General features: G+C 42.8%; 1 non-coding gene across 1 annotated transcript; it reads right to left on the reverse strand.

The window, feature by feature from the left end:
• Positions 1-2,377: 2,377 nt before the first annotated feature.
• On the reverse strand, positions 2,378-2,452 carry Trnat-ggu (transfer RNA threonine (anticodon GGU)). The gene has a single exon. It is a non-coding gene; the product is annotated as a tRNA-Thr (tRNA).
• Positions 2,453-288,358: the final 285,906 nt, after the last annotated feature.

Below are 288,358 nucleotides of genomic sequence, written 5' to 3' on the forward strand. Positions count from 1 at the left end.
GTCTCCTGTCTGTCAGGAAATGTTCGATCCAACCAAGGACTCCCTTAAAGAACCTCATGAGCGTGGATTTGATACTGAATTAAAACCTATCAGAAACTGTATAATACTGGAATGAGTTTGTTTCCACTATATATGACACTAAAGATGGCTTGTGCTAACGGAACACTTTGAGTTTCGGAAATTTTTGTAATTAATCCTGATTGGTTTGCTTTATATGTTTGTCTTCATAAAATGTTTCATCTACTATTTCTTATTATAGGTAAATACAACATTAGTTGATACGTAACGTGTATTCCGTTGTGTTTTACGGACTTCGGGAACAGTGCAAACCAAGTACTAAAATGAGTGGATAAAATATAGCCGAGTGGTTCTAGGCGCCTGAATCTGGAACCGCTTAACTGCTACGGTCGCAGGTTCGAATCCTGCCTCGGGCATGGATGTGTGTGATGACCGTAGGTTAGTTAGGTTTAAGTAGTTCTAAGTTCTAGAGGACTGATGACCACAGTAGTTAAGTCCCATAGTGCTTATAGCCATTTTTTTATAAAATATAACTCCTGTAGCATTGTTAACATTATGCTTATCATGTTAATAAATGGTCAAATATCTCTCCATAAACACAGAGAAAGACACAGACTCCGATAACTCATATTTTATACTCCACTTGTAACGAAATATTACCAACATGCAAAACACATAAGGAAGTGTGCACGGGATGTGGCTTGAATTCAGAGAAATATAATAGACGGCAGTTGAGAGATTTATAACTAAATAAAGAAACGGAACTGAATTCGATGGTACGCAAAACAAGTCAAAACACTGTGGCAGAAGTAAGAAAAATAGGCATTCTAAATTTGAAACCTTCAAGACTGGTGATGTTTTAAAAAAGTTCGAAATTTAGCTCTGATTTCAATGCGAGTTGCTTTTATAGTTTCCACGAAGAAACCCTGTCTCGAAATCTGGCAGAAAATCAGGCAGTACGTAATATACACCAGCGGCGAGACACAATAAATACCTTCATTGCTCGTTCGACGGAAAAACTGGAAAGGCGAGTTTATAAAATCAACAGCAACCCAGTGTTGTGCCTGATTTGTGCTCAATCTCTTGCGTTCGTGGGTGGGTGTGTGTGCCAATGTGCGATCCTTGTGTCCTGTTTCATTCAAGTATGCCACATTTTCACCACAACTGGGAGTTAACGTAGAAGCGTTGAACATGGTTCTGGTAGTCCAACGACGTACTCTTGGCTAAACTCAGTAATAGAATCTGATATTTGTTTTTCAATGAAAAATTTGGCTCATTATTGTGTTCAGTAATGGCGATAGCGTGGAGTTATCTTATGCCTTGAAAATTATGCAGGTAGAAGAAGAAAATCGCATTGTTTTTGCAAGGAATAAGTTATTTAGTCATATCAGTTGCGTGTGACTTGTTCAGACTTGCACGATGTCTTTCCCAGTTACTACCGACGCCCTGTCGATTCCACCTTTTCCTACCATGCTAGCCATTACGCTTCTGGAATCGCTCACAGAGGGGCAAGTGATCGCCCCATTCTCAATCCATTATAAAGATACAGTTGTTTATTCTGTTTAAGAAAATTATGTTTAAAAATTGAGTCTCTCGCGTCACATGAAACGTACGAGAAATAGTCCTAAGCTTCAAGGACGATGGTCTTCATTTTCGAACACTTATGGAGAGTACAAGTACAATAGAGATCAAACCTGTAAAGGAATACAGCTATAAACGAGTCTTAGAACAAAGATAGTGATGACATTAAAAAAAAGGTATCGCGAATTCTGTCGGAGCCGGCGAATGTGCTGCGTGGGCTTCACCAGCATGGTGACGGCAGACGACGCTTGCCGCTGATGCGTGACGCAACTCGCAGGAAAATTGCAAACCAGCTGCAACAGCTGGAAGGTCACCAGCATGTTCCAGACGGCTCGACGCGGCACGCTAACCACGGCAAACAACAGAAATCAGCACAGAGTATTTAAAGATATTCGTCGAGCAGCTGGGTTGTGATGTGGCGTCTAGTCTGTGCTGCTCCGCGCTGCGCCGATGAAGCAGACACTTCTGCCGCAGCTGGGATCCAAACCGCTGCCTGCCACGTAAGCCACTGAACGCCAGGTACAGCTCCGTGCTCTGCCGCCTTCCCGAGAGTACCACACCAGGTTCCAGCCATCTCTGTCCCCAACGGGGCAACAACCGATGACCGTTAAGCTGAGCTGTATGGGACACCAGCCAGACCACACTTGATCGCTGCTCCATCTTCATAGTTCGTGCTTTAGTACAGAGAGATTTTTCCTTGTATGAAATGATAATTAAATCAAGACCCTAAGTTGCCGACAGGCGTTGATATACATCAACGGTGACGGTTGAAAATGTGTGCCCCGACCGGGACTCGAACCCGGGATCTCCTGCTTACCTGGCAGATACTCTATCCATCTGAGCCACCGAGGGCACAGAGAATAGCGCGACTGCAGGGATTTATCCCTTGCACGCTCCCCGTGAGACCCACATTCCCAACTTAATGTCCACACACTACATTCGTAGTGCCCCTGCCCATTACACTCATTAATCGCGGCAGACGATCTTTCCGAGTCCCGTAAGAGTTCGGGCAATGCGTGTGCATCCAGCTCAGAAGAAGAAGGTCAATGGCCGGTTAGCCTTAACTACACGAAGATGGTATCTGTTCTCTCGGACATGTCAGCAATAACAGATACCATCGTCATATACTTTTCCTTGTGGTCATTGTGACAGCCGGACTCTGTTTCTTGCTGCACGTAAGTATATCTTTTGTTTGTTTTGTTAACTTGTTCGCTGATCGTTCCTGCTTCTATCCGGCTTTCCTACGACGACAGTTCCTGCACAACTTTGTAGCTCACTTTCCCTATCTCTCTCTCTCTCTCTCTCTCTCTCTGAATCTCTCTCTCTCTCTCTCTCTCTCTCTCTCTCTCTCTCTCCCTTCTTCTAAATTTTTTTTTTTTGTTGTCATCAGTCTTCTGATTGGTTTGATGCGGCTCGCCACGAATTCCTCTCCTGTGCCAATCTCTTCACCTCAGAATAGAACTTTCAACCTGGGTCCTCAATTATTTTCTGGATGTATTCCAATCTCTGTCTTCCTGTACTGTTATTGCCCTCTACACCTCGCTCTAGTACCATAGAAGTTACTCCCTGATGTCTTAACAGGTGTCCTATCATCCTGTCCCTTCTCCTTGTCAGCGGTTTCCACATATACATTTCCTCTCCGATTCTGCGCAGAAGCTCCTCGTTACTTACCTTATCACTCGACCTGATTTTCAACAGTCGTCTGTAGCTCTACATCTCAAAGGCTTCGATTCTCTTTTGTTCCGGTTTTCCCATAGACCATGTTTTGATACCATACAATGCTGTACTCCAGATTTTTCTCTCCATACCGTCGTGTATTAAGTCGTGCACAATACTACATAGCCTCCTTCACATCCCCCAAATTAATTACAACGCACAGAAGGTACCTATAATCATGTGAAACAGAATTCTGTGGAATGTTGTCTATATCACGTGTCATGCTGATTTCAGTTAATGGCATGTCGTCAAAGAGTTTAACCTTTGTATAACTTGCTGCACTTGGCCGCTTTGTGGTAGGTTCCTTTCTATAACATCAAGTCTCGTCCCCTGTGAGGATTTTTTCCCGAAAAGAATTATTCTTGTTTTGCATTTCAGTCATTTCGTGGAATACGTCTACATCTACATCCACACAGACACTCCGCAAGCCACCGTACGGTGAGCGGCGGGGTATACCTTGTTGTCCTTGTCATTTCCCCTCCTGTTCCACTCGCAAATAGAGCGAAGGAATAACGACTGTCTGTACGCCTCCGTATGAGCTCTAATTTCTCGTATCTTATCTTAGTGGACCCTATGCGCGACGTATATTGGCAGCAGTGGAACCGTTCGGCAGTCAGCTGCAAATGCCGGTTCTCTAAATTTTTGACAGGCGAAGTTGTTTTTGTCCGGGAGTCAAGGCATGCACGACAAACTTTGCACACACTTTTTTCTTCTTCAAAACGTTCCGCAGAAGAATTTCAACATCTGATTTAAGGATCTAGTCTGATTGTAATTTGTGACACAACAAAGTGACGTACTGCGGTCGAACGTCCGCTACTTAAAATTTGCCTGCTCAGAATCGACAGGTCGTCCGCCTGCTTCGATGGGTGGTACCGTGCAGCCGGCCTGGGTTCGATCCCCGGCCGTGTTGGAAAATTTCTCCGCTCGTGGACTGGGTGTTGTCTTCATCATCATGTCATCCTCATCACCGGCACGCAAGTCGCCCATTGTGACGTCGACTCAAATAAGACTTGCTCTCAGAGGCCGAACTTCCCCGGTTGGTGCCTAAAAAATGGCTCTGAGCACTATGGGACTTAACATCTGTGGTCATCAGTCCCCTAGAACTTAGAACTACTTAAACCTAACTAACCTAAGGACATCACACACATCCATGCCCGAGGCAGGATTCGAACCTGCGATCGTAGCAGTCCCGCGGTTCCGGACTGAGCGCCTAGAACCGCTAGGCCACCGCGGCCGGCGGTTGGTGCCTCCCGGCCAACAATGCTATACGTTCATTTCATTTCATCGACTGGTCGAGTACGTATCTCTTGTTTAGAGTAGTTCAAGCTGAAACCGCACTGTCGTTGCTTATACGCCAGGAATGAAATCAGCCTCGAAACTCTTTGGATGGGTGGCGTATTTATCGCCTGACATAAGTAAATGCCACGTGGTGCAGCGTGCGAACGTCGGCGCCGTTAAGTCTGTTTTCCAGTTAGGATGTTGCAGTGACGACAGTGACGGACGACGAGGCTGTACAGGGCTGGAAGTTGGCTCGTCTGCCGGTAGTATCGCGGCCATTTTTTACATAAAGGCGTCCTCCAGCCCAGCAACCGTGGAAATTGGGCAGTAGCCGCGGCCGGCGCTGGCCCTTTGATCTCGCCATTGTGCGTATCCCAGGCCCGGGCTCGCGAAATCAGTTCTCTCAAAGGGGGCGGCGACATTCTCAAATTAAACAAGGGCCAGCCCATCCCCTCCTCCCACTCCGTCTTTTCCCTCCCTCCCTTGCCGGTCTCTTCTGCCTTTGCCCCCTCCCGCTCCCGCCCCCCCCTTTCCCCTTGGGCAGATAAATGCTCAGCTCCACAGCTTCTCAGTCGAGTCGGTTTCTAGTTCTTACACGTCCCTATCGTTCTTTTAAAAAATGTTTTAATTAAAGTTTATCTCGTGTAATTATAACTTTGTGGATGCAAAAAAGGAAAAAAAAACGAGAAGTGAAACTTCAGTCTGAAAGAATTTAATCTAATCTGAGGCGCCAAATTATCTCCGCAATTCTAACCGATGCAGATTCTCGACTTATAGACTTTCGTTACACAGCGACTTACTCTCCGCATATTTACTTCATTGTGAATAATTCTCGTTCAAAAGCCAAAAGCATCTACTGGAAAGTTATTCGTGCAGGAGTTGTCAAAGCTCTCCTTACTGTATCCTTGACAAGTGCTGTTTATTACTCTTATCAGCTAGCTCTTCAGAAAGCTAATTCTTATTCGTACTGAGAATTTCATTTCAATACCTAATAAGTCAAAATGGGTTTTACAGCGGTGTTATTTCTACGCTCCCTATGGCCGATTTTACTGTGACGTACAGGCTATCAAAATACTGAACCCGTTCACGTTAATTAAATTAATATCAGCATAATCTAGTTTCTCTCACAGTTAAAACACCACCAAAAAACAAGGTGTCATTTGAAAACAGTCACTGAATCGGAATTACTGACGAATTGAGTTAGAGACCTAGTGTAGAAGTACTAAGGATCTTTTCTCATGTATTTATGCGTTCTTGAGGAACTATAGATTGAGGCTGGTAAATGGATGGAGGGTAGATTTGACAAATGCGCTGCACTACGAAGATATTCAATAACAGATAGGGCCGGTTCTACTACAGATATATCTATGCAGCGAAAATTCGTGTTTACATGCGCTTACATTTGCAATTGCTGTTCACACGAGTCATGTTCTAAAAGATATTTTATAGTTAGTGTGGCCACAACTTTTTATTTTATTAGTAATAGTGTTTTCATCTTCGTACTATCCAGCTAGGACCCTTATTGTTCAAGCATTTGCTGTTTCATCGTTTTACATAAAGATGGATTAAGTCCACTTCAGACGCTAACTTTAGTTACACTCACAAAGAGACCTTAACTTCGTGCCACCTGCATGTTGTATACGCTTTGTATCTCCCCGTATAACCTCATCGTCCGACACCTCGTTGTACTGTGGGCGTATGATGATATCTTGACTAATAATAATGCTTTCGAGAAAAGTGTATTGTTTGTTCCCAAAGTAAATCCATTTATCCAATGTTGTCCATTTAAAAGACTAAGACTAGTGTGGAACTATATATAATACATCCCACAATCGAAACAACTGCTACAATCAGTTGTTGCTAACGCTGTTTTCTTAGTGAGGGACTTTTAAAAACATTTTGATCGTGCCAGGATTCGAACGTTTGACCACTTAGCCTCAGTCAGATGCGCTATCCGTGCGCTATCGAACGCCAGCTGGATGGAATTACTCTTCTGAGTGTTTTCTATAAAGGAAGTCAACAAATGGTTCAAATGGCTCTGAACACTATGGGACTTAACATCTGAGGTCATCAGTCGCCTAGAACTTAGAACTCCTTAGAACTACTTAGAACTATTTAAACCTAACTAATCTAAGGACATCACACAAATCCATGCCCGAGGCAGGATTCGAACCTGCGACCGTAGCTGTCACGCGGTTCCTGACTGAAGCACCTAGAACCGCTCGGCTACCGCGGCCGGCGGAAATCAACATAAACTTATGCTAAGAATAATTTTATTCTATATTGGGTCGCAGCTCATGACTGGTAGTCGACAATGTAGTAATAATATACGGACTTATTTGCAAAAGTTCTACGGTTCCTCAGTTTTGAGTGAGTTTAATGACGGTGCAGCGATCAGGGAAAAGAATATACGTCTTTGCACATATCACCGGGCTAAATGAGTGGAGCAAAAACGCATCAAGTTTCGAAAGGCTCCCTCTATGAAAGTTCACAAAATTCCTTTCTATTGTTACTTAAAAGTTGTAACTGCGTCTTACATCACTGAAATGCTCGTCTTACTCCTAGACTGTGACGTCACCAGAGCATCAGCCAATAACAGATCGTTTTCGATCACGTGATCAGATCTTCATATTTAATGCTTTTTAAGCTTTAGGTACGTAAAGCTAACATATTTTCTGAGAATATTGACCATAAGTGCTACTTAAAATATTACAATTAATCAGAACCCTAACAACTGGAACCATATTTTTTAACATAGGTAAATAGCCTATTAGAGGGCTCTTACAGTCACTGCACTATACAGTATTTCGCGCTCGGGCTCTGCGGCTGCACTGGGGTGGGGCGAATGAAAAACAACTGGTGCAAGCGAAAATTTAAAAGCTGTGCTTTAAACATGTTATAACAGCGTGCTATCAGAATGATGGCCCAAACCTGAGGGTGGGAACGATTGCTTGAGCTGATATGTGCTTTCCTTCCGCTTAAAATATGTGGTCGAGCTGAAAATTTTTCCTTTTTTGTCGAATGAGGAAAATGCTTCTATCCGATATGTGACGCTTTAAAGTTAACTGATATGTTGTGTTCTATAGCGTTACATAATAACTTGCATAAAATAGCAAACTCTTATCGCTAAGAGACGGATTTAATCGATTTTCGCTGTCGAATTGGATATTCGAACTCGGCATTTTTGCGCGTGATGACAGTTTTATTCAGCTCAGCTAGAGTTATGCTGAGAATTATCTCCGCTTGCCCCAGATGTTTGGTTCTGCAGGTAAGAGCGATATCGTTCACGTAGAAGAATTTTGTTAATCTAGTGTTGGGGAGATCGGAGATACTCGGGTAGAATAACAGGGGACTAAGACATAGCTCTGTGGTGGACCATTACATAATTTCCTTTCATTGCTCACTTCTTCCAAGTAAACATGGAAATACCTATTGTCTACTATGGTGTTGTGAGTACCAGTTTTTCGGGATAAGATTGTTTTTAGTAATTTGTACCTCATCCATTCTCCCCAGAATGTGTCATATGTTGCGGTTAGGTCTACGGACGCGACAGATATTTTCACGTTGTCTTGGAAAGCAGCCTCTATGAAAGTTGTTAGGGCCAGCACGTGGTCGTAGTAACGTTTCTGTGGCCTCAAATCTGCTTGTTCAACTGGGATACATTGCAGACCGAAGCTGCCAATTCTGTTTATATGAGTACAGCGCATAAGGGAAATTGGTCTAAGACTTTTGGGGTAGTAGGCTGGTTTACCAGGTTTGAAATTTGCCACTATTTTTATTCTCTTTAGCTCGTTGGGCAGTGGTCTATTATCTAGGATGTTGGAGAAGACACGCTCCAGCCATTTTTTTCAGCTATTAACTACGTTTATCAGAAATTCCGGGTGCATATTATCCAAACGAGATGCTTTGCCACACTTAGTCTGATTCAAGACCTCATCCAATTTATTCATTGTAAATGGTGAAGAGCATTTGGATTCGTTTGGGCACTGATCTTCTAGAGAGGTGAGTTCTCTCTCTCTAAAAAAAACAAAAAAACGGATTCCATTATGTTGAATCAGAGAAACCGAAATCGGATATTGGACAGTAAGGCGTACCGAGCACCAGATATAGGCTCTATTGATAATTTAGTAATGACGAGTAACTTTAAGCGAGTCCTCAAGAAAAATGAAGTACTGAGGAGCGATGACGTTCGTTTGAAGCTCTCTAATTCTGATGATAGTAGTTTCGGCATATCATTTGAAGAATAATGGATATTTCTAAAATGGGCAACCTCAAAATTTGGACTGACAAATGTAAGTATAAGGAATGTAACTGCGAAGAAACCTTGGGTAAAAAGAATATATATTTCAAAAAATACGCAGGAAAAAACGGGAATGCAGAAGTACAAATTACTTACGACTGGAAGAAACAGAAGATAGAGGATATCTAAAGCAAAATGGCTGCAAGATAAATTTTAAGAAATCTAAAGAGAAATGATAGTCGGAAAGACATGGAGGAAGTTGAAACCAAACGACTACCCAGTTTGATGTGTAGAATCAGACTCGATTTACAGCAAAAAGGGCATTCTTGGTCAAAAGAACTACACTAGTATCAAATAATGGTCTAAATCTGAGGAAGAAGTTTCTGAGACTCCACGTGTGGAGCACAGCAGGACGTGACTAGCACACATGATGGGTGGTGCCGCTTAGAATCGTTGAGACATGGGTAACAATTGACCAGTGACGTATCCAAAGGAGTTTGCTCTCAGCATCTGTTTGGTGACACTCTCAATGACTTCCCACCCGTAAAGGCTGAGTGCGGCTAGTAATGCAGTAGCAAATAAAATCAAGTGACCGAGCAGCACGGGGTAATCAGCTAACCTTGCAGATGGTTTTAATCAGCTAATCTTAGAGACTGTGCCGTGTGGCATCTATATCGATGTATTGGGAGGCTAGTATTGATACAGCAGCGGGCGAATGCCCGGTCGCGAGAGGTCAGAATTGTTGCCGCAGAAAGGAGACGTTGGCTATGCCTGCCCAGTGAGGGCTGTAGGATCGGAGGTACACTACGGGTGTACACTGCTGAGGTGGAGAGTGAACACGATTCCAAGATCTTGGCAGTAGATGTTTACACTTTCGGTTGAGCAGTGCCAATGGCGGCAGCTGAGACTGGGAACTGCGTGGTCTGTTGTGGCTCTCAAGTTCGAATTAAGGGACACTGAGCGAACACACCGCGAATTTCTTCACAACTGCAGTTTATAGAAAATGACAGACATGTGGATTCAGTCGTTCTTTAGAGATTCTTTAGAGAATTATTCAGCATTCTCTTTGTCAGGTGTCATTATTGTGTACAATGAACACAGAAGAGGCGTAGGAATTATTGGCATTTCAAGATTTATGTAACTGTTTTGATGTTACATGTTCGTAAGCGCGGCCAGCGGTTATATTGTGTGCCTAGGTGTGTGACGATTATACCGTTCGGGACATTCAATTTCTAGTAGTTTTGTGTTGATTCTTTCGTGTGTGTAGTTTGAGTCATGAGTTTCAGACAGCCACGGTGTTATGTTTCTGAACCACGATTGCCTTGACTGGCACAGTACTTAGACCAATGGAAAATTTGCTGCGGAGATCTTAAACGAGTGACCCTGAAGATTATACGTTTGCTGCTATTTATCTGTTACGACTGCCGAAAACTCAAAAGGTAAATTTTTTTGTACCACTGACCATTATTTAATTTTGTGTGTTTAGGGTAGTCGTTAGGTAGGTTTTAAGGCAAATTACTAGCAGATTTACGTAACTAGACCGTGTGTCACTAAGGAGCTGTGTCTTCATATACAGGCGCCGTACCGTGATTATTATTATTATTATTATTATTATTATTATTATTATTATTAAATATGTTAGCTGTCGACACCATTACTTGCTTGTATTGAGACACTTTTTCCGCCAATAGACTTGCTGGCACGCTATTGTACCCCTATCATTTCAGATGTTGTGGACAGTAAATAACGCCTCAAACTTGGCGCAATTATCTTCCGAAATCCTACTGACCACGTCATTAGCAGTAATGTATTACTTTATAACTGCAATCAGACCTGTTATTACTTACGGTATTGGTCACTCACTTTTCTCAAACATAAAAGTGATGAGCCGTGGTGCGCCTTTTCTGGCACAGCAACTCTTTGGCACGCCACTGTCGATTACCCGCCTGTACTACAACCTTTGCCCCTGATGTGACCTGGCGGCAGTTTTGCGGTCGCGCCAGTTGGAGTCGGACTCGCTACGAGGCGGAAGGACGTGCTCGCGGGGACGGAGGAGGAAAACACGCGGGCTCGCCCAGCAGCGCAGCGGCCGGTCTACCTTGCAACACGGTCGCCAGTTTGTGGTGGACCTGCCTGATGTCAACTCCGGGCGCTGTTCGTCGCATTTCCTTGGTGCCTGTTTTCTCGGAGACACCCATCCCTCGATACCATCTCGAACGACGCTCTTCATCGAAGGTGTACATGATTTTGGTGCCTTCGTTTCACTGAACGATTTGCGTTGCAGCGAGTGTACTTGTTGGTTGGTTGCCCTAATGTACGTGTGCAGAAGTAAGAGAAGTCGCCAAGGTGTGTGTGACCGCATGGAGACCAGCAGTCACTACTTACTTTAAAAAATCAGTGTTCCCAAATGATGGAGTAACTGTAAGGAATTGAAGATATTACGTCATAGTCTAGTTGTAATTTTCTGCATACCAAGCTTACACAATTGGCAGCTACATTGCAGACCTATGCAACGAAATTAAAGTGCACGAAACCTAGAATCGTTGTGATGCTGTGCATTTGAATAACATGATATTACCTTCAAAATTTTTCCATTTTATCTTTGTACACATTGTCGGCCTTAATCATACGTGGGAATATTGTTTGGCAAACTATGAGAGTGTAAAAGTCTGATACTATATTTTCAGGATGAGATTTGTGTACGGTTCTTAGTTTAAATGTTTTACAGCATTGACACTGCTGTAAAACTTCAATCACTTCAATTGAAAGCTTTATTGGTTCTTTATTTATGTTGTTGTTTATTGATCTCTTAACTCATATTAATTGATGTTTGCTTGGTGTTTGCCGTGTTTTCTGACGTCTGTTTGTGCTCCAGTTTTCTGCGAGTTGGGGTGTGTGGGAACGTAGCCACGTTCTGCTTCGGTGCACAGAAGCTGTGACGTGTTGCCTAATGGGAAGAGACTCCCGGTTGGGCCCCGGCGTTTAGGTGTTGTTTTGGACGGCTGGTCTGCTGCTTCCGGCATTTAAAGTTAAGTCACCTTTTGCCCAGGGCAGCCTGGCGTCACTGCCCGTTTGGTAGACATTTTAAGAAATAAAAAGGGGTTTTTAATTTGCTTGAGAATCAACCGTATTAATTAACTTGTTGTGCTCGTAACGAACTGGTGTGCCTTGTAAATCACTTTCATATTGCTGATTATTGCCAAAAAAAGAAAAAAACTCTCTGTGCCACCTTTTAAAATCACCTTCACATTGTAATTTATGTTTCTTAAGTATTGAAAACTCCATTGCTCACCTTTAAGTCATTTGTTGTGATTGTGTATTTGATATTGTCTTAAACACGGCCACGTGTAGACTGCCTCTTATCTGTTTTACAAAGGCTTATTTTGAATAAATTGTTAATTATTGATTTGCTAGTTGTTGTGATAAGGAGTGACATAATTGGGGGCCTTGACCTCCCACGCTCAGTGTACCTCTCATCCCGACTTCCTAAGTCAAAAGTGGCAATTGCCCATTACTGCGAATGAGCGTTTACTTGATTTGATCCTCGTTAGTTGGTGACTCCAAAAATTAAAATTCTGTACTGTAAATACACTATTGGCCATTAAAATAGCTACACCACGAAGATGACGTGCTACAGACGAGAAATTTAACCGACAGGAGGAAGATGCTGTGATATGCAAATGATTAACTTTTCAGAGCATTCACACAAGGTTGGCGCCGGTGGCGACACCTACAACGTGCTGACATGAGGAAAGTTTCCAACCGATTTCTCATACACAAACAGCAGTTGACCGGCGTTGCCTGGTGAAACGCTGTTGTGATGCCTCGTGTAAGGAGGAGAAATGCGTACCATCACGTTTCCGGATTGTAGCCTATCGCGATTGCGGTTTATCGTATCGCGACATTGCTGCTCGCTTTGGTCGAGATCCAATGACTGTTAGCAGAATATGGAATCTGTGGGTTCAGGATGGTAATACGGAACGTCGTGCTGGATCCCAACGGCCTCGTATCACTAACAGTCGAGATGACACGCATCTTATCCACATGGCTGTAACGGATCGTGCAGCCACGTCTCGTTCCCTGAGTCAACAGATGGGAACGTTTGCAAGACAACAACCATCTGCACGAAGAGTTCGACGACGTTTGCAGCAGCATGGACTACCAGCTCGGAGACCGTGGCTGCGGTTTCCCTTGACGCTGCATCACAGACAGGAGCGCCTGCGATGGTGTACTCAGCGACGAACCAGAGTGCACGAATGGCAAAATATCGTTTTTTCGGATGAATCCAGGTTCTGTTTACAGCATCATGATGGTCGCATACGTGTTTGGTGACATCGCGGTGAACGCACATTGGAAGCGTGTATTCGTCATCGCCATACTGCCGTATAACCCGGCGTGATGGTATGGGGTGCCATTGGTTACACATCTCGGTGACCTCTTGTTCGTTGACGGCACTTTGAACAGTGAACGTTACATTTCAGATGTGTTGCGACCCGTGGCTCTATCCTTCATTCGATCCCTGCGAAACGCTACATTTCAGCAGAATAATGCACGACCGCATGTTGCAGATCCTGTACGGCCATTCTGGATACAGAAAATGTTCGAGTGCTGCCCTGGTCAGCACATTCTCCAGATCTCTCACCAACTGAAAACGTCTGGTCAATGGTGGTCGAGCAACTGGCTCGTCAAAATACGCCAGTCAATACTCTTGATGAACTGTGGTATCGTGTTGAAGCTGCATGGGCAGCTGTACCTGTACACGCCATCCAAGCTCTGTTTGACTCAATGACTAGGCGTATCAAGGCCGTTATTACGGCCAGAGGTGGTTGTTCTGGGTACTAATTTCTCGTAAAAATGTAATCACATGTCAGTTCTAGTATAATATATTTGTCCAATGAATACCCGTTTATCATCTGCATTTCATCTTGGTGTAGCAAATTTAATGGCCAGTTGATTGTGTATCTTCTTATATAAATGGGAGTTAAGCGGTTATTGTAAATAACTGTAATGTAGTGTTACTCTTCTGTTGCACTGATTGCCTGAAGTGGCTTGTGTGGTTTAAACCGCAGTACTGTTAAGCTTACATTAGGTAAGTATATCCAATATCTGTCGCGAAGATGGTTACTTGTCCTGGAAGTTTTTAATTGTACGTCTGAAATGGTTCTTCTGCCGTTATGAGAGTTAACCATTACTTGTAAGACTTGTCTAGAACTTTATTTTCTCTCGATTGCATTGCTTAGTTTTTTTTATTAATGTGGTACTCTGTATGTGGGCCGTGGGGTAGAGAGAGCAGTGGAGTGGTGTAAATGCGTTATGCCGACATGTTCGTTTGTACTGGTTTACATCTGCATATGATTGTCATGGTATCGTATTTAAAACTTCTTAAAGATCAGTCAGTCTAAAAACAGAGTTGAATGATCTTGGGTTTCGGAGAAAGAGTATTTCTTGAATTTGTACCTTTCAACTGAAAAGTAAACTTTTGGTAGTGAGATATATTATGATTGCTTCCGAGACTTCGCTATTGAAACAGACTGTTTAGTAATTGTTTTAAATTTTCCATCTCGGTTAATCATGTATCATTTTGGGGCAAGTGTACTTTAATTAATGTTGTCGATTTACAATTTTTTGATTTAATGTGCGTAGCAGCTTGCCACACACCTCACCCACTTCCTGCCTGATTACAGGTATCTCCCTGTGTATTTCCTTCGAGCGTTGGTTTCCGGCAGGCAGCATACAGTACGAAAAGTAAACACTTGTAGACGTAGAGCGACCGGATCTGGTTGTCGACAGGGCGACAGCACTACAGTTGCGCGCCAGGACTCGTGTCGGCGCTGACGCGACCGCACCTTCCCGGAAACGGGCCGCCTCTCGACCCGGCCTGTCGAGGAAGTTGCCCGCCGTCCGTAACGAAGTCACACAGGGCGGCACCGGCACCGCCCCTCAGCCCTGGCTTATTTACGGCTGCATTAGCACCGGCGGGCCCTTCGCTAACTGGCTGGTCTCTGGCCAGGGGTTGTGCGCTATGCCGCAGCTTCCTTGCTAGTTTGGCGGAGACCGTTACGCTCAGTATATGGAGTTCACCGACCCGACAAGTGTAGGGGAAAGAGACGAGTTTCTATTTAGCCGTTCTGACCAAGTGACTGGCAATACGTGTTAGATCTGGATATCATCATAGGGATCATCATCATGTACACTTCCCGGTCAGACATCTTTCGGTTTGGACATCTTTCGCAGTTTCGAAAATAAGTGAATTACTTTTTTTAATTTGACTCGAATACTCTCTTTCAAATTCTAAAGGTGGCAGGGGTAAAATACAGGGAGCGAAAGGCTATTTACAATTTGTACAGAAACCAGATGGCAGGTGTAAGAGTCGAGGGGTATGTAAGTGATGCAGTGGTTGGGAAAGGAGTGAGACAGGGTTGTAGCCTCTCCCCGATATTATTCAATCTGTGTATTGAGCAAGCTGTAAAGGAAACAAAAGAAAAATTCGGAGTAGGTATTAAAATCCATGGAGAAGCAATAAAAACTTTGAGGTTCGCCGATGACATTGTGATTCTGTCAGAGACAGAAAAGGACTTGGAAGAGCAGTTGAACGGAATGGACAGTGTCTTGAAAGGAGGATATAAGATGAACATCAACAAAAGCAAAACGAGGATCATGGAATGTAGTCGAATTAAGTCGGGTGATGCCGAAGGAATTAGATTACGAAATGAGGCACTTAAAGTAGTAATGGAGTTTTTCTATTTGGGGAGCAAAATAACTGATGATGGTCGAAGTAGAGAGGATATAAAATGTAGACTGGCAATGGCAAGGAAAGCGTTTCTGAAGAAGAGCAATTTGTTAACATCAAGTATAGATTTAAGTGTCAGGAAGTCGTTTCTGAAACTATTTGTATGGGGTGTAGCCATGTATGGAAGTGAAACATGGACGGTAAATAGTTTGGACAAGAAGAGAATAGAAGCTTTCGAAATGTGGTGCGACAGAAGAATGCTGAAGATTAGATGGGTAGATGACGTAACTAATGAGGAGGTACTGAATAGAATAGGGGAGAATAGCAGCTTGTGGCACAACTTGACTAAAAGAAGGGACCGGTTGGTAGGGCATGTTCTGAGGCATCAAGGGATCACAAATTTAGCATTGGAGGGCAGCGTGGAGGGTAAAAATTGTAGAGCAAGACCAAGAGATGAATACACTAAGCAGATTCAGAAGTATGTATGTTGCAGTAAGTACTGGGAGATGAAGAAGCTTGCACAGGATAGAGTGGCGTGGAGAGCTGCATCAAACCAGTCTAAGGACTGAAGACCACAACGTCAGTTATTTTAATAAATCAAGCAGCTAGCCGCTTTGTTATGTATTTTTCTCTATCACGCTCTTCTAGCTTACACTCAAATTCAGTTACCATAATATATATTTTAGTGTTCAGACAGTACATAATTGCAACAATGACAACAAACTCGATGCTGCAGCTGCCCAGTATAAAATAACAATTTTGTTTAGCTACCACACTTCATGAGTTATTTCTCATAAAAAAAATGAAGATCCAAAGTAACTGATATACCTGCCTAATATCGTGGAGTGCCCCCCCCCCCGCGGGCACGCAGACGTGCCGCAACACGACGTGGCATTGACTCGACTAATGTCTGAAGTAGTGCTGGAGGGAGCTGACACCATGGATCCTGCAAGGCTGTCCGTAAAATCGTAAGAGTAGGAGGGGGTGGACATCTCTTCCGAACAGCACGTAGTAAGGTATTCCACATATCCTCAATAACGTTCATGTCTAGAGCGTTTGGTGGCCACCGGAAGTTCTTAAACTCGGAAGAGTGTTTCTGGCGTCACTCTGTAGCAATTCTAGTTGAGTAGGTTATCGTACTGTCCTGCTGGAGTAGCCCAAGGCCGTCGGAATGCACAATGGACATTGTCCATTGTGACCAGAGAGGATACTTACGTACGTGTCACCTGTCGGAGTCGTATCTAGACGTATTAGCGGTCCTATATCTCTCCAACTGCACATGCCCCACACCATTACAGAGCCTCCACCAGCCAAAACTGTCCCCTGTTGACATGCAAGGTCCATGGGTTCGTGAGGTTGTTCAAATGGTTCAAATGGCTCTGAGCACTATGGGACTTAACATCTGAGGTCATCAGTCCCCTAGAACTTAGAACTACTTAAACCTAACTAACCTAAGGACGTCACACACATCCATTCCCGAGGCAGGATTCGAACCTGTGACCGTAGCAGTCGCGCGGTTCTGGACTGAAGGGCCTAGAACCGCTCGGCCACCGCGGCCGGCCGTGAGGTTGTCTCCATGCCCATACACGTCCATGCGCTCCATAAAATTTGAAACGAGACTCATCCGACCGAACAACATGTTTCCAGTCATCAGTAGTCCAATGTCTGTGTTGACTGGCCCAGGCGAGACGTATAGCTTTATGTCGGGCCGTCATCAGGGGTACACTGTTGGGCCTTCACTCCCAAAGCCCAGATTAAATGATGATGTTTCGTTGAATGGCTCGCGACCAGAACTTTTTGATGGCCCATCTGCAGCAATTTGCGGAACGGTTGCAATTCTGTCACGTTCAACGCTTTTCTTCAGTCGTCGTTGGTCCGTTCTTGCAGGATCTTTTTCCGGCCGCATTGGTGTCGGAGATTTCATGTTTTACCGTATTCCTATTATTCACTGTACATTTTTGAAATGGTCGTACGCGAAAATCCCCAATTCATCGCTACCTTGGAGATGCTGTGCCCCATCGCTCTTGCGCCGACTATAACAGGACATTCAAAATCACTTAAATACCGATAATCCGTCTTTATGGCAGCAGTTATCTATCTAACAATTGGGCCAGACACTTGTTGTCTTATACAGGCATTGCCGACCGCAGCGCCGTATTCTGCCTCTTTACATATTTCTGTATTTGAGTACTCTTGCCTATATCAGTCTTTGACGCTTCAGTGTAAATGATGTAGATACCAATTTCACGCTCTCAACAATGGCGTCTGCGTAACTATATGCATAGATGGCAGACAGTCCTTTTATTACTTCGCTCGAAATTAAATAGTCGAAAGTTTAGGACCTCACTCTGTTTAGGCTAACTTTTGAAGGCAATTCATAGTTTGAAGCACAGAACAATATCAATCATTTTCCGCTCCTAATCAGTCTGCAAGGCACTAAAATGAACGGTTTTTGTTTTTTGTGGAATACCATGGAAAACAATTCGCTTTTGCTGTTGGAATATATTAAGGTGTTATGTATGGTTTCTCAGTGTGATAGTTGCTGGTTCTTTACGATTAAGTGTTATGGATCTTCGCTTTTGCTCCTGGCCGGCCGCTGTGGCCGAGCGGTTCTAGGTGCTTCAGTCCGGAACCGGGCTGCTGCTACGGTCACAGGTTCGAATCCTGCCTTGGATGTGTGTGATGACCTTAGGTTGGTCAGGTTTAAGCAGTTCTAAGTCTAGGGTACTGATGACCTTAGGTGTTAAGTCCCATAGTACTTCGAGCCATTTGAATCATTCTTTCCCCTGACGTTTTCTGTGATGACATTAAAATAAATCTTTTTCTTGGGGTTCTTGACTTTTCCGAGTTCACCACATGTGCTTACTATTCTGTACGTTTACTATTCTGTATCCATTTTCAGAATAAAATCGTCTTTCTGAAGTAATAATGATTAGAACAATAGTTCATCAATCGACTACCAGAATGTTCCTCGTGCTGCTTTACTACTACCGAGTAAAGTGCTCGTTCTCTTTCGCCAAACATTACCTGCTGTTCGTTACTAAAAATAAAAGCTTCTCACTACGAGATACAACTGCTTTTTTGTACCAAAAATTTGAGCTGCCACAACCATCCATCTTTTCAGTCGTCATCCAGAATGTTCCATTTTCGAATCGCCTTTCCTTGTAAAATAACGAGGTTCTTCGTCTCACAATACTATCTTGATATCTTCTAAACTGCTCCTCCTTGCACTACTTCTTTCTTCCCACAAACTAACTGATTTTTTTTCGCAAATTTATCCCGCGCTTGCCCAACCTTAACACACTCGAGTCTCCCAGTGAACTCCTGACATCAACTGTCTCTCCCTCGCACACAATTTTTTGTTATACAGATAAAATATACCTTACTGGGCCTAAGCTACCAGAAATAGACAGAGAACGTAGATGTGCACATTGCGATAATACACCCTGAGACAGACAGAGAGCGAGAGAGAGAGAGATTTTGCACGAAAGAATTATCCGAAAGGGACGGAAATCTGTAAATGTGATGTACGCTACAGAGAAACAAATGATCACAACTTTTAAACAAATTGAATAATTTATATAACAGAAAGAGTTTCACAAACTGACCAAGTTAATAACGTGTTGGTCCACCCTAGGCTAGTAGTTATTCGGCTACCCATTGAATGGCAGAGTTGCTGTATATACTTCTGAGGGATATCGTGCTAAATTCTGTGCAAATGGCGCGCTACGTCGTCAACAACTCGAGGTAGTAATGCTACAAACGTTCTCAATTTGGGAGGATTCCAGAAACCTTGGAAGGCCAAGGTAGGGTTTGGCAAGCACGAAGAAAGGTTGCAAAAACTCTCGCATTATGTTGGAGGAAAATACCTTGCTGAAGTGTACGCCCAGGATGGCTTGCCATGAAGGCCAACAAACGAGACATAGTATATCGTTAACGTACCACTGTGCTGCAAGGGCGCCGTGGATGGCGACTAAAGGGATCTTGCCACGAGATGAAACGGTACCCCAGACGATCACTCCTGTTTGTCGGACAGTAAGGTGGGCGAGAGTCAGGTTGGTATCCCACCGCTGTCTCTAGCGTCTCCAGACAAGTGTTCGGCCTGGAATCTCACTGGAGTAGAATTGTCTTCGGTGATGAGTCCCGCTTCGAACTGAGCCCCGATGAGCAGTGGAGACGTGTCTGGATTCGCCCCAGGCAGCGGTGGGATATTATAGTAACTGAGGTTTTCTCTACTCTTAGCGTTATTACCATATTCCATTATTTTGAGGTTTGTTTCATTCAAAACGCTAAGATTTTGTTGTACGCCTCAGTATCACAATTCTATAGTTACATCGCAAAAGCTACATAATTCCCTGAAAGAAAACACAGTATCTGAAACATAATGGAATAACCGATAACACTATCAAAAATCCTATTTTACTATCTTGAATTACAAATGTGACTTTTAATAAATCCATGCTCGTGACACGTGAATTCTACAGTTGTGCAAACTTTAATCCTTTCAGAGGTGTCTACGGGTTTCAGCGAAAGCTGTTAAATTCATTAAACGATCTCGTGACTAGTCTGGGTCAGTCCGTGCTAGGGCGACATTATAGTCTCGAAAATCTCTATACTTTAATGTGATTTTAGCGTGTTCTTAATGGATCTGCGAAAAACTTAGCGCCAGTTATCTGATCAACCTGTGTGCTTCGTGATAAACGTTCGTATTTTACGGCGTACAGAGCCCTAAATGAAACAAAACATCACAGTAAGAGAAGATGTTTCTCGAGACTGCTGTGTGAGACATATAATACTCACGTGCATACTATGTTTTGAATTTAGCTCTGTGAACAGATACGATGTAGCGTGTATCTTGCTGACAGTTGACCTACTTTTTCTTTTATTTGTGCTCGTATGTCTCTTACGGGACGAATGGATTGCGTGTGTACAAAAGGGAAGTCCAAAATTTTTTTCGCTATACAAATAGAAACATCAAAGAACCTTTCCATTTCAATTAAAATGCCGGTGATGGGAATTCCCTCACGAATTACGTCAAAAGCGGACTTCTATGGCCCTAAGTCCACGCAACATATGTTCGACATCTCTGACTTTGTAGCAAAGTTATTCAGATAGTAGCACTGTACTGAGTAGTTTCAGTTAATGAACTAATTGGCAGAAATGTACATTTATTTTTAATAAAAGTCATTTGCAGCTTTACTGCTCATTTCCGTTCGTAGCAGCCAAAAGTAATAAAAAGTATCAATAATATTTGACAGCCTTCCGGGGAATCGACAACGTGTAATTATTGAAAGCTTTGATTCCAGCCCACATCAGGTTACATCTTATAGCAACAACTTATTTTCACATCAGATGTTCAAAGTATCGAATAATAGTTTCAGTTCAAAATTACAACACAATCGGTTTACAGAAATGTACTCAAGGTTATAAAACGTTTGGTTTCTTTATATTAACACACTTTTTATGATAGGAATGTAATGTTGTTTCCTCTATTCTCCCCACAACGTACGATTCGAACTGTGGAGTTCAAGGCCAAGCTGTTGTGTGGTTAAAAACGTACCTCTTTCCTCACTACTCAGTACCATCTCGGCAAATTCTGTTACCGAACAATTCTTTGCCGATTTGGATTGGATTCATTTGGCGAAGGAGACCAAACAACGGTGTCATCGGTTTCGTCGGATTAGGGAAGGAAGTCGGCCGTGCGCTTTGAAAAGAACCATCCGGGTATTGCGTGAAGTGATTTAGGGAAATCACGGAAAACCTAACTCAGGATGGCCGGACACGGGATTGAGCCGTCGTCCTCCCGAATGCGAGTCCAGTGTGCTAACCACTGCGCCACCTCGCTCGGTCATTTTTTGCCGAGATTCTTGTTCATCTCTCTGTGGCGTCTCTATATTTTCTGTCCAAGTTGATCAATCTTAGCATAAATCATGTTTTCATTGCACATTATTTCTGCTTTCCAGACAGTAGACCCTGCTTTGCCATCGTTAGATGTAACGAGTATTGTTTCATTTTCGTGAACCAGACCTGTTCTTAGATCAGTAATTAACTCTAATGTGAATTTATCATAGATGAATTCAGTCAGCATCGCCAACGTCCAAGTAGCAGGCAGTAGTTATAATGTAACGTAAGCAATTCACAAACACATGATGAGACGAAAATTTTATTAATAGCTGATTATGTGTTCTAATTAGTCGATGTTTATTGATTAACGTTTTGTTTTACATATAAATTATATATCTTATTTATTGCTTATATCTGTTCAGACGTGATTAATTTATGGGTATTTGGTTACATAAGAGAGTTGTTTATAAAATGTTCTTACTACGAAAATTTATTCCTTGTAATCAAGTTACTGTCAATCGATTCACATTCCATGTTCAGTTAGAATTAGATATAATTTGTTTTTAACCGAGATAGGAAGGCGAAAGCAGCTAAGATTGGAGCTACGAGTTGGGAGTAAGGCAGACGTTGGAATTTTTATTAAAGTTAATAGTGAAAACGTGGAGGAGCATTAATTAAGGCTGTGTCAGTGAAAGGAGTATTAAGAGAAGTGTATGTCGATATATGAATTGGAACTATCGCGTATTTTCAATAGTCGTGCTATCAGAGAGCAATGATAGAACCCGTAGTAGCCGAGCAGTTCTAGGCGCTGCAGTCTGGAACCGCGCGACCGCTACGGTCGCAGGTTCAAATCCTGCCTCTGGCATGGATGTGTGTGATGTCCTTAGGTTAGTTATGTTTAAGTAGTTATAAATTCTAGGGGACTGATGACCACAGCAGTTAAGTACCATAGTGCTCAAGAGCCATTTGAACCAATGATAGAACTGTACACCTGTATGATGAATGCTACATGAACCCTTGGTTTTTTACCACACGAGTATAGATTCACAGCCCAGAAAGAAGAATAGAAATTATTCAGAAGAATTTAATGACGAATAGTATCTACGTGAAATTCAAATAACTTCAGGGTTGATGGACATTGCAGTAAGGTGGATGAATGAGAGAAATGCGAAGAAACTTAACATAAAATGCTAATGAACCTGTTAAAGGAGGTGAACATATGAGCAAACTGTGGCTACCGATTGAATTGCGTATGTGGTTCATTATTTTATAAGTGAACTGTCAAACTGGCAGCTTAATTAGAATCATCAAACATGTGGGGGTAGAATCTTAAGTGAAGTGACTTTACTTTAAATATACACGTGCGCAAACAAATCAAGTCAATCAAGCGTGTACATTTTGAAGCGAAACCTTCTGATTTTCGTGAAAGATCTCATCAAATCCCATCCAGCGTGCTTTGTTGGATTATTTAGAACTCTCATTCTACCTCTCATGTCACTTAGGAGCAAGATGTTTCCAATGAAATTTATGCAAAATGGTTGCTGAAAGTCACCATTTGTGGCAGTTACCGACATCCAACTACTAAGGGAGAAGAACACAGGTCATGCAGCTTCCAGCCGCCAATCCAAGGTGACGTTAACAAGGGAAGATATACGACACTGGCCACCGCAGCAAAATAATGACCAGTTCATCAAGTGTGGAGAGCGATCTGTTACAGAGCTTACGAAAACTGCACGTATCTGAGATTCAGAGCCAAGTTTTCTGTAGGAAATTTTGATGTAATACGTAAGATCGTAAAGAGAATTTATAACAGTGTAAAGTGTTGTAAATTTACTTAGCCAAAACGTTTAGTGTGGTACTGAACAGAAAGCGAGAGAAACTTTGTTGAAGTGCTATAGTAATATAGTTCAGTTTATACTTGTTCGAGAAGGGAATTGTGAAAATTAAGTCTGGTGCCATCACACGCATATTATTCGACAGAATTACCAGAGTGTGTGTTGGAGTAATGATAGCTGACTGTTGGCATTAAAGAATTCGTTGCCGTTTACATTTGGCCGCACAGGTGGTGGTCTAGTAAAACAGAATAATAAACAAATCCAACAATTATTAGAAACGTTTACGTAATATAAATTCCAGACGCCACCGTTTTGACTCTCCGTCTCTGTATGCCTTATGATTAAATTCTAAAAAAAGTTTTTTACATGTTCGTGTTGCTTGTCTGAATGAATGAGGGCATGACTGTACATAGCTCACACAGTTGAAAATGGAGCTTACTAAGGGAACAGCGTAATCGATACTATACACTTCTAGACAGGGGGTCGCAGTGGTTTTAGCGAAGGGTAAAGATTCAGTAGCAGTGGTAGTAGCGGAGATTTAGCAGTTATAACAGAAAGTAACAGTGGGGACTGATTTATATTATGTAAGCTTTAATGTGTCATGCACAATGGTCGTTCAAGACGTGGCAGCCCTTGATTTCTGACTATGATCTACTTGCCTTATAGTATCGAAGTTTGGATCCTTCATCCTATGCACAACTTCAACATCTGAGTTTTGGGACTCAATGTAAAATTTCTCTTACTCCCCGCGATGACTGTAAAAATAACAAACGCAAAGCCTTGAATTTCTCTGACGACAGTGGAAATGGAGTCCATGTAACAGATACGTGAGCGCACACAAACTCAGAACGGCAAACAAGTTTCAAATACTTTGTCCATATGTACCCGGAACCTCAGCGAAGACGTCTCAGATTTCGCGAGGCGCGTAATCTGCACCGAGGTGTCCCTCAGGGCGCTATGTCGCGAGACTAATCTGCAAGGCAAAGCGGCCGGCTGCATTACGCGTAGCAAATTATCTGTAATCAATGCACTACATAACGCCCTCAGTGGGGCGATACCATAGTCAGCAGCGCCCCGCGTGTACAACACGTATCACGTGCCCGCCTGTGCCACGACCAGTCCCGTACCTGTTATTCTAAAGCGTGACAAGGGAGTGTCAAACACACATTGTGACATTCTTATTTTCGTAACCTGCAGAGCTTATATCTGACTAGGAAGGAGTCTCACTGGGACAGATGTATCTTAATTGATGTTTTCCACAGCAGTAGTTTTAATAAAGTGCAATCTGAATTGGTGCGCCACTTTGACGTTAGCTTGATTAAATGTTGGGCGGGGGGGGGGGGGGGGGGCTAGGCCAGAACCTTTATATGGAAATAATATATCAAACATCATTCATAAATAAATAACGAAGTTCGCTATTATTTATTTTAAACTAGCTTCTGTCCGAGATTTAGTTCGCATTAGTATCGAACCCGCATGAATTTTCATAAATCCTGAAGCTTATCATCGGTGAGAAAAGCGGGTGTTAAGAGCTGAAAGTGAAGCTGTCAAAAGAGAGCAACGGTAAAGGAATTGACGTCTTTGTAAGCACAGATACCGACACTTGAAATATGAAATACCAGTAGACCTGGATAGAGGAACAGCCTAGTGTTGTATTTAAGGAAATTACGAAAATTAAAGAAATTCTGAACATACAATATTTCATATTTTGCCCATAGGAGTCATTACAAACGAATTATCTGAGCTAGTGATGCGCGAACCCTGCGACATTAAATGACCTTCACGCTCCCGTTCACTTTCTGTTGATCTTCCCAACCGTGCTCGATTGGTTCGACTACAGACCGAACAGAGATTACCGTTTTCGGAAAGGCATTATTATTAGTGGACAAAATGATCAACAATAATAGTTACAGCAATTGAAGAATGAATTCAAGAATGAAAGAAATTAAACGTAGACACTAATACAAAAACAAAAACAACTGTATCACTTCACTTACATCGATAAGATACGATTAAAACCTCTGAAGAAATTAACGAAAGGAATTTTTAGTTTCCGCTCGATAAAATGTAATCGATAATGTATTTGTGTCAACTCGACAGACTTATCAACGACAATTGTGGCCTCAACTCGACACTCTTATCAACAATAATAGTTACACCGATTCAAGAATGAATTCAGGAAAGCCGGCCGGAGTGGCCGTGCGATTCTAGGCGCTACAGTCTGGAGCCGCAAGACCGCTACGGTCGCAGGTTCGAATCCTGCCTCGGGCGTGGATGTGTGTGATGTCCTTAGGTTAGTTAGGTTTAAGTAGTTCTAAGTTCTAGGGGACTGATGACCTCGGCAGTTGAGTGCCACAGTGTTCAGAGCCATTTGAACCACTTGAATTCAGGAATGTTTATGGATAACAGGATTAAAACGTTAACATTGTGATGATAAAACGTTCCAAAAAATATTAATTTTTACGGATTCTCTCATTTCTGTCCTAGTTTACTTAGTTTACATTTATAAAACTTCTGTTGTCCCGACTTTTTTCCTGCAGTACAATGAAATCATACTTAAACGAAACTGAGTCGATCCGCACAAAATAATTGCCAATTTTACTCGTTTTTGTGGACAACTCACGCAAGGCCAAAAGTATGATTATGACAAATTCTTTCCACAAGAAAAGGATCTAAAGGCAGGTAAGACAGTTTCCCTGAATGTCCTATAGATTCCAACTCCCGTATACTAAGCTAATTAAAGGTAACAGTCTGTATGTATAGATAATTCGACGGCGTTTAAAGATGAAACATGCACCACATTTTAAGTCAGACCTCTAACATTACAACTACGAAAGCCTCGTCCAGTTTCGTGCAGTAATTTTTACATGATACACACACATACGAAAGGCGAACAGACAAACAAACAAAAACCTAAAAATAATGGCTTTTGCTTCTATTGCTGTTATGAAGACTCCTCCTATTAAGTTTTCTTGAATATCTCCGATGCACAGACGTTGGTCAATTACAATTTTCTTATATGTATAGGAGTTTACTTTGCACATTATTTGGATAGAAATTATTTATATCTTGATTGTAATCTTTTACCAAAAGGACATAAAATCAAATTTAGTGCAAAGATATTTAAATAGACAACTCCAGACAGTCACAACCCCTCATGCCCTGGCGCCATATAGGATCAATGAACAGGACCCACAGACACTGGTAAGAGGACAATTATAATCAAATATATGTAACAGACTAAAAACTGATATTACATTTCAAATATGAACAGAGCTCACAAAAAACCAAAGAGCAATAACGCATAAAAATTTTAAACCATGGCATAGTAGAAAGTCTTGTAAGTATAAAAAAAGATATGGACACTGATCATGGCTTGATATGAGCGTCCACAAATAATTTAAACCTTGAAATTCTTTTTTAATTCAGTATCTTTAATAAAATTCCAGTATGCTTCAGGATGGCCTTTAATTCAAATGGCGCTCATCATAATAAATGTATTACAAATAACAGGAATGGTTAACTTAAGAACAAATGCTTGCTTGAGGTGAAATAACAATAATAAATACAGGACAGCAATGGCCAGCTGTGCAATAACATTTTTACTGAATTTTTAACCGCAGTTAAATGAAAAATGCCATACAACAGCTTTTTAGAGGCAATTTCCATTTCTGAATTAAACTACTTAATCAAAGAGGCATTAAATCCACAGCACAGTGCGGTATAATGGCTCCAAAATCTTATTCAGACTCCGCAGCATCTTTACAACTTATGATATGGATAAACTTTTTTATGATAAAAAGGTGTTCTAATCAGTTTGCTCAATATGGGGAAGCATTATAACTCAGGACAGAAACACTAAAAGACTGTAGAAACGTTGTAAGAGAATATATTTTAACTGCTCTTATTAACCACAATGAAACCTGAACACAAGCACTAAGAAAGGCTGCTCGACAGCTTGGCCTCAATTCACTTTCAAACATTACTAACGAAATACCACATACGCAAAGCTTTCCCTGCATATGACTTGTGCTGCATTCACCCGAACTAACAATCACCGTGAGAATAAAAATTGGAATGGATCAAATACGATTTAAATTTTTGGTGTTCCCTATAATGAATATAGAATAAGCTGTTACGGCAGGTTTTACAGTCACTCTAAAATTAAGTCACACGCCGTTAAACCACATAAAAACTGCAGTGCAACATTACTCAGACAACAGAAATGCTCACCAAATCAGTTATAGTCTTGACAAATTGCCGGAAGGGTTCAGTTATGTAGATTTTCGTTACAGGCAATTGACATTAAAGGGCGTGAAATCCAGAGCAAGGAGTTTCCCCGACCAGGGCAGCTTGGTAGATCCCAAGAACCATGCAGGTGACTCGATATACGATCCCAGACGGCCAACCATCTAAAATACACGCCCACAGCCATGTCATAGCGACTAGCCCCGGCACGCGATGCCTGTACTCGATATTACTGCTCACCTCCTGGTATCTCGTCGAACCGTCACTCCCCGACTGCCCCTGGCCAGTCAAGACACTGTCTGCTTGCACCGTCATCTGATTTCCGCGCACTCCCTCTAGACTCCCGATAGCAGCCTCCTCGGGTTTAAGAAGGGAACCGATTTTATACCTAGTTTGGAACAAAATTCCATGAGTCAAAAATGTTCTTTTAAATACACACTTTACACTTTGACTCCATAAAGCGATCAAGAACATCAATATTGATTTGAACACTTGTCTGAAGCACCCAATATTTTATAATGGCTTCTTTTTCGTATTTTCGATTGTGTGGTCCTTTCGGTTTCTCTATCTCTGTGTCTGGAATTTCTTTATTCATGTGCCAGTAGATTAGATCTACCAGTTTTAACCTTGACAAGGGAAAGAAGAGTAATGGACAACTATAATACATTAGTTGCAGCACATTAATAAAATATATCTTCTTTTTGAAGTGAAAATTACTTTGAAATCGCATTTAATCCTTCTTGTAGATCACAGGTGTTAATTTCGAAAAGACCGTGGAAACGACGGTGACCTCCACACAAAAGCTATTAATCGATTGCTAAAGTGTTTGTAAGTAACATCTTTTCAGATACTGATCGTATATTCCACAACGAAGTATGTCGCGAGTAGTATATCTGCGCACACTTCAATGACAGACTTGATATGACAAAAGCATTTCCAATGTCATATTCAAGTTCTAAAAACAACTGATGTCATGAGGTGAACGAAGTCATCCACTACCTATAAAAGTTGAAAATGGCCACTCTATAGCAGAAACCTGTAATGACTGTAATCTTATTACGAATGTCATTATGTTTGAAACAAATTGTAGTGTACAATTTCCTGTTCTTGCACCCGCGATGTTGTCAGCAAGCAACCAAGGGAATTTTCGCTGTCGCGCTCTTCAGTTTCACTGTTTGGAAAAATGTTTCCCGGTGAGAACTGATAAATCGTCTCATTAAGCGTCATAAAAGTGACCTTATGATTAGTTATATTACCAGTGTCATCATTTATTGATGGTTTGATGCCAATTTCGTTCTTTTGGTTGCCATTGGCCGGTTCACGAGTTCCCAAGCTCGGATTTCCGACATCTTGGCGTATTGCATTTTGTAGCGAATTTTCAACAATGGCCGTTTCCTTTCACTGCATTATGAATCGTTTTCAACAAAACTATGAATAAAATTTTTTAGAAATTAAATTTTGTCTTCATCGGTACTTTTCAATTAAAGCAGGTTTAGCTGTGCATTCAGTAATGAACCTGGTTATTATCTAACACAGTCTTATAGAATTTAAGACATATCTTGCACTTTAATGATAACTTTGTACAAATTTTCGTCTTTTCTGTAGAAATACACTTTCCGTGAAGGACACTAAGTGGAAGGAAAGGAGATTATCTACTGAAAAAGAGACAGCGCCAATCGCGGCCATATAAGCATACAGGTTAGCAGCTTCCTGCCTTTACCGCTGAAATCAACATTCCCGGGTCGTCTCATTTGCATGAAGCATTTATTTTACTCATTCAATGGTTTTATCATTTCCACCCTCGTGGACATGTAACAAATACAATAAGTTTCATTAGTTCCTTGTAACAATGATATGAATCATTTATCTCAAACATCTTTTTCTCACCAATTGAAAAGTCTGTTCATATTTCGCTCGGTTGCCGCCCTTTAAACGGTCGCCATTGAATAGGTATGTGAAAATGGATATAGATTAATAATTGCTCGAATAATTGGAAAAATTAATTGGAAAGAATTGTAGAGAAAATTTTGAAGGTAATTTACGAATCTGTGCACAATCTTGGATGAACTTTAACTTAACCAATATCAACAGACCTGGTATAACATTGGATTCAAGGTCACTAAACATAATTTGCATTACGTGCTGCTGCTTCCAGTAGTGTGCGGTACAAAATAACCACCGCAACCATTGAAACTGTCGATCTTTCTATAAGTTCATTAACACACGAAGCACAATATTTTTAGTATAAGTCAACCAAGCTCAATAAGTGCCTAACAAGTCTGAGTCATTACCTTCACATTAATTCCATTTTGTTTAGTCTTGAGTGTGACAATGTGGATACAGGAACGCCTCTCCAGATACGGCGTTGACTATTCTTGTCTGCACCGAAACCCTTGATGCAGGATCTCGGCGGCGAGTGAAATGATGAACAGATGCGGGTTGAACGTATAAACGTGCCAATAAATATTCCTTTTCTAATAAATTTTTTTTAGTTTTAATGAATGGTTAAAGTATAGATTTTTAACAGTGCTGGTACGATGAATCCAAGCATACGTCCGCACGCTACCACTTCGCGAAACAAAAGGGTGAAGATACATCAATTAATAAACTAAAGAGCGTATTTCTTACTTTGTTTCATAGAGATATTTAACGATGTACCTTGCTACAAAACAACTTGAAAATTTTCTGTCTGCGGAGTCTTTTTTTTTACAGCTCTTTCAGTTTATGTACAGGTAATATAAGAAGCCAACTCCCTTGCTGCAGTGGTAACACCGATTCCCGTCAGGTCACCTAAGTTAAGCGCTGTCGGGCTGGTCTATCACTTGGATGGGTGAGCATCCGGTCTGCCGAGCAATGTTGGCAAGCGGAGTCCACTCAGCGCTTGTGAGGCAAACTGAGTAGCTACTTGATTGATAAGTAGCGGCTCCGGTCTCGGAAACTGACATACGGCAGGGAGAGCAGTGTGCTGACCACATGCCCCTCCATGTCCGCATCCAGTGACACCTTTGGGCTCAGGATGACACGACGGCCTGTCTACCTTTGGGCCTTCGTGGCCTGTGCGGGAGGAGTTTAGTTTTTTATATATAAGAAAAAAATAATATGATTCAATACAGAGTACAAGGAGGTGGAATCTCTCAATAATGTTCATGTTCATGATTGGGGAGTATGGTGGCCAGCGGAAGTGTTTAAACTCAGAAGAGTGTTCCTGGAGCCACTCTGAAGGAATTCTGGACGTGTGGGGTGTCGCATTGTCCTGCTGGAATTGCTCAAGTCCGGCGGAATGCACGATGGACATGAATGGATGCAAGTGATCAGACAGGGTGCTTAATTGCGTGTCATTTTCAGAGTCGTATCTAGACGTATCAGGGACCCCGTATCAATCCAACTGCACACGCTCCTCACCATTACAGGGCCTCCACCAGCTTGAACAGTCCCCTGCTGACGTGCAGGGTCCATACATTCATGAAGTTGTCTCCACACCCGTAAACGTCCATCTGCTCGATACAATTTGAAACGAGACTCGTACGACCAGACAACGTGTTTCCAGTCATCAACAGTACAATGTCGGTGTTGACGGCCCCAAGTGAGGCATAAGGCTTTGTGTCGGGCAATCATAAAAGGTACACGAGTGGGCCTTCAGCTCCAAAGCCCATGTCAGTGATGTTTCGTTGAATGGTTCGTACGCTTTCGTTGATGGCCCAGCATTGAAATTAGCAGCAATTTGCGGAAGGGGTGCACTTTTTCAAAAGAATGAAATAATATTCGGCAAATCTCCGGCACTACCGCACGCTTCTTAGGTGCCCAGGCGTAAAGTATAAAATTCTTTCTTTCTTATCTAACATAGTTTTCTAATTCTCAACAAGAGTAGTGAAAATTCCTAACTTATACACAGGCTAATTTTTCTGAACGAGTTATGTGTGATGCTAAAGCATACTCCAGGGATTTCACCGTACTGTTGAATACTGTAGCCAATGAAGGTACATATTAAATACAGGCAGTCGTCTGGTAATCTCTTAGCTCCTTCCTTTTCCAAATGCGAGAAATACATTTCAGTTCTGGAACTGAAGCCACCCAGGCGCCCCTCTTCTTTTACGACGGACCGTTCTATATCCCGCCAGCGTTCAGCAGCGACCTGTGAAAAAGGTGCGTGCGTTAGTCCAAGTACGTCTGGCAGCTTAACAGTCTTGTTATTTCTCGGGCTGAATCCTGTAACTTTCTTCCAGATCTGTTCTGTTGGGTTCATATTGTAATGGTATAGATGGAAATGTAAAAATTCAGCTTTTGTATGGTGTGCTCTATATTGTGTAAACGATTGTTTTTCGTGTTTCTACGACATTTATCACTCTGGTTCGTGTGAGACTACATTTGTGGTATAAAGCAAGCGACGTAGTAAAGAGTATTTCGTTTTTTTAATTTTTCCCAAAAAAATTAAATTCTTATGTTTTCTTAATACACTCCTGGAAATTGAAATAAGAACACCGTGAATTCATTGTCCCAGGAAGGGGAAACTTTATTGACACATTCCTGGGGTCAGATACATCACATGATCACACTGACAGAACCACAGGCACATAGACACAGGCAACAGAGCATGCACAATGTCGGCACTAGTACGGTGTATATCCACCTTTCGCAGCAACGCAGGCTGCTATTCTCCCATGGAGACGATCGTAGAGATGCTGGATGTAGTCCTGTGGAACGGCTTGCCATGCCATTTCCACCTGGCGCCTCAGTTGGACCAGCGTTCGTGCTGGACGTGCAGACCGCGTGAGACGACGCTTCATCCAGCCCCAAACATGCTCAATGGGGGACAGATCCGGAGATCTTGCTGGCCAGGGTAGTTGACTTACACCTTCTAGAGCACGTTGGGTGGCACGGGATACATGCGGACGTGCATTGCCCTGTTGGAACAGCAAGTTCCCTTGCCGGTCTAGGAATGGTAGAACGATGGGTTCGATGACGGTTTGGATGTACCGTGCACTATTCAGTGTCCCCTCGACGATCACCAGTGGTGTACAGCCAGTGTAGGAGATCGCTCCCCACACCATGATGCCGGGTGTTGGCCCTGTGTGCCTCGGTCGTATGCAGTCCTGATTGTGGCGCTCACCTACACGGCGCCAAACACGCATACGACCATCATTGGCACCAAGGCAGAAGCGACTCTCATCGCTGAAGACGACACGTCTCCATTCGTCCCTCCATTCACGCCTGTCGCGACACCACTGGAGGCGGGCTGCACGATGTTGGGGCGTGAGCGGAAGACGGCCTAACGGTGTGCGGGACCGTAGCCCAGCTTCATGGAGACGGTTGCGAATGGTCCTCGCCGATACCCCAGGAGCAACAGTGTCCCTAATTTGCTGGGAAGTGGCGGTGCGGTCCCCTACGGCACTGCGTAGGATCCTACGGTCTTGGCGTGCATCCGTGCGTCGCTGCGGACCGGTCCCAGGTCGACGGGCACGTGCACCTTCCGCCGACCACTGGCGACAACATCGATGTACTGTGGAGACCCCACGCCCCACGTGTTGAGCAATTCGGCGGTACGTCCACCCGGCCTCCCGCATGCCCACTATACGCCCTCGCTCAAAGTCCGTCAACTGCACATACGGTTCACGTCCACGCTGTCGCGGCATGCTACCAGTGTTAAAGACTGCGATGGAGCTCCGTATGCCACGGCAAACTGGCTGACACTGACGGCGGCGGTGCACAAATGCTGCGCAGCTAGCGCCATACGACGGCCAACACCGCGGTTCCTGGTGTGTCCGCTGTGCCGTGCGTGTGATCATTGCTTGTACAGCCCTCTCGCAGTGTCCGGAGCAAGTATGGTGGGTCTGACACACCGGTGTCAATGTGTTCTTTTTTCCATTTCCAGGAGTGTATAAGCAACCTTTATTAATAATCTTCCATAAAAATCGATAGTTAACAATTTAATTTTGAAATGAAAACAGAAATTTGTGTAAAATATGTAATTAGAAGCAAGATGACGTTCGTAATTCGTAAAAAATGATGATGAGTTTTACAATTACGAGATGTAAATACTTCAAATTGAACGAAAGAAGAAGATGACGAAGGCGAAACTTGAACCACGATCCACGAACTGCATTAGAGTACCAATCTACTGCGCTACCGATTCCGCTATACATCCAGTGTGTATTTGTATCTTAAGTGTATCAAACACTCTCCTTGGGGAAAATTCAAAGTCGATTTTTTCCATAAAACATTAAGAACAACCTATTCCTTTGTTCTCGGCACTTTTTAACCGTGTTCCACACGCGTGTTTCACAACGGAACTGTAAGAAGCCTAAGCTATTTTCATACTACTTATTAACAACGCGATAATCAGGGCCCAACAGTACAGAGACTATGACTGTACATGATTTTTGAAACAAAACCACATAGCTAAAGCGTGATTAATAAAAACTTTGATGGCTGTTAATACATTAGAATATCTTAAAGTTTCATTTAATGTAACTTAAAAATAAAATATTTAATACATAAGTAGGAGAAACTGCCAAGAGCGTAATACCACCAGTGTAGATGTGCTACGGCTTTCGACCAATCATCGCGTCTGTGTTTGCATCGGGCTACTTCTTATGATGAACAGAGTATAGTGCAGTTGAAGGTTTTAAAACTGACATCAAAATAAAATCATAGGAAGACAGAAAATCCTAAGTATCTATTTGTTGACTGAATACGGAGTTAGAAACTGAGAATCGGATGTGTCTCCGAGAGAAAAATGCCTTACAACCGGTGTGTGATAGATTTAGAATTAGTGCAGTGAATCGTGAACTTTTACTGGGAAACGATTCAAAAATTAAGTTTCTCGCTTGGAAATAGGTAATTTCGTGTTGGGATTGAATTTAACACACAGTAAAACACACAACTAAATCAGGGTACGGAGTGAACTGAAAGATGTAATTACGACCATTATGGGAAACGGAACTGAGGTGTGTGGTACTATGTAGTGACGATAAGGGATAACAGATGGTCAAACGAAATTCTTTGTATCGGAAACAGATGTTATACAGCTACATTGTATTCTTATTTTTCCTTTACCTTGAATTAGTTTCGGGATCGTACCCTCATTCACAAGCAAGGGTACGTGATCTACGTGCATTTCTATGAAACGTAACAAACTTAAAGATGGAAAATATTATAATTTGTTATTTTAAAAATGTAAGAATATCCTCAGGAAATAACAGAGGTGATGGAGAGCTTATCAGGAGGTACAAAAATAAGAATAAAAAGTAACCAAGCTATACCAGAAAAATACCTACAAACCACGGCTTCCGACAACGGTGTAGCTTAGCACCCACACTTTCTAGGACATACATATGACTGACACACGGAAAGAAGAAATTTGTCCGGAGTTGTGGTCATGACATAATATATTTTTAATATCAAAGTTTTGCAGACAGTAAGAAGGCTTTGGTAATTCTAAAGTAAAAAATACAAAAATTCATGAGGCTAGTAATATCAAACAACCATTATCTTTACATACAAACGCTAGTTAAAAACCCAATTACAATAAACACCGCTACAACCTCCTTGTGCAGATAAGGCTACCAAACCAATGGTAACGTAAGACGTAAGAAACCTTCTTGCTTAGTCTAGCAGGGAGCTATAACATTTTAATAAATTACAATTCAAAACACCAAACAACTGCAACAACACGGGTGAATCGAACGCGCTTGACAGTTTAAAGAACAGTGAGATGTCCACAAGTCACGGTGGTAAGCGGAAACTTCAGAACATTTGCTTTATCCCATGTCAGATTAATTCTTCTTCGGCGTTTCATTCGTTGTGCATTGAGCGAAGCATTGTACTGGCAGGTCTCGACAGTCAGCGACTAGCACGAGACTTCAGACATGTTCGGGCAGAGATCTCCGTAGTTGTAGTGTCCGCAGGGGGTATCCCGCAACGGTACCGCAAAGTGACATAAGACAAAACAAAATATCAGTCATCGCTTCCAAACACAAGGCAAATACTACTCTGTGTCAATGGCACCAGCTGAATCACGGCGACTACTTAGAGGCCATTTTCCCCCAATGAGCACACTATGAGACACAAGATTGAGGACGCAAAGCTCGTAACTCCCTCTAGCATTACGTCGCAGTACTCGTTACTCGGAAACAAGGTTCAAAAATAGAATAAAATAGAATAAATGACTCAATTACCTCTGATCACAACCAGACAAAAAATGCAGTTTTACATAAATTCTTCGAAGTTCTTGCTGCTTTTTATTGACGCTTTATTAATTCGTTACATGCCCTTCACTACGAGCTCGTTTCAGCATTTTAACCATTTTCAACAGATCCTGTAGCGATTATACAATTTTTCGAAAAAATGTACGGTCAAATAATATAGTACGGAGTTATATGGCTTACGCATATGTTAGCACTTGTTTTCGTGTAAATGATATGAGGTATATTACACATGCATACTGCAACGTCCTTTTCACTCTGTCTCAATGCTAGTGATCACATTTATATAACATTATGTATGCTTGACAGTCTTCTCCAATGGTGCTTATATGTTTACGCTGAACTTTATTTGACGAAAATCAGCGCTGATAAATACACTAGAAAGATAGCATGACTATAACTTTTCGTTTCTCGTACGGAGATAATGATGTTGAGTATTGCGCTGTCTTTTACTTGTCGCGCAATTTTGGAAATGTATCCTTCTCTAGGATTTTTTATGCTTGAGTCCTGTTTGTTTATTTAGAATTTCGTTTGATAACCGTCTCAATGGGCGTACATTTCCAGTTCTTGAAGGGTATTCATTGTACGACCTGTGGGTATCCAATGTAGAATTTTCATTGACTTTTTTCAATTTTTTCTGCTCTGTGTATTTGGTTTCGTAGATTCGTGTAAAATGTAGACATTTCTCTCACAGTCCCGGAAATGTGTTCCTTGTACCTCATTCTGGCGTCTCCAACTGTTTCTGCAATGCAAAATTTGCACCAAATTTTACGATAAATTCCACCATCATTACAGCATCACTTAAAACGGTTTAAAATGCCGAAACGTGGTCGTCGTGAGAGACATGTACGGAATTACTAAAGTGCCAATAAGTAAGGATCAAAAACTTGGAAGAGTTTACGTAATATGTCGTTCTTCGACCCAATGTACGCTGCGGAAAGATCAGAAAGTAAACTTTTGGAAATAACTGCGATTTTAATTTGGCTGTGACCAGTCAAGAGCAAATATCAAAAGACTGACGGTGATTGCGCAAGAATCAGAAATATGACTAGAGTAATTCTTTAGAATGATTACGCGAGTAATTGGTTCAGTATGAAATTCGTTCGCGCCTTGTATTCTCCCGGTGCCTATGAACTCTCTCTTTACGAGCAAGGTACAGCAACGTTTATCCGGTGCTGTAGGCGGCAGTACAAGCCCGACATTCGCCCACGGATTTGTATCTGGTAGAGGAGGCGAGGGGCGAGAGAGAAAGACCGAGACGTCAGCAAAAAGTACTTGACAGTCGAGGGGGGCATCCCTGGCCTGCTGGAGAGATTTTCCAGGCAGGCGTAGCGGCGGGTGGAGATCGCGGAAGGAAATCTGTGTAGCGGAGGAGCGGGCCCCGTTCTGAGACCCGGCTGGTGCTCTGCATTTACCAAATCCTCTCGACGCGGCGTGCCCGTGGGGGCTGTCCGACGGCCACAGGAAAATCTGTCCTGACAGCTGGGAGAAGCGGCCAGACCCATGGTCACCTGAGCAGTCCCACGTCGCCTGCTGTCGCTGAACGTCGGCCCCGGGTGGATAACGAGAGGGGAGACAGGGCGTGTGCCACCGCAATAGAGGGGTGCCATGGATTCCGAATAGTGTAACGTTTCCCGGCATAAGCGTCGTGGGAGAAGTATTACTACTAGCAAGAGGGGCAGAAAAATGTTTCAGCCAAGCAGACTAGCTTAAGATGAGAAGAAAAACCAAATGTCATCGTACTGGAAATTTTTTTTTTTTTTTTTTTTTTTTTTTTTTTATCGTAGCGTTCTGACTAGCTTGATGTAACACTTCAAGAATTCCTCTCCAGCGCCAACATTTTCATCTCAGAGTAGCAGTTGCAAGCTACCTACTCAATGATACTGGATGTGTTCCTCCACATTTGTATGTCCATTATTAAAGAATCTGTTGCTAGCGCACTCGAGCAGATGTAATTTCGATGGATTCCTCACGCGCTGCCTGCGATATGTAAGCTATAAGAGAATCTCAGACGAGAGAGCAGTTATCGCGGCGGGGTTAGGGATTTTCTCTGCCTCGTGATGACTGGGTGTTGTGTGCTGTCCTTAGTTAGGTTTAAGTAGTTCTAAGTTCTAGGGGACTGATGACCATAGCTGTTAAGCCCCTATAGTGCTCAGAGCCATTTTCGAGAGAGCAATGTTGTATGCGGTAAGAGCAGTGTCTGTAGCAGTAGGAGTAGTAGTAGCTAGCAGTCTGGTGTATCGTGTTGGCTGGGCCGGTCGTGGGGAGCGATGGCGGTGCCTGAGCGTTGTAGTATAAGGTAAAAGCAGCCTCGCGCATATGTAGTGTTGTGATATCAAGTCCCATGTAAATGTTTTTAAAAAAAATCTCCTAATAATAATCTTTCTTATAAAAATTAACTTTTGACATTCATTCATATCAATTTAAAGATTTTACTAATTTCTTCAATCCATGGTCATCCCGATTATTGTAAAGAAAATTCAGTTGTTTCTTTCTATTGTGGCTCACTTATAACCTTTCAATAATTGACTGTGAATTTAAACTGATAAATTTTGGACGCCAACAGTGCTGCGTCATGGCCAGCATTGCACCGAGCTGTGCCAGAAAAATTTCTTATAGGAGCTGATATATACGCGTTATCCGGCGACCTTATTGAGGTAAGAATTTTCAATTTATTCAGAATGATCTTTCAGGGCCATGACGCAGCACTGCTGACGTCCAAAATTTATCAGTTTAAATTCACAGTCAATTATTGAAAGGTTATAAGTGAGCCACAATTTTATTGAGTGATCACTCAAATTTTTACTATTGGTAGGTCACGGAATTTATTTATTGGGAGGTTACGCTAAATGTCAATGTTATAATTATATTTTTTACTGTTGGGAGGTTATTACAAATATTATTTATCTGTGGGGAGGTTACATTTCTTCTGACTGAAAGTTTATGGGACTTCAGCCTTTGACTTACTGAATAAAATGAAACAGCTGCACCCGTCCTTTCAATATTATCTGTTACATAGCAACCATTTTCCTTGACTCAATACACCATCTTCAGGCCTTAACTGACGCTGAGAGGGTCAACTCCAGTCGTATATACGATCCCATCAGTGACAAACATCAGTGAATAGGCTCCCATGGAAAACAGTAACAACGATGTTCTGCCTGCAGCTGATAAACAAAGTAAGAGCCTACGGAATATCAGACTTGCTGTGTGGCTGGATTGAAGAGTTTTTAGCAAAAAGAACACAGCATGTTGTTCTCAGTGGTGACACGTCTACAGAGGTTAAAGTAACCTCTAGCGTGCCACAGGGGAGTGTAATGGGACCATTGCTTTTCAGAATATATATAAATGACCTAGTAGATACTGTCGGAAGTTCCATGCGGCTTTTCGCGGATGATGCTGTAGTATACAGAGAAGTTGCAGCATTAGAAAATTGCAGCGAAATGCAGGAAGATCTGCAGCGGGTAGGCACTTGGTGCGCGGAGTGGCAACTGACCCTTAACATAGACAAATGTAACGTATTGCGAATACATAGAAAGAAGGATCCTTTATTGAATGATTATATGATAGCAGAACAAACACTGGTAGCAGTTACTTCTGTAAAATATCTGGGAGTATGCGTACGGAATGATTTGAAGTGTGAATGATCATATAAAATTAATTGTTGGTAAGGCGGGTGCCAGGTTGAGATTCATTGGAAGAGTCCTTAGAAAAAGTAGTCCATCAACAAAGGAGGTGGCTTACAAAACACTCGTTCGACCTGTACCTGAGTATTGCTTATCAGTGTGGGATCCGTACCAGATCGGGTTACAGAGGAGATAGAGAAGATCCAAAGAACAGCGGCGCGTTTCGTCTTAGCAAACTCAAGTGGCAGACTCTGCAAGAGAGGTGCTCTGCATCGCGGCGTAGCTTGCTGTCCAGGTTTCGAGAGGGTGCGTTTCTGGATGAAGTATCGAATACACTGCTTCCTCCTACTTATACCTCCCGAGGATATCACGAATGTAAAATTAGAGAGATTCGAGCGAGCACGGAGGCTTTCCGGCAGTCGTTCTTCCAGCGAACCACACGCGACTGGAACCGGAAAGGGAGGTAATGACAGTGGCACGTTAAGTGCCCTCCGGCACACACCGTTGGGTGGCTTGCGGAGTATAAATGTAGATGTAGATGTAGTATGGACTGAGGCGACCCGAAAAGTGTTCTCGATATATGCGCTGTGCAGCTATATCTTTAATATGTGAGGCGGGAGATTTGAAAATAATCAGATATTTAAACTTACTTTACACTTATTTTACTTTACAAATAAAGCCACCACGAAGAATGAATGCGATTGGGTTGGAAGTCGGTAGATGCGATCTGCTTGTACAGACAATCAATTGAATGCAGTTTCAGTAAAATTGGATGATTTGCGCAAGAGAGGGGTCTCCACAAACTCAGCAAGTCAAAAACGCTTTGGTCCACCTCTGGTTCTTATACAAGCAGTATTCGGCTTGGCATTTAATGGTAGAGTTGTTGGATGACCTCTTGAGGCACGATGCCCTGATACTGATAGAATCAGTTTAGGATGATTTTATTTTGATGCCGAAATGAAAACTAATGAATTATTCATGCAGACTCCAGATCAAGGAGCTATTAAATTGAGAAATGGCGGCTCTGGTCTTGTAAACTCTGAACGGCTGGGAAAGCAGTGTGCTGATCACATGCCCTCTGCCCCTCCATACCCACATCCAGTGACTATGAGGCGAGGATGACAAGGCGGCCGGTCGGTTCCGGGGCATACAAGGCCCCTTCGGATGGCGATCGGCTTGGGTGCAGAAACGAGTCATCAAAAAATAAATACGACGTTGGATGTAACTTGGTCATATTTGCTATGTTGTTGACACAGAGCGTCAATGAGGGCGTTACGTCCAACAGTTCAGTCAAACACCCATGGGAGGCTTTTGATTTTCTGTTCTCATTTTGACTGTCCAGTCGTCGTCAGTAGCAAGTAAATACTCGTACATCTTTCGTGACGGCTGCGTCATAGAGCGCTAAGAGCTGATTACAGAAGTTGCTTAAGCACTTAACTGAAACAAACTTTATTGTTTCAAGCAGTAACGTTTTCATCGTTGTTGAAAAAAAAAGTATTACTTCTGACCACTAACACAAAACAGTCCAAACTGATTTTGCAGAGGTTACAGGAGATAGAAGACTGAAGAAGGAAAATAACTTATCTAGCGAACTATCTAATGGCGTCATTCACTGGCAACGCTGCCCGCTTTATGAGGTCTCCCTTGTGTACAATGTGTTTCACCAAATGTACCATGTGTGCTCACCTGAGTCCAGCACAGCCAACGAGGAGCTCTTTCGCATTTCACTAGGTGCGACAAATAACTCAGCTGCCACGCAAGTATTTGTGATGTTTGCAGTGATGCTACTTTATTAAGGAGTCCACAAGAATTTATGTACAGTACGTCTTCCACCCAGGTCAAGCACTCTGAGATGAACGAGGCAGTTTTTATTTCCTAGTTCCATTGAGAAACCAATTAGTAATGCATTCGTTTGTTTTAATGGAAATGGTTATTATTATCGACTTCTCCTTTGTATTATATGTTCCGTACACTATAAATCTAGGCATTGTTAGTTTGTCTTCAGTCCATTATTTCCATATGTTCGTTTCTTTTGCTGCTTGTCGTATCTTTTTCTTCTTTCTAGTCTAAAGCCTGTTTCATTTACTACACCGAGGTTTACACTCAATCCTTCCCTTGGACGGTCTACATTTCTTTTACCAGCTGGTGATTATATTCTTACGATTTTCACAACCTTTCACTCGTGCATCCTGTCTATGTCATGCTTTTTCTTATGTACCCACTCATTACTGGAGTCCACTTTACATCCTTTCCTAATACTTCCCCTTCTCTCTGCATCCCTGTATCTTCACTGCAATGCTCTGCAGAATTTCCTTTTCCACGGTTTTCAAACGACTTCTAGCTGTTGCTATTTCAGGCGTTGTCTCAACTGTGCATGTCATAATAGGTAAAGCTATTGTTATCTATGTTCTTCCCTCTGCACCTTTCAATATATGTTTGTTTTACTAGATTGTATCATTTAACCAACCTGCCACTTTCTTTAATGTTACTACTTGTTCTCTAACCTCTTTTTGAACATACATGCTGCTGAAAAATGCGATATCAGTTTATTTATATGTCGTTACCCACTGAATAATTTTCCTTGTACGTCGAGTTTGCATATAATGCTTCCATAGATATGGTCAAACATATGGTTTTTTGAGAGGGTATGATCATATTTAGATTTCTTGCTGTCACTTTAAATATACATACATCAAAAAAAGTTTTTCATCACGCCGGTTCCCAGAACTTCTGAAGATAGACGTTGACTGTGGATATTGTATCACAGAAACAGTCTCTTCGTCCAAGGGCTACTACTGCAGTGGATGGCAGCTACCTACGCATTATGGCTCGGAGGAATTCTGACAGCAACGCCACCATGTTGAATAATGCTTTTCGTGCAGCCACAGGACGTCGTCTTACGACTCAACTGTGCGCAATAGGCTGCATGATGCGCAACTTCACTCCCGAAGTCCATGGCGAGACCCATCTTTGCAACCCCGACACCATGCAGCGCGGTACAGATGGGCCCAACAGCATGCCGAATGGACCGCTCAGGATTGGCATCACGTACTTCTCACCGATGAGTGCCTTCTGCCAGACAATAGTCGGAGGCGTGTTTAGAGACAGCCCTGTCATGCTGAACGCCTTACACACACTGTCCAGCGAGTGCAATAAGGCGTAGGTTCCCCGTTGTTTTGGGATGGCATTATGTGGGGCCGATGTACGCCGATGGTGGTCTTAGAAGGTGCCGTAACGGCTGTAGGATACGTGAATGCAGTCCTCCGACCGATAGTGCAACCATATCGGCAGCATTCGTCCTCAAAGACTACAATTCGCGCCCCCATCGTGCACATCTTCTGAATGGCTTCCTTGAGGATAACGTCATCGCTCGACTAGATAGGCCAGCACGTTCTCCTGACATGAACCCTATCGAAGATACCTGGGACGGATAGAAAATGGCTGTTTATGAACGGCGTGAGCCACCAACCACTCTGGGGGTTCTACGCCGAATCGCCGTTGAGGAGTGGGACAATCTGGACCAACAGTGCCTTGATGAACTTGTGGACAGTATGCCACGGCGAATACAGGCATTCATCAATGCAAGAGGACTTGCTGCTGGGTATTAGAGTTGCCGGTGTGTACAGCAATCTCGACCTCTGAAGGTCTCGTTGTATGGTGGTACAACATGCAATGTGTGGTTTTCATGAACAATAAAAAGACGGAAAAGATGTTCATGTTGATCTCTATCCCAATTTTCTGTACAGATTCCGGAACTTTCGGAACCGAGGTGATGCAAAACTTTTTTGATGTGTGTTTGTAAAAGTTTCTGCATGTTATATTCACTGTTTGCTAGCAAAACTGCATAGCCATCACAAGAACTGATTTTTATTTCTTCGCCCCCTTTCTATAATGACTGTGAACTGATACCTTTTTTATCACCTCGTAGCGGACCGAAAGATTTACCTTGTCTAATAGTGCTACTCGTATTAATGGTCTATATTTAGTTAAGCTGGAACAAATTTTCGCTGGGATGTATTTGTTGGAATAAATTTCATCAAGCGTGCTTTTTTTTACGTTGAAAGGAATGCCTCGTCCATTGAGAAAGTTTACTACATCTGTTAAGTGAATCCTATCATTTTTCATCTTGACAAAAATAATGCAAAATGGCTAATGGGATAGGACCGAAAGACAATAAGCTCCCAGTGAAGGACAAGCAAAGCAGGTTATTATAGTGAATTGAAAGGAACGGAGCGATTTACCGAGCCAGCTTATACTTAGGTGAAATTATTTCGTTTAACAATAGTAACAGTTTGCGCGTTATTAACTCGTACACAATAGATGTAAAATACAATTTACAGAACTTTACGTGACGTTGGCTGAGGGGTCAATGGTACATTGAAAGCTACTCAATATACCGTTAAGCACTGCAAGTGTCACATTGATATGCTACTTGATGCCCAAACCACATTTGTGGCCATTTAGTGGCTGAGAAGGAACTGCTACCTCGAAGACATTGCAGTATCCGTTATTTATTTCCCGTTCTTTATCCGACAGCTACAATATTCTCTCGAAATAATTGTTTTTCGCTAATCCCAAACTTTTGTTTCATTCTCCCTGTCCTCCGGCAAAGTACCGAAGCGAAACCTGGCAGGCGTATCGCAGAGGCACGAGCTGAGAAAATTCCGCAGTCTAATGCGCAGCGGGGCTTCCCTTTTTATGACGCTGGTTTTGGCTGCGGCCGGACGGGGCAACGATGCGGGGATGGAGACAAAACGAAAAGAAGCCGCGGTGGAAAAAAAAGAGGAAGGAGGAAAAAAAAAACAGAATATACATTGTGACTCGTAGCGGACGTGTCCACACACAGCCACACTCACAGACACACACACGCAGGGAGTGGGCGGTGGGCCGTGGAGTTGACAGGGCCGGCGAGGGTTGCGCGGTGGTAACGACTCGGAACTAACTGCGGCCGCCTGCTGGGGCCGCACTGGAGCTGGAGCTGGACTGGCGCTGGGGACGGCGGGCCGGCCTCCAGCAGCGGCCCGCTGGACTCCAGTGGAATCTGCGCTGATCTAATTAGCGCAGCTAATGTGTGCTAAGCGACGCCGCAGGTAATTAGGGCGCCGGCACAGGGGCCGCCATTGTCCCTTCCGCAAGAACCTCGCACTCGAGTCCAGCAGATGCTTTGCTCGGCTCGGCCCTTCCGGGCGTCGGGGGTCGTTGTCACACCCCACTGACGACGCCGCTGTAAGGACTAGACACACACACACATACACACACACACACACACACACACACACACACACACACACCTACAAAAAACTGACCCCCACAACTGGACAAGCAGGCAAACAACTATCTTCGCCATGCTCGAAAGCAGAAGTGTGCCCCAAACTCTTGATCAGCTAACAGTTAAACCTGCACCACCACGAAAGATACCAAATAACGAAATTTTTACTTTAAAAATATATGCTTAATCGCCCTTTACAATGCAAAAGCTCAAGAACTGACAACTTAGCAGCATGCTTTCCGTTTGTAACTTAGCTTCCAACTCCGCGAACTAAAATATTTAGAAAAAATGGTTCAGAAAGCTCCGAGCACTATGGGGCTACTATGGGACTACTGAGGTCATCAGTCCCCTAGAACTTAGAACTACTTAAACCTAACTAAACTAAGGACATCACACACATCCATGCCCGAGGCAGGATTCGAACCTGCGACCGTAGCGGTCGAGCGGTTCCAGACTGTAGCGCCTAGAACCGCTCGGCCACCCCGGCCGGCGAAATATTTACAAAACGGTTTACCAGAATGAAACTTTGGTAAGTGTCCCAGATTAGAGTTGGGAGCGGTTTTGCAGAGAATGTAGACCGATGGAAGTTTAGAAAACGCAAATGGCATACTGCGATTTGGTAATCGCTCTATACTGTATGGCTGATTAAGCTTATTGGGTTTTTTCTCTGAATGACTGCAGGCTCTGGTCGTACGATAAGCAAAAATGAAGATTTCGAGTTAGTAACAAAATCTCGCCATTGGAGGATCGATGCCACATCAAGTGTTACGTTTCCCAATCGAGAAAAGCTGAAAATAGAACTCGTAACCAATAAATATTGGTATAAACAAGTGATCTGGTTGGTAAATAAAGGTACAACACGTTTTTAACTCACACTCAGTCTGCATACTAGAATTTATTAATAACTACATCACTCTGACAGCTGGAAGAGAAAAGACAAATGCGAATGACCAGGCTTCCCGTAACTACTCTCTGAAAAAACTGAAGGCTGCGCTTTCTTGTATTTGTACAGATAACCCAAATACACTGAAGCGCCAAAGAAACTGATATAGGCGCTGGCCGAGGTGGCCGAGCGGTTCTAGGCGCTACAGTCTGGTCGCAGGTTCGAATCCTACCTCGGGCATGGATGCGTGTGATGTCCTTAGGTTAGTTAGGTTTAAGTAGTTCTAAGTTCCAGGGGACTGATGACCACAGCAGTTAAGTCCCATAGTGCTCAGAGCCATTTGAACCCAACAGATATAGGCAATCGTATTCAAATACAGCGACATGTAAACAGGTAGAAAACATTAATGGAGTCGGCAACGCCTATATAAGACAACAAGTGTCTGTCGCACTTCTTAGATCGGTTACTGCTCCTGAAATGGCAGATTATCAAGATTTATGTGGGTTTGAACGTGGTGTTATAGTCGGCGCACGAGCGATGGGACACAGCATCCTCGAGGCAGCGATGGGGATTTTCCCGTATGACGATTTACAAATGTACCGTGAATATCAGGAATTCCGTAAAACATCAAATCTCCGGTATCGCTGCAGCCGGAAAAAGATCAGCAAGAACGGGGCCAACGACGACTGAAGCGAATCGCTCAATGTGACAGAAGTGCAATCCATTCGAAAATTTCCTGCAGATTTCAGTGCTGGGCTGTCAACAAGTTCAGCATGCGAACCACTCAACGAAACATTGTCGATTTGGGCTTTCAGAGCCGAAGGCCCACCCGTGTACCCTCGATGACTGCACGACACGAAGATTTACGCCTCGCCTCGGTGCGTCAACACTGACTTCGGACCGTTGACGACGGGAAACATGTTGCTCGGTGGGACGAGTCGTCTCGTTTCAGATTGTATCGAGCGGATGGACGAGAACGGTATGGAGACAACGTCATGAATCTATAAACCCTACTTGTCAGCAGGTTTAAGATGGTGGAGGCTCTGCAGTGGTATGGGGCGTGTGCAGCAGTTGGAATGGTATGCGACCCCTAATACATTTAGATACGACTCTGACAGGTGACACGTACGTAAGCATCCTGTCTGATCGCCTGCATCAAGTCATATCGATTGTGCATTCTGTCGGACTTGGGCAATAACAGAAGTGCAATGCAACACCCCACATGTCGAGAATTGCTGCAGATTGACCCCAGGAACAGTCTTCTGAGTTTAAACACCCACTGGCCACTAAACGTCCCAGACATGAACATTATTGAACATAGCTGGGGTGTCTCACAAAGTGCTATGCAGAAGAGATCTACACCCCCTAGTACTCTTAGAGATTTATGGGCATCCCTGCAGGATTCGTGGTGTCAATTGCCTCCAGCACTACTGCAGACATTAGTAGAGTCCACTCCACGTCATGTTGCGGCACATCTGCGTGCTCGCAGGGGCCCCTACACGGTGTTAGGCACGTGTACCTCTGTTTTGGCTCTTCACTATATGAACTCCGACACTTTTGTCACAAATCTTTACACAAAATTTGACATAAAACTGATTTGTTTAGAATTTAAAAACGGGTATTACATTGTCTGCTCCCGATATTAATGCGTAATCCGTAAAAGAAGCAAAAGTTGTTGTGGGCATGATACTTATTAGAAGGCGAAAATGAGAGCGAGAAAGTCAATGTTTAAGGCAGGGCCGTAATCGTAATAGCAGCCAGGCATGGCAGGTGTAACTCTGTGTACGGAATTAACCGTCGCCTGCTCGGCCTCACTGTCGCAGGGGCGGCTAGGGCGACGTGACGTGATGCGTACGCATCTGGCAGCAACTGTCGAACGTAAGACGCAACGCCTCTGAGCTGGGATCAATAGCCTTAGTTGACTGGATATTTAAGCTTCATCACGATAAGAAGAATAGTAAAAAACAACGACAAGAAAAGTATTAAAAATTGCAGGTCACTTCCCATGCAACCACGTCTTCCTAAAATGTGTTTCAACAACATTCGTCCAATCGGTAAAATAAATTTGAGATACAGGGCTATTACAAATGATTGAAGCGATTTCATAAATTCACTGTAGCTCCATTCATTGACATATGGTCACGACACACTACAGATACGTAGAAAAACTCATAAAGTTTTCTTCGGCTGAAGCCGCACTTCAGGTTTCTGCCGCCAGCGCGCTCGAGAGCGCAGTGAGACAAAATGGCAACAGGAGCCGAGAAAGCGTATGTCGTGCTTGAAATGCACTCACATCAGTCAGTCATAACAGTGCAACGACACTTCAGGACGAAGTTCAACAAAGATCCACCAACTGCTAACTCCATTCGGCGATGGTATGCGCAGTTTAAAGCTTCTGGATGCCTCTGTAAGGGGAAATCAACGGGTCGGCCTGCAGTGAGCGAAGAAACGGTTGAACGCGTGCGGGCAAGTTTCACGCGTAGCCCGCGGAAGTCGACGAATAAAGCGAGCAGGGAGCTAAACGTACCACAGCCGACGGTTTGGAAAATCTTACGGAAAAGGCTAAAGCAGAAGCCTTACCGTTTACAATTGCTACAAGCCCTGACACCCGATGACAAAGTCAAACGCTTTGAATTTTCGGCGCGGTTGCAACAGCTTATGGAAGAGGTTGCGTTCAGTGCGAAACTTGTTTTCAGTGATAAAGCAACATTTTTTCTTAATGGTGAAGTGAACAGACATAATGTGCGAATCTGGGCGGTAGAGAATCCTCACGCATTCGTGCAGCAAATTCGCAATTCACCAAAAGTAAACGTTTTTTGTGAAATCTCGCGGTTTAAATTTTACGGCCCCTTTTTCTTCTGCGAAAAAAACGTTACAGGACACGTGTATCTGTAAATGCTGGAAAATTGGCTCATGCCACAACTGGAGACCGACAGCGCCGACTTCATCTTTCAACAGGATGGTGCTCCACCGCACTTCCATCATGATGTTCGGCATTTCTTAAACAGGAGATTGGAAAACCGATGGATCGGTCGTGGTGGAGATCATGATCAGCAATTCATGTCATGGCCTCCACGCTCTCCCGACTTAACCCCATGCGATTTCTTTCTGTGGGGTTATGTGAAAGATTCAGTGTTTAAACCCCCTCTACCAAGAAACGTGCCAGAACCGTGAGCTCGCATCAACGATGCTTTCGAACTCATTGATGGGGACATGCTGCGTCGAGTGCGAGAGGAACCTGATTATCGGCTTGATGTCTGCCGAATAACTAAAGGGGCACATATCGAACATTTGTGAATGGCTAAAAAAACTTTTTGAGTTTTTGTATGTGTGTGCAAAGCATTGTGAAAATATCTCAAATAATAAAATTATTGTAGAGCTGTGAAATCGCTTCAATCATTTGTAATAACCCTGTAAATCAGTGACTGCCGTTCGTGAATGTTGGCAGTATCACAGCAACAGCTATTCATAAGTACGGTACTTATTCCTCCAGCAAATACATAAATAGCCGTTGTCATGACACTGGGTACATACATAAACCACGTATGCCATTTTGTTTTAATTTTACCGGCAGCACAGACTATGCTGAAAAAATTTTAGGAAATCGCGATTACAAGGTACATCTTGAATTTTTAAAATATTTACTTATATTTATATATGTATCCCTTTCAGAAGATACTTGTAGATTAATTTTGATAATGAAGGATTGTTTCTTTGCGACACGTTATTTCTAGTCGTTTTGCACGGTGAAAGGTGACTGATCCCACATTTGAATAATGATTTTGAGTACGACGCCTTGATAGATGCAGGGCACCAATCGGGATCACAGATTAGAAACCAAATCTTAAAGGCGACATCATGAGTACTGAGGCTGATAACTGAACGTAAATAAGTCCTCTTCGTAAGTCTGTCGTTTTCTGTACCACTACGTGTTTTCTCGTGCTTCCCCTTGGAGGGAGATGTTTCCGCAGTGAACGACAGTCCAACGAACTGAGAGTGTGTCCCCCGAAACGATATGGAATGTCGCAGATGTTACCAAACTTAACATTATGATTATGGAGAAATAGTTTTAGAGATGGATCTTTTAGGCAAGTGTTACTGAGGGCAAAGAAGACATTATGGAGCAGCAATTCAAGTGGCTAAGATATAATTTGATTGCTGAAGACTCCGAGTTAGCCAATTAGATGTGTGGATACGGCAAAGCAAATATTGTACAACGCTAGGGTAGAGTACTCCTAGAATAAGACACGTTTCGCGACACACGCTTCCCTGGTAGGCCTCGTGTGTGCGCTGCGATGTCATGCAAGACTACGTCGAGAGCGCACGTGATGACGTCACTGCGAGGCATGGCCACAAATGAGGGATGCCGAGTCAGTACAGGCAGCAACAACCATGCGCTGCCACTGCTAACTGACCACATTGAACTCTAAGTGATGCCAATCTGTTGCGAGATAAATTATCTGCAGCAATCGCTGTAAACTGGCTTCTCTTACATTAGTGTGTACCATTACGTGTTGTGTTACAGACATGATTGTAACCGCTGGTGACTGCGATACGAGCAAGAAACATGTGCTATGCACCATTTCCCAAGACCTCGTCACTTGACGTAGTTGGAATCAACGATATGAGTTAGCGTGTGTCTCTTCTTTGGAAAGATCATGACACCATTATTTCTTTGGCAATGTTTTTAGCATCGTATGAAAATGGCTTCTGGTGCCGACTCTTAGAAGTGACAAGTTTTCAATCAATTTTAATTTTTAAATAAGCTAAAGTAACAACACAACCATGACTTTAATCTTTAGTAAGCATTTTCTTATTACATATACAGTTTTCTTTTATTACCTATTTCCCCATTTGGCTACACATAGGACAGCGTGCCTTGCTTAGAACTAAAGTACTTTTTTATTCTTAATTTTCAGTTTTATTTCATCGAACCTGGTATTAAAATCTTAATCTTTATATGCGTTTCCCCTAGGTTTTTGTTGTCGTAGTGAAGAAATCGAAAAGGAAATGATTTTCGGAAGGACTGACCCAGTATATAGGAAAGTCCGAACAACTGTTGGTTAAATTAAAAGCAAGAACGGTAACATTAAGATGCAACGGGAATCCCACTGTTAAATGCAGAGGAGGGAGCGGATTGGTAGAAACAGTACATTGAAGTGAACAGTACATTGAAGTGCTGTATGAGGGGGAAGATTTGTCTGATGTCATAGAAGAAGAGACAGGAGTCGGTTTAGAAAAGGTAGTATTAGAATCGGCATGTAAAAGAGCTTTACAGGACTTAAGATCAAGTAAGACAACAGGGATGGACAACATTCCATCAGAATTTCTAAAATCACTGGGGAAAGTGGCAACCAAACGACTGCTCATATTGGTGTGTAGAATGTTTGAGTCTGGCGGCATACCATCCGAAATTCGGAAAAATATCATCCATGCAATTCCGAAGACTGCAAGAGCTGAAAAGTGCGAGTATTATCGCACACTCAGCTTAACAGCTCATGCATCCAAGATGCTAACAAGAATAACATCCAAAACAAAATGGAAAATAAAATAGAGGATGTGTTATATGACGATCATTTTGGCTTTAGAATAGCTAAAGGCACCAGAGAACCAATTCTGACGTTGCGGTTGATAATGGAAGTAAGACTAAAGAAAATTCAAGACGCGTTCATAGGTTTTGTCGACCTGGAAAAAGGGTTCGACAATGTAAAATGGTGTATGATGTTCGAAATTCAGTGAAAAACAGGGGTACGCTATAGGGAGAGTCGGGTAATATGCAATACGTACAAGAGCCATGAGGGAATAATAAGAGTGAACGACCGAGAACGAAGTGATCAGACTAAAAAGCGGGTAAAACAGGCATGTAGTCTTTCGCTCCTACTGTTTAATCTGTACATCGAAGAAGCAGTGATGGAAATAAAAGAAAGGTCCAGGAGTTGAATTAAAACTCAAGGTGAAAAGATACCAATGATACGATTTGCTGACGACATCGCTATCCTGAATGAAAGTGGAAAAGAATTACATGATTTCCTGTATGGAAAGAACAGTCTAATGAGTACTGAGTATGGATTGAAGGTAAATCGAAGAAAGACGAAACTAACGAGAAGTTGTAGAAATAACAACAGTGAGAAACTTAACACCAGGACAGATGGTCACGAAGTAGATGAAGTTAAGGACTTCTCCTGCCTAGGCAGCAAGCTAACCAATGATGGACGGAGCAAGGAGGACATCAAAATCAGACTAGCGCTAGTAAAAATGGCATTCCTGGCCAAGAGAAGTATACTACTATGGTAACATAGGCCTTAATTTGAGGAAGAAATTTCTGAGAATGTACGTTTGGAGCACAAAAGCGTATGGTAGTAAAACATGGAGTGTGGGAAAACCGGAAAAGAAGAGAATCGAAGCATTTGAAATGTGGTGTTACAGTCGAATGCCGAAAACGTATGTGGACTGACAAGGTAAGAAATGAGGAGGTTCTGCGCAGAATCGGCGAGGGAATGAATACGTGAAAAACACTGACAAGGAGATGGGACAGGGCATGGATGTGTGTGATGTCCTTAGGCTAGTTAGGTTTAATTAGTTCTAAGTTCTAGGGGACTGATGACCTCAGATGTTGAGCCCCATATTGCTCAGAGCCATTTGAATTTAGATGGGACAGGATGATAGGACATCTGTTAAGACATGAGGGAATGACTTCCATGGTACTAGAGGGAGCTGTATAGGGCAAAAACTGTAGAGGAAGACAGAGATTGGAATACAGCCAACAAATAATTGAGGAAGTAAGTTGCAAGTGCTACTCTGAGATGGAAGGGTTGGCACAGGAGAGGAAATCGCGGCGGGCCGCATCAAACGAAAGACTGATGACTAAAAAGTAATCACGAGGTTTGTGATATTTCCGTCGCAATCGTATACCGGTGCTCCGCATACAAAGCAATAGCTATATTCTTTCTGAGGTAGTGAGTTCAAACACTTCGCACTCATAAGCAATATTAATAGAGGTTGGGATTAGCAGAGATAGAAGGTAAATTTTCGCTGGTAAGTTACAACACGATAGCAACTCATTGCATCACGCGAATACCACTAATTTATCCCTTTTCAATGGTAAACTATCCATAATAACGCCCAATATTAATTGGAGGCATGTAATCATTCTGCAATGAAAAGTATTCTAATCCGTCAATGCGCATTTTTGGAGAAACATTTTCATGTAATTTCTCCTGCATGAATGAAATGTATTCTAAAGTGCATGCTTTTATTTAAGCTGATACGTTTCACAGATATATGTGGTAATAGTAACATTAATGTTACTGGAGTCTTGAAATAACTGTAGGACAAATTTTACGTTCCATTAGAAGATGAAGGGTTACTCGTAATATGAAAACTGCTCTGGTTTTTGCGGTATCAGTAAGAGAAGAGTAAACGTAGAGGACCTATTATACAGAAAACAAAGCTGCTAATAGCGTAACGATGAGAGAGTTGGAGAAATGCTAATACACTGCTGAGCATTAAAATTACAACAGAATGGAGACCACTTGCAACAAATATCTAAATAGTACTACGTGTACTATGTCTTAGGGTATGTATATTATTAGCAGTTCAGTCCATTGGAGAAACGCCGGCTACATTTTGTAAGCAAGGAAAGATTAAGCAGTGTGTTTGCCATCCAGAAATCGTATTTGACTTTTTTAGTGAGAGAAATTGTCTAAAAGCAAATCTTGGAATTCGACAGCAGCAGAACCGTGGCCTATCAAGACTGCTGTTTATTGTTCTGCACCTTGTTCGGGATTCCCCAATTGTTATTCGAGTATGGAATCCACGAGCTCTATAGCGACTTACTCAGTGCCATGCACGATCTCAGTGGCCCCACACGACTAGCGTCCAATGGAACAGATCACATACATACAACATTAGGTTTGACATTGTATGCGGAGGCTCCTAGAAGAACAAACGTACCAGGTTGTATTTATCATTATCATACTGGCCCAGCACCTGGTGTGGTGGTACCAGGTGCCACTGAGTACACCCGTGGTTGGCATAGTCGGTCATTTGGACAATAGTCGCTACGTTTCTGATGTATTAAGAACGGTGGATGTGCCCTGTTTTCGAGGTTCCTGTTACATCTTGTAACCCACTGACGTATTGTGGACAGGCACAAGAAAGTTGCGACCCACCCAGGCTGCCCTTACCACTACCACAAAACAAAAAAAAAGAGAGTGAAATAAAGGTAATCCAGAAAATCCGATTACACATACGAGATGCTGACGAGATGACGTGTTTGTTGGAAGTAAGATTCAACCTATCAACTGAGTAATTAAAACGTTCCCCAATTAATCAATTTGAGCATCAAAACTAATTTTAGCTGGCCAACTGAAGACATTGGGCGACAATCAGGTGGAAAGGGATCTACACATATTTCCAGCTCACATTCCATTTAACATTAAAAAGCTAAAAATGGCAAGTTTTCTTAAAGTTGGGGTGGCTTTTAAACACGACTAGAGAGCACGCCAAAATGTAATGACACCAACTGTCCGCACGTTAGAAGAATTGGCATCCAAACAGGCCCTGTAACGTAAAATTTAAAAGGCTAAGCGGCACCATCGCTCTAAGGTCACAGATATCTTTAGCGCCTCCTGATCTACGTAGATCTACGTACAGCTCTTTGCCTCCGGTCTAAGCATTAGGAGCGTGGCGCCTGAGGTAACGAAACCACGGAGGTCTGATCCCCGGGCCTCATGGGTTTCTTAAAATACTTCACGAGCTATGTGGGTACTCCACGCATGTAACATGATTTGTTGTTACATTCGTGAAAGAGCACACCTTGCTCATGATGTCTTCTAAGGAACCCAGGGGCAAATATAGATTCCCTGTTATGTACGAGTACGACTGAATACTTTTTGTCGTTTGTGTCATAGTGCCTGAAGATGTCTCTGTTGAGTAGTCGTAGCTGGTAGCCTAACTAAGAAACTATAAAAATAACAGCTGTTGCAATATTATTTTTACAATTCTTTGACCAACAGCAGAACCGCGGTCCATAACTGCGAGATGGGGTTACGTGTTCAGTTGTATGGAGTCGCTCGTGTCGTTTTGTCAATAACTCTTGTCTTGAACACAGCTGCCTCTTCGTCAACATTGTATCAATAGCGTGTTTGGAGCAGATGAAAGTCGAGTAACGTGATAGGTAGTCGTGCAGTCACACTGAATGCTAAGCTCACATTCAGCACCTCGAGTTTGTCATCAGTAACGCTGTAAACTTGAACGTGCCGCCCTTGCTTCCCGTAGCATTTACTTGTCATTTTAGAAGGTCACCTCTCGCAATAGGCTCTCATTCCCTTTCTAGGCACTGGTTTTCGATTTAATTGTCTTTATTGATCTTATTCATGTGCTTGTGACGTGTAATACCCAGCCTACGGCAGAAAGGCAGCTCGTTTGTAACCGTGAGTGCAGAAATGTAATTGTGCGAGAGGGCTGCATCAATTTACGTTCTTTTTGGTTTACAAACTAGTTTCATGTTTAATTTCACTGAAGGCTTTTCACTTACCGTTGGTTTCTCCTGTCCCTTTTTCATTAATTACATCACTGATTTGGCAGCAAACCACAGCAAGTAGATGATGAAGAACTTCGCATTTCAGAGACATAAGGTCAGCAGGTGAGTGATACTTTCACTCTCTGATAGGGAGACGGTGTTGGCTCATTCTTCATTTCTTAGTCTCTGTCGCCGCTGATTTAACGACAGCCACCGAGCTATAGCTATAGCTCGAATCTCTGTCAACTACATTTAGCACCTAGTATACCCAAAATCACCTACTAGTTAAGTATTCGTCTTGCTATATTTTAAAAGCACAATAAAATTTCGTAATTTTTTATCCTTCAGGGTGTTGCCGTTGGGCCAGCAACGAATATGATCCCGATAGCGTGATATTGGAAACAGTGGCAACGTATGATATATCAGGGTGCATATAAACAAATTTCACATGCGAAAGGAAGAAGCCGATAAGTTTTAAAATAAATATGAAAACGAAAGTTATATGGGATTATAAGTCTTGAGGCTAACTTAAAATTATACTGAAACGTAGCCTTTTTTTTTATAACACATAAAAAGCCAGTAACTTGGTGTTTCCATTCACGCCATAGAAAACAGAAGATACAGCAGTGTTAATCTTATTATATTTTATATTTATAGATCTTTGGGCTGAATACTGATTTGGCAGATCTCTCTCTGTCCGAACAGACCTTTGAAGGCCCAACGGTACCGACCGACAGCCGTGTCATACTCAGCCCTTAAGTGACACCGGGCGCGGCATGTGGTCAGCAAGCCGCACACCCTGTCGTTGTTAGCCTTCTCGAATGGAACTGCTACTTCACAGTCAAGTAGCCTCTCAATTTGCCTCCCAAGGGCTGAGTGCACACCCCACTTTCCAACAGCGCTCGGCAGACCGGATGGTCACCCATCCAAGTACTAGCCAAGTTGGAGAGCGATTAACTTTCGTGATCTGACGGGAACCGGTCTTATCAATGCGGGATGACCGTTGGTTCTTTTAGATCAAGGATACGAGACATAAAACTATTGCATTAACTGTGTTTTTTCCGTTTTCCAAACAATAATTGTAATAGCCCTCATTACTATATTGTAACATTAAACTGATGAACCTGGTTTTCTTTTTAGCATGTTAAGTCACTAATATCATGTTTAAAAATGATGTCTCTGAATCTGCAAGTCGTCCCCCGAGAAGGAACAAAGAGCTTTCGAGCAACATCTTCTTGACTAAGAAATGACGCTTCTTCTGGTGTAATAAACCTCAACAATCGGCCTTGTATTTTTTTTTTTTTTCAACAATTATCAACATAACCTTTGCCTTCCAAATAACGGATTTTGCATACATGCATTCTAAACAACACCTTACTTTTTTCATATACTTTATTCACAGCGTAATCTCCGGGCTTGATGACAGTGCCTGATGATTCTTCTTTTCCATGAAACTGAATTATACTTACAAATTGAACTTTTGGTTAACGAAACGAGACTGCAAATTTGCTTACCACGTACATAAATTAAAGCAACACAACTTAAATCGATACTTACAAATGAAGTTCGAAGTTATGAAATTCAGCAACACATCCGATGTTTGTGTCGAGTAAATAGAACATCAAATGAAGTGCCGCCAACTCTGAAATTCATAGTTCCCTTGTTGGAGTAGTTCGCTACCAACCTAGACAAACCAAGCCTTAAAAGATATACTGTCCGCCCCTGGAAGCTGAGTGGTCAACGCGACGGATTGTCATACCTTGTGTTGTCCTCATCAACATCATTTCATCCCTACCGACACCCAAGTTGCCGAAGTGGAGTCAACTCGAAAGACTTGCAGCTGGCGAACGATCTACCCGGCGGTAGGCCCTAGCCACACGGCATTTCTATTTCCAACGATATATTCGGTTATATTGCGACAGGATAGCATAGAACCGTTTTGGAACTTGGGTTTCTATTCATCCCACTGTTTCTCTTCACCACATTTTATGATACAAGAAATGTCATTCTGTAAAAAATGTTAAATTTTTGAAGCTGCAGCGTGAATGATATAATTTCTGAGATGTGAATCTACCTAAAGGGAAAGAGAGATGGTTCTGAATCTGTTTCGTAGAAACAGTGAAGCTGAGGGTTGAAAAACAAAAAAAGACGGAAAATCTAAGTTTGGCCAAACAGCTTGAGGAATTCCTTGAAAATGCTTACGGCCTTAACTGGAAGCTACTCCCCGGTGGTGTATCTGTTGGGACAAGTCGCTGCGGGGCGCCGTGTTTTGTCGGGAAGCTTATCTGGCGGTAATCCCGGCGGCTGCAGCCTGAGTCAACATTCCGCGCATGCGTATTGCGCCCTGAATCAGCGCCGGCTGCACTCGGCGGGCCCTACCGCCTGTCGCGACTCCGATACGTCGCTGAGGAGGAGGAGGAGGAGCAGGTGGAAGGTGAAAGGTGGAAGGCCTGCATCATTCACGGCGGCCAGAGAGTGTCTACCAGGTAGCAAATTCTCCAAGGAATTCACGGCACATAAATTTTTCACCGTTTCCCTGCGACACTCCATTACACAGCACACACGGCTGCCTAACGAAAGAAAGGCCAAAAAGGGACGACGGGGAAACGATATTACTGTCGCCGACGATGAATAATGTGTGCCTTGTTACACTTCCAGAAGGTTTCTACTTTTAGTTTAGTAATTTTTTAGCACACCACTCTTTGATGAGATGTTCGCTACAGTAGAATGTGGCTAACATTTTACTTAACGCTGCTGGTATTAATGGGGCTACACGTATTTTATAAATCAGAGATCCCTCCGCACGTTACTACAACCAAACAGATAACACAAAGGGGCGGTGCTCTTATAGTCTGTTTCAATAAAATTGTAGCTCACTGTCCTGTCCATGCAAATATTTTGCATGTTTCACAACAGTTTTTCTGTGTACGCTAACACTCAAGGCAGAGGCTATATACTTTTCTTTTTTTTTAGGATCTCTAAACAAATGTCGTTATACCATATGTTTAAGAGATAATAACTTTCTATAATTCAACTCTATTTCTCAGAAGTGACAATTTCTCTAGTTGTAAAGTCATTAAGAAAAAATATTGAAAGCCACTGGAGCAGAGACTCATCTAATTATTTCATACAACACATCCATATCGCAGTGTATATAAACATCGCACTCTTCGTCTATCAACTGCCTGGTACTTGAACTACACGAATTTCGCGGCTTGCAAGATGTCTTTCTTATTTTTAAGAGAATCAGCTTGTGGCTTGTGATCTGCTTTCAAAACAGCTATTTTTCATTTAGGAATTCACAACGCATTTGAGAATGAGAGATGAATTCCCCACATTACTTCTACTTTAAAATATGGCAATGTCACAGTCGATTTGAAATTAAAAAAACCTTAGTTTTTCAAATTAATCAGTACTATGACACGATCCTAAATTCATTACAGTAATTTGGCCTTTATTAGTTTTCTTCTCCAAATATGTTCCAACACATCGGTGAATTATCTTACTGAAATCGTTATTATTACCTCGTTACTTAGTCTTTCCAGGATCTTTATTAACTTCTTGGATAGACTGACATTATTGTTTTAGGCGTATTTGTTTCTATGCAGATGTTTCGCCCAGGAAGATGGCGGTGTAACTACAGTGCACATTCTATTTTTAGTAACAGCACTCACTATTTTACTGAGCACTAGCTTCACACAAAATGTTTATTCTTGCGCATTGTGTGTGCAATTTGTTCTTATAAACTTAGGATCCCCTAAGAAAACATCTTCAGGTCTATATGTGTCCATTATAACGGTAAGTATGAACGCCGATCAATGTTTGTGAGAAAAAACTGGCGTCATAGGAATTATAGTTTTGAAAAAACAGGAGCAGCTCAGAGCCGTAACTGTACACTGGAAGTGGAAGTGGAAAAGGTTCTAAGTGCCAAATCTCACATTTGTCAGGAGAATTAAAGAAATGTATTTTTTTTGTACATTACGTACTTGTAACCAAAAAAATGAGAATGTATTCTGATGCCACTGATTGTTCGGCCCACTTCATTACAGCGCCATACCAGGAAACTGACTGGTTCTAAATGCCAATAAGGAAGTTTTTGTATCAAGTGTTACAAAAGAATGGTTCTAATGGCTCTGAGCACTATGAGACTTAACTTCTAAGGTCATCAGTCCCCTAGAACTTAGAACTAATTAAACGTAACTAACCTAAGGACATCACACACAACCATTCCCGAGGCAGGATTCGAACCTGCGACCGTAGCGGTCGCTCGGTTCCAGACTGTAGCGCCTAGAACCGGTCGGCCTGTGACTTACACATAGGCAATAAGTTTTATTTGAGATAATACAAGTATAGAAATACGGCAGTAATATTTTAACTACTAAACCAGAAGTCTAGAAAAAACATTTCTCTTCCCTGTTAAGGTTTTACAAGTTAATACATAATTAAATACAAAAAGAAAATCCCGCAGTACTGACTTCTGTTTCTTACACAATGCCATTCTTGGGACCAGATGTTTCGAAGTTTGTTGTAAAACTCTCTGTACTGTACAGGGATAAACGGCAATATCGTCAACAGGTCTTTGTGTTTTGAAGCCTGTAAGCACCTCTGGTCTCTCAGCTGAAGTACGGCATAGCAGTCATCTGCCAAGGTCTTTCATCTTTTGAATACAATGATACGTTTACGTTCTTCTGTTTCAAAGTGAGAAGTTCTAACAGCTATTGTGAGTCGGATGATTGTGGGGAACTTCGCTCTTACTGCATTTAGATATCTCACACGCCTCCATTGACATGGATGTTTTAGCAGCATCTTTAAAACTAAAGAAGTCAGTTGTGTGCAGTGGAATTACATGCAGTGGGTTGAAAGCCTTAGCCGACTCAACACTCTTGTGTAAATGTTGTGGAACAGAGGCTTTACATACTTTCTTCGTTTCTCTATAACTGCAAAAGCACTGTCGTCGCTCGAACAGTCGTTGCTCACTCACCAATAACCTATTTGTTACCGCTTCAAACGACCCAGGGTTGAATGGAGACTTTGGCGTACAAAACTTGGATTCCAGAGGCAGCTCTCCTTCGCGCAAAACCACGCGCCATCTAGTAATGAATGTTTCAAACATTTTCTCCACTATTTGACACTTGTAACATGAGTAGGGACATGCAACAGCGCAGAAAACGCGTTTGTGGAATTTCAGTTTCACTCTTCAGTTATAAAATGCCAACATTTTACGCACAAGACGTATGAATAACAGCGCTACCGATCACAAAAAAATTCGTGTTTTATTAAATCATGCGATGCCATTCGGACCCTGTTCGTCAGTCAACAGGTACAAATCGCTTAACATAGTAGTTGTGTAATGGCTGATTTTTCGAAGTGCTTTTGGAAACGCGTTCGTATCCTCTACCTTTCCGACATAGTACGGAAAACAACTGGTACATGAGATATGCAACGATTAGTATTGTAACACAATGAACTCAATGTCGAGGCCCTAGATCAGTTCGAGCAAGTGGAAATATATGAATATTTCATCCATAAACGACGCCATCTTGAGAGCAACGACTGTTAGTTAATGCGCATCTGCACATTACACAAGTAACAGTATGCAGCATCCTTTCGACTCTACTTCCGTTGAAAGATCACTCTGAACTACAATTTTTTACTGTAACAGCTCCATTTCTAAACAACAAATTTTATTACCAGCAAAGGACGAAATACAACCTGCCTTCCACTTGGTGTGCTGCTGTGAAAAGGTGCCTGTGTTCTTCACTAGCACCAGAAATGTAACTATATTATTCACTACCTGAAGATGACATTATGAAACATCAAAAATTGTAGAGAGAAAATAAGTGATGGACTGACGCTGTAAACAAAAAAAAAATGGTTCAATGGCACTGAGCACTATGGGACTTAACATCTATGGTCATCAGTCCCCTAGAACTTAGAACTACTTAAACCTAACTAACCTAAGGACATCACATACATCCATGCCCGAGGCAGGATTCGAACCTGCGACCGTAGCAGTCGCGCGGTTCCGGACTGAGCGCCTAGAACCGCTAGACCACCGCGGCCGGCTGACGCTGTAAACGGTTTCATTTGTAAATGAAAATAAACCTCCACAAAATCAGGAAGACTTAATCCGTGATAAAGCAGATTTCGTTAGCCACAGATATTTTTAGTGATTTTGAAGATTTATTTTAAAATCAGTACGTTTCATATGTCAAAATATGTTGTTGTTGTTGTTGTTGTTGTAGTCTTCAGTCCTGAGACTGGTTTGATGCAGCTCTCCATGCTACTCTATCCTGTGCAAGCTTCTTCATCTCCCAGTAGCTACTGCAACCTACATCCTTCTGAATCTGCTTAGTGTATTCATCTCTTGGTCTCGCCCTACGATTTTTACCCTCCACGCTGCCCTCCAATACTAAATTGGTGATCCCTTGATGCCTCAGAATATGACCTAGCAACCGATCCCTTCTTCTGGTCTAGTTGTGCCACAAACTCCTCTTCTCCCCAATCCTATTCAGTACCTCCTCATTAGTTATGTGATCTACCCATCTAATCTTCAGCATTCTTCTGTAGCACCACATTTCGAAAGCTTCTATTCTCTTCTTGTCCAAACTATTTACCGTCCATGTTTCACTTCCATACATAGCTACACTCCATACAAATACTTTCAGAAATGACTTCCTAACACTTAAATCTATACTTGATGTTAACAAATTTCTCTTCTTCAGAAACGCTTTCTTTGCCATTGCCAGTCTACATTTTATATCCTCTCTACTTCGACCATCATCAGTTATTTTGCTCCCCAAAAAGCAAAACTCCTTTACTACTTTAAGTGTCTCATTTCCTAATCTAATACCCTCAACATCGTCCGACTTAATTCGGCTACATTCAATTATCCTCGTTTTGCTTTTGTTGATGTTCATCTTATATCGTCCCTTCAAGACACCATCCATTCCGTTCAACTGCTCTTCCAAGTCTTTTGCTGTCTCCGACAGAATTACAATGTCATCGGCGAACCTCAAAGTTTTTATTTCTTCTCCTTGGATTTTAATACCTACTCCGAATTTTTCTTTTGTTTCCTTTACTGCTTGCTCAATATACAGATTGAATAACATCGGGGAGAGGCTACAACCCTGTCTTACTTCCTTCCCAACCACTGCTTCCCTTTCATGTCCCTCGACTCTTATAACTGCCATCTGGTTTCTGTACAAATTTTAAATAGCCTTTCGCTCTCTGTATTTTACCCCTGCCACCTTCACAATTTGAAAGAGAGTATTCCAGTCAACATTGTCAAAAGCTTTCTCTAAGTCTACAAATGCTAGAAACGTAAGTTTGCCTTTCCTTAATCTTTCTTCTAAGATAAGTCGTAAGGTCAGTATTGCCTCACGTGTTCCAGTATTTCTACGGAATCCAAACTGATCTTCCCCGAGGTCAGCTTCAACTAGTTTTTTCCATTCGTCTGTAAAGAGTTCGTGTTAGTATTTTGCAGCTGTGGCTTATTAAACTGATTGTTCGGTAATTCTCACATCTGTCAACACCTGCTTTCTTTGGGATTGGAATTATTATATTCTTCTTGAAGTCTGAGGGTATTTCGCCTGTTTCATACATCTTGCTCACCAGATGGTAGAATTTTGTCAGGAATGGCTCTCCCAAGGCCGTCAGTAGTTCCAATGGAATGTTGTCTACTCCGGGGGCCTTGTTTCGACTCAGGTCGTTCAGTGCTCCGTCAAACTCTTCACACAGTATCGCATCTGCCATTTCAGCTTCCTCTACATCCTCTTCCATTTCCATAATATTGTCCTCAAGTACATCGCCCTTGTATAGACCCTCTATATACTCCTTCCACCTTTCTGCTTTCCCTTCTTTGTTTAGAACTGGGTTTCCATCTGAGCTCTTGATGTTCATGCGAGTGGTTCTCTTTTCTCCAAAGGTCTCTTTAATTTTCCTGTAGGCAGTATCTATCTTACCCCTAGTGAGATAAGCCTCTACATCCTTACATTTGTCCTCTAGCCATCCCTGCTTAGCCATTTTGCACTTCCTGTCGATCTCATTTTTGAGACGTTTGTATTCCTTTTTGCCTGCTTCATTTACTGCATTTTTATATTTTCTCCTTTCATCAATTAAATTCAATATTTCTTCTGTTACCCAAGGATTTCTACTAGCCCTCGTCTTTTTACCTACTTGATCCTCTGCTGCCTTCACTACTTCATCCCTCACAGCTACCCATTCTTCTTCTACAGTATTTCTTTCCCCCATTCCTGTCAATTGTTCCCTTATGCTCTCCCTGAAACTCTGTACAACCTCTGGTTCTTTCAGTTTATCCAGGTCCCACCTCCTTAAATTCCTACCTTTTTGCAGTTTCTTCAGTTTTAATCTACAGGTCATAACCAATAAATTGTGATCAGAGGCCACATCTGCCCCTGGAAATGTCTTACAATTTAAAACCTGGTTCCTAAATCTCTATCTTACCATTATATAATCTATCTGATACCTTTTAGTATCTCGTGGGTTCTTCCATGTATACAACCTTCTATCATTATTCTTAAACCAAGTATTAGCTATGGTTATGTTGTGCTTTGTGCAAAACTCTACCAGGCGGCTTCCTCTTTCATTTCTAAGCCCCATTCCATATTCACCTACTACGTTTCCTTCTCTCCCTTTTCCTACACTCGAATTCCAGTCACCCATGACTATTAAATTTTCGTCTCCCTTCACTATCTGAATAATTTCTTTTATTTCATAATACATTTCTTCAATATCTTCGTCATCTGCAGAGCTAGTTGGCATATAAACTTGTCCTACTGTAGTAGGTGTGGGCTTCGTATCTATCTTGGCCACAATAATGCGTTCACAATGCTGTTTGTAGTAGCTTACCGGCATTCCTATTTTCCTATTCATTATTAAACCTACTCCTGCATTACCCCTATTTCACTTTGTGTTTATAACCCTATAGTCACCTGACCAGAAGTCTTGTTCCTCCTGCCACCGAACTTCACTAATTCCCACTATATCTAACTTTAACCTATCCATTTCCCTTTTCAAATTTTCTAACCTACCTGCCCGATTAAGGGATCTGACATTCCACGCTCCGATCTGTAGAACGCCAGTTTTCTTTCTCCTGATAACGACATCCTCTTGAGTAGTCCCCGCCCGGAGATCCGAATGGGGGACTATTTTATCTCCGGAATATTTTACCCAAGAGGACGCCATCATCATTTAATCATACAGTAAAGCTGCATGCCCTCGGGAAAAATTACGGCCGTAGTTTGCCCTTGCTTTCAGCCGTTCGTAGTACCAGCACAGCAAGGCCGTTTTGGTTATTGTTACAAGGCCAGATCAGTCAATCATCCAGACTGTTGCCCTTGCAACTACTGAAAAGGCTGCTGCCCCTCTTCAGGAACCACACGTTTGTCTGGCCACTCAACAGATACCCCTCCGTTGTGGTTGTACCTACGGTACGGCTATCTGTATCGCTGAGGCACGCAAGCTTCCCCACCAACGGCAAGGTCCATGGTTCATGGGGGGGGGGGGGGGGGCAAATTATGTTAAAAATCTGATATCTGACAGTATGTAACGAGCTTCATGTTTGGTTGTCTCATATACTGTATATGATGAGTGTTTTGAAGCGCTGTAACAAGTGCATGCCTTGAGTGACGTGATGTTCCTTACAGAGTGATTTTGGAGTGCATAAATCAGCGTTTGCTGACGTTACAAAATTAAAAAGAATCTTTATGCATCTTTTGCTGTACTTGGTCTTATTTTCCGTTCTCGAATTCGTGAATTTCGAATTTTAACATCTAACCTTCTCACAACAAGAACGTACATTTCACATTACCTCGCTCAGTAGCATAGTAAGCAATGCACAAGAATGATTTGCAACTGTTGATGGCCCCACAGAATCCTAAATATATGCGGCGATTAGATAAAACACAATTTTTGGTGTATGAATCAGTTACTAGTCATACTTTATGCATACTGAACACAGTCACGTTCACATTACCAAAATATGACTGAAACTAAGTTAAAGTTTTTATGGCTGGAAATGTCACACTTATTAAAATATTATGAACTACTACACGGCGATCGAATAACTTTTTGGAGAAACCCAATTATTCGTCCCCTTTAGCAGGGCTCGCGAAGTGGCTTGCGGCTTCTATTAAGTTCCAATTCACACCCTCACCCGCTACTGACAAGGGAACCGTCAGATTTTCATCATTATTGTCGATGATTCTTAGGTGTGTAGTAAAGGGACCTGTCCTGAGTACAATGCTAGCAGCTTTTCTTTTGATGGCCTCCAAATTCAGAGAAAATTGATGTGAAATTTTAATGCGTACCGCCATACCCGTAATGTTAGTCACGACCCGACCAAGTAAGCGCACACAGGTAGTCACACAAGTCGTACCTGTGTTTTTTTTTTTTTTTTTTTTTAGTTTCATCGTACAGAAACTCTTAAAAGAGTGTATGTCATGCTAAATTATGGAAAAATAGTCATTTTTGCGGTTCTAACTGCATTAATAAATCAGTCATTACAGCAAACTCTCTTCAAACGTGTATTCCGTTTGTTACAGAACAGATTCTTGAATCGTATTACTCGCGTCGCTTCCGTTGCTTTCTGTGCTAGAACAGAATTTCGGATGATATACATCATAGGAGCAACCGAAACACAAATTCATTGAGCCGCAAGCGCATTTACTGAAAGCTATTGCCTTGTAAGCGCACGGGTTTTTCAGAACAGATACCGGAAAACACTGTTCATTTAAATTCTTGAAACTTGCTCTTTCTTCGATCAGTTTCGATGTGAACCACACATATTTCATCATTCCTGTGAATGTAGGTGCACTAAACTGATACAGCATTAAAGAAAGTATTTTTGAGAATTCCTGCACTCTGAGCGATTTCTCTATTTGTCTTTAGCAAGTCGGCCGGATTTTGAATTTTTCTCGTGAAACATTTAATTTGCCTGTAAAAATAACCACCACAGGTCTGGCAAAGTGGAGTACATTTAGGTGGGATAATTTTACGGCGTCGGTAAACGTTTTTCTTATCTACATTTTATCGCAACGTGTCTCGTCTCTCGTCCTCACGAACATACAACGTAAAGGAAAGTAAACAGGCAGCATATGAACCCGTGGTGTCTGCGTGGTACTCGTCAACTTTTGCCGATGCCTTACATTCACCGGTCGAATCATGACAAACTTTACGGATACAGAAAGTATTTATGAAACTTCAACATCGATTTTTCCGGGAACTAGGGGCCTTCGCTTGAAAAGCCGCTAGCCCCGTTCTCAGGACGAGTCCCTCTACGACGTGCCTAAGGCTCATCGACAGCCGTAATTAACAGGTCAGTTAGTCCCCTTGTGACACAAGTAAAAGTGCTCCTATTCAAAGGTGTGGCGTTCCGGTATCTTCTCCGTCGCATTACGAGGTTCATTCGGAAAGTAAGCAACGATCGGCCGCGAAATGGAAACCACAGTGAAAATCCGATGAAGCTTTGCACAAGTGTGTTGGTCAGTATCTCGCGGTATGTCCGTCGATCGCGTTACGTCGTTCTTTTTAGTTCTGAGCACATAGGGAGCGCACAAAGATACCTGGAACAATAGTGTCTCCCACCAAGTACGAGGGCCTAGTGAGAAATTTCGCCTGAAGCTATGCAGCCAACATTACATAACTGTCGTGCGTTTTCGTCAATTCTCAGCCGTATGCTGCAGGGGCAATGAAGATACTCCTGCATGGCTTTCAATTGAAAATGTTTTATTACCCACAATACAGCCCTTAATTGTCTCCCTCTGAGTTTCATCTCTGCTCACATGAACCGCTGACTATGTAGGATAACATTTTGGCACAGACAACGAGCTGTACGCTAGCGTAGAGAATTGGCGGAAAGCACTGGCAACTGCCTTCTATAACGAGGGTATTGGAAAGTTGATACAACGCTAAGACAAACGTCTAAGTCGGTTCGACGACTACGGAGGTACGTAGCTGGAAGGTGTAGCTATCTGCTGCAAATAAAACAGTTTTGATTTTCACTGTGGTTTCCATTTCGCGACCTCTGGTTCCTTACTTTCCGAATAGCCCTCGTACTATCGCCACAAAGTGGAGGTCTGGTACTCGTCTTCTACACCATCATAATATAGTTGCTACTCAGTTAGACACCCATCTCATTCAGATGAAGACTGGTGACCTGCTGAGTCATGTGTAACGATAATAGTGTGAATCTGAGTTCAGAACTACTATAACCGCTTTGAAGAAGTCATCCACGTATGAGGTGGGAACATTGGAGCTTCCCAAGGAAATAAATCACTCGACAGTCGCTTAATACACCGTAATCTATTTTACTAGTCCACCATCCCGCAACCAAACACCACTTGCAAATAGCGTATCTCACGACTTCCAGGAGCAAAAACGATTTCTTTTCCAATATTTCGCGTAACTATAGACCGAATTTAAAAATTTAAAATAATGCCTTAATTTACGCCTTAAGAGGCTTCATCTTATGTTAAAAGTTTAGCACTATAAGACAAGTAAAACTGTGTTTTGTCTTGAGGCACTGTAAATGCTCGGACTATATTCATTAAGTATTTGAGAATAAGACCAATTAGCTACTTTCGGCATATTTTACACATAATTTAAAACTTTTGCGAAACTACTTCTTGCTGACCGACACCCCCCCCCCCCCCAAAAAAAAAAAAATCACCACCCCAAAAAAGAAAAAAATTAAGTTTACTAAATTTTCGCTACTTATTTACTACTAACTCTATTTACAACACGGTTCACTGACAGTATCCGCATATACCATTGAATGTACTAGCAAACTTATACACACATCAGAAAAGTTTAGCTTCATCCCGGTTCTCACAACTCCTGAAGATAGACGTGGACTGTGGATATTATATCACAGACACAGTCCGACTGACTGTTCAGAGATACCACTAAACCCGTCCAAAGATGTAAACACCCATGCATGAGCAGCACCTATTACACGGAAGGGGTATGACAACCGATAAGTTCAGGTCACTCCACCAGGAATGTCTGCAGTTCAACCATGCCTAGAAGGTCAGTACAGCGGTTCGATCGCGCCCGCATTGGTACTTTGAGCCAGGAAGAGCTCTCAACAAGAGGAGTGACCTGGCGTCCCGGAGTGAGCCAAAGCAACGTTGTTCGGGCATGGAGGAAATACAGAGAAACAGGAACTGTCGATGACATGCCTCGCTCAGTCTGCCCAAATGCTACTACTGCAATGGATGACCACTACTTACGGATTATGGCTCGGAGGAACGCTGACAGCAACGCGACCATGTTGAGTAATGCTTTTAGTGCAGCCACAGAACGTCTTGTCACGACTCAAACTGTACGCAATAGACTGCATGACGCGCAACTTCACTCCCGACGTCAATGGCGAGGTCCATGTTTACAATCACGACACCACACAGCACGGTACCGATGGACCCAGAAACATGCCGAATGGACCTCTGAGGATTCACATCACGTTCTCTTCACCGATGAGTGTCAGATATGCCTTCGACCAGACGTGTTTTTAGGCAACCCGGTGAGACTGAACGCCTTAGACACACTGTCCAGCGAGTGCAGCTAGGTGGAGGTTCCCTGCTGTTTTGGGGTAGCATAATGTGGGGCCGACAATTGCCGCTGGTAGTCACGGAAGGAGCCGTAACGGCTGTACGATAGGTGAATGCCAACTTCCGACCGATAGAGCAACCATATCGGCAGCTTATTGGCGAGGCATTCGTCTTCATGGACGACAATTCGCGCCCCCATCGTGCACATCTTGTGAATGACTTCCTTCAGGATAATGACATCGCTCGACTAGAGTGGCCACATGTTCTCCAGACATGAACCATATCAAACATGCCTGGGATGGATTGAAAAGTGCTGTTTCTGGACGACGTGACCCAGCAACAACTGTGAGGGATCTACACATAATCGCATTTGAGGAGTGGGACAACCTGGACCCACAGTGCCTTGACGAACCTGTGGGTAGTATGCCATGACGAATACAGGCATGCATCAATGCAAGAAGATGTGCTACTGGATATTAGAGGCACCGATGTGTACAGCAATCTGGACCACCACCTCTGAAGGTCTCGCTGTATTGTGCCGCGACATACAATGTGTTGCTTCCATGAGCAATGAAAAGGTGGAAATGATGTTTATGTTGATCCCTGTTCCAATTTTCTGTACAGGTCCCGGAACTCTCGGAACCGATGTGATGCAAAAGCTTTTTTTGGTGTGTGTGTTATTGTACTAGACAAAGTTCACAAGATATGGAGTCATAAACGTTAAGATGCGTGAAAAACTAGCTTCTGCTTAAAATGGAGCGCTGATAGACCAGATCACATTCTTCCAATGTTTTACAATGACAGCACTCAGCGACATCCAATAAACTTTGAGCATAATTCTAACTTTTCTCAAATTTGTTCTCGCTTACAAGAGAAAATTCAAACGTTCAACACGGTAACTCATTTGTAAAGTAACGAAACTTAAGTAGCTTTGCCCGTAGAGATTCGATTCTTTAAAGACACGAGGTGTTACTGATGATTCAATAAGAGTGAATCCTGTGGTTTGTTTTGCATTCATGGCTTCTGTCAGAGCATCAGAAACCAAACTGCAGAGTGCAAAATTCGCTTCAAAATCGAGACATAATTGAAAAATTGAATTCTTACATAACTATGTTGTTTTTAGGTTCTTTGTGTCGCTAATCAGAAATCCAATGTTGGAATTACAAAGCTCACAATGGCGGATCCAATTTGTCGGATCAAAAACTACAAATTTAGCAGATTAGAGTAATGCTTCGAGTATAAAGTACTGTGAAGCCCCTGGCAACGAATTAGAAGTCGAAATTGCAGTGTTCAAATGTTTTATTCGATATTTTATATTTTTCAGTTGAAATAATAGTCACATTCGTTGCATGCGTCATTATTACTTTCCGAATAGTCAGTGTCGGGTTGTCCACTAGCATACGGCTCGAAAAGCAGATCTTTTTCCTCAGGTGTCATCTGTTTATCTTTCTCAGTTGTCATTTTCTGGGCTCTCGAGGTGGATGGATCCGAAAGTGCCAGAAGCCGATGGAATATGACATGCAGTCTTACCTCATGGGAATACTCTCGTGTAAAATATTTTTGGTAACTCTTGTTATCCTTTTTCCGAGATGCGTGAGCATCTTCAGATAGCCGACCAATCTGCAACGGAGCAGCTTCGATAATGGCCTATCCCTCCATCACAACTATGTGGACTGCTGTAGGCATCGGGTATTATTGCAGAGTAATGTGAGTCAAGTAAGTTGTCACCCGCCGTCGTGAAACACATATCATTTTTTCGTATAGATAGCATCCTCTGTACAAACTTCAAATAGTTGCGCAGCGTCTCAAGGAAAATGCAGTATGACTCGGGGAAATTTATATGCTGTAAAAACCATTATGATCACAATTCAAAATAGCTCTCTAAGAATTCTACGGAAAAGCCTAACGATATTTTTTGTGTACACAATGGTTTATGAGATAACTGCAATAATAAGGGACCTATTTTTACCGTGTGGCACTGGCGCAGGGTAGGAAAATGACCGTCCATTACAAACGTGCAAAAACGTGCATTCAAATACATTTGCACTCGTTAACTACACTACTAAGTTAGCGGGAGAGCAATTAAAAAAGGTTGAACCACACAGAAGAAATTTTGTACCAAAGATTTCGGATAATATTCGTAATAGTTTAACCGTTTCGCTTCTGTGGCCGTGTAAAAAAGTCCTGCTACGCCGTTCCCGAGGTATTATGGAAGTATATACACGCGCAGCTTGAATTTTGCTACAGTGCTATGGACATCTGAATGCGTCCTGATACGACGAACTCTCACTGATGTTACTTGCATATCTCTCGAATGAAAACGTTTCGAGTATTTATCACGTAATATACGTGCCCCATTGGTGCTGTCATGTGCAAGAAATCTCATTTCGATATCTTGAATCGTTTATGAGATATGGCGACCGTTGTAACCACATGATTCGCGAGGTGCAAGGACGTGAATGGCCGCGACCCGCCTTAGGATATAAAACCCAGTAACTCGGGAAAGAAATGAGATATCCATTTGCTCTCAATTTTAAATAACATTTCGGTATCTTATTTACATTTCATTCAGTGCAATGTATCATCTAAAATCAACCGCACTTAAAGTCTACCCAGTGCATTTTTATCTCTGCAAAATTATTAAAATTTCGCAGAGTGTTTTACTTAATTTCATGCAGCAAAGAAATTGTGGCATATAATGAAAAGGAATTCAATAATTTATCAAGCGATGAAATCAAATTGTAATATGTGCAAAGGTCATATAATTTCACCTAATAGCTTTCAAGAAAACGGATGCTAAGTATTTCATAGCAAGCGGAAGTTGAGCATGAACGGAATTGGGCGCATCGCGCCCGACCGTCAGTCGGGTGTAAAACGCAGAACGCGACAATGAGGTGAGATATCGCACAGTTCTTAATGTAAAGTAAAATTTCAGTATCTTATCGACACTTCATTCACTACAATGTAAGAGCCAAAATTAACAGTACGCAAAAGTGACGCAATGTGTTTTTATCTCTAAGAATACTTTAAAATTTCGTTCAATGATTCACTTAATTTGATGCAGCACAGTATGACAAATAACGAAAAGAAATTCAGTTCTTTATCGAGGGATGGTATCATACTGTAGGACGTGCAAAAATCAATTTTTTTCACCTAATCTTTTTCGAAAAATCGGATATCAGTATTTCATATCGGCCGGAATGCTACCTCCCAGCACAGGTACCAGCAGTAGAGTCATAACAAAAGCTGCCTCAGCACGAAATGCAAAAGCGAAAGCATTGGCTTTAAGTCTACAAGAGTTGCCCAGAAAATATTGCACTCCTCTTGTTTCTTCAACAATTCTTGATTTAACATAATGAGAACTACACACACAAAAGAATGATGCTCTATTACACACATTTTTCCACGTAATCTCCATCCAATTCTATGGCCTTGCTCCAGCGCGAAGTAACGGCGTGTATGTCCTGTCGGTACCAATCCTTGGCCTGGTGGCAGAGGCAGTGCTTTACAGTATGAACTACCTCCTCATCGTCCTCAAAATGTCTTGCACTAACGGCAGCTTTTAATGGCCCAAATAAGTGGAAGTTCGAGGGGCTAGGTCAGGTGTGACAGCCGTGGATGGTCTCCTCGACCACTGAAAATTTTGGAGCTCCGACGAACCGCCTTTTGATGACCTCACCCTCCATGCCCAGCGACTAACTGTTCTGCTGTGGACAGCAGATGTTCCATAGACTTTGCACAAACGTCTGTGAACATTCCCCACAGTTTCTTTCTCTGCAGAGAAAAATTCAATGGCGGCATGTTGCTTGTGACGAATATTACCTACAGACGCCATTTTGAAACTGTCCTTCGGCTACGCTATCTGTCGGAAGTGACGGAAACTCGGAGCGCTTACTCAGGAGACTTCAAAAAATACACACGTAACATTTCACATTCGTAGCATTGTTTTCGGCTGAGAAAAAAATTGCGGTGCACTGCTTTCTGGGAAACCCTCGTATATACGTCAGTACACTGGTTGAAAATGCTATAGACACACCTTCTGAAGTGCTACCCACCTTATTTTATCCCGACAACTAGACAAGATCTGTGTCATGTATTAAGCAGAACACACAACAATATCTAAAAAGGTGTCGTTGTCCGGGTCACTGTTTACCGTCAACTGTCATCATGTATCAGATCCACTAGAGGCTTGACTGACCCCGCGACATTAGGCAAGTATGCACCAGGGCAATCTACATAACGTTTCATGAGACTGAAAGCGGAAAAGGCACCTCTTATTTTTCAATTCCGTCCCGGTTCTGGTGCATGATGGGCCGCTGTGCGGTGCGAGGTGTGTAGTGTGTAGCGCGGGTTGCGGCAGAACAGGGTCAGTGCAGGCAGGGCGCTGCAGTGGGCGTCAGGTGGCGTCTGTTTGTGCTGCTGCCGCCGGAGATTAATGCTGGCCCGCGATAACACAGCGCGGCCCATCACTCTGTCCGCGCCGCATGCCGCATGCCGGCTGCCCAGCAAGTGGTGTGACCTCAACGGTTCACGCTGCCAGCACGATATTCCTCAACCACCTAAGCCGGAATGGTGTCCTTCTCGTGGCATTGTTTCCATTCAGCACCTAATCCAATGTGCAATGTGAAATCATCTTATCAACTATGATCACATAAGTTACGGTGGTGCACAAGTTCTTAGCGCTTTTCTTTTGCGTGTTGCTGTTCCGGTTCTTTGGGTTTATTTGTCGATTGCCATTTTTATTTCTGGTTCACTGTTGCTATTTGAATTTACGAATTGTCATTTTGTCGTTCACAGATAGTGATTACAGCTGTGGATGTTAGAAAATGGAGTGATAAGTGGAGAAATCGAAACATTTTCGACATCTTCTTCTGTTTGAGTTCAATAGAGGGCTGTCAGCAGAGTGACAGCCAGAAACTCTCGTGCCGTAAATGGGGATAATGCCATTGGACAGAGGACGGCAAAAAAATTCTTTTCTCGTTTTATGGAGGATCCATTTGACTTTAGTGACTCCACATTCAGGAGGACCTTCGGGTTTTGATGAATATCGTTTAAACGCTTTCATTCAGAACTGAATTATGTGATGAACTGTGATCATTCCACCATCGTGCGACATTTACATGAGTTGCGGAAGGTAATGAAATCCGGGTGTATGGGTACCGCATGGTCAAAACCAAAATGACAAAAATCAGTGGGTGGCGTTATATGCATCTCTCCTTGCTCGTGATCAACGCCGAGCATGCCGGTCTTGTATCATTACTGGTGACGAGAAACAGCTTCCTTATGCTAACATAACGAAAGGAAAGAAATGACTGATCTCAAACAATGCAGCAACTCGCTGTACAAAGACCACGAAAGATAGCGACGGTGTGGCGTACTAGGAATTGCTTCTAAGTGGTGTAACCATCATGCTGACATTTATCGTCAACTCACACTTATCGGCAACAACTGGAACGTCTTCTAGACGCAGTTCGAGATCAACGATCAGGAAGAATGCCTGAAGTGATGCTATTCCACCGTAATGCCCGCCTTATTCTGCTAGACTGTCCAAAAACACTATACAGGAGCTTCTTGGGAAGTCATTCCGCTCCCCCTTATGTCAGCATTAGAAAATTGCAGCGACATACAGGAAGATCTGCTGCGGATAGGCACTTGGTGCAGGGAGTGGCAACTGACCCTTAACATAGACAAGTGTAATGTATTGCGAATACATTGAAAGAAGGATCCTTTATTGTATGATTATATGATAGCGGAACAAACACTGGTAGCAGTTACTTCCGTAAAATATCTGGGAGTATGCGTACGGAACGATTTGAAGTGGAATGATCATATAAAATTAATTGTTGGTAAGGCGGGTGCCAGGTTGAGATTCGTTGGGAGAGTCCTTAGAAAATGTAGTCCATCAACAAAGGAGGTGGCTTACGTAACACTCGTTCGACCTATACTTGAGTATTGCTCATTAGTGTGGGATCCGTACCAGGTCGGGTTGACGGAGGAGATAGATAAGATCCAAAGAAGAGCGGCGCGTTTCGTCACAGGGTTATTTGGTAAGCGTGATAGCGTTACAGAGATGTTTAGCAAACTCAAGTGGCAGACTCTGCAAGAGAGGCGCTCTGCATCGCGGTGTAGCTTGCTGTCCAGGTTTCGAGAGGGTGCGTTTCTGGATGAGGTAGCGAATATATTGCTTCCCCCTACTTATACCTCCAGAGGATATCACGAATGTAAAATTAGAGAGATTCGACAGCGAACGCAAGTTTTCCAGCAGTCGTTATTCCCGCGAACCATACGCGACTGGAACAGAAAAAGGGAGGTAATGACAGTGGCACGTAAAGTGCTCTCCGCCACGCAGCGTTGGGTGGCTTGCGGAGTATAAATGTAGATGTAGATGTAGATTCACCTCATCTTGCGTCCTCAGATTTTCACCATTTCCTCTCTCTATCGAACAACCTTAACGAAAACAGTTTTTGACGTCGGTGAGCAACAGTCAAACAATAATTTTTAAATGAACATTTAGCCATTTAACTATATTGTTGTGTATTTAATTAGGGGAACCAGGTTTCAGCCTTTTATAACGTTTTCAAGTGATTGAGTGTCAGTCATTAACATGTATTGCAGGACGTCAAGCTCAAGATTGGCCATAAGTTAAGAAAAATGTTGGCTACTCACGAAACGCCAGTTGTAAAATCACCATCTTGTAAAAACATCAGTAATAATAGTGGGAGCACGTCATACTTAGTAAATATGAACATGGTTCGACGAGTTCTTCTCCTCAAAACCACGTGATTGCTGCAGTTGCGGAATCATAAAGTTAGTCCAGCGTAGGAAGACGGTTGTAGATAGTAAAAGAGAATATATTATTCACTACTGAAGTCCCTGTTATGTGTGGTTGTTCTTAAACTTACGGAAAAACGCTACGAACGTATTCACTAATTTTGTGGCGGCGTTCGTAGCGACAAACACTTCGCTGTAGAAACGGCTTACGAAGTCACCGCCACACTTTTAATAGCGGGCCGACCGGTCCGCTGGAACAGTGAACAGAAAGATGAAAACCCAAACACTCTGATTAAATAAAAGTCGGTACTTATCTTTATTAACGAAGATACAGAAACACAGTAGTGAACTCCGTGTCTACAGAAATCTGTCTATTTCGAGTCGGAGCGGCTAGGTCAGCGTCGGCTGACGACAAACAACAACTCTGCTGCGATGAACACACAACTGACTAGCAAGTACACAAATCGGTGGCGAGTATACAACTGAGCGGCGAATACAGGACTGTCCTAGCGCTCGCGACTCCAGCGCTTAAGAAGCCAGAAGCCAGCGGTGGCGCGCGCAGACTTGGGGCGATTTCCTGTATCGCTGGCGCTGCTTATGCGGACGGCGTCCGGACTTTGATGCTGCCAACCTTTTGGCAGCGGGCTCGGTTGGCATTACTGGCTAGGATATAACAACTAACCTAATATTTCAGAAGTAAGGATAGCTAGAAAGGTGCAGTTTGTGGCTTAGTGTTCTGACACTCCTGAAGATTTTGTCCGTTCTGCAGGTTAGTTACTGAAGAAAATGTCCACCCCACTACCGCTCCCACCACCTGCCTCGCCTATAGATGACAGAATGTGTAAAAGGTTGATAGAGATTTCACATGACACCCAGCGACGCTCTAGGCCACATAACAGGAGCACACCACCGTCAAACCGGACTATCGAAGAGCGGTACTCGAGATTCAAGGAATCCGATAGTGTCACAAAGAGGACGAGCTATGGGCATCCGACCACGAGAGATACGATGTGTAACGGGTGAAACAGGCATTTATCCAGTAGTCCAGCCAAATCAATCTGTGAAGTGTCTCGATAGTTGCCACTATCACCAACCACAGTGCACAACGTGCTTCACAACAGACTGAAGCTTCATGCGTACTAAGTGCAGCTACTGAATTTGCTTCAAACAAACGACAGGTCAAAGCACAAAGCATTTGCAACTGAGATTCTGAGCTACATTGACGATGACCTAGACTGTCTGAAGAAGGTTATGAACGAAGCTTGCTTTCGTGTATCCAGGAAGGTAAATCGACATACTGTGAGATTCTGTGTTTCAGAGAACTCTCATTTTAGTTTGTGAGGAACTGGAATATCGCTTGGATGTTCTGTGCGCAACAGATGGCAAACACATTGAACACTGTTAAACGGCTGTTAAAACATTGAGTGCGTCTGAACACTTTGCTGCAAAAACACATTTACACATCTCCCCGTTTCTGTAACGCACTAGATCAAATTTGCAAAGATCATTTTATAAAACCCTGTTAAAGGGATCCGCTAGATTTCTTTCATGTATTTCGCCTCGTTTTCGAGTTGTTCCATGGCCTATGGATACCTTTTTGCACTGTAGCCAACCTCAGGGAAAGGAGGCTTTATTTTTACCCCCAGATAAAGAGTACCAGCATTATTCCCGTATCCTGATCCTGTATGTGTAACTAAATGAATGATAAATGTGAGTAGAATGTGTTCCCCGCGTGTGTCGTATGTTACTTGTTTGCTAAGCCAGGTTCTCCAATCTTTGGGATGTAGCGAATGTGCCGAGAAGTTTAACTGTGCCATTAAGGAAGGTTGCTTTGGTCAAACTGTCCAGTTACATTTTCGAGGGCGCATAGAGTTTCTCTAAAGTGCCAACCCCCCCCCCCTCTTCTACAATCTTCTCTTCAGGTGGAGACAGCTAAAGCAGGTAGGCCGTGTTGGCCAGGATCACTTTTCCTCCGGTTGTTATTAGGTAAGGTAGGAGTACCCAGAATTCGTCCTGCAATGGTATGGAGAAGATACTGGAATGTTATTTGAGTGAGTTAATATTCTGATTAACAATTTCTTTCCAACGTTAGGATGGCAGCATCGACTTTAGTACTGGTTGAGTACTTTGGTCTGTGTGAAGACGAATTACCATAATTTCTGCGGGAGATACTTTGTGTGTATATATAGTTTAAACCACATGTCCTTGTACAACAAAGGAACCGTATCTTAGCTTAATTATTTTTCAAGTAATTTCGCTATCATTGCACTGAGGATCCTGAAGAAAGCAACTGCGGTTTTTTCAACTTGCTGATTCTGTAGTTTGAAAGGAATTCCTTGCAGGGCTTACTGGCTAGCCGAGGCCAAACGAGGATTACCCTTTGTGTACATGAGGTCAGTGTATAAACCATTATGCGTGGCATCCTTTAGATTATTAAACATAATTCATTAGATGAACAAGGGAGTCCTATTATGGTACTAACATTTGCGCTACTATAATCAAATTGTTTTAAGGAAACCATACATCCCAGGAGATCTCTTTCATAAGAGTTCAGAATTAGTCAATCAGAAATATCGGTTACGTTTTATTAGTCAAATACTCCCAGGGCAGCTCTTTTCAAATTATTTCTCTAGTAACTGTTACCTTTTATTTAGCTAAACCTTTACATTATTTCATAGAAAGCAGCAGTCTTTTACTGAGCACCTTCCTTCCTTTTCATTACGCCGAGAGTTACCCATAACAGCATTCTTACTCTGTCTGTGCCCGCAGTCTCAATAAATTTTTAAAATGCGATTTTTTTTTTGCTTATGGCTGTAAAAATCTTTATTTTCCTACTATAATTTTAGCTCACTCTACTGTCGGGCACAAATACGCGACATCATGCCGCGGTCTGACATAAGTTAAAGGTAACATTCTCTTGATATCTTCATCTCCTTTCTGCTTTCTCTTTTCTTGTCTTCACCACTTGGTCGGCGTTGTTAGTGATCTGAGACAGTGTTGGTGCTTAATGGTGGATGAATGCCCTTTACTCATGCCACCACTCCACTGGGATAAAATTAGTGTAACTCCATCTCAGTCTAGAGGAAATCTCATGTTCAAATCTGAGGACGTTTTCTAAATGTTTGCACAGTGTATAACTAAGAGGAAAAGTGGGTCCCAGCCAGGTATCTGCCTAGATGAATATGGGAAACCGCCTAGAAGCCACATACAGACTGACCAGCTCTCCAGGCCTCGTCGTCACTCCGCGAGGTGGATTGGATCAGGTAAAGGCTCGCCTCCCCGTATCCCGGAGGCGGATAGTCAACGTACTCCGCTTTCCGGGCGGATAAAGTACAAGACTATTCTGAGCTCAACATTCATTTAAGGGAGTAATACCCACCCATTTACAATCCCAACGGTGCCTGAATCCAGCAACAAGTACGCTCAATACAAAAGAGTGGGTAAATATTGCAGGTGGAATGTGAGAGACAAGTACGGTAACAGGAATCCGTTTAATTAATTTGTGGACAAGAAATATTGAACTAAACAGAAATACGCGAAGGAGATTTCCCGTAAAAAAAAATTTGTAGGCTTTTTTATACTGATTTGCTGTATGTAACTTAACATCAGGTGTTTCGGTACATACAGCGTTGTACGTGCTTGTGTGGCTGTCGGGCGGTATTGTGCGCGGCAGTCGGGTTGGTATCTCGCCACTGCCCGGGGCGCCTCTGGACGCCTGGGATCTCACTGGAGTATTATTGTCTTCATTGATGAGCCAAAAAAATTTCTTTTAATTGCAGGACCCCTTTGGTTGTCATCCGTGTTACCCTTCAACACAGGCTACGTCGACGATATTCTACGCCCCGTGTTGTTGCCATTCATGGTAAGACATTCTGGTCATCATTTCAGTAAGATAATACCCGCCTGTACACGGCGAGAGTTTCTGCCGCTTGTTTTCCTGCTTCTCAGACCATAACTTTGCCATCAAGATCGCCGGATCTCTCTCCAAGTGAGAACGTCAAGAGCAATATTGGCATGGCCCTCGAACCATCTCGGAATTTTGACAATCTAACGCGCCAATTGAACACAACTTGGCACGATTTTCTTGAGAAGGATATAAAAAAGTCTGTCAATCAGTGTCGAGCCGAGTAACTGCTTGTGCTTCCATAGGAGCCTGATGTGGACCAACGCGTTATTGATTTCCTTGATTTGTGAAGCTCTTTCTCCTTAATAAATCATACAATTGTTCTGAAATTGTAATTTATTTGTCCGCACATGTACAGCACTTCTACTGATTTCCGTGCCATTCTGATAATTCCTCTCTGGTGCGTCTTTTTTTTTGTCTTAAGAGTTCATAAGGTACAACCAAATAAAAACATGACAAATGGAAAAAATGTAAGTAAAGCGTTTATTGTTTCAAAAGTGATCGCCGTATCTGTTAATACATTTATTTCACTGTGAGACAAGATAGTCAGTCCCTTCACGCAACCATGAATTTACTCAGCCTGTAAGCGTATTGTCATATCGCTGGCTTAGTTATGGAGTATCTTTGCGGGCAGCCGTGTCTGTGGAGTCGCGCGCGGGACACGGAACTGTTATGTTGTATTGTGGGTAGCTCTGCATGTGAGAGGCATTGTTAGTATAGAAGTTGAAGTGTTGCTACAAGTGCTATTACAGTAAAGTGATGAAATATGGAAGAGATTCAGAGGAAAGTGTGCAATCATGCAATTAAAAGTGAGCAGTGCCGCCAATAACGTATTTGTGTATCCTCTCGTTCCGTGTCGCACCGTTCATAAATTATCCGCGCCGTGTTCAGTCTCCCAGAATGAACTAATGTGAAGCAGTAATACTATTTACTAAAAAAAAAAAAGAGAGCATTTAAGTGCCAGTGTCTTGTACCGAGAATGAGAGCGTGCGTTCAGTCATCACGCTCCGCATCATCAACAATCAAGCGCAGTTCGACGGTTACGCGCACGCTCGCACAATTGAGACTTGTGAACTGTACATTTAACATTGTGAACAGTGCTAAAATTTATTACTTGTGTCAAGGAGGACTGGTACCAAATATCTGAGTTTGCGTGACGAGCGTAAGAACTTTAGTGCGATCATTCGGCTTCCGCATCATCAACAATCACACGCGTCGTGTCGGTTACGCGTACGCTCGTCTGAGTGGTATTGTGGACTGGTAATCATCCATTAATTGGGATAAACACTTATGAATTAGAATGTAAACAGTGCAACCTGCGACTTTCTTTTATCGTCTCAGAATATAGTTGTTGATACCAGACGCAGAACAGTGTTGTGTTTTGACGTTGAGCGGCTCCCCTAAGCCCGCCTGTATATTTCGATAGATAATTTCAGGCAAGCCAGCAGCAGTGTGGAGCAGAACAGTACGACCGCCGCGGGATTATCAGGTACGTGGTGTGGATAGGGCGCACGGGCGAAACGACAACCAGTTTAAGGGTCACCACCCATTTGTACTCCCGGGCGTGTTACAAGCCGGTCACCTGTCCAAAGTAAAGAGGGCCACCAATGTCTTTCTTCAGGTAACAAAAATATATATAAATCGCATGGAGAGAGATAGGGACTTTATGGAGTATGTGTAAGCGCTTCTGCAGCGTGCTCAAAACAACCTTGGCAGTATGACGGCGGGGCATAGTTTCGCCTGGAAGCCCTTGCACATCACCCGTACAGTCCCGATCTCTTTCCATGCGACTTCCATATTTCTGAAGCCCTGATGAACGACATTTCTCACAGTTGATTTACTTCGGACGAAGAGGTGCGCGCCATGGTACAATCAAGTTTCCGTAGACAACCGTACACATTTTTCCATGAAGGCATTGACCATCTTGCCTCATAGGAGAATAAATGTATTAACAGATATGACGGTTACTTTCGAAACAATAAACAATTTACATGTGCCTTGTTGTCATTTGTCTGCTCGTTAGAGGTCGTCGCTGACTTCTTGGGTTTTGGGAGTTCGCAATAGGGTGGTCTGCATTGTGTTGCACACATGACTTGGAATATAAACCGCATGAACCATTATAAAGTTATGTGGTCTAGCGGGTCTAGGCGCTCAGTCCGGAACCGCGGGACTGCTACGGTCGCAGGTTCGAATCCTGCCTCGGGCATGGATGTGTGTGATGTTCTTAGGTTAGTTAGGTTTAAGTAGTTCTAAGTTCTAGGGGACTGATGACCACAGATGTTAAGTCCCATAGTGCTCAGAGCCATTTGAACCATTTGAGAGCCACATCGGCTTTATTCAGGTCACAGTTCATTGAAAATTCCAACACCCAGATCGTTGATATTGAAACAACTAAAGAACGTTCTAAACATGTTCTTACCCAAGGTGATCTTTTATTAAATATGCACCTTTCGCAAGTTGTCCAAGACGATATGGTCTGAGTATTTGGTATGTGAGAGGGAAAGCTAAATAATAAAGAAATTTGCAGTTCTCTTGCCGCAGAGGTGACAGGTTCCGGAAGCATCAATGAGAGGCCTTCCTTTTCATAGTCCACCGTCACTGTTTCAAGAATATTCCCAAACGTCTACTGGCAAAAACGGTCCATCTGCATCTGAACAGTTAACAAGACTGTAGAAAACGCCCTCATACTTATAAAATGCTTAGATGTAGCATGAAGTTTAATTCTGACGCACTTTCCGTCTAAGCTAGTATCCATTAACTATTAGCAGTGTCTTCCACATTTCTTGAATTGATACTGGTAACTTCCTAGGCTGTTACCTTGGATGTTTCAGGCACAAGTCTTCCGCTGGATGTGTGTCCTCAGAAAATAATTAAGTAGGATACACAAGCACTTACAAGCACCACGTTCGTTCACATTGGTATTGCAGTAATATTCTACCCCACGCCTTTCAATAAAGGTGACTCCTTTAGTACAGTCCTTGTGCTTCCTAAGCAGAGCTTGAAATGCACCAATATATTTGCTTCATAATGGGGTAAGGCCGAAACTGCAATAGCAGAACAAAAATTTCTACAACAAAAAGCGAAAAATGCCGCCCTTGTGGAAATACAGTTGTAGTGACAAGATAGTGTATTTGTGTAATAACTGTACTGAGAGATCCCCGGACCCGACCTCCGTAACACTGATGCGTGCTGCATAGTTAACGATGAATTATATACATAAATTACTAACATTGTGCTAGTTTCCGAAACAGGATGGTAGGTCATATCTTGAAAGGAGTCTACAGGGGTACACTTATATGTGTCACCCGAATATTGTAATGATACTAATATGAACTAACATGAAACTATTATATTGTAAACGATGTCTATGTGTGATGGGCTCTATAAAGCGGATCGCTGACTGCACGACCGCAGAGCTAAAGATACTGCTTCTGGACTGAGATTGTAGTGTTGGAGTAAAGAGAGCGCTTGGCGCATAGCAGTGGCTACGTAGCTGTCTGTGCGCGAAAGAGGATGCAGAAGGCAGTTTTTTGTGGTGCGCTCTGTAAAGCCGTTAAGTATTAGATTACAATGTAGGAATTTTCTCATACCAATATTTAGTGTTACACTGCACGTAAAATAGGTAGTTAAAATGATGAGTGATTTTATAATGTAATCTAGAGTTAAATGTTGAACCGCAAATTTATTTGTAACAAGGAAGGCTTATTGGACCGATATTACAAAGAAGCTTTACAAGTAGATGTATTATTGGAAATATAAATGTGATAGCAGAAGTCTTCTCGCAGTTAAAGTAAAGAATTTAATTTTTTTATTACTTTCCTTTTGCCAGCACTATAGTCTAAATGAGTTGGCTGATAATTGGTAACAGTGAGTTCTATGTTGAGTAACCCCAGGATGTACGTAAAGAGATTTGATGTATAGGATAGTTAGATATTTCCTTTTTGTAATGTTTCTAAGATTTGTTAACAGAAGTATATATAGTTTAATGATTTGTCGTTCTGATGTTTTAGTGATGTTAGATAATACTTGCAGTACAAATCTCTTTGTTTGTGGCTACGTCAGCAAAGGTAGGATTTCATTTAGTAAAAAGTACGTAATTTTTCTGGGTAATGTAAATTCAATTGTCAGATGTTTTGAAAGGAGAGACTTACTGAAAAAGTAAGTGTTAGTAATTCACTCAAAGCACTACTGCCTCCCTGTCCGGGTCATACGTTTCTTTAAAGATATTAAATTTTTCTTAAATGTTTTCATTTATCAGCCAAAAGACTTTCATGTATATTTCAAAGTATCGCACACGGCTGAGCCAGTAGCTAGTCTACTATATTGTTCTCCATGAGAGAGAAGAATATAACGCGATCCAGCGCTGCTGCTTTGGAGATAACACAATTTTACTTATTTGTTAGGTGCACAGGGACCAAATTTGTTAGTTTTGAACAGGGCCAGAGGATTCAGTCCCTAAGCAGCTGAATGTATTTTGCAGTGACTGTATTTCTTTATTGGTATTGGAAGTTGCACAGCCCAATCAGATCATATAAAGTTTTTCTAACAATAACACAGAGTAAGCACACAAGTTGCAGTTATAACACGCTACACAATAACTCCAGTTTTGTATGCATTCCCAGTTCACGCAATCATTTGAGCTTTTCAGTAATTTTTAAAGAACGTAAGATATCTATAATTTTTAAAGGATGTTACAATCTGATAAATGTTATCGTCAATAAGCATACCATTACAGCCAAAAAATTCGTTCTAACAATTTGACCGTTATACCTATTTCATGCCCTTTATCATCCCTTTTTCCGCCGTTAGACTTACAGTGTGTGGTTGCGAATCATTATAGCAAGTAATCTGCTGGTGACGGAGGTCACAGCTGCACTGCATTTTAGGATGCTACAAGGCAAAATCGAGAATTTCAAGCCATCTCCTCGTTTCTTTGCCGTTGCGTAATGAAGGCATCTGCTACGCTTACTTATTGTTTTCGATTACTCTGTGGTCACATAGGGTTAATAACTGTCCTTGTGTCCAAATTTTCTTTAGAAGGATCACATTATACTGAAGTCGTATATTTCAGGCACTCACTTCATCTCAAGGAAATATAGGGGAGGGTTTAAAGCTGCATCAAGCAAACATTCATCATCTAGTGGCTACTTCAAACAACTGATTACACCATGGCTTACCGAGGAACAGTTAATATGGTGCCACATGCATGAAAACTGGACGAAATCCCTATACGAAAATGTTGTCCGGCGTGGATCGTCGTTAATATAGTGAATGACTAATGGACATGTTTAAGATTGGGGAACACCAAGTGGCATTTATATCACATTGCAGGCCGTGATTTGGTGTACGTATAGAATTATATTCGCGGCTGTAGCTACGCGAGCGACAAGAGAAGCAGGTTATCCATTCGACAAATGACAGACGACCAAGATACCTGGGCAAGCAGTATGTGAAGGCTCTGACATTAGGGTACGTTGTCTTTGAGCGACGGCAAACCTGAGGAACTGCCATATCAGAATTGGCAGCGCAAACATAACGTCCAATAACAATATTAATTGTTTGACTTATTAAAAAAACAATGCCATAATATTTACTCAACATGACGTCCTATGAGTGAAATTTCGTTTATTAAAAATTAAATAAAGATAATAAATGAATTAGACGTCTATGACGTATATCGGAGGAGATGATAAAACTATCACGAAAGTGAGTCTTGCATAGGTAGGAAGGAATTAGCTAGTCTCTATCTGGAAGGGGTCATAAATCAGTCACTGTGATTTGAACACTTAAAACAGCTATCAGCAGGACTCGATGACGTCAACACGCATCACTCTTGATCAAATGCGCTGGTTATTTTTATGTAAATGAAGGTATTACAAATGATAACGTTGCCTGGAGAAACGTTAATTTGATCTTAAAAGAATCGAACATAAAGTCTGTGAAGCTATGTTTAATATTTGTGGTGCTCCAGGTAGTATCATTTCATTAATGTGACATGGTGCCAATGTGACCACGCGAGTATTTTCGTCTTGACGGCAGCGTGTTATAAGCTCGTACATCACTGATGCTGAGTGAATTAGATTAGGAAATGAGACACTTAAAGTAGTAAAGGAGTTTTGCTATTTGGGGAGCAAAATAACTCATGATGGTCGAAGTAGAGAGGATATAAAATGTAGACTGGCAATGGCAAGGAAAGCGTTTCTGAAGAAGAGAAATTTGTTAACATCGAGTATAGATTTAAGTGTCAGGAAGTCATTTCTGAAAGTATTTGTATGGAGTGTAGCCATGTATGGAAGTGAAACATGGACGGTAAATAGTTTGGACAAGAAGAGAATAGAAGCTTTCGAAATGTGGTGCTACAGAAGAATGCTGAAGATTAGATGGGTAGATCACATAACTAATGAGGAAGTATTGAATAAGATTGGGGAGAAGAGAAGTTTGTGGCACAACTTGACCAGAAGAAGGGATCGGTTGGTAGTACATGTTCTGAGGCATCAAGAGATCACCAATTTAGTATTGGAGGGCAGCGTGGAGGGTAAAAATCGTAGGGGGAGACCAAGAGATGAATACACTAAGCAGATTCTGAAGGATGTAGGTTGCAGTAGGTACTGGGAGATGAAGAAGCTTGCACAGGATAGAGTAGCATGGAGAGCTGCATCAAACCAGTCTCAGGACTGAAGACAACAACAACAACATCACTGCAGGTGTTTTAGAGACAAGCGCTAGCTATTTGGATCCCGCAACTGCATGTGTGCCTTTTTCGTACGTCTATGGGCTTAGTTCCGTCCGACGTAACTGGAAGGGTAAATAAACAGAGCACCGTACAAGCGTGCGAAACGAAATCGGTAGCATGCTCTTAGGAAATCTACTGCAAATCTAAATCCGGTTACGTGGAAGAGGATTTGAAAGCAAGGTCGCCAGATGTATGTATAGGAAGATGACCGCAAATCAGTAAGCAGATTATGATGCACTAACTATTCAGATGTGTTATTCACTTAGTCTAAAAGCTGAATATGTTCCTGGAACACACGATCCGAATAAAAATAGTGTCGTTGCTAAGCATTGCCAAGATTACTCAAAAACAAAAAAGTTAAAATAGCATTGTGGACGGATAACAAACAGGTTAGATTAGCGTAGGTGAAAACTGGTAATGAAAAGAACGAATACTAGAAATAAAATGTAAGATTGCCATGTAAAGTATGTCAGACAGACAAGTCGAAACTTTAAAATAAGGTTCAGAGAACATAATAACTAAGAGTATATTTCATCAACGGAAGAAAAACGCCTTCAAAATGAGAAGCACTAGTTAGTCAGCATGGCGAACACCTTGAATATGTTGCATTTACAGGAAAATGGTTGCTTGCTATCAAATTTGTAGGCATTAGATATATTTTGCACTTTCCTAGATAAACGAGTATTTAATAATATTACTAGATGGTAAACAACAGCATCATCTGCAAGTTTATGTCCATCTTCTTCTGGAACTGGACAGATAACATAAACCTTCTGGAGCATCGGGGCGCCCGCATCTCGTGGTCGTGCGGTAGCGTTCTCGCTTCCCACGCCCGGGTTCCCGCGTTCGATTCCCGGCGGGGTCAGGGATTTTCTCTGCCTCGTGATGGCTGGGTGTTGTGTGCTGTCCTTAGGTTAGTTCGGTTTGAGTAGTTCTAAGTTCTAGGGGACTGATGACCATAGATGTTAAGTCCCATAGTCCTCAGAGCCATTTGAACCATTTTTTGAGCATAGGGGCCACATTGTGTACTGGCGCAGGTGGGGAAAAGAGAAAATTTTCTTTCAGTGAATGAATAATCGTCTTTAAGGTAAAGACTATGGTTGTAGATGTAATTATTGTAGATGACGTTAATGTACTTGTTCACTACGGATTACGTTCCAAATAAACATTCTCTTGACATTTAGATGAGGAGCAATAGCTAGCATTTGATCGTTATTCGGAATTACATGTCTATTTCCAGAGTACATCCCTAAGAACTCTTTCTATTCTCATACTAATTTCGATACAAATAACAGTTTTCCCGTAATTCTCTCATCGCAACAGACGTCGGACGGATTCGTACGATCCTACCCAAAACTCTTAATAAATAATTTTTGTATCACTGGAATTGCAACTTGCAGCGCAACAGACAACCTGGATACCCACCATTTCATGTCGAGTAAGTTGTTCCGTACAAGGGCTGTGAATGACCACGTTTCTTCAACTGTGTGTCAAATACAAACTGGAAACATCCACTGGCTTTAAATTGAGCGACGAAAATGAAGTTAAATTTACTTGGAATTTCGATACCGCGCCATTCTGTCCAGAATCTTCGGCGATCTGGTCTTGTTGCTGAAGCCTTCCTCTGGAAACTGGCTGCAGACTGAAGCGTACTATCAGACTGTCGCAAGCTTTAATAGACTATCTTCGGAGTTTATTTCGTAATTGGCTGTTCAACGATACTTCCGTGATCGGAGGAACCGTTCACGTGTTTCCTATCGGCTAGTGAGGGAGCCTGAATGGCGTCTTGTTTTTGTTTACGTTTATGTATACATAAGCCTATGGCGTCCCCGTAGCACTAATAGACGGCAATCAAACCCTTATCACGATTCGAGCACCTGACAATCTCATCTGGCACTGCGACTTTTCATTCGCACGGATTAGATGCTGTTTCTAAAACGCGAATATGAGTAAATTCTATAACTTGATGCCACGTTTGTTCCCACTGACGTTCTGGTTTGCTTGAAGCGCGTAGTGCCATCGCTCTCATATAGCTGTTCTTGAACTGGACGACCTGTCTGCCCTACGAAAACATTATCATACTTCCTCCTAATTTCGTATACTCCAGTAGTCTGCAGCGGGTCTGGTTAAACATACGTCGATCTTAAAACATCTTTCTTTTATGGCTACTTCCAAAATTAGCTTTGAACTTTACGCAGAATTCATTGTCTGTCAGTGATTTGCGCGTATATACGTCTGTTTTTCAGTCGTTGCTAACTTCAAAGAGATACCAATCACAGAAAGATAAATAAGCGTATATGATGTATATTCCATCATTTCAAATGCTTTGTTTAACATATCTTACTATCACAGGTTTCGAGAGAACATTTCTTGCACTCCACATCATTCTTCATGAGGAACTGCCTTTTATTTCGCATGTTTTGAGAAATTTGTTCACCGAAATGCAAAGTGTAATGAAGCGCTTACTGATTCCTGGATACCTCTTGTCAGAAAATTATATTTTCGTTAGAGCGAAGTTATTTCGCTCTGATTACATTACGTAAGCTGAATTTCTGGTGGCAATCCTGCCTGCAGTTTTCATGTGGCTCTGTAATGAAAGTTTTATTGGTAACATGACGCCCTTATACATGTGTATTATTTCATATGCTTTGAAAACTTTATTCTCAAAATATATTTCTCATAAATCTGACCCGTAGTGGATAACATGCACAGAGGAATGCTGTATTTTACGTGTGGCAAAGTTCTTCAGAGGAACCTAGTTTCTGCTGAATATCTTCATACACTTATATGCTGCCGGAGGCATGTTCCATGCAGCGTAGTGATAGATTTTTATCGATAGCAGAACACCTTTCTACGGTTGCTAACCACCCGAGTCCGAAGTGAACAACGGCTTCCCATTGGGACTGACATAATTTTTACGCCAAACAATTGTTGCAGCCTCATTTTTCCCAATGGAAATATTTTATACCGCTATAATACTTGTAATAGATGTTCGTTACTTTAACTAACACAGTGATAGTTGATAACGAATCTTCTATTTATTTCCGTTAGAAAATTATTTTTTAACTGCAGCAGTACTTCATTTCGGGGCATTGGACGCAGTGCAGCAAGATTCTAAATGGAAGTAGGCTTGAAATTTCTGAAATCGCCATACACAAAATTGAAATCAAACATTTCCCAATTGTTTGCTTGTACAATAGAAGCAATTACTGTAGGTCATGCTCAATTATACGCCAGATGGGCAGCGCTGAACGGAATGCCGCTAGCAATCTGCTGGCCGATCGATGGGATACCCGTATTGGGCGCTCCATCTGTCATCCGTAAAATGATGACGGCTGTGTCATTCGCAGGCCTTCACTGATTACTCTAAAATTTGTCTTTCTTTTCAGCCAGATATCTTGCTGTATCTTTTAACACAAAGTCATATTTCACTCGTGTCTTAAGGAGTCACATCATAACTTGTTAGCATTCAGTGCTCTAGGCAATTACGGAGGCAGCCGCATGAATGCTCATCCATTCGCCTTTTTTCCTTTCTTTTTCTACTGTGGCTTTATAGCTTTCGCAAACGGCCAAATTTATCAATGTTTCGTTAAATTCAACGTTGGACTACATCCAGCTTGAGAAGAATCTACCATGCACACTACTACCTTTATTGTCCGAGCAACTCCATAAAATTTAATTTCAGTATTACTAACATACAGTTACTCAGTACTACTGTCGAGAAATGTACATTCGAGTAGCGTATCGACTAACAGTAATAATTAGACACCCGTTTAACTGTAACAAAATTCTGCACCTGTTTAACTGTAACAAAATTCTGATTACTACAGTTACTAATATTGGATATTTTTGTTCCAGGCAGTCTTACGACCCTCCACAGCTGTAAGCCATGGAAGTAAAGTGGTGTGTATGCGGTATAGAATAGCAGAGCATGATGAGTGAACGTGGAGGAGTGACACGATGACTCGGAAGAGCTATTGTGTCTGGGGGTGCCCATGACCAATGAATGAAGATGCTCTGTTGATTACGCACTACTTGAAGCCACGAAACATGGCTAACTAAAGTAGTCGCAAAAGTTCAAAACGGTTCAAACGGCTCAGAACACTATGGGACTTAACATCTCAGGTCATCAGTCCCCTAGAACTTAGAACTACTTAAACCTAACTAACCTAAGGACATCACACATCCATGCCCGAGGCAGGATTCGAACCTGCGACTGTAGCGAGTCGCGAAAGTGCCCTAACTAACAGGAAGCTGAGATAAGCGTTACGCCTTGTTAACGACAGTTGATTTCAGTTGCTTTAGTGTATCCAATGTTAGTAACTGTACTAATCAGAATTTTGCTACAGTTAAACTCAGCTTCACTCCAACCAGCTTTTCAACAATCACTGTGAAGGCGAATGGTATTGGGTAGCTTGCATGTCCATTGCTCACAGTGGTGCATAAAGATGCACTGTTAAGTAGGGCAAACCTCACAGAAACTGGAACGTAGCTGACTGGAGGCGTCCAAGGTAGTGCCATAAGTCGTAATGATGCAACGTGTCACGTGCACCGCCTTCCAACGGGACATTTAAGTTGCTGAGTATGATGGCTTTTGTGATGTTTTATGCGTGCTCTCCGGCCAATGACTGGGCCTATTCATTCAGGTTACCGTCAACGTAAACCAATATCTTTATTTCAAAATCCTCGGTGACCGTGATGCCCTGTCTTGTACATCTTGATGCTGACTATGCGGTTGACTCTCTCATCTCCCAAAAATTACAACAGCCGTGTTCACAGAATCACACTTGTACGTTTCTAGTTTGACTAATTGTCTGGCATCTACACTTGCCCGCTAAATAGTCCGATCTCTGGGTGAATAATTGTACCAGTGCTGTTAGAGATCATCTCTCTTCGTTGCTGTACCGGTGGGATAGTTTCGGATCAGGATTACCAGTCTTGCTTTAGCCAGCAATGGCGAGTTACAGCGCCACAACTTTGGCACATATGCTCACTGGTGCATTAACAGTTCCACTGGATTCGATCATTGGATTCGACCACTGGAATAGAAACCTATAGTACGAACAAAATCGGTGTAATCATTAGATGTCTCTTTGTGACGTCCACGATGCTCAAAACAAAGGAACCTGAAAGTTTTCATGAAAACATTAAAAGATGTAATTAGAACATCACACTGCAGATTACACTGAAGATTACAGTTTACTCACATTTCTCGCCTTATTCATTCCTTTTGCTAGCACTTCCGACGACAAACTGTTGTATCCGCGATTTAATACGTAACAGGCGACGACTAATAACGCCTGTCGCTTTAAGGGTCACAATACTCAGTAAAGTATTACTACGGCTGAGTTACCGCGATAATATCACGCACACTTGAACTAAGAAGACGAATTTAGTCTCTTAAACTCAGAACTGCTGATACTATTCAACATACAGAAACCCCAGTGTGCTAAGCAAATCCTGAAATTTTATTAATAATACAGGCTTCTCAAGCACTTAGTGTTGTGCCTGCAGAGTTTTCTATTAAGTGCACTGTGGATAAACCCTCCCTACAGCTAATAACAACACCAGCCTCACAACCATATTTTTCAAAGCAAGGTCCACTGATATGTGTGTACAAAGAGAGATAGCATCGAACTTTCGAAAGATTGTCATCCACTCTATCCCGAAGATACATTCGATATCGTACAATCAGGCCACAACTCCTGCATCCTCGCTTCTGCCAATGCTGATGCATGGAAAAGAATATTGACGGTTTTCCAGACGACTGGAGAAGTAGAAGCATCTGAAAGATTCCGTTTTGAGGTTACGCTAAATTATGGAGGCAACTTAAGACACCCTCAGACAACTGAATTCTTTAGTCCTTACTGGCAGAATGTTTACAGAGCTGTAATCACTTACAAAAGAGTTTGATAACAGTTTTATTGTGCCCATTGATTTTTTAAAAATTTCCACCCGGGGAGCTCAGAACAGAGAATGTCAACAAGGTGTACCGCTAACGCAACAGACCTCAGAGCGAGGCAGGCAGAAATACAAGCATTTCCATGCTATATAACAAAGCACTGTGAGGTAACGCTACGTAACTTCATCATACGAGCGCCTCTGCAAAATCAAACGCAGGCAGAGAGAACCGAGCTCGGCGACCCAGAGTAAATATTAGGTTACTACAGTGAGGCCACGACCGCTGACGGGTATCATAAGCGAAGCAAAATGCTCTCATACACCCAGAGCCACATTGTCACAGGCGTGAACTCGATCCTTTAAATAATGTGTATTTCAGAGCCCGTAAACACATTCAGATATGCTGCCTTTCTCTCTGTGTTGCTAGAACCAGAGAGAGTGACAGTGTCTTCAGCTTTAGTGACTCCACAACAAGCTCATAGATGCTGGCCAGCCTGCTAGCTGACTTCATCTACGAGATGCAGCCAACCTGATGCATACCGCAGATATCTCCTGGGTCATCGTGAAATACAAGACTGGTGTGCTGCCAAGCCGCCTAGACTATTGGTCATTGAGGGTATCTGTAAGCTGCCGTCTCCACACCGACCAGGTGTGATGCGCCTGTGTAGGCATCTACTCTGGTCTTGGTCGATCCATGGTGAATGACTGGACTGAGTCTTCAGAACAAACGACAATTTGGATCGCAGTCGGCAATGTCCAGCTGAGCGCCTGACGAGCTGCCTTCGAGAGCATCGAGGTGAGAGCCGCTCTATGGCTCGGCCGTTCAGTGGTGAAGATCCCCCCGTCTCTCTGGTTCCGTTAACACAGCGTGTGGCTAGTGGCACACATCTGCGGTGCGACGTTACGGCTCGCTGACAAGAAATCAGCACTTCCTCACGGCCCGTACTTATATACCCATTCACCGACTTCTACTCGGAAGACACTTACAACCCTGTACACTTTGCACAATAAATGTATGTTGTTTCAGATAGCACTGAGTCACTGACACCTCTGGACGTGAACTGGATTACTCACCCACGCTCAATTATCGGACTCCTGTTCACAACGCGACCCCATCTCTCCAGGTCGCAATACTGTATTTGAAATTCTCGGAAAATACGTGTAAACCATACGGAAAGACAGATAGCTAAAATATTTACCAAAACAGAAACGGAAGAGTACGAATGCTTGGGTTAACATAGGTGTACAAGGGGAAGGTAGCCTTTTACACCTACTGTTTAATCTATGAAGAAGCAATGGTATAAATAAAAGAAAGCTTGAGGACTGGGATTAATATCCAGTATGGAAAGGTACCAAGATTCACACGTGATTGCTAATTTAAGTGAGGAAGAACTAAGGTTCTGTTGAATTAAAGGAAGCCTAATGGGTACGAAAGTAAAATGAGAAGTAATACAAAGAAAACGGAATGTAATGAGGAATAGAAGAAATAAGATAAACTGAATATCAGAGTTGAGAAAGACTTGGTAGGTGAAATGAAGGAAATCTGCTACCTAGGGGAGAAAATAACGCATGAGAGAAAAGCAAAGATGATACAATAAGTAGGAAACAAAGTTAATAGGGCGTCTCTCACTAAGAGAAGTCTGTTAATACCAAACACAGGCCTTAATTTGAGGAATATATTTCTGAGAATGTACTCGTGTGTTCGACTTTCTATGGAAACGAATCACGGAGAGCAGCAAATTTGGAAAAGTACAGAGAATCGAAGCGTTTGAGATGTAATGCGGTATGAAGATTCTGTTATTCAGGTGGACTGATAAAAAATAAGGATGTTCTTCACAGAATCGACGAGAACAGGAATGTATGAAAAATATTCGAAACAAAAAGGGACTGTCAGATAAGTCATGTCATCAAGGAGTAAATTCCCATAGTACCTGATAGAGCTGTATAGTGTAAAAACTGTAGAGCAAGTGAAATACTGGAATATATACTACTAATATATCTGGAGTGCAAGTACTGCTTTGAGATGAAGATGTCAGCACACGAGCTAGAAGAATGACCATACACAACCAGTCTTCGAGATCACAGTTTTAAATCATGAAACTAAAACAGAGTGCCACGTAGGCTAAGAAGTAAAAGTGAGGAAAAAATGTAACGAAGAAGCGAATTAGAGCGTTTGAAATCTGGTGTTGCAAGAGGAGGCAGATAATTAAATACTGATGTATTGGCAGTTGGAAGTGTGGGACCCCAGTAATTGTGACTATAATAATTTATTACGTCACAACCGCTTAGATATATAGAAAATATTCACAACACTGACTTCAGCAAGTAGTTGCCTTCTTATGATGTGTTTCATCGACTAATAAGCTTAGTACAGATAAATAAACAGACACTGATAGGCGAATTGAACATCGTGAAATCCTTTAACACGTTAATGAATATATAGCATATGGTCACATGATAAAAATTTCAAATCATGTGGCGATAGACGATATGACGTACATTCATTGAGATTGGAATATATCCAACAAGTAATCGATGACAGTGTGTTGAAAGCTACTGTATGTACAGAACAGTAAGTCGGGTTCTCACGTCAAACACTTGCGAAACAATTTTCTTTAACAACCAGCTGATTGTCGAACATCGATAAACTTGATAAATTATAATCAGTAAGTCGATTTTTTCGCGAAAAGTGCGGAATACGTTGCGCATCGCTAATCGACAGTGTTCTACAGGGGACTTAAAGAGTAGTATTTGAAGAAGAAAGCTGAAAAGAGGAATATAACGAGGAGGAATGTAACGAGGCAAACACTGCTCAAGCTTGAAAGAGTTAAGCACGCTGCACTTTGTTTACATGTTGTTGTGAACTGTGCGACTGGATGTAGCAGATTCTGAAGCAGCAACTGCAGAACCCGCCGGCCCGGGGAGCACCACATAACGGCGCGTAGCAGGTGGCGCAACTGCGCTCGATACAGATCGCTTTCCGATCGGCGCCGCCTTTAACCGGCTGTCGATAGCGCTTCCGTCACGCGCCTTGCGCTCCCCCCTACCTGCGCCTGATCTACAGGCACGCCCAGGTGATTTGCGTGTCAGCAGAGCCGGCCGCTAAACGCCAGGGGCAGTTACCGGCTAATGGCGAGCTCCCATTTGCTTGATAACGCTTCGGTGCTAATTTCGGTAACGTGTAGCCACACATCGTGTCCCTTAAAGATACCGCATTACATCTTCATTACATCAATCACTGAAGCCTAAACTGAGGGACCAGTGCTGAAGACTACAGTCCGAGACATCAACCTGCCACCCCTATTAAACAATTTACAATAAATACGGGATATTCCTAAGTATGGCACTCTGGAGATTCAGAGGCCGAATGCGGGGAAGCTGCAAGATATACAGAAAACTGACAGATATCAGCTTTCTAAGTTTCAATTCGCTATACGCCACAGGTGGGGGGGGGGGGGCGAGGTGCGTCAGTTCACTAACATAAATAAATCATACGCTCTGTACTGTCTCACTGAATTGGAATGTGCTTTCCCAGGCAGTAGCACCACCAGTAGCAATGATTTCAGTGAATCAGATGTGCTCTTCCACACGTACTAACGTTTACTATGTCACAAATCGTGGCCATAAAGGCCAGCTGTAATGTGAGTTAGGACTTTGAGAGATGCTCTGTCCACTGTCTTGCAGTTTTCGCGAATTTGTCTTCTGAAATCCTCGAAGCACTTGAATAAATCTGCATTTTACAACGTTTTTGTTCGGTCACTTTCTTGTATATCTACCTGCTACAAATTTTGCACCTGATTTTAAACATACTTCCTAATGAGCTAGAGACTTGGAATTTTAAACATACTTTACCAATGGATAAAATCCAAAATTAATTCGCTTTCTTGTAGTTCTGTTTGGTAGGACAGGGGTGGCGTTGTGAAAGTTTGGTAACACCTAACATCTAGGCTGCCCTGCATTATTAGAATGTTGTGCAGTAGAAGTGGAATGCGTTCTAGGTAGTAAACAAGTGGAAGAAACAGCAGGATCATCAATCATCAGAGAAAGGAAAACTAAAGTTATGGGAAATTAGCTTCAAAGTTTTTACTTCAGTACAAGCCTGCTCCATAGCTTGTATCATCAGAATCGTCCAGCAACTTCCTCTTGATGGCTCTGCTATGCTGTCTAGCCATCTTTGAATATACTTTTATGACATTATCTGAAGACCCGAGCCGTTCCTTGTCCAAACAAAGCATAGCTGCGGCAGTTCGTAGTCCTACACAGAGCCCCAACTTCTGCAGAACTTTCCACTTTGTTATATTGCCCTGATTGAATGATGAAACAGCATCATAAACGCCAAAGTGAAGTGTGTTTATACGCACAAACACAGTTTTAGGTAGTCTATTCCATATCACATGGTTCACACATTCATTTGGATTTTTAGTCCGGCCATGAAGACATTTCTTTAGTAGACTAATATCTGCGAGGTCTCGGAATATTGGTTTTATTTCATCCATTATGGCAGGTGGCAGGTGACGACGGTGATTGTATTGTTTCTTAGTTACCTTGCCTCTGTTGTACTTGCACCAACTATCGTCTCCTTTTGGACATAGCCCATGTTGGGAATTCTCATTCTTTGAAGCTGTATGAAAAAACAAGAGCCCAGACTGCTCTTCTCATTAATTCTGCATCTGCTGTATTCTGTCTTATTGCTAGACCATAGCACTTCTGAATATGATCTATTGTAGCATCTGTCAGTCTATTTTTCCCATCTAAAGTTTTTCCATCGCTCAATTTCTTGTCTTTCATGCTAGCCTTGAGCCGTCGAAGTCTTGATCCCATCCTTTTCTGAAGATGGCCAACACACTCCAGTTTGGAAATTTTCACATCGTTACCATAGGGTCTCAGTTCCTCAATTTCCTTGAAAGCCTTTGAGTCACCAAGATAATTTATGTATCTAACGTTGTACCATTTTACTGAGCGTTGATAAATACTTCTTACACCAGCAGCTTCCATACCACCACTTTACCCATAGTAATTTGCCATGCACTCCTCTTCATGTTTAGTTTTCATTTTCTCCTTGAATCTGCAATGCTTGGAAAGTATTGCCACATCAACTACCTTTCCAGTGTCCACACTTGTAGCTGTTACTACACCATTCAGAGATGTGTGGCCTCTCTTTTGCCAGCTTCCATCAAAAGCTATGGACAAGTCTCTGCTATTATTATTTTCAACAACTGCATCCTCAACAGCATCTTACATGTTTTCCTGTGCCACATCTTCTACAGCAGAGCCTATTGCAATTATGTGTTTGTTAAATTTTGAAGGTGGAGGAGGGAGGTTCATCACACCACACAACATGGCACCTGCAGCTCTGCCCTTTCCTATACACCGTAATCCATAAACCAGTCTAATGTTTATATCGTATAGTTTACCTGTATCTGCAGTAACATGTGAGGAATTGAAGAACGTAACACTGTCTTTGCAATAACTGCACATCAACTCTAATTCACAAGCAAGTCCTACATGTAAGTTTGTTTTCAATGAAACACCACATTTTCCACATTGTTTGCAGCACACATTGTTCTCCAAAACGTCCGATAATAAAGAGACGTTAATTACCTCATATATTGTAGTCCCAGCATTTAGTTTCTTGTGTTCTTCTTCAATTCCAGGTAGATTTCTTCTTGAATCACTTTCCGATGTAGTGGCAGCAGCATCACTCACTGTATCACTACCAGTGTTGAGGTTAGTCGCTACTGGGACATCAGATACTGATGAAGATGAATCAGACGAATTTTTTGTACACTTTACTTTCTTGCGCCAATGTAAACGCTTTCTAAATACCTTCAGACTAGGTCTTGGCATGTTGAAGGAAAGAAAACTCAATGACTTCTCCACATACGACTTTCACAACAATGACATGGATGCACTCACAAAGGAAACAATACAAATGGTGCAGAATCTATTGTCAACTGTCTAGCAGTGTAGCCAACAGAAAAGCTAACTCTCTTCTGCTCAGTTATATCTCTGGCAAGGCTGTCTATATCAGGTATATTTCGCCTCTCATATACAAGGTGCGGAACATCGTGTGTCGAAATTATTTTAAAAAATTATTTAAAATAGTTCTATTCACATCATCCAAATATCTTATACATGGTATTAAACGAGAGAGTCTAAATTTTTCGAAAATGCATTTACCCAAAAATCGAATTTTTCATCGAAAACTCATTCCGTATACCCTTAACCAGAAACCATTGTCTTCCTTCCATTTCAATTCACTGACAGCCACACTATAACTAGTTTGAGCTTTGGCATTGACAATTTCATATTTTCTACCTTCCCTACCACATTTAAACTTGTGACTTCCCGCCTCCAGGCTAGTAGAACGTTATCCTTTCGTTAGTTATTCAGTCTTCCTCTCATGGTGACTTCTCCTTAGCAATCCGCTCCAGGGGCTCCGAATGAGGGACTATTCCGAAATTTTCCGGGAAAGGAGAGATCATCATGACACTTTTTCAACTACAGGCAACAAGTCCATTTTTACAGATGACTGCGCGCGACTGCATTGAAACAGGTAGGTGGAGTAGCTCGTTGACCGATAGGAAATTAGGTGAATGCACTGGCCTGTCCGTTCCCCCAATTTAAATGCCATCGAGCACATGGGAGGATGCATTCGGGAGAAGCATTTCAGCACGTCCACATGCCATCCAGCGGTTGTCATCCGCGCTGTAGGAGGAATCTAACGTCCTACTACAAGAACTCCTTACCAACCTTGTGTACGGCAAGGGAGCACGTTGCGAGGCATGCATTTCCGTACATGGTGATCAAACACTTCCATTAAGAAGCATGTCCCCCTTTTTGTAACGTCAGGTAACCATCATAAACCTGGTGACTCCATTGTAATTACTGTCTTTAAATAAAAGTGTCGTTTCTGTTCGTCTCATCACATTTTTTTTTTCAGTTACATTCTGTACTACAGCACAGCATATTTTTCAATGTATGGGTCACGTCTCATCGACCTATGTTATTTGGCATTGACATGTCATCCGACAGCTATAATCGTCCTTAAGTTCTGCACAACGTTGTAGTTTGCACTGCTGTTTTCATTGCTTGTTTTCTGACGTCTTTCTCCATGTACAGCAGTTTTTACCTCGGTACGCCGACTGCGGCGATTTTCTCGGCCAGGATCTCCAGAGTCTCTTGGCTGCAGGGTTACGCGCCCGCTGACACGCCGCTATTCCAGACCAGTGGCCGATTATGCAAACAGCCCCCGCGAGGCCCGGGGCCGGCTGAAGTGGCCAGTGCTGCGTCGCGGAGCCGGGCTGAGGTGAGCAGAGGTCGCCATTCGATTAGCCTTCGGGCCGGCAAAAAGCGGCCTGCGCTGGCGACCTGCCCGGTGCGCGCGGCGGGCGAGTCTGCTTCCAGGAGCTGCCCGCTGCTGCGGCAACTCGTAACGCTGCGGGCGTGCCCGGCACAACAAGCACGGCGGCAGCAGCACTGGCGCCAGCGAGCACGTCGTGTGTGGCGCTTTGGCAATGGAAAGGCTGGTGCTCCGCTGTAGCGAGTGCGGCAGGAAACACCACGTATCGGTGGGCACTAGCTAGAATTCATAAACGTAAAGTTCGGAGTAAATGCAAGGTCATTGACATATAGGGAAGAGGGGTGGAGGCAAAATTGAACCCTATACTACTTCGTTTGTGGTTTCGGAACGTATGCACTATACGCCACCTGACGGTGTATGGTGGATGATGCTTCTGCTACGATTATCACTTCCTCGGGAATGTGAGGAAAGGAGGCAAGCACGTTGATTATTTTGACATTGCCAACGGCCTTGCCGTAGTGGTAACACCGGGTCCCGTCAGATCACCCATGTTAAGCGCTTTCGGGCTGGGCTGGCATTTGGATAGGTGACCATCCGGTCAGCCCTTGTGAGCCAAACTAAGGAGCTACTTATCATAACATGTAAGTTTTCACGGCCGGCGTCTTCAGTAACTAAAGCTTCCGGGCTGAATTGCCGTGGTCCATAAATAAAACTTCTCCTTCCTGACGTTTCTTTGCGTACTGCGGGCAACATCTTCCGAGGTGAGTCGGCGACTGGTTGCTAGGCGCTGGAGGTCCCATTTATACAGAGCGCTTAGATGTCGCCACCAATCATCACGTGCTTTCGACATTAAAACTATGTCTGGCTAGTGCCATCTCTCTCGATTACATGTAATCGATTAACACTTCGTTGTTGCAAAGTCGACCGCCATAGTCTAGTTTTAATCCTTCTTCTTTTTTATTAAAATTATTTTCGTGCTTGTAGATCTCTATAGCTTCTCTATACATGCGGGTATAATAATGTGAGATCCTAGCTATCACGTTTGTCCCACTAAATTTTATTTCGTGATCACCGTCTTTGAAAACGTGTTCCGCTACAGCTGATTTGTCAATTTGTACCAATGTACAGTTCCTTTTGTGTTCCGTTATTTGGGTATTAACACTTCTTTTAGTTGTTCTCACGAAATAAAATTTTGTGAGACAAACGTGATAGCTAGGACCTCACATTATTATACCCGCTTGTATAGAGAAGCTATAGAGATCCAAAAGCACGAAAATAATTTTAATAAAAAAGAAGAAGGATTAAAACTAGACAGATATGGCGGTCGACTTTGCACCAACGAAGTGACAATCGATGACCTGTAATCGAGAGAGATGGCACTAGCTAGAGATTGTTTTAAAGTCGAAAGCACGTGATGAGTGGTGGCGCCATCTAAGCGCTCTATAGAAGTGGGACCTCCAGCGCCTAGCACCCAATCGCCGACTCACCTCGGAAGATGTTGCCCACAGTAGGCAACGAAACGTCAGGAAGGAGAAGAAGTTTCATATATGGACCACGGCAATCCAGCCCGGAAGTTTTAATTAATTAAGGAGCTACTTGCTTGGGAAGTAGCGGCTCCGGTCTCGTAAACTGACATACCACCGGGAGAGCGGTGTGCTGACCACGTGCTCTCCATGTCAGCATCCAGTGACGCCTGTGTGTTGAGGATGACACGGCGGCCGATCGGTAATGTTGGGCTTTCATGACCTGTCCGGACGGAGATTTTTAGTATAATAACATTTCTGAAGACCGAAATCTCTTCTGTAGAAGCCAACATGGGTTCTGAAAACAACGATGTTCGAAGCCCAGCTCACTCTGTTCATTCATGAGACCCAGAAAGCAGTAGATACAGGCACCTAGACAGACACAATGTTCCCTGACTTCTGCAAGGCGTTCAGTATATTTCTACAATGCTGCATAATGAACATAATATGAGCGTACAAAATATCAGGCCGGCTGCGTCATTAGACTGAAGAGTTTCTAACCAACAAAACTCCCATCTCATTATGAAAGGAGAGAAGCATTGGGACGTAAAAGTGAGTTCGGGTGTGCCCCAAAGGAATGTTATAGGACCAACACTTCCCACTATGCGTATGATGGATGATGCTGTTGTATACAGAAACGTTGCGACGCTAGAAAATTGTAGCTAAATGCAGGAAGACCTGCAAAGGATCGACGCTTCGTGCAGGGAGTGTTCAATTAAACTCAACATAAGCAAAGTTTACCTTATTGCAAACATACCGACAAAAAGAGCTTTCATTGTATGATTCGACGATTACAGAACAAGTAATAAAAGCAGTTACTTCTATAAGATACCTAATAGTAGGTGTACGGAGCAAACACATAAAATTAATCACGGGTCAAGTAGGTAAAAGCCTGAGATTCACTGGAAGAATCCTCAGGAAATTTATCCCGTCAACAAAGGAACACTCGTTCTACCAATGCTTGAGAACTGCTCATCGGTCTTGGGTCTGCTCCAGACGGTATTGGTAGAGGAAATAGAGAAGACCCAAAGAAGAGCATCACGTATCGTTATAAGTGCATTTAGTAAGCGGGAAAGTGTCACGGAGATTCGAGGTCAACTTCACTGACAGACGCTGCAAGAGAGGCGTTCAACATCACAGTGTGGTCTATTGTTCAGTTTCCGAGAGCGTACTTTTCTTGTAGAACCAACAAATATATGGCTTTCTCCTACGTGTATGTCGCTAAATGACTATCAAGAGCTGGCCGTTGTGGCCGAGCGGTTCTAGGCGCTTCAGTCTGGAACCACGCGACCGCTACGATCGCAGGTTCGAATCCTGCCTCGGGCATGGATGTGTGTGATGTCCTTAGGTTAGTTAGCTTTAAGTAGTTCTACGTTATAGGGGACTGATGACCTCAGATGTTAAGTCCCATAGTGCTCAGAGCCATTTGAACCATTTTTTTTAGTATCAAGATAATAGTAGAGAAATTCGACTTTACTAGTAGTCTCCCGTAAACAGTACGCCTCTGGAACAGGAAAACTGGGCAGTGATTGTGGTACGCTAGGTGCCCTCCGCCACACACTGTAAAGTGGTTGCGGATGATAGGTGTAGATGAAATGAGACGACCAATCAATCATATTTTTCGACCTCATTTTTCTTGGTATTTAGGATTTATATTGAAATGACTCCTAATCCTTTTTAGTTTTTTTATATTGTGTATTGTGGTAACATAATATATTTTTTGACATGAATTATGTGGTGCCAACTGCTGGCACGCGTCAGACATTGTGAGAATTTTTGATGCAACGGTGACGCCATCGGCAGGCCGTGCTTGGGTATATGGCCTGGTGAGTCGGCCACAGAACTATGTTAGATTGCAGTCGGCGTTTCGGTTATTACAGACGTACGTGGAAACGACGACGGTACTGGATTCTGTCACAGCTTAACTTTCTGGAGTAGAGTAATATTCGTCTACGGCCTACAGTGGTGCCAGGAACTGGGAAATTAGCGGTACGTTTCTTCCAAAACTACAGTGTTGGCCGAGCTAAGTTATACTTCAGTGTTAAGCGCCCGATTTTTGGGGTAATAACAATTAAAGCTCTTGTTTAATACGGTTGGCTGCTGGTTCTTGAAACTATCAAAACTTAACTGCTCACAGTGAGTTAAGTAATATATTATAATTCACGACAAGTAAACGAACTTTGCTTCTGTAATCTAAAACGGCTGTCTTTTCCTGTTGTTTATTGCTGTATGTTGTGACTCTTTCAGGTTAAATATAATAAACCGTGTCCAGATTGTACTTGAAGTCATTTATTAAATAGTGATGTACTGTTTTTGCTTAAACTGTAAATCAATGACATTAAGTTTCTTTTAAATTAAATTTAAGCTATATTACAAATTGCTGTACTGAGAATATGTAATTCAAAGCCGAAAAATATGGACATTCTACATATTTTACATTGTACATCAAGTGATAACTATTTTATGTGTTACATCTAATATATAATACCACTTCATAAAGTACAGTGGTGGTATGTTGAAAGGTGTCTGGGAAACTGAAAGACGTCAGCGGTTGTAATTGGTAGTTAGACGTTAGTGTGAATGAGGGAGGGAGATTTACGTCCCGTCGACTACGAGGACGTCAGAGATGGACAACGAGCTCGGACTACGAAAGGACGGAGAAGTATATCTGCCGTGCCGTACTGAAAGGAGCAACCCCAGCATATGCCTCGACCAATTTAGGGAACTCACGGTAAAACCTAAATAAAAATTATCCTGGGCAATTTGAACCGGCGTCTTCACGAATGCGAGTCTAGTATGTTACCCCCTGCACCAGATCGCTCGGTCGCTAGAGCTATTCCTGCTTCTTGAGTCAATATGAAGTAATTGTTACAGTAGGCATCGCGACGTGCTCCGGGAAAACCGTAACAGCTCGCTAGCGCCGAACAATATAGATCACAATTTGCGAAAGGGATGTGACGTAATTCTAGCGAAATCCTAGTGGAGAAATTAAGAGAACCTTTATTCTAGCAAGGCTTCTAAATTCGAGTAACACTGCTAGAATGCGGAGCAAGGAATACAGATAGTTTTACTTCACTTAATACATGAATGTGATAATCGTTAATGTTCATACCAAGTACTTCCACCATACACTGAAAAGCAAAAGAAAGTGGTACAAGCCGGCCGGTGTGGCCGAGCGGTTCTGGGCGCTAAGGTCTGGAACCGCGCGACCGCTAAGGTCGCAGCTTCGAATCCTGCCTCGTGCATGGATGTAAATTATGTCCTTGGGTTAGTTAGGTTTAAGTAGTTCTACGTTCTAGGGGACTGATGACCTCATCAGTTAAGTCCCATAGTGCTCAGAGTCATTTGAACCATTTTGAAAGTGGTACACCTGCCTAGTATCGTGTAGGATCCCCGCGAACACGCGGAAGTGCGGCAATACGACGCGCCATGATGTAGTTCTGGAGGGAACTGACGCCATGAATCCTGCAGGGCTGTCCTTAAATCCGCAAGAGTGCGAAGGGATGGAGATCTATTCCGAACAGCATGTTGCAAGGCGTTCCTAATGTGCTCAATAACGCTCAGGTTTGGGGAGTTTGGTGGCAAGCGCAAGTGTTTAAAGTCAGAAGAGTGTTTCGGGAGCCACTCTGTACCAATTCTGGAGGTGTGAGGTGTCTCTTCGTCCTGGTGGAATTTCCCAAGTCCATAGGAATGCACAATAGAAATGAATGGATGCAGGTGATCAGACGGGATGCTTACGTACGTGTCACTGTCAGAGTCGTATATAGACGTATCAGGGGTCCCATATCACTCCAACTGCACACGATTCGCACCATTACAGAGCCTCCACCAGCTTGAACAGCCCCCTGCTGACATGCAGGTCCCATGGATTCATGAGGTTGTCTCCATGCCCATACACGTCCATCCGCTCAATACAATTTGAAACGAGACTCGTCCGACCATACAACATGTCTCCAATCATCAACAGTCGAATGTTGGTGTTGACGGATCCAAGCGAAACGTAAAGTTTTGTGCCGTGCCGTCATCAAGGGTTCACTATTGTGCCTTCGTCTCCGAAAGCCCACACCGATGATGTTTCGCTGAAAGTTTCGCGCGCTTCTTGGTGGCACAGAATTGAAATTTGTAGCAATTTGAGCAACGGTGGATGCCTGTCACTTTGAACGATTCTCTTCAGTCATCGTTGCTCTCGTTCTTGCAGGATCTTTTTCCGGCCCCAGCGATGTGGGAGATTTGATGTTTTGCTGAATTCCTGATATTCACGGTACACTCGTGAAATGGTCGTACGGGAAAATGTCCACTTCATCGCTACCTCGGAGATGCTATGTCCCATCACTCGTGCGCCGACTATAACACCACATTCAAGTTCACTTAAATCTTGATACCTGCTATTGCAGCAGCAGTAACCGATCTAACAACTGCGCCAGACATTTGTGGTCTTATATAAGCGTTTCCGACAGCATCGCCGTATTCTGCCAGTTTACATGTCTCTGTCTCTGAATACGCATTCCTACACCAGTTTCTTTGGCGCTTCAGTGCATGTTGGCGTAAGTATTGGCATCAGATAACAGTGTCAAATGGCTCAAATGTCTCTAAGTACTATGGGACTTGCCATCTGAGGTCAACAGTCCACTAGACCAGGGCTTAACAACTGGCCGGTTTTGAGCGCGAGTACTCGCGTCTGCTCAGGCACGTTGAAAGGGTCCTGTAGCCACCTTTCATTGCCAACTCTCGTAGTGGTCAAGTCGGCAAAGAGATTTCCGCTACTTGGGAGAAATCCACCTGCGTTAGGTTGGTGGCGGAAATGGCATCCTGGGGTTTTCCGGTCCACGCGGAGCGTGGAAGAGGCTGGAGAAGCGGGAGGCAGTCTGCCGCCGGTACGGGAAGCGTACACAGCTGTGCTCCAGTTGAAGAAGGGTGAGTTGGACTGACCGCGTGGCGCGTTGTCACATAGAGAGGGGAGCTTTTAGCTTTTGGTCACGAATTTCGTCTTATAAAGATTTACTTGCTGGGTTGCAGCAGGGAATGCAAGGCTTTTGTAGACTTGCAGTTTGACTCACAATGCAGTCTTGACTTTGATCCGTGAGAGGAACGCAGCACAAGGGAGTTGCATATGTTGAAGTGCCCTCGGTTCAGTGTGAATGTTTATGTGCCTACAACTGTGTGTGTATGGTTCTAATCTTTTCCAGATCTTGGTAATTTTTGTGTATTTGTGAATTTTCTTTGTCTCATGTGATTAAAATTTGGCCACAGTCCATAGAAATTGTCTCCGCGGACCGAGTGGGCACGCGAGTCTGTTATGAAACGTGTAGTATTTCACAAGCAATTGTACATAGTTAGCATGCAACAGCAGTCTATAGATGCACTACATCAATGTTTTAAGGAATAAATAATTTTGCCTTCAATCTTATCTTGTGTACCGATGTTACGTCGCCGTTACCTTATAGTTTTCCTTGTTGGCCCACCTATAGCGTTTCCATGTGCACAGGTGTAGTGATTAGTGTCCCTTTTTTTATCTGAAACAAATGCTCTGGAATAGATCGTGTTTTCACGAATCTTGCTGCAGGCTGCACTTACGTGTGGTGTTCACGACCTATTTACTTTATTCAATATTTGATTCACGGGAAGAATGCCTGGATCACATTAATAACTACATCCCATTCTTTATCAATGACTTTACAATGAATGTTCTTTTGTGAGTGTTTCTTATTAATAAATTAAGTAATTTTCCGACTCAGTGCTACTTCTTCTTTGTCGTGTGGCTAGAGTTGGTGGCGACCCTATCTTTTATATTGATTTCAGTCTCAAGTAGCATTTTCTTATTCAAAGTGCGCGTGGCTCTTTAAGCTATCAGGATACATTCAAAGGGTGCTTCATGCTTCTTGCACATAGCGTCCTTTTATTCACGCTACTTATATTCACGTCACTTACACATGGCTTACCCTGCTCACGGATTTCGGTAAACCAGAGATCTTCTGATGCGCAGTGAGGATTAGTTATTTTCGGTTGGATGTGCTAATTGGTATATTGTCTTTCTGTGATACAGAATTTACGTGAATTTATGATATAGGTGTGCATTTTCTTACATGTTTTATCTTGTATATGTATTGCTGTATAGATATTGTGATTTAGTATTTAATTGTGTTACAAGGGTGGGTTGACTCTTGTCCTGTGGCGTGTATCGGTGTCATATAGTAAATCTTGGGTGCTTTGTGGGGACTGTGAGTCCATTAGGAGACTTTGGCATTATTCTTGTTGTATTTTGGAGCACGGATTAACTATCCTTATGATGGAGACGCGTAGCTGTTCAGGGAGCCGCTATCGGAAAAACCTGCCAGACAATAACCCTGAACAAGGACGAGGTCAAAACGTCGAGTCCGACCAGGAACGAAACGCGGAAAACGCAAATACAAGTGTTATCCATCCTGAGCCCGCTGTAGTGATTTCGAATCATTCGATAGATGCAAATTCATTACAGGCTATGCTACGACAATTACTAGACAGTAATAAAAAACAAGCAGAAGAAATTAGGAGGCATATCGAGGAAGCGAATAAAAGATTGACTAGTGAAATAGTACAGGGTGTTGGGGAGAAACTGGCGATCATTGACCAACGCATCTCCGCCTTAGAAGAGGGGCACCAAGTCATTAGCAAGCGGCTGATGGAGCAAGAAGAAAGGTTCGCTGGGAATATACTTGTACTAGCAGAACAATGCCAGAGTGAACAAGCGGCTCTTGAGTCCCGAGTAGGACGAAATTCCGCCAGGGATCTCCGCGCGTTAGCAGAACAATGCCAGAGTGACCACGCGGCTCTTGTGTCCCGAATAGAGGACACTGCGGCTAAGTGCCCGGTCCACCTTAGCGCGCAGGTAGAAACCCTCAGCCAGGCGATAATAGCTCTCGAGCGAGAGCAAGGGCTTATGCAAACAAAGCAAGACACGGCCCACGGAGAGATGCGAGAAGAAATAGCCAGGATCTCAGACGCAGTGGCGCGTAAGTCTGACAATAATAGGGAAACGATTACCTCGTCATCAGCGGATGTAGACGAAATACGGTCGATAACGAAATGTCGGCGTGGACAGTGTGAAATAAACATACAACAAGGAGGGGTTACCGAGGGAATATGTGAGCGCATTGCCCGTTTAGAACTTCACCTAAAAGGGTTAAAGGCCCATGAAGTTGAAAGAAATGAACGAAAGGGCCATTATTCTGACGATGATTCCGGGAACGATGGCGAATTTGATCATCGTCATGATCACGGATCTCGTACCAGGTGGGAACGGCGCGGATCCCCTCAGGAACGTTCGCCAAGGGAAACTCACGAATTTGACTTTAAACATTTTCTGACCGTGAGGAAGTTTGAAGTCTTCCGTAACTCGGCTACGGGGATTCACCCGCGGGCCTGGTTACAGCAGTTCGAGTTCTCCCTCCCTCCTACGTGGCCCAGTGCGCACAAAATAGAGTATATGTGCGGCTACCTCGAAGGTGAGCCAGCGGCGCGGATGAGGTCAATTGCACGCAATTGCTACACTGTTGGGGAGTTTCGTCAACACTTCCTGTCGATATATTGGTCAGTGGCAGCGCAAAGTCGTGTAAAACACGGACTCATTATGCTACCAGAGTTAAACAGGTCAAAATTCTCCAGCCCTGTGCAGATGTTCGAGCACATGCTGCAGGCGAATGAACATCTTGACGATCCTTATGGACCTGCAGAAATTATTCGTATTTGCCTGGGAAAGTTTCCAATGCAGTTGCGGCACGTTATCCTTGCAGGACGATGTAAGGATGACGTAGAGGGGTTTCGCAATTTCCTTTTAGAGCTTGAGTGCGATGCGAATGGCACCACGCAGAATTACGGTCAGAGCGCCTACGAGCAGCGGCCGCGCAAGCGAAGCCGCAGCCGTAGAGACAGGTGGCAATACAGACGTAATGAGTCGCCTGAGTGTTACAGAATGCGCGAGCGTTGGCAGCGTCGCGACTTCTCACGGAACGCGGGCAGAACGAACTATGCCAATGGTCATCATTCGCCTAGAGGAAATCAAAGACACCCCTGGGAGTTTAGAAGATATGGTAATGAGCAAAGATTTAGGCGCAATTACAGCGGACCTAGGAACGGTAGTCGTGACCGACCCCAGAATAATTATCGAACAAGCAACAACAGGGGTGCCGTAAACAGTACGGGTGGTCTGCCAGTGGGTGTTGAAATTCGTCCCGCAAACCCGCGGCACAATCCGACAAATGCCTCTAATCAAAGGGATCAATGACTGTTGGCTGGCTCGGTTGGCGTCAAACTTAATGAGGACCGGTGCTATTGATGATATTGATGTGCATTTGAATAAAGGAAGACGATATTAGGGAAGATTTGTTGAGAGAGGCCCACAGTATTGGTGTGCCTGCGGTAAACCCAGTCGCCTCTGTTTCGTAAAATTACAGTGTATATTTTCCAATGTTTTGATTCACTCTGGTGTGATTGAAATTAAAGTTTATATTTTCTATGAATTGTAAAGGGTCCCCCAATATGTGTGTAGTTATTTCTTCTTGTCAGCATAAAGGAGTAGTGTTGTGCAGTTTCAAAACATCTGAATGTGAATGATTATGAGGCTCATATGAAGCGTTTCCTATTACAGTAAGATGGCTTTCGTTCTTTGATGACTAAAAAGGTATCGGGTGTGTTGGCGTGGCGAGTCAATGGTCGTAAGGTAATTCTTGATGATAAATTACAGTTTTAGTGTTCTTATTCCCCTTAGGTGAGCAAGATTCAGTGAGACTTTTCAAATGTACTGCGATGTTGATGAAGCGACTTGGTGACTTGTAGGTGAAGGATTTGTGTATGAAAGGAGATTAATAGTGTTTGATTTTCAGAGTTGCCATCTTATAAGACATTTGGAAAGTGTAACTTGCCGCCACATACTACTAGGTACGGTTGAAGACACCAGGGTGTGAAACCCCAGAAGATGTATATGGAAACAGCTTATAAACTCAAGCAGTTTGATATTTAATAGAGAATCAATGCGACTACCTCCAAGCTAAAATAACATGACGGTAGGTGAGGACCCCTGGGGACATGTGGTGAGTAAGTGTGTAATCATTATGAGTATCTTATGATAGAAGTAAGTTGGGTACTCATGGCCCTGGACAATGGATTTCTTTTGACAGTATTTTTTTATGTACTTATAGGACGAAGTGTTTATGTGTTGCTAATAGGATAGGATGATTTTTATTTTCATTTTTATGCCCACTGACCTTTTGCATTAGTCTGATGAATAGATGTTGAAACAGTTACCATTCCAGATGTGACTTGAATGAACCTTCTGTGTCTCATTAATCATAACTTTTATTATGCAATGTCCATAGAAAAGAAGTCTCGGAAATTTTTCACGGATCAGCAAACATGTTCTGCAAACCTTGGAGGAGCAGTCAATGAACAACGATATGGGTATTGGTGTTGGAAGGAATATTTTGTTTATATGTGGGAATTGTAGTCGGGCTATATGGTGATGGTGACTAGTACGAGATGTGTAGATTGTGTGTGAGAGCGTAGTTAGGAGCAGGTAGAGTTTTGTGTCTGTAGCTAGCAGCGGCGCCAAATCCTATCCAAATCCTGACCAAACCTTGTACAAGATCTACCCTGAATAATTGACAGCAGATGTAATGCTGGAACTATATTTTATAAAAAGGATTTTTTTGTTTGTTTGAATATTGGTTATTTAATTTTCTTCATTGTTTTTTTTTATTAGTAATGTTAAGAAGGCCCTTTTTGTCAAGTTAATTTTGGGCACTATTCCATGTATTGATCAGGAGTGAGAAACTCCGAAGATTTTGTGGTAATCTGTACACATGATATTTTGTAACGATCCCTGTGAGCGCAGTTCTTAAGTGGGTGCAAGGCCGCCTAGGGAGCCTCCGCATCAGAAAGCACAGGGCTTGGTCCACCGGCAGGCGTTGCCGAACCCTGGTATCAACGGCGAAGCAGTGATGCGGCGAGCGGTCACAGCTGTTTCCCCGTCAGAGGGGAGAGGACGCTGGTCTTCCCCCAGGCGCAGGCTCACACCGGAGCCCGCAGGCGTGTCACCACGGCAGCGCCAGCTGATGGCCGGCGTTCCACCCCATGCGCTAGTCATCTGACAAGCGAAAGGGAAAGTATGACGCACACCAGGCGAGGCCGCCGATCCCTGAGCGCCGCTAGTCCAGACTGCTGCTGCGGTGAGGTAACGCCCACTGCCCGGAGGGACGCGGGTCCCACCACTGACGCATCAGCTGAGACGGTGCAAAGAGGTGATAAGCGGGTCTCAAGCCCGACACCCGCACGAGTTTACGTCGACCTCGATGCGACGCAGAAGAGCGCGTGTCTCCCCATTGACACGACAGGAGACGGGGGCGTGTGTCGGTAAAACACATTCCTCCACAACACACGGACGACGACCGCCAAGCCGCCTTCCCGATGATGAGGCAGGGCCCACAAGTGGCGATGTCCTGCAAATCTGCAACGCCGAACCATCCCACAGTATGGACGCAGAGGGTGGAAACGGGCACGAGGCAACGTCGCGGGGTGCTGTCTAGGATGAACAACCTGGGTTACAACGGACGTTACAATCAACGCCGCTGCGAACTCCCCAGTTCAGTGTTGTGGTCCCCTAGTAGCTTATCCTCCAAGTCGCCTTTAGAAGAGACGCCCACCCCAGCACCTAAAGAGAATACCCAGTGAAACAACCATGTGGCGAAACTGAAAAATGACGGCGTGTCAACGAGTTGATTTCTGGATGTGTTTTTGTACTCATGTCTTATTTTCCATAGGTGATTATTTACCAGCTGCCATACCACTGGGTTCATTAATGATTTTGTATCACTGTATTTGTTGTGAATATTGTATTTTGCACTTTCACTTGCATGTTTTTATATATGTCAGCACCAGATGATGCTGCTTTGGTTCGTGATAATGATTTTGCATCATTGTATTTGTTTATATATTTATATATATTATGTACCTGTTCACCTATGTCTCTATGTTAACTTTTGATAGTTGGTTAAAGCAATTTTAAAATAATATCTCATGGTGGTGGTCGTAATAGGTCAGATGACATGATGTTAGCGTAGTATATCACGCTTAATTTAATTTGTTCTGTTTGCTTTGCGGACCGCATGAGGTCACAATTATTGACTAAGGTCAGATAAAGCTCACTTGGATATAAGAGATTAATCAACTCCTTTGTGCTGCTGTTTACTGTTGCAATTGTTACTCGTTAGGGTATGTTTGTTTCGAAGACTGTTGGCGAATCTCCTAGCATGGCGAGAAAATTCGCGGCACAGTCTTCTCCGGGACGTTTGGGGTGATGAAAGGGTCCTGTAGCCACCTTTCATTGCCAACTCTCGTAGTGGTCAAGTCGGCAAAGAGATTTCCGCTACTTGGGAGAAATCCACCTGCGTTAGGTTGGTGGCGGAAATGGCATCCTGGGGTTTTCCGGTCCACGCGGAGCGTGGAAGAGGCTGGAGAAGCGGGAGGCAGTCTGCCGCCGGTACGGGAAGCGTACACAGCTGTGCTCCAGTTGAAGAAGGGTGAGTTGGACTGACCGCGTGGCGCGTTGTCACATAGAGAGGGGAGCTTTTAGCTTTTGGTCACGAATTTCGTCTTATAAAGATTTACTTGCTGGGTTGCAGCAGGGAATGCAAGGCTTTTGTAGACTTGCAGTTTGACTCACAATGCAGTCTTGACTTTGATCCGTGAGAGGAACGCAGCACAAGGGAGTTGCATATGTTGAAGTGCCCTCGGTTCAGTGTGAATGTTTATGTGCCTACAACTGTGTGTGTATGGTTCTAATCTTTTCCAGATCTTGGTAATTTTTGTGTATTTGTGAATTTTCTTTGTCTCATGTGATTAAAATTTGGCCACAGTCCATAGAAATTGTCTCCGCGGACCGAGTGGGCACGCGAGTCTGTTATGAAACGTGTAGTATTTCACAAGCAATTGTACATAGTTAGCATGCAACAGCAGTCTATAGATGCACTACATCAATGTTTTAAGGAATAAATAATTTTGCCTTCAATCTTATCTTGTGTACCGATGTTACGTCGCCGTTACCTTATAGTTTTCCTTGTTGGCCCACCTATAGCGTTTCCATGTGCACAGGTGTAGTGATTAGTGTCCCTTTTTTTATCTGAAACAAATGCTCTGGAATAGATCGTGTTTTCACGAATCTTGCTGCAGGCTGCACTTACGTGTGGTGTTCACGACCTATTTACTTTATTCAATATTTGATTCACGGGAAGAATGCCTGGATCACATTAATAACTACATCCCATTCTTTATCAATGACCTTACAATGAATGTTCTTTTGTGAGTGTTTCTTATTAATAAATTAAGTAATTTTCCGACTCAGTGCTACTTCTTCTTTGTCGTGTGGCTAGAGTTGGTGGCGACCCTATCTTTTATATTGATTTCAGTCTCAAGTAGCATTTTCTTATTCAAAGTGCGCGTGGCTCTTTTAGCTATCAGGATACATTCAAAGGGTGCTTCATGCTTCTTGCACATAGCGTCCTTTTATTCACGCTACTTATATTCACGTCACTTACACATGGCTTACCCTGCTCACGGATTTCGGTAAACCAGAGATCTTCTGATGCGCAGTGAGGATTAGTTATTTTCGGTTGGATGTGCTAATTGGTATATTGTCTTTCTGTGATACAGAATTTACGTGAATTTATGATATAGGTGTGCATTTTCTTACATGTTTTATCTTGTATATGTATTGCTGTATAGATATTGTGATTTAGTATTTAATTGTGTTACAAGGGTGGGTTGACTCTTGTCCTGTGGCGTGTATCGGTGTCATATAGTAAATCTTGGGTGCTTTGTGGGGACTGTGAGTCCATTAGGAGACTTTGGCATTATTCTTGTTGTATTTTGGAGCACGGATTAACTATCCTTATGATGGAGACGCGTAGCTGTTCAGGGAGCCGCTATCGGAAAAACCTGCCAGACAATAACCCTGAACAAGGACGAGGTCAAAACGTCGAGTCCGACCAGGAACGAAACGCGGAAAACGCAAATACAAGTGTTATCCATCCTGAGCCCGCTGTAGTGATTTCGAATCATTCGATAGATGCAAATTCATTACAGGCTATGCTACGACAATTACTAGACAGTAATAAAAAACAAGCAGAAGAAATTAGGAGGCATATCGAGGAAGCGAATAAAAGATTGACTAGTGAAATAGTACAGGGTGTTGGGGAGAAACTGGCGATCATTGACCAACGCATCTCCGCCTTAGAAGAGGGGCACCAAGTCATTAGCAAGCGGCTGATGGAGCAAGAAGAAAGGTTCGCTGGGAATATACTTGTACTAGCAGAACAATGCCAGAGTGAACAAGCGGCTCTTGAGTCCCGAGTAGGACGAAATTCCGCCAGGGATCTCCGCGCGTTAGCAGAACAATGCCAGAGTGACCACGCGGCTCTTGTGTCCCGAATAGAGGACACTGCGGCTAAGTGCCCGGTCCACCTTAGCGCGCAGGTAGAAACCCTCAGCCAGGCGATAATAGCTCTCGAGCGAGAGCAAGGGCTTATGCAAACAAAGCAAGACACGGCCCACGGAGAGATGCGAGAAGAAATAGCCAGGATCTCAGACGCAGTGGCGCGTAAGTCTGACAATAATAGGGAAACGATTACCTCGTCATCAGCGGATGTAGACGAAATACGGTCGATAACGAAATGTCGGCGTGGACAGTGTGAAATAAACATACAACAAGGAGGGGTTACCGAGGGAATATGTGAGCGCATTGCCCGTTTAGAACTTCACCTAAAAGGGTTAAAGGCCCATGAAGTTGAAAGAAATGAACGAAAGGGCCATTATTCTGACGATGATTCCGGGAACGATGGCGAATTTGATCATCGTCATGATCACGGATCTCGTACCAGGTGGGAACGGCGCGGATCCCCTCAGGAACGTTCGCCAAGGGAAACTCACGAATTTGACTTTAAACATTTTCTGACCGTGAGGAAGTTTGAAGTCTTCCGTAACTCGGCTACGGGGATTCACCCGCGGGCCTGGTTACAGCAGTTCGAGTTCTCCCTCCCTCCTACGTGGCCCAGTGCGCACAAAATAGAGTATATGTGCGGCTACCTCGAAGGTGAGCCAGCGGCGCGGATGAGGTCAATTGCACGCAATTGCTACACTGTTGGGGAGTTTCGTCAACACTTCCTGTCGATATATTGGTCAGTGGCAGCGCAAAGTCGTGTAAAACACGGACTCATTATGCTACCAGAGTTAAACAGGTCAAAATTCTCCAGCCCTGTGCAGATGTTCGAGCACATGCTGCAGGCGAATGAACATCTTGACGATCCTTATGGACCTGCAGAAATTATTCGTATTTGCCTGGGAAAGTTTCCAATGCAGTTGCGGCACGTTATCCTTGCAGGACGATGTAAGGATGACGTAGAGGGGTTTCGCAATTTCCTTTTAGAGCTTGAGTGCGATGCGAATGGCACCACGCAGAATTACGGTCAGAGCGCCTACGAGCAGCGGCCGCGCAAGCGAAGCCGCAGCCGTAGAGACAGGTGGCAATACAGACGTAATGAGTCGCCTGAGTGTTACAGAATGCGCGAGCGTTGGCAGCGTCGCGACTTCTCACGGAACGCGGGCAGAACGAACTATGCCAATGGTCATCATTCGCCTAGAGGAAATCAAAGACACCCCTGGGAGTTTAGAAGATATGGTAATGAGCAAAGATTTAGGCGCAATTACAGCGGACCTAGGAACGGTAGTCGTGACCGACCCCAGAATAATTATCGAACAAGCAACAACAGGGGTGCCGTAAACAGTACGGGTGGTCTGCCAGTGGGTGTTGAAATTCGTCCCGCAAACCCGCGGCACAATCCGACAAATGCCTCTAATCAAAGGGATCAATGACTGTTGGCTGGCTCGGTTGGCGTCAAACTTAATGAGGACCGGTGCTATTGATGATATTGATGTGCATTTGAATAAAGGAAGACGATATTAGGGAAGATTTGTTGAGAGAGGCCCACAGTATTGGTGTGCCTGCGGTAAACCCAGTCGCCTCTGTTTCGTAAAATTACAGTGTATATTTTCCAATGTTTTGATTCACTCTGGTGTGATTGAAATTAAAGTTTATATTTTCTATGAATTGTAAAGGGTCCCCCAATATGTGTGTAGTTATTTCTTCTTGTCAGCATAAAGGAGTAGTGTTGTGCAGTTTCAAAACATCTGAATGTGAATGATTATGAGGCTCATATGAAGCGTTTCCTATTACAGTAAGATGGCTTTCGTTCTTTGATGACTAAAAAGGTATCGGGTGTGTTGGCGTGGCGAGTCAATGGTCGTAAGGTAATTCTTGATGATAAATTACAGTTTTAGTGTTCTTATTCCCCTTAGGTGAGCAAGATTCAGTGAGACTTTTCAAATGTACTGCGATGTTGATGAAGCGACTTGGTGACTTGTAGGTGAAGGATTTGTGTATGAAAGGAGATTAATAGTGTTTGATTTTCAGAGTTGCCATCTTATAAGACATTTGGAAAGTGTAACTTGCCGCCACATACTACTAGGTACGGTTGAAGACACCAGGGTGTGAAACCCCAGAAGATGTATATGGAAACAGCTTATAAACTCAAGCAGTTTGATATTTAATAGAGAATCAATGCGACTACCTCCAAGCTAAAATAACATGACGGTAGGTGAGGACCCCTGGGGACATGTGGTGAGTAAGTGTGTAATCATTATGAGTATCTTATGATAGAAGTAAGTTGGGTACTCATGGCCCTGGACAATGGATTTCTTTTGACAGTATTTTTTTATGTACTTATAGGACGAAGTGTTTATGTGTTGCTAATAGGATAGGATGATTTTTATTTTCATTTTTATGCCCACTGACCTTTTGCATTAGTCTGATGAATAGATGTTGAAACAGTTACCATTCCAGATGTGACTTGAATGAACCTTCTGTGTCTCATTAATCATAACTTTTATTATGCAATGTCCATAGAAAAGAAGTCTCGGAAATTTTTCACGGATCAGCAAACATGTTCTGCAAACCTTGGAGGAGCAGTCAATGAACAACGATATGGGTATTGGTGTTGGAAGGAATATTTTGTTTATATGTGGGAATTGTAGTCGGGCTATATGGTGATGGTGACTAGTACGAGATGTGTAGATTGTGTGTGAGAGCGTAGTTAGGAGCAGGTAGAGTTTTGTGTCTGTAGCTAGCAGCGGCGCCAAATCCTATCCAAATCCTGACCAAACCTTGTACAAGATCTACCCTGAATAATTGACAGCAGATGTAATGCTGGAACTATATTTTATAAAAAGGATTTTTTTGTTTGTTTGAATATTGGTTATTTAATTTTCTTCATTGTTTTTTTTTATTAGTAATGTTAAGAAGGCCCTTTTTGTCAAGTTAATTTTGGGCACTATTCCATGTATTGATCAGGAGTGAGAAACTCCGAAGATTTTGTGGTAATCTGTACACATGATATTTTGTAACGATCCCTGTGAGCGCAGTTCTTAAGTGGGTGCAAGGCCGCCTAGGGAGCCTCCGCATCAGAAAGCACAGGGCTTGGTCCACCGGCAGGCGTTGCCGAACCCTGGTATCAACGGCGAAGCAGTGATGCGGCGAGCGGTCACAGCTGTTTCCCCGTCAGAGGGGAGAGGACGCTGGTCTTCCCCCAGGCGCAGGCTCACACCGGAGCCCGCAGGCGTGTCACCACGGCAGCGCCAGCTGATGGCCGGCGTTCCACCCCATGCGCTAGTCATCTGACAAGCGAAAGGGAAAGTATGACGCACACCAGGCGAGGCCGCCGATCCCTGAGCGCCGCTAGTCCAGACTGCTGCTGCGGTGAGGTAACGCCCACTGCCCGGAGGGACGCGGGTCCCACCACTGACGCATCAGCTGAGACGGTGCAAAGAGGTGATAAGCGGGTCTCAAGCCCGACACCCGCACGAGTTTACGTCGACCTCGATGCGACGCAGAAGAGCGCGTGTCTCCCCATTGACACGACAGGAGACGGGGGCGTGTGTCGGTAAAACACATTCCTCCACAACACACGGACGACGACCGCCAAGCCGCCTTCCCGATGATGAGGCAGGGCCCACAAGTGGCGATGTCCTGCAAATCTGCAACGCCGAACCATCCCACAGTATGGACGCAGAGGGTGGAAACGGGCACGAGGCAACGTCGCGGGGTGCTGTCTAGGATGAACAACCTGGGTTACAACGGACGTTACAATCAACGCCGCTGCGAACTCCCCAGTTCAGTGTTGTGGTCCCCTAGTAGCTTATCCTCCAAGTCGCCTTTAGAAGAGACGCCCACCCCAGCACCTAAAGAGAATACCCAGTGAAACAACCATGTGGCGAAACTGAAAAATGACGGCGTGTCAACGAGTTGATTTCTGGATGTGTTTTTGTACTCATGTCTTATTTTCCATAGGTGATTATTTACCAGCTGCCATACCACTGGGTTCATTAATGATTTTGTATCACTGTATTTGTTGTGAATATTGTATTTTGCACTTTCACTTGCATGTTTTTATATATGTCAGCACCAGATGATGCTGCTTTGGTTCGTGATAATGATTTTGCATCATTGTATTTGTTTATATATTTATATATATTATGTACCTGTTCACCTATGTCTCTATGTTAACTTTTGATAGTTGGTTAAAGCAATTTTAAAATAATATCTCATGGTGGTGGTCGTAATAGGTCAGATGACATGATGTTAGCGTAGTATATCACGCTTAATTTAATTTGTTCTGTTTGCTTTGCGGACCGCATGAGGTCACAATTATTGACTAAGGTCAGATAAAGCTCACTTGGATATAAGAGATTAATCAACTCCTTTGTGCTGCTGTTTACTGTTGCAATTGTTACTCGTTAGGGTATGTTTGTTTCGAAGACTGTTGGCGAATCTCCTAGCATGGCGAGAAAATTCGCGGCACAGTCTTCTCCGGGACGTTTGGGGTGATGAAAGGGTCCTGTAGCCACCTTTCATTGCCAACTCTCGTAGTGGTCAAGTCGGCAAAGAGATTTCCGCTACTTGGGAGAAATCCACCTGCGTTAGGTTGGTGGCGGAAATGGCATCCTGGGGTTTTCCGGTCCACGCGGAGCGTGGAAGAGGCTGGAGAAGCGGGAGGCAGTCTGCCGCCGGTACGGGAAGCGTACACAGCTGTGCTCCAGTTGAAGAAGGGTGAGTTGGACTGACCGCGTGGCGCGTTGTCACATAGAGAGGGGAGCTTTTAGCTTTTGGTCACGAATTTCGTCTTATAAAGATTTACTTGCTGGGTTGCAGCAGGGAATGCAAGGCTTTTGTAGACTTGCAGTTTGACTCACAATGCAGTCTTGACTTTGATCCGTGAGAGGAACGCAGCACAAGGGAGTTGCATATGTTGAAGTGCCCTCGGTTCAGTGTGAATGTTTATGTGCCTACAACTGTGTGTGTATGGTTCTAATCTTTTCCAGATCTTGGTAATTTTTGTGTATTTGTGAATTTTCTTTGTCTCATGTGATTAAAATTTGGCCACAGTCCATAGAAATTGTCTCCGCGGACCGAGTGGGCACGCGAGTCTGTTATGAAACGTGTAGTATTTCACAAGCAATTGTACATAGTTAGCATGCAACAGCAGTCTATAGATGCACTACATCAATGTTTTAAGGAATAAATAATTTTGCCTTCAATCTTATCTTGTGTACCGATGTTACGTCGCCGTTACCTTATAGTTTTCCTTGTTGGCCCACCTATAGCGTTTCCATGTGCACAGGTGTAGTGATTAGTGTCCCTTTTTTTATCTGAAACAAATGCTCTGGAATAGATCGTGTTTTCACGAATCTTGCTGCAGGCTGCACTTACGTGTGGTGTTCACGACCTATTTACTTTATTCAATATTTGATTCACGGGAAGAATGCCTGGATCACATTAATAACTACATCCCATTCTTTATCAATGACCTTACAATGAATGTTCTTTTGTGAGTGTTTCTTATTAATAAATTAAGTAATTTTCCGACTCAGTGCTACTTCTTCTTTGTCGTGTGGCTAGAGTTGGTGGCGACCCTATCTTTTATATTGATTTCAGTCTCAAGTAGCATTTTCTTATTCAAAGTGCGCGTGGCTCTTTTAGCTATCAGGATACATTCAAAGGGTGCTTCATGCTTCTTGCACATAGCGTCCTTTTATTCACGCTACTTATATTCACGTCACTTACACATGGCTTACCCTGCTCACGGATTTCGGTAAACCAGAGATCTTCTGATGCGCAGTGAGGATTAGTTATTTTCGGTTGGATGTGCTAATTGGTATATTGTCTTTCTGTGATACAGAATTTACGTGAATTTATGATATAGGTGTGCATTTTCTTACATGTTTTATCTTGTATATGTATTGCTGTATAGATATTGTGATTTAGTATTTAATTGTGTTACAAGGGTGGGTTGACTCTTGTCCTGTGGCGTGTATCGGTGTCATATAGTAAATCTTGGGTGCTTTGTGGGGACTGTGAGTCCATTAGGAGACTTTGGCATTATTCTTGTTGTATTTTGGAGCACGGATTAACTATCCTTATGATGGAGACGCGTAGCTGTTCAGGGAGCCGCTATCGGAAAAACCTGCCAGACAATAACCCTGAACAAGGACGAGGTCAAAACGTCGAGTCCGACCAGGAACGAAACGCGGAAAACGCAAATACAAGTGTTATCCATCCTGAGCCCGCTGTAGTGATTTCGAATCATTCGATAGATGCAAATTCATTACAGGCTATGCTACGACAATTACTAGACAGTAATAAAAAACAAGCAGAAGAAATTAGGAGGCATATCGAGGAAGCGAATAAAAGATTGACTAGTGAAATAGTACAGGGTGTTGGGGAGAAACTGGCGATCATTGACCAACGCATCTCCGCCTTAGAAGAGGGGCACCAAGTCATTAGCAAGCGGCTGATGGAGCAAGAAGAAAGGTTCGCTGGGAATATACTTGTACTAGCAGAACAATGCCAGAGTGAACAAGCGGCTCTTGAGTCCCGAGTAGGACGAAATTCCGCCAGGGATCTCCGCGCGTTAGCAGAACAATGCCAGAGTGACCACGCGGCTCTTGTGTCCCGAATAGAGGACACTGCGGCTAAGTGCCCGGTCCACCTTAGCGCGCAGGTAGAAACCCTCAGCCAGGCGATAATAGCTCTCGAGCGAGAGCAAGGGCTTATGCAAACAAAGCAAGACACGGCCCACGGAGAGATGCGAGAAGAAATAGCCAGGATCTCAGACGCAGTGGCGCGTAAGTCTGACAATAATAGGGAAACGATTACCTCGTCATCAGCGGATGTAGACGAAATACGGTCGATAACGAAATGTCGGCGTGGACAGTGTGAAATAAACATACAACAAGGAGGGGTTACCGAGGGAATATGTGAGCGCATTGCCCGTTTAGAACTTCACCTAAAAGGGTTAAAGGCCCATGAAGTTGAAAGAAATGAACGAAAGGGCCATTATTCTGACGATGATTCCGGGAACGATGGCGAATTTGATCATCGTCATGATCACGGATCTCGTACCAGGTGGGAACGGCGCGGATCCCCTCAGGAACGTTCGCCAAGGGAAACTCACGAATTTGACTTTAAACATTTTCTGACCGTGAGGAAGTTTGAAGTCTTCCGTAACTCGGCTACGGGGATTCACCCGCGGGCCTGGTTACAGCAGTTCGAGTTCTCCCTCCCTCCTACGTGGCCCAGTGCGCACAAAATAGAGTATATGTGCGGCTACCTCGAAGGTGAGCCAGCGGCGCGGATGAGGTCAATTGCACGCAATTGCTACACTGTTGGGGAGTTTCGTCAACACTTCCTGTCGATATATTGGTCAGTGGCAGCGCAAAGTCGTGTAAAACACGGACTCATTATGCTACCAGAGTTAAACAGGTCAAAATTCTCCAGCCCTGTGCAGATGTTCGAGCACATGCTGCAGGCGAATGAACATCTTGACGATCCTTGTAGACCTGCAGAAATTATTCGTATTTGCCTGGGAAAGTTTCCAATGCAGTTGCGGCACGTTATCCTTGCAGGACGATGTAAGGATGACGTAGAGGGGTTTCGCAATTTCCTTTTAGAGCTTGAGTGCGATGCGAATGGCACCACGCAGAATTACGGTCAGAGCGCCTACGAGCAGCGGCCGCGCAAGCGAAGCCGCAGCCGTAGAGACAGGTGGCAATACAGACGTAATGAGTCGCCTGAGTGTTACAGAATGCGCGAGCGTTGGCAGCGTCGCGACTTCTCACGGAACGCGGGCAGAACGAACTATGCCAATGGTCATCATTCGCCTAGAGGAAATCAAAGACACCCCTGGGAGTTTAGAAGATATGGTAATGAGCAAAGATTTAGGCGCAATTACAGCGGACCTAGGAACGGTAGTCGTGACCGACCCCAGAATAATTATCGAACAAGCAACAACAGGGGTGCCGTAAACAGTACGGGTGGTCTGCCAGTGGGTGTTGAAATTCGTCCCGCAAACCCGCGGCACAATCCGACAAATGCCTCTAATCAAAGGGATCAATGACTGTTGGCTGGCTCGGTTGGCGTCAAACTTAATGAGGACCGGTGCTATTGATGATATTGATGTGCATTTGAATAAAGGAAGACGATATTAGGGAAGATTTGTTGAGAGAGGCCCACAGTATTGGTGTGCCTGCGGTAAACCCAGTCGCCTCTGTTTCGTAAAATTACAGTGTATATTTTCCAATGTTTTGATTCACTCTGGTGTGATTGAAATTAAAGTTTATATTTTCTATGAATTGTAAAGGGTCCCCCAATATGTGTGTAGTTATTTCTTCTTGTCAGCATAAAGGAGTAGTGTTGTGCAGTTTCAAAACATCTGAATGTGAATGATTATGAGGCTCATATGAAGCGTTTCCTATTACAGTAAGATGGCTTTCGTTCTTTGATGACTAAAAAGGTATCGGGTGTGTTGGCGTGGCGAGTCAATGGTCGTAAGGTAATTCTTGATGATAAATTACAGTTTTAGTGTTCTTATTCCCCTTAGGTGAGCAAGATTCAGTGAGACTTTTCAAATGTACTGCGATGTTGATGAAGCGACTTGGTGACTTGTAGGTGAAGGATTTGTGTATGAAAGGAGATTAATAGTGTTTGATTTTCAGAGTTGCCATCTTATAAGACATTTGGAAAGTGTAACTTGCCGCCACATACTACTAGGTACGGTTGAAGACACCAGGGTGTGAAACCCCAGAAGATGTATATGGAAACAGCTTATAAACTCAAGCAGTTTGATATTTAATAGAGAATCAATGCGACTACCTCCAAGCTAAAATAACATGACGGTAGGTGAGGACCCCTGGGGACATGTGGTGAGTAAGTGTGTAATCATTATGAGTATCTTATGATAGAAGTAAGTTGGGTACTCATGGCCCTGGACAATGGATTTCTTTTGACAGTATTTTTTTATGTACTTATAGGACGAAGTGTTTATGTGTTGCTAATAGGATAGGATGATTTTTATTTTCATTTTTATGCCCACTGACCTTTTGCATTAGTCTGATGAATAGATGTTGAAACAGTTACCATTCCAGATGTGACTTGAATGAACCTTCTGTGTCTCATTAATCATAACTTTTATTATGCAATGTCCATAGAAAAGAAGTCTCGGAAATTTTTCACGGATCAGCAAACATGTTCTGCAAACCTTGGAGGAGCAGTCAATGAACAACGATATGGGTATTGGTGTTGGAAGGAATATTTTGTTTATATGTGGGAATTGTAGTCGGGCTATATGGTGATGGTGACTAGTACGAGATGTGTAGATTGTGTGTGAGAGCGTAGTTAGGAGCAGGTAGAGTTTTGTGTCTGTAGCTAGCAGCGGCGCCAAATCCTATCCAAATCCTGACCAAACCTTGTACAAGATCTACCCTGAATAATTGACAGCAGATGTAATGCTGGAACTATATTTTATAAAAAGGATTTTTTTGTTTGTTTGAATATTGGTTATTTAATTTTCTTCATTGTTTTTTTTTATTAGTAATGTTAAGAAGGCCCTTTTTGTCAAGTTAATTTTGGGCACTATTCCATGTATTGATCAGGAGTGAGAAACTCCGAAGATTTTGTGGTAATCTGTACACATGATATTTTGTAACGATCCCTGTGAGCGCAGTTCTTAAGTGGGTGCAAGGCCGCCTAGGGAGCCTCCGCATCAGAAAGCACAGGGCTTGGTCCACCGGCAGGCGTTGCCGAACCCTGGTATCAACGGCGAAGCAGTGATGCGGCGAGCGGTCACAGCTGTTTCCCCGTCAGAGGGGAGAGGACGCTGGTCTTCCCCCAGGCGCAGGCTCACACCGGAGCCCGCAGGCGTGTCACCACGGCAGCGCCAGCTGATGGCCGGCGTTCCACCCCATGCGCTAGTCATCTGACAAGCGAAAGGGAAAGTATGACGCACACCAGGCGAGGCCGCCGATCCCTGAGCGCCGCTAGTCCAGACTGCTGCTGCGGTGAGGTAACGCCCACTGCCCGGAGGGACGCGGGTCCCACCACTGACGCATCAGCTGAGACGGTGCAAAGAGGTGATAAGCGGGTCTCAAGCCCGACACCCGCACGAGTTTACGTCGACCTCGATGCGACGCAGAAGAGCGCGTGTCTCCCCATTGACACGACAGGAGACGGGGGCGTGTGTCGGTAAAACACATTCCTCCACAACACACGGACGACGACCGCCAAGCCGCCTTCCCGATGATGAGGCAGGGCCCACAAGTGGCGATGTCCTGCAAATCTGCAACGCCGAACCATCCCACAGTATGGACGCAGAGGGTGGAAACGGGCACGAGGCAACGTCGCGGGGTGCTGTCTAGGATGAACAACCTGGGTTACAACGGACGTTACAATCAACGCCGCTGCGAACTCCCCAGTTCAGTGTTGTGGTCCCCTAGTAGCTTATCCTCCAAGTCGCCTTTAGAAGAGACGCCCACCCCAGCACCTAAAGAGAATACCCAGTGAAACAACCATGTGGCGAAACTGAAAAATGACGGCGTGTCAACGAGTTGATTTCTGGATGTGTTTTTGTACTCATGTCTTATTTTCCATAGGTGATTATTTACCAGCTGCCATACCACTGGGTTCATTAATGATTTTGTATCACTGTATTTGTTGTGAATATTGTATTTTGCACTTTCACTTGCATGTTTTTATATATGTCAGCACCAGATGATGCTGCTTTGGTTCGTGATAATGATTTTGCATCATTGTATTTGTTTATATATTTATATATATTATGTACCTGTTCACCTATGTCTCTATGTTAACTTTTGATAGTTGGTTAAAGCAATTTTAAAATAATATCTCATGGTGGTGGTCGTAATAGGTCAGATGACATGATGTTAGCGTAGTATATCACGCTTAATTTAATTTGTTCTGTTTGCTTTGCGGACCGCATGAGGTCACAATTATTGACTAAGGTCAGATAAAGCTCACTTGGATATAAGAGATTAATCAACTCCTTTGTGCTGCTGTTTACTGTTGCAATTGTTACTCGTTAGGGTATGTTTGTTTCGAAGACTGTTGGCGAATCTCCTAGCATGGCGAGAAAATTCGCGGCACAGTCTTCTCCGGGACGTTTGGGGTGATGAAAGGGTCCTGTAGCCACCTTTCATTGCCAACTCTCGTAGTGGTCAAGTCGGCAAAGAGATTTCCGCTACTTGGGAGAAATCCACCTGCGTTAGGTTGGTGGCGGAAATGGCATCCTGGGGTTTTCCGGTCCACGCGGAGCGTGGAAGAGGCTGGAGAAGCGGGAGGCAGTCTGCCGCCGGTACGGGAAGCGTACACAGCTGTGCTCCAGTTGAAGAAGGGTGAGTTGGACTGACCGCGTGGCGCGTTGTCACATAGAGAGGGGAGCTTTTAGCTTTTGGTCACGAATTTCGTCTTATAAAGATTTACTTGCTGGGTTGCAGCAGGGAATGCAAGGCTTTTGTAGACTTGCAGTTTGACTCACAATGCAGTCTTGACTTTGATCCGTGAGAGGAACGCAGCACAAGGGAGTTGCATATGTTGAAGTGCCCTCGGTTCAGTGTGAATGTTTATGTGCCTACAACTGTGTGTGTATGGTTCTAATCTTTTCCAGATCTTGGTAATTTTTGTGTATTTGTGAATTTTCTTTGTCTCATGTGATTAAAATTTGGCCACAGTCCATAGAAATTGTCTCCGCGGACCGAGTGGGCACGCGAGTCTGTTATGAAACGTGTAGTATTTCACAAGCAATTGTACATAGTTAGCATGCAACAGCAGTCTATAGATGCACTACATCAATGTTTTAAGGAATAAATAATTTTGCCTTCAATCTTATCTTGTGTACCGATGTTACGTCGCCGTTACCTTATAGTTTTCCTTGTTGGCCCACCTATAGCGTTTCCATGTGCACAGGTGTAGTGATTAGTGTCCCTTTTTTTATCTGAAACAAATGCTCTGGAATAGATCGTGTTTTCACGAATCTTGCTGCAGGCTGCACTTACGTGTGGTGTTCACGACCTATTTACTTTATTCAATATTTGATTCACGGGAAGAATGCCTGGATCACATTAATAACTACATCCCATTCTTTATCAATGACCTTACAATGAATGTTCTTTTGTGAGTGTTTCTTATTAATAAATTAAGTAATTTTCCGACTCAGTGCTACTTCTTCTTTGTCGTGTGGCTAGAGTTGGTGGCGACCCTATCTTTTATATTGATTTCAGTCTCAAGTAGCATTTTCTTATTCAAAGTGCGCGTGGCTCTTTTAGCTATCAGGATACATTCAAAGGGTGCTTCATGCTTCTTGCACATAGCGTCCTTTTATTCACGCTACTTATATTCACGCTACTTACAACGTGCTCGCGAGCAGGTGCAATGTCGCGGAGTAGGGAGGGAGGGGAGGGAGGGGAAATGCGCGTGCACGTTTGAATGTGATCTCGCGTTCTTAGCAGATTTAACTAGCCATCTGAATGCTTTGAACATTTTACTACAAGGTACAGATCTGCTAATTACTCATTTCATAGATCGAATACGAGCTTTTAAAATGAAATTGACACTTTGGGTGAGTCAACTGGAAACAGGAAACCTAGCTCATTTTCCTAAATTATCATCCATGCAAGATGTTCACAAAGACTGTGAACGTTATTCACATAGTTTAGTTGATCAGCGCTTTCAAGATCTGACAGCACTAGACAGTGATTTTGATCTGTTCTCTCCATATTCAGCGAATATTTAAGAGATTCGTCCTGAGCTGCAGCAAGAAATTATTGACCTGCAGTGTGGCAGAGAATACTGAGACAAATTTCAGAACAAGAAAAATATTTTGGAATTCTAGAGACACTTCCCTCAGGATAGATTTCCTCGTTTGCACAAACTGGCAGCTACAATAATATCAATGTTCGGTTCCACGTATGTTTGTGAACAGCTGTTCTCTGCAATGAAATGTAACAAGACGCGCGTGAGAAACGCATTGTCTTATCTAAATTTAAACTGCTCGCTGCGCCTAAAATGCACAAGAACAATTACTCCGAACATAGACGCAATTGTAAAGGGCAAAAAGTACAAGATAACCGAGAATCCCACACTTCAGTGACACCTTTTATTGTGTAACAGTTCACAAATTAATGCGAATGTAGAGGCATACACTAAGCTAATAAAATTATGTGGCATGTGTACATTCTCCTTTATTTGTTTAATTTGTCGCAGTAATAATTCGTGAGTGATATCCCTGCAGGTGGCCGCAGATTTACATTGACTGGCGGCAGCTGTTGTGTGCCCCACGTGTCTTTCCCCACTCTCCGCTCTGGTCCGGTAGTGGGGGTAGCGTGTTCGCGCTGCTCCGTGCTCGCGCCTTGCTGGTCACAGCTTGCTCTGCGAGCACGTGTGTTGTGAAGCCCTGCCCTAGACTTAGAACTACTTAAACCTAACTAACCTAAGGACATCACACACATCCATGCCCGAGGCAGGATTCGAACCTGCGACCGTAGCAGCAGCGTGGTTCCGGACTGAAGCGCCTATAACCGCTCGGCCACAGCGGCCGGCTAACATTGTCAGTCCCACTTCTGTAGCTCAGTCCTTAGGCACAAGCCAGACGCGGAACGCGACCGCAGTTTAGCAGAGTCCAGGAATGGTGGAACAGAAGAGTAGCTGCCCCTTAACGTGGATCTGAATTCCCTCAGAGGTTGCCGAGCTGCGAGGAAACATCACTTTGGATGGACTACACGAACGGAACTGGTTGGGCGGCGGGAAGGGGAAGGGGCGGACGTGGAGGGGGATGGTCGTGGAGGAGGCAGTTGGCAGCATGTGGGAGCTCGCGGTTTACGGAAGGGAGTCCTGCAGTCCGGCGCTCAAGCCTCGTTTGCTGTGCACATACAGCCCTCTCGTGGGCAAATAATTTATAACTTTAAAGGCTTTGCCGCTGCCTGCAGGAAGGAACACGGAAATAAAACCGACTGGCCGGCGCGTGGTGGGGAGTGTATCAGAGGAGAGGGCAGTGTTTCCCTTGCGGAGAACACGCTCCACTTGCTCTGACGAGCGGGGGTGGCGGCTGCGGCGGCGGCGCTGACGGCGGCAGCGGCCTTGCCGGCTCGCCTGGAGGAGGCCGATACTTCTGGAAGCTGGATTCCGCCCGCTCGCTCGCCGCCGGAGAGGAGATCCTCAGGTAATTGCTCCTGAGGCAGCGGGTTAATGCAGGCGGACAAACTTCAATATTTGCTCAGGTCCGCGCAAGCCTTCCACGGAGCAGTGGAATTCTACTTGGTGGCCACACATCGGTGGAAACGTAATGGCTCTGATCGATTACGCAACCTTTCGTCAGAGATACAGTTGTGTAAGTTATCTTTAAAAAAAATGGTTGAAATGGCTCTGAGCACTATGGGATTTAATATCTGAGGTCATCAGTCCCCTAGAACTTTGAACTACTTAAACCTAACTAACCTAAGGACATCACACACATCCATGCCCGAGGCAGGATTCGAACATGCGACCGTAGCGGTTGCGCGGTTCCTGACTGTAGTGCCTAGAACCGCTCGGCCACAACGGCCGGCGTACGTTATCTTTAAGATTACGAAGGACTCACACTGCTCCTAAACATTAAAATGTTGGAGTTCCTATACAAACGGCGTACCATCATTCTTTCTGTTCTGATTCTTCGTGTCTTAGGCAAATTTCCTGTTACGGTACGTCATCTCTTCTGTGCTCTTTCTACATTTCTTCTTCCAATACGGTTATAACTGAGAGCCTTTGCGGGAGTCTTTCTCCATACATACAATCCACATATTATTCCCATTTTCCCCCATTTTTTGTTTTTATTTTGTTTAGTTTATTTATAACTCTGTATTTTCTTATAACCTCGTTTTTTACGGTCTTCTCTTGCACATTCTTCCACTCTCCTTAGAAACCAGCAGCTCTGATGCTTGTTTGTCACCCATGCTTCACTTCAATAAGAAAGGGTTTGTAGTGAAAACTGACACCGACGATAATAGAAACAGAAACTTTCGAGTAAACATTGGTCCGTTAACGAGCTTCTTGTGAGATAATATGGGGTAACGAGCTGCCATTGTGTTCAGTATGAGATATTGCTCCAGTGCGAACCAATGTAATTGAAATATAACATTTTCGATGCTCTACCCACAAAATGTAACTCAATTATCACCCAAGACCTACCGCAACAACAAATACGACTCTCTACGACGGACAGACACACACCCTAATGAGATCGTGCTGCCCAAGAGGACGCCGAATACATTACTTACTGCTGCTCACTGCGATACAATGCCTCCAACAATTTGCTGCAGTGCTTAGTACTTACTGGACAACAACTACCTGCCAAGGTGAAGACTCTACTTGAAACGAATAATGTATTCACACATAAAAATATAATGAACTTTTAATTTAACCAGACATATTGCGCTTAAAGTAACTCAAGATTTTTTATATCTGATCTAACAATTCGATATCCGCCAGATTAGCCGAGAGTGCGAGTGCGCTGCTTCCTGGGCAGGCGCGCCGGCCCTGGCTCGTGTAGGCGTGCCAGCACTGGCTCGAATCCGCGCGGCGGATTAAGGACTAGGGCCGGTCTGCCGACCAGCCTGGGTGTGGTTTTTAGGCGGTTTTCCACATCCCATTTGATGAATACCGAACTGGTCCCCATGTCCCGCCTCAGTTACACGACTCGCAGACATTTGAAAACGTTCGCACTATTTCATGGCGTACACTCGATGCAGACAGCTGGGTTACACTACTTCCATCCTGGAGGGTACGGGGCGGCGATTGTCAAATCCATAGTAACAGGCCGATCCTGCGTTGAAGTGGGACAAAGGCCCAAGAAAATGATGATCTCACAATTCGATCTCGTGGTTGGAATGCGAGTGAATGAGTCTTGGGCGGGTGGGTGTGGGAGAGAGAGAGTGATTTTACATTTTGTTAATTTACTAAAGTAAGTGCTAACCACTATGATACATAGTAGGCATACCTCAGACGCTGGGTGAGTGTGTAAAGTCGGAATACCACTAAAAATAAATGCAGTATCGCTTCAACATATTAGATATTACAGTTTAAAGCCGAATCCGTTAAAGGAGTTGTTCCAACCGCTGTGATCGCATTTTGGTGCAATGCAGCACTCGCCTCTGACGTGAGTTCCAAATTCTTTCAAACAGCATCAATTTCTGACTTGTTCATTGCTCCAATTCTTCAACCGCATTATCGTGCTTGCTGTGCTGTCGACCTATTCATCTTTGATCGCACTGATGTGTTAGATGTCCAGATGTCCCATCATGCATCTGAGGCGTCCAGAAGGAAAAGGCAGTGAGTCATTGAGACTTTCCTTTTTTTCAGGAAAAGTAAAGAGCTTCTTACTTCCTTCGTATGGCAGATATTCGAAATTCCTTTTCCTTATAGATTTATGTTTCCCTAAGTTGTATTTTTCTGACAATCAAATGGTTCAAATGGCTCTGAGCACTATGGGACTTAACATCTGAGGTCAGCAGTCCCCTAGAACTTAGAACTACTTAAACCTATCTAACCTAAGGACATCACACACATCCATGCCCGAGGCAGTATTTGAACTGCGACCGTAGTGGTCGCGCGGTTCCAGACTGTAGCGCCTAGAACCGCTCGGCCACTCCAGCCGGCAGTTTGGAGGTTATACTTTTTTATCTGTGGGGAGGTTACACTAAATGTAAATGTAATATACATATTTTTACTGTTGCGAGATTACGAAGGTCATAAGCGAGGCAGCAGAGCTCTCGTTTCCATTCTACAATTACGCTGTTGTCACAATCTCACCAAGGCGGTCTTCAAGGGTTTCCCCTAGTATGCCGACCCTGACCCCCTAAGACAAGCCTTAGAAGATATCGGAATTGGTGTGCGTGCAGTGATGTGCATCAAATCCACCCAGACGCTGAAAGTGTAAATTTCACTCCTGGTGATGCCAAAAACAACCAGTAGAAATAAGAATCTCTTTTCAGGGAAGAGAGCGGCCGACACTCTGGTCACCGCCGAATGTCTACGGAGGAGAAAGGCTGGCCCCAGTGCTTCCATGGGGCACGTGGCACCCCACTGTACTCTCCCCGAGGCATGCGTGAAGTGCGCTGGCCAGGACATCAGCGCAAGGTACCCGCTACCCAAGACGGAACTTCTCAAGTGCAAGAACTGTGGCGGCCCCCACTTCACGAGCTACCGTGGCGGGCGTAAGGTGTTCGAGACCACGGTAGCCCTCCAACGCGGAGTCTCCTTCAAGAAGGAGCCTAACTGTTCCGTCCGACGTCTGCGTCCAGAACAGCCAGGCCGACCAACTCTTGGAGAAATTAGCATATCACAGAGTAAATTACTGACTAGAGATATACTGATAATGAAGTTCTTACTATTTCCATGCAGAGAAACAGTAAAAACTACGAGAATTGACGTTTATGAATATGGGGCAAATAATAAAGTACTCTTACTATTTTATCCAATAAAACACTATAAACGATCTCCATGGACTCACAAACAAGCATTGCCAAAAAAACACACCAATATGGGTATTTAACAGACGCCATGGTATTATTTTTTGGTTTCACGGTCATGTTCAGCCGGGACAACGTGACGACACTGCCCACATACGCTCAAATCTGAATTTCGTGAGGTAATAATTTGGCTAAGCACCATTTTCATACATAACACATAAGGTGAACAAAAGATGATTTGTAGCTTCAAACCTTCTTCAATAGTGACACTTGCTAAGGTTGAAGTTCAGTTTCTTCATCATGTTCTGTGTTTTCATCATGCAATGGATTGACTAAGTTTTGTTTTGAAACCAGAGGTGGATAAACCTATACCACTGGCCATTAAAATTGCTACACCACGAATATGACGTGCTACAGATGCGAAATTTAACCGACAGGAAAAAGATGCTGTGATATGCAAATGATTAGCTTTTCAGAGCATTCACACAAGTTGGCGCCGGTGGTGACACATACAACGTGCTGACATGAGGAAAGTTTCCAACTGATTTCTCATACACAAACAGCAGGTGACCGGCGTTGCCTGGTGAAACGTTGTTGTGATGCCTCGTGTAAGGAGGAGAAATGCGTACCATCACGTTTCCGACTTTGATAAAGGTCGGATTGTAGCCTATCGCGATTGCGGTTTATCGTATCGCGACAGTGCTGCTCGCGTTGGTCGAGATCCGATTACTGCTAGCAGAATATGGAATCGGTGGGTTCAGGAGGGTAATACGGAACGCCGTGCCGGATCCCAACGGCCTTTGTATTACTAGCAGTCGAGATGACAGGCATCTTATCCGCATGGCTGCTAACGGATCGTGCAGCCACGCCTCGATCCCTGAGTCAACAGACGGGGACGTTTAAAAGACAACAACCATCTGCACGAACAGTTCGATGAAGTTTGCAGCAGAATGGACTATCAGCTCGGAGTCCATGGCTGCGGTTACCTTTGACGCTGCATCACTGACACGAACGCCTGCGATGGTGTACTCAACGACGAACCTGGGTGTACGAATGGCAAAACGTCATTTCATCGGATCAATCCACGTTCTGCTTACAGCATCATGATGGTCGCATCCGAGTTTGGCGACATCGCAGTGAACGCACATTGGAATCGTGTATTTGTCATCGCCATACTGGCGTATCACCTGGGGTGATGCTATGGGGTGCCATTGGTTACACGTCTCGGTCACCTCTTGTTCGCATTGACAGCACTTTGTACAGTGAACGTTACATTTCAGATGTGTTACGGCCCGTGGCTCTACACTCCATTCGAGTCCTACGAAACCCAACATTTCAGCAGGATAATGCACGGCCGTATGTTGCAGGTCCTGTACGGGCCTTTCTGGATACAGAAAATGTTCGACTGCTGCCCTGGCCAGTACATTCTGCAGATCTCTCAACAACTGAAAACGTCTGGTCAATGGTGACCGAGCAACTGGCTCGTCACAATACGCCTCTTGATAATCTATGGTATCATGTTGAAGCTGCATGGGCAGCTGTACCTGTACGCGCCATCCATGCTCTGTTTGACTCAATCCCCAGGCGCATCAAGGTCTTTATTACGGCCAGAGGTGGTTGTTCTGGATACTGATTTCTCAGGATCTATGCACGCAAATTGCGTGAAAATGTAATCACATGTCAGTTCTAGTATAATATATTTGTCCAATGAATACCCGTTTATCATCTCCATTTCTTCTTGGTGTAGCAATTTTAATGGCCAGTATTGTACTTTTCAGCTGTAAGGTGTTTTGCATGTTTGTATTACGGCAGGCATCAGCTGTTTTTCCATTGTTTTACGGGCGTAATCGATAGGCGGCAGCATGGAGAACAAAATGGCGCAACAACTCGTTTTCGCGGAAAGTGATTTTGATTCACTTTGCTTCTGGACGGTAGATTGTAGTCACCAACCATCTGCCATAGATGATAAAAGTTTATATTTCCAAATACATTTTTTCTAGGTTGGATCATATTTCATCCTTAAGTCACCCGCTTGTAGCCACGCATTTTCGTATCTCATAAACCCTCGCTTTCGTACGCGTGATTAATGAACGTTTGTGTTTCTGTTATCTGTTAATTTCACCCCTGTCAGTTTTAGCTATTATTTATGATATGTCCTGTATACGTGGGCTTGTTTAAATTATTCACTGCTTACACAAACACATCACGTTAGCTTATCGACGAGAAATTTTTATCATATGTTTACACTTCGCCGGCCAGGGTGGCCGAGCGGTTCTGGGCGCTACAGTCTGGAACCGCGCGACCGCTACGGTCGCAGGTTCGAATCCTGCCTCGGGCATTGATGTGTGTGATGTCCTTAGGTTAGTTAGGTTTAATTAGTTCTAAGTTCTAGAGGTTTGATGACTTCCGAAGTTAAGTCCCATAGTGCTCAGAGCCATTTGAACCATTTACACTGTTTAGTTTAAATACAAAGAGAATTTTGCGCCGCAAGCAGCATCAAACCTATAGCCCAGAGTAGACTCCAAGCCACGACGTAATTTGAAGTGTTTCACTTTACCATATGATTATGAGACATGAAAGGAGAGGGAGAAAACAAAAATGAGGATTGAACACCAACCTGCGGATCTGTAGTCATGCATTCCATCTTACCTTACCGAGTCATACAAATTCTGGAAGAGTCCTGATATTTTCATGTAGACTTTTCATCTAGATTTTTACTACATTATTTCGGACGAATAGAGGGATAGTTGTTGTTGTGGTCTTCAGTCCTGAAAATGGTTTGATACAGCTCTCCATGCTACTCTATCCTGTGCAAGCTTCTTCATCTCCCAGTACCTACTGCAACCTACATCTTTCTGAAACTGATTAGAGTATTCATCTCTTGGTCTCCATCTGCGATTTTTACCCTCTACGCTGCCCTCCAATACTAAAGTGGTGATCCATGTCTTCGGTAAAAGTGCTCTACTGCCCTTCCTTATCAAGCTGGAATATTGTTCGATATGTAGTTAACCACTATGAGTTAACCTTGAACATTCCTTCCTTCCTACATTCTGAGGCCGAGCGGTTCTAGGCGCTTGAGTCCAGAACTGCGCTGCTGCTACGGTCGCAGGTTCGAATCATGCCTCGGGCATGGATGTGTGTGATGTCCTTAGGTTAGTTAGGTTTAAGTAGTTCTATGTCTAGGGGACTGATGACCTCAGATGTTAAGTCCCATAGTGCTTGGAGTCATTTGAACCATTTGAATCTCTCTGCATTCTTCAGTCAACACACATATTGCAATCATTGGTTTTCCTACGATGACATTTCAGCCTCTCCCTTCTTTCAGTCAGGTTGTGCCACAAACCTCTTTCATCTCCAGTTCTGTTCAGTATATCATCATTACTTACTCGATCTTCCCACACAATCTCCAATACTCTTCTGTAGCATCACATTTCGAAAGCTTCTCTTCTTTTCTTGTGTTAACTGTTTACGTCCAAACTTCCATGCATGCTACACTCCAGACAAATATCTTCACAAAAGACTCCCTAACACTGAAGACACTGAAGTCTCTTCTTCAGAAATGCGGTTTTTGCAATTGCAGTTTACATTTTATATCCACTCTATTTCGGCCATCTTCCGTTAATTTGCTTCCCAAATAGCAGAACCTATCTACTACCTTAAATGTCTCGTTTCCTAACCTAAGCGATGTATTCTGTTTTCCTAAGCTATGCTTTTTATTTCTTTACCATGAACTTTAATTACTACTTAAATGTTTCTTTGGTTTCTTTGACTTACTCTACGTACAGATTGAGTAACATCGGGTATAGGCTACAACAACATTTCAGTCAGTTCTCAACCACTGCTTCCCTTTCACGCTCCTCAACTCATGTAACTGCCGTCTGGTTTCTGTAAAAAATGTAAAAGCCGTTTGCTCTCTGTATTCTACCCGTCATTCCTTTGGAATTTGAAAGAGAATATATCAGTCAAGAATGTGAAAAGCTTTCTGTAAGTCTACAAATGATATAAACATAGGTTTGCCTTTCCCTTACGTATCTTTAGAGATAAGTCATAAGGACAGTACTGCCTCACGTGTTCCTAAATTTTTCCGAAATTGAAACTGATCTTCCCCGAGGTGAGCTTCTATCAGTTATTCTTCACTCTTCTGTAAATAATTCGTGTTGGTATTTCACTTATTAAACTAATGGTTTGGTAATTTTCACACGTATCAGCAGCTGCTTTCTTTGGGCGACGTATATTGTTGGAAATGGACACATTTCGTACGCTGAGATCGCAGTGTAGACACTATTGTTGCTTCAAGATGACTGGCTTCAACATTTTTTCTGCCATCATCTGATATCATGGAACAAGTATTCAAGAGTCCACCGGCAGCGTAGTACTGTGAGGCTAGCTTGGGAGAGGCACGTCCGCTGTCAATGGCATGGATGGTGTGAGGATTTTACCAAGAATATGCATTTTATGAACAGAGTGAATTTTATCAACTGGATTTTTATCAAGACTAGTATACGTGTGGAGTGCCTTTTCTGCTTTGACTTCATATAATGTAACATGGCAGTTTTATAAAAAGTTCAGAAGATCAGATGATGGTGCATACGAGTGCTGAAACCGGTCATCACGCAGCAATAAGTGTCCACACTGAGATTGTAGCACACGAAATAAGTCCTTAATTTCCAAATATATTACAGTTGTTTCATTTGTTATTTCTGACGCACGAGCTTAATTTCGTATTTTTTATTTGAAAATTTCAAGTGCAAATATATTGTAATTAATGAAAATGTTAATTATATTCAATACCAAACGTAAATTTTATTTGTAAATTGTCTCATTGGACATGTGAGGTTAAGGTATACGATAATGTCAGCAGTCGGGTTTTTTCCAAATGCTTTCAAGTGATTGCAGCAAGCTTGTTCACAGCCTGCTTGATAGCCTCCCTGTTGTTGGCTATGATGGTGAGACAGAGAAAGTAGCGCTTATAGGTGGATAGAATGATTTAATTTACTCATTTAGGGAATTAAGTATCTTGATACTCTGGGAGTGGGAAGGAGACGGATATTGCTATGGAAAGTGTAGTGATACGGTATTTATGAAAGCTGTATCACTCATAATCTTTTCCGCCACACGATACGTGGTACAGTAAGTAGTGACAAATATTAAAGGGTTATTATAATTACTCATGTACATGCCTGTTGATATGTAATACTAGAAATATATGCTTCGGTTTGCCTTGCTTCTTTCATGTTCACCGTGCCGATTGGCGCATGAGAAGAAACAAATCCTAGTATGAAGCAGCAGACAGCTTCGCCGGATGCCCGTTTTCACGAGTCGACAGTTGCCATTCAAGGATGACTGGGCGATGCAACGACGTAGCCCCTGCGATGACAATGCAGACAAGAGACGAAATATTATGAAAATGAAATGATAGCTGTTGGAATTATGTTCCTTATTCAGGGCATCTCTGCTCACATTTGCTTACACATCCATGTCAGTCTGTTTAACATCTTAATACGTGGAAGTTGCGTGCATAATGACAATACGCTATAAATATTTGTGAAGTACCCAATGTTTTTCAGTGGATACTTCGATTTATATTGGAGGATATATTTTCCTAGAGAACTGATATTTAACTACCGAGAGTAGATTTCTGGACACATCAACAAACTGAAATTAAAGTTGAAACAAAAAAATTACTACAAAAGTAACTGTCGTTGCAATTCTGCTTTTGGTAAATTTGCACTGAACGCAGTTTCTGAGGGATTAACTGATACGTCTTTAGTCAAAAGGATCTGTGAGACAGGCTTTACAAAGACAGGACGTTTTTATATCAGTCTTCAAGCTGTGGAGAAGTGTAATTAAAAAAGGAAATATTAATTAAATTAAAAATAACAATTTACCGAATCAGAGCTCATGACTCGTCGGAATATTATCTCAGGATTGCTGTATCGACGGAACAACAGCTGCCTATGATCGACCTGAAATACAAGTATCTTGAGTTCTATTAAAATTATCTACATCTACATCCATACTCCGAAAGCCACCTGACGGTGATTACTAAATGATCCTGTAACGAAACGCGCTGCTGTCCGTTGGATCTTTTCTATCTCTTCTATCGACCCTATCTGGTATGGATGCCACACTGCTGAGCAATATTCAAACAGTGGACGAACGAGTGTACTGTAACCTACTTCCTTTGTTTTCGGATTGCATTTCCTTAGGATTCTTCCGATGAATCTCAGTCTGGCATCTGCTTTACCAACGATCAACTTTATATGATCATTCAATTTTAAATCACTCCTAATGCCTACTACAAGACAATTTATGGAATTAACTGCTTCCAGTTGCTGATATGCTATATTGTAGCTAAATGATAAAGGACCTTCCTTTCTATGTATTCACAGTAAATTACACTTGTCTACATTGAGATTCAATTGCCATTCCCTGCACCATGCGTCAATTCGTTGCAGATGCTCCTGCATTTCAGTACAATTTTCCATTGTTACAACCTCTCGATATACTGCAGCAGCATCTGCAAAAAGCCTCAGTGAACTTCCGATGTTATCCACTAGGCCATTTATGTATATTGTGAATAGCAACGGTCCTATGAAACTCCCCTGCGGCACACCTTACTTCGGAAGACTTCTATCCATTGAGAATGACATGCTGAGTTACGTTATCTAGGAACTCTTCAATCCAATCACACAATTGGTGTGATAGTCCATAAGCTCTTACTTTGTTCATTAAACGAATGTGGGGAACTGTATTGAACGCCTTGCGGAAGTCAAGAAACAAGGCATCTACCTGGGAACCCGTGTCTATGGCCCTCTGAGTCTCGTGGACGAATAGTGCGAGCTGGGTTTCACACGATCCTGCAGAGTAGATTTCTGTTCTCCAGAAAAATCATTATACTCGAACATAATACGTGTTTCAAAATTCCGCAACTGATCGACGTTAGAGATATAGGTCTATAGTTCTGCAAATCTGTTCGACGTCCCTTCTTGAAAACGGGGATGACCTGTGCCCTTTTCCAATCCTTTGGAACGCTATGCTTTTCTAGACACCTACGGTACACCGCTGCAAGAAGGGGGGGCAAGTTCCTTCGCGTACTCTGTGTAAAATCCGACTGGTTTCCCATTAGGTCCAGCGGCCTTTCCTCTTTTGAGCGATTTTAATTGTTTTTCTATCCCTCTATTTCTATATCTACCATTTTATCATCTGTGCGACAATCTAGAGAAGGAATTACAGTGCAGTCTTCCTCAGTGAAACAGCTTTGGAAAATGACATTTAGTATTTCGGCTTTAGTCTGTCATCCTCTGTTTCAGTACCATTTTGGTCATAGAGTGTCTGGACATTTTGTTTTGATCCACCTACCGCTTTGACATAAGACCAAAATTTCTTAAGATTTTCTGCCAAGTCGGTACATAGAACTTTACTTTCGAATTTACTGAACGCCTCTCGCATAGCCCTCCTCACACTACATTTCGCTTCGCGTAGTTTTTGTTTGCCTTCAAGGCTTTGGCTATGTTTATGGTTGCTGTGAAGTTCCCTTTGCTTCCGCAGCAGTTTTGTAATTCGGTTGTTGTACCACGGTGGCACATACTCATATAATGCATATTGTACAATGGTTTTGAACTTTGTCCACTGATCCTCAACACTCTCTGTACTTGACACAAAACTTTTGTGTTGAGCCGTCAATTACTCTGATATCTGCTTTTTGTCACTTTTGCTAAACAGAAAAATCTCCCTACCCTTTTTAATATATCTATTTACGGCTGAAATCATCGATTACACCTCGACGATCCATCAATAAACGGAACCTACGGTCACAGTAAGAATTTATAAGTCAGACAACTGTAACAGTACGCATCTGGCGCGCAACTTATTGATGAAAAGTATGCGTTACAAGAGGTTCTAACAAATAATCGTAGGACTCTGTGATAGATGTAAGTGTACATGTATATGTAATTTTCCGATGTCGTCGTTTCCTGGACTTTGTGGCATTTCTTCGCCATATTTGGTGAGAAAATTCCGTTTTGCGGAGTATATTTCAAAAGTTAGATGTCTGTGGTCAATGAAATGGTTCTTCCCGTGCGGAATGTTTGTCAATAGTATACGAGTGCCTTTCCATGTGCTGTCATAAGTATTAGTTTAGTTCGTTTTCCGGATTTGAAGGAGGTTGCTGCTGCTAGTAGTGGTACACGGATTTCGTAGGAACACAGTGTGTAGCAGCTAGTTATCAGCAGATGACGACAAAGAGCTTCTTGCGGTGTATCGGGTGTATGGCAGCGGCTGGTGTTAGCCCGCCGCTGGAGGGAGGAGGAGGATATTAGTGTTTAACGTCCCGTCGACAACGAGGTCATTAGAGACGGAGCGCAAGCTCGGGTGAGGGAAGGATGGGGAAGGAAATCGGCCGTGACCTTTCAAAGGAACCATCCCGGCATTTGCCTGAAGCGATTTAGGGAAATCACGGAAAACCTAAATCAGGACGGCCGGAGACGGGATTGAACCGTCGTCCTCCCGAATGCGAGTCCAGTGTGCTAACCACTGCGCCACCTCGCTCGGTACTCGCCGCTGGAGCCACCAGCAATATCGCTGACGGTCGCCACGCCGTATATCCGGCCGACGTGAGCTCGAGGCTCTTGGACGTCTCCACCAGCAGGACACCAGGCTAGCGGGCTGCGGCTGGTACTCTGCTCCAAGAGCAGCCTCTCCGCACGCTGCAAATAACTGACCACATACTGAGGCTTTTAGCTACATGTTTCAAATCAATGTTGGCTGGGAGAGGTGGCCGAAACACCATATCCTTAACATATCCCCATAAGAAAAAATCGCAGGGGTAATATCAGGGCTTCTTGGAGGCCAGTGATGAAGTGCTCTGTCACGGGCTGCCTGGCGGCCGATCCATCGCCTCGGGTAGTTGATGTTCAGGTAGTTACGGACAGATAAGTGCCAATGTCGTGGCGCTCCATCCTGCTGAAATATGAATTGTTGTGCTTCTTGTTCGAGCTGAGGGAACAGCTAATTCTCTAACATCTCCAGATACTGTAGTCCAGTTACAGTAGCACCTTCGAAGAAAAAGGGACCAAAAACTTTATTGGCTGAGATGGCACAGAAAACGTTCACCTTAGGCGAGTCACGTTCATACTGAGTTGTTTCCCGCGGATTCTCGTCGATTCACTTCTGCCGTACTCAATAACACAAAAAGCTTTCTGTTGAGCGGTCGCCATCTTAGCATCAACTGACGCTGACGCCTAGTCAACAGCGCCTCAAGCGAACAAATGTACAACTAAATGAAACTTTATAGCTCCCTTAATTCGCCGACAGATAGTGCTTAGCTCTGCCTTTTGTCGTTGCGGAGTTTTAAATACCTAAAGTTGTGGTATTCTTTTTGAATCACCCTGTATATTTGAGAAAGTTACAGAATATTTGTCTATTTTTTAGGGAATATCGCTATCCTGTTCAGTGCATGAGGTGAGCCGTAGCACTAACTTAGTTGAGCCCTCCTCGGAGAACGCTCCTACCAACTCCTTGTACCATTTCAGAGCCTCTTTTATACATACTCGTTGGTTGAAAATTTAAATCCACTCACGTATGCATTCCGGAAGATGAAAAGATGATAATCTGAAGCTGCCAACTCAGGTGATTGCAGAGGGTGGTTCAAAACATCCCAATCAAATGAGTACAAGAGCGACATAGTGGCTGAGGCTGTGTGAGGGCGGACGTTGTGCCACAAGCATACTTCTCTCCTCAGAATTCCCCTCCTTTTATTTTGAATGCTCCTTTTGAGTATTTTACGGTCTCAGGACAACATTGTTCATTGATGGTCACTACCTGGAGCGGAAATTCGCACAAAATGGTGCCTTCTAGGTACCAAAACTTTCAGGCGTTGACTTTTTTTGTTCGAAATTGGCACATGGTGACGATTGCCTTCCCGTCTCCGGCGTGTAATGAGACATCCAGGTTTCATCTCCAGTGACTTCAGAGCTCAGAAAATTCTCACGTTGCAATTCAAGTCGCGGGCGCTTTACTGACCCGTTTTTGTTGGGCTGCTCTTTTATGTTGGGCACCGTTTGCAGCGTTTCTGTAAGTGTCTCGTATAACAGAGTTCTGGAGAATTGTGGGAACATCCCAGAAATACCATACACTGTTTAGTGGCGGTCTTCAAGAACGGTTTTGTTGATCTTTTGAATCAACTCATCAGTCAAAATGGATCGTTTTACATGCCTCCTTTTACAATGAACATTCCCTCCGTCTCCATTAAAATTCCTGCATCACTTAAACACACTCCTTCTATTCATATCACCTTCGCTGTAAGCAGTCTGTATTCGCAAAAATGTTCCGGTAGGAGTAATTCCTTCCCGTAGTAGGAACCCGATCGTAGCACGTGGCTCTTAGCAACGTCCTTCAAGCACCTGGACACTGCAACGTGAATTTACGTACTACCGTGTACCCTCGATGCTCGCTCTGGTCAGGAGATTCCCATCTACCATTCATTGTCTCCATTACTCGAAAACCCATAGCCTATATGGTCACAGTACACTTACTGAACGTGACTTGTAGAACGAGGAAGAAAAAAAGTCTAGCAGATTAACACTGTCCGCGGAGTCAGAAACTGAACTCTGTACATAGCTGGTTGGGACAATGTTTGAAGCGGCTTAGCTATCCAGGCACGACCATCATTTTCAGTTCGTTTTTGGATCACGTATACAGGTTTTCATCTTTAAAGAAATTACAAAACGGTCCACACGCCTGCAAATGGAAAGTTCCATTCTGCAACCATTTTTTTCCGTTGATTGTGGGGAAGGCTGTTTCGTGTACTACAAAGCAGCACATAATTTTGAGGTAAAATAAAATGCTCTCTGGTATACGTAATATATCTACACTATCATCAGAAGCCATAAAATAACTTTGTTTAGTTACCGTTTTATCAACGCCAGTATTAATTCAAAAACTCAGGGAATAGCAAATAGCACCTGTGCATAGAAAAGAGATTGACTGCAGCCCTGCCTCAAAACTGCACATATATTTCAACGCTGGCTACCAACGCTGCATATACGAAGGGTGTTCAATAACCAATACAACACTTTTTTCGGCCAGTTTTGCTGAAAAAATGCGAAATTTGTTGTGGGAAATCGTGGAATGCTTCCACTTCAGTTTCATGAAGTTCAGATACGTGGCAGCGCTCGGCGCTATTCCTAGTCTTCAACGTAGCGTCTGTAATGGAGATGTTTTCCAAACAGAGACCTGTCATTGAGTTTCTTTTGGTGGGAAACCAGAACACCGTAGATATTCATAGGCGCTTTCAGAGTGTCTACGGAAACCTGGCGGTGAATCGAAGCACTATGAGTAGTCGGGCGAGGCGTCTGTAACCATCGCAACGAGGTCGTGCAAACCGGTCCAGTCTCCCGCGAGCAGACCGGGTGCACGGTGCAATGTTCGAACGTACGGACACTCTCATTCGATCTCTGTTGGTCCATTGTGGACAGGGGACATCGGCTGGTTAAGAAATTGTCAGTTTCAGTGAAATTCGCCCTTAGCCGTGTAACTTAATATACTATTTTATTTTGGAGGCTACCAGTTTCAGCATTTCACTATGCCATCTTCAGGCCCCATATATATCTCTCCACATAAACGAAAATGTCATTTAGAGCCATGGATCTGTTATCTTTTATAAACATCAGTACCAATTCAAAGTATCTGCTATAAAGTCATCGAATGAAGCACTGACATAACGATCAGAGATCCAGACATCTTTAGTTACACGGCTGTCGGAGAATTTCATAGACATGAGCATCTCTCATTCGAGGTGATCGACGGATCTCAAACACCTAGCATCACAACTGGACGTCTTTGTTGGTAGTGCTGACGCACCTCTCCACCAGTTACGGTACGCAAAAGTATGTGATCGCTGGGCTACTCGCCAGCTGACGGCAGACCATAAAGAGCAACGAAGGGACAACTGTGAGGAGATGGTTGCGTAATACGAGACTAATTGTGACAGTTTTATGTCCGACATTGTCACAGGCGATCAAACATGCGTTCAAATGGCTCTGAGCACTATGGGACTTAACATCTTAGGTCATCAGTCCCCTAGAACTTAGAACTACTTAAACCTAACTAACCTAAGGACATGACACACATCCATGCTCGAGGCAGGATTCGAACCTGCGACCGTAGCAGTCCCACGGTTCCGGACTGCAGCGCCTAGAACCGCACGGCCATCGCGGCCGGCAAACATGCGTTCACCATCCGAACAGGAAACAAAAAGACCTTCCTTGGAGTGACACCACACCATCTCTCCTCCGAAGAAAAAGTTCAAATTCACACCCTCAACCGTAAGGTCAAGGCTACGGGCTTTTGGGACTCGGTTATTCTGTCTGATGTTCTCCCTATGAAGCAATCTGTGCTACCCTCAGGAACAAGACACAGTACCACGAAAATGCCAGGCCCCGCGCAGGTTTGTGCACCCGAGAGGAGCACACACAACTTCATTGTTCTTCCTCATCCACCTTACAGACCGGATCACACACCTTCCGATTTTCGCCTGTTTGGACCAATGAAGGGGAGCAGTACGTGGATGATGGGGAGGTTATTCGATGCAGCAAGATGTTGTCTGCGACATCGGCCAATAGAGTACTGCCATGCGGGCACACAGGTGCATCCAGTAAGATGTCGTGGCCGTCGTCGCATTGAACGGAGATTATGTTGAAAAGCATAACTTATCAGCACAAGGAGGGCAATAATACGGTGCATTAGAATCCTGTTCATGACCAACCTGCTTTTAAAAAAAAAAAGTGTTGCATTACTTACTCAACGCTTCTCGTAATACAGGATGAGACAGCAAAACAATTTGCCTTACACATGCAGTGAATACAGTGATCCGGCCAGACAGCCGCGCGTATTAGCAGGCCGTTTCCGGGATTCGGGCAGGTGTGCCGCCCAGGATCAATTCATCCCGGCGCATTAACACGAACACCCGCGTGCCAGCCAGCCTGGATGCGGTTTCTAGGCAGTTCCCCACATCCAGCTAGATAATACTGGGGTGCTACCCAAGTCACTCTTCAGTTACAAGTCGAGAACATTGGCATACTTTTATGTGAGTGACACAACACACTGTCAGATGGGATACACAAATTATGTCCTGGAATGGAAGTGGGTTGCCACAGCATTGGAATCCGACCACACACTACCACTAAGTTTCCCAAATCCAGGTTATTCCAACGACTGCGTATACTTCCATACATTAGTCTCACTTAAGCTACACATTACAACTACAGAATGTGTGCCGCTTATTTTACAATTTGACTGGCAGTCAAAGATGAAAACTATCATCCGCCACAACGGGCCCAGGGAAGATTTCATTCAAAATTAATCACCATACGCATTAAGAAACTAACGAAACTAACTAAAGAAACTAACGAAACTAACGAAGTGATCAGTTCCTGCTTTGTAGAACGCGGTCGGCAGCTGACGCATCCACAACAACACCCAGTCATGCCCTTCCTTACGTGGTGCTGCCCTTTCGAGCCCGAGAACAAACACAGAGGAAACATTCAACTTCTCCCCTGCCCAGCAAGGTCACGTTGACCATTTTTTTCAACTACAGGGACCCACTACTCGTTCAAAAAAAAAAAAATAAATAAATAAATAAAGTTCAAATGTGTGTGAAATCTTATGGGACTTACCTACTAAGGTCATCAGTCCCTACTTAACCTAAATTACCCTAAGGACAAACACACACACCCATGCCCCAGGGAGGACTCGAACCTCCGCCGAGATCAGCCGCACAGTCCATGACTGCAGCGCCCTAGACAGCTCGGCTAATCCCGCGCGGCCCACTACTCGTCTAGCTCCACGAGCACGGAAACGCAGTCAAGGCACAGTAGAAACCGCGACGCGCTATAAAGGCAAAACGCCCCGGATTGTAGCCGGACGGATTCATCATGTTACACGATAACGCGCGTTGCCGCACTACTACTCGAAGGCTACGCTCCAGTAATTTGGTTTGGAAACACTGCAACGTCTTCCTTGTAACCCGGATTCTTGACGGGGTGGTTTTCACGTCGCTGGCGATCTGCAGGAAGACATGAGTGGACGTCTATTGCAGTCAGACGAGGAAGAGCAAGACTGAGTGTGGCTGTGGCTTCGTTAGCCACCGACTGCATCGTCGAACTGACCTGTGGGATAAATGTCTTACCGTGTGTGGTGATTACTTTTAAATGGTCTCGTTGTGGCGGGTGTTTCGTTTTCATGTGAGTTTCCCACTTTACTTTATTACCAGTCAAGCACCGTATTTATCTACGGAACAGCATGTTCGTGGATTAAACAATATTCTTTTTCTTACAAATATCTGTAACATGTTGCTTAAAATCCGTCTTGATTGCAAAAAAATTTTTTTTATTATTCATATGACCGGTTTCGGTTCATTCAGAACCATCTTCAGATCTGATATTTCAGTTACAGGAGTAACCCGTCCAAATCCAGCAACTTTCACATGCTACGTCACATGTGATGTTGTGATGTGACGTAGCATGTGGAAGTTGCTGGATTTGGACGGGTTACTCCTGTAACTGAAATATCAGATCTGAAGATGGTTCTGAATGAACCGAAACCGGTCATATGAATAATAAAATAAAAAATTTTTTTTGCAATCAAGACGGATTTTAAGCAACATTATAAAATCACTGATTGCTGTTATCCCATAAGACATCATGTCTGTTTTTGAAAAATCTGTAACATGTCCACAAATCTGCGGGAACATGTTTACCAACCACTGAGTGGACAACGAAAGAAATTAACAAGAAATTAAAAAGGACTAGGAGTGATGTTCGTAAACTAAATAGCATTTTTCGAGCTAACATTCTGGAGAAATAAAAGAAAAGCCGTGAATTTGCACAAAACGTTGGAAACTGGGGCTGTGGTTAGAGAGAAGAGACTGAAGTGATGTGCTGATCTGATACGAAACAGTAATCTGTTGAGAAGGCCAGATCACTAGGCAGATGGTGGAAGAAGACATCAGAGCCAACGGATCGAGCGGAAGACTATGACTCAGATGGACTGACGGGGTCAGAGAAGATGTGAGTACGAGGGGAATAACTGGGAAAGAATGCCGGACCGAGGAAGATGGAGGAGGCTGGCTGGCGAGCACAAAGAACGGCTGTGGTTCGTGTGATCTACCTAGCGAGTAAAATAAGTGAGCAAGAAAGTAGGATTCCAGGGTGTCTGGAAGGAGAAGATAACAACCAATGTATGGTGCCGACTTAAGGAAGTAGGACATGCAACTCGAAAACATTAAGGTACTATGAATTTCACAGCCAACGATGAGATACGCATTATGTGGACTGCTTGTAGGGCAGAAAAACAAAATGAAAAATGGCTCACGGAATAGGCTGGAGTGTAAGACGGAGTTTCTTGCCTGAAAAGAGACTGCAATAGAGATGAACAGGGTATGTAGCTAGCCTAAAGTCAGTTGGATCGGCCAAGACAGTTCTGTGTGTGTCTCCAAATATTAAGAAAATACAGATGCGATGAAATAATGTACAGGTCATGTAAAATAAAAAATTGGGAGCATCACTGACACGCACCTGAAGATCATGATTCATGACGATTTACTGTAATTACACACATAAGAAAGTTTGCATCACATCGATTCCGAGAGTTCCGGAATCTGTACATAAAATTGGAATAGAGATCAACATAAACATTACTTCCGTCTGTTTTACTGTTCATTAAAAACACACATTGCATGTTGTACCACTTCAGAGCGAGGCCTTCAGAGGTAGTGGTCCTGATGGATGTGCACACTGGTACCCAAAATACCGAGTAGCACGTCCTCTTGCATGGATGCAAGCCTGTATTCGTAGTGGCATACTATCCACAAGTTCATCAAGGCACTGTTGGTTCAGACTGTCCCACTCCTCAACGGCGATTCGTCGTAAATCCCTCACAGTGGTTGGTGGGTCTCGTAGTCCATAAACAGGCCTTTTCTGTCTATCACAGGCATGTTCGATAGGGATCATGTCTGGAGAACGTGCTGGCCACTCTAGTCGAGCGATGTCGCGATCCTGAGGAAGTCATTCACAAGATGTGCAAGATGGGGGCCAGAATTGCTGTCCATGAAGACGAATGCCTCGCCAATGTTCTGCCGATATTGTTGCACCATCGTTTTGAGGACAGCATTTACGTATCTTACAGCCGTTACGGCGCCTTCCATGACCACCAGCGGCGTACATCGACAACACGTAATGCCACTCCAAAGTAGCAGGGAACCTCCAACGTCCTGCACTCGCTGGACCAAAGACGTCTCCGACATTGTCGGGGTGAAGGCATATGCGGCACTCATCGGTGAAGAGCACGTGATGCCAATCCTAAGCTGTCCATTCGGCGTGTTATTGGGCCCATCTCTTTGGCGCTGCCTTATGTCGTGGTTGCATTGATGGACCCAGCCATGGACGTCGGGAGTAAAAAAATGGCTCTGAGCACTATGGGACTTAACTTCTAAGGTCGTCAGTCCCCTAGAACTTAGAACTACTTAAACCTAACCAACCCAAGGACATCACACACATCCATGCCCGAGGCAGGATACGAACCTGCGACCGTAGCGGTCGCGCGGTTCCAGACTGTAGCGCCTAGAACAGCCCGGCCACTCCGGCCGGCTCGGGAGTAAATTTGAGCATCATGCAGCCTATTGCGCACAATTTGAGTCGTAACACGACGTCCTGTGGCTGCACGAAAAGCATTATTGAACATCGTGGCGTTGCTGTCAGGGTTCCTCCGAGCCACCATCCGTAGGTAGCGGTCATCCACTGCAGTAGCCTTTGGGCGAACTGAGTGAGGCATGTCATCTACAGTTCCTGTCTCTCTGTATTTTCTCCATGTCCGAACAGCATTTTTTTTTTTTTTTTTTGGGTTCACTCCGAGACGCCTGGGCACTTTGCTGGGAGCCCTTCCTGGCACAAAGTAACAATGCGGACTCGGTCGAACTGCAGTATTGACCATCCAGGCATGGTTGAACTACAGACAACACGAGCCATGTACCTCCTTCCTGGTGGAATGACTGGAACTGTCGGACCCCTCCGTCTAATAGGCGCTGCTCATGCATGGTTGCCGGCCGCTGTGGCCGCGCGGTTCTAGGCGCTTCAGTCCGGAACCGCGCTGCTGCTACGGTCGCAGGTTCGAATCCTGCCTCGGGCACATACAGTACATGTAGCGTTACATAAAGTGGTTGCAATGGAGCATGTTCCAAATAAACAAACAAACTGCCAGCATTATTCTTACAACCAAGAGGGACCTCTTCACTCATTCGTATTCTGGTGGATGTTGGTAAAGAATTATCTCGTATGTGATAACGAAAACGCCATCAGATTTATTTAGCTTTTTTGTTTATATTTCAACGTGACTGATACACATCGCTTAAAGATTCTGTATCGGTTACATCCATCTCTTCCCTTTGTTTGTCATCAGCGGCACCCTTACAGCACAGCGATACGTTAATGATATTCTATGTCCCAGTTTGTTTCTATTCATGGCAAGCCATCCTGGACACATTTTCAGCAAGATAATGGCCACCCACACACTGCGAGAGCTTCTACTATCTGTCCTCGTGCTTGCCAAACCGCAGCTCTGCCAGCGAGAATCTCTCACCAATTGGTTACGTTTGAGTCATAACGGGCAGGGCCCTGCAACCAGCATGGTATTTGGACAATGTAACTCACCAGTTGGACAGAATTTGGGACAGTGTCTCTCAGGAAAATATTTGACAAGTCTATTAATCAGTGCCAAACCAAATAACTACTTACGTAAGGACCAGAGTTGGTCCAATGGTTATTTACTTGCTCAGAGTGTGAAGCTCTTTTCTTGAATACATCAGCATTTTTTTATCTGAAACTGTAATCACTCGTTTGTCTGTAGATGTACTTCACATCTACCAAATTTCCTCCCATTCACATAATTCCTTTGCAGTGCCTCTTTTTTTCTTCCTTAGAGTGTATAATGGTTTGTCCATTATGCCATAAAGCCTTCGTTTTGTTACGGAAGCTTCACAGCTACCTACCTACTGCTTCGTTCCGTCAATATGAAAGCACGATAATCAGTAACTTCAAATAGGAATTTCTATATAGTTCTTTTATGAGCTACGAGATTATTTAAAAGAAAAGTAACATTCGCTTTCAATTGTAAATTTACAAACTATTTTTATTCAAATGTACGCATGTCAAAACCACATTATCTTGCATAAGAATGAAGTTTAACATGATGCAACACACTTGGTCATTCACTAACCTATACAAAAATACGATCTCGTAGCTGACATGCTTCTGGAGTGAAAGGACAGAACATACTCGGACAAAGAAACAAAATACAGGCAAAAATTCTTTTTCAGGTGTGGAAAAGTAATTTTTTTGAAATATCTGTCGTATTCTGATTCACCAGCACAGAATTCATTTAATTCTGAAAAACAATGGTATCTTTAGTGAAAGAAGTGTCTTCATTGGTATCAACCTATAAAGAGTCTGCTGAAGCTGTGTACATAGACCGAAGTTCTATATGTAAAGTTAAATGTGGTTGAAGGTTTAGGCAGAGAATCACAAACATCACGCGTTTGAAATGATTTTCTACGGAAGAAAGTTAAATATTAAAGAGAAGGAAAGAATATGCTCTGAACAAGTGACATACTGGAGAGGAAGTGTGACAAAGGAGTAAATAGAAAACTTTCATCAGCAGGTGGGACAAACTATACAAATAGTTCAAATGGCTCTGAGCACTATGGGACTAAACATCTGAGGTCATCAGTCCCCTAGAACGTATAATTACTTAAACCTAACTAACCTAAGAACATCACACACATCCAGGCCCGAGGCAGGATTCGAACCTGCGACCGTAGCGGTCGCGCGGTTCCAGACCGTAGCGCCTAGAACCGCTCGGCCATCCCGGCCGGCCGGACAAAAAAAATGGTTCTGAGCACTATGCGACTTAACTTCTGAGGTCATCAGTCGCCTAGAACTTAGAACTACTTAAACCTAACTAACCTAAGGACATCACACACATCCATGCCCGAGGCAGGATTCGAACCTGCGACCGTAGCGGTCACGCGGTTCCAGACTGAAGCGCCTTTAACCGCACGGCCACACCGGCCGGCTTCGGCCGGACAAACTATACAGACATTCCCTTAGTCACAAGGAAATGGTCAGCTCGACACTCAAAGATCTGAGAGGAGATAAAATGGGACTGCTGTGGAATGAATGAGCACAACTTCATGTCACATGTAAGATGATTATATTAAAAAGTTAAACAAATTTAACAGTTTATTCCTGTGTTAGATATAAAGCTTGAACTGATACGCCAAATCACTGGAAGATATACCACTGTATAAAAGACATTCTGCCATTATAGTCACTACAGAAGCAGAATCAAAAGAGCTTTTGAGAACTTAACATTAAATAATTCAGAAGGCATAGATAACAGTCCAGCAGAATTTCTAAAATCGTTGGACGAAATGGCAGCAAAACTACTATTCACGTTGGTGTGCTGAATGTATGAGCCTGTCGACATACCATTTGGTTTTACAGAAAAATATCATCCACATAATTTCGAAGACTGCAAGAGCTGACAAGTGCAAGAATTGTCGTACAATCAGCTTCACAGCTGATGCATCCAAGTCCCTGCCAAAAATTACGTATAGAAGAATGGAAAACTTAGGATGTGTTATATGACGATCAGTTCGGCTTTAGGAAAGGTAAAGCCACCGGATAAGTAATTCTGACGTTGCAATTGTTAATGGAAACAAGTTAAAGACAAATCAAGACACGATCATAGGATCTGAAGACCTGGTAAAAGCGTTCGAAAGATATAATGGTGCAATATCTTCGAAATTCTGAGATAAATAGGGTACCGCTATAGGGAGAGACGAGAAATATACATTATGTAAAAGAGCCAAGAGGGAGAAATACCACCAAGAAGAAATGTTCCGATTGAAAAGGTTGTAAGACAGGAATGTAGTCTTTCGCCCCTACTGTTCAATCTGCACATCGAAAAAGCAGTGATGGAAGTAAAAGGAAGGTTCAGGAGTGGAATTAAAATTCATGGTGAAAGGACATCAGTGATAAGATTCGCTGATGACATTGGTTTTCTAAATGAAACTGAAGAAGAATTATATGATCCGCTGAATAGAATGGACAGTCTAATGAGTATAGAAAATGGACTGAGAGTAAATCGAAGAAAGACGAAAGTATGATGTGTAGCGAGAAACTCAATATCAGAATTGATGGTCACGAAGTAGATGAATTTAAGAAATTCCGCAATCTAGGCAGTAAAAAACCAATGACAGACGGAACAATGGGAACATTAAAAGCAGATTAGCACTGGAAAAATAGACATTGCTGGTCAAGAGAAGTCTACTAGTATCAAACACATGCCGTAGTTTGAGGAAGAAATTTCTAGGAATGTACGTTTAGAGCACAGCATTGTATGGAAGTGAAACATGGACTGTGGGTTAAATTGGAACAGAAGAGAATCGAAGCATTTGAGATGTGGCTCTACAGATGAATGTAGAAAATTATGCGGGCTGATAAGGTAAGGAATAAGGAGGTACTTCGCTGAATGGACGAGGAAAGGAATATGTGGAAAACACTGAGTAGGAGTAAGGACAGATGATAGGACATCTGTTAAGACATCAGGGAGTGACTTCCATGGTACCAAGGGAACTGTACAGGACAAAACTGTAGAGGAAAACAGAGATTGTATACAACCAGAAAATAACCGAGGACGTAGGACTCTGAGACGAAGAGGTTGACACAGGAGAGGAATTCGTGGCGGGCCGCATCAAACCAGTCAGAAGACTGATGACTCAAAAACAAGGGAAAGTCATTTTCGGCTGTGATGAAGAACTATAGCTGTGTACTCTAACTGCAAGGCGTAAACAAGTTTGCACTGTGTTATTATGATTCTCCAACAAACCACCGTGCGGATTCAACCCTAATGTAATGTGGGAGCGTGTACATCATTAAAAGACGTCATTTCGTAATCATGTGTCACGTTCCAGCTAAGTGACTGCCAGACGCAGTGGATGAGTTTTGCACAAGTGTTTCGCCAAAGTTAAATACGGATGTGTTTGCAAAGTCTGGCATAGAAATTCGGTCCCTTGGTGCGGGCCCGTAAATTAGCACAGTGGGAAAAGCAATTAACGGAATGTTTGTGGAGCGGACTGTGAACTGTGGCGTGTAAACACAGTCATCTGGAAACAAAAGAAAGCTGTCGCTTGCGGCCGGGGTTGGGCCCGGAGCTGACAATGACGGCTGCGGAACACAAAGCCAACGGGCCCGACTCAAGCGTGTGAAAATTTCAACTTGCCATTTGTAGCGGGCTAAGCTCCCAATTTTATCTCATTTGTCGCACAGTGTCCGTTCGTTTGCACACGTCAGCCATCTTGCACAGTATAAGGAACTGTCGGAGTCCGGCACGGACTTTGAGGACGCCTCTGCATATTTACCCTACGCATATGGCGACTGTTATCCATTATATTCTGGCTCGACCGAGTGTTCCTCCACGCAGTTTCGACACATACACTGTGTGTCTTTGAAGGTGCTTGAGGCTACATGGGCACAATCCTCGTTTATAAAAGGAAAAAGTGCTGAAATAGAACTTTCTCAGCCTACCAGATTACTGACAATGAAGTTACATTTAATTTCACTGCATTTATTGCTTATTTAAAGACCTGTTGTCAGATATTTTAAAAAGCAGGTGGTACACTTTACAGTTTTACATTTAAGAGTGCATTTTTCCATATTACTTACAAAATTTGTTTTGAATAATAAAAATAAAACAATTAGCATTATTTTACAAATTAAATTAGTTGTAGGAAATGGAATGTTAAAGTAATAAATGTTAGTAATTTAGAAGAAAATAATAGAAAGATAGGAAAGGGATATCTGCAGATATTTTCCTTACTGATAAAATAAAATTTAATACACAATTTACGGTTCGTGTTGTTTCTATTCTAAGTGGGATGGCTACAATATTTGTGTTGGTATATCTATACTAATTTGTATGTGTGCTGTTGTGTTTTACGTTTGTGTACATGATGCTTTTTTCCTTAGCGAATGTCACTGGTGGGTGCTTCGTAACATAAACTTCGAGCCTTGCCTCTGTACGTTGTGTATTCCTTAGATGTAATCCTTGTCTCATTGTTTACCTAAATAATTTTCTTTTGCATTATTTAATTATCATATTTAAACTGCATTTTAGATACTTGGATCAAACATGTACTGTGCTGCTATTCTTACAATTTGTTATTTATTTGATTTATGTGTTATACTCCTCGTGCTTCATGTTTGTGATCTTATTTTTGTGTCTGCGTCATTTTCTGTGTCTACATGTACAACAGTGTATGTTTCTTTGCCCGTGTTTGTGTCCTACGAAGTATCCAGTTGTCGTGCTTGTTGCGTGTCTGCTCGAGATCTGCCACATGGGTTTTCTTCTCTATGCACGTGATGCAGTGTTCATGAAATCATACCAGTGACGTTGCCTAGAGCACACCATTTGTCTGGGTCTCGCTATATGTCTTTGATGTCATTGTATTATGTTGCATGTTTATGTGTTTGAGGGTGTTGCAATGTAGTGCCATGTTTTCAGGAGGCCCATATGCCCATTATGTGCCTGTAGATCCCTCGCTAAGGCGCACGAGGTTCAAATGTGGCGGGTACGGGCCGTGACTGGTAAAAATGTGAACCATGTCACGACTTGGATCCGCATGCTTTAGCTTCAGTCGTCCCCTTATAGTGGGGAAGAAGCAGAAAACGCGGCAGTCTTTGCCGGTAGTATCCCACTCCAGTTGCCGTGTCTCAGGGTGCCAGCTGGTTAACTGACTGTTAACTTTGTCATGTGTTGTCCCTCTTTACCCAGGAAGGTACATCAGCTGTGACAGCTGAACTTGAATAACAATGACTTTAAAATACGGATATGTGCTTATCGTAGGTCTCACAAAGGACATTTAAAACTGAGAAACTCACGAAGTTTAAAGTTTAGCGAATTTAAAGGTTACAGAGGCACAAGTCGCAGAAGCAACAGTACCATGTAACAGCAAACACTACCATGTAACACTACCATGAAACAGACAATTTTCCCCACTTTCCACCATTTTGTATTACTGTAATCTATTGTGGACACAGATAAGATCATTCATAAGAGAAAATAGTGACCATGGTCTATGCATTGGATGAAAGAATTCATCGCTGCTTCCATTACTGCCTGATGAAGGGAGTTAATGCAAGCACGATACGTTCCTCTTATTAGAATATGATGATAGAGAACGTCTTTTGTCACTCCAGACGAGTTAAGGCAGATGACAAATCAGGAAAACCCACTGTTCCTCCATGTGCACGTAAGGTATTATGTCTATTGTGTTGGTATCACACAAGAGTTCTAGTTCTTAGGATCCAGATGGAGTAAAAATTCGCATGGGAAAGTTTGCATGCGCCCTGCCGTTTAGATTACCTTCGACGAAATAACAGCCAATAACAGAAGTACAATGCATGCCTAACCAGACATTTACTCTCTACTTACGCTAATGTTCTGCCTGTCTAAGACATTGTGGGTTTTCGCTGGAAGTATTATCCACGTTCTTTGTATTTCCTTGTCCTTTGTTTGACAAGGAATGTTCAAAGGTGAAAAAACAAAAAAAGAAAACATCGGCGAAGTAATTCTAGTTGGCGAATATTTCCTGCTGCGCCCACTGGACAGAACTGCAGATGATTCTGGAAATCATTCCCATTGATGTAAGTCTACATAAGACACATATAGCTTAAATGAGATGTGTGTTTTTTTTTTTTTTTTTTTGTTTACTGTAATACAGCTGGACTACAATCCTTTATTAACTTTTGCTAAACCTTGCGGATTTCGGCATTTTGCCGATTTCAAAGGATCCCATGAACTAATACATCATGAAAGTAATTTAGACGAGATATTTTGTACGAATTTGTATTGGCTCCTTTGAAAATGGCGTAACTGGCCAAGACGCCTGAAGCTTTGTAACAGTTAATAAAGAATTGCTGATAGGACTGAAGTCCTACTATAGTAAGAGACAAGGATGGAACTACTGGAATGCAATGTACATTGGTTTTAGGCATGTGAAACTTCCTTTGAAGCTACCGTGTGCTTACGTGGGTGGGAGTTTTACTACGACTGCGTTGCCCTTGGCTGGAAGCGTCAAAATAAGACGATAAAACATCCGCCGGGAAGACGGGTCCTTGTTAGGACGTCGTTCTCTTTAAAGTTCCTCTGCCTGTGTAGCATTACACCTATTTCCAAGCACGATAAAAAAACTATTGTTGACACAATTTTTAATCAAGAACGTATCGTTTGAAAGCACTACAATACTGTACTACATATACCCGTACGCAAATGCATCATATTCCGCAAGTCAACTTATGGTGTGTGACGGAGGGTACCTCTGGTATCAGTGACTGAACCCTCCCAACATGTTTCATTCGCGAAAGACGCACGAGAAAAATGATTTTCGGTAAGACTATGTTTTGGCTCTAACTTCTCGATTTTTTTTCTTTGTGGTCATTACACAAAATGTCTGTGGGAGGAAGTAATATGTTGTCCGACTCTACCTGGAAAGTGCTCCCTCGTATTTAAATAGCAACTCTCTCGCGATGCACAACGTCTCTCTTGTAACGAATGCCACCGGAGTTTATCGCGTATCTTGATAACGCTCTCGCGCTGTATAAACGATCGCGTGACGAAATGCGCCGCTCCTCGTAGGATCTTGTCTAATTATTCTAGCAGTCCTACTTGGTAGAGATCCACTATTGATGAACAATAGAATCAGTCGGACAAACCGTTTATAAGCCACTTCCTTCGCGTACGAGGTACATTTCCTCAACATTCTACCTATGAATCTAAGACAGGGCCGGCCGCTATGACCGAGCTGCTGCTGCGGAACCGCGCTGCTGCAACGGTCGCAGATTCGAATCCTGCCTTGAGCATGGATGTGTGTGATGTCCTTAGATTAATTAGGTTTAAGTATTACTAAGTCCGGGGGACTGATGACCTCAGATGTTAAGTCCCATAGTGCTTAGAGCCATAGTGCTTAGAGCCATTTCTAAGACAGGCATCTGCTTTTCTTACAATTTGCTTTATGTGGTCATTCCACTGATGGTCACTCAGGATAGTTACTCCCATATATTTTACGATAGATACGATTTGTAGCAATTTCTCATCAATGGTGTAATTGTACGGTAGTGTCTTTCTTTGCCAATTTAAGCGCAATATGCTACATTTATTTACGTCAGGGTCAAGTGCCCGAGTCTGCTTCATTCATCGTTCCTCTGCAGATCATTCCGTAAGTCGATAATGTCTTCTGTCGTTGCTACTTGGCTATGGACAATATAATCATCTGAACCTTAAAGAGCATCCAACGCTTTCTAGTACATCATTTGTATACACTGTAAATAATAACTGTCCTACCACACTTTCTTGAGGTACTCTGGAAATTGTTGCAATTAGTGTTCTCATAAGTTACATTCTACATAGCATTTCTGCCTTCTTTTCGTCGATGAATAACGTGCTCGCACAACCCTTCAACTGAATGACTGTGTGCTTTTTCCGTGCGCTATCAGTGTTTTAACTGTCATCTCCGGCACATGGATAAGTTACTTTACCCAAGATAGCTGCGTTATGCCCTACTGCAGTAGTCCAAGTTCATTCGTTTTACATTTCTAATAACGTCGATTTTACGTGGAAAGTACACAGTGAATCATTTGCGGATAGGTTTTTGAGAAGAGGAAGTGGATTGCCAAATACAAAGTACAGCATATTACGTGAAAAACGTACTGCTCTTCATATCATCGCAATGAATGAAGTTTCAAGAAAGGCAGTCTTTCCTATTAACGTCCGCTTGGTAGGTATATAACATTTTCCTTAATAATTTTTTTTAAATTTTGCTTCAGGTATATAATTTCTCTGGAGAGCTCAAAGTAAATGAGACATCCTACTCTACCGGCCATTAAAATTGCTACATCACGAAGATGTCGTGCTACAGACGCGAAATTAAACCGACAGGAATAAGATGCTGTGATTTGCAAATAATTAGCTTTTCAGAGCATTCACACAAGGTTGACTCCGGTGGCGACACCTACAACGTGCTGATACGAGAAAAGTTTCCAACCGATTTCCCATACACAAACAGCAGTTGACCGGCGTTGCCTGGTGACTTGCTGTTGTGATGCCTCGTGTAAGGAGGAGAAATGCGTACCATCACGTTTCCGTATCTTGTTGAATCTGCATGGGCAGCTGTACCTTTACACGCCATCCAAGCTCTGGTTGACTCAATGCCCAGGAGTATCAAGGCCGTTATTACGGCCAGAGGTGGTTGTTATGGGTACTGATTTCTCAGGATCTATGCACCCAAACTGCGTGAAAATGTAATCACATGTCAGTTCTAGTACAATATATTTGGCCAATGAATACCCGTTTATCATCTATATTCCTTCTTGGTGTAGCAATTTTAATGTCCAGTAGTGTATATGGCAGACAAAAAGTTCCGATTGGTGTGGAGTAGTGATGGGTGACTACGGCAGCTTCTGCCTATGTTCGCGTGCGGTCACTTTCCAGTGTGGTCTGAGGTGGCAGGTGGCAGGTGGCAGGTGGCAGGTGGCAGTGAGTTGGCGACACGGCCATAGGGCGCAGCCGCCGGCGCTGCTCGTGATGGTCCACAGCCACCCGCGCATCTCCAGCGCAATCTCACGGCGGCGACTGCGAAGCGCTGCAGAAGGAATTGGAAAGCAGCCAGCCGCATAAAGCAGTAGCAGCCTGTGCTCCAGGCCAGCAGCGCGGGGTGAGGGAGCCGCGGCCACCGGGTAATGTAGCACCGCCACTAACGTGCTATGCGCGCCCCGAGCTCCCTTTATTCCGCGAATAGATTTTCTTTGTCACACAGTCTTCGTGGCGTCTTTACTATAGATCTTGCTAACATGCTGCACCTCATTCTATCGAAGTCATGCCTCGCAGCTGTTCTGTATGGTGATTTGTTTTTAGGTACCCTGAGCAGGATTCATATAGCCGTCACCATACGTTTTTGCTTGCGAATTAATACTGAAAAATATTTCCCTTTTTTAATGCAACTATACACCGTGATTCAGCAGCCCCTACCGATGTCATTTTATACCACCCGCAGTGTTATATGTGGCCTTCATGAACCACACACGAGTTTTTCACGTTCTCTCACTCACTACTTATGAACTGTTAATCCCAAAGAAAAAAATAAACAGGACGTTTTTTGAAGAAAACTTAATGTATCTTAATTTTAACCGGATTAGTTTCCACTAGAGACAGTAGTTTTCAAGTCATTCAAGAAAAATGTACAAAAATGACATTCAAACGCACCTTCACTCCCACACACAGCCCCTACCGGTCTGGAGTTCTAGTCCATTGCTAATGGCACTCCGTCCACCCGCTGTGGACCGAGCCAGGTGGCGCAGTGGTTACACACTGGACTCGCATTCGCGTCCAGCCATCCTGATTTAGGTTTTCCGTGATTTCCCTAAATCGCTCCAGGAAAATGCCGTGATGGTTCCTTTAAAAGGGCACGGCCGACCTCCTTCCCCGTCCTTCCCTAATCCGATGAGACCGATGACCTCGCTGTCTGGCCTCCTTCCCCAAACAACCCAACCCAACCCCAAAAGCTCTCGACTGCGCCAGCTCTTTCCCAAATTCAACGTTTGAGCCGTGCGTGGCTCCTGCTGCCGCCATCATGTATTTTACACCCTGTTTTTAACGTACTTCCACCTCACTACGTTAATTTAAATTACTACTGTCACTGAGTTGCTGCTTTCCCTGACGGTGAGCGGCGTTAGCAGCGCGTATCGATATATCCTCTCATGTAGTATCTTTGCTGAACTGTTATTACTTCCCGCTCTTTGTCTGTTGTAAGTTAGTTGGTCGCAGTTCGGGTCGAGAGTTTGGGTTTGCCTGTCGGTTGGGGACGCGTCCGGGGCGCAGTCCGGACATGCCAGTCGGGGAGTTGCAATGCGGCACTAGTGCAGTCGGGTTGGAGCAGTGAGATCTGCATCGACATGGCTCGCCCGACCATTGCCGCCACGCATCACTTGAGCCGGGCCATGGCCTTGGTAGATCGTCGGTCGGTCGTCCAAACGGACGGCACGTTGTGGCTCGCCGATCGTTCATGAGTCGGCTGTGTGTGTGTGTGCACCCACTCCCGATTTATCTTCGTGCATGCTTAGCTACTGTTGTGTATCGTTTATCTCTTCGTGCAAGTGTTTGTAAGGTTGTGTGTGTAGTTGGTGTGATTTCCACCGACAACCTGTTTTAAATGTTGTCGGAATATTGGCTCCGAGAGGTCGGTCGTCTCATCGGGTGACCTGTAACTGGTTCTCCGAGCGCTTCTGAGCCCGTTCAGTTACCGTCTTGTGGAACTTGGGTCGGTCCTCGCCTGGTGCAGCGACGTCGCTTAGCCAGTGGGCATGTTTCCTCTGCATGGTTGGGTCCGAGCCAGTATTTCCGCCGCCGTGTGTCTGGAAGTGAGTGGGAGACGCACCAGCAGTGCAGTCGCGACGGAGCAGCAGTCGCGGACGGACCAGCAGGCTGTCGGTCGGTTGGTGCGGACCAGGGAGGACATCTCCGCGCCGTAAAGTCGTCTGGGTTCGCTTCCAGGCCCTGCGCAGTGTCGCAGCGTGTGTGGAGGTTTCCGATCGCTACAAGCTTGTGGTTCACCGACCCAGGACGTCAAAGTTGAGTAGTGGCTTCAACCACCCAAGCAACGTCAATTTGTGTTGTGGTGGTTCGCTTCGGTGGTTTGCTATTGGGGAGGTTTTCCGGTGAGCAACACCGAGTGGTTCTACTGCTGAGATTTAGCCAACATGCGGTGCAGTTAACTATTTTTGTCGACTACGATTTGAGTGCACCAGAGGAATTTTCTGTCTTGTGGCCGTTAGTGTTCCGGTTACCTGCCCTGGCCACTAACGTAATTTTGACAGCTCAAACACACTCCGTTGTGTATTATCACGTTTGTAACCTTGCAGCTTTGGGTTCTCATGTACTGATTGACGGGAAGCAAGTCGTTGTGTCGGTCGGTCCGTGGCTGTCCCCTGGTAGGGTTCAGACGGATCAAGTACAGCTGGGCTCACCACCTGTCTCACCTAAGTGAACGAGGGCAGACCGACCTCCCTGGAGGCTTTCTGAGTGCCACCGGTGTTTAATTATCTGTTGTCAGCCATTTTCAATTTTAGGCTTTGGTTCATTGTTTTGTTTTCGTAAAATTTTGCAAAATTAATTTTTATAATTATCTTTCAAGCTTAAACACTGCGGCCTTCTGCCTTCACAGCTTATGGTAATATATTTTAAAAATTTTGAAGTTTAATTGTGGCCCTCAGCCATTGGTATTGCACTTTACGTATGTTGTTTTTTTAATTATTTTATTGCTATATTAATTGGATTTTTATCTTGTTAAGATTTCTTGTTGGAGGCCTTCAGCCGTGAAAGAATTGCATTCGGTAAAGATTCGGTTATGTGCCGCTTTAGTTGCAAGGGTTGTTAAAGTGCAATAAATGACAATTAGAAGCAGAAACTGACCTCAACCCTTGGTCCTCTTCCAAAATCCTGTTACCCATTCTGCCCAGCGTGTTTAACGGGAGTTTCAAGGTTTTTAGGTCATCAGCGTAGTCGAGCACTTGGCAATGGTAAAACTGACTTTTGTGTAAATTTTGCATATTAATTGTGTGAATTTTAACGGCATGAAATGGAAAAAAAATGACATCACTGCATTCGTGAGGCCTTCTGAATACGAAGCTACCGTGATTATATGGTTAAGTTTGGATTAAATTATCAACGTAATTAGTTTTAGCCTGACGTTCACAAATGTTATTTTTCGTTCATTACTCCCACGGGCACATTTGATTTAATAATGTTAATGGAATAGCCGCCAATGCTGGGGGCGTAGTAGCCCAATCAGTAGAGACAAAAAAGATCGAGTATCGGAAATAGTTCGTGTACGTGGAAATTTTTGTACGGTTGAAGGAGGGAGTGCCACGAACCATATGCTGACTGGGGAGAGATGAGAGTGGGAGTTCAGGTGCGTCTGAAGTCACTTTTGCACAATTTTCTTAACTCAAAATTTAACTACATTAAAGGTCGTTTTCCTTTTGTTGTAGGACTACTAGTTTGTGCGTAGCGAGCGAGAGAATATGAAAATTTCGCGTGCGGTTTGTGTAGGCCAGGTATATAATTTTCTGTTGCACAAAACCTATATGTAACAGGGCTACTTTTTTCCATCTTTTTTTTTTTTTTTCAAGGTCCGATCGTTCGCGAAATTAGGGCTACCTTTTATTATAAGGTCAAATCCGTAGTGATATTAAAACCACGATGAAAATCCGAAGCAGCTTAGTGCAAGTGTGTTGTACAGTTCTCAAGTATATCCGTCGATCGTGTCAGGGCGTATTTTTATCTTCTGAGTGCACTGGGTGGCTAGGACAATACAGCAGAATCTTCCACCAAAGGTGAAGTGCCTGCTGTCATTCGATTTCTTCATGCTGTGGGGTACCGCCGGATTTCCAAGCGTTCCGCATAAGGTAAAAGTCAAGTGTGACAGCAAAATGCGGGTATGTAACGGGTCGTAGAAGTAAGACGTATAGAGGTTTATGATGCAAGGGGTATCAGGCTATTCCAGGAAATCTTCAGCGAATGGCAATTCTGAACAAGTAAAGAGGAATGTTGTCATCATGCAATGTCCTTCATGATAATCCTTGGCCGTACAATGCAGCCGCAACACAAACGCTCCTACAGCGTTTTCAATGGGAAGTGTTTGATCAGCCACCATACAACCCGGGCTTCGCTCCTTCCGATGGAAATCTCTTCGCTCACTTGAAACGCTGGTTATGAGAAGATCATTTTGATACAGACAACGAGCTACAGACCAGCGTAGAGAATTGGTGGAAACACAGGCGGTCATCTTCTGTGACAAGGCTATTGAAAAGTTTATATCATGCTACGTATAAGTCGGAGTGACGACTACGTAGATAAGTAGCTGGAAGGTGTGGCTAAATGTTCCAAACAAGACATTTTTTATTTTCACAGTTGTCTCCATTTGGCGGCCGATCGACCCTTCAAAACAAATAGCTCTCGTAGGTCCCCAACGACAAATTTTGAATTGTTTATGAGGCTTACTACAATACTGTCAGTTAAACAGCAACAAACACTTAAAATCTGTGGTCATTCCAATTGAGATTTTCTAAGGAATTCTGATACTAAAGACAATCTGGGAGCCTTACTTGTATCCTAGAATTTTATTCCAGTAATTAACTTCCAACATGGATCCAACATGGGATCCTAATTGATAATGTTTACTTTGTTGAAGCCCTAAGGAAGAAAGTGACTGTATACTCATTATAAACGTCTTCTCCAATTATGATGCACAACAGGAATAAATAAGATAGTGCCTTGTAGTGCAGAATAATTAATGGTAATCTAATAATTAATGATCCCAGGACAAACATTTCCAAGAACACTTAAAAAGAAGTGACCTGACTTGAAATTTATAATGAACCGAATTCTGACGTACAATTTAATATATTGCATGATAAATTCATACGCTAGTTTAAAATTAATTTCCCACAATAACTTCCCACATAAGCCAATCAGAAATGACACTGAACAGCTATATCATACATCACTAGAGGAACTGAAGTACTTGGGAAAGAACATGGAATATGTAGCTGTTGGCAAGAACAAGTGAAGACCGTGCAGACGTTGCGCTCTACAAAAATTGCTCAACGTTGCTAAGAAATGTTATTAAACAAACTTCAAGAAACGTGCACACTATGTCAGAAATGAGTAATTTCGATAGCCCAATTAAAGGCTACGTGGAATGTAGTGAAACGAGATACAGGACAAGAAGCCACAGAACCGAAGTACAGCACTATTAACATAAATGCAAGGCCTGTAAATATGTTCAGTCATAAGTAATAGAAATGTTTAACAATAATTTCTTAATTGTAGTAGAACATATAGAGACGAACAGTTCAAGAGAATAATGAAAAAAATTTGCTGAATAAGCATCTAAAATAAAATTTAATCATCCATTTCTTCGTTACGAAATTAAGAATATCACATATTCTCTGCAAAGTAAAAGTTCATCTGAGGTTCATAATGTTTTCATCAGACAACTAAATACTTTTTTCCCAAATAATAAGTAGCATCTTGTCATAGTTAAACCCAGCTATAAGAAAGGTGACAGGAGAAATGTCAATAACTATCGATCCACTTCACTTTTGAAGCAATTTTCCTAAATTTTTCCAAAGGTTCTGTATTCTAGAATAGTATCCCACCTTAGCAACAACAATAATCTCAGTAAATCACAGTTTGGATTTCAGAAGAGTTCATCAGCTCAGGATCTCACTTACGGATTCATTCACCGAATATTACTAGCACTTCATATGAAAATGACACCTGTTGTTATTTTCTGGTACCTGTCTAACACATTTTAATATGTAAATCGCAATATCCTCTTGGATAAACTGAGATTTTGTGAAACTGATAGTATAGTCAACCAATATATAATGCCAAATCTAATCAAAAGAAATCGTAAACGTGTGCTTAGTAAGACACCCAATGTAAGCAAGAGAGATTCTTCTGACTGGAAATAAATCACTTATGGGGTTCCAAGCACCTCAATTTTTACGTCCGGTATGGTTTCCCAGATACGTAAACGACCTTCCATCCGATATACAACTAGCAGAATTAATTATTTTGCGGGTGACACGAATACTGTAACCGGTCCAAACATACATACAGCAACAAAAGAAATGGCAAATCATGTTCTTAAAAATATTATTGAGTAATTTTCTGCAAATGGTCTCACTGTCAGTTTCAAAACGACAGAACATATTCAGTTTTGCACGTCTAAAGGTGTTTCATCTATAATAAGTGCACAACATAATGTGGAATAATAACCAGTGTGGCAACTTAAAAATTTTTCAACTTGTAACTATCTAATATTCTGCGTGGTGTCTGTTTGTTCTATATCATGTCTCCCTACCACTTTCGCGCAACGACGCTCTGAGCGTGTTTTTTAGGGAATTGACTAGTTTGTACCTGTGACCTGTTGCTGGTAAGGAGACGTCAGACCACACATGACATGTAGAGTTCAGAAAAGTTCAGTGAGACTAGCTATGATATAACCAAATACTTAATTATTTCAGGGTCAGCTCCACTGCACTCCCTGTAAAAGAATCTTAATACTAACTAAATTTAGTGGAAGGGTTCAAGGCTTTCCTATTTTTATTTAGCTGGTAAAATAACGTCGAAAAAGCAGTTAAGTTTACCATTGGAAATTTTATTCTACTCACAAAACATTGTTTATAAATTGCACTATTGATAAAAGGAAATGTTTGAATACAGGATGGTAAAAACCAACTGCGTTCAACAAAAATGTGAACGTATATTCCCTGAATGGGTTTCCAAGTTCTACAATGGATCGAAGGATGACCTATGCCATATCACATCTATAATCTAGGTTTAAATTAAGTTTCACAAAAGAGAAAACTATCAAAATGGTCTACAGTGACCCTCAATTATCTTTAATTACTTACCTAACTTGTCGTAAATTACAGTGGCTGATGTGGCTTCTCAATAACTATATAGCAGAAAAATCATCGAGTTTCAGATTTTTACTTCAAGTGGCAAATGTGAACACTATGAGGTTTAATTGACGATCGACACTAGTATTATGCAAAAATGGGTGTAACAGATGAGACTTCTACAGTTCTGAGTGAAGCTTTATGCGCTGTTATGCGGTGTCGCGTGCGTTCATTACCTTGTCGGTGTTCATCAGGGGGCGGCGGTCAGCACAGCTCCGCTGACCTCGCCGTCTCGGAAGCAACTCCCTCCTAACTTCTCCTTACTACAATTTACGGAAGTAGGTTTAAAAAAACTATCTGGCTGTGTTTTCATCTGACCAATCAGGGTCTCAATGTTAACCTTAAGCTTCGCCTACAAAAATTCTGTCTATCCAATGAGAAACGTTATACTTTTCGTGGTGGGGCAATGTTTTTAAAGTTTGCAACGTAACAGAGACGCGAAAAAGTCTCACGCTAAAACTTGCAGCTGGGGTGGCCCTTTTTGTGTTATCGTAAGATCTATACTGTTCTTCTGGAGGGCTCTAGCTTTTAACATGGGCTGGGGGTGGTCCTAGCTGTTAGCTGGCGACGTGGGTGTCCGTCCCTTATCGTAGGGCCTTCAGCTTAACACGGTTCTGCTCTCGGCCTCTGTTCTCGTTTCTCCCCTCGGAACTGCGTCCCTCTCACGGTGGGAAGGTATGACATGCATTTAGGCATTCTTGTGTTAGTCTGTGGTATTCCATTTTCTCACTCGTTACTCGTATTACTTTGGTTAATTTAATGTCACGATTTATTCGGAGCTATGTCACATACTACTGGATTTGCTTATCATGCCAGGGTTTTCATGGAAGGTGTTGGATTTGCCTGACACCTTACAACTAGTGTATTTAATCAAATAAAGGGAACAGAAGCTCAGTTATAACAGATTCACACGTCATTAGTGCATGGCAAAAGATATTCGCAAATGTTTTAGAAATTGAGGTACGATAGGATAAAACCTTATTCAATAAGCAACTGTTCAACTCGTATCTGCAATAGCACACTTAATCCCAATAATTCTGATGTAAAGCGAGGGTCACGATAGAGCGGTAATTTTCGATAGAGATTTCTAGCAAAATGCGGCGTCGCCGCAGCAAACTTTGGACGATGACATGAATCTTGCTTAGCGCGCAACATTTCCCCATCCAGGGCCGCCAGTGTAGGTTGGGAAATTTTGCGCGGTGGAGCAGACGGCGAGGGATGGTGGGAGGGGGGGGGTGAGGAGTAAAGGGAGCCGCGCGAGAGATCAGAGGGAATGCTGCCGCGGACGCGCCACGGCCGACCGCAGCCCGCCACAGTGCCTAATGGAGCGAAATATGTTTGCTCCAACTCCAGCAGTTCCGGCAAAACAGAGTCGCAGTCGTAGGGGCCACCACTGCCACGAGGTTTTGTTTAGCTGTTGTGCGGCGCTCTGCAAGCCCCGAAGTTTTAGTAACGACGCCTTTGATGAACGAGTTACTTGGGAGATACCAGTTTGCGCGGAACATTAAGGAAGTTATATTGGTTCATGTTGCACCGTACTGATTGCGGTCTGCGACTGTACTATGACATTTATAACATAAATCTTTTTCAGTTTTACTTACGTCTATTTTCTAGTGTTTATTAGCATGAATGTTTCGGCAACATGCTGCCATCTTCAGGTGCCTGAATTGTACTTATATATCTATTACCACCATTATTTACATATCTGTCAGTGCTCTCAGTGTCTATAGATTATCGGAGGCAGTAGCAGAATCACCACTGTCTTCGAATTCCTTGAGATGCTTTCGCTGTGTTCATTCCAGCCGGGTGATCAAAAAGTCAGTATAAATTTGAAAACTTAATAAACCACGGAATAATGTAGACAGACAGGTAAAAATTGGCGCACATGCTTGGAATGACATGGGGTTTTATTAGGATGGTGCTCCACCCCATACTGCTAGACGCGGGAAAGATCTTTTGCGCGCGTCGTTTGATGATGATCGTGTGCTCAGCCGCCACTTTCGTCATGCTTGGCCTCCCAGGTCCTCAGACCTCAGTCCGTCCGATTATTGGCTTTGGGGTTACCTGAAGTCGCAAGTGTATCGTGATCGACTGACATCTCTAGGGATGCTGAAAGACAACATGCGACACCAATGCCTCAGCATAACTCTGGATATGCTTTACAGTGCTGTTCACAACAGTGCTGTTCCTCGAATACAGCTATTATTGAGGAATGATGGTGGAAATATTGAGCATTTACTGTAAAGAACATCATCTTTGCTTTGCCTTACTTTGTTATGCTAATTATTGCTATTCTGATCAGAGAAAGCGCCATCTGCCGGACATTTTTTGAACTTTTGTATTTTTTTTTTGTTTGTAATGAAATCTCATGTCTTTCCAAGCATGTGTGTCAATTTGTACCCCTCTATCTACATTATTGCGTGATTTATTCAGTTTTCAAATTTATACTGACTTTTTGATCACCTGGTATTTACGACAACCTTTCTGTATGACTGCGCTTCTCAGTACTCCAATCAATGTGTTGGAGTTGTTGAAAGTAGCTATCACTCTCACATGTTGGCAACCGTTGTCTGGAAAATTCAGATCAGCTGGATTTTTTTAAAGTTCCATCGTGGTTTTGGATAGGTGTGACTGACAGGGATGCACAATCCTGTCTGGGAAATTATTACACTATTGGGAAATCTGGTTAGGACTACGCGGCGCACCACACTCGGCATATTTGGAGAGTACGTGATAAATCATATATAAGGTATGTAGCCCTTGGTCGATCGGCCGGAAAAGAAGGGTGCCTTGTATTTTCATCGTATATAAGTTTCGGTTTATCTGGTTCTATCCAGTCGACAACTTTTTGTCCACTTTCATCACATCCTTGATATCCCCAAAGATATCTTCGGTGATCATATGGTGAGAGCAGAGGTAGAGAAGGTCAACTGCGTCCTGCTGGTTTGTACAGGTAGGCTGTCATCAAGTTCCCTACCAACTGTACCTGTAAAAGCGTTGTTATCAGACGTAGTTGGTAAGATATCATTGGTACTGACGTTATTTCTTACATAAGTTGCTAATTGATATTTAGATTGAATGTTACCAGTTATCAGATTAAAGCGTGGAATCCTTGCTCTGCTATGAGGTTGTACATCTCCTTCTACATGGGTTTCTTGCAATACGATGATGTCAGTGTGATGTGGGTTCAGGGTGTTGGGTAACCATTCACTCATTACTCTGCTAATGCCTTCTATACTCAGTTAGGAAACTGATACTGAAGGCCCAGTCTTTAAAAACTGAGGGTCCTGAAAGGTCCGTCCTCGGATACCGTTAATGTGGAGTGTTATGTGTATTTGTTGTGTGTGGGTGAGGTTACGATCCGAAATATTATTGAACCAACCAAAAGAGAGCCATTTATGTTGGTGTGCACCGATCTGTGTATGGTACATTTAAATACACTCAAGGACACATTTACATGGATATTGTGGGAATATAGTGTTCTTCCAAAAGCACTATACAACTTTGAAAATGCAAATAGATCTGTTCATATGACTTACAGTCTGCTTCTGATGTAACGTTTTAGCAAAATATATGTTTTTTTTATCTTGTAGCTAGGCAGATTGAATGTGTCTTCCACTGATTGTACACAAAGTCGATATCGTTGCAGCGTCAGGCGCACCTATCTGTTTCACTGTCATACTATGGGCACTTGTTCAACTGCGACACTATGAAACAGACTTTGCTTTCCTTGTTTTGGCAGGAGGTAGTATGGAAGAAATCACGAAAAATGTCCAGTAAAGATGGGGCCTAAAACTTTTACGTTAAGAGCTATGAGCACCTGTTCAGTTTCGCTATTGTGAAATACCACTACTGGCCGGTCGCGGTGGTCTAGCGGTTCTGGCGTTGCAGTCCGGAACCGCGGGACTGCTACGGTCGCAGGTTCGAATCCTGCCTCGGGCATGGATGTGTGTGATGTCCTTAGGTTAGTTAGGTTTAAGTAGTTCTAAGTTCTAGGGGACTTATGACCTAACATCTTAGCTCCGACTCCCATAGTGCTCAGAGCGATTTGAACCATTTTTGAATACCACTACTCAACAACAGTTCATAACTTTCAAAGTATGCATTGTATGAGAAATCGGTTGGAAACTTTCCTCATGTCCGCCCGTTGTAGGTGTCGCCACCGGTGCCAACCTTGTGTGAATGCTCTGAAAAGCTAATCATTTGCATATCACAGCATCTTCTTCCTGTTGGTTAAATTTCGCGTCTGTAGCACGTCATCTTCGTTGTGTAGCAAGTTTTAATGGCCAGTAGTGTACATGTGAGTAAATCCCTACTTCACATTATACTTTATAACATAATAGAAGCCTTGTATCCAAAAAGTAGGTATGTACAGTGGCAGATAACGTCAAAAACATCCTTGTGCAGACGGGAATGCGCAAGCAAGGCGACACCAGTTGCCGTTCTCCTAAATAGATTCGCCGCATCGACGGGTGGGCTTTTATACATTTTTAACGAACGGCGAAGTGGCGCGGCGGCGTCGGCGCTGTGGCATCGCGGGCCGCATCTGTTGCCCCTGAGCAGAGCAGAGCAGAGCAGAGGAGAGCAACAGAGCACACCTCCGAAATTCGTTTGAGGAATCTCGTTTCGCAGCCGCTTGCCGCGCCGCCGCCCCGGGAATGGGAAATTGATATTCAGATTCATTCCTGCGGCGTTTCCTCAGCCCCGACTCCTCCCCGTCGGCTGCTTTTTCGAGATTCGTCCCCCGCGCCCCTGCCGGTATTGGTACGACGTCTGCGGGAGCACGTCATCCCGGTGGAGGCGGGATGTGTTAAAAGGCAAATCCTGCAGATTTCGCATTTTGTGCCAATTGTCACTGTCTATGGTACAGTAGAATCACTGATGATCCGAAATGAATGAAATGATTCTCTTCTAGATCAATCTAGTTTAATCCCTATAAGCACGGGACATTTTCGGGGATGAAACATTGGCAGCTGTGTAAGAGTACAAATATCGGTACGCTTACTAACAATAGAGCTGAGCTATCTACTGCTAAGCCTACTGTATCGTTCGTCTCCTGGAAGAAGGTTCCAAAAGGAACAGCTTCATTCCAGTAGGCGGGGAATCACCTTTTTCACTGGACGCGTATGTGCAAAGAGGAAGTTTAATGATTGAAGAGCTGCCGACGGTGGCGTTAGGACTGCACCCGCAGCGTCGGAGAATGTTTGTGAAACTGAAAAAAATATTTGCATGTTTGAGATACTGAGAATTACAATAAACAGGATAAGTGTTTGTGCAATCGTGGAATAAATTTTGTGAATTTATATGTAAGGCATAGAAAGTTAAAAGTGGAAAAGTGAATCGTAGAATATTACGTGAGCAGCAGGTGTTTGAGTACTGTTAGGGTGACCATCGACATAGTACCAGCAGAAGAAGTATTTCCTATTACGTAAATTGAATGTGGAAGGGGCAGAGAAGGAAGGGAAGGGAAGGAAAGGAAAGGGAAGGGAAGAAACTATCGACGTCAGTTGCATGGGGATTTTAAGAGGAATGAGCGGCAGCGGCTAAAAATACTTGCCGGGCTAGGATTCTAACCCGGGATGTCCTGTTTACAAGGCAGTTGCGTTAACCGTTAACGACAACAGTCTAGCAAAGGTGCCACATGATAAGCCCACTTGGGAAGAAAATATTAAGTTGTCTTTAGTGAACATGGCCGAAAAGACCAGAAAGAGAAAGGTAAAATATGACAATAAGTTAAATAAAGTACAAACTTTTGCTGTAGGAAATGAGTGCTGTTGCGCTCTCATCCACAGGCATCTTTACTGAAGAAGAGAAACAAGAAATGGCAATGTTATTTGTTGGACCTTTTGAAATAATAAGGATTTCACAAATTGGGGCATATCTATTGACCTATGCAGTGACGGGAAAGGTGAAGGGACTCTAACTGCACCATGATATTAATAAGTACTATGCGAAATGAAAATTAGAATTAGTCCAGTCTCTAGTTTAGGTGTACGTAGGTTTAGTTAGATAAATAAGTGTATTGAAGCCTATTTTCAGCAGAACCACAGAAGGAGAGCTGTTCTTGATTGTATACTGTTATGTGTATACGAATAACTTCTGTGTTTATTTACAGAATTAATTTTAATTTTGTATGTGCTCATGTACTCATTTAAGTATAAAAGAGTGATGTAGTTCATGAGTGATAGTTTCAGAACTTACTGCAATCAAATATTTTGACGGGAAGAGAGTCCAAGTAGCTCTGGACAATGAACATCACGCTCTTGTCTGGAAAGTGTACTAAGGCAGAATAATTTTCTGGGGATACAAGACAACAAAGAGCATGGGTGTGCCTGTCATCTTGTGATTGGCTTTACTACAATTACGTGGGCCTTTGCTATATAACCAAATTTTCAAGGTCACGTAAAAGATAAACGAACAGTGGCTGAGCTACGTCTAGATACTAGCGAGAAATTACCATTTATTAGTGGTTAAATGTTTGTATCACTTGAGCAAAATGGACTTCCAGTGATGCAAGCTAAGTGATATTACATTGTAAATCAGGGAAGATATATGCAGTGTAACTGTGCGTGTCCACGGAGAACCTGTGACTGTTTATAGGGTACAACCATTTCACCATAATTAGGAACATTATCAGAATTCATATCGTGTTGAGACTGATCCACGGTGTAATTAAATGAAAATAGGATATAAAACCAGTGACATTTAACAGATGTGTTAGAAATTTGAAAGAATGGTGAAAAATGAACAAATAAAATCTCGATCAGAATCTATCATGCCAGTGCAGAAACATGTTAGCTTGCCAATCTACTAATAATTTCAGGGCCGAGAAGATATTCAGAGGAAGGTGTCAAAAGGCTCAGACTTTTCATTCTGTTTCATATCCACCACGTCCCATTCCTGATCCCGACGCCAGCCCGTAACCACCCGGTCCACCACAGAGACAACCCCACCCTGCAGCGACCAGCTTCCCTGCGAGATTGACCGACGTCTCCCAGCATCTCTGCAGTAACTACTTGTGAAAAAAAACTGAACAAGAAAATTGTGATTAGAATTTAAAATAATTCAGTCAAAAGTACCAAAATGCGAAATGGGATTTGGAAACCAGGTTGGCTGACCTCTCTCCCGGTTTTCCATGGTTTCCCGTGCAGGCTTTGCCCAGATGGGGGGTCCGGAATCTAGGGAGGACATGGTCCTGCCAATCGCTTGTTGTCAACGGTGTTTGGTGAATGTAGTCCAACCTAGAGAAAGTATGATTGCATACTGCTAGTACCGACTGGATTCGCCATAAGTTATTAATAATTGCTAATTGTCAACAATGTTTGGTACGCGTAGTGCAACTAAACACGGAAGTGTGCTGCTGGTACAGTGTGGGTTCGTAGAACATTGAAAAACGTTTCAGTTCCACAGGTAGCACAATCATATTCCTTGGCCTCTATTGGAAAATGTAAGCCATCAGATTAACGACACTATTACTGGTTTAAAGTTAATATATACCGCGAGGTGGTGCGTTTCGCCTGCATGACCGACATATTTATTCCTTGACTTCGCGTTGCTCCATGGCGAGCGAAGAAAAGTAAGAAAAATCGGGATGTGTCTGGACTTTGTTACGAGAGGATAACGAGAGGAAGTGTAGGAAGTTTGTGCAATGAAACACTCATTGTTAGCCGTCATATTGTATAATTTGTGTTTTTTGAGATTCACAAGCGATATGTAATGTTAACGTGGAGTTTAGTAACGGCCAGAATACAGTCTGTTGCATTTAAAAGGTAACTGCGCATATTTAATTTTGATCAAAGGATTCTGTGATCAACTATTATGTACTACAAGCTTGTATAAGACTTAGAACATTTGGTGGTCGACGTTTGCTGCAGAACCTGCTTCAATAACACGGTAAAAAGCATAGAAAAGGTTTTCTCTGCTAAAAGGAACTCATTTCACTTGCAGACAATCATCGAGTGACCAAATCCTATAGAAGTTTTCTTTCTCTTACATTTCAAGAATTTTACAGGCAACAGTCGCAGTCGGCAGCTGCTTCTACACCACCAGAGTAACTTGTCTACGTGTACGAAATTACGTATGCTGTGGGAGTAGTTGACGCCGATCAAGATATTGTCCTTCACAGACATAAAAACAGAGACACTACGCACACTATTTCAATAACAATGAGCATAATATTACCAGCTTGAAAATATTAATTTCTTCTTTTGAGCAGCAATATGACAACGCTTACAAGGGAACCTCCCCATCGCACCCCCCTCAGATTTAGTTATAAGTTGGCACAGTGGATAGGCCTTGAAAAGCTGAACAAAGATCAATCGAGAAAACAGGAAGAAGTTGTGTGAAACTATGAAAAAATAAGCAAAATATACAAACTGAGTAGTCCATGCGCAAGATAGGCAACATCAAGGATAGTCTGAGCTCAGGAGCGCCGTGGTCGCGTGGTTAGCGTGAGCAGCTGCGAAACGAAAGGTCCTTGGTTCAAGTCTTCCCTAGAGTGAAACGTTTACTTTCTTTATTTTCGCATAGTTATGATCTGTCCATTCGATCATTGACCTCTCTGTTCACTGTAATAAGTTTAGTGTCTGTGTTTTGCGACCGCACCGCAAAACCGTGCGATTAGTAGACGAAAGGACGTGCCTCTCCAATGGGAACCGAAAACATTTGATCGCAAGGTCATAGGTCAACCGATTCCTCCACAGGAAAACACGTCTGAATATTCTATTCGACACTGGTGACGGCATGTGCGTCACATGACAGGAATATCTTATCGACCCACCTAATTTGTACACTTGGCGAATGGGTAAAAAGATTCTTCTACCTTGCACGATTTAGGTTTTCTTGTTGATGTGATAATCACTCCCAAAATAGTGATGAAAACATAAGAGTTTGTCACATAAACTAAAAATAAAAAATTAAAGTTTTCACTCGAGGGAAGACTTGAACTGAGGACCTCTCAGTCCGCAGTTACTCATGCTAACGGCGCTCCTAATCTCACATTCTTCTTGATGTTGCCTATCTTGCGCATGGACTACTCAGTTTGTATATTTTGCTTATTTTTTCATAGTTCCACACAACTTCTTCCTGTTTTCTCGATTGATCTGTGTTCAGTTTTTCAAGGCCTATCCACTGTGCCAGCTTATAACTAAATCTAAGGGGGGTGCGATGGGGAGGTTCCCTTGTTAGAAGATGCAGCAGCTCTACTAAAGAGACTGCCGGAACTACCCTCGTCCGTTCTCCTTTGGAGCACTGCTGCGCGGTGTGGTATTCTTACCAGACAGGATTAAAGAAGTACATCGAGAAAGTTCAGAGAAAAGCAGCACGTTTTGTATTATCTAGAACTAGGGGAGATAGTGTCGTGGACATAATACATATTTCAGATGGTCATCAGCGAAACAAAAGCTTTTCTCCTTGCAGTGGGATATTCTCAGAAAATTTCAATCACCAACTTTCTCCTCCGAATGTGAAAATATTTTGTTGACAAAGGGAGAAACGATAATAAGGGAAATCAGAGCTCGCACGGAAAGTTATAGGTGTTCTTTTTCCCACGCGCTATTCGAGAGTGCAGTACTAGAGAATTATTGTGAAGTTGTTTCAATAAACCCTCTGACAGACGCTTAAGTGTGATTTCCAGAGTATCCGTGTAGGCATAGATACGGGATTAGGGTACGGTTATTTAATGGGCAAGTCTAAGCGCTATCGCACATCTAAATTTTCGCAGCATACTCGTCGTGAATAAGCAGGATGGAGGAGCGGTAACACTTGGTCGTCGAGTATGTGTACACGAACGCTTGCGTCAACACTGTTACCTGAACGACTGGGTCGAGGTCAAGGTTGGGAAACGAGTTCTCAGAGTTCACAGACAGACCTCTAGAGACAACTGCAACCTCGACATACTGCGAGTTCCACGAGTCATTTGGCCGCTGGTGCACCTGCCGCCCTGTATCTTTAGAAATGGAGCAAAATAGCGTCTTCAGCGACACCACTCCAGTCCAGTTACCCTGTTGTTTCGCATATTGAGGACATGCAGCTTTAAATGCAGTTGTGGGCAATGGTCTTTTGCAAGATACCAAACTCCAGAAGCCCGCTGAAAGCAATTCGGTTCACTCCGAAACAGGATGACAGAACTGTATCAGAACCTCAACTCCCGACAAGTTTAAGACCCACTCTCTTTGTCAGGGCATGACACACGTCTCCCGTCCGCGTTGGCTATGACTTTATTACGAACTTGCGAACACTAACTGTACTCGGTATTACACGACAATGATTGATAAACTATTCCTTATAGTCACGTTGATAGACCAATAAATCGGGCTATTTCATTCACTGTGTTATCATGGACAAATCCAAACACGACAGCTCCCTTTGTCCTTCTGACACATATTCAAGTTGAGCCATCCTACTACGCCGATTCTATATTATCGAATGGCATAAACATGTTCCTTCCCAGACATGACTTACGTCGGTTGTGTAGTGTCACGTGACAGCACGGTGCTGCTGGAATCGATCTATGGCTGTCCAAAACTACCTCTGTACTTATTCGACAGTATGAGGCCTGTGTTATGCTTGGAGACACAAATTAGTATGTCACCAATCCCTCCAGCCGTTTGTGCTACAAGGTGAATCCTGGTGAGGCGCTGCTTCCCTGTTAAAGCAGCACCTCATTTGGCCTCACGAGGCTGAGTGGACGCCAGTCAAGATCTTTTTACCTCAACTAAGTCCGCATAGCTACCGGGATTCGATCCTGGGTCCTTCCGTACAGAGCAGTCAGAAATAGTCTGCAAAGCTTTCAAGGGTGTTAGAGAGTAGGTTGCGTAGTTTTGTATTTAATTTCCATTGAAGTTAGCAAACACGGCGACTGCTCGTGCAAATTCAGGTGGCTCGCCAGTACAATAATTGTCAATTGTTCTCATAGCGTAGGCGATAGTCCTCGAGACTCCTCATAAATAAACATAAATAAACACCAGCACTACATACTAAGACTGTAGTAACAAGGTAATGTCGCTTGGGAAGAGAAGGCTCGAAGAACTTTTATTCCGAGGCTCCTCCTCCCCAATGACATCCTGCAGGGTGTTTAAAGCATACTGCACACAAGCAGTAATGTATTGCTCGTCTTATTGTGTGCAGTCAGAAGTATATTCTCTTCCCTATTCAAAGCTACAATCAATGAATTTTATGTATCAGAAATGTATTAAGTTATTTAAGGAATAATGCATTCAAGTAGCAATGAACTATATTCTATTTCTACGAACAATTTACAAACATAAGTGTAGTTCTCATGTAAAGCTAAAATTCATGTATTCCATGAATGAATTGCTCAATCAGCATTTAATCTGAATAATCTGTGTATATATACATTAGCACAAACTAATTCAGATGAGAATACCTCGAGGCCTTCTCATCTGAAATAGGTAGAAATAGGCCATTATTACCCAACATGCTACTTAGACTGTATTAAACATCCAAATACAGCATATCACTTCCCTCTACATACTACAAATTATTTTCACCACGCTCATTGTGTTACTTTTCTTTTTTTTATTTTTCTTCGACATTTGCATTATATAAATTAATTCTCATCAACTAGGTAGTAACAAATTATATGGACCCATTTTAAAAATTGTTATTCGCTGTAACCTCAGAGCAATATTTATATATTATGTTCTTTAAATCATTAAAAAAACCATTAACAACTGCATACCAATAAGATTGTAACAATGAGAAGTCTTTGTTGTTAGATTCAGAAGCATCCATTTCACGTTACATTTCAAGGCAGTGGGTTACTCTGTTCTGTTAATGAAATAAATAAAAAAATTAAACCATCCTTTGGCTTGGGTTTGGCCCTTACTACTGTACCGTAATTTTTATGTGCTCTCTTCTCTGGTTTTAAGAAATGAAACGAAGAACACATTTGAACACCGTCTCTGGTGAGCCACTTGAATTTGGCGCAATGGCCTACTTCAATGCTAACTTCAATGCTGATTAACTCGAAAACTCGCAACGTATTGAAATTTTTCTTAACAATTTTTTCTCAAAAATGGTTCAAATGGCTCTGAGCACTATGGGACTTAACATCTGAGGTCATCAGTCCCCTAGAACTTAGAACTACTTAAACCTAACTAATCTAACGACATCACACACATCCATGCCAGAGGCAGGATTCGAACCTGCGACCGTAGCGGTCACGCCGTTCCAGACTGAAGCGCCTAGAACCGCGGGCCACACCGGCCGGCTAATTATTTCTCAGTACACCCTACACCGCAATAAGCTCACGAACCTTTCTGAGCACGTTGTATACTAGCTTTCTACCGCAGCTTCGCCCACGTTTGTGTTTGTGAGATATATTGCATTTATCTTCTTCTCCCAGACTCTCTGTCCGTGTTCCCTTCACCTTCCCCACCCCATCAGTCCTGTTCAGCTGTGCGTACCAGTTCACACACCGCCTGGATCGCTTTCCGAAACTACTTACACTAGATGACGATTCCTATAGGGCTTCTGAGGCACCAGGCGTTACCAAACTGTTTCACGTTCACTCTAACATCTACCAAACAGATCGACAGGAAAGCGACCTAATACTGCATTGTCATTCATCTCTCAGATTAAAATTGGAGGTCTCTAGCTCATAGGGAACTTAGATTAAAATCAGTTGCAAAAGTGGCACTGAACAGTCAAATAAGAAAGAGAAACTTCCTGGCAGATTACAACTTTGTGCCGGACCGAAACTCGAACTGGGGACCTTTGCCTTTCAGCGCACATTCCGCTGCAGAGTGAAAATCTCATTGTGGAAACATCCCCCAGGCTGTGACTAAGCCATGTCTCCGCAGTATCCTTTCTTTCAGGAGCGCTAGTTCTGGAAGGTTCGCTGGAGAGCTTCTGTAAAGTTTGGAAGGTAGGAGACGAAGTACTGGCAGAAGTAACGCTGTTGGGAGCGGGCGTGAGTCATGGTTGGGTAGCTCAGATCGTAGATCATTTGGCCGCGAAAGGCAAAGGTCCCCAGTTCGAGTCTCGGTCCGGCACAAAGTTGTAATCTGCCAGGAAGTTTCATATTAGCGCACACTCCGCTGCAGAGTGAAAAATCTCATTCTGGAGATAAGAAAGTGACCTAATATAAAAAGTGGTCAAACGTGGCAAAGCTTCAAGACATAAACGCCTCTGCGGCTGGGTGAGCCAGCCTTCCACGAATCCGTCCTTTCTTCAATAACGCTACTGCAACATAACGTAGTGTTCGAAACGTTACACCCAATGCAGATTTCAGTTTGTCGTGAAGGAGAGGTCAGATAATCTGATGATCAAGGTGAGGACTTCCTTCGAATCGCAGTGGGGCGCTAGTTTCTTTTGTAAAGACCAGCTGATGTGTGAAACTCTGTTGTTGTCTGGCCCTCTCGGGACTGCCCCGCGTCGTTCCCGGGTCACAGGCGCACAGGAAGATTCCTGCCCAGTGCTGGGACCGCCGTTCGCTTTCCGAGCCACTTGCTCGGCGCGGCGTAATGCGGCCGACCTAATCACATTCCGCGGTGCGGTGCGACGGCCGGCCGGGGGCGCCAGATAAGGCGCTGGCTGCTGGGCAGCGCTGTAGCGCGCGGCGCTGTATTACAGGTTTCGGCCCGCCGCACCGCGCCGCGCCGCGCCACGGCCAGCCGCCGGCAAATTTAATTTCACGCATGCGCGAGCATTACAGGCCGACTCGGCCCTGCCGGCGCCGCGGAGAGACCGAGACCGCCGCTTGCCCCCGACGTAAGAACGGCTGCGGCAGCGGCGCTCTTGCGAGGGTGGCACCCCGGCCTCATCTACATCCTTGCCACACACGTCGTCGCGGTCTCAAGGTTTAGCGCTCGCCGCACTCGCAGGCCACTGGGACCGCTCAGCGACCACAAGCAGCCCCAACGTCAGCCTTCTAGACGGCACCTACTGTATTAGCGGACTAACTGTCGTTATTGCTTCAGATAAACAGCACCTTTATTTCCACCATAGCATTTCTTTAATGAGATACATCTTTTTACATAAACAGACATTCAGCTGCAATTATTAATAACATCAGTATTTCACTCTTATTTTCACATTTGGCAAATGTACTTAATATGGGTGGGAGACTGGTACCGCAAGACAGTCCATGAATTAAAATACCTGGGAGCAATGTCGCGGAGCTCATGTGAAGTACAAATCGATGCCAGGGTTTAGGCAGGAAGCCAACCTTCTATAGCCTGACACAACTGCTTCGGTCCAGCTGTCTCTCGATACGGTTCAAGTTTCGAAGGATCCCACTAGCGGTATGACATGACTGTGAGACGTGGAGTATCGTAAAGCAGGACTTTTTTAAATTTCTCGTATTTGAGAGAAAAGGACTGCGAAAGATCTTCGGTTCGATGCTGGACTCAAATGGGCGGGTGGAAGATCAGACACAAGCATGAGGTAGTTGAACCGTATCTACCGGGTGATCAAAAAGTCAGTTTAAATTTGAAAACTTAATAAACACCGGAATAATGTAGATAGAGAGGTAAAAATTGACACACATGCTTGGAATGACATGGGGTTTTATTAGAACCAAAAGAAAAACGAAGTATTGTTAGACGCGTGAAAGACCTCTTGCGCGCGTCGTTTGGTGATGATCGTGTGCTCAGCCGCCAGACCACAGTCTGTGCGATTATTGGCTTTGGGGTTACCTGAAGTCGCAAGTGTATCGTGATCGACCGATATCTCTAGGGATGCTGAAAGAATCCATCCAACGCCAATGCCTCACCATAACTCCCGACATGCTTTACAGTGCTGTTCACAACATTATTCCTCGACTACAGCTATTGTTGAGGAATGATGGCGGACATATTGAGCATTTCCTGTAAAGAACATCATCTTTGCTTTGCCTTACTTTGTTATACTAATTATTACTATTCTTATCAGATGAAGCGCCATCGGTCGGACATTTTTTAAACTTTTGTATTTTTTTTGTTCTAATAAAACCCCATGTCATTCCAAGCATGTGTGTCAATTTGTACCTCTCTATCTACATTATTCCGTGATTCATTCAGTTTTCAAATTTATACTGTCTATTTGATCACCGAGATGCCAATATAGCACGAATCATCAGAACCAAGCTCGGAAAGAAGACGACAGTTGCTCACGGAAGCACCTGGAGTTCACCTCGAAAGGTAGGAAAGTCCCCTGGAAGGTCAAGGTAGAGGTAGATGGATGGCCTCATGAAGACCTGCAACTGTCAGCGATAGAGATGGACGGGTGGCAGTGCGAAGCAATGAATAAAGGCGATATAGAAGGAAACTTGTAGCAGAAAACGGTCCATTGGACCTAATCGCGTAATATTAAAGTAAGCTTCCTTGGTACGCTCTTTCTCTTGATAATATCATTTTCGACATTATACAGCGGTATCCTCAACCGCAGACAAAACCAAGCAATCGTGGAGTACATCGCGAGCAGTTCAGATAGTGAACAGAGATAAGACCCACTGTACAAGCCAACTGTAGAAGCAAGTGACTGAAACTAGCTACAGTATTGCTGACATATACACACATGGACCTAGGAGGGATAAAAGAGGCACATTCAAGGAGATTGAAATGTAGAGTACAATCAAACGTAATACTGAAAACATGCAGCAGAAGGATACATTAACAGAAATCTTTTGAGGCAGTGGCCAGTAGCCTAAGTAAACGGATGAGAGATATTCAGTTGACGAAGAGCGGACCGAAATGAAACAGGAAATAACTGAGGTAGCACAGGACATCGTAGGCACAGCCAAACTAGATGAGAAGCTGTGGGTTATTCAGAAAATTCTCGGGGATTTTGTGGTGTCACCGCCAGACACCACACTTGCTAGGTGGTAGCCTTTAAATCGGCCGCGGTCCGTTAGTATACGTCAGACCCGCGTGTCGCCACTATCAATGATTGCAGACCGAGCGCCGCCACACGGCAGGTCTAGAGAGACTTCCTAGCACTCGCCCCAGTTGTACAACCGACTTTGCTAGCGATGGCTCACTGACAAAATACGCTCTCATTTACCGAGACGATAGTTAGCATAGCCATCAGCTACGTCATTTGCTACGACCTAGCAAGGCGCCATTACCAGTTACTATTGAGATTATGAATAATGTACCGTCAAGAGCGACGTTCACCATTTATGGATTAAAGTTAAGTATTCCACCTGCTACGTCCGTTTTTCTGAAGTCTAAATTCCTTGTCCTGTTCCAGACCTCACGCCAGCCTGTGTGAGCTAAAACGCGTGCCTTTCGGCTTCCTCTAATAACACGGGGTTGGCTCTCCTGCCAATCCACAACAGATTTAAAGGAGAAAACGTTGGATTCACATTTATCAAAAAATTCTGGAGTCGCCTAGTGGAAACTTTCCACATACAGGGAATATCATCGATATATTTGTATCAATACAGAACATGCTTTGCCAGTGGTTAAGAAAATCCGTCTCCCACTTGTCCATGAACACTTCTGCTAGCAAGGGGGATAAGGCTGATCCCTCTGCCAGGCTATCTGCTTGATTATAATAACTCTCTTGAAATCAGAAATAATTTTCATTTGAACTACATTCTAGTCTACTAATTATGCTCAACTATTCTCCTGGATTAACCTTGTGTAAATAAAGTGGTTGTGCCACAATATCTATACAATCTATCACGTGAATGCTTGAGAATAGGCAGTGTATGTCAAAAGAGATCTATTTTGCAGCTGTTGAAATCTTAATATTTTTTAGCCTGTTTACTACGTACAAACTTTTCTTAATGCTGTCTTTCCATTTGAAGTTCACAGTTTTCCTCATGATAATATAGATCCTCCTATTAATATTCGGCATTGGTAATTGCACTCCATATAGCAGTGGTCAGATTGATACCTGTGATCTGTGCAGTTTGGATAAGTTATACAGCCGTGGATTCCCGCGATTCATTTGGAGAACATTCTTAAAAATATATTCAGAAAAAATATTGGATCTCTTGCTTACTAACTGCTTAGCTTGATGATTGTATTAAGGGTACTGGATCTTTCTATAGGTCTAGCGGCTGCAATGCATGGAAAAATTCTTCCACTATGCTTCTATAGTCTATTACATTTAACAGCAATACAGTCCCTCCTTTATCTACTTGAGTCACGGTCATGCTACAGTTTTCACTCCTAGTTTTAAGTTTCTTCATGATTAGCAACTCGTTCGTTCTATATAGAAGTAATTGTTGTTGTTTGATGTCTTTCGCACAGTGTGCTTTCCTATCTATATCTTGCTGTAGTACTAAACCTAGATCTGCTCTTAGATGGTCTAAAAACACTTAGAGTTCCGATATCACGTTTTGGGCGTATTTATAGCCTTCATATATAAACTTTTCTTGAGATTCTGACAGGGTTAACGTTAATGATTGATAATGTTAATAAGTTCACAATTATACCGGCAAACAAGACTGGCTTCTTGGTAATAGAGTTCTCTCCTTTAACGACAATAATTATTCCAAGTACTTCTTTTCACAGGAAAACGTATTATAAATTATATCTGAAACTGTTTCTCTAACAGTAATGTCGAACCACAAACTCACACGGATGGAACATGTGAGTAAGCTGTATGTGTAGTAATTTCAAGTGCATTTGCACACTGTCACACATCCGACACCAGTTCGACAGTTCTTGTTTCATTCATGGTTTTTCTTCTGTCTTTTTCATGTCTCGCAGAATGTACATCGTGATTGCATCGTATTTTTGGGTTATTCCGTAATCTATGCGCTGTTTCGCTTTCTAGTTGCTCTAACTTTCTGGAAAATAATTATATAACTATGTTCATAACCCCTCAGAAAGGATAACGTTTCTTACGTTTTCACTCTGTAAATAAATATTCGTTTCACTTATTATTTTGTAGAGGACAAAGAAAAACTCCTTATCTGCAACACCTTGTGTATGTATGAGTTTATTACATCATACTCTTCTCGTGACTTTTAATTGTGTTTTCTCTTGATGGGACTTTCATTTAATAGATATGATCGAGCTACCAAGTTATTTGCTAGACATGAGAGGACCTTTGTCTATCCTTATTGCGACTGGAAATGTATTCATAGTTATTTAGACATCTAGTGGAGAATTTAAACGCTTTATTGTCGGAAGTATTTTGTTTGTATCGTGCTGATGATAAGTAATGTGTTCAATGCTAGGGGATGTACCTCATTCCCTTCTTGTACCGTGCTGCCATAATTTGGAGCAGTCTGTCCTTTTCTTATCAAATAGTGAGATTGTGGCCCATCATGTGTAGTTTCCTATTTGTTTAATCCATGTCGGAGCTTGCGGCTCAGTAGTGTATGACGTACAGCAAAAATTTGCAGTAAAACATTATCTTTGTTACGTGGAATAAAGGATGTTGTTTACCTGTCATTCATCCCTCTCTTCACCTGACCACACACCACGTACGACTTTCAGTGTGGCTAACGTTCATTTCTGATGTTGACAGTGAAGCCACAATGATCAGCCCTGGACCCTCAGAAATAAGAAAATAACTATGAAAAATCAAGCTCTACATTAAACAAATATACGTTATACTATTTTTCTCAACACTCTTACATAAGCCAATAAAGAAAACAATCCTCGCTTGGATTTGAGGCAGCATCGGCAGTTGTGTTTGCAATATTAGTGGAAATTCACGTCTACCTATCATTCAAACAACTCTTTCAGCTCTTTCATGCCATCATTAGTGAGAATTTTAATTCAGCTTTACAAAATGCAAGGAAGAATTAATAAGTAAGAAATTATGCCTCAAAACATTCTATACCTGCTGCCATTATTACCTTAAGAATAATTATGTTACATTCTTTATGGCGCGCATTATTTCTAAAAGCTCTACAGCGTTATAAAGGATATCCTACTTTATCTATCTAAAAAATATACGGTCTCTAAATCTTATAATAATAGACTGATGAAGTGCAAACCTACGTTACCGCATATGTAGATTTAGAAATAGATTTTAACAAAGTTTATCGGACCACTCTTAGAAATTTTGAAGGTAGCAGGGATAACATACAGGGCACGTAAAGCTATTTACAGCCTTTACAAAAACCAGACTGCAGTTATAGGACTCGAAGGGCTTGAAAAGGTGGCAGTAGTTAAGATAGGAGAGACTGTAGACAATCCCTCATGTTAATCAGTCAGTACAGTGCGCAAATAGAAAAGGAAACCATGGAGAAATTTGGGAAGGGAATTCAAGATCGGGAACAAGAAGTAAAACTTTAAGATCTGCCGATGAGACTGTAATTTTGCCAGAGATGGTAAATGACTTGAAAGAGCAGTTCAGTGGAATGGAGGACGTCATTAAAAGGAGAAACAAAAATGAACATTAACAAAATGTTGAAAAGGATAATGGAATGTAAGTGAATTAAGTCACAATTAGATTTGGAAATGATTCACTGAAAGTAGTAGATGAGTTTTGTTATTTTAACAGGAGAATAACAGATGGTGGGCGAAGCAGACAGGATATAAAATGTTGACTGGCAATAGTAAGTAAGGTATTTCTGAAAAAGAGGAATTTGTAAACATCTAGTATTATTTTTAGTGTTATGAAGTCTTGAAGAAGGTATTTCTGTGGAGAGGTATAGAAACCTGTAGGATTTATGAGGTTAGGAGCTTTTGAAATGAGATGCTATAGCCGAATGCTGGAGAGCAGAAGGGTGGATCGAGTAACTAACGAGGAGGTACTGCATCTAATTGTGATACAGCAGATATTTATGGCACATTGTGACTGAAAGAACGGATCGGATGACAAGATGTATCGAGAGGTATCAAGAAATAGTGAATATGGTAATGGAGAGAAGTGTGGGAGATGGGGAAGGAGCATTAAATCTGTCAAATGAAACTTAGGCATTAAACAGTAATTAGGTTCAAATAGCTGTAGGTGTAGTATTTATTCAGAAAGGAAAAGGCTTGGTCAAGATAAACTAGAGTGAATTGTTGAATCAAACCAATCTCCGGACCACCACAACAGTTATAAGGTGAAGTGTTCATCACCTGATTCTTCTTCTCCTGGCACTACCATTTTGCTACGGTCTTAGCCTCTTCAACAATTTTCCTCCATCTGCCCTATCAAACACGGTTATCTGCCATTCTCTTCTCCGACATTGACATCGTGGTGTCCCTGTCTTCTTTCAGTTGACCTCCACTTAAAAACCTTTCCAGTCACTCTTCCAGTATCGATCCTAAGGACATTCGTCTAATCTTCATTAATCTTACAATGTCAGCTTCTTGTGTGAGGTGGTCCAATTCCGTTTTCATTCTAATTAGATGTAGAGAAACCATTGTTATGCTAAAATGGCCCATAAATCTTGATAGAAACCCGCCTTCAAATATTCTGTACTGCTGCAGCCGTAGCTTATAACTAGCCTTATCAAGACCACACATATTTTCAATTCCAGCTGTCGATTTAACAACCCAGAAGCCAAAGGTTTCTTAAATATGTGGAAGGAAGAGCAGTTTTATTTCAGTTGACGCCGAGTTTGTCCTGTTAACGTTATAGCCCAGAGAGTTTTACACTTGTCCAAACTTGAGACCTGCCCCCGATAGCTCATCCAAGTGAGATTCATATACTTAGCCTTTACTGCACTGACAGCAGGGCTTCTAGCTTATGTTTATTCTCTCACCTCACATATTTTTCCAACTAAAGTCCTCTTCTACTAATAATTGTTACATCATCCGCATACGCACGTATCTTAATTGACTGCGTTTTCTCTTGTTGAAAAAAGAGCGGGAGCGATCTGTTTTTCTTGGCGCAAACCATTCTATAGCCAAGATCGCATAAATACTTCTTTGTTTACGGGAACCGTTGTAGACAGACTTTGCTGTCATTTTTCTCGTCTGTATCATAGTGCATACACGTTGAATATATCTTCTTTCAAAATCTACGACATAGTATTTGACAAAAAAGGTTTTTGTTTGGCATTGCAAGAAACGGAAATGGAATCGTACAGTTACGTACTTTCAAAAATTTTGTTACAAACCGTGTTCATTCGGAGTTGGAACCTCATGTCAAATCGTCACATTAGTATTTCTCAGACAGCTTTGTACAATGCGCTACATTTTACCCACCAATATGACAACTTGGCATGAGGTTCGAAATTACAGTGAACACATTTTGTAACAATAATATCTGAAGGTATGTAAACGCACAGTTTCCATTTCCGTTTCTCGTAATTTCAGTTAAAATTTTTTTTTCTCACAAGCACTACGTCATAAATCGCGATAGCAGATATATTCCATGTACAAGCGCTATGTTACAGAACAGAAAATGACAGCAAATGCTGACGCGGTCGCGCAGTTCCAGACTGAAGCGCCTGGAACCACTTGGCCACACCGGCCGGCTCTCTCGCTCCCTTATACAGGTTTTATAACTTACCAACACCACCAGCCAAGACAACTCGCAAGAAATGGAATAGATATTTGTCAAAGAACTCGCTACAATCACGGTTAAAGATCGCATTAGCTACGGCATTCACAGCAGAGTCCTTACAACACTGCTTAACTCTAATTGGCTGTCGGAGAATGTGTGACGTAGGTGCGCAGAACAAGCCTAAACTCGAATGCCATCATTCGTGACTCCGACTATAGTAATGCTAAACTACACTACTGGGCATTAAAGTCGCTACACCACGAAGATGACGTCCTACAGACGCGAAATTTAACCGACAGGAATAAGATGCTGTAATATGCAAATAATTAGCTTTTCAGAGCATTCACCTACAACGTCGTGATATGAGGTAAGTTTCCAATCGGTTTCTCATACACAAACACCAGTTGACCGTCATTGCCTGGTGAAACGTTGTTGTGATGCCTCGTGTAAGGAGGAGAAATGCGTACCATCACGTTTCTGACTTTGATAAATGTCAGCTTGTAGCCTATCGCGATTGCGGTTTATCGTATCGCGACACAGCTGCTCGCGTTGGTCGAGATCCAATGACTGTTAGCAGAATATGAAATCTGTGGGTTCAGGAGGGTAATACGAATGGCCGTGCTGAATCCCAAGGGCCTCGTTTCACTAGCAGTCGAGATGACAGGCATCTTATCCGCATGGCTGTAACGGATCGTGCAGCCACGTCTCGATCCCTGAGTCATCAGATGGGGACGTTTGCAAGACAACAACCATCTGCACGAACAGTTCGACGATGTTCGCAGCAGTATGGACTATCAGCTCGGAAACCATGGCTGCGGTTACCCTTGACGCTGCATTACAGACAGGAGCGCCTGCGATGGTGTACTCAACGACGAACGTGGGTGCACGAATGGCAAAACGTAATTTTTTCGGATGAATCCGGGTTCTGTTTACAGCATCATGATGGTCGCATCCGTGTTTGGCGACATCGCGGTGAACGCACACTGGAAGCGTGTATTCGTCTTCGCCACACTGGCGTATCACCCGGCGTGATGGTATGGGGTGTCATTGGTTACACGTCTCGGTCACCAGTTGTTCGCATTGACGGCACTTTGAAGAGTGGACGTTACATTTCAGATGTTACGACCCGTGGCTCTACCCTTCATTCGGTCCCTGCGGAAACCTACATTTCAGCAGGATAATGCACGACCGCATCTTGCAGGTCCTGTACGGGCCTTTCTGGATACAGAAAACGTTCGACTGCTGCCCTGACCAGCACATTCTCCAGTTCTCTCACCAATTGAAAACGTCTTGTCAATGGTGGCCGAGCAACTGGCTCGTCACAATACGCTAGTCACTACTCTTGATGAACTGTGGTATAGTGTTGAAGCTACATGGGCAGCTGTACCTGTACACGCCATCCAAGCTCTGTTCGACTCAATTCCCAGGCGTATCAAGGTCGGTATTACGGCCAGAGGTGGTTGTTCTGGGTACTGATTTCTCAGGACCTATGCACCCAAACAGCGTCAAAATGTAATCACATGTCATTTCTAGTACAACATATTTGACCGATGAATACCCATTTATCATCTGCATTTCTTCTTGATGTAGCAATTTTTAGTGTGGATGCCAACTGTGGTAAAAGGTGTGAAACATATTGGGGTGATGTACAAAATGATTCACATGAGAGGAGTGCTTTTTCCAATGCCAACAAGCGCGTTGACTGGGGAGTGTTTAGAAGGCCCGGTATGACTTACTCAGGTCGGGCTGCGGCGGGCGTTAATGCACCGCGCGGAGCTTCGCGCTAACACTAGTATTACTGCGATAGCGGCGCCACGTGTATCGGTGGCGTGCATCAACATGTAAGTACGGACACGGCGCGGCCCCGCGTCACAGGGTCGCGCCTCCTAATCCGGCCAAACTCGTCGCATAATACCGGCGTTTATGACGATAAGGGGGTGCCTGCTATTTCCTGAAAGCCGCGTAAATAGCCCGGCAGCGCCGCTATTGCGCCGGCCGGGCACGCAAGGCTTTCGCTAAGCCGCTCCGATACGCCTTGGCCGCGCACTTTATCACGAGCTATGCATGAAGGCGTCCGAACAATGTGTGTGCGGCCATCAGCGGTCGCCGCAGTGCACTACGGGCTCGTTACCGCGGAATTTAGCTCCCGCGCAGCGAACGCGTCTCTCCGATAGCGGAAGAGGACCCGCCGCAGCAGCGCTTTTCGTATTGCACAGTTACTCTAGTCAATGGGCTTTTGTACACAAAAAAGATGCACTTCGTTTTTTTAAGCAATTAATAGCCCTCCGATTAACTGCGTTGCTGTACTAGCCATTTCGAAGCGCCGCAACTTTCAATTAGTGCTGGCAGTGTTGTAAACACGAACACAGTTGCGCCAGGGAAACAGAGAGCTTATGCAGAACGTAATTCGGGTGCCGCACCTCATTCTGTGAGAAAGGAACCCGTATAGGATTACTTCGCTGTCAGTCAGTCTGACTGTCTGTCCGAGTAGGTCAAAGTCCTTTTTTTCTGAAACAGGTAAATGTATTGTACGTAGGCTGTTTAGGTTTTTATGTTGGTAACGCCACGTAGCACTCCGTATGAAAATCACTGACTGTGCTGTGTGCAGTCTGTGGCCGGTTAGCATTATTGGATTATTCGCTATTGTAGTGTTGGGCAGTTGGGTGTGAACAGCGCGTAGCGTTGCGCAGTTGGAGGTGCGCCGCCAGCAGTGGTGGATGTGGGGCGAGAGATGGCAGAATTTTAAGAGCGGACGATCTGGACGTGTGTCCGCCAGAAAGAGTAAATTTGTAATACTGGATATTATGAACTGATATATATATATATATTATGGCTTTTGAACATAATTAAGGTAAATACATTGTTTGTTCTTTATCAAAATCTTTCATTTGCTGACTATGCCTGTCAGTAGTTAGTGCTTTCAGTAGTTAGAATCTTTTATGTAGCTGGTAATAGTGGCGCTCGCTGTATTGCAGTAGTTTGAGTAACGAAGATTTTTGTGAGGTAAGTGATTCATGAAACGTATAGGTTATTGTTAGTCAGGGCCATTCTTTTGTAGGGATTTTTGAAAGTCAGGTTGCGTTGCGCTAAAAATATTGAGTGTCAGTTTAGTGTTGATCAGAACAAGTAAAGAGAGCAATGTCTGAGTGCGCTCAGTTTTGCTCAGCTGTTTGAGAATCAATTAACGTAGAGGTTTATCAGCACAGTAATTCATGATTTTTTTAAGGGATTGTTTCAGTATCATGTTGGAATTTATGTTTTATGTCACGTACTGAGGTCTAAGGTCCCTCGTAGATCTAAAATAGTGAGCCGCCTGGAATGGCCGCGAGGTTTAAGGCGCCATGTCACAGGTTGCGCGGTCCCTCCCGCCGGAGGTTCGAGTCTTCACTCGGGCATGGGTGTGTGTCTTTCTCTTAGCATAAGTTAGTTTAAGTAGTGTGTGAGTCTAGGGACCGATGACCTCAGCAGTTTGCTCCCTTAGGAATTCACACGCACAATTTCAAATAGTGGAGCTCCTAAGTCAGTCCAGTCAAAACATGTGGTCATTTTTGTCACGTATTTTGACACTCGCAAACTCGCTCATCAAAACGTTCAGGTACTTGGCATTGGCCTAAAGTCATGAAATATGCCAAAAAGAAAGCAGGATTCACATTACAACCAAAGGAAAAAAAATCCGAAAATTGTGAATCTGTATGTATCTCACAAGAATTCTTTTTCTCATTTGTTGTCAGACTATGTAAGTCTGCAGGCTTTCGTGGCAGTTGTCACTAAAGTTAAAATAATCTGGGGTGCTAGGCCGCGTCATATTTCCTACAAAAAAATCGACGTTTCAATCCCTCTGCTGGGATCTTCTTCAGAATCTTCCGGTGTCCACTATTGCTAGAACCAGATCCTGAAGAAGACCCCAGGAGAGTGGTGGAAATGTCGATTATTTTAGAGGAAATATGACGCGGCCTAACACCCCAGAAGATTTTAACTTTTGCTATCTGACTCTTTGTCTGTTCGTCCACCTGGTAAGATCCCTTTTTCTCAGTAACAGGAAGACGTATAAACTTGAAGTTAATGTCACATACTAAGTTCTAAGGCCCCTTGGCGGTATAATAAACGTTATCTTCTAAGTCAATGCAATCAAAAGAGACAGTCATATCTTGATACTCGAAAATTCATTCATCAAGACGTATACGGTACTTCCCCTTCACGTAGACTCATGAACTTCGTCGAGAAGCGAGGTTTTACACTATAACCAAAGGAAAAGATCCGAAAATTGCTAATTTGTGTGTGTTAAGTTGGTGCGTCTGTTCTTCGCGATTTTCTTTCGCATCTCTGGAGTTGATAGAAATTTCATGGCTACATGGCTGTCTGAATGTATGTAGAACCTAGGATCCTTTTAACAGCTGTGTAGTTGCATAGGGTACCTTCTGCAATCCACCGTACGGTGGCTTGCCGAATATGTACGTAAATGTAGGTTATCCTTCGTGTAAGTAATACCGTACCCAACCAACTTGAATTTTTAATAAAAGTTATCAGCAATGGTGGCCGAACACTTCCAGCGTAAGAAGTAAGCATCGTCCCCAAACGGCCTTGCGAAAAAGGGCGCAGGAGAGGAAAGAGGTTCATGGCACTATCTTGCTCTTGGGGTAGGAAACTGCCACTACAAGGTGGAAGTGTCACCACTGACCAACGGAAAAAAGTAAGCTTTTTTAATTCGCTTTTTATACTTTCATAGATGTATTGCCAAGTTGTAAGCATTTACAACGTCCCACATTTAGTAGGCTTCTGAAGGTGAAAGATTAATCGGTTGAAAACCGTAAAGCGAAATGACTTCTTAGTTGTGCACCTGTTGAATGATGACCGATGACAGCTGCTGATAAAACAACTGTTATAACTGATATAAACGATGAAACCATTTTAACCATCGAAGGTTGAAAGTTTTATTCCTTTAATGCGCCATGTATACAAATTAATTTATTGGCAAGTGTCGGCCTTCGGCCAACATCAACTTACACTACTGGCCATTAAAATTGCTACACCAAGAAGAAATGCAGATGATAAACGGGTATTCATTGGACAAATATATTATACATATAATATACATTTTCATGCCGTTTGGGTGCATAGATCCTGAGAAATCAGTACCCAGAACACCACCTATGGCCGTAATAACGGCCTTGATACGCCTGGGCATTGAGTCAAACAGAGCTCGGATGGCGTGTACAGGTACAGCTGCCCATGCAGCTTCAACACGATACCACAGTTCATCAAGAGTAGTGTCTGGCGTATTGTGAGCTAGTTGCTCGGCTACGTTTTCAATTGGTGAGAGATCTGGAATGTACTGGCCTGGGCAGCAGTCGAACATTTCTCTATCCAGAATGGCCCGAACAGAACCTGCAACATGCGGTCGTGCATTATCGTGCTGAAATGTAGGGTTTCGCAGGGATCGAATGAAGGGTAGAGCCACGGGTCGTAACACATCTGAAATGTAACGTCCACTGCTCAAGGTTCCGTCAATGCGAGACGTGTAACCAATTGGCATCCCATACCATCATGCCGGGTGATACGCCAGTATGGCGATGACGAATACACGCTTCGAATGTGCGTTCACCGCGATGTCGCCAAACACGGATGCGACCACCATGATGCTGTAAACAGAACCTGGATTCATCCGAAAAATGACGTTTTTCCATACGTGCACCCAGGTTCGTCGTTGAGTACACCATCGCAGGCGCTCCTGTCTGTAATGCAGCGTCAGAGGTAACCGCAGCCATGGTCTCCGATATGATAGTCCATGCAGATGCAAACGTCGTCGAACTGTTCGTGCAGATGGTTGTTGTCCAAACGTCCCCATCTGTTGACTCAGGGATCGAGACGCGGCTGCACGATCCGTTACAACCATGCGGATAAGATGCCTGTCATCCCGACTGCTAGTGATACGAGACCGTTGGGATCCAGAACGGCGTTCCGTATTACCATCCTGAACCCACCGATTCCATATTCTGCTAACAGTCATTGGATCTCGACCAACGCGAGGAGCAATGTCGTGATACGATAAACCGCAATCGCCGGCCGGAGTGGTTGAGCGGCTCTAGAAGCTACGGTCGCAGGTTCGGATCCTGCCTTGGGCATGGATGTGTGTGATGTCCTTAGGTTAGTTAGGTTTAAGTAGTTCTAAATTCTAGGGGACTGATGACTATAGCAGTTGAGTCCCATAGTGCTCAGAGTCATTTTTTGAACCATATTTGAAACCGCAATCGCGATAGACTACAATCCAAGTCGGAAACGTGATGATACGCACTTCTTCTCCTTACATGAGGCATCACAACAACGTTTCACCAGACAACGCCGGTCAACCGATGTTTGTGTAGGAGAAAGCGGGTGGAAACTTTCCTCATCTCAGCACGTTGTAGGTGTTGCTACCAGCGCCAACCTTGTGTGAAGCCGGCCGCGGTGGTCTAGCGGTTCTAGGCGCTCAGTCCGGAATCGCGCGACTGCTACGGTCGCAGGTTCGAATCCTGCCTCGGGCATGGATGTGTGTGATGTCCTTAGGTTAGTTAGGTTTAAGTAGTTTTAAGTTCTAGGGGACTGATGACCACAGATGTTAAGTCCCATAGTGCTCAGAGCCATTTGAACCATTTGCACCTTGTGTGAATGCTCTGAAAAGCTAATAATTTGCATATCACAGCATCTTCTTCCTGCCGGTTAAATTTCGCGTCTGTAGCAAGTGATCTTCGTGGTGTAGCAGTTTTATTGGCCATTAGTATATGTTGATGGTGAAACCTTCCCGTCTCCTCTATACCTCTTGTGTTATTGATAACCTTCCCTTTTACAATAACCTATGTAACCTTCCCTTAGGATTTCTGTCCCTTGCTTAATAATAACAAATGAAATCTTCCCTTTGAAATTAATTCTCTTTCTCAATCTTCGCATACTAATTTAATTGCTGCTTATTAAAAGTGATTTCCTGATTATTTCGACGAAACATAAAATGTGTCGTCGTCGTGGCCCTCAGTCGTTATGTGCAATAACCCAAAACTGTTCTTACCTTTTTTTTTTTTTTACTGTTACTGGATCGCCTTCTGACTGCTACATCGAACTGCGACATGAATATACTTACTCTGGTTTACTATATTCTATTAACTGCTGGTGGGCTGTCATAATAAGTGGCTGTATTTATTACCAAAGCTGACGTTATTCTTTATTAGCAAAGCTGACGTTATTCTTTAATTAATTTGACTGAAGTTACGTAATTCATAGTTACACTTTTTCTTGACGACAATAAAATTTTTGAAAAGTTTTATGTTGATGGTTTTTGGGATGGATTATAATCAGTAATGTAACATTGCTGGCAAAAATTAATTGTATTCAGAAAACGCTTCAAATATTTACTGTTGGTAATGAAATGATTTTACATACGTTCAAATGGGACTTACTTTTTACAATAATCTTACAACTAGCATTGCGCAAACATACCTTCAGTAGTCTTGAGTTCCGCAATGAAAATAATTCAATAATATTGGTTCCTTTTATGATAATAGTTCGCTGATGTCTCTGTACATCCGTTTATAATCTCTTGCAAATCACAGCTAGTGGCTGGCAGGCACACTACACCTCTCAACCTCTCGCTTCAGACCTGCTACCAACTCGCTTCTCATCTCGCTTACTACTGACTTTCTACGAACGCTAAAGTGCGGTCTCTCCTGTCAACAATGCTTTCTGTTGCAGACAATCCCTGCTACCATTACAAAATGTATCAATGCGCCGTCTTTCCCGCTCTTTTCTTAAAATGTATCCATACGCGTTCTCTCCCACCCTTTTTAAAATTATATCAATTTGCGGTCTCTCCTGTCAACAATACTTTGGTGCAGACGTTCCCTGCTACCACAATTATTTCCAACATGACAAATATTAATTACTACTACTTAATCCTATTAATAAAATATAAGCATCTTTCATAAATTGTGATTTGACAATAGACAATAGAAATATACACGTCTTACAGTGGTAATGAGTATGTCGGAGTTAAAAATACTTTTGTTTTATGTAGGGAATTTCCAGGGGGTAGTAAGCTACCTGTTAGTAAGATTTTGTCCTTCATGGAGCGTTGCGTAGCCAACAGCCTTGCCTTGCCCTGCCCTGTCCTGCCCCGCCTTGATGCAGTGGTAACACAGGTTGCCTACAGATCACAGAACCTAAGCGCTGTCTGGCTTGGTTAGTATGTGGATCGGTGATCAGTCATAACAGTCACTTTATCAGCAGCTGTCATCATTCACCAGCTGCAGAACTAGAGAATCATTACTCTGTATTGTTTTAAACAGATTAATCTGTTGCCTTCAGAAGCCTAAAGAATACGGGACGTTGTAAATACTTAGAACTTCACCATACGTGTATGAAAAGTTCAAGAAGAGAAGTACAAACACTTAATGCTTCCCCTTGACCATTGCTGATTTTTCCGCCTTTTAGGGGCACTTTCCAATCCCAAGCGCCAGAGAATGCCACTCCTTCGCACTGTTTCACAAGGCCGTTGGCAGAACAATGGTGACTTCTACCGGAAGTGCTAGGCCGCCATTGCTGACGATTTTTATTAAAAATACGGTATTGCAGTGCATACATGAAGGATAACCCACATGTACGTACATACGCCGCAATCGTGGCGGAGTGTTTCCCGTGCCGCTACAGTAGGTGGGTTCGTCGACCACTGTTCTCAAGCGGGGTGATCTCAACCCTTCTGAGGTTAATTGAGAAGCTACTTGATTGGGAAGTAGCGGCTCCGGTCACGAAAACTGACGACGGTTGGGACAGTGGTGTGCTGACCACAAGCCCCTCCATACCTCGATCCAATGACTCGTATCCGTCGAGACCTATATCTCTAACGTCGATCAGTTGTAGAATTTTGGAACACGTATTGTGTTCGAGTATAATGACTTTTCTGGAGACTAGAAATCTACTCTGTAGGAATCAGCATGGGTTTCGAAAAAGACGGTCATGTGAAACCCAGCTCGCGCTATTCGTCCACGAGACTCAGAGGGCCATAGACATGGGTTCACAGGTAGATGCCGTGTTTCTTGACTTCCGCAAGGCGTTCGATACAGTTCCCCACAGTCGTTTAATGAACAAAGTAAGAGCATATGGACTATCAGACCAATTGTGTGATGGGATTGAGGAGTTCCTAGATAACAGGACGCAGCATGTTATTCTCAATGGAGAGAAGTCTTCCGAAGTAAGAGTAATTTCAGGTGTGCCGCAGGGGAGTGTCATAGGACCGTTGCTATTCACAATATACATAAATGACCTGGTGGATGACATCGGAAGTTCACTGAGGCTTTTTGCAGATGATGCTGTGGTGTATCGAGAGGTTGTAACAATGGAAAATTGTACTGAAATGCAGGAGGATCTGCAGCGAATTGACGCATGGTGCAGGGAATGGCAACTGAATCTCAATGTAGACAAATGTAATGTGCTGCGAATACACAGAAAGATAGATCCTTTATCATTTAGCTACAAAATAGCAGGTCAGCAACTGGAAGCAGTTAATACCATAAATTATCTGGGAGTACGCATTAGGAGTGATTTAAAATGGAATGATCATATAATGTTGATTGTCGGTAAAGCAGATGCCAGACTGAGATTCATTGGAAGAATCCTAAGGAAATGCAATCCGAAAACAAAGGAAGTAGGTTACAGTACGCTTGTTCGCCCACTGCTTGAATACTGCTCAGCAGTGTGGGATCCGTACCAGATAGGGTTGATACAAGACATAGAGAAGATCCAACGGAGAGCAGCGCGCTTCGTTACAGGATCATTTAGTAATCGCGAAAGCGTTACGGAGATGATAGATAAACTCCAGTGGAAGACTCTGCAGGAGAGACGCTCAGTAGCTCGGTACGGGCTTTTGTCAAAGTTTCGAGAACATACCTTCACCGAAGAGTCAATCAGTATATTGCTCCCTCCTACTTATATCTCGCGAAGAGACCATGAGGATAAAATCAGAGAGATTAGAGCCCACACAGAGGCATACCGACAATCCTTCTTTCCACGAACAATACGAGACTGGAATAGAAGGGAGAACCGATAGAGGTACTGAAGGTACCCTCCGCCACACACCGTCAGGTGGCTTGCGGAGTATGGATGTAGATGTAGATGTAGAGGTGGTCGGTCGGTACCGTTGGCCTTCCGAGGCCTTATCGGACGAAGCGAGAGAGAAACGTGTTGTAAATGTTGTCTTGGTAACCTGACTGGTATGTGCAAAACCATTCAAGATATGTATGTGGGGGAATGTGTCCGTCCATACTTAACACGAAACAAAATTTTTAAATGTGACACACACGTTACCAATAGCATACGCTGATATTGGCCTAAGGCCGAGACTGGCCAGTAATATAATTTATATGAACATTAAAGAAATAAAACTGACAATCCACTGTGGTTAAAAGGGTTCCATCATTTAGACGTACACTGAGGCTGTGGACCTGTATATAAATATCGTGACAAATAAAAACACCTACAGCCGTCATGATTTTATTTTATTTTGTCGCTACTGTAGTGGGACGCGAAATTGAAGCGTCACCCATCCACCAGTGTCAGCCCAGTTTGCAAGTGAATATAAGCTTAATTTAGTTTTTGTTTATGTATTTTTGTAATATTTGTAATGGTTGTGAATTGTCTAAAGTTTTTGTATTTATTTTTTATGTTTCATGTACGGAGAGGGCGGCGCAACGAACGAAGACAGCATCTTCACTGCCGGGACCAGAGAGAAAATTGCTGGCCACTATACGTCGCGGGTCGACAGCCAAAGAGCAACAGAAGATCCTGAAACCGAGTTGTTGCGTCGTGCTTCTAAAAAATGGAAAAAAATAAGAATTTGTAATGTTTGTACAACAATGACGTCATAGAATGTTAATCATGTTGAAAATGTTCAGTTCTGTCTTGTCAAGGCTCAGGTTCACGTCTATATGTAGTAAGATAATAAACTAGTGGATGCTACTAAAGTTGAAATACGTGTTCCGAGAATTTATTTATGAAGAATTATGTGAATGAATTAATAATATATTTGACAAAATTATTAATTTTTGACAATGTTCATCGCGAGTTTGAATCTCGAAAGTTTATTCAATGTGGTTCTAATATTTATTAAATCAGATAACGTGCATTAATATAATTTCTGAGGAGAAACAAACGACATCTAAATTGAAAAAAAGTTTGCGGAAACCAATTGGACTGAGTGGCGTGATTCTGCGCATACGACTCAAATGATGTTTTACAGTTTCGTTCAAGAACCATTCTGAGACAATTTAAAAAGAATATAAATAATTTTGAAGTATGTTGTAACTGACGTAGGTAACGAAGTCTACACATGGTCATATGTCAAAAGAAAATCATTTAGAAAAAACTTACGTCGTTACACTACACTACCAGATTCGACGCTTCATTTCGTCAACTCCAGGCTGTTTTGATGCGGTAGAGGTTGATACGATCCCCATGCATAGCCCATCAGTTGCCAGCACAACTGGATTCGCAGATAATGTATCTGTGGCATCGATAGCAACGCATAGTTTCAAAGGTTGGCACTTCCATGAGACACAGAAGGCAGCGCCCTCTAGCCTGTGCTGTCGAGGTCTAGGAGCTCAGCGACTGCTTCGGCACATTTGAGCAGGTGCAGCCAGCCAGGACACTTCGCTTCAACTCCGCACCACCTTGCAAGTTATGTGTTCTTGTTGCTTAGTAAAGGTGATTTAAATTCATACAGCAGTACCGACGTGTTTTACCTTTTCCTTACCATCGCGCCGCCTCCCAGGCGGGAAACAAAAGTATCTGCACTCCAACCATCAACTGTCAACTCAGTTAATGGTTGGAGTGCTGACACATTATCTGCGAATCCAGTACTGCTGGCAACTGATATGTCATGCATGGGGATCGTATCAACCTGTACCGCATCAAAACAGCCTGAAGATGACGCAATGTAGCGTCGAAACTGGTAGCGACAAAATAAAATAAAATCATAAGTACGGCTGTAGGTGTTTTTATTTGTCACGGTAGTAAGCGTTCGTCGTCCCAGAGACGTCCTGCTAAAAGAATGGACATACAAAAGCTTGATGTATATGAAGAAGTTATTATTACAAATTCAGTCAACTCTCTTATTCCCAATCGCGTACGGCGGCTCGGAAATTATTTGTTGCAACGGAAGTTGTTTTATAATTTCATCCTTTTACTTTTTTCTCTATTGCTCTATGCGCTTCTCGAATTTAAAGAGTTCGTGTCAACGAAATTCATACAGCTCTGTAACTTTCCAGCGTCTTCTTGCTCTTGTGTCTTCATTGTGCTTATGTTTTGGTCTTTGGTGTACGTTCATGAATGAGCAAAGTAATAAATTACCGCCAGTGAAACATAATCAGTCCATTTGTTCATTAACGAGTGTCTTTTTGGTAAATATAGGAGTCTCATTTTCTATAAGTTTTTTGTCTTGAAAATAGTATTTCGTGTGAATGCTTACTGCGTGGGATTGCAGACCCCTTGTTTGGAGGAGGTGTTTTATCGATCCTTCGGTACAACAGGAAGAGCCAGACTGTATTTGAAACGGCCCATTTCCGTATTTCTGCCGTTTTCAGTAATATAGATAGTATCGGGAGAGAGGGGAAGGAGAGGGAACGTCGCAGGGCTTGGAAGTGCGCCAGGCGGCCGGTGGGAGCTGAATTGAAAACGGCGGGAGTAAGGGGAAGGGGGGGGGGAGGGTGGAGAGAAGGAAAGGAGGGGGCAGCGGGAAAGTGACGGAAGGGTGGGAGATAAAAAGAAGGCGCCAGCCCAAGATACAGCCGAGTGGTTGGCTCGAGCATTAAACCGATAGTTCTCAGGGGCCACTTGGCGTCTCTTGTTGAAATACGCACTCCAGCAGACTTGTGAGCTTTTTTGTTTCATCTCGAAACGGCCCCAAAGAACGGAGCAGAGGCATCAGCGGTGGAGCTGTTTCATTTGCGTGTCTGTCTTATGCGATAGCTGCTGTGTTATGCTTAACAGGGTTTGTGTCTAGTCAGTGAGCAGGAATGTCCCAGTAACAGTATCGTCGAAAAGTGAATTTTTTTACCTTTAGAAACGTCTATGATTTCAGCAGCCTCAGTAAACAGAATTGCATTAGGCAGCTTATATAATGCATGCTGTCGTCTCTTTTTATCTGCAAGAGCCAACATGTTCTGTCTCCACACGTTCCTTAAGTACTCTTTGGCAGTGCCCCAGGGAAGTGTGTTAGGTCCGCTGTTGTTTTCTATCTACACAAATGATCTTTTGGATAGGGTGGACAGCAAAGTGCGTCTGTTTGCTGATGATGCTGTGGTGTACGGGAAGGTGCCGTCGTTGAGTGACTGTAGGCGGATACAAGATGACTTGGACAGGATTTCTGATTGGTGTAATGAATGGCAGCTAACTCTAAATATAGATAAATGTAAATTAATGCAGATGAATAGGAAAAAGAATCCCGTAATGTTTGAATACTGCATTAGTAGTATAGCGCTTGACACAGTCACGTCTATTAAACATTTGGGCGTAACATTGCAGAGCGATATGAAGTCGGACAAGCATGTAATGGCAGTTGTGGGGAAGGCGGATAGTCGTCTTCGGTCATTGGTAGAATTTTGGGAAGATGTGGTTCATCTGTAAAGGAGACCGCTTATAAAACACTAATACGACCTATTCTTGAGTACTGCTGGAGCGTTTGGGATCCCTATTAGGTCGGAATGAGGGCGGACATAGAAGAAATTCAGAGGCGGGCTGCTAGATTCGTTACTGGTAGGTTTGATCATCACGCGAGTGTTACGGAAATGCTTCAGGAACTCGGGTGGGAGTCTCTGGAGGAAAGGAGGCGTTCTTTTCGTGAATGGCTACTGAGGAAATTTAGAGAACCAGCATTTGAGTCTGAGTGCAGCATAATTTTACTGTTGCCAACTTATATTTCGCGGAAAGACCACAAAGATAAGAGAGATTAGGGCTTGTACAGAGGCATATAAGCAGTCATTTTTCCCACGTTCTGGGGAGAGATGATGCTAGTTGTGGTACGAGGTACCCTCCGCCACGCACCGTATGGTGGATTGCGGAGTATGTATGTAGATGTAGATGTCGATGTAGATGTAGATATACGAGGGTTGGATCTTAAATAGTGGCAACTATTTATTCACAACCGGTACAAGAGTTCAATATTTGCACCTGTTACTGTCCTTCAAAGTAGTCACCAGCGTTGTGTAGAACCAATTGCTAGCGATGTGGAAGGCGAAGTATACCGTTAGCGGAGCCTGTTCCGTTGATAGTGCGAATGGAGCGGTCTACTGCCTGTCGAATCTTTGGAACAGCTCTGAAGGGAATGCCCCGAATTGGTTGCTTCATCTTCGAAATCGATTAAAAATCACAAGGACTTAAGTACGGGGATAATGGTGGATGGTACAGTACTTCCCAGTCCCATGGACCGAACGGAGCAGTTACAGCTTGCGCTGTATGCGCCCGCGCATTGTCGTGCAAAATGATGGGTGGGTTGCGCAGAAAGTGCCGCCGCTTCTTTCTCAAAGCTGGTCACAGGTGATTCTCCAAAAAGTAACAGTAATACTGTGCATTGACGGTCTGCCGTGGAGGAACGTAGTGCATTGGGATAACACCATCACAGTCACCATAACTTCCACCATACTGGGGCTCTGACGCACTTTCGACTTTTGCGGTAACCCGTGATGAAGCCATTCGTTGCATTGGCGTTTCAGTTGTGGCTCATACGATGTGGCCCATGTCTCATCCAGTGTTACGATATTGTCCGCAGCTCGTGGTCGTGCGGTAGCGTTCTCGCTTCCCACGCCCGGGTTCCCGGGTTCGATATCCGGCGGGGTCAGGGATTTTCTCTGCCTCGTGATGACTGGGTGTTGTGTGATGTCCTTAGGTTAGTTAGGTTTAAGTAGTTCTAAGTTCTAGGGGACTGATGACCATAGATGTTACGTCCCATAGTGCTCAGAGCCATTTGAACCCAGTGTTACGATAGGGCGTAAGTAATCCTCTCCTTAGCGCTCATAGAGCTCCAGGTGCGTCTGAGAAGCGTCGTAACGCATCCATTTCAGCATTTCCGTCAAGTCATGCAGAACCCACCGTGATGCAGTTTTTCGCATGCCCAGGCATTCCTTCAGGATGCGAAGCACAGTCGTATGTGCTAATCTCGTATCGTGGGCGATCTCACGAATCGTATGGCGTCGATCACTGTCCACTAACGCGGCAACAGCATCCACTTCTTCTTCTGAGACGCTAGGACGACCTGTTCGATGCATGTCTGCCACAGTTTGCCGATCTTCGTTGAAGGCTTTTACCCAACGTGGCACTTTTCTGCACGGCAGTTCCGATTCCCAGCACGTCTCTTGAAGACCTTGATGACACTGTCGAGCTGTTCGACCTCTGGCACATTCAGTCTTAATCCAGCACCGTTGTTCCTGTTTCGAATACATAGTGAGACCGTTACGTTAGACCGCTCGCTTACAAGTGACTGTGTTTCCATCGATCGTGGGCACGCCGTTGACGTGGGACGCGCCAGTCCATTTGCTCGGAGGTAAGGTAGGTATATCAACAAGGTGTGCTATCAGCGACAATAGTAGATTCCATTGCATAGTTTCTCCACAGCAGTGTTGCCACTATTTAAGTTAAAACCTCAGTATCTTGGGAGAGTGGTAACAGTAACAGCAGTTATACCTGCAAACTCGTACAATTGAAGCTTCCCGACAGATCCGAAGAGAAAGCAATAAATGGAAAAGCTAAACACAAAGCACATTTCCATGCTTAATACCGTGTAGGTAACACCTTGCCTTTCAAAACAGCTTTCAGTCGTCTCGGACTCAATAATTATAGCTCCTGTGTGGTTTCCAAGGAAGTCTTATGCTACTGTTCCTGAAAAATAGTGTCAAGTTCAGGTAAAGATAACGGAGGTCGACAGTAACCACACAACCTTCACCCCAATGTAGACCACAAAGGCTCAATAATATTGAGATCTAGTAACTGTGGTGGCAAGGTGGGATGGACAATCATTGTGCTCACAAAATTGGTCCTGGACAAGGCGAACTGTTTCGTCTTGGATCTCAGCGTCACCACTGGTAAACCAACACTGTACAGTGGGATGGACCTGATAAGCCATAACGGCCACAAAATCCTGGGCAGTAATTTGACGTTACTGAGTAACCATGGGGCCCATGGAATGTCACGACATGGTTGCCCAAATCATCGACGAACCCCCGCATGTTTCACTCTTCTGACACAAACTGGGCCAGAAGTTGGGAACAGTGTGAAACAGGAATCATCCGACCAAATGACTTCCTTACATTGCTCCACAGCCCCGGTTTTATGGCTTCGGCACCAAGTTATCCTGTTATGGGCATTTTCACACCTGATCAGTGGTTTAGGAGCGCCAGCTCACCTTGAAATTCTCAGATTGCTTTGGTGCTGACAGGGTTCATGAGTGCAACATTCAGTTCTGCAATGACTTTGGCAGCTCTTACTCTTCCTCACAATTCTCTTCAATGACCGTCTGTCATGATTACTCAACTAACACTTTCGTCCGCGTTGTAACACAGCGGATTGTTTTCCGCATTCCCTGTACGCTTTATGACCCTTCGGTACAGTTGTAAGTAGGCTGTTTATGTGTTTGTATGTTGGCAGCGCTATGTAGCGCTCTCCATTAATAACTCTGACAGCGCTGTGCTCACTCTGTAAGGAGACTCTGTGGCTGGTCGGAATAGCAGTTGGAGGTGAACAGCCAGCAGTGATGGAAGTTAGGTATGAGTAGTCAGCAGTGATGTAGGTTACAGGTTAATAATTAGCAGTGTTGAGGTTTTGCAGTATTAGCGCGAGAGGACGATCTGGACGTGTCCGACTTGGAGACTGAATATTATTCGTGAATATATAATTGTTGGAACTGGATGTCACGGAAATTGAAATAAGAACACCGTGAATTCATTGTCCCAGGAAGGGGAAACTTTATTGACACATTCCTGGGGTCAGATACATCACATGATCACACTGACAGAACCACAGGCACATAGACACAGGCAACAGAGCATGCACAATGTCGGCACTAGTACAGTGTATATCCACCTTTCGCAGCAATGCAGGCTGCTATTCTCCCATGGAGACGATCGTAGAGATGCTGGATGTAGTCCTGTGGAACGGCTTGCCATGCCATTTCCACCTGGCGCCTCAGTTGGACCAGCGTTCGTGCTGGACGTGCAGACCGCGTGAGACGACGCTTCATCCAGTCCCAAACATGCTCAATGGGGGACAGATCCGGAGATCTTGCTGGCCAGCGTAGTTGACTTACACCTTCTAGAGCACGTTGGGTGGCACGGGATACATGCGGACGTGCATTGTCCTGTTGGAACAGCAAGTTCCCTTGCCGGTCTAGGAATGGTAGAACGATGGGTTCGATGACGGTTTGGATGTACCGTGCACTATTCAGTGTCCCCTCGACGATCACCAGTGGTGTACGGCCAGTGTAGGAGATCGCTCCCCACACCATGATGCCGGGTGTTGGCCCTGTGTGCCTCGGTCGTATGCAGTCCTGATTGTGGCGCTCACCTGCACGGCGCCAAACACGCATACGACCATCATTGGCACCAAGGCAGAAGCGACTCTCATCGCTGAAGACGACACGTCTCCATTCGTCGCTCCATTCACGCCTGTCGCGACACCACTGGAGGCGGGCTGCACGATGTTGGGGCGTGAGCGGAAGACGGCCTAACGGTGTGCGGGACCGTAGCCCAGCTTCATGGAGACGGTTGCGAATGGTCCTCGCCGATACCCCAGGAGCAACAGTGTCCCTAATTTGCTGGGAAGTGGCGGTGCGGTCCCCTACGGCACTGCGTAGGATCCTACGGTCTTGGCGTGCATCCGTGCGTCGCTGCGGTTCGGTCCCAGGTCGACGGGCACGTGCACCTTCCGCCGACCACTGGCGACAACATCGATGTACTGTGGAGACCTCACGCCCCACGTGTTGAGCAATTCGGCGGTACGTCCACCCGGCCTCCCGCATGCCCACTATACGCCCTCGCTCAAAGTCCGTCAACTGCACATGCGGTTCACGTCCACGCTGTCGCGGCATGCTACCAGTGTTAAAGACTGCGATGGAGCTCCGTATGCCACGGCAAACTGGCTGACACTGACGGCGGCGGTGCACAAATGCTGCGCAGCTAGCGCCATTCGACGGCCAACACCGCGGTTCGTGGTGTGTTCGCTGTGCCGTGCGTGTGATCATTGCTTGTACAGCCCTCTCGCAGTGTCCGGAGCAAGTATGGTGGGTCTGACACACCGGTGTCAATGTGTTCTTTTTTCCATTTCCAGGAGTGTATATTTGTTTTGAACTGGATGTCATATTATTAAAGTAAAATTACATTGTTTGCTTTGCAACAAAATCTTTCCTTTGCTAACCACATGCCTATCTGTAGTTAGAGCCTTCTGTAGCTAGAATCTTTTATTTAGCTGGCAGTATTGGTGTTTGCGGTATTGCTGTTGTTCGTGTAATGAAGATTTTTGTGAGGTAAATGAATCATGAAATGTATAGGTTATTGTTAGGATTTCCTCTAATTCAGGGACATTCTTTTGTGTTAATTTCTTGAAGTCAAGTTATCATTTTTGTGAGCAGTCAGATTGCGTGGCGTTAGGATATTGTGGGTCAGTGTTGAGATGATAAAGACAATCAAAGTGACAGTACATTCAGTTTCACTCCGCGTTTTAAGCAGGTTTACTTGCATTCAATTTCACTCAGCAGTTCAAAAATATTGAGTAAGCACTCAGCAGTTTAAGTAAAAATTTAATTAAGAAGTTTCACAGTGCCTCTTGGAATACCATATACTTGGCCCCCCTCGGTTGCGGAAGCACCTTCGATACGAGTACAAACAGTTTGCCTACGTTGTAATTCACTTAGCTCCGACATCACGTAGTCACTATAATACAGAACACTGTTCTGATCACGAATGACACTTGCAACGTGTGGAGAGCATCGCACAGGTGCCGTTCGTGGTCAAATACAATAGTACAACTTCCAGGCTTGGGTATCATCTGCATTTATGTTCAAGCATGCATTTCCTACCCGTGTTTCCATCTTTTTGTCCAATCCCTTGCATGTCGTGTGACATCCTAGTGGCTCGTTCTGAAAGTGATGTAGTCAAATACGTGGCAGAAGAAGTTGTTTTTCGTCATCATAATAGGTTGAACAGTAAAATAACGAATAAAAGCACTTCAAGGTACTACATTCCTCTTTGACAGAGTTAAAGACATGTCAAAGCAGGAATAAGCAGTGAGTTTCAGCGCTGATTTTCTGAAGGGCTACCACAACCACCACCACCATTACTGCCACCACTACTACTGCTACTACTACTTCCTCCTCCTCCTGTTGTTCCTCTTCTTCTTCTTCTTCTTCTTCTTCTCCTTCTTCTTCTTCTTCCCCTTCTACCACTGTTACTATTACTACTACCACTACTACTACTGAGACTCAGAACTTAGAACACTGACTGAACACAAAAGTTATGCGTTCCAAACCACACATCATGCGTCAATGGTCGTGTCGCATAATACGTAGTTCGGTTTTAACAGCATTGTTCTTACATTATGTATAAATTTCTTAATACAAGAGATACAGACACCAAATGAATAATGTCAGCAGAATTCAAATGCACATAATAAAATTAATTACATTGAATGACTTGTCTGCTAGTCTGCCTATTAAGAGTTATAAACTGATATGACCCCTTACTTCTAGGCGCCACAGTATCAATAAATTCTAGGAAATACGTTATTTAAACTGGTGACAATAACTTTTTTGACATTACTGGGAAACGCCGAGCTTTATCTAATATTTGAAACTGACCTGTAGTGCTAAAATGTGTGGACATTTTACGTGAGCATCCTAACGAAAATGTCTTTCTTCTGACTTCTAAAGACGTAAGTAAATTTATCAGAATGACTCAATGGTTTGATAACAAGTTCCCGAAACGGAAGAAATGGTCCGCGTTCACTTAAAAACTGAAGGTAGAGTACGGTCTGATTCGCAGAGACTATCATTATCGTTCGATTACGTTTCTTCGTGTGCTGTTGCACTGCATTAATTAGTCATTTTAAATGGACCATCGAGATTATTATCCCGTCAAATGCCCATTTGGGCAATAAGCTGTCAAGTGAAGCTTTAAAACCAAGTGTGTACCTGTATTGAGCGGATCAGTGGTACTCTAATTAACAACTGAATTACACCCACTTCACTGATCGCATGTTGTCCGCAGGTTAGCAGTGATGGTAGAGATTCGTTGTGGCATCGACTCCATATGACAATAGAAGTGGTGGAAGGATGTGCTGACACACGAACGTTGTCCCCCATGGTCTCTGGAATAATTTGCGATTTGGGTTCACATGCCATTTATATGTTCGCAGAATATACACAGATATGTAAAAATTATACTCAGAACACACATGCTACTTTTGGTTTTCATTTTATGAAATTTGAGATTGTTAGTTAGATGATCCATTCGTCACATGGACGACGTATCATTATGACAGCGAAATAGCTAATTAAATTATTTGTACTAATTGTATGCGGAGCCATTACAAATGAGTTCATACAACAGAAAAAAAATTATTTAAATAACATTGTTGGAAATACAAAGTTGTCTTACTAGTAAGTTAGAAGTTACTTTATTAAATGTGTTCTACAAAGTATATTAACGACAAACATTTTCACATTATTTTGCATATGTCAAGCAATTACCCTGGTTGGATAATGATCGAAGAATTTTGTAGCCGTATCATTCACCTCTTCACAATCTAAAATGAATTTTAACTAAGAGTAATGGATGTCATTGTTCGAAAGTGTAAGTAAGGCAAATGTTAATTTTTTTTTTACAAACCATATTGGATTATTTACGAAAAACTTGGTGACAGAGAATATGTGTTGAGATGTTAAATTTATTACCTACTTAAAAAGTTTCAACAATTATATCATAGATGAACACCTTACTTCTTATTTTACAACAAGCTACTCCCCGCCATTCATTGTCCGATTGAGTGTTACATGCGAGTATGCAGTTTGAACCAGGACTCCAACGACAAACTTCCAGAGATGGTAGTATGGATCTAAACAAGAAATAATGTCTTGTAAACATAGGCTCTAAAATGCACATCTTCAACTATGAGCAACCCTTCAATAAAAGAGATGTGTTTCACAGCACAGAAGAAGAACAAGTGTTTTATAGCCCCATGCTTACTAAACATTTTTTGTTGTTTTGACCCTTACCGCCATATCTGAAAATATGGAAAGAAAAAAGCTGTCTGTAAAAAAGATATATCTAATAACAGCGAAGATGATAAGTGCTCATACCTCTTAAGGTATGCATTTTAGAGCCCACTTTTACTAAACGATTTTTGTTTTGGTCCGTACTACCAGTTCTGGCAGCATGTCTGTGGAGTTCTGGTTTACCCTGCATGTGTAGCTGTAGATGTGGTATGGAGACGCTTTTCAACGTGTCAGATAGTTCATACTATTACTCTAAAATAAATAGAATTAAGCTGTTCGTTAAGTAAGTGGTGTTTAGGTGCGAGTGCTTATAGGTGTTAAAATGCTGACCGGTGTGGCAGGTCTGTGGTCGATGTGTGTTTTTGTGCCTTCAGATTTGACAAATCTTACTGGTTTGAGTTATATGATGCAGAAGTGTGCCCATGACAGAACTTTCGGCGTTATGAAATGAACATCAGAAACACGGTTAACAAATCGGCAAGAAGTCGGAGTGTTGTTTTTATCAGACAATAATGGGATGGTTATTCATATATTATGAAGAGATATTATTTGGCTTACTGAAGGTAAACATCCTTGACGCAACAAAACCCTGGGTTTGCCTTGAACGAGGTTTCCATAAAAAAGAAAGAATCCGTAGTTTACTCGAGAGAGAAAGAATGCCTACATTATGCTTATTCGTCCTGTTTTGGAGTATTGCTGTAAGGCATGAGATCTTTACAGGAGAAAACTTACAGAGACCATCAAGGAAGCTCAAAGAAGGGCGGCTCGTTTTGCATTATCATGAAATAAGGGAAATTATATGTTAAAACCAAGAGGTATTTCCTTATTCACGAAATTACCATCATCAACTACCTCTGAAGAGTAAAAAAAAATATTTTTTTTACCCTGCTTAGGGTGAAATGGCCATCATGACAAAGTAAGAGGAATCTCGCACTGAAGATTTAGGTGTTAATTCTTTCACTATGTACTGCTCCAAGTGGAAAAGTATAAATACATAAACGGTCTGAAAATTTTTCCTTCTGTCATCTGCCAAACAATTAAGTGAAGTAGCAGATTTGTCATGTAGATGTAACCGGAGGTGTATTGGTCAGTCTCTTAAAAGAGAGCAATAGGTACTTGATCGCTGTTAGTTGATGCAGAACAGGTAGAAGTGTATCATGTGACCCCTGTTGACGTAAGCCACGGCAGCTGTACGGAATCAGCAAGGAAAATGGCTCCGTGTTTCTGTTATCTTTTCGTGCCATGACCACGCAGTGAATGAACTTTCCCGAAGTGTTGGAGTATCCATGTATACTGTCCAACGACTCTACCAGGAAGACGAATGTCACGCCTTGACAACGATAATCTGTTACAAATCCGACAGGAATTGTTGGTGTCTCTTAATGCAGGCGCATCTTAGCTTGTTTCTGAGCGAACTTTGTGAAGGGTACTGCAGGCAATGGATATTTTATAAGACATCTGGTTACGAGCCCTTTCTAGAACGCCACGTACCTTGAAGAGACCGTGAACGGCCGTGAAGGATCGGGAACAACATGAGTTCAAAAGAAATTAATAAAAATGAAAACAGGAGACAGATTTGGGACTTTTTTATGACGAACAAATCGCTCCTGTGCTGATAAACTGCTCATCAGTTTTATTTCGAAATCCGTAAACAGATTTCGACAGCCATCATTTTGACAGGAATTAAAATTTTGTTCAACATGACGACGGCCGTTAAAAAGATTTAAGTTTAAACGGAGCATCTTCTTGGTCTTGAGGAGTGCACGAATACAGAAAAGTCAGCCGTTCCAACGGCCGAGGCTGTGCCGGGTTACGAAACCTCTGGGGCAAAAAGGAAGTGACCAGTCCTGTGGGCCAGCAGGCGAGGGCTAAACGTTTGATCACTCAGCAAGTTGGCACCAGATATACTTTTTTCATGCGTAGGTGCACCAGTGTGAGGTGCTGACCAGCAACAAAGCCCTTGAGCATCGTCACTCCGGGCCTTTCTGCAACGTCTTCTTGAAACGTCCGCCAATGCCCTCTCACTCGCGACAGTGCTTTGCCTAAAATGTACGGTAAGCTTTAACGGTTCGTTTCCGCAGGCACAGTCTAGTAATGACGCTCGGACTCTATAAGCGTTTCGGTCGTTGGTAATCGCTAGTATTTCGAGACACTGCGGGAGACCAGCAGCTCCAGCCACGCGCTAAGTTTCACCAGAGTCTGCAACCCCTCTCATGCTGCCTAAACTTAATTCTCATGGTTCAGTAGTCTCTCTCCAAGTATTCTCAGTTAAATGACTGTTGTTATAGGTGAATGCAATTTCTAGATGTCGTTCTCTGAATGTTTTTATATAAATGGAGGCTGACCTCAGAGTGAAAGCACCTTGACGTATCGATTTCAGAATATAACACTCTGTTTTACATGTAAATCCTTTATGTATTAGCGTTGCTATTTCTAGTACCTTTCCCTAGCACCAATCTAATCAGTGGATCCCTGCAAGTACGGTAGAAGTTCATGCCTTCCCACAGTCGGATATGAGATTCCGAGGGCCAGTCAGTATTTCATTCGCCCACTAGCTGGGGCAAACTCTTCTCATTAACGCTGCGTGGGATACGGGACTGTGGCAATCAGTCAAGGTGACGTAACGTAATTTGTAGTAGGATACTTCAGGAACTGAGATTGTTCACAGAGGCTTCTATTGCTCCACGTCTTCAGTGGGCCGAACATAACAGAAACCGGACAGTAGATGATTGGATGCATGTAGTGTCGTCTACCTAGTTGCGCTTTTCTCTCTTTTCGTAAGAAGTTGGTTGTCGACGGCCCACTGAAAAGCTCAGCCAGCATCATTTGGAGAGTGCCTTTCAGACACTTTGCGGCTACTTTCCGAGCCACGATGGGCGTCCACTCATTACGTTAGCGTTAGCTTGAACCAGGATCTTTAACATTCTGCGTGAGCAAGTGTTACTACCTTTTACTCAAACATTTGAGCAGAGGAGAGTCAAGACTCCTAGAACTTACACAATGGATTTGTCTCCGAATTGTCATAGCCGAACGAAAAGTTGGAAATGGACAAATGGGGTATCAAATTGACCAGCGTGAGGTCTAGTTTAGCAAACAGGGATTTAGAAGCTTCTAAGTAATCAGGGTTATTAAGAAAAACCTAGTTAGTAATTTGAGGTAAAACTGAAATATTACAAGAACAGCTACTGCTAGCGATGTCAACGAAGCGTTAAAAAATATCGAATCACAGCATAAATTGAAAATTTTCCGCTTTCTCTCGATCTATACAGTGGGAACTACCTACAACTTAGACTGTAAATATTGTGGAAATAGGAAGTGTTATTGATGTGCGGCTATCACAGAGTGGATTGGTAGTCAGAGGCTCGTATTGTTAACCAATAAACAGATTGTAATAGTACTTGAAAAGTATATTTTGGTGCAGAGGTACTTTTTTCTAAGTGGAAGAAAGTCTACTGACATTAATAATTAAATGTAGGTTAAATTACAAAGCAGTGTTCGTTGCAAGATTCTACTGCTAGTCATTTACGAAATACCGTAATTTCAAAAGTTCCCACACTAACACTTTTACGGCGCCTGTGAAAGCACACAACACATGTGCATACACTATTTATGTGGATTCTGAGATAACTGACCATCACAGGTCGTGTTCAAAATGACTACCCTGAGTGGTAGTACAGGCTTCCCATCTTGTATCGAACGACTGCTGCACATGTGCTGGCATTTCAGCGGAGATGTTCGACCAGGCTGCAGTAACACGTCGTTGCATACCACTGGGTGTAGTTGCTATGTCCTTGATAGACAGCTCCTTTCAGCTTTCCGCACCTAAAAAAGTCTACAGGCGTCAGATCCGGGGAGAGGGTCGGCCAAGGTACAGGTCCTCTGCGTCCAATCCAATGATTTGGAAACAACTGGTGAAGACGTGCTGTAGTTCTTAGTGCGCTATGGAATGGACAGCCATCACGTTGGTACCACAGGTTCGTTATAGTCTGCAGAGGAACGTCTTACAGCATAACGTCTTATAGCATCCGCGGAAGATGGTCCATAAGTAGGCTCCGATAGTAGTGCAGGTTCAGTTTCCGTCTACGGGAAACGGACCCATAAGCTGATCGTTTACTATCCCACACGATACGTTTACAGTTAGTTAGTTGGTTGCGTGCTCCATTGATCAATCGCACGGTACGGTAGCCGTTATGATGTGGAACGTGTCAAGTGCACATATGAAACAGGATTTTTTTAATATTTATATATATTACAATAAGTTAAAACATTAGTATTTCTATTATTTACCCCATTCCCTTAAATGGCACAAAATTCATATACTATATTTATAGATTTATTTATTCCTATTCAAGAATTCATCTACGGTATAGAAGGAGTTGCCAAGGACATATGATTTCAATTTATTTTTAAAACTATTACTGCTGTCTGTCAGACATTTTATTTCATCTGGTAATTTGTCGAAAATTTTTATAGCAGCATATTTTACCCCTTTCTGTGTGATGGACAGGAAGAGTAAAGGATAGTGTAAGTCTTTCTTTTTTCTGGTATTATAATCATGAATGTCTCTGTTGTTTTTAAACTCAACAATGTTGTTGAGAACAAATTCCATTAGTGAGCAAATGTACTGTGAGGCTGTTGTAAGAATTCCCATTCGACCATGAACCCGGGTTCGATTCCCAGCCGCAGCACAAATTTTAATTCATTTTGTCTGCTTCGATCATTATCGTAGATATTTAAATACGTTAAATTTCATGCTTTCTGAACAAAATTCGAAAATAAAAAATGGAGTATACGGTCAAACGTTTGTGAAATAATCTGTCTAAAAGTACGAAATAAAATAGATTAGAGAAATATTTTGAACCACTCTAAACGATGCTCGAAACTACGCATAGCAAATGTGATGCAGAGTGAGAATTTAAATTTTAGTGTTCCACTTGGAAATTGTAAAGAGTTCCAGACGATATTTGTTTGGAGGAATTTCGCACTATAAAATCCTTATGTCACCAACGTATGAGCATCTCAGTTGTATATGATTTCGATCACAACTGAAATGTGGGACACTGTTGCTCTAATCTGTGTTATTTCTTACTTGTAGTTAAATCATTTCACGGCTCTTTTTTCCTATTTCTTTTTCTACGACTCACTTATGACTAAGCTGTAAACCCTCCAGTAATTCAAGATGGGAAAAATGGTGCACAGGGGATTGAGTGATTACGATCCTAGCTTGACAATTACTCAGACGCCTTATCAAATCTCCACTGGTCCGATTGAACACTCCATATTAAACCCACAGAAATTGTTCGAGTCTATTTCCATGTCTGGCGTACTTACATGCGAAGTATGTATCTATGGCTCAAATAGTTTCATCCCAATTTACGTTTTCCACAGCATCTCGGGGAGGTAAATTGTATTTTATTCATAAAACTACTACATTTCATCTTATGACTCTGGCAATATCTTTACTCTGTGACTGAATCTGATAAAATTACGTTTTTATGATTACCACTGCGCAGTGGGAACCTAAATTCCTTTCTTCATATACTTTTTTTTACACCGACAGATTCGCAGTTATTAAACGCGGAGGCAAATTAAAAATCAAAATGCGCGAGTTATTCCTAGCGAAGCCACGACGAGTCGCTGCCACGGCCCTCCTCTCTGCGCCACTTTCTTTTGCATTTTTAATTACTGCCGGTATTTGTTTGCGCGGAGTCTGCGCTCTGGAGCGCTGATTAAAACGCTCGCATCATTCCGCCCACCGTCGGCTGCAGGGGCGCCACGAGACGCGGCCGCAACGAGACGGTCGGACCAGGTGCTGCTGGCAGAGGACGTGCCGCCCGGTTCAGCTGCAGAGGTGCGCGAGCGGCTAAATACACTACTGGCCATTAAATTTGCTACACCATGAAGATGACGTGCTACTGACGCGAAATTTAATCGACAGGAAGAAGATGCCGTGACATGCAAATGATTAGCTTTTCAGAGCATTCAAACAAGGTTGGCTCCGGTGGCGACACCTACAACGTGCTGACATGAGAAAAGTTTCCAACCGATTTTTCGTACACAAACAGCAGTTGACCGGCTTTGCCTGGTGAAACGTTGTTGTGATGCCTCGTGTAAGGAGGAGAGATGCCTACCATCACGTTACCGACTTCGATAAAGGTCGGATTGTAGCCTATCGCGATTGCGGTTTATCGTATCGCGACACTGCTGCTCGCGTTGGTCGAGATCCAATGACCGTTAGCAGAATATGGAATCGGTGGGTTCAGGAGGGTAATACGGAACGCCGTGCTGGATCCCAACGGCCTCGTATCACTAGCAGTCGAGATCACAGGCATCTTATCCTCATGGCTGTCTCGATCCCTGAGTCAGCAGATGGGGACGTTTGTAAGACAACAACCATCTACACGAACAGTTCGAAGACGTTTGCAGCACCATGGACTATCATCTCGGAGACGATGGCTGCGGTTACCCCTGACGCTGCATCACAGACAGGAGTGCCTGGGATGGTGAACGCTACGACGAACCTGGGTGCACAAATGGCAAAACGTCATTTTTTCGGATGAATCCAGGCTCTGTTTACAGTATCATGATGGTCGCATCCGTGTTTGGCGACATCGCAGTGAACACACGTTGGAAGAGTGTATTCTTCATCGCCATACTGGCGTATCACCCAGCGTGATGGTGTGGGGTGCCATTGGTTACACGTCTAGGTCACTTCTTGTTCGCACTGACGGCACTTTGAACAGTGGACGTTACATTTCAGATGAGTTACGACCCGTGGCTCTACCCTTCATTGGATCCCTGTCAAACCGTACATTTCAGCAGGATAATGCACGACCGCATGTTGCAGGTCCTGTACGGGCCTTTCTGGATACAGAAAATGTTCGACTGCTGCCCTGGCCAGCACATTCACCAGATCTCTCACCAATGGAAAACGTCTGGTCAATGGTGGCCGAGCAACTGGCTCGTCACAATACGCCACTATTCTTGATGAACTGTGGTATCGTGTTGTAGCTGCATGGGCAGCTGTACCTGTACACGCCGTCCAAGCTCTGTTTGACTCAATGTCCAGGCGTATCAAGGCCGTTATTACGGCAGAGGTGGTTGTTCTGGGTACTGATTTCTCAGCATCTATACAGCCAAATCGCATGAAAATGTAATCACATGTCAGTTCTAGTATAATATATTTTTCCAATTCATACCCGTTTATCATCTCTATTTCTTCTTTGTGTAGCAATTTTAATGGCCAGTAGTGTATATTGTACAGCTGACTTCGATGAAGACGTACAGGGACCGAAAAAGTGTCCTCCGGCAGAGTCGAAACGAGATGTAGTAATAAGTTCGTCGTATTTGGGACAGAAAAGCTACTAGCTACAGAGAGATATAGGGGAATCACAGAGTATTAGCGGTAACGACTAGCGTGGGAATTACGTTGAGACTGGAGAGACCATTTTAAAAGTAAAATATGTTGCTATCACTTCAAAATGTACATGGATGAATGCCTTTTTTCATAAAGTACTACATCATGTTTTTTTAAAGTTAACTTTTAGCTCATTCAGAAAACGGAATTTGCTGAAATTGTAACGGTTGGTTACAAACGAAGATAAAGGACACAATGTTTGAGGTCAAAGTAGAAAGCTCTTTAGGACGACACTTCAGTACTGACCAACGAAGAGTTTGGGCTTTCCTCAGCACACTGTATGTCTTCCATACTCAGAATATGCCATTATTATCGTAGTCACGATTATCTTCAGAACACTACAAGGTTAGAATCAGCTTTGTAAATGTGTGACTTATACTACTATCTAATAACAGTACAGGACATGCCAATGTAGCGAACTTCCTTAAATTACACATCCTAGTAAACTTCTCTCCATAGTGAACAAAGATTCAATAACTAGGAGTTATTACTTTTAACGGGACAATAAGCTAAGAATCTTCGTTGATCCATTATGGGCAGTGGGACGACGGCTGGCATGAACTTCTTGATGCAATAATTTACCAACAGCCGTATGATTTGTAGAAGTTTATTTTATGAACTTCTATGTGCTACCAGTTTCGGTATTACATTGATGCTATCTTCAGGCCCCTGTGCAATGAGTAGAAGAAATGTACTAATATAAAATTATAAAAATATAGAACATACATAAACAATTTACAGGTATCTAGTTAACTATGTAAGTGGCTCAAAGAGATATGTGCCCTGATGTTAAATATAGTTTTAATGATATACAGTATATCTCTTTGAGCCACTTACATAGTTTACATGATACCTGTGAATTGTTAACGTACGTTCTATATTTTTATAATTTTTTATTAGTACATTTCTTCTGCTCATTGTACAGGGGCCTGAAGATGGCATCAATGTAATGCTGGAACTGGTAGCACATAGAAGTCCATGAAATAAGCTTCTACAAATCATATGGCTGTTGGTAAATTATTGTATCAAGAAAAAAGCTAAGAGTAAGAGACGCAAGATTAGTGCCGGCTCTTTGGCACCTGTTGAGAGTCGTGGATTGCTGACATGTAGTAAACAAGTGACGCTCACCGTATGCCATAAAGCAGTTACAATCTGCTGTTGCACTGCACTTACCTAACGTAAGATGGACGAGTTCGAAATGTGACAATGTTCACGGTGCACGGTTTTACTCTAAAAGGAAATTTTAAAAGAGCTCACGCTTCTCTGTATACTGGACTGTCTAAAGGAGTAAATTAGAACAGCTACGATTATGAATAAGTCTGAAGAAATACGTGCTGGGCGAAAAGAAACGAGCAGTTATTACAAGAAAGTATTCAGAAAAAGCGCTGCTTAACTCCAGTAGGTTTTGTTTCCCTGGGTAGGGACACCTATTTCTTCTTAATACATTCCTTACCAATTATTTTGAGTGTCAAATTCTTGATGGAGACATGATACTCTCGATATTGCACTCCGTTCTCGAAAAATGTACGTCTGGTGAATCAAATAGCGTTTGGTTCTTGTTGTGCACTGTTGAACCAAATGAAAATAGTCAATACATACAAGCACGAAATCGGTATCAAGGTAGATGAAATTAGTATTCTGAAAAGTCGAACTCTGCTGTTTTGTTATGTTACTGTAATTGAAGTCGGGCTTGGTGATACATTGTAAATGTACGATCCTGGAGGTCGTAGAGTCGAATCCTGGCCAGACTACGTTCCTAAAGGTTATTATTATAGTCAGCATTAACTTTATGCAAGGACCACTCAGTAGCTTTCCAAAAGTTTTTGATATGAAAGAAATGAAGAAAGGCTGCCTCTCAAATTTGTTCAACACAAAAGAAAATGAAAATTACATTGGGCCCATTCCTGATACTGAATATTACTGTGTTGACGCTATACAACCAAAAGATAGAGAAGCATTTCTCAAATGGCACAGCTCAAGAGTTAAAGAAAATAAATATGAAGAAAGAAATTAAGGAGTACTGAAATTCTGATGTAGATATATTGAGAAGAGGTTGTTTGGAACTAAGAAAAAATAAATCACTGCATTGGTTAAAGAACAGAAATAGAATTGTAGTAAAAAATCCATAGCTTGGTTAAACAGTTTACACAATAACAATATCTCACATGCTCTTAAAAGCAGTGGAATAAGAATAGCTGGTCCAAAAGTAGATGTACTTGATAAAGGAACTAAAACTGTTTATCAATATTATGGTTGTCATTGGCATGGTTGTAAAAGAATGTTACAAAAGAGAGACAATGAACAACAAAAACAAAGAAACAATGGATAAACTTTATCAAAAGACTTTAAAGAGAAGTGCAGAAATACGAAGTACTGCATATAATTAGGTAGAGACGTGGGAATGTGATTGGCAGAACTCAGCAGAGTATAAAAAGCTTAAGAAAGTAAAGCAGTTACCTCAAATTGTTGAACTATTGAATCCAAGACATATATTTTTTGGTGGTTGAACAAATGCAGTAAAATTAAGAGCTACAGCCAATGGTGTTAGCACAAAAATAAAATATATTGACATTTGTAGTCTTTATCCTACTGTGCAATTTTATGACTTTTATCCTGAACATCTGAGAAAAATATATGGACCAAGATATTATTCTAAAAGTTGGTATGGTTTAATAAATTGTAATGTATTGGCACCCAAAGGTTTGTATCACCCTGTTCTGTCTGTACATGTACAAATTGATAAGAATGAAAAATTTTTGTTTCCTTTGTGTGTCAGATGTGCTCAAGAAAATATAGATAAATGCAATCATAGCAATGAAGAAAGAAGTTTTTTTGGAACTTGGACGACTGATGAGGTGAAGAGAGCTGTAGAAAAAGGATATGAAATTTTAAATGTGTAAGAAGTTCGAGATTTTAAAAATAAAAGCCATATACTGTTTAAAAATTATATGAAATATTTTCTGAGAATAAAATTAGAGACCAATCCACATGCTTTTGGAACTGACAATGAGTATGCCAAAACCGTTAAAAAGAAATTAGATACTGACTTAGATCCTGACAGAATAAGGGGAAATCCAGGATCACTAGCTGTTGTGAAGGTACGTATTAATTCATTATGGGGGAAATTTGGGCAAAGGCAAATTATAAGTCAGACGGAGTATGTAACAAATTTACAGCATTTTCATGTGATACTGATGGCTGACCGATTAGATAATTCAGATATCAGTTTTCTAACAGAACATATGGTTCACATTAGATATAACTTCAAGGACTATTATGTGGAAAATAATACAGCTACAAATTTATTTATAGCTGCATTTACTACATCAAATGCTAGGCTTAGATTGTATGATATGTTAGACAAACAAAGAGAATCTGTTAGATACTCTGATACCGATTCTGTAGTATATATTGATGATGGTGAAAATACTGTGGAAACAGGTTGTATATTAGATGAATGGACTGATGAATTAGGAAATAACTAGATTATAGATTGAATCTATGATAAGACTAACAGAAAGTGAAGTGAAAGAAAAGATACAGTTAGAGTACAATCAGATAACTAGAGATGTTGCTTAAAAAAATCTAGTTAACAAACAAGTTAAGAAAGAATTCTCATTTCAGTATGATAAGAGAATTGATCTAGAAAATTTTGATACAGTGCATTATGGATATTAACTATCTTCTAATGCAAAGAAAAAATTCAAACCACCTTCCTTATGCAAGTAGAATAACTTACTTATTTGCCTTTTGTTGATTCTATGTTGTATAACTTTTTGGTTATAGAGTGAAAAACTTTTAATAATAATGAATAGGCTTTAATGTAATTTTGTAATTTTTTTGTAAATTATTTATACATAAATTATGCTTTGCTATTATTTTTACAGTCATAAAAAAGAGAGACTCTGGGTTATCTATTTCTTCCCATATTTCTATCTCTCTTTCATCATATTTTCCTAATTATGGTTCTAACTTCTCAAATGTTCTATAGTTAAAAATGGTTAAAAATATTCTCTGGAAATATTATATTCAACTTGCCTCTCTTGTCGTTTATTATTTCTTTTGAGAAAAATATCAAATTCAAATTCCTACCATACATTAGTCCTATTTATAGGCTTAAAAATTTAACAGATTATTATTTTTTCTATATAAATGGATACACTACCGAAGAAGGTATATAATGCAAGGATTTCTAATTTGTTTAAAAACATTAGTGAGCTAGAAGTAAATGAATTGTATTACATTACTGATTGTGAACACTTAAAATCTAGATACGGGGGGAAAATTTGTATGGAGCTTGATAACAGATTTAAAAATTATTTTGCCTGAAAGGTTTAATAAAATAATAACTAACTGGGACTTTCAATTTTTAAAACATGATGGTATTAAACTAAAGTATAAAGGATTGAAGAAAACTAAAAATAATGATATAGAATTTCACGATTGCGAGTTTGTTGCATGATTTTTGAAATAGGGGTATTTTGAGAGCCATTTTTTAATTTTTTTATTTTTATGTATTACCTCTGCAGGTGGGTGGGTTTGCTGTGCAAACATTATCAACACAAAAATTGTCTAATAGTGCACCCAACAGGCCCATTTACTACTGACGTTTGCACTGTTTCTAACTTTAATACTTGACTTACTGTGTTAAACCTTCACCGTGGGGTTACACCTCTTTATCCATAGATTATGACAGGAAATGTTCCTACAGGAACTCAAATAATGCGAATACATTACTGTTTATTTAAAGGACTATGACTGAAGAGTGGGGTACCGACTGCGTCTTTCTAACTTCGTCAGCACCTTAAAAACTGTCAGAGAAGTTTTGGCATGCAAACTTATTCACCCTTATTTTAACATGCAACTCAAACCAAACTCCCATCAGCTCTCTTAACTCGCTGACATCCATTAGTCGATCGCTTCAAGTCGCTCATACCAATCCCCTCCCACCAGCCCGTTCCCACTCGCACATTCTGGTCATTTCGCTATAATAAACTCTTTGTCTCTCTCCATCACTGTCTCTCGTGCCACAGGCACAATCTTCTTCTTTCTCTCCTACAATTACAATCTCCTTTCACTGTCACTACCTCCCTACTGGTCTCTCTGATAGTGAGTTTTTACTGCATGAACATAGGAAATTCAGTAAGTGTGAAACTATTTCATTTCATTATTTTATGGGTATGAGTGAGGGGAACATCGGCAAAACTACCACTCCACGCATTCCTTCTTCCTATTGTTGCTGTCTCGTCTAACTGTCACTCTCTGTCTCTTTCTCGTTGCCATTGTGGTATACTCTCATTATCACTGGCTATCAAGCACTTACACTATCTTTCTCTTTATTCCTATTCCCCCCCCCCCTGACACTGTTTCCCTCACTCTTTTATGCAGCATTCTGTCACTGTCAACTATGTACCACTGCTACTGTGTCCCGCTCCTTCTCTCACATTGCTGTTCTCTCCTTCACTCTTTCTGCAACATACCTATTGTCTACTATCTTCCAGTATTTATTACTTTTTCGTCTCTTTGCCACTGCCACTGTCTTCCTCGCTCTCAGCATAAAAAGGGCATGAATATGATCGCATATCAAAGCTTCTGAGAAAATTTGTAAGGTGCTGAGTAGTGTAGAATGAGGCTTCTGCTGCACCACTTTTGAGCGAGAGCCTCTAAGTAGACAGGAACATTTCGCTGTTTTTGCTGTTCAATAGTAGCATCTTTCCAATGGTTCCCTTCTTTTTACTGCTGCAGGGGGGCATGTCACTCATATGAATATAAATGTAAGGGAGAGTATAATCTTGATACTTCACTTATGCGAAATTGAAATAACGCAGAACTGGATTTTATGTGTACAAAAGTTTTTCATGTACATCACTGGTAAAACGTAGGGTTCCTAGAACCCATGTGATAATAATGGAGAAACTTGACAGCATATTTTTCCGTTCAATGTCATTTTATGAACGACGTTTTCACCTCACTCTGGATTTTGTACAATTAAGTTTGAACTTTCGTACCTCTGAAGTGGATAAAGATATCGAGATAATTTTAATGCTGTTGAAGACCAGAAAGTGTCGTAAGAATTTCAGCCATTTGCTGTACATAGCCGTATTAGAATCCGTGGCTCGGTTTTGGAACGAAAAAGTCTAAAAAAAGACTTTTTCATGTTTTCTAAGGAACACCGGAGAACTAATGGCGCATCCACAAACTCTCTAAGACTGACGGTAGAAAAAGAACCATCCGACTTGCTCCAACTGCCTAAGCTGCTGGAAGTGTGTAATATTTATAGTTGGACCCTGTACAGTAGGATAGTCACATTACGACGATCATTCTGTTGCGTGTACAAAAGGTCCATAGCCTTCATAGCCCAAGGGCTTTCGTAAACACTTGACCCTCTCTTTCTGTCACCAACAGAACTCGAGATATGAGCCCTGTAAAAATCCAGTTTTTATGCTCAGAGTTTTGGAACGGATTAGTAAGCATACGGCTGAATGCGTCCCTATACGAAATACTGAAAATAAAACTTTCGGTGCCTCAGGAAGCATTCTGCAACTGCAATGCGGTGACCGTTTCAGCCAATTGAAGTACGTTTCTGGGTCCACTTTAAACTGTTGGTTTAGCGGTTAGAGACAAGCAGAAATCACGTCGATCGTGCTCAGAAACGAAGCTGAGAGTGTTTCTGTATCCCACGAGGAGAGTCTGTACCCCGACCCCGTGTGGTAGCCAGACGGAGGCGAGGAGTGCTCGTAAGGTATTTTTAGCGCCGATAACTGAGTCGGAGTTGAGAGCGGACTCGGCATTAATGATTTACCGATAAAGTAAACGGCCCATTTTACGGCCCTGAGGCGTAAAGGAAACCCGAATTCGGCTGCTGTTCTATCGGGAACCGAGCGAGGTTCGGGGAAAAGGGAACTGGGCCGCAAAGTTCGCCGTGGGTCAGGGGACGGGCGCGGCTTGGGGCGGTGTGGGGGCGGATAGGCTGCTGCTGCTGCCGCTGTGGGGGTGGGGAATGGAGGTCGAATTGTCAGAAGCGCGCCGCATCAAGCGAGCCAGCAGTAAAGTTGCGGGCGCAAATATTTGAGCTGCACCTTAGGGCGGCGGTCCGACCCCACAGCGACGGGAAATGAGTGCTGGCTCAGCAACGCTAATCCCGGAGCGTCGATCAGGACCTCGTGCTCCTCGACGCGCGCTTGTAAACTTCTGTCGACCCCGTCAGCAGGGCTATGAATCGCCTCCCACTCCTGTTTGCCCAAGGACAGACTGCGTGCAGGCGCCACCTGATAAATTTCAAGAATGCCAGTCGGCGCGGTTTGTCTTCCTCTCCAGCGACCCGCAACGTGTTGCCACTGGCCGATTCGTCTCGACTCATTCGGGTGGCCACGACTCTTCTTTTCACTCGTTTTGTCATCGGGGCATTGGCTGAGCTGAAGCCTGACTATACCAGTTACTCTCAATTTATTTTCCAAATCTTCTCACAACCCCCCTCCCTCCTGCTCTCTCTCTCTCTCTCTCTCTCTCTCTCTCTCTCTCTCTCTCTCTCTCTCTCACACACACACACACACACACACACACACACACACATACCTCCCCCTTTTATTGTTACTAGCCTCTGGTTTGATATGGAGACAGATCGATTTTGGTTCCTGTCTCATTCCACAGCAGCTCTTTCACTCACCGTTCTCATTTATTTTTTGTACTTATGGAACAATCAATGTGTCGAATTAAGACGGTGCATAGAATACCTAAGAAATATATAGAATGCCTAAAACCATTTAGGAAGGTATTTAATTTAATTTTAATTCAGCACTTTCAATCTGCACTGTACAAAATGCGAAATGGACAAACACGAAGTCTAACATTACAACAAAACAACATGTTCAAACTGGAAGTTTACATATTTGATTATGATAAATCGAAATGTTGAAATTATCACTATTATTTGTGTTTGAAAACTGGCTTATCTTGAAGTTGATCTGTTTTAATAGCTTTTTAATAATTTGTAATATGTAATAAAAATTAGAATTTTTTTTACAATTATTACTAATGTATAATACATAATAACTGCATCTAAACTTTCAATTTTTTTAACTTTGAAGTTGAACGTATTATGTGCTTTATTTACTGCACTAAGCAGATATAAAATTACATTTTGAATTGGAAATAACTTTTATTTTTACACACAAACACTTCCCATTCTAGAACAGATCCCATAATGTACGTTAAACAACTTATCATATGGTATGCAGTTTTCATTGCACCACATATTTCATTCTGCTCTGACTGTTCATTACAGTGTACTTCCTCATTAACCAATAATAACGACTTTGCTTGCTTTCCAAAGTCTTTGTCATATTCTCTTCCCTCATTATAGTGATTGTCTGTTAGAAAACCTCTGTTTCTTGAAGAATTACTCCTGATTATCTGTAATTCTACATAACATCTTTGATGCATTGCATTTTCATGATAATTAACACAATATTTTCACAATCATTATTTGCAGTCTCCATTTTGGCAAAACTGACACTCTGCCACAACTGAACTCCAACCAAACTGAACTGAAACTGTTACAACTGTGATTTCTGTGAATCTTGTAACTGTCAAAATATTTCAATTGTCTTTCCCTCTTATTTTGTCTTAAGCATAACCGGCATTCTATTAAATGTGTGTGATAGATATTTAATAAGATGCATATCGTACCCTTACTAATGAATTTTGGTATTCTGTATACTGCCTAGGCATTCCATAAAAAGCTGGGTTCCAAACTATCATGGTAATGAACATATACATCAGTTTCAGTCTTCTGGCAGAAGTGTTATCTTCCTCCAGCTCCATTTTGCACCATGGTAGTGTTTCTCTGGCATCTTAATATATCAGTTCTTTCATCTAAATGGTGTTCACAAATACAACTCTGTGAGACCCTACTCATTTCATGTATTATCAGTCCATTTAGTTAAAACACTATTTAGAACTCGATTACCTATACCTACTCAGTTTCTTCACTGCTTCTTCTACCATTATATATCATAAACATTGACTTCTAATTTATGTTTCATGACAATACCTATAAAAGGAATGCTGTTACTGTAAATTTCTGTCAACTGTTCTGTAGCCAAGGGCATTTAACATTTTTATATGATGTTGCTTGATAATTACCAGTTGGAGAAATTACCAAACACCAAGACAGTTATGCAAAATAAATTGTTTATTTAAAATAAAAAGGAACAATTGTCTCAGCCTGTAAAAAGGTTTATTTCTAGAGATTCGTTTAGATGTAGTCAGGAACAGAAAGGAAGAAAAGAGATTTTAAATGTTGTACATACAAATATGTTTTGATGTTGTCGAGAAGTGTTAGTACCTCGTAATGTAAAGAAAAAGTGTAAGAAAAACGGATAATTCATCTCATGTAAGCTGATGTATCACTATGTGTAATTTTGTTATGTATAAAAAGTGTAAATCCGTGTATTGGATGCATCATTATTAGTTGTAAATTTGTATCACATTGTATGAGGAGATTGACATGTTGGGATTGTAAGTTACTGTCTACTGCAAAGTCAGTAGAGCGAAATTCGACAGAAATCGGATCCATTAAGGAAACCCCATGAAAATTTCAGTTATGTTGAAGAGACAAACGAAGACCAGCAGAAAGCAATTTGTGAACTTGAGGCTGCATCATTCAGCACTAAATGTGAATTGGATAGGTTGAATGGGGAGAAAGTCTGTGGCGACTGGTGAAATATAAAAAACCAAGGGCTACCGGTGGTCATGTATGAGTTAACATTAATAACCGCCTTATTACGTATAAATTGGGATGGGATGGGGAAGAGTTTAGTCTGGCTGTAGCAGAAAGAAGGATGCTGCAAACTGGTAGAAACATAGTTGAGGCTAAGTCGAAAAGAGAAGGAATTAATAAATATTTTTACATTTAAGTAACAGTTTTGTGAATGACGTAAGTAGGATGCTCCAGAGCAACTTAGAAACATGTTACTAGGTCACTAGTGTTTTGATGGCAAGAGCCAGTGTCAGTATTGTGACAGTAGACCGACTATTGGGTAAGGATTTTGGTGAAGAGGTCAGCTGATTTCAGTAGACGGAGCCTGGCTAAGTGCACAGAGTACTGAATTTTACCTGCATCTTAGTGAAAACAGCAACACTATAGTGTGTAATAGTTGAATGTCCAGCAGTGGTGTGACTGGATCTCCATAAACAGGGAGGGAACCTATGTAACCACATGGTTGAGCAGGATGCTGATGACTGAAGTAAGGTCATTATTAGTGCTCAGAATGTTTTTAATATTGGGACAGGAAATAACACTAGTCATTACTTCCCACTGAGTAAGAGTTGGAAGAACTTGTTAGCCAAACTTTACTGGGCCCACTTTCTTACCAAGTGAGATGGTGAAGTGATAATACATTTTTTCAGGAGGAGAGCAGTTCAAAACTTTATCCAGCATTCCAGTTTTACGTGTTTCATTGCATCCCAAAGTAACTTGATGTAACAGCCAGTATAAAACATTGGCACGAGAAAGACTCATCTCCGCCCACATCATATCCCATATTGGTATTGTAAATTTTAATTACCTTATGATCAATGGAATTACAAGCCAACATTATCTAATTCTGTAGGTTATCTTAAAGATGTTGGAGAGATTTCTTTTTTATGTTAGAAGTAAGATACACAGCTGTTTAAGGAAATGACAATTTTTCTAAGATATTAATTGAAAAGAGCATTAGATTAATTCATCAAAACTTCATTGGATTGAGAAGAAAGGTATATGCTATTTTTTAATATTTACAAAATTCATAAAAACGTATGTCCAGTGCCATCTGAAAACCATCTAGTGAAAGGGGAAGAAAATTCAGAGACACTAAAATATGTAAATTTTCAGAAAACAAGTCTTAGAATCATGTGATTGTGAGGTAATACTAAAAATATATTTAGAATTGTAAGCAATACAGACATCTGGAGGCTCTGCTGTGTTATCTAGATACAAAAAGAAGCAGTTAACATAAATATTTTACTGAATTGACCTAGAAATATTACTTGAATTATTTTCTTCGATTACATTAATAAAATGGAAACTTCGATTGATAATGTGTTTGTTGGAAAACTCAAAACTAGACAGTAAACATGTACTTGGAATTTCATGGGCTCTTCAAACTGAGGAAACACATCTAATCAGGGTAAGCAGCCCACTGTCATACAATACTAAATCAGCACTATGGCATACACTGGAATAAAGTTTGGCTCCAGGAGAAAGTATCGTGAAAATAATTTTCAGTGTAGGTCTTTTGTGACAATTTTTTTTTCAATATTAGGAAACAGTTTTTCAAGAAAATTGATTATGAAGGGAAAGAGCCATATAAAATGCTTTGATACACAAATGGGACTAAATTAATTTGTAAAAAGAGAAAGGGAACTACTATATGAACTACAATAAGTGAATATCATAATGTAGAATAACAGAGATGATAATCAAATTTATTAAGAGAAATTATTACAATGTGTAGAAGACTGCAAATTATGTCTGAAACTAGTAATTCTGACAACAGGTTTTATTATATATGTAATGTAGTCAAACAAGAGAGAGAATGACAGTTCTTAGTGAAAATAACATATCTATAATTTGTAATAGAGATGCTGCCCATGTCTATGCTGTTCTAAGACAAGGGAGTCAAGTACTCTAAAAGAGAAGTTGAGTATGCTGAGAAATGCACTTCAATGACAGTTAATTATATATTACATATCTCCACACACTTCACTATTTTATTTTTAAGAAAGTAATGTACTCACTCTAAACATAAAAGGTCAAATAGAATTTACAGTATTTCCAGTAAAAAATTAAAGATTCTATTGTGCATATTTTAAATACTACATATTTTAAAGAAATTAAAATGTCATTAATTAGGGGAATTATTCGAAAGAAATTAAAATAAGTGATTTTTACCCCGTTAAGAAGAAAGGGGACAGCAGTGACACAAATAATTAACATCTTTTTTTATTTTTAAAAGTACTTTCTAATTTTTTTACAACACAATGTAATCTAGAATAGCTCCATGCTTAAGCAATAAGAATAATACACCCAATAGCAATTTGGATTTGAACTGTTTCCTTACTTATAATGTTATTTACACACAAATCTTAAAGTGCCTATAACACAAAGCTGTATCAGTGCATGTTTTGTGACCTATTCAAGCTAGTCCACTATGTAAAAAACAGCATTGTACTTAAAATAAAGTGAAAAGCATTATGTTTAAAAACTGTAGAAACATTTTAAATTTGCAGCCAGTGCAGGGCAGAAAATGTTATTAATGTAGTTCTACAACTCTTGTGTTATGTCCACTGTGTATTCTCATAATTCTACTATATGCATAACAAGAAAGATAACTAAATTGCAAATAATGGTTTCCAAATATTGTTGACTGGCTTTCCACAAGTGGTAGTCTGAAAGAGTAACAGTATAAGGAATTCACGGCATCAGTCAGTGTGAAAACCATAAATGTTTCAGTGTACATTTTGGTGAGGCATTAAGCTGGAAAAAAATGTTTTTAGAACATTTGAACAACACAACTCGGCCACTTTAGTATTTTCAGTCATTGAATGTCTTTGAGAGAAACTAAAGTTGACTGAGAGAAACTAAACTTGAGAAATTTCGTCCTTTACATTTAATAATGTCATACGAATTTATACTCTTAAATCCATGATATTAAAGAGAGATTTCAAGACCAAACATGTGCTGTAATAAAGAAATTTGATACTAATATGTTATTATCTATTAGGGAACACTACAAGGGGTTAGGAAATTTAGCGATAAATCTTCAGTTTATACATTGTCCTCATGAAATTGGTTTTAAATAACGCAATACAGTTAAGGAACAATAACAATGTTCAATTTTGCAACAGTACAGCAGACAATAAGCATGATTATTCTTCTTTATAACTATCTTTAGTTAAAAAAAAGGGATAAGTAATACTGCTGTCAAACATTATGTGACTCACTCAATATATTAAATGCCTAAAAAAGAAACACTAAATTTTAATTTGTGTGTAAAACGTTTCTTCTGAGTAACTTATCACAAAGCAGAATTCCATCTTATAGCACGTAACACATTTAGTGCAAAATGATTACATACTATTATTAAATAAAATATTATGCTTGCTTTGTAGAATCGTTTACACACTGCATACTAATTTCACACCGAAAAAAAATCAAGCTGAAAAACCTATAAATTAACTTGTTTATATTATTATTATGTACTGTTTAAATGGCCTATTGAACATGCAGCTAACGAACTTACTATCATATAAGGTGCATTTTTCTGTATACACTGAAATCACTTTAAAGTTTCATGGACTTTTTTTAAAAACTAACTGCTTTATTGGTGTCATTTTCACAAATCTACTATTTATGCGATTATGATGAGGTATCACAATGGAGAAATACTGTTGTACCTCAATCTAAAGTCTTCTGCACATCAACAGCCAACTGAAGAGAAACAGGCATAAAATTTCCTGGCTTTTGACAAAGACTTTTCAACTTAAGGGTAGTCCATATAGCATCGACTGACAGTATTTTACCACCTGGTTCTAAGAACAGTGGTAATGTTTTTAACAAGATTTTCTTCTAAAATTCATTGAATAACATGTAAGTACTAAAACGTATTAACCCTTCTTTTAACACTATGTCATAAAACAGGAAATATCAGTCCTTATGTAATAATATGGCGTCCAGGAAAAAAAGAAAGTAAACGGTTTTGTATATTCAGAATTTGGGACTTTCAGCAACAAGTTAGAGATAACATATCTTTCTGTTGGTTAACACATCTGGTTTTTTTTTTCAATATCTTCGTAATGCCAAATACAAATGAATCATTCCACAGCAAAATTTGTGTGGGGCTATGAGCAGATACTGAGTAGTCGACGTAAAACTTATGAAATACTCAAGGTATCCAAATAATGATTCATGTTTGTTTTCAATTATACAGCTGTAAGTTCAGTGGAATCCAAAAGAATAGGTCCTTGACTTGGTCTACAATAAAGAAATTTTCTTATGGTATAAGAAAGATCTAAATGCTTCTATTTACAACAGTAGTTTAGTTGACTCACCATACCAGTTCATTACCAGGTTATTTGAATGTAAGTTCTCAATTCCATCGAGTGTTCAAAATCATTAGACATACCACGTGACAAGGTTTCTGAAGGACAGTTTTCGTCTGAAGTATACTGCATCAGATGCCTATTGATCTTCAGTCCCTGACAGCAATAAAGCTGAAAATGGGCATTCTGCACTTTTTTTACTTGAAATTATCAGAAATTCTACATTTAGCGTTGAAAAGATGTGGATTAAACAATTTAGAATGAAATGCAGATGAAATAAATGGTTGAGAAACACGGCTTATCGGCAGTAAACAGTAAAATTATCTGAATATCGGGAAAGAACAAGCTCGTTACAGCGTTTCTCATCCAAGGTGCCAGTAATGGGAAGCACTTCTTAGTTTCGAAATCTTCAGGCGACCGGGAAGCTGATATCCACCTTGATACGGAAGTGCACCAACTGCGGTACAGCTGTTTCCCGCTTATATCATATCAGTATCAAGAGTAATCCTTTCTGCGAGTGTTATAAGAAACAAGAAGGAGATGTACCTTGCTATTTACCTGCAGTTTCTTCCAACCACATAAAAAAGCAGTTTACTGCTAAACCTTCTGCTTTATTATGTCATGAAGACAGTCAAACACCCCCAAAGACCTTGGTTGTTTTCTACAGAATTCTATTTGTGAATGCATAAACACAATTTCCGTTGAGTTTTATCTTTAATATTCTATTTTGTCTATTGACGATATGCCAAGATATCTAGCGTATAACCATTGAACCTATGTGGAAACTATAAAATACACTGACGGAAGAAAGTCGCAACACAAAGAATAATTAATATAGAGTAATGAAATTTCGGGAATTCATTCGCTTAGGTAACATATTTAAGTGATTAATACTGCAAGATCATCGGTTAATGTAAGTGTGAGATGAACCACTGCAACTGTAAAATGCTGGTACATTAATAACCGTGGAAACAGCCAGAATGTTGAATATAAGCATGCAAACGTGCACGCATTGTATTGTTTTGGTGTTGGATAGCAGTTTGTCAGTTTGTGGGAAGGAACACCGTGCCTGGTGCACTTGGCCGGTCAATACAGGAAAGGTTAATGCTTGTTGTGTATTATTCTGGAATTGTCAGATGATGTCCCACACGTACTCGAATAGAGATTGATCTGATGATAGAACCAACAAAGGCAACATATGGACACTCAGTAGCAACAGTGGTATGTGGGTGTGCGTTATCTTGTTGAAAAACAGCCTCTGTAATACTGTTCATGAATAATAGCACAACAGGTCTAATCATCAGACTGACGAACAGATTTGCAGTCATGGTGTGTGGGATAACCATGAGAACGTTCCTGCTATCATACTAAATTGCACTCCAGAGCATAGGTCCAGGTGTATGACCAGTGTGTGTGGCATACAGACACGTTGTTTGCAGGCCCTCAACTGGCCTCATTGTAACCAACACACGGCTATCACTGGCACTGAGGTAGAAGCAGCTTTCGTCAGTGTTGTGTACATAGTTCCGCATAGTCAGCACGTACACAACGTTCCCACTAGAGCGCGCCCCGCTAAGCACAACAGCGCAGGCGCAGCGCTTGTCCGTCTTCGCGCTACGAGATGGCGCTGCCATAGAGACGGATCTAATTCTGCTTCCGCCGATCCGCGTGTTAATATGTAACGTAGCCAATGATATTGCTGCTAACGTGGAACCTTTTCTCCTCGCGGATCACACTCGCGCAGTGATATATGAACGCGCGAGGTATTATAATGAGTGTACAGGCCTCCGATTAGTCAGTCTGCATTTGTCTGCACCAGTCTGTACCAGTCTGCATTAGTCTGTACCAGTCTGTACGAGTTGTACATTTGTCTGTACCCATCTATAGTCAAGTTTCAGTCTGCGCCTAATAAGATTACGATATTCCTGTAAATAGCCATGAAGATAAATGTATAGACACTTTTGTCAAGTATCAGAGATATATGTGAGAATAAGGTTAACGTACTAATACCAAAGGAACATCAGATTGTCAATTGTAAATAGCATCCAGAACCAATTTAAGTAATTTTTATGCTGTTATTATTTTAATAAATGTGTGTAAAAATTAATCAAGTTCTTTTTAAAGTTGGTCACCGTCAATCTGCTACTCTAAGCGTGCAAGTGGCATTTCTATCGTCTGACCTAACGGCAGAAGATAAACACGCCACGATAAGACCACGAGACATATTGCTGACACTCGCCTGTTTCGTTAGAGCGACAAGTCAAATAATCTGATGGTGTGTGTACTGAAGGTCTTACAGTACGCACACCACAGTCAGAAAACACAACGGACCTCCACCATGCCCTCCAATGATCTCTCGCTTGACACGACTGACGTCGCGAATGGCGGTAGTTTGGGGTCAGTGGAACGCACGCTACAGGGCGTCTGGATCGGAAGTGTCATTGAAGTAACCGATTTGCAACAGCTCATTGTGTCACTCAGTTGCCACCTGCTGCTGCAGATGCAGTACGATGCGCCAGAGCCATACGCCGAAGAGAAAGGTCTTCCCTCCCAGTGGGGCCCATATACACTCCTGGAAATGGAAAAAAGAACACATTGACACCGGTGTGTCAGACCCACCATACTTGCTCCGGACACTGCGAGAGGGCTGTACAAGCAATGATCACACGCACGGCACAGCGGACACACCAGGAACCGCGGTGTTGGCCGTCGAATGGCGCTAGATGCGCAGCATTTGTGCACCGCCGCCGTCAATGTCAGCCAGTTTGCCGTGGCATACGGAGCTCCATAGCAGTCTTTAACACTGGTAGCATGCCGCGACAGCGTGGACGTGAACCGTATGTGCAGTTGACGGACTTTGAGCGAGGGCGTATAGTGGGCATGCGGGAGGCCGGGTGGACGTACCGCCGAATTGCTCAACACGTGGGGCGTGAGGTCTCCACAGTACATCGATGTTGTCGCCAGTGGTCGGCGGAAGGTGCACGTGCCCGTAGCCCTGGGACCGGACAGCAGCGACGCACGGATGCACGCCAAGACCGTAGGATCCTACGCAGTGCCGTAGGGGACCACACCACCACTTCCCAGCAAATTAGGGACACTGTTGCTCCTGGGGTATCGGCGAGGACCATTCGCAACCGTCTCCATGAAGCTGGGCTACGGTCCCGCACACCGTTAGGCCGTCTTCCGCTCACGCCCCAACATCGTGCAGCCCGCCTCCAGTGGTGTCGCGACAGGCGTGAATGGAGGGACGAATGGAGACGTGTCGTCTTCAGCGATGAGAGTCGCTTCTGCCTTGGTGCCAATGATGGTCGTATGCGTGTTTGGCGCCGTGCAGGTGAGCGCCACAATCAGGACTGCATACGACCGAGGCACACAGGGCCAACACCCGGCATCATGGTGTGGGGAGCGATCTCCTACACTGGCCGTACACCACTGGTGATCGTCGAGGGGACACTGAATAGTGCACGGTACATCAAAAGCGTCATCGAACCCATCGTTCTACCATTCCTAGACCGGCAAGGGAACTTGCTGTTCCAACAGGACAATGCACGTCCGCATGTATCCCGTGCCACCCAACGTGCTCTAGAAGGTGTAAGTCAACTACCCTGGCCAGCAAGATCTCCGGATCTGTCCCCCATTGAGCATGTTTGGGACTGGATGAAGCGTCGTCTCACGCGGTCTGCACGTCCAGCACGAACGCTGGTCCAACTGAGGCGCCAGGTGGAAATGGCATGGCAAGCCGTTCCACAGGACTACATCCAGCATCTCTACGATCGTCTCCATGGGAGAATAGCAGCCTGCATTGCTGCGAAAGGTGGATATACACTGTACTAGTGCCGACATTGTGCATGCTCTGTTGCCTGTGTGTATGTGCATGTGGTTCTGTCAGTGTGATCATGTGATGTATCTGACCCCAGGAATGTGCCAATAAAGTTTCCCCTTCCTGGGACAATGAATTCACGGTGTTCATATTTCAATTTCCAGGAGTGTAGCTGCCCGGTCTTTCTGCGACCGTACGCTATCGTCACAACTGCTGCTAGCAGTCATGTGCAGCGACTACATTCCTGCCGAGTCTTCTTACAGTATCGCAGAGGGAACTTCCAGTTTCTTGTAGTCCTATTACCTGACGCCATTCAAATTCAGTGAGTCTTTATATTGGCCTCTTTGTCGCCTTAAAGGCGTTCTTGACTAACATCAGCACACCATGTCTAATCTCAAAGGTAACTAACGCTAACGACCGTTTCAACGTGTGTTTAAGGCAAACCCGATTTGCACCCTCGTAGTGTTGCAACTTGCACCATTCTTTTCTGAATGGCACGAAATTCCATATGCAGAAACACGCTTACCAAATTTCCTTTATATCGCAGGACTCCTTTTTCTCCGCCAGTGTAATTTAAAATCATTTTCAAATTATTTATAACCTCATTACCTTGTAAGCGTAATTTTGTATTTTTACCTAGCTGTTGGCCGTATGGTCCAATGAGCCAAAGCCAGATAAAAAGCGAACCAGTAGCTTAGTAATTTTAAAGGAGATTTGCGTGTACTGTATAAGAGGGACTTCTAGAAAAATGAAAGGAGATTTAAAGGGTGAGCATTAGCTATACGGACGATACTGATTTCCATTTCAATACAAAAAAAATCGTTTTCATTCTGTCTTTTTAGTTTAAGAAAGGTCTTTATGCGAGTATTCTTTGACTGCACATCCGCTCTCTGCCGTAAATACCGACCGCACCGTGGTGCTATTCTCTGGCTTCAAGCCATCCATATCAAACTAAATGAAAATTTCCACGTGAATTACCGCGCTTCTCCTCGGAGATAAATTCTGTCCGACTACGAGTTATTACACATTTAATAACATCAACAAATCACGCTTTAAGGCGTAATTAAAATCGGAGCTGCTACTCCTCGGGCACAAAGTCGGCGCGCAGCCTCTCCCGATGACTATTCCGCTCGAATTGAATTCCTGCGAGCGGGCGCCTGACATAATGGCTCGTAATTACATCGGACAAAAATGTATCGAATGCCTCACTTTTTCGCTCGCCCGCCCTCCTCTCAATCGGGCGCGCTAAGGGAGCCAGAATAAATCGCTTTCTGCTCCGGGTCCCCTCCTGCAGAAATTCGCGGCTGAGTAGTCTCGCCCTTCCTCACCCTAACGCGGATATCATTAAAGAAGGGCCCAGGGGAGGGGGTGCCAGGTGGTGGGGCGATTAACGAGACGGCGGACCCGCTTGTACTGTATTATAGCCAGCACCTCTGCCGGACTGATTAAATTTTCAGACTTCATAACTCGGGTTCAGAGTTGCGTCGTTCTGGCCGTGCTCCTCCGCACAGCTTTTAGCAGTTTTTCCCGTGCTGTAAGCAGAAGAGAAATAAAGAAAGAAAGGGGGAAAATGTGAGGAAACGTTGTGCCTTCGCTCAATTCGTGGACAAAGGTTTCGGTCCTCGAACCAATTATCGCAAGTGTACCGCGCTGTCCGCGTTTTGGGGCCTCCGAGCTCACACTAAGTTAGAAACTTGTTCTGGGAATTGCACGAGAGAAAGATTTTAGTTGCCTCTACAGACGGGTTCTGCAACAGTAGGCCTTGGCGGTGTTTCATGCAAGTACATCACACTTTGAAAAGAAAGCTTATTACATGGAGTTTTTAATTACGTGTATGTGCACTGAATTACTAGTTTCGTCAGGACTAAGCTGCCGTCTTCAGATCTGCAAGGTTACAAAAGTTACAAAATTATTTACAGTGTAGCAGCTGTAATCGTAAAATGATGATTTTATGTAAGTTCTTTTTGACGCAGCTCAGAGTACAGGTTACAAAATCATGCTGTGCGATAAACCGCACGTCTGTTTCCGTACCATCGAAACAGATTGTGAATTTGGAACAAAACACAATTATGGTTCAAATGGTTCAAATGGCTCTGAGCACTATGGGACTTAACATCTATGGTCATCAGTCCCCTAGAACTTAGAACTACGTAAACCTAAGTAACCTAAGGACAGCACACAACAGCCAGCCATCACGAGGCAGAGAAAATCCCTGACCCCGCCGGGAATCGAACCCGGAAAACACAATTATTCTCACATAAATTTTTATAGAAGGTATACAAGTTCCAGTATACGCCTAAGTTACATTACCTCATAATAAAAAGAGAGTATAACATTAAAAATGGTTTAAATTGCTCTGAGCACTATGGGACTTTAACTTCTGGGGTCATCAGTCCCCTAGAACTTAGAACTTCTTAACCCTAACTAACCAAAGGACATCACACACATCCATGCCCGAGGCAGGATTCGAACCTGCGACCGTAGCGGTCGCGCGGTTCCGACTGAAGCGCCTAGAACCGCTCGGCCACTTCGGCCGGCGTATAACATTAAAAAGAATAGTTGTGTCTCCATAGCCAAGACAGAGTCATACAAGTGTGACAGATGAAGAAGCACCGCTTGTGTCTGGGTTGGCTGCCGGCTGCCAACTGGCGGATACCATTCAGGCTAGCAGAGTAATACAGAGGAGTACCTACAGATGGCAACAGTATCATGAATAATAATAAATGTTTTCTATGATATTTAAAAACGTCCATGTGACATTATATGACAGAATGTAAAGTGAATCATTTAAAATGTGAAATAGGACAATGTCAATCATACATAAAAGGCAAAAATATTTCGTCAGTTATTAAGAGAGGAAAAACTATTTCCAGTAAATCTTTAACATTAAACACTTGATTCAGTCTAAATGAACGACGTCACCGGGACATAATACACATAACAGTATGAGAATAGTTCATCTAGTAGGACACGGGAGAATGGCTACTTTTACAACCTGCAAGATCATGGATTATACTTTCCGTCCTACCGTAGTAATCATATTGAGGTTTCCGATTATGGTGCAGTTTTACAATTTCATATGACTGACATAGTACTGTTCTCCATTTCAAACGACTCATTTTGCATTGTCTGATACACTGTTACATGTACCTTTTTAAAAAACCTAGAAAATATTTATTGTTATTCGTGACACTGCTGCCACCTGGTGGCCTTTCTATATATAACTCTGTAAGCCTAACCGATATCCGGCGGTATGTAGCCAGCAGCCGACCCCACACACTTGTGGCAGTTCATCGCGTGGCACACTGGTATGACTCCGTTTTGACATGAAGACACAGCTACACTCTCTAATGTTCCACTCTCTTTCCATTATGAGGTAATATAACTTAGGCATACATTGGAATTTGTATATTTGCTGCAATAACTTACGTAAACATAATTTAGTTTATTTCAACTTCATAGTCCGTTTCGATGGGACGAAAATAAAGTGCGGTTTATCGTACAGCATGATTTTATTACCTGTACTCTGTGGGTATGTCAAAAAGAACTTAAATGTAAAATCGTTATTTTACGATTACAGCTACCACAGTGTTAATATTTCAGTAATCTTTTTGTAAGTTTGAAGATATCGGAAGCTTCCTCTGCATTGAATTAATTAATTGCTCAGCAGCCAACAATGTCATGCATTTGTAACATTATACTGTACTATTACCGATTTGAAATAAGAACTACGTCACCATACTGAGAATGAGATTGTTACAGTGTTCAAAACATGTGTGTGCAATGCGTGTGGTTAGTTTTATCTACTACCAAAGCAACCTAATTAATACGAACATGCATCATAAGCTTAAAAGTGGAGTCATATATAACACATGTGAGAATACAGCATCAAGGTATTTACGTGGGTATATTAACTTCTGACGACTGCGCCTAAATGTGTGAGGATGAAGCCATAAAATGCTTCGAAATCTTCATCATGTTAGGCTTCGGATGATGGTATGTATACCTGAACCAGCGTTGTCAGCGTTGGTTTCTGGCGAATTTGATGAGAGAAAATCACCGGACTCTTCATAGTAGTTTACTCTCTACCCTACTTTAATATTCATAACGAATCCAGCTGCCGCTACACCATCCCCCGCTGCTGTTGGTATTACCCTCTGTTCGCCTAACCAGAAATTCTTATCTTCTTTCCATTTTACTTCACCGTCCCCATTATTATCTAGTTCGAGTCTGTACATATTTAAGTAAGGCAGAAGGGACGAATAACTTGACATCGGAATTTCTGAAATTATTGGAGAAGTGGCAACTGTACGACAACCACAATGGTGTGTAGAATATACGAGACTGGCGACATACCATTAGACTTACGGGAAAATATCATCCACTCAATGTCGTAGTTAGCAACAGCCGAAGAGAGCGAGAATTAATGCACAATCAGCTTAAAAGTTCATCCATCGAAGTTTCTGACAATGGGGAAGAAAACTGAGGATCAGTTTGACTTTAAGAAAGGTAAATCCACCAGAGAGGCAGTTCTGACGTTGCGGTTGATATTGGAAGAAAAACTAAGGAAATGTCGAGGCACGTTCATTGTATCTGTCGACCTGTAAAAAGCATTCGACTGTTTCAAGTGTTGTAAGATACTCGAAATTCTAACGAAAATAGGCGTAAACTATAGGAGAACACATGTAATATACGACTTGTACGAGAGCCAAGGGGGAGCTATAAGACTGGAACACCAAGAACGAAATGCTCGGATTCGGAAAGACGTAACATAGGGGTAGGGCCTTTCGCCCCTACTACTCAATGTTTACGTAGCAGAAGCAATGAGGAAAATAAAATACAAGTTCAAGAGTGGGATAAAAATTTACGATGAAAGTATATCAGTGATAAGATTCGCTGATGTTATTCCTATCCTCCGTGAAAGCCAAGGACTATTACAGAATGTGCTGAACGGAATGAATGGACTAATGATTACAGGAATATCGACTGACAGTAAATCTACAACGGAGCAAGGAGGACATAAAAAGCAGACTAACACGGCAAAAAAATCCATTCCTCCCCAAGAGAAAAGCGTCAGTATGACATATAGGTTTTAACTTCAGGAAGACATTTCTGAGAATGTACGTTTGGAGCACAGCACTGTAAGTTAGTGAGACACTGACTGTGGAGAAGTCTGAACAGAAGAGAATCGAAATCTTTGAGTTCAGATGCTGGAAAAGGGTGTTGAAATGTAGGTGGACTGATAACGTAAGGAATCGGCGAGGAAGGGAACATATGGAGAAATAAAACTGCATAGAAGAAAGGATATAATAACAGGACATGTGTTAAGTCATCAGAGGATAGCTTCCACGGTACTAGAGGAAGCTGCAGAGGATAAAAACTATAGAGAAATACGGAAATTGGAGTACATCCAACATCCAACAAATAACTGATGACGTATAGTGCTGCTGTTACTCAGAGATGAAAAGGTTGGCACAAGAGAGGAATTCGTGACGGGCCGCATCAAAGCAGTCAGAAGACTGATGACACAAAAAAAAGAAAAAATAGCGATTTCCGTTGTTTTCAATGCTGATTCTTCTGACTTTTTTGAGGTAGTTTCTGACCACAAACGAGGAGAGGTTGCTCTGAACATCTTTCCACTTCTGCACCCTGTCTGACAAGGTCGTTGTCAGAACAAGGATGACTTCTTACGCCGGGAGTCCTCTTTCGCCATCGCTGATCATTTTTATTCGGAATTTAAGCGCCGTATAGGTTAGAAACTGGGCTACTTGATGTTTTGATTACTGCTCGAAGACGCTACCCTTAGACAACAGGTGTCATACATGATAAGGATGGAACTGGTGTCACGTTAGAAAGCGATGTGCACTGGTTCTAGGAGTGTCAATCTTCGGTTTAAGCTGTCGTATGCTCTTGCATGTAATCATTGCATCATCACGCTTGAACAGCTCAGCCGGCAAGAGCGTTGACCGAACAAGACAAGATTCTGGGATCGAATCGAGGTCCGCCACCCTTTGTTAATCTTCCAAGAAATGTCAAGGTAAAAGTCAGTTGCAAGATTCTTAGCATTTAACGGTGCGTGAAACTAGTAGTCAGAGGTTTTAAAGTATAATATAATCATAAACAAAAACCGAGCAAGAGCGAGTAGAACTCGCATACTGAGACTTCCGTATAAACTAAATGATGTATATACAACACAGTTCATCTATCCTGGAAATCGAGACTGGCCAGATATCGGTCCCGGGAATTCCAATCCCGTATCAAAATTTCTACAGTAGTTCCTAAGACTACTGTGGACATACAACAAGAAGCAATCAGGAGACTTCAGTTTCTATACGTAGATATAGAAGTTACAATGAAATATTTTTTATTTAGCTTACTATAACGTAACTAAAACTTATATTTTATATTTGAATGCAGGAGAATGCAATATACGTTCTAATAGCAAAAAGATATTTATTATGTGATGTAACTACCATTTAACAACTTTAAGATTTTTTAATTTCACTTGTACTGTGAAACCTTTCTTCATGCCGAATTTAATGATTCTACGTCAACGGGTGAGTATTCTATAGGTTTTGATCAGTGAATTTGCGAGTTCCAAAATAAGTTACAAAAATGGTCGTATCTGATGATTGCATTGACTTAATATTCATACAGCGCCAAGGGATTATAGAGCTTAGTGTGTAACATAAATTTGAACTTCATAAGCTAATCTGTTGAAGGGAAAAAGTGGTCTTAAAAGGCGGATAAATGACGATAGAAAATATTTTTTCGTGTAATATAATTACAAATTAACTATTTTCGAGTTTTTCCCTTTAGTTGTACTACGAAACGTTGCTTCATCCCAAATTCCATCGTTCTAGGTCAACGGGAGTTACCCTAAAGGTTTTGAAGAGTGAGTTCCCGGGTATCAAAATATGTGACGTAAATGGCCATATCTTTTGTTTGAATTGACTTAGAAGTTCTAAATTTTTACTCTACGATGGGACCATATACCTTAACTTGAACTTGTCTACCAGTTGCTGAGGGAAAAGGTTTACATCAGTCGGAGAGACAGTGGGACAGACGGTCAACAAACCGATCCCACAATGGTTCCGTTCTACATATTGAGGCACTGAAAAAAAAGGCCCTTTACAACAACAAAGCTTTTCTTAGATCATATTATGTATCCTGTCAATCACGTTCGTTAGAGGCCTGGGAATTTCTTACGTGCCTAATGACCCAGCGGCTGCCGCAGAAAAATTTGGAAAAAATCTTTGGTGCTTGATGATGGGCTACAATTCTTCCTCTCGAAAATAGTGGGTTTCTCTATCGTATTCAAATCCAGAGACTTCGCTTACCAATTCATGAAATGAATATCTTCACTGCGAGATATTCGTTTACTAGGGAATCTCGAATGAGACAAATACATATACACTACTGGCAATTAAAATTGCTACACCAAGGAGAAATATAGATGATAAACGGGTATTCATTGAACAAATATATTATACGAGAACTGACATGTGATTACATTTTCACGCAATTTGGGTACATAGATCCTGAGAAATCAGTATCCAGAACAATCACCTCTGACCGTAATAACGGCCTGGATACGCCTGGACATTGAGTCAAACAGAGCTTGGATAGCGTGTACAGGTGCAGCTGCCCATGCAGCTTTAACACGATTCCACAGTTCATGAGGGGTAGTGACTGGCGTATTGCGACGAGCCAGTTGCTCGGCCAACATTGACCAGACGTTTTCAATTCGTGAGAGATCTGGAGAATGTGCTGGCCAGGGTAGCAGTCGAACATTTTCTGTATCCAGAAAGGCCCCTACATGACCTGCAACATGCGGTCGTGCATTATCCTGCTGAAATGTAGGTTTCCGCAGGGACCGAATGAAGGGTAGAGCCACGGGTCGTAACACATCTGAAATGTAACGCCCACTGTTCAAAGTGCCGTCAATGCGAACAAGAGGTGACCGAGACGTGTAACCAATGACACCCCATACCATCACGCCGGGCGATACGCCAATATGGCGATGACGAATAGACGCTTCCAATGTGCGTTCACCGCGATGTCGCCAAACACGGATGCGACCATCATGATACTGTAAAGAGAACCTGGATTCATCCGACAAAATGACGTTTTGCCATTTGTGCACCTAGGTTCGTCGTAGAGTTCACCATCGCAGGCGCTCCTGTCTGTGATACAGCGTCAAGGGTAACCGCAGCCATGGTCTCCGAGATGATAGTCCATGCTGCTGCAAACATTGTCGAACTGTTCGTGCAGATGGTTGTTGTCTTGCAAACGTCCCCATCTGTTGACTCAGGGATGGAGACGTGGCTGCACGATCCGTTACAGCCATGCGGATAAGATGCCTGTCATCTCGACTGCTAGTGATACGAGGCCGTTAGGATCCAGCACGGCGTTCCATATTACCCTCCTGAACCCACCGATTCCATATTCTGCTAACGTCATTGGATCTCGACCAACGCGAGCAGCAATGTCGCGATACGATAAACCGCAATCGCTATAGGCTACAATCCGACCTTTATCAAAGTCGGAAACGTGATGATACGCATTTCTCCTCCTTACACGAGGCATCACTACAACGTTTGACCAGGCAACGCCGGTCAACTGCTGTTTGTGTATGAGAAATCGGTTGGAAACTTTCCTCATGTTAGCACGTTGTAGGTGTCGCCACCGGCGCCAATCTTTGTGTGAATGCTCTGAAAAGCTAATCATTTGTATATCACAGCATCGTCTTCCTTTCGGTTAAATTTCGCGTCTGTAGCACGTCAATGTTCGTGGTGTAGCAATTTTAATATCCAGTAGTGTATTTATACGAAAAACACAAATGTCACATCTCGTTGGCAGTAGTAGTCTTTATATAGCTACAAGCTCTCTGGTGTTGTATGGATTACCTATAGAATCTAAGTTGTTTAATGCTGTTCTAAAACGTCGTCAGCTGGTTCACAACAGTGAAACAAATTTTAACGTGGAATATTAATATTGTGTATTTCAGTTTCTAATTGTTCTGTGCTCCTACAAGTATCGACGGAACATATACATGTAAAAGGAAAATGAAATTAGCCGTGAACTTAACGAAGTAGAACAGGTAACGGAATTCTACCACACATGACAGACGAAGCAATGAGGATATAGGAAGCAGACAACTTCAAGCAAACCGGGTATTCCTTGCTAACAGAGATCTACCGCTAGAAAAAATAAGCTTTAGTAAAAGGAAGATATTTGTCAGAATGTATATCTGCAACACACTACTGTATGGGAGTGAATCATTTTACAACACGTTTCTGGGGCACTGGTTTAAAAGTACAAACTCGCAAACTGGGGAGAAACACACCACACACCGCTAGGTCCATAGCAACTTGTGAACAGCGAACGTTCTAACATTGGAGGAACTAAATCAGACGAAACCATACACAATGCAGAAACGTCAACAGCACACGTAATATAGTCTAAGACCGCAGAAAGGACGGACCACGAAGGAATTATCCGAATGGGAAGAGACCGGTAGATTTGACCTACATGTACAGGAAAACAGCTGATTACAATTTCAGAAAAATTGGATGATTTAAAGTGCTTCCTAAATTTTGCAGGTCAGTAACCCATTGGTCCACCTATGACCCTTACGCAAGCAGTTACTCGTCTTGGAATTCGTTTGAAGCGTTTTTGGTTGTCCTCCTGAGGGATATTGTGCTAATTCTGACCAATTGGACTGACTTGGCTGATTTGAGGCCTCTGCCCATAGTGCCCCAAAATTTCTCGATTGGATAGAGATCCGGCGACCTTGCTGGCCGAGGCAGGCATTGGCAGGCACAGAGACAAAGGTACGAACACTCACCGTGTGTGGGTGGGCATTGACTTGCTGGAATGTATGCCCAGGATGGCTCTCCATCAAGGACAACAAAACGGAGCGTGCAATGTCATTGACGTATCTGTGTACTGTAAGGGTGCAGAGGATGGCAATCAAAGGGGTCCTGCTATAAATTGAAATGTCATCCTAGATCATCTCTACTAGTTTTTGAGCCGTATGGCGACAGTCAAGTTGGTATCCCACGCTGTTCTAGGCGTCTATAGCTACATCTTCGCTGGTCATTGGTGATAAGTCCGAAACAACACTCGTCAGTGAAGCCAATTCTACTCCCGCCAATGAGATTCCAGACCAACATCAGTTCAAACGGGTTTGTTGGTATACGGAGGTCAATGGTAGTCGGCGTAAGGGGCAGTGTGAACTCAGCCCCATTTCTGTGAACCTCCTATTAACGGCCCTTGCGGTCACTTATAGCACCACTTGCACACACTTTGCAGGAGCAACTGGTCAGTAGTAACCAATTCGCTGGTTGCCAGCATCGCTGGTTCCGCGTGCTTCGTTGCCACGGTGGCAGGGGCGGATACCAAAATCACATCTGTGGGAAAACCAAGAAATAGCAGAATTTTAGCATTTGAGATGTGGTGCTACAGAAGGATGATGGAAATTAGTTGGACTGGTAAGAAAAGAAAAAGTCCTCCATTGCACTGGAGAGGAATGTAGGGAAAGCACTGTCTAAAAGAAGGTGAACGATAATGAGATCTATGTTCAGACGCCAGAAATAGGTTAAATATTGCTAGAGGCATTCACAGCTGGCATAAAAAGTTAGGGGAAGGAAATAACTAAGGAAAGAAAGTTTTTAGAAATTTATGGTAAGGTTCAATGGGACCAAACTGCTGAGGTCGGTCCCCAGATTTACAGACTATTTAATCTAACTTAAATTAACTTTCGATAAGGACAACACCCACCCTCCATTAAGGAGGAGAATAGCAAATGGGATTGAGAGAATAAATATTGGCAAGACGGAGTGTTGTGCATAGGTCAGAATTTGATGCAGAGGAAGGAGAAATAAAATTTAGTAGAAGCTACAAATAATACTAGTTCCAGTACACGTGACAAGAATATTTGTTCCGGACTATAAACGGGGAAAAGAGCTGCTAAAGTTTTACATGCGATATTAAGGAATAATAATATTCCGCAGCACACGAAGAAGAGAGTATTTCACAGTGTGGTGGAGAACGTAGTTCGATATGGAGCTGGATGCGGCTTGAAACAAGAAAAGTAGGGGAGAAACTTGCAACAGTAAAATGGACTGTACAAGACGTCTGTAGTTAACGAGGCAAAACAGGATACGAAATGAAGAGGAATAGAGGCGAATGGAGATAACGTGCTCCATACCAATTATCTTGGAATCTAGAACGCTACATTGGTAAGGGATGTAAACAGAATGTCCAGCTGTAGGTGGGGGCCAAGGAAGATTTTGACTGGGAGAAGTCCGGAAGAGGACGACCAGCTCTAAGTAGGGAAAAATACGTACGGGAAGAAACGAAGGACAGAGATCTAGAATCAGTGGACTGGAACGAAAGAGGTCTATGGAGGTCGAATACGGCTAGCTCCTAGTGGGAAACCTCGAAGGAGAGGAAGTTCTAGATTGCCCGTAATACACTTTATGGCTATCACGTGATGATTATGTTGCGGAACTAATATATTTTTTGAGGGTCCAGTATCTTCACTGATCATAAATATTACAACGTGTATTAATTATGTCCAAATTAAAAACATAATCGGGAAATTTTAAATTAACTGATTTTCCCTGGTTCTGCATTTCATTCTTAATGTGTATAATGACTAGTCGGCTATTCCACGCGTATTCTGGCCCACGTGAACGATTTAACTACCATTACCTTCCTTTACAAACTCTTAAGCCTTGTCTCAATGTGTTTTTCTTTGCCTTTTAGATATGAAATTAGTGTATGGCATCGCCAGATTTGCTCTTTAAATATCCCATGGACACGCATTGTGTACCTTCGTATTTCAGAATGCGTATTCTTACAATGTTCGTGATTGGGGTTTTGTTATTTTCATCTCAGTACAGATCATTTTTGAAATTATTGTTACTGACTTTACACACCCTCTGCATAGTATTTCACAATCCCTGGCCTATCTCTACCGTGGTCATAATCTTACTTTTTTGTAACAGAGACACAGGTACAAAAATGCGTTTTCTTTCAACATATGAGAGAAGTTACTTGCTGTACGAGTCGGTGAGAAACGGGACAAGTTCACAGAAAATACCTGTAGTGCATAACCAGAGTTCCAGCTCAAAACATCTCAAATTTAGATCATATCATGTCACTAAATTCACATTAATGTTAAAGTTAAATATTTTCAATGAACAAACTCTGTGCAGGCAGAGACGTCTAAGTTTCCTGTCTTTAAATTACTTTCCGCTTAGAGACAGATGATCTTCAGTACATTTCGAGGCAGCAGGTAAAACTTCTAGTAAGTTATTTTCATTTGTTTAAATTTCAAATACGGGAGGTTCCGACTCTAAGCTCTAAGGCAGATCTTAATAATATTGTCAAACTACACCCCTGAAGCTATGTGTGCCAAATTTAGGCGTAGCAAGACTTTATCCACTATCCGTTGGATGGCGCTGCATTGTGCCGACGAACGTAGAGCCGTTACACACGTCTGACAAAGGGTGACGACATGGGAGGCCCGGTTATCGTGTTACAGGTTCCCCACGGACTGCTCTCATAAATAATGCCACTGCAATTCCAAGAACATACTTACTTCATTTCCGCGGCTGTTCCTTTTCCGCTTAGAGGATAAATGATACGGCGCCCTAAGATATTCATAACACGCCCGCGACGGGGAATTGAATTTGGCCTTGTCACCACGGCCCGTCTGTGCGCTGCGTGCGACGGCCCGCACATATAAATAAGGAGGCGCTGCGCGACGACCCCGTTCCCAGAGCGCAACGAGACACAGCCAGCATGCAGCATGCAGCATGCGCGAGGGGCCGATGGCGTGGCGCCCTTTCAGCTGCCGGGGTCACGAAGTACTCGCTCATGAAGCTGGTTGTCGCTGCCGGCTACGAAACGTCTAGTTGTGCTTCGAGCGTTTAACTGCAACACGTTTAAGCTGGTGCTGCCCCTTAATCCCCAAGAATCTACTCTTTTTAACTTGCCGAATTTTTATTATTTCATCTGACTGAAAGCTCTTTCTTTCTTGTAGTGAAATTTTCGAGTATGAAAAGATGGTGTAGATATGCAGGAACATACACTGCCTTTGGTAATGTTAGATTATTGTTTTAGTGTTACTGAAATGCTACCCTGGCACCGTAAGTCAATTGAAAAATGATGATTTGGAAGATAAAACCGCATCGGCTGTAAGTTCTTTGTGTATAGGCACGACCGGTTTCGCAGCATTGTAACTGAATCATCATATGCAATAAAATCATGTTCTGATCCAAAGAGAGAATTGGATGATCCAGCGTACACGGTCAGCAATTTTTCTCTATGTAGCGGACGTCAGTTATATAAAACAGAATGACGGAGCTTAAAAAAGCTGCGAAACTGGCAGTGCTTATAAATAAAGTACTTACAGCTGAAGCGCAGGTAATGATGTATCCATGCTGTTGCTGCCCTGAATACAAAGTCTTCTGAAAGATTATGACCCTGAAAGTTACAAAACTGCGTCCGGACAACAGTATTATAACTGAATTCCTTCACGGAGAAACTGTAGATACAGTCCACATGTGAGAGCTGTCTGTATAACACGTAACCTTACAGGAGTTCAGAATTACAAATGCTTAAGGTATCTACCAACACAACTACTAAATCGAGGTATCTGGAAACAAGGTTACACAGGACAGGACTTCAATGCGACATACTTTTAATAATTTGTACAGAGAAAATCTGTTTCGAAACCTGGCAGAAAGTCCAAAGAAATTTTGGTCGTATACAAAGTACACCAGTGGCACTGAATAATCAGTACCTTCACTACACACTAGGGATGGTAATACGAGGGTTATTCGGAAAGTAGGGAACGATCGGTCGCGAAATGGAAAATACAGTGAAAGTCTGATGAAATTTTGCACAGATGTGTTGGGCACTGTGTCTAGTACGCCCATCGATCGCATCTTGTCGCTCTTTTCAGTTCTCAGCTCACAGTGAGAACGTGAATATAGCTTGAAATTAGCGTCTCCCGCCAAGTATGAGGGTGTGGCGAAAGAGTTCGCCTGAAGCTATGCAATCCACATATAACATAACTGTCAAGCGATTCGTCCTATACGACAATTCTCGGCCGCACTCTGGCAATGAAGATGCTCCTGCAGCGTTTTCGATGGGAACCCACAATACAGCCATAATTGGCTACCCCTGCGGTTCATCTCTGCTCAAATAAACCGCTGGCTATGTAAATATTTTGAACAGACAACGAGCTGCAGTCCAGAGTAGAGAACTGTCGAAAAGGACAGGCGGCTGGATTCTATAACGAGGGAATTGAAAAGTTAGTCTGAGCGGTGACAGTGAAGAGGAGTAGCCGGAAGGTGTAGCTAACAGTTGCAAATAAATCATGTTTGATTCTCACTGTGGTTTCCATTTCGCGACCTATCGTTCCTTACTTTCCAAATAGCTCGCGTATTACCGATGAATTATAGAGATTACCGATGACCGGGTCACAAAAGCGGAGTTACTAAGAGTAGTTTTCAGAAATTCCTTCGTCAAAGGAGTCGAAGTAAATATTCAAGACTTTGAATCAAGAAAAGCTGCCAACATGTGTAACTTAGAAGTAGACAATCGTCGGCGTAGCGGAGCAACTCAGATTAATAAAGGCAAGACTTCCGGTCCAGACTGCATACCAATTAGGTTCCTATCTGCATACCAGTTAGGTTCCTATCTGAGTATGCTGATGTAATAGCTACATACTGAGCAGTCATAGACATCCCCTCGCTTGACGAATGATCCGAACCTAAGGACTGGGAAGTTGTAAAGATCAATCCATTACATAAGAAAAGAAACAGGAGTAATCTGTCGAATTGCAGGCCAGTATCACTCACGTCCATTTGCAGTAGTATTTTTGAAAATACACTCTGTACTAACATTATGAATGAACTCTATGAAAACCGAGTATTGACACGTAGAACGGATTCAGAAAAAATCGCTCTTGTATAAAACTAGCTCTTTATTTTCATGAAGAAATGAGTGCTATCGAAAGAGGACTCACAAATTAATTTCTTATTTAAACGTATCCACTATCTTTTGATACGGGTCTTCAGAAGCAGTTTACAATCATATTGCCAGGCTATGGAGTATCGTCTCCGCTGTGCAAGTGGATTCGTGACTTCCTGTCAGAAAGATTGCAGTTTGTAGCGACTGACCAATAGTCACTGAGGTAAACAGAAGTGTTTTTTTTGTTTTGTTTTTTTTCCTTTGAGTGTATACTCAATTTAGCCGTCGGCAACACATAGTGACAATGTACACATAATTAAATAAACAAATACAGAAATGCATATTATCAAGAATAAAAAGCTTGACTGTTACAGTTTTGTACATAATGTTTTAAAAATTGAATTGAATTGAATTGGAAAATAATTAAAAGTGTCGTGGCTTACAATTCACAACAATTCTGAAATATCTTCATCAGCAAGACATATTTATAATTTACGTACACCATTAAAACCTACAGATTGTAACCAGTACTCTTGATGAAGTCAACTATCACTTTATAGAGACGAACGTCTTTAGTACACAAACGAGAAGAAGCTGATTGAGGAAGATGGAAGCCCATACTCAGCAATGTCTTCAGAAAGACCAACCATTCACGGTCAAATTTGGGGCACATAAATAAGATGTGGTTGACATCATCTTCCGACTCAGGATCACACTCACATGCTGGTGAACTGTAAACCCTGATCCGATGTAGATGTTGTGGGAAAGGCATGATCGAAGCCGAGTCTTATGATGGTAGAAATCGTGGATCGGTCCAGATGTGTCCTCATGAACCACGGCTGTGAAGGAATCCGAGGTTGTAGCACTGCGTAATAACCGCCTTTTGTCTGTTGAGAAACGTTCCACATTTCCTGCCATTGTTGTCTTGCGTGATCCTTGACTTCACGTAGGTAGTCTGTATAAGGAAGGTGCAGATCCAGGACTTTGCCTAATGTTGCCGCTTGTTTGGCTAATGCATCAACTTCATCATTATAGAGGATACCAGAGTGGGAAGGTACCCACAACAAATGGATCGTCCGGCCCGTGCGTGTGCTGCGAATATATTCAAATATCACATCCAAGATTTAACTGTTGGTTGTTTTGTTCCATCGACTGTATTGAATGTTTTTAAGAACGCTTTGCGAGTCAGATACTATCAATGTCTTGGGGAAGGAAGTGCTAGAGACAAACTTAAGTGCTTCCAAAACTGCCACTGTCTCCGCCCCGCCGTAAAAATAGAAGTGCTCGCAGGCAGTTTGAAGGTTATGCGGATCTGGATCTGAAGGCAGAAAAAAGCGCATCCTCTACACTGTTCTTGCGGAATTTTGGAGCCATCGGTATATACACAGAGAAAGCAGAAGCGATACGTTGCGTTTCCCAAGGAAGTGTTATGCGTCCTGTGGTAGTCCTAAATCCTAATGTATACAGATGATTTAGGCTTGTTTCACATCTACCCGTCAGCTGGCAGTCGACACCGGCTACCCGATTGTGGGGGTGAAGAGCTTACGGGACGTTTCACACCCACCCGACAGACGACGTGGCCGGCTGGAGGACAGCTGACAGCCGTGCCGATGCCGTGGGATGTGGGCGGCCCCCACTGTGTCGGGCCGGTGCCGGCTGTCGTGGGGAACACCCGGCGCGTGTAGTGGGGCAGCAACAGAGGGCTTCACATCTACTGTCGTCTGCCGATCAGTTGCGTTTTGCTTTGCTCTGGTGGTTCATCCTGTTCTGAAGATTTCTAGTGTACCATGGCGGAAATCGATGTCGAAATTATGATAACATTAGTGCAGGATCGACCACTTTTAAGGAACAAGACTTTAAGTAGTTATAAGGACAGAATACAAGCCAGGAATGCGTAGATCGAGGTTTGCAAAGAATTGAACGAAGGTTTTGAACGGATGTGTGATAAGTACATATCTTTATTTTTTATGTTAAACCAACAACATTTTTTATAATCAGTGGTACATTACATTTTAGATAATTGCCATTTCACAGATCCTTCATTCACAACATTTTTTACAATCAATGGCTCATTAAATTTTACATAATTGCCATTTCACAGATCCCTCATTCACGACATTTTTTACAATCAATGGCACATTAAATTTTAGATAATTGCCATGTCACAGATCCTTCAGGTGTCATAAAATAGTCCGTCATGATTTTTCGTACATTATTGGCAGAAATTCCCCCACATGCACGTTCACTTCTTGTTATACTGTCAAGTCCAGTTATGGACAGAGTATCCTCGGAGTTGTAGCCTTCGTTTTTAAGAACAAAATTGTGCAAAACAACACATGCCTTAACAATGTCAAGAGCAAAATCGGCTTTTAAATTTATAGCTCTGTGGAAAATCCTCCATCCCAAATGAACACTCTACGTACCTCCGGGCTCTTGACAGGCGATAATTGAAGACTCTTTTAGCAACTGTTGATTGGTGTCCAAAGAACGGTCGTAGAAGATGTTGATGCAGTTCAATCGCTTCATCACCAACAAAAAAATAAGGTACCTTTGGAGTTACTGTACTAGGGAGGCATCTGTCTTCAGGAATTACCAGCTTCTTCTCCATCAATGATTTCCACAAAGAACATACTTTAAATATAGTAGAGTCACCCTTTTTGCCATAACTGCCCATACGTGCGTAGATAAAATTATAGCCTGAGTCTGCCACAGCCATCAGCACTACTGATGAACATCCTTTGTAATTCTAATACATTGAGTTAGATGGATGGACGATACGAACATGCTTTACATCTACAGCCCCTATGCAGTGAGGAAAATTTTCTCTTTGCTTAAATTTTGCAGCAATGTTTTCGAAGTCTTCTTTGGTGAGTAGAGGCATATATTCACAACGTAGACGCCAAATAGCTTGAAACACACATCTGACTATTTTACTGATAGTGGAAATGCCAACTCTGTAACTATAATGAAGATCTGTGAACGTACAGCCAATGGTCAGATATCTGAAAAGAAAGTTTCAGTATTGTAGAATGTCTGTGTAGCTTTGTGGAAAAGTAAATTGAATATAGCATGTGCTGTAACGTAAGCAATAAAATGAACTATCCTTCAATAGGCCCAATCCATGCACAGTGATCTAAATTCGGAAAGTATTCCTGCATGAATATCACGGATTTTGATTAAATTTTCTATGAACCTTGACACATATCACCAATGACCAATGGCAATGTTTAACGTTAACCAATTAAATACTTCTGGAAATATTTGCCCCTATCGTGCACGTTTCAACAGTCCGCCCCTAGTTTTTGACAATGTTGAGATATATCTCTGGCAATATATTTGTGAAAGAAACAAATCTACGACATATTGTAGAACGTTTTGGCCTTCTTACATGAAATAACAAAAAAATTGCATGACTAATTTTCATAAAGGCGATCTGAAAAGAAGACTGACGAAAAACTAGTCGCTTAAAAGAAGTGTGAGGTCAGGCTTTTCATATATCGAGTGCACGATAATCCTTAAACTTCGTGTGTAATAACTTATCAACATACGGTTTTACAATGCAAAATTTCATTCTCCTACTGCTTTCCAATACTTTTTATGTTGTAGGCAACTCTGATTTTCTAAAAACGTTAATTTCTAGACCACTAGACACACTAATTTTTCCGGCTTTCATGACGCTTTTATATCAGACAGGTTGAAAACCATTAAACTTCTTTTTGTAAGGATAGTAGTTAGCATTTTTGTATCAGGCAAATTGGTTATGAAGAAGTGGGCAAATATTCGCGATTCTTTCCAAAGAAGCGAGAGGATGTATAAACCATTTCTAAAATCTGGGAGTGAGAGGCAACCACCCAGAACGTACATATACAGTCAACAGCTTCAATTTTTGAAGAAAACAACAGAAGCACGTCCGACTGCCGACAGTTTCTCGCTGACTGAAAATGCGACCACGGAAAGACCAGTTTTTGATGACACTTTTTCCTTCACTGACGATACGCAGGATCCAGAAACTGATTGTAATGAGACATTCACAGAAGAAGTACGTAATTCTGATATACCGAAATCACGCAGTAACAAGAAGAGGAAGCTTGACCCTGTAGAGGTAGAGCTGATCAATGCACTACACAGAAAATCCAATCGCCATATGTCTTTTTTCAGCGGGATAGTTCCAACGCTGGAAACATTTGACGACGATAAGGTAGTAGAGTTTCAATTAAGAGTTGTTTCTTAGATTAATTATTCATTCCATAGACCCATAAAAGAGGGAATCCTACTGGGTGTGGAACATGTCAGATAAACACACAACAAAAATGTAATTAGAATAACTTGAGTTTCATTAATTTTAATAAACAGTCAATAAACAGTAAAATTATGTACATGAATTAAATTTAAATTTCTAATATTTACAGTTTTAAAACTTACATCTGCTTTCATTAAATCCATCATCCAGACATTTGCCAGTTTCTTGGCTATTACAACCAAGTATTGTCAAAAATTAAAGTAAATTATTCATTTGAGTGATCCTCAGTTAAGAACAGTCAAATTACATACAAGATTTAAAATTAAACTTCCACTATTTACAGACTTAAGACTTGCTTCTGAAATTAAACAGCGCAAAAAGTCGTGGGATAAAAATAATACTACCGCTCATCCTAGTACATCACGTGAATACACACGTTTACCCCTTTATGAGGTTCAACCAATTACAAATGCAGAAGTCAATAGGCAACGACCCACAACCGACACACAGTGTTACCAACAAGCAGTGGAGCAATTTTCAGGGACATGTTCCAGATCCTCTACGCCATCACAAACCTCTGAAAATTCATGTGCTGGGTCGTTCAATTTTTAAGCTATGTTTCAATTTTTTAATATGATTACAAAAATGTACATCCTTCAGAATAATAAACTTTTTAAAAATTTAACTATTGTTTATCCCACTAACCTGATTGTAATTGCCAACATTTGTTTAGGCTGGATACATTCTCGGAGGAACGTGTTGCGGCGCTGAATGGAACTCTTCTTTCGATCATGTAGATCGTCAAAAGTTCGTAAACTCATCCGAAAATAATTAAAAAACTTATCTTCATCTTCCCTATCCTCAAAAAGAACGAAGAATCCACCCACTTCGTCTCTTCTCGCTTTGGGTGGATGAACCCAATGCAACCTTCATCTTCTTCTCTTCAAACGTCTGTACAAGACAAGCCACGCTAATAACTGGTCGGGCTCCATTTTTCGTCCGAAAACAACTGCTGGCGGAAGGGCGGAGCCTGTCGGCATGCCGTGCTGCTGTCGGGTGAGTGTGAAGAGACGCGGCTCTTGTGTCGGCCCGGCAAGAATGCCGGCTTGTCGGCTGCCGGGTAGATGTGAAGTAAGCCTTAGGAGACAAACTGAGCAGTTCTCTTAGATGGTTTATAGATGTTGCTCTGTTTTACCGTCTAGTAAAGTCATCAGAAGATCAAAACCAACTGCAGCATGATTTAAACAAGATAGCTGTATGGTGCAGAAAGAAGCAGTCGATCGTAAATATTGGGAAGTGTCACCCACATGATCACTGAAAGGGAACCGTTGAATTTCGGTTACACGATAAATCACACAAATCTAAAGGCCGTAACCCTTCAGCTAAATACCTAGGAATTAAAATTACGAACAGCTTAAGCTGTAAAGATAACATAGAAAATGTTGTAGGGAATGCAAACCGAAGTCTGCGTTTTATTTGCAAAGTACTAAGAAGATTCAACGAATCCACTACGGTGACTGTTTACTTTACAGTTGTCCGTCCTCTTCTAGAGTACTGCTGTGCGGTATGGGATTCTTACAAGATAGCTTTAACGGAGGACACAGAAAAAGTTCAGAGGACGGTTCGTTTGGTAGAAATACAAAATAAGGGAGAGGGTGTCACGGATATGATACGCGAGTTTGGGTACAGTCATTAAAACAAGGTCGCTTATCGTTGCGGGAAGATCTTTTTATGAAATTACAATGACCAATTTTTCTGCTTCTAAAGCGAAAATATTCTGTCGATGCCTGCCTAATCAGGGGAGAATGATCATCGTAGGGAAATCACAGCTCGAGACTGGAACGCTAGAGAAATAGTGTAAAATGACTCAACAAACCCTTTACCAGGCACTTAAGTATGAGTTATTGGAGAGTAGATATAGATTTAGAATTTGTGTATCATATACCGTCAGTCCAGAAAGTTTCCAGACTAGATTAATGAAGATCGTTAAGATGGTTTTAATACTTCAGGTGTTGTCACCCCCTCCCCCTCGCCCCCCCCCCCCACGCGCACACTACAGTACATTACACCTGTCAGAAAAGTACTTTTTTGGAGCGTTCAACTAGCGCGTCGCAGTGGTTCGAATGTCGGTTATGCCGTCAAAGCGGTGACTCTTCATGTGAATTTCTGCACATGTTGTTTTGTGACACGTTCGTATTGACAACACCAAGTACCGTCACCCCTAATGATATTTTCCAAAAAAGTGTCTTCCGCGTTTTGCATTTTTGTCACGTCATAGAAAGCGTCCACTCGCAGTCGTTTTTGTTCGGGAATCTAAGTATGCGGACAAACTTGGCACAGGTTTTTCTTTTCTTCAAAACATTCTGGAGGTTAATTTGAACACCTGATTTAGAGATGCTGCTCCACTGCGACTTGTGCTACAACGTTAACAAACTACGGTCAGACGTCTACTACTGAACACTCTGAGCCGGCCGAAGTGGCCGTGCGGTTCTAGGCGCTGCAGTCTGGAACCGCGAGACCGCTACGGTCGCAGGTTCAAATCCTGCCTCGGGCATGGATGTGTGTGATGTCCTTAGGTTAGTTAGGTTTAACTAGTTGTAAGTTCTAGGGGACTAATGACCTCAGAAGTTGAGTCCCATAGTGCTCAGAGCCATTTGAACCATTTTTTTGAACACTCTGATTGTTTGTACACAACCGACTGGTCGAATGTACGTTCCTTGTTTACAGTTGTCAGTTCAAGCTGCCACTATATTTACAGCGCTGATGTCACTTGAAGGCCTAAAATGGAATCAGTCTCAGAACTTTTCAACAGGCGTTGTATACAGACACCCCCTGTTGTTGGCTTATGATAATATGGTACATTTGGTAAGTGACGAAATCGGGAACAAACCTCAGGGAAAAATCATACACACCTAGACGAGGTCAAGTTTAGTTTCCCTACATTTAGTTGGTAACATTTTACAAACATCTGACATACAAGATGTACAAACATCTGACATACAAGATGGATTGACAAACTAACAATTTTGAAAATTCCACCAATAATATGTGTAAGGACATTAACAAAGGAGAAACTAAGATGTATCATTGCACATTATTCATAAAACAGTGTCAGTGTCAAGAAAATACCTATACACGTTATTCGGACACGTGAGCTACAGTTCATCAACGAAAGACAGTTTCCCAGTATATATATACAGCGCTATTACAAATGATTGAAGCGATTTCATAAGTTCACCGTAGCTCCATTCATTGACATATGGTCACGGCTCACTACAGATACGTAAAAAACTCATAAAGTTTTGTTCGGCTGAAGCCGCACTTCAGGCTTCTGCCGCCAGAGCGCTCGAGAGCGCAGTAAGACAAAATGGCGATAGGAGCCGAGAAAGCGTATGTCGTGCTTGAAATGCACTCACATCAGTCATAACAGTGCAACGACACTTCAGGACGAAGTTCAACAAAGATCCACCAACTGCTAACTCCATTCGGCGATGGTATGCGCAGTTTAAAGCTTCTGGATGCCTCTGTAAGGGGAAATCAACGGGTCGGCCTGCAGTGAGCAAAGAAACGGTTGAACGCGTGCGGGCAAGTTTCACGCGTAGCCCGCGGAAAATTGGCTCATGCCAGAATTGGAGACCGACAGCGCCGACTTCATCTATCAACAGGATGGTGCTCCACCGCACTTCCATCATGATGTTCGGCATTTCTTAAACAGCAGATTGGAAAACGGGTGGATCGGTCGTGGTCATGATCAGAAATTCATGTCATGGCCTCCACGCTCTCCGGACTTAAACCCATGCGATTTCTTTCTGTGGGGTTATGTGAAAAATTCAGTGTTTAAACCTCCTCTACCAAGAAACGTGCCAGAACTGCGAGCTCGCATCAACGATGCTTTCGAACTCATTGATGAGGACATGCTGCGCCGAGTGTGGGAGGAACTTGATTATCGGCTTGATGTCTGCCGAATCACTAAAGGGGCACATATCGAACATTTGTGAATGCCTAAAAAAACTTTTTGAGTTTTTGTATGTGTGTGCAAAGCATTGTGAAAATATCTCAAATAATAAAGTTATTGTAGAGCTGTGAAATCGCTTCAATCATTTGTAATAACCCTGTATATATATATATATATATATATATATATATATATATATATATATATATATATATATCACAACAGAAGAAGACAATGCTTGTAAGGAAGATACTAAATTTAATTGACTTGCTTCTAACAGAGGGAGGCTACATTACAGCATTATATGAGAACAGATGACGAGAGACTGGGTTAGTATCCTGACAGAGTGGGTACAAAGTTTAAACCCATTCAATGTACACTTACTGCTGGTTCACGAAAGCATATCGTACGCGTGGTATGCATCAAAATTATTTCCGGAAAATGATATATTTTTAAATGAAAACCAAGTTTGTTTTCCACCGACTATTCGGAAGTAACAGTGTAGCTGTCGAAAGATTGCATTCATTACATGTTCATGGTGCCGTGAGGATATTTCTGCCGAATGTTTATATGACAAGTACATTCCATATAGTTGTTTGAAGAAAAACGAGGACACGTAACAGTGACTGGTAGAGCCATTGTAAAGTGACCAGGAGTAACATTTTACTTGTTTACTATCCCAGAGGCTTGAGAAATTTATTTGCCTAACTTTCTATTATTTCTTATTCATTTAATTACTTTATTAACCCTTCTACCCCCATCAATTGAGATAAGGGAAAATGCAAACGAGAAGAATAACAGAATGAGATTTTCACTCTGCAGCGGAGTGTGCGCTGTTATGAAACTTCCTGGCAGATTAAAACTGTGTGCCCGAGCGAGACTAGAGCTCGGGACTTTTGCCATTCGCGGGCAAGTGCTCTACCATCTACCAAAGCACGACTCACGCCCGGTACTCACAGCTTTACTTCTGCCAGTACCTCGTCTCCTACCTTCCAAAGGTCCCGAGTTCGAGTCTCGGTCGGGCACACAGTTTTAATGTGCCAGGAAGTTTCGAGAAGAATAACATCCGCTACGATTCCTCGAGATTCGATCCCGGGTTATCCGCTTCCCAGCCAATTACCTCGGCCGTTGCCCTATCGGCGCTCTCGGCGAAAGGCGCTTGCCATGTGGACACATAAGCGGTAGCTGTAAAAGTTTCTTACGTGGATTTCTGGAAAAGTATGCGTTTGCGGACCCCATACGTGATGATGAAAAATGGTCTATCGATCCCGCCCAGCCGGCCGCGGTGGTCTAGCAGTTCTGGCGCTGCAGTCCGGAACCGCGGGAATGCTACGGTCGCAGGTTCGAATCCTGCCTCGGGCATGGGTGTGTGTGATGTCCTTAGGTTAGTTAGGTTTAAGTAGTTCTAAGTTCTAGGGGACTTATAACCTAAGATGTTGAGTCCCATAGTGCTCAGAGCCATTTGAACCATTTTTTGATCCCGCCCATTCTGAGTCGATTGCTCATCATAAACCTTAAGGTGGATTTTCACAAAAACGGGTGTTGAGCCAAAATATCTTAGAGTCCTTCTTTTTAGGTTTTACACAAGAGACCTGCCAAATTTGAGCCGAATCGATTAGCATTGTCTGAGGCCTCCCCCTTGTTAGCTTTGTGGCCGCTCAGATTAGAAATTCCACCTTATTCTTCTTCTTCTTCTTCTGTTGACTACAGTTGCCACTTTTTGTCTGCCTGATTCAGTGGATGGACGGGACCATCTGCTGTCCCATGATTTGGGTGGTCGTCCGGATAGTCGTTTCCCTTGAAGTCGTCCATGTTTACAAATTTTACAAACGCCTTCCCGTTGGTGGAGAGGTCTGTGTGTGCCAATGATCCACTGAGCTAAGCTGGCGGGAGCTATGCTCTTGATAGGGCCACCCATGCCAGAAAAATAAGCCAGTGAGGTTCCAGCTGGTGTATTCCCCTTGTTGGAAGTATATGGCTGGCAACCAAATAGGGCCTTAGCTAAGTCTGACATTACTTCCACTTAACTGTCAAGCTTCTGTTACATTTACATTTGGCCTTCCATGGCCATTCTGTTCTTTCGACTCAATGATATTAGGTTTCGATGCGTTAGGGCGACTTTGATTTTACTCTTCAGTGTCTACCTGCTGAGAGGAGGGTTTATGAGAGTTTTAGTGAAGGCAGCCCAACTAGGGAGGGCCAGAGATACGAAACCGTGGTCCTCCAGGTCGGGGGTTACTGGACGTGGTTAACATCTTGCCTGACGAAAAAAAATCCAAGTCTATTCACAAAAACAATAATAACCCTCGAAATAGGACGGATAAGAAAATCCATCATTGGCATTAAATAAGAAACTGGCCCTTTCAAACATTAGTCGACCAAGCTCATGTGCAGTGAATCTGCAAATCACGGCACGTCTATTTTCCTGTTCCACCCAGCGGTCTGCGTTAGCGTTGTCCTCGTGGTGGTACTTCTTTAGCGGGCGCTGCTGGCGGCGTTTATGGTACTGCTGTTGCCACTACGATTGTGGTTGGTGGATGGTGAATACCAAAAACGGGAAGTCTTCTCAAAGCTGGTACACCAAGTAGATACCTATCTAACGGTCAGCAAGGGAGTTGGTTGCTCCATGAACACAAACATCCAGTGATGCTGTTCGGGTCTTTTCCCGGGCAGAGGGCGATTACACTGGAGATGCAGACAGGCTTCCAGATTAATCAAGAAGAGCACTAACTGAGTGCCTTAGCGGGCAACAACAGTGTTTTTCTCGGTCTAGTCGCGCAGCGTAGTGTACAGGGAAGAGCACTTCGAGTATTATGTATTGGATAATCAGTAGTATTACACGTGGGAGGACCGTGGTTGCAGTACGGCAGTTATGTTTGTGTGTAGTGGCACATTGGGCATGTGGACCATTCCTGTAAGCAAGAGCGATATTAGTGTTGTTATTTGTATGCTTATAAGCGAAATGAAGGCCGTATTACAGAAATTAAAGAGGACGTAGACAGAGATGGGAGATAATATACTGCGAGAAAAAATAGAGTACTGAAAGATTTCAGTCGAATCAAGGCCCCGGGAGTATAAGACATTCAGTCAGAACTATAGATAACCTTCGGAGAGCCAGTCGTGACAAAACTCTTCCATCTATGTGCAAGACGTATGAGACATGTGAAATATCCTCAGACTTCAAGAAGGATGTGATAATCCCAATTCCAAAGAAAGCAGGTACTGTCTGTCACATGTGAATATTACCGAACTATCAGTTTAGTTCGCAATATACTAAAATGAATTCTTTATAGAAGAATGGCAAAACTGGCAGAAGCCGACCTCGGCGAAGATCAGTTTGCATTCAGGAGAAATGTAGGAATAAACGAGGTAATACTGCACTTACAACTTATACGATTTGTCGACTTAGGTACATATTTTGAGAATATTGACTGCAGTATTCTCTTGGGAAATAGGAAAGTAACTAACATACAGGGAGCGCCAAGGCTAATTACAACCTGTACAGCAACCAGACGGCAGCTATAAGAATCGAGGAGCACGAAAGGGAGGCAGTAATTGAGAAGGAAGTGTGACGGTTTGTAGCTTATCCCTGATGTTACTGAATCTGCACACTGAGCAAGCAGTAAACGATACCAGAGGAAAATTGGTAGTATGAAATAAAGTTCACGGAGAATAGATAAAAAATTAGAAGTTTCTGATGACGCCGTAATTCTGTCAGAGACAGCAAAGGACTTCGAAGAGCAGTTGAACGGAGACGACAGTGTCTTGAAAGGAGGATATAAGACGAACATCAACAAAAGCAAAACAAGGAATGTACCCGAATTAAATCAGATGATGCTGAGGAAAACAGATTAGGAAACGAGACAGTTCACGTAGTAAGTGAGCTTTGTTATCTGGGCACGAAATTAACTGATGATGGCCGAAGTAGAGAGAATTTAAGTGATAGATAGTCTTTTCTAAAAGTATTGGTATGGAGTGTAGCCACGTATGGAAGCGAAACATGAATGATAAACAGTTTAGATAAGAACAGGATAGAAGTTTTTGACATGTGCTGCTTCAGAAGACTGTTGAAGATCAGATGGAACGATCAAGTAACGAATGACGAAGTACTGAATAGAGTTGTGGAGACAAGAAATGTGTGTCATAACTTGACCAGAAGAATGTATCGGTTGATGGGACACATACTGAGACGCCAGGGGATCACCAGTTTAGTGTTGGAGGGAAGTGTGGGAGGTGTGTGGGAGGGAAGGGGGGTAAAATCGTAGAGGCAGAACAGGAAATGATTACAGTAAATAGATTCAGAAAGATGTAAGTGAGAGCAGTTATTCTAAGATGGAGAGTCTTGTAAAGGATAGAGTAACATGCAGAGCTGCATCAGACACGTCTTTGGACTGAATACAGCAACAACAAAAACAACAACATTTATACGCTGTGAACGTGACTGATTTTGATTGCACCATCTCTTTGTTATACCCTTTGAGGGTGTTCTTTTTGTGTGATATATTATAGAGAAAATTTTACAGACAAATTTGTGTATATAGTTCTGTAGATGGTAGATAGATACTTTGCTTTAGGGACTAGTTGGTAACTGGAGTGGTTGTAGAACTAGATTCAGTTGAGTCCAAAGATACGTAGTCTCAAGTTAGAGAGATGTCGTTTAGTTGTGATCCTGCGGTTAATTGCAGGAGATAATTTTATTGTCATTTTCTGCCTCTAGCCAGAGATCGTATATTGCAAACAGTTATTGTTGGTGGCCAGATTCTTTAGCTAACGTGAAGTCTATTTGAATTTTGTTTCCATTGTGCTAAATCTATTCTCTTCCCTGCCTTCAAAAACAGTGTATGGCTGTAAATTATGTTCTGTTTTGTTATTACGTGTCTATTGGTAAGAAAAGTATTTTATGTTTAATAAATAAGTAGTAAAATTGAGCCCACACCTGCACAACACTCAGAGCGAACCGTACTCCACCCATATCCTACGCAACACTCTTAATTTCGCAATACACTACTGTCTCCCTGCCCTCTGTTAGCCAAAAGATATTCGCATAAGACACACAATCAAATTATACGTACAAGCTTCTTCTGAACTCATCGCGTATAGCAGCTTACGCTAAGCAACGAAATGAGGCGGAAGATATCTGCCACGTTTCACAACATCAGAGTGCTTAAAATCTCCTACTTCTTCTTATTCTAATAATCTTACATGAAGAATTTTTCACGTAAGACGTAAGCAATGCCGAGGAAGGAGCCTCCGACTGTCTCGGCAAGTTCTTCGGACTTCCCCCCCCCCCCCCTCCCCCTCCCGGGGGGAGTACTAGACGAGCTTGGAAGAGCCCTGGGAAAAATTCCGAGAAAATCGTTACACCATTTAGTATTTCACACTGGTTTGTCAACAGCATCACTACACAGATCTGTACACTAACAGTACCCGAAATATTACAAAGTAACATTGCAATTGCGATATGGGCAACCATCAGCTGTAGATTGGAATGACGACAATGAAAATTTGTCCAGGGATGGGACTCGATCCCGGATTTCCTGCTTACCGCGAGCGGTCACTTTACCATTTGGCTATCCGTGCACCACTCACATTCACCCCCAAACTTCCATTTCCCGTCAACTATGCGTCTACAGCCTGTACTCGTACATTCATAATGTGTATTCCCGTACAGGTGAAGAATTTATTTGAAAGTTTCTCACCCGTGTAGGCGAATAAATGTGATATTGTAGTGCCTGTGTTGTTCTGAATTACGATGAAAAGTGCCTTTGGACGTACATGCGTATCAAAAGAAGCTTTGCACCATAATTCAGAATAACACAAGCTCTGCAATATCGTATTACAAAGAAGCTGTAATACCCCATTCATCTCCTGAGATACTGCTACTTAACGTCAACACTGAGACCGGCTAGTGTAGCCTGTGCACTGATATTCGCAAGCGTTCTTTTCTTGAGATGGCTATACTCTGGAAATCACCTTACAATGTGTGGTGGAAGGTACTTCCGCTACCATCGACTTTTCGTTCCTTCTCTGTTCTATTCGCGTATGGTGCGCACGAAGCATGATTGTTGGTGAACCTCTGTGTGACTTCGCGGATTTTATCGCTGTGGTCATTCTACGAAACACATGCATGGGCACATAATATGTCGCCCTACTCAACGCGGAATGTACTCTCTTGGAATTTCAATAGAAGACCTCTCCGGCCGGCCGCGGTGACCGAGCAGTTCTAGGCGCTTCAGTCCGAAACCGCGCGACTGCTACAGTCGCAGGTTCGAATCCTGCCTCGGGCTTGGGTGTGTGTGATGTCTTTAGGTTAGTTAGGTTTAAGTAGTTCTAAGGTCTAGGGGACTGATGACCTCAGATGTTAAGTCGCATAGTGCTCAGAGCCATTTGAACCATTTTTTGAGACCTCTCCGTGATACACACCTCCCTCGCAATATATGTCACAGGATTTTGTTGAGGTCTCGTACCGAGCGAACGATCTTCTTACGAAACAAGCTGGTCTTCGTTGTATCATCTCTCTCCCTCTGTCCTATTAATCCAGTGTGTTAATAGTCCCAAACCGTGGAACAATGCTCAAGAATCGATTAGAAAGCGCTGTGCAAGACATTTCATCTCTAGATGAAGTATATTTCTGTAACGTTCCTCGAGTGAATCTTAAGCAATCATATTCTTTTCCGACGTATAATTTTTTGTTGTCCTTTTACTTGAGGTTGCACCAGTTAGTTACCCTCGGGGTTTTACGTAGTAGTTGTTTGCAGTGTTTTTTCACGAGTAGTGAAATTGTCCAGTAGCGGATTTCGTCGCCTGTTTATGCACCGTACGTCAGATTTATTTCCGTTAAGTATCATCTTCCAGACCTTTCACCGATCAGCGATACGCTGCAGGTCTTTCTGCAATTCCGTACAGTCTTAAAGCGCTGGTATCTTCTTATAAATGGCCGCATCATCGGTGAATAGCCTCTTAGAGCGATAGAATTTCTGACATTATCCACTATATCATTTATATATTTTGTTAACAGTAACGGTCCTACACAGTTCCTTCGGGTACTCCGAAAATTACTCTTGAAGCCTACTGCAACATCATTTGCAACTCTGTAAGCTGTTGTACTTTGGTAACGTGAGAGAAAAATCGGTTTTATATCTTATATTTGAAGATGGCTAGATTGTTAGCCGAAATTATTGTTGTTGTTGTTGTTGTTGTTGTCTTCAGTCCTGAGACTGGTTTGATGCAGCTCTCCATGCTGCTCTATCCTGTGCAAGCTTCTTCATCTCCCAGTACTTACTGCAACCTACATCCTTCTCAATCTGCTTAGTGTATTCATCTCTTAGTCTCCCTCTACGATTTTTACCCTCCACGCTGCCCTCCAATGCTAAATTTGTGATCCCTTGATGCCTCAGAACTTGTCCAACCAACCGATTCCTTCTTCTTGTCAAGTTGTGCCACAAACTCCTGTTCTCCCCAATTCCTCATTAGTTATGTGATCTACCCATCTAATCTTCAGCATTCTTCTGTAGCACCACATTTCGAAAGCTTCTATTCTCTTCTGGTCCAAACTATTTATCGTCCATGTTTCACTTCCATACATGGTTACACTCCATACAAATACTTTCAGAAACGACTTCCTGACACTTAAATCTATACTCGATGTTAACAAATTTCTCTTCTTCAGAAACACTTTCCTTGCCATTGCCAGTCTAAATTTTATATCCTCTCTACTTCGACCATCATCAGTTAGTTTGCTCCCCAAATAGCAAAACTCCTTTACTACTTTAAGTGTCTCATTTCCTAATCTAATTCCCTCAGCATCACCCGACTTCATTAGACCACATTCCATGATCCTCGTTTTGCTTTGGTTGATGTTCATCTTATATCCTCCTTTCAAGACACTGTCCATTCCGTTCAACTGCTCTTCCAAGTGCTTTGCTGTCTCTGACAGAATTACAATGTCATCGGCGAACCTCAAAGTTTTTATTTCTTCTCCATGGACTTTAATAGCCACTCCGAATTTTTCTTTTTATTCCTTTACTGCTTGCTCAATGTACAGATTGAATAACACCGGGGACAGGCTACAACCCTGTCTCACTCCATTCCCAACCGCTGCTTTCCTTTTATGCCCCTCGACTCTTATAACTGCCATCTGGTTTGTGTACAAATTGTAAATAGCCTTTCGCTCCCTGTATTTTACCACCACCACCTTCAGAATTTGAAAGAGAGTATTCCAATCAACATTGTTAAAAGCTTTCTCTAAGTCTACAAATGCTTAAAATGTAGGTTTGCCTTTCTTAATCTATTTTCTAAGATAAGTCGTAGGGTCAGTATTGCCTCACGTGTTCCAACATTTCTGCGGAATTCAAACTGATCTTCCCGAGGTCGGCTTCTACCAGATTTTCCATTCGTCTGTAAAGAATACGCGTTAGTATTTTGCAGCTGTGACTTATTAAACTGACAGTTCGGTAATTTTCACATCTGGCAACACCTGCTTTCTTTGGGATTGGAATTATTATATTCTTCTTGAAGTCTGAGGTTATTTCGGCTGTTTCATACATCTTGCTCTCCAGATGGTAGAGTTTTGTCAGGACTGGCTCTCCCAAGGCCGTCAGTAGTTCGAATGGAATGTTGTCTACTCCCGGGGCCTTGTTTCGACTCAGGTCTTTCAGTGCTCTGTCAAACTCTTCGCGCAGTATCGTATCTCCCATTTCATCTTCTTCTACATCCTCTTCCATTTCCATAGTATTGTCCTCAAGTACATCGCCCTTGTATAGACCCTCTATATACTCCTTCCAGCTTTCTGCTTTCCCTTCTTTGCTTAGAACTGGGTTTCCATCTGAGTTCTTGACATTCATACAAGTGGCTCTCTTTTCTCCAAAGGTCTCTTTAATTTTCCTGTAGGCAGTATCTATCTTATCGCTAGTGAGATAAGCCTCTACATCCTTACATTTGTCCTCTAGCCATTTTGCACTTCCTGTCGATCTCATTTTTGAGACGTTTGTATTCCCTTTTGCCTGCTTCATTTACTGCGTTTTTATATTTTCTCCTTTCATCAATTAAATTCAATATTTCTTCTGTTACCCAAGGATTTCTACTAGCCCTCGTCTTTTTACCTACTTGATCCTCTGCTGCCTTCACTACTTCATTCCTCCGAGCTACCCATTCTTCTTCTACTGTATTTCTTTCCCCCATTCCTGTCAATTGTTCTCTTATGCTCTCCCTGAAACTCTGAGCAACCTCTGGTTTATTCAGTTTTTCCAGGTCCCACCTCCTTAAATTCCCACCTTTTCGCAGTTTCTTCAGTTTTAATCTACAGTTCATAACGAATAGATTGTGGTCAGAGTTTACAGCTGACCTTGGAAATGTCTTACAATTTAAAACCTGGTTCCTAAATCTCTGTCTTACCATTATCTGATACCTTCTAGTATCTCCAGGATTCTTCCACGTATACAGCCTTCTTTTATGATTCTTGAACCAAGTGTTAGCTATAATTAAGTTATGCTCTGTGCAAAATTCTACCAGGCAGCTTCCTCTTTCATTTCTCTCCCCCAATCCATATTTACCCACTATGTTTCCTTCTCTCCCTTTTCCTACTCTCGAATTCCAGTCACCCATGACTATTAAATTTTCGTCTCCCTCCACTACCTGAATAATTTCTTTTATCTCATCATACATTTCATCCATTTCTTCATCATCTGCAGAGCTAGTTTGCATATAAACTTGTACTACTGTAGTAGGCATGGGCTTCATGTCTATCTTGGCCACAATAATGCGTTCACTATGCTGTTGGTAGTAGCTTACCCGCACTCCTATTTTTTATTCATTGTTAAACCTACTCCTGCATTACCCCCATTTGATTTTACATTTATAACCCTGTATTCACCTGACCAAAGTCTTGTTCCTCCTGCCACCGAACTTCACTAATTCCCACTTTGTCTAACTTTAACCTATCCATTTCCCTTTTTAAATTTTCTAACCTACCTGCCCGATTAAGGGATCTGACATTCCACGCTCCGATCCGTAGAACGCCAGTTTTCTTTCTCCTGTTAACGACGTCCTCCTGAGTAGTCCCCGCCCGGAGATCCGAATGGGGGACTATTTTACCTCCGGAATAATTTAGCCATACAGTAAAGCTGCATGCCCTCGGGAAAAATTACGGCTGTAGTTTCCCATTGCTTTCAGCCGTTCGCAGTACCAGCACAGCAAGGCCATTTTGGTTATTGTTGCAAGGCCAGATCAGTCAATCATCCAGACTGTTGCCCCGGCAACTACTGAAAAGGCTGCTGTCCCTCTTCAGTAACCACACGTTTGTCTGGCCTCTCAACAGATAGCCCTCCGTTGTGATTGCACCTCCGGTACGGCCATCTGTATCGCTGAGGCACGCAAGCCTCCCCACCAACGGCAAGGTCCATGGTTCATGGAGGTAGGCGAAATTATTAATCTATGCAAATAAAGAATATTTCATGGTCGATCTTGACTTCACGTTTTTCCAGTCCCTGAAGTAAATAAAAAATTGCGACAGACTGCGTATGTCATGGTTGACAATGTCAATAAACTTGAATTACTTTTATTTTTGTCGATGTTGTTCCGTTAAGAGCTACTTTTTAAGTTCTATTTGCAAGGAGATTCTGAATCTAGTCACAAATCTGGCCCGATACTAGGTGAAATCGTATTCTGTTCACCAAACGACAAAGCAGAACTGTATGAAATGCCTTCCTGAAGTCAAGGAACCCGGCATCAACTTGGGAGCCGATGTGTACGACACATGAACACATGGACAACGCTAGCTGGGTGTCATAAAGTCTCTGTTTGAATAATCGATAATGGTCTTTGTAGATGGAATTATCCTTCTCCAAACAAGTTATAATTTGGAGGCAGAAAACATGTTACACATCTACTCGATTAGCTGTCATCATGTGACCCAAGTAACTGTCAGCAATAAACACAGCTAGTCCGCCCAGACTATGTTAAAATCCAAAAACACCTGTACATAATAGAGAACAAACAAGTAGACCAATCATACCCTAAATGTGATCCCCAACATATGCAGGGTGTCCCAGGAGCAATCGTCAATATTCTCGGATATGACAGGGGCACTCATTTCACGCAGGATGCTTCACGTCACAAGTGCTCTATTCCGAAGGGTTTGGCAGGCGTCCACTGAGAAGATCTCACCGTAAGGCGGTATGCAGATCGTGCGTTATACTAACTCTGAATTCTACAAAGAATCTCCCAGACATGACTCCTAAACACAATATCTGACTTTTAATCCCTTGCCACAATTGAAGAACCATGCAAGATGAGGACGCACACCGCACATATAGTAAGAATCGGTATAATAGAAAACACAATAATAACCCCCCAGAATAATGACTGGGTTGAGAGGACTGGTGGAGAATGAAATAAATTTTTGTTACTACTTGGTTTTTACGTTAATATCTCAATATGCATGATAAGGTGGTGCCTCCTGATTAATTATGGCACGGTTTTCGCAGATAAAAACGAAAACTATCACAAAAGTACTATTTTCAACACAGATTATGATCTCTCGTATCACTGACAGAGCGCACGAGATTCTAGTGGATTTACCTACCAACACGAAAGTTACTGACATACAGAAGAAAACTACACTTTGAGCACGCTCAGCACTGCGTATGTGGTCCACAATTAGCCGTGTTGTACATCTCTCGGCAAGAGCGATTTGAATACGAGTGATGTACTCTGCAACGCCGGGACCTCAACAGCCAGGTCCCTCGTGTTGTCGAGATGTGGACCAGCGTCTTGCTGCAGTTGCGACTGCCCCACGTGATCGCGTATGTGCAAAACTGATGTCCAGGCTGCCCGATGAAATACGGACCTTCGCTATCACTCCGTGACACGGACCGTAGCAAAAGCGACCGCTTCCCTGCGAAGCCAAAAGGCGAGTTCGTAATTTCTGTAGCCACCAGAAGGACTTTCCGCTCTGCGCCATAGCCCGTCAAATAAGGTTCGTTTGAGCAGTTGCAGCGGGCTCGTGCGCATGCACAAAGCTGAAATCGTATATGAGCAGTGCGTACTCCCACTTCTGGATCCTTGAAGCGTGGCTGTTTGCCTTATGAGCTGTAGCAGCAAGTAGCTAGATGTTACCCGCAAAAATTTTTCTGGCGCGTCCAAGCTGCCAGCTTCGCGCATGCGGAGAGCAATCTGAGTTTTAGTGAGCGGTCATTCTCCACGTGACCCGTATATATGTTTCGTGATACTGCTGTTCTCCCTTTGTTTACAGCTCCCAAATCAAATGGAAACGAAACATATTACTGTAGCCGGGATCCATCAAGTGAATTAATATACTTTCCCATAATCATGGACGACCAAAGTAAGTATTTTCAATTGTCTGATTTTATATTACTTTGACGTTGTTAGCAATCAACCATTAATCACCTTAATGAAGTAATTTTTGTCGATTTGCGAGAGAAAATCGCTTCTATTAATCTTTTCCAGCGAGACATTCAATTTACTTGAAACGAAGTGTTTCATTCCAAACTACTGGCTACTTTCAAGTTCGTCCAATTTCCAGTGCACATTTTCAATTTCTGGCACGAATGGCATGTCACAATGACAACAAACATTAGATAAGACAGTACTCGTACTCCAAGAAAATTGGTATCACTAAACAGCACAAAAAAAGCTGAATATCAGGTACTTCAGTGTGAATCTGGACATATAAATGTGCACTTTAAGCCGAATTAAGCATTTTAACGTGGTTTACGTAATTCTGATGCTCTTGGTGTAGCCTCTGATGTCCTGTTTCTTTTATGACACTGTGAGCTCTCTTAATACTATATACGTACGAACATACGTCAATATTCACTTCAAGCTTACTAAGCAGGCAAAGCTGGTCAGTGGCTTTGAATTAGATATTTTGTTCCAAATATACTGACAGGTTTAACAGAGTGTTATAAATCTACCTCCCGCGAAACACAATGTTTTTCGATCATAAGACACATATCTAGTACTTCCTCTAGGTTAGAGATTATTTCTTAATTTATGTTGTTTACATCTTAAATCTGTGAACTACCATTCTATGCTAAATTGCAGACTGGCAACATACCGTGTATTATCATTTAACTCCCCACATGGCTTTATATTTATTCCTAGAGTAGAAAAAACTGCCAGTTGTACAGTTTCTTTGCCTCAGAGACAGGCTTGTTATTTTTTACACATTTCGAAATCGTTATGAAATAATTTATTGTACTTTATTCTGGTGTAAGCTACGCCACCAGCTGTTTCTTTTCTTTCTGCAAGTAATTTGTACTTCCTGTTACTGGCTTTTTGCAGTGCTGCGTAGAAGTAAACCTGATTGGGAATGCTAGATAACAATATTACAGAGTAGGGAAAAATTTTAAAAGTGTATGTTAAAGTCACCACATAGCAAAATGTTAGGGTACTTTTAGCTTAGGAGTTGAGTTTTGAAATTAATATTACGCCAAGAACTGCTTCCTTATTCGCATTCCTTATCCGGGTAGAATATGATAAAACAATTGCTCCAGTTGCAATTCATTGTCTCCTGTCAACAACATGCCACAGGACTGCACATGGGCATGTAATGCACCACCATACACGATATCTCAAACAGAAATATGATGAAAAGCGTATGAGCAATACAAACACCAAGCACGGACTGCCTTTGTCATCGTAGCTGCGCATGCGCAGTACAGCCTGTTTTCCGGCGCTCTCTGACAACTGCTGAAACGAACGTATGGTAACAATTTTCTTATGAACTACCCAATCAGCGTCACTCCCGCTCGCTGTCTGGATGCCCAGCGGCTGTCTAATCAGCGTTGCTTTTGGGAGGCGCCCGTGTCTGAGGTCACTGATTCTGTTTTCAGAAATAACGGAAAGTGCTGTCTCATGACGGCGCTGCCATTGTCTGGTATGGGCGTCCGGTCTAGGGTAAGATCAAAGGGACGTTTCTCCGCACGATGCCCACTTGGGCGCCCCTCTCTGAGGGTGCTGTAAAATCTCCCTCGAGTGCTCAGCACCGAGCCCACTTGCGGTGGTTTCCGGCAGAGAACTCCGCCACGGAAAGGTTCTTCATAATCGTTATTTTTACTGCAATGCAGCTTCTGCTCATTATGCTTTTTAATAGGCCTGTGATGATTATAATTACGCGTGCGGAACTTGGTCTCCGCACTTTGCTGGATGCCATAGCAACCCTCAACTCGCTAATAAAAATGTAAAGGGGCGGATAATGTGGGCCTTGCACTTGCAATGCATGGCCCAGATAAGACGCCACCTTGCAGGTCCCCCAAAGAGAACACCTCTAAAACACATGTTGACCAGTCCAGTCATTTTATAAGAGCCAATGAAGGGTCGGAATTAGTCGCGTTATTTTGGAAAGTTCGTATGTTGAACATCTTGAGGACATTTCTAGTACCAAAGTGGTTACATTGTACTTCCAGCACACGTAGCCCATCAACATTTTAACAGACAGGTGACGGAACGTCAGAATTACGCTTATCCTGAAAGCTGGAGTAGTCGTGGTAGTACAATTAAGTGGCCACCGAACTCTCCAGGCCTTCGCGGCTATAGACTTTTGTTTATGTGATTGAACGCAGTCTGAAATGTACTACTGAAAGCTGCTTGGTCACATCGTGACCGGTATTACTGGCATTATGGAACGTGCAGAAGCACTCAGACAGCCAACACATGTTCTCCCAAGAGCACCAATGTTTTGATGTTGACAACAGGATATTCGAACGTTTATTGTAAACTGTACAACAGCTGCAATGCAATATGTACGATAATGCTTAGAGGTGAATGTGTTAAAATACGCATTTTTAATTAATAATTTGTAAAACGCAATTTGTATTGTTTACTAACTGTTGTAAGGGTGTATGTGAGTAAAGACAGCAATGTAATGAATAATACAGAAAACAAAGAAGAATGTGCATTAAATTAATCAAAACTAGTGCAGCAGTTTACATTTTATCAACAAGGTGTGGATGCTTGCAGATGCACCCTCGTCTTGCTGTCAAACTGCGATTTCCTACCCCCTATTTTTTTTTTAGCGTGAGTAAAACACTCTGTACTTCTCCTTACAAGTGTAGCTCATATTGCTCGCATCAGTCCTTATATATCAAAAATTTGTCTCTAAATGTGGTGCCATAGTATATGTATGTAGTTGCAACCATTATTATCCATAAAAAGTATTCTCGTGAAGCTACATATTTGACGTTTTACGCTACTGAAGAACTGTGTTGACGGTAATGATACTAGCATTCACATATTACTGGTTCAAAAGGGTTCAAATGGCTCTGAGCACTATGGGACTCTACTACTGAGGTCATTAGTCCCCTAGAACTTAGAACTAGTTAAACCTAACCAACCTAAGGACATCACACACATCCATGCCCGGGGCAGGATTCGAACCTGCGACCGTAGCGGTCACGCGGTTCCAGACTGCAGCGCCAGACCGCACGGCCACTTCGGCCGGCCATATTACTGGTATATGGTTAAGTAAAGATACCGTTTTCTTTACTACGGAGTGTTTCCAGATGACCTGACGCGGATAGAGTGAAGGATTTAGCAAGTTACTCTTATAATTTACCTGTTTCGTGCTTTACATACACTGGCTTAGAATTGTATCATCCATTCTAGGTCGCTCCAGATGGTTACACCTAGACCTTTTACAGCAGATAATGTTTCCTCTGACTTGTCGAGCAGTGTAATCTAACACATAAAAATAAAGTCGTAACTGGTTTTAAGCCTTTAGGTAATGTAGTGTCAGTATATGTTGATGGAACAATCAACTACCTTAGCCAACAGACGGTGAGACATAATAAAATGACTTAAGCCCAAAAAAAGGTGTGTTTGAAATTCTGTAGCCTCCTATGTACGTATGTCTCCAGTGCTACTTTATCGTAGTGCTGCTCGTTCCACTGTAGATGTTAATCGCAGTACCATCTCTTTGTTGGTAAGGTCACAAGATAGTATCCTACGAATCTGATCACATCTGGCTGCATCTGGGGTTTCTACCAAACGACGACGGTGGGTCTCCTCGTCTGGTTTCCTAGGCGTAATGCACTCCGTCACTCCGTATGCCAGGAGGGAAGGTTAGTGAATGCGGTGGTGGGGAGAAAGGGGTGGGGGAGGATGCACTAGCGTGTCACGCACAGCAGTTTGTCATTTAGGACAGTGACGCAGGAACAATCAAAAGCGACGCGAAAACAGCCCGCCTCAAATTATGCCTTCCCATGTCCGCGTTGTTTGTAAACAGTGATGGCGCGCTCGCGTGTGTACACTGCGGCGCTATTGTGCGCGTCTAACACAGTAATCAATATTCCTCTGCGTGGCCAGACGCAAACACGGCGGACAAGGTTTCAAAGGGCGACCCGACCCGCCTCCGTCAATACCTATTGACCGACTGACAGGGAGCGCAAGTATAATTTGCCGACCGCAGACTAATGCAGCCCGCGGAAGAAGATAAAGGGCTGCCGGGATAGCGAGAGCGGCTGGCAAAGGCGTGTAACATCTCGCTTCTTATTTCGATGTGCAGCACGACCAGAATTTCTCGTGACCGGAAAAACACGGGAAATAGTGAGAATGATACTATGTCTCACTGCATGTAACATTTATGTTGTGATGAAGAGGGCGCAGTCACACCATCGTAATTAATTTGAAACGGTTTTGCTGTCTCTGTAGTTGCAAATCTCACTCAGGCGCGAAATATGTCCTTGACCGAAGTTGGGACAAAATCATGCTATAAAGTGGTTTCTGTCTGCTGTACCTGTATAGTGCAAGTTCGTTAAACAAAATTATGATGGAAAACGTGAAAGAAAGAATCAGGTCTAGTCGAGATCAAAATATCTCTCAGTGTTTAATGAACAAATTTATTGTCACACTAGACGAACGATTAGAGTGGTCATTACCTCCTCTGACAAGGGAATCTCCCCGTCGAACCCTCCTCAGATTTAGTTATAAGTTGGCACAGTGGATAGGCCTTGAAAAACTGAACACAGATCAGTCGAGAAAACAGGAAGAAGTTGTGTGGAACTATGAAAAAAATAAGCGAAATATACAAACTGAGTTGTCCATGCGCATGACAGGCAACATCATGGACAGCGAAAACTCAGGAGCGCCGTGGTCCCGTGGTTAGTGTGAGCAGCTGCGGAACGAGAGATCCTTGGTTCAAGTCTTCTCGCGAGTGAAAAGTTTAATTTTTTTATTTTCAGGCAATTATTATCGGTCCGTCCGTCTGCCGATGCGAGGTAACTGCACTGAAGTATGTATCCACAAGAAAACCTAAATCGGGCAAGGTAGAAGAATCATTTTACCCATTCGCCAAGTGCACAACTTAGGTGGGTCGACAAGATATTCCTGTCATGTGACGCACATGCCGTCACCAGTGTCGTATAGAATATATCTGACGTGTTTTCCTGGAGGAATCGGTTGACTTATGATCTTGCGATCAAATGTTTTCGCTTCCCATTGGAGAGGCACGTCCTCTCGTCTACTAATCGCACGGTTTTGCGGTGCGTTCGCAAAACACAGACATTAAACTTATTACAGTGAACAGAGACGTCAATGAACGAATGGACAGATCATAACTTTGCGAAAATAAAGAAAGTAAACTTTTCACTCGAGGGGAGACTTGAACCAAAGACCTCTCGTTCCGCAGCTGTTCACGCAAACCACGGGACCACGGCGGTCCTGAGCTCACACTATCCTTGATGTTGCCATCTTGCGCATGGACTACTCAGTTTGTATATTTTGCTTATTTTTTTTCATAGTTGCACACAACTTCTTCCTGTTTTCTCGATTGATCTGTGTTCAGTTTTTCAAGGCCTATCCACTGTGCCAACTTATAACTAAATCTGAGGGGGGGGGGGGGGGGTACGATGGGGAGGTTCCCTTCTGAGCATTAAATAACTGATCGTTACGTCTGGCCACTGAACATAAGAGACACGTTGTCACAATTTAAAAAAAAACAACGTAGGTACGCAGCAGGTAAGCAGGTACCACTTATTTTCTTTGTCTCCTAACCATGAGAATGTTGCAAAATAATTAAGAGATTTATAAATCGAAGTCGAGCCTCCGTATAACTAAATTTTATTTGCTTCACTGAATGGACAGAATCCGTATAAAAATTGACAGAGAGCAAAGTCTAAACTCTATTGATATTATAGAAAATGTCGCTAACACTGTGGACTGATACCAAATTATATGGGTGAATGCACTGAGCATAAGAGCAGTGGCCGAATCAAAGTTAACAAAGCAAATAAAGAAACAAAAAATTATGCTCAATTTTGAAACACGAGTTTCGTGGCAGAACAAGTAAGTTGCAAGAATAAGGATCACATTACTGCTAGTGCAACACATTTCTCCAAGATCAACTAGCATGCGCCAATCAAGACCACAAGGCAGCTGGAAGACGAAAGCTGGTTGGTTGGTTGATTTGTGGGAGGGGACCAAACAGTGATGTCAACAGTCCCATCGGATTAGTGAAGGATGGGGAAGGAAGTCGGCCGTGCCCTTTTTGGAACGATCCTGTCATTTGCCTGAAGCAATTTAGGGAAATCACAGAAAACCTAAACCAGGACGGCCGGGCGCGGGTGTGAACGGTCGTCCTCCCGAACGCAACTCCGCTGTGCTAACCACTGCGCCACCTCGTTCCATAAGACGAAACCCCTCGAATCTTGTTTTACAGCCGTCAACAGCTCAACTTCGAAAAACAGCTCCACATGGAGGGGGCGACTCAAAACTGTTCGCATGTGACAATCGAGAATATCGCTTTCTTCAAATGAAAATAGGAGACCACAAGGAGAACGTCCTCTCTAGGTCTGAAAACCGCACAATAACAAGCAAGAGGTTGACACTGGCTTGGATCAGCGTCCAGCCCACTGGTCAGCCTATTCGTGACAAGCATGGTGGCAGGGGTGACTCATTCGACTAAGTACACGAAAATCTTGGAGCGAAGGCAACCGATTTTCTCATCATGATCAGGCGACACCACGGTGGCCCCTACTTTCATGTCCGTACAGAAATGGCAAATTATCATGCTCAACTACACTCTGGGGACAGTAGTGCCTCCCAGCGAAGACGGGGTCCAGCTCTCGCCAACAAAAGTACAGAATAGGTCGCGAAATTGCTGAACACCATGTGGTTCCTCACGTCTGCTGTTCACATTGACCACTTTCTGAGGACTTGCAGGACCTTGAGACCACTCCACTATCACAACTCCCCACTGAGAAATACGGCAAACTTTCCTTCCAAGCAAACATGCCTAGTGCTCTTAATAATGACACCAAGAACTAAAGGCAGAAAATGATGCTTTACCGCATAGCGATAGTTGGGATTCATGTCCCAATTAATATGACTGGTAATGTAATTTCGTTTTAAATTTAATGATCTTCCCCCCTCCCCCCCCCCCCCCATCCATCCATCCATACATACATACGTACTCCGCAAGCCGCTACGTACCACTACTAAGGATTTCCTTTCCTGCTCCACTCACGAAAAGAACGATGGAAAGACGTCTATATACAGGTCTAATTTCTTCGGTATTACCTTCACCGTCCTTATGCTAAATGTACGTTGGCGGCAGTAGAATCGTTCTGCAGCCGGCCTCAAATACCGGTTCTCCAAATTTTCTCAATAGTGCTTAGTGAAAGTAATGTCGTGTTCCCTCCAGGGATCCCCATTTCAGTTCACGATGCTTCTACGTAACACCTGCTTGCTGATCTATCAAAATGGTTCAAATGGCTCTGAGCACTATGGGACTCAACTGCTGTGGTCATAAGTCCCCTAGAACTTAGAACTACTTAAACCTAACTAACCTAAGGACAGCACACAACACCCAGCCATCACGAGGCAGAGAAAATCCCTGACCCCGCCGGGAATCGAACCCGGGAACCCGGGCGCGGGAAGCGAGAACGCTACCGCACGACCAGGAGATGCGGGCGCTGATCTATCCTCCCGGTAGCAAATCAGCAGCCCGCCTCTGAAGTACTTCGATGTCTTCCTTTAGTATGACCTCGTGGGGGTCCCAAATATTTGAGCAGAACTCAAGAATGAGTCACACTAGTGTTATATACGTCGTCTCCTTTATACAGGTAGATGACATTCACACTCCCAAAATTCCCCCAATAAAGCGAACTCGTCCATTCGCCTTCCCTGTTACCCACTTGACGCGCTCGTACCATTTAAAATCGCTTCGCAGCGTTATGCCTATATATTTAATCGATGTTACTGTGCAGCACACTATTAACGGTATCTTCGAAAGTAACACGGTTGTTTCTCCGAGTCATAGAGCATTAACTTACAATTTTCTACATTTAAACCAAGAAGCCGTTATCACACCGGCTACAAGTTGTGTCTAAGTCACTCTGTATTTTCCTACACTCACTAGATTATAACACCTTCTCGTACACCTCAGCGCAGTGAACAAAAACCTGCAAAGTGCTGCTCACGCTGTCCGTCAGGTCATTTATATATAGACAGAATGAGAGCGGTTCTATCGCACCCCTAAGGGTCTTCTGACGATATACTTGTTTCTTGACGTGCACTAGCCGTCGTGGACGAAGTGCTGGGTTCTATTACTTAAGAAGTCTTAGGGCCAGTCACATATCTGGGAACCTAACCCGTATGCTCAGACGTTCGCCCAGTGGGGCACCCTGTCAAGCGCTTTCAGGAAACTTAGTTATAGGAAATTTGCCTGATCTCTTCATCCATAGTTCGCAGGATATCATGAGAGAAGAGGGCAAGCTGAGTTTCGCATGAGTAATGCTTTCTAAATCCATACTTATCTGCGAACAGAAGCTGTCTGAAGGAAATTTATTACAGTCGAACTCAGAATTTGTTCAAGAACACTGCAGCAACCGATGTTAATGATATTGGTTTATAATTATGCGGGTCCGTTCTTTTATCTTTCTGAAATACAGAAGTGCGCTGTTATTCTTTCCAGTAGCTTAAGATTTAGAGCTGGGTGAAACTTTTGCTGTAAATGCCAGAAAAGTAAGGAGCCAACGTCACAGTGCACTGACCAAATTGGGATACCATCTGGACTTACAACTCACCTGTTTTCAACTTTTTCAGTTACTTCCCTACACCGGGAATTTCTATGTCCTCCAGTAAAACGACAATACGACTCCACGATCCACCTGTGTGAATGATTATTTATACGTGAAAGATGAAACATCATCTTTGCTTTTGCTGTCTTCTCTAGCATCCATAGTCCAGAGTGACTGGATACCGGCCTTCGCCTCAAGAAATGTTAAAATGTGTGTGATTTCTTAAGGGACCAAACTGCAGAGGTCATCGGTCCCTAGTCTTACACACTACTTAATCTAACGTAAACTAACTTAAGAAAAACACACACACCCAAGCCCGAGGGAGGACTCGAACCTCCGACGGCCTTCGCCCCGCTTAGTGATTTTTTTCTATTACCGAGTGTTCTCGATAATGTGTGTTTCTGTGGATTTGTTTCATCCAAGAATTAACTACTAGTGTTTATTACTAAATTGTCTATTAAAACTACTCGGTTAAATCAGTCTCAAACTAATATTAAGGGGGGGGGGGGGGGTAGGGAGTCAAACGGGCCGACTTGGAGCAGGAGAGGCACCACAGGACATTTTAATTTCCACTGTTTATACTTTTACAAATAAATTCATAAAACTTTGTCAGCATGACAGGAATAATTCATAATTCACACTAATAGCAGTGGAAGTTGGAAAATATAACGAAATAATTTGCTTTACATGTGAAATTTCATCATTTTTTTCGCTTACTAATGGCAGCAATTGTTGCTATAGGTACACTTTTCTTCATAAGTAAGAGAGATTCTTCGATGAATTTTGCACAGAATACAAATCATACTTAAAGGTGTATGAAACTCTAGAATTTTCCACATCTGTTAAAAACTGTGGTAAAAATTGAGGTAAATAACTATAAAATTTGTGTTTTTTCTAAACATGAAGTTTAAAATATAACAACTCATTCGTTTTTTCAAAAATTAAATAAATTCTAAAGTTTCATACATCTGTACGCATGGTATGTATGTTGTGTAAAATTCATCGAAGAATCTCTCTAACTTATGAAGAAAAGTGTACCTGTAGCAACAAAGGCAGCCATAGGTAAGTGAAAAAATGACGAAATTTCACATCTAAAAAAAAAAATTATTTTGTTATGTTTTCGAACTTCCACTGAAATGAGTGTGAATCCTGAATCCTTCCTGGTGATGCTGACAAAGTTTTAATGTGTAAAAGTATAGACACTGGAAATTAAAATGTCCTGTGATACCTCTCCTGCTCCAAGTCGGCCCGTTTGACGTCCTACCCCCTTAAAAAATATATAACAGCTCAAAATAAAAGGGAAGAAATAAAAGGAATTTAAAATAAGAATATATATATATATTCGTTATTATAAAAGTACATGGATGAACTGACAAGTAGCATGACAGCTCCTGAGTGATACTGTGGTATTCCAGGTTCAGTTTACTGTCCGCACTAGTTTCAGAAGCGCTTTGCATCCGAAAGCAAGTGGACTGTGCAGTAGAGAATTTCCTGTTTCACCGTCTGAGTGATTTGTTACGCAATGAAGATCGACTCTGTCTTTGACAGTCGACTTAGGATACAAACCAAACCCGCCCTCGGAAATGAGTATAAGCTGACGGTTTCATAGAGATACTTCCATTTGAACCCATCTTCGTATCGAGCCGTAACCGTCTCTCACGTATGCCCCCGGTACCAGAAGGGGCAGCGTGACAAATTGTCAATCCTCTTGGCCCGGGTTCGATTCCCGGCTGGGACGTGGAATTTTCTCCGCCCAGAGACTGTGTGTTGTGCTGTCCTCATCATCATTCTATCATCCTCATCGACTGCAGGTCGCCGAAGTGGCGTCAAATTGAAAGACCGGCACCCGGCGAATGGTCTGCCGACAGGGGGTCCTAGCCATACGAGTAAATAAAAACCGTATTTCACGGTGTGTCACACGACTTTCTGCCCTGGACGCACCTCAGTTGGTCAGCATGTTCTGTTTTGCTGTTACAAGAAAAAAATGTGTGACGAGGGCCTCCCGTCGGGTAGACCGTTCGCCTGGTGCAAGTCTTTCGATTTGACGCCACTTCGGCGACTTGCGCGTCGATGGGGATGAAATGTCGATGATTAGGACAACACAACACCCAGTCCCTGAGCGGAGAAAATCTCCGACCCAGCCGGGAATCGAACCCAGGCCCTTTGGATTGACAGCCTGTCGCGCTGACCACTCAGCTACCGGGGGCGGACTGTTACAAGATGAAGCTACTACTTCTAAGAAATGAAATTTCCACTTATTGCGCAATGCTTTTTAGACAGGGGCGGTCTGAGGTCGCTGTCTCCAAGGGCACATAAACTGGAGATTCTAATAGGAAGTGATCAGGTGTACCTATGGCACAATTATCAACATCGGGTTACTATTTTCTCTGGATTCTATAAAGAAAATGCAGGTATGCACCATTTGCTGCAGCCAGTGACTCAAATAACGAGAGTATTTACTCGATACCATAATCGGCACGCCTCATACGCGAAGCGGGCACGGAGCGCAACAACACGCCCAAGACACACCCTCCTCTGCTGCGTCATGTCATTTGGCGTGATCTCGTGGCGTCTGGTGAGGGATAAAAGTTTCCATATAATGACAGCAAACCAGTGTCGCATTGTCTGCATGCTTACGAAATACCCACTGCCTGGTCTATTGTTGACGACCTGCACAGCAAGCTTGGACTAGGTTCGATGTTTGGTTGCATTTTTCATAGCAATACGATGCAGTTGGTCTTTATTCTCAGAATTGCATACTTTCGCGTAAACGCAGCGAGCCAAAAGTTTGTTTCGCTCCTTGAACTCTCAAAGGGTACTTTTAACTAGCTTCTGTTATTCGAATAAAGAGAACGGAACATCGTTCTAACACCTTGTCAGCCGGCCGTTGTGGCTGAGCGGTTCTAGGCGCTTCAGTCTGGAACCGCGCGACAGCTACGGTCGCAGGTTCGAATCCTGCTTCGAGCATGGATGTGTGTGATGTCTTTAGGTTAGTTAGGTTTAAGTAGTTCTAAATTCTAGGGGACTGATGATCTCAGATGTTAAGTCCCATAGTGCTCAGGGCCAATTGGACTATTTAACACCTTGTCAGAGAGCACACAGGAATAGCAGTTGCGTAAACGTGAACTATTTGGAGTCTCTCTCTGACATTTGGAACGAAGAGTTGCATCTCCTCTACTCAGCGATGAAGATGCGACTATCTTCATGAATCGCATGTACTACAACTACTTTAAATGGACAGTTATTTTTCATCCAGTAGATGGTTACGTACAGTAGAATGTACTGACACCGAGCTCCAGCTTTGGGCTGACAAGATTGAATGAGGAAATGGCCATAGCCTAGCAGAAGGGATCTTCCTGCCAGTCACCGAATATGATTTATTGAAACAACACAGAATACATATCTGAATCGCCACGTAAAGATCAGTTCTCAAAAACTGTCGTGTCCCTTGCTCGATTTCAGATCTCCCTATCTCACATTCATTCAGGTTCATGTCATTTGTAAAAGGGTGGCCATTAGAATTAGGAACGCAGTGCCAGAGCAGAATCAGGCGGTCCCAGTCAGGAGCTGGCCAATGGATTGCATGGTCAGTGGCTTTAGAGCCACCTCTGTGTTGACAGGCTACAAGTATCGACGCCAAAAGCCTTCAGAGAGATAATACATCCCGATGACACAACTAGGCCCAGAACTTTCTGCCGACGTTACCATGATATCTTATCGGAGAAGTAGTTTCTAGCAACGGGTGAACCAGCATCATCGAACAGCTGGGCAGTAATGTGACGTCAAGCCTGTGGTACTCGACGACGCGCGAATGACGTAAGTGCTTCTGTCCCAGCCGGGACAGGAACATCTGCCTTCTGCGTAAGCATCTGGCTCCAGAGACAGTCCAGCACTTGGTCACAGTCCCGAGAGTACGACAATGGGATCCATATATCTCTGCCCTCACCGGGGTGGAGCGTGACGTCCTCACGGCAATAGCCGACAGCCACGTCCTCACTGTAGGCACAGCGACGCAATTGCGATCGTAGCCACCGCACCAGGGTAACTCCGTCATATTGACCACGCCGCGCGCTAATTATTGCAAACAAGCCTCAGCAAAGTAGTCTTTGCAATCATCATTGGTCCTCCTTCACCTGCACAACAACCTGAGCGGAAAATCCTACCCCGCATTGCGTCATCAGAGCCGTACTGTTACATTTTGCAGCACATGAATTTTGAAGAAATGTAAATGAATTAGCTGTCCAGAGTGATATGACTTCTCTTACCCGCAAATTTTCTGTCCATTGACCGTGAAGACAACGGACTCCTATCTTACTTTAGATATTTCTGTAGCCAGAACAAGTGACATAAGGGACAGGGGGAAAGCTTCAAACAAGAAACAGACAACCAGTAAATTTAAGAAATCAATGTATATTCTTCATCATCATCATCTTCTTCTTCTTCTCTTCAGATATTAGACGGAACTGCCGGTTACGGCACCAATCGTTTCCGGCACTTATAATTTCTAGCCTTTAAGTGGTGTCAATCACTCTCCATTCTTGTTCCATTTTCTCCTATATAATTTTATCATTTAGACTTAAAGATTTTAGTTCTCCTCTAATATATTGATTCCTTAGTCTGTCTTCTACTGTGCAACCATTAACTCGCATGAGGAATTTCTTGTGCCTGAATACAACTTTATCGCTTTTTGCTAATTACTCAGATCTCGCTTACATACAGCAGTGTGGGGGCTGTAACTGTTTTGTAGGATGACATCAGTTCACAAATATGGATTATCCATTTACCAGCCCATATTCCAGAGTACGCATACATGCAATCATATTATTGTGACCACCGCCTTTGTTCAACGTAAACGTGCGCTTACAGACGGCAGGTGCCAGCCAGCAATAGCAGTGGAGGGCGTATGAAACGCATCACGGGTACGCGGAAAACTGTGCAGTCGATGCCATAACGCGGAAAAGAGTGATTTATCCGACGTCCAAAAAGGCATGAGCATTGGCTATCGGACCAAGGGTGGCAGCAATTCCGAAACGGCTGATTTTGTAAACCGTCAGTGTGCCGCCGTGTTTGAAGTATACCGACCATCGCAAAATGGCGCTTTCGAAAACAGGCGCCGGGGCAATTGTTGTGCACCTTAGGCCATATTTGACATGTATGATTGACGGCTGCGGTGATGTGTGCGAACGAATTGACATGCAACTGTTGAACAGCTGACCGCCCAGATGAAGCAATAGGCTATCAACAGTTTCTCCTGAACGACCGTTCAGCGAACGTTGCTGCTTATGGGCCTCAATAGCAGGCGCCCGTTGCATGCATCCATGCTGACTACTGTTCATCGGCGATGTAGGCTGGAATTTGCTCTCCACTACCACAAATGGACGCCACTGAGTGGCGACAGCCGGCCGCAGTGGCCGAGCGGTTCTAGGCGCCTCAATCTGGAACCACGCGACAGCTACGGTCGGAGGTTCGAATCCTGCCTCGGGCATCGATGTGTGTGATATCCTTTGGTTAGTTAGGTTTAAGTAGTTCTAAGTTCTAGGGGACTGATGACCTCAGATGTTAAGTCCCATAGTGCTCAGAGTCATTTGAACCATTTTGAGTGGCGACACGTGTGCTTTTCATATTAATTGCTTATGTTCCATCGGCCATCCTGAACAAAAGTAGGAAGGATCCAGGCCGGAGTATGGGCCGTTATGATATGATCAGGGGAATGTTTTCGTGGCATTCCCTTGGTAATCCCATCATTATGGAAGGTACAATGTATCACCAAAAGTATGCGTCTGTCCTTCTGAATCATGTCCAACCCTACATGCAGTTCGTTTCTCTTCAGGACGATGGCATCTTCAAAAATGAACGCGAACAGTCCCGACCGCAAAAAAGGTTTATTTTCTGAGATTTTAGGTAGGTGATACTTGTGGAGTCATAACAGTTGCCCCGTTCACCGAAACCGCTTGCTATCATGGTATGAGGTCTAAAGATGGTCAAAAACTGCCAGAAACCGATTACCACAAAACAAATGATCATTGCGGTCGAGATTGTTTCTGATAATTTTTAAAGTACTTTTTGCCAAGTCGCTGTTCACAACGAGAAATATTCTGAAAGCTGCGATGGCATCTACCAGTACGAAAATTCGTCGTGTCGACGTGATTATTGAGGCTTTCGACAGATCGTCGCATTAATGGGACTGGAGAGTGTACGTAACACAAGAAGTCAAGTATTACACGATCTTCTAGTCCTCAGAGAATCCCATTAAGCAAAACGAATTGAACCACCAGAAGAAGCTAGGAAGAGAGACACAGGATCAATTTTTACCTTATCGGCATTAATGAATGCGTGGTACCGGCAGCTTATCACTTCCGTGGTTACAAACTACAGAAAGCCATTTCATGCCAAATAAAGATTGCACAACTTCCGCTTTATTAAGCAACACCGTCGCGAACAGGCACCTTCTAAAATCTGCAATGAAGTCTGTCTCAACTCCTAAACAGAAGTACCGTCCGGAGATGATCTCTCTGTGCTTTTATGAACACGGGGCCAGCACATTGGTGTGCCTAAACAGAGATAAATGTAGTTTCTGTAACCAGCCTTACCGGTAATGAAATGGAAATGAGCGTTTGGCGTCATTGGCCAGGAGGCTCCTTACGGGGCAGCTCCGGCTGCTTTGGTGCAGGTCTTATTACATTCAAAGCCACATTGGGCGACCTGCGCCCTGGATGGCGATGAAATGATAATGAAGACAACACAACACCCACTCCCTGAGCGGAGCAATTCCCCGACCCAGCCGGGAATCGAACCCGGGCCCCTTTGCACGGCAGTCCGTCACGCAGCTCTCGGGGCGGATCACCTTACCGGTGGACAGTGGTGGCGGTTCCCGTAGTCTACCTTCTTTTCGCAGTGGCGAGAAGAATAATCTGTGGTGCTACCAGGAAAGCATCTCTTACGTACTGGCGTGTCTGTGGCACAAATGTGAACGCAACGTTTCCTCAACTTACTTACGACGTGTTCTGGCTTTCTTAATTTCATTGATCGGCTGGAATTCAAATTATTCCGGCCTCAAGATGCGATGGTCCTGGACCTAGGCAACACCTCGGTGGGTTCATATGGCTGAGGAAAACAGATAACAATGTATAAATTAGCCGATTAAGTTTACCGACTTTGTTCCATCTTTCCGCCAGAGCCATTAATATACGAGTATATTCTCCCCATTTCGATTCAGTAACTCCTCATTCCGTATACTGTCTACTCACTTAAATTTCAGTATTCTTTCGTCGCACCACATTTCAGAAGATTCTGTTCTCTTATTATATGATAGATGCAAATTTTTCTATCCTCTCTTTGTAATACACAGGGCTTTTATAACTTTCCGTTACGATCTTAGAGTGATTGTACCTGGGGCGTAGTGGGGACTCGTGTCCGCAAATATAATAGAATATGTCGCTTTCTCATGTTTACAACGTGAGAAAATGACGACAGTAACATGCCGGGGTCGGAATAGTTATTAAAAACCTGTTCAACTAACAGTGCCCGATACTAGTGAATAAACGAAATATACAGTTTACTCGTGACATTTTAGAAACTCTTAGATATTTTTTTCACTAGTAGTCCATAACCGTTTACACTGCTCATTGTCACTATGTTACGGGATTGCATAAGCAATAACCCGCAGTCTCAATAAACGCCGTATATAACGTCTTCCAGTGTGACAGAGAGCACGTTTTTACTTACTGATAAAAAGAATGGAAACAGGAGATTTACAATAGAGAAAGATTTACTGAAAGATTCTGTCGTAAGTAATTGACTAGGTACTTACATTGTGCCGACCAAGATCGCGATTCAATATGACCACTATAGCCTTTGGCTGCGTGCATTTTCTTCAATTAACTCACCTGAAAGGCAAAATAAAATTTAATTAAGAGCTTGTAATAAATATGTTGTATGAGTGTCAACTTAAAGCAAAATTAACTCGGAAGTGGCTTGGAAGCGTTAATAGCGTATACGTTTATCAGTGTTACTGCTACGAGTATTTCAAGAACGGTTTTAAAGTTTCGTACGATGAAAAAATAGATACATACATAGGCATGAATAAGTCCAACAATTTATACAGGATTTAGAGTGGCTAAACACTAATCACTTACAGCGATCCTTTTCTTCGTGACAAGTATTAGAGTAAACGACTTATGTTATTAACTCTTATAATTTTATTCTATTTGGTCTTAACTGTTTGTTACAATGATTGACGATATATTACGCCATCTCGTAAACAATGCAAAATACATGGCTAAGTGTCTTGGAACTGGAACCAGAGTAAATTATTTTCGTTTAAAAATGATAAATTGTCATGAGTATACCCAGTGGTATTCGGGGTTAAGACATGAACTATAAGATAAATGTGTTGAATCTTATAGCAAAAGACATTCCTTAAAATAAATACTGGTTTTGTTGCATAACGTGTTAGCGACTTAAACAATTTTAAATCCATAATTACTCAGCTAATAGGTGTAAATTCTTTTTAAAAAGATAAATTAAACTTTAGAAACCATGATTGGAAAATGAGAACGTTTAATTTTTTTGGAAGAGGTACGTTTGATCAGTGCCCGATTAATTTTTTCACTATTTACTAAACAATACCGTCGAATAACGTGTCACCGCAGTTCAATCAACTGGTAGTAATATGTCGCAATCTCCACAGAAACCGTATGTGCACGTAATCATCCATAATATGGAACGCAAAATATTTTTACTATTAGCATCGCTATCGTTAGTGAGAATACGTCGAAAACTCAGGAAACAGAGATGTTGCAATTCGAACAACGGCCTTGGCAGTGTGATAATAATATATGTTTTGGAGACATGTCCCATTATTCTAAGCGTTTGGAAATAAACGTAATTATCGATGGAAGTGTTTACCGCTGAGTGCGTCGTCTTCTAAGCGCCGTGCACTGAGTAAGGACGCGCAACGCTTGTAGGCAGAACACGTCCTCTTTGGCGCCAAAAGGAGCATGAAAAGTACTGGCGAACAGGCAGAGGCACGAGCGACAAGGCCCCGAACACTTTTTTAATTACTGCCCTCGTTGCAGGCTTCGCACGTTTGCTTTTAATCACGTCGCCTGGTTCCTCCTACCCCTCTTTCCTTCCCACCTTCCCGTAGGCGCCAATTCCAATTCCTGTGGCACCCTTGCGCGGGTCCAGACCTTCCTCTTTGTAGAAGACTGTAAGAGACGCCCCAGGAAATGCTATATATACGTGTCGTAAAAGTTGTGGCGAGAGCACGGCCATTTGCGACCTCTGACAGACGTACTGAAGCTATGGAAAGGCAAGCCACACACTAATGAGAAGTTCCGTGCGTATTGATATGATGAATCAGCTGTCACCGCCTTGAAATGCCCGTTGCCTGTTCAGCGTGTGGGCCGCGGACCCTTCGCCGTCCTTTGAAATAGCGGAAGAGAGACGGCGATAGGGAGGGTAGGACGCTGTGCAAAGAGACAAGCGCCTTTTACAGACGACGAGGGCGGGGGACAGACCCAGGATGAAGGGAGGAAAAAGCCAGTGACGCGTCAGCAAAGTCGCTCATTGAACTGCGGCCGGGGAGGGTTTGTGCTGAGGTAGCAGGAATCAACAGAATCAAATGGGGAAGTGGTCAAATGCTGCCTTCTCTCTCTCTCTCTCTCTCTCTCTCTCGGAGAGTAATGGCTTTCGTGTAGACAACTGTGAGACGCTGGAAGCTGCCTAAGAACGACAGGAATCACATTTCGCAGTTTCACGCAAGATTTAATGGAAGTCGTCATCATAGTTATCGCTTATCACGGCTAGCTTCAATTGTCACACTTCAGGTATATTTCAGTACTTATTAACTTATAGGAACGATGCCCTAGCACATTATTCAGAATGATTTTACACTTTCGATTAGCGCAGAAAAAGTTATTTACTTTGTACGTCGGCAGACATTAACGCCATTCGATGCCTGATTGCATGTTTGCTATTTTTACCTTTACAGTCATCTGGGAGAAAATAATGATATCACACTGTAGCAGAATGAGTCTGTCATCAGCTTACAACTCCACACGTGTTCTTTCCATAGAAAATGACGTTGGTCGTATTTCCTTCAATAACTGGTTGTGGTTAAGCACGACATTTTTAACATTAATCCTAACGCTAAGCCAATATTTCCTTAGTTATTACACACGCTATAGACTCCCTAAGGTGAAACCACATTGCGTAGAACGACGTCTGTGTATATATTGCGTAACGCGAATGGTGCTACTATCCCTCAAGGATAGAAAATACACCGGCCGGTGTGGCCGTGCGGTTCTAGGCGCTACAGTCTGGAACCGCGTGACCGCTACGGTCGTAGGTTCGAATCCTGCCTCGGGCACGGATGTGTGTGATGTTCTTGGGTTAGTCAGGTTTAAGTAGTTCTAAGTTCTACGGGACTGATGACCACAGATGTTAAGCCCCATAGTGCTCAGAGCCATGCCGGCCGCGGTGGTCTAGCGGTTCTCGCGCTGCAGTCCGGAACCGCGGGACTGCTACGGTCGCAGGTTCGAATCCTGCCTCGGGCATGGGTGTGTGTGATGTCCTTAGGTTAGTTAGGTTTAAGTAGTTCTAAGTTCTAGGGGACTTATGACCTAAGATGTTGAGTCCCATAGTGCTCAGAGCCATTTGAACCATTTTTTTGCTCAGAGCCATTTGAACCATTTTGATAGAAAATACAGAATTACCTTTTGCAAAAAGTAATCCGAAAATGATGAGTAATCACGGACGTTCAGGTAATTGCACATTTAATGGAATAGAGTACTATCCCTAGACGACTAGAAGGATATAATGTTCGTTACAGATTACTTTCAAGGTCGATTTTAGCCAGCCGTGCATGTGATTTGGCTTTTGTGGCTTTTTCATAAATATGCTCTTCTCGACATCAGCTAAAGCG

This window comes from Schistocerca cancellata, chromosome 7 (genome assembly GCF_023864275.1).
Source record: "Schistocerca cancellata isolate TAMUIC-IGC-003103 chromosome 7, iqSchCanc2.1, whole genome shotgun sequence".
In the NCBI taxonomy this organism is placed as follows: Eukaryota; Metazoa; Arthropoda; class Insecta; order Orthoptera; family Acrididae; genus Schistocerca; species Schistocerca cancellata.